Source organism: Urocitellus parryii, chromosome 15, assembly GCF_045843805.1.
Source record: "Urocitellus parryii isolate mUroPar1 chromosome 15, mUroPar1.hap1, whole genome shotgun sequence".
Lineage (NCBI taxonomy): Eukaryota > Metazoa > Chordata > Mammalia > Rodentia > Sciuridae > Urocitellus > Urocitellus parryii.
Window position 1 is genome coordinate 42333046 of NC_135545.1, and position 279837 is coordinate 42612882.

General features: G+C 44.6%; 13 protein-coding genes and 3 pseudogenes across 21 annotated transcripts; 10 read left to right on the forward strand and 6 right to left on the reverse strand.

Moving 5' to 3' along the window:
* Positions 1-1212: 1212 nt before the first annotated feature.
* On the reverse strand, positions 1213-44079 carry Ctcf-dt (CTCF divergent transcript). 2 transcript variants are annotated; one of them, XM_077793241.1, is made up of 4 exons: positions 43273-44079; positions 5120-5319; positions 1416-1495; positions 1213-1299 (listed from the first exon to the last, which is right to left on the reverse strand). In XM_077793241.1, exons 1-3 carry the CDS (start codon positions 43585-43587, stop codon positions 1438-1440), a joined length of 573 nt encoding a protein of 190 aa, XP_077649367.1. In that variant the 5' UTR covers positions 43588-44079; the 3' UTR covers positions 1213-1299; positions 1416-1437. The 2 variants fall into 2 exon arrangements, with proteins under 2 accessions (XP_077649367.1, XP_077649368.1); XM_077793242.1 differs by having other exon boundaries at positions 1412-1495.
* Positions 12721-28163, forward strand: Ripor1 (RHO family interacting cell polarization regulator 1). 3 transcript variants are annotated; one of them, XM_026413302.2, is made up of 23 exons: positions 12721-12835; positions 17157-17247; positions 20390-20516; positions 20637-20789; positions 20953-21031; positions 21461-21484; positions 21580-21633; positions 21766-21918; positions 22015-22078; positions 22158-22201; positions 22296-22421; positions 22913-23061; positions 23135-23264; positions 23349-24686; positions 24775-24896; positions 25681-25816; positions 26094-26229; positions 26374-26535; positions 26779-26937; positions 27070-27266; positions 27355-27438; positions 27547-27637; positions 27778-28163. In XM_026413302.2, exons 2-23 carry the CDS (start codon positions 17166-17168, stop codon positions 27873-27875), a joined length of 3708 nt encoding a protein of 1235 aa, XP_026269087.2. In that variant the 5' UTR covers positions 12721-12835; positions 17157-17165; the 3' UTR covers positions 27876-28163. The 3 variants fall into 3 exon arrangements, with proteins under 3 accessions (XP_026269087.2, XP_026269089.2, XP_026269088.2); XM_026413304.2 differs by lacking the exon at positions 17157-17247; XM_026413303.2 differs by lacking the exons at positions 12721-12835; positions 17157-17247 and adding an exon at positions 19427-19553.
* On the forward strand, positions 42486-92020 carry Ctcf (CCCTC-binding factor). Of its 2 annotated transcripts, XM_026413306.2 has the most exons (13): positions 42486-42726; positions 47465-47581; positions 49138-49250; positions 70128-70917; positions 71254-71424; positions 75340-75473; positions 78400-78520; positions 79123-79272; positions 83409-83569; positions 84093-84275; positions 85138-85273; positions 90013-90174; positions 91235-92020. In XM_026413306.2, the coding sequence occupies exons 4-13, from the start codon at positions 70137-70139 to the stop codon at positions 91417-91419; spliced, it is 2184 nt and encodes a 727-aa protein (XP_026269091.1). In that variant the 5' UTR covers positions 42486-42726; positions 47465-47581; positions 49138-49250; positions 70128-70136; the 3' UTR covers positions 91420-92020. The 2 variants fall into 2 exon arrangements, with proteins under 2 accessions (XP_026269091.1, XP_026269090.1); XM_026413305.2 differs by lacking the exon at positions 49138-49250.
* Positions 92021-97038: 5018 nt separating this feature from the next.
* Carmil2 (capping protein regulator and myosin 1 linker 2) lies at positions 97039-110494 on the forward strand. Of its 2 annotated transcripts, none has more exons than XM_026413240.2 (39): positions 97039-97216; positions 97453-97544; positions 97638-97688; positions 98604-98666; positions 98791-98915; positions 99030-99121; positions 99326-99396; positions 99512-99585; positions 99725-99800; positions 99880-99968; positions 100068-100162; positions 100238-100324; positions 100405-100517; positions 100621-100698; positions 100824-100900; positions 100984-101088; positions 101264-101333; positions 101471-101552; positions 101641-101737; positions 101821-101878; positions 102015-102187; positions 102364-102526; positions 102606-102707; positions 104315-104443; positions 104529-104642; positions 104802-104962; positions 105053-105140; positions 105295-105447; positions 105565-105631; positions 106072-106307; positions 107092-107192; positions 107272-107635; positions 107714-107836; positions 108858-108894; positions 109260-109331; positions 109455-109676; positions 109827-109907; positions 110216-110293; positions 110381-110494. In XM_026413240.2, the coding sequence occupies exons 1-39, from the start codon at positions 97177-97179 to the stop codon at positions 110491-110493; spliced, it is 4212 nt and encodes a 1403-aa protein (XP_026269025.2). In that variant the 5' UTR covers positions 97039-97176; the 3' UTR covers position 110494. The 2 variants fall into 2 exon arrangements, with proteins under 2 accessions (XP_026269025.2, XP_077649478.1); XM_077793352.1 differs by having other exon boundaries at positions 97153-97216; positions 109860-109907.
* Positions 110495-110543: 49 nt separating this feature from the next.
* Acd (ACD shelterin complex subunit and telomerase recruitment factor) lies at positions 110544-113512 on the reverse strand. 2 transcript variants are annotated; one of them, XM_026413233.2, is made up of 11 exons: positions 113326-113512; positions 113115-113251; positions 112868-112961; positions 112696-112772; positions 112472-112516; positions 112346-112380; positions 112058-112209; positions 111883-111979; positions 111160-111530; positions 110937-111028; positions 110544-110698 (listed from the first exon to the last, which is right to left on the reverse strand). In XM_026413233.2, the coding sequence occupies exons 1-11, from the start codon at positions 113422-113424 to the stop codon at positions 110620-110622; spliced, it is 1278 nt and encodes a 425-aa protein (XP_026269018.1). In that variant the 5' UTR covers positions 113425-113512; the 3' UTR covers positions 110544-110619. The 2 variants fall into 2 exon arrangements, with proteins under 2 accessions (XP_026269018.1, XP_026269017.1); XM_026413232.1 differs by lacking the exon at positions 112346-112380 and having other exon boundaries at positions 112868-112906.
* A 29-nt stretch (positions 113513-113541) lies between these two features.
* On the forward strand, positions 113542-115880 carry Pard6a (par-6 family cell polarity regulator alpha). The gene is made up of 4 exons (XM_026413237.2): positions 113542-113555; positions 114036-114250; positions 114627-114849; positions 115065-115880. Exons 2-4 carry the CDS (start codon positions 114188-114190, stop codon positions 115814-115816), a joined length of 1038 nt encoding a protein of 345 aa, XP_026269022.1. The 5' UTR covers positions 113542-113555; positions 114036-114187; the 3' UTR covers positions 115817-115880.
* Positions 115881-116372: 492 nt separating this feature from the next.
* Enkd1 (enkurin domain containing 1) lies at positions 116373-120087 on the reverse strand. Its single transcript, XM_026413236.2, has 7 exons — positions 119844-120087; positions 119560-119754; positions 118724-118896; positions 117314-117439; positions 117039-117202; positions 116805-116941; positions 116373-116715 (listed from the first exon to the last, which is right to left on the reverse strand). Exons 1-7 carry the CDS (start codon positions 119977-119979, stop codon positions 116555-116557), a joined length of 1092 nt encoding a protein of 363 aa, XP_026269021.2. The 5' UTR covers positions 119980-120087; the 3' UTR covers positions 116373-116554.
* Positions 120088-120472: 385 nt separating this feature from the next.
* Positions 120473-122218, forward strand: C15H16orf86 (chromosome 15 C16orf86 homolog). The gene is made up of 5 exons (XM_026413239.1): positions 120473-120574; positions 120805-121028; positions 121231-121239; positions 121413-121630; positions 121732-122218. The coding sequence occupies exons 1-5, from the start codon at positions 120473-120475 to the stop codon at positions 122133-122135; spliced, it is 957 nt and encodes a 318-aa protein (XP_026269024.1). The 3' UTR covers positions 122136-122218.
* A 4646-nt stretch (positions 122219-126864) lies between these two features.
* Gfod2 (Gfo/Idh/MocA-like oxidoreductase domain containing 2) lies at positions 126865-176708 on the reverse strand. Its single transcript, XM_026413235.2, has 3 exons — positions 176496-176708; positions 143156-143499; positions 126865-128397 (listed from the first exon to the last, which is right to left on the reverse strand). The coding sequence occupies exons 2-3, from the start codon at positions 143412-143414 to the stop codon at positions 127499-127501; spliced, it is 1158 nt and encodes a 385-aa protein (XP_026269020.1). The 5' UTR covers positions 143415-143499; positions 176496-176708; the 3' UTR covers positions 126865-127498.
* LOC144250510 (ubiquitin-like domain-containing CTD phosphatase 1 pseudogene) lies at positions 139676-140997 on the forward strand (annotated as a pseudogene).
* A 3255-nt stretch (positions 176709-179963) lies between the features above and the next one.
* On the reverse strand, positions 179964-248698 carry Ranbp10 (RAN binding protein 10). Of its 3 annotated transcripts, none has more exons than XM_026413229.2 (14): positions 248370-248698; positions 247476-247587; positions 224666-224718; positions 197639-197806; positions 192689-192711; positions 190615-190799; positions 187964-188076; positions 186386-186494; positions 186136-186284; positions 185738-185936; positions 184892-185013; positions 184283-184428; positions 183866-183977; positions 179964-183436 (listed from the first exon to the last, which is right to left on the reverse strand). In XM_026413229.2, exons 1-14 carry the CDS (start codon positions 248602-248604, stop codon positions 183306-183308), a joined length of 1857 nt encoding a protein of 618 aa, XP_026269014.1. In that variant the 5' UTR covers positions 248605-248698; the 3' UTR covers positions 179964-183305. The 3 variants fall into 3 exon arrangements, with proteins under 3 accessions (XP_026269014.1, XP_026269013.1, XP_077649033.1); XM_026413228.2 differs by having other exon boundaries at positions 179965-183436; positions 185738-185942; positions 248370-248690; XM_077792907.1 differs by lacking the exon at positions 197639-197806 and having other exon boundaries at positions 179965-183436; positions 185738-185942; positions 248370-248690.
* Positions 211690-213380, forward strand: LOC113200004 (glucosamine-6-phosphate deaminase 1-like; annotated as a pseudogene).
* LOC113200053 (U6 spliceosomal RNA) lies at positions 218552-218650 on the forward strand (annotated as a pseudogene).
* An 8892-nt stretch (positions 248699-257590) lies between the features above and the next one.
* Tsnaxip1 (translin associated factor X interacting protein 1) lies at positions 257591-263272 on the forward strand. The gene is made up of 14 exons (XM_026413270.2): positions 257591-257703; positions 257849-257975; positions 259135-259228; positions 259720-259916; positions 260293-260428; positions 260856-261025; positions 261106-261265; positions 261342-261472; positions 261631-261756; positions 261894-262046; positions 262176-262285; positions 262490-262616; positions 262712-262818; positions 263032-263272. Exons 1-14 carry the CDS (start codon positions 257606-257608, stop codon positions 263270-263272), a joined length of 1977 nt encoding a protein of 658 aa, XP_026269055.2. The 5' UTR covers positions 257591-257605.
* A 262-nt stretch (positions 263273-263534) lies between these two features.
* On the reverse strand, positions 263535-269405 carry Cenpt (centromere protein T). Its single transcript, XM_026413317.2, has 13 exons — positions 269299-269405; positions 268116-268206; positions 267688-267775; positions 267502-267598; positions 267245-267381; positions 267065-267101; positions 266701-266849; positions 265427-265588; positions 265063-265152; positions 264730-264823; positions 263959-264135; positions 263767-263871; positions 263535-263658 (listed from the first exon to the last, which is right to left on the reverse strand). Exons 1-13 carry the CDS (start codon positions 269403-269405, stop codon positions 263535-263537), a joined length of 1458 nt encoding a protein of 485 aa, XP_026269102.2.
* Positions 269406-275897: 6492 nt separating this feature from the next.
* On the forward strand, positions 275898-277790 carry Thap11 (THAP domain containing 11). The gene has a single exon (XM_026413246.2). The coding sequence runs from the start codon at positions 276227-276229 to the stop codon at positions 277130-277132; it is 906 nt and encodes a 301-aa protein (XP_026269031.2). The 5' UTR covers positions 275898-276226; the 3' UTR covers positions 277133-277790.
* The last annotated feature ends 2047 nt before the right edge of the window (positions 277791-279837 follow it).

The window sequence follows — 279837 nt, forward strand, 5'->3', positions numbered from 1 at the left end:
TGGTAGCTCAGTGGTAGACTGTTTGTTTAGAGGCACTGGGTTCAATCCTCGCACCACATAAAAATAAATAAGTAAAATAAAGGTACTGTGTCCATTTATAACTACAAAAAAATTTTAAAATAATTTTTTTAGTTGTAGTTGGACAAAATACCTTTATTTTATTTATTTATTTTTATGTGGTTCTGAGGATGGAACCTAGGGCCTCGCATGTGCTAGGCGAGCGCTCTACCACTGAGCCACAACCCCAGCGCCCCCTGCCCCTCCACAACCCCAGCACCCCCTGACCCCCGCCCAACCCCCCCCACATTGCTTTTTTAATAAAGAAAAAAAAAGCAAAGATTTAGTTTTTGCTTTAATTGAAATAGAATAAATAAATGTACGCCCCCTTGTGGTTACATGTTCATTCCCACTCCCCTTTAGGAACCTCCTGGAACCTCTAATTTGGTCTCCTCTGTTCAGGGTTATGGCCCCACAGATTTGTATTCTAAGGAATGCTGATCAAATTTCTAAAAATCTCCAGCCCTGTACTGAATTACCCCAGGTTGAAGGTCTGTCTCTGCTTCTGGAATACTGACTAAATAGCAATAAAGATGTCCCTCCAGGGGTGGTGGACATGCCAGAAACATCTAGCACAAAATCCATGACATTAATATCACACACATACACACACTGAGGACAGCCAGTCAGCAGTAAGCACACAGGATACAGAGCCCCCTGCACCCTGGACTGGTATACAACTGACATCCAGATGGGCAAATTGTACCCAAGTGTGTGAATCTCACTATTAAAGGACACATTAATTATTTAGGTATAATTCAGTAGTGAAATGGAGCCCCCTAAGACTGCACAGATCTCAAGCCCAAGAAACCAGGTTGCTCCATGCTCAAAAGGGGTTCCATGATTATTTTCATGCTCTCCTGTACTTTTATTTTTGAGAGAGAGAGAGAGTTTTTAATATTTATTTTTCAGTTTTCAGTGGACACAACATCTTTATTTTATCTTTATGTGGTGCTGAGGATCGAACCCAGCGCCCCACGCATGCCAGGCGACTGCTTGAGCCACATCCCCAGCCCTGCTGTCACTATCTTGAAAATAATAGTTTTGAATGAGACACTCTGCATTTCAGTTTGAGGCCCACAAATCATGACCTGAGTGAAATGTTCCCATATCAGGGCAGAGCAAGTGTGTCAACTAAAATAACAACACAAAAAAGTGGTTCTTCAAAGAATTTAATTTACTCAGGAATAAATGAGGAATTACAATGAAGGATATATATGACATGATGAATCACAGTCGCACCTAGGGAGGCAAATGAAGATAAGGGCATTTTGTAAGTACTTATGGTCCTAAACCCAGGGGCACTCTACTACTGAGCTATATCCCTACTCCATTTATTTATTTATTTACTTACTTACTTATGAATGAGACAGGGTCTTGCTATTTAGCCCAGGCTGGCTTTGAAATTGTGATTCTCCTGCATTGGCCTCCAGAGTCACTGGGATTACAGGTGTGCACACCATGCATGGCAGGAAGACAAGGATTTTTAAAGGCAAAATGAGAAAGGTAACATAAATTGTTTTGAAATGATTATCCTTGGCTACAAGTATCACCAACGAGGGTTACATTGTTCCAACACTGAATAGGCAGTTGCTGAGTAGGCATCTTTATTGAAGTATGGTAAGTTGTATAAGGTTGTGGAGGCCTTTGTGCAAGGTTATGGTTTTCAGAGAGACCTTGTAATAGTTTTGGTCATATACAAGTGTGTGTGAGAGCCCTCTTCCTTATGGTATCCTAACACTATTTTGTTAAGATTTGGCATGAGTGACTCCATTTTGGTTCTGATAACTTTCATATGATAGGAGGAAGGGTACAAGGAATGTCTGGTGTATTATTGATGATGATCAGAATTAGTAAACTTCTCCAAAGTTCTTTTTAAACTTAATTGAAGCCTAATTAATTCATTGTCCACATGCCATCACTCAGCTTTATTTCACTGACACATTTGTAAAAGTATTTTGGGTTTTTTTGGTACTGGAGCTAGAACTCAGGGGGGTTTTAGCCATGAACTACATCCCCACCCCCACCCCTTTTTTAAGATTTTGGGACAGGGTCTTGATAAGTTTCCCAGGTTAACTTCAAACTTGTGATTCTTTTGCTTCAGCCTCCCGAGTTGCCGAGATTAAAGGTGTGCACCACCATGCTCAGCTTGCAAAGCATTTTTTAAATTAAGCAGTGCCTTTGACAACCCTCAGGAACTCAACACAAATACACACCCAGTCTTTCAAACATCCACTGAGATGTTACACATCATTAGCAGATATTAGCGCCATTCATAATTGGTATCAAGAGCCCCTAAAATGCAATCCTACCCCCAACCTAGCTACAACAGATTCTCCCAAAGTTCACAATAACACACACATTAAGGACATCTAGCTAAGTGTGGCAACATCTGCATAACCCCTCTCATTTTGACAGGTGACAAATTTTCAGGGAATAGCCAATATGAAGGTTGACTATGTGCAGACTACTGAGTCTGCAGTTTGCATTTGAACATTTTTTCCCTGCAGTACTGACTGAACCAGGAGTGCTCTACCACATCTCCATCCTTTTTTGTTTTTTTTTATTTTCAGACACAGTCTCATTAAGCTGCTGCTAAGGTTGGTCTTAAACTTGCAAACTTCCTGCCTCAGCCTCTCAAATAACAGAGATTACAGGCATGCACTACCATGCTTAGCTAATTTCTGATTTTTTTTTTTTTGGTACCTGGAATTGAACCCAGGGGCACTTTACCACTGAGCAACATCCCCAACCTTTTTTATTTTTTATTTTGAGACATGGTCTCATAAGTTTCTCAGGTCCTCACTAAATTGTAGAGGCTGGCCTAGAACTTGTGATCCTCATGCCCCAGCCTCCCAAACTGTAGGATTACAGGCATGAGCCAAAAAGCCCAGTTCTGACATGTTCAAATGCAGCTGGACACACCACTGACTTGGGAGACTGAGGCAGAAGGGTTGTAAGTTCAAGGCCAGCCTTGGCAACTTAGTGAGACCTTGTCTTGAAATTAAAAAAAAAAAAAAAGAAAGAAAGAAAAGAAAGAAAGAAAGGGCTGAGGATGTAACCTAGCGGTAGAGCATTCCTGGGTTCAATCCCAAGTACAAAAAGAAGAAAGAAAGGGAGGAAGGGAGGGAGGGAAGGAAAGGAAAGGTTTAGAAAGAAAATTAAACTAGAAATTATGTGTGTGTGGGAGTAATTTCTGAGTGCCTAGGAAGGATAAGAAGCTTGGCATCTTGAAAGTACATTAGAAATATTCCTATAGTTTTCTAGATTTCCATGGAAAACCAAAAATTGTCATTAAGTGGAAACTCAGTAAGGAAATAAGGTGATTTTATGTCCTTGGGATTGGGGATCTTGAAACTGCAAAGGTTCTGAGTTGAGCCCCTGCAGGTACAGAGCTCTGGTTTAATGAGGATGACCCAAGTCAAGGCAAAACTAGCAACTCCACTGCCTCTCATGATAGAGCAAATCTAGGGTTTTAGATAAGAAATGCAAGGGCTAAGAGGGGGTAGAGTGAAAAACTATGTCCTTACTGCTCTCAGGTTTCCTGCAAGAAATCCCAATGGAGAAGACATGGCTGGCTGGGTAAATGAGTCATGGGCTTTATAAGCTAAGGGAGCTGGAAGGCAGATTCCAGGAAATAAGTAAGGAGGAATCACAGGGAAGGTTTTCAGTTTTAGTGTGAAACTGTTAAGATGTAATGCTATTCTGGGAACTCAGGAGAAAAACAACATGAGAAAGACTAGAGAAATTGCAAGGATCCAGACAGCTCAAGTGAGAGAAAGCCTGTGTCTTTGGGCAATTTAAAACAACTGACCAAGATGGCATGGACTGGGCAAGTTACCAAAAAGGGCGATAGTTTCCCGGTGCCCAAGACCTCCAATCATTCATAATCCAACAGGTATTCATTGAGCACCCAGCAAGTTCCTGTGACATGGAGTTTTGAGTGAGGCACAATGGTCCCCAGCCCTGCAAGACTCATAGCCAATAAGCAAGAAATCACACTTGTATTGAGCAACAAGGAAGAAAGTTCAAGGATGTAAGGCAACTGTGCAGTCCTGGAAGATTCTCTATACCTGGGGGAGGAAATGTTCAGAAATAAAGGTCAGAATAAATTCCAGGCAGAGGCTGGAATGAGCAAGCTGCAAGAACTACAAGGAGAGTAATTTTGGGAACTGAGTACAAGAATAGACTAGATGGGCCAAAGAGGTTTACTTTATCATAAGCTGCACATTTGTTTTATGCAATTTTCTGTATTTATTTTGTTTTGCAATAAAAGAAGACAACAGGAACAACAAAAGACTACATGGATCCTTTATATTCTATTTTGGGCAAACTTAATAAGGTGGAGGGAGCATCTCCTAAGTACCAGGCAGCTTGCTTGGTGCTTTGTTTATTTACAGAGCAATTCTGTTCATCAGGGTTTACTGAGCTCCCTGAGCTAGGCCCACCCATGAAGCAGAGGGCATAGCAGGATCAAAGGTCTGAGGTGGGACCACCTAAAGCAGTCTCAGGGAGAGCCAGGAGTCCTATGTGGTTGGAGAAGGATGAGGGTGCATTGGCCTGAAGGAACACAGGCTGATCTTCAGATTTTAGTCTGGTGGGAATAAAATAATTTGGAGAGATCAGATCCGTGGGAAGCCAAGGCCATGAGGGGGAAGTCCCATATCAGCACATTCTCTTCTGTGTGACTGTTAGAAATAATTAAACTGGGGACCTAACAGCTGCAACCAGGACCCTTTAGGAATTCAGGTCCTCCCTGAATGACACATAGGCCAGCACTCCCTCTGGGCAGCCCTGTGGGTGAAGGGAAACTCATTGGGTCCTTTTATCAAATGTGCTGACTTGTGGCCATATGCACACCAGCAAACCCTTTGGCTTCCTGGGACAGCACCCTCAGCTCTCAGGAGCCTAGGCTGATGGCTGCTTTTCGCCCAGGACAATTGACTTCTGGTCCAGGTCCCTCAGCCCTTCAAAGATCCTAATTCAGCTTACAATGGCATCTAGGGGAACAAGGGAGCCTTGGACAGGAAGGTAAGACCCTTGGGTCCCATCCCATTCTTACCCCACTAGTTCACTGTGGTGACTCCCAAGTATGGCCTTGTTCTCCTGGAACTCAGTGGCTTTTGAGATCTGCACCTTCTTAGTGTGGGAATCGGGCACAAGTTGAGTCACATGATGCAACGAGGATCTGGCCTTGGAGTGGAGAGCCCTGGTGGTCCTTTTGAAAGGGGCTGCAGAAAGTGAGGAAGGAAGCCTGGAGCGCTGTAAGGGCAAAGAAAGAAGATCCTGATCAGCATGAGTCCCAGGGAAGCTATTTGAAAGAGAGTTGTTTCCTAGCTGAGACCTAATGGGTAAGAAGGAGTTAGCCAGATGAAAGAGTTCAGCCTAGCCTGTGCAAAGACGGGGAGGCATGGGTGTATTCAGGGGCCACAAAGAAGTTTAGTCTGACCAGAGGTAGGACCCTCTAGGGAAACATAGCCAAAGATGAGGGGCCGGTGGGGAAGTGAGGAGGTCAATTCATCGCATGCAGAGACTATGCAGCTGTTCTGTGGAGAATGGACGGGCATGATGAAACAAGGACACAAAGGCCAGGCAGGAGGGGCAGGTTGTGGCCTAGCCAAGGGCACGGTGGCATAGGTAGGAAGGAGAGGGCTCCCTTAAGGGCTGACGGAGGGTCAGGAGGAATAGTCTGAGGAGATGGGGTTGACTACACAATAAATTTGGGGTGCTCAAGGGTCATTCTAAGGCAAGGAATGGAGTGAAAGACGGGGGTACTCAGACTCTAGAAATCACGGGGTCAAAAAAAGGGGGGCCTGGAAGTTGTTGGGATGCCCCAGAGAGAAGTATTAAGGAAAAGGAAAGAGGGCCCAGCCCCCAAGGATCAGGAAAAGAGCCAGTTCAGAAGACCCAGGAGGAGTAGTCACAGACGTCAAAGGGAGCTTCCGAAGAGAGGAGAACTGGCTGTGAGCAATATACCTGGAATAGCTTGAAGCAGGGGAGGATTGAGAAGTGGAGGAACAGGGAGCACTTACCCCTCCTGAAAAGGCTTGGGGATGTGGAGACAGTTTTAATTGCGGCAGTGGTGTTCCAGGGCCCTGACCTGCGGCCAGGTTTGAGTATGAGCAGGGCCAACGCACCAGACTGAACAGGTTGGGTGGTCACTGCATACCAGTAACTATCTATTCACAAAAAAAGGGCTGGAGACCATGGGGCAGCCCTAGAGTTGGCGGTATTTGGGCAAGCCTATAACTGCAGCGCGGACACTTCCCACATGGTGGCGCCAAAGATCAACTCTAGATTTGGACTAGGCGGAGGTAGCGCAGGGGTCAGCAATTTGGGGATCCTAGGCCGAGGTCACCGTCCCATAGCTGGAGGGGATTGCCAGATGCCTGGTGGCTCCGGCCTTCTGCACCACAACACCTCCCAAGTTTCTGTCAGAACCCTTCTCCTATTGGTAGGTAATCCCAGAAATAAAATTACACACCACACACGTCGGCATTCTGGGGCCTGACCTGAAAGGGTACCCGAAGGGACAGCTCGTCCCATGATCTGGAAGCAGCAAAGACGTCCCTCCCACTTGTCCCTTAGGAGAAGGGAGTCAGGAAGGAAGGAAGGACGCCCATCCCAGCCCTCAGGGACCGACAAGCAGACTTCCCACCCTAGCTCAGCATGGCCCTGCTCACAACTCCCTCTGGAGGCCAAAGGTAGACCAGTAGGGACAAGGGCAGAGACTGCCCACTCTTGGGTGAGTCCCCAGGGAAGCCGCCTACCCGGTCTAGAAGTTTACACCTCCCAGTGCAGAGGCCAACTTGGAGATTCCCCAATAAGTAATGGCCAAGTTGCTTTCCTTTTGCAATGATCCCATGTTCATTGCAAATCTTTCCTAGTTTAAGTAAAGACAAAGAAAAGCCAACCAAGTGAAACTGCAATGCTCAGACAGGATGGTCACTACTGACAGCGCTCAGGGCCAATGGATGCAGGTTCACCTGAAGACACTCCTGCTACACAGGCAGTGCTGGAGCCTTCTCCACTCCACTATGCTTATTGTGTTGAGCACATTTCCATATTCATAGATATAAAATGCTTGCTCCCCACCCTGACCTGACCTTACCTCTTTCCATCTCCTCCAACCTACATAATTAGAATATAGCAACCTATTCTTACCTCCTTGTCATTGCTCTTGCTGTTTCATCTTACTGGGACATTCTTCCTATAGATCATTCCACAAGTGCTTCCTGGTCCTAGGTCTCAGCTCCAATGTTACTACCTTATAGAGGACTTCCTTGACCACCTGGAAAAAGTAGCCCCTAGTTCTATCCCTCCAAACTTCATTATCATGGCTTGTTTTCCTCACAGCTCTTCTCTCTCAGAAATCATTTTATCTAGCTGGGCACACAGTAGTGCACACCTGTAATCCCAGAGGCTCAGAAGCTGAGACAGGAGGATCTCAAGTTCAAGGTCAGCTTCAGCAACTTAAGGCCCTAAGCAACTTAGTGAGAACCTGTCTCAAAATAAAAAATAAAAAAGGGCTAGTGATGTGGCTGAGTGGCAAAGCACCCCTGAGTTAAATCCCCCCACCAAAAAAAAAAAAAAACAAGAAATCATCTTATCTATAGGTTAATTCATTTATTGTTTCTTTGGGCTAGAGTATAAACTCCTTGAGATCAGAGTTTTTGCCTATCTGGTCCACAACTGTGTCCCAGCATCTGGAACAATGCCAGGCACAGAGTAGATGCTCAGTATGTGCCTGACATCTATTTTTAATGGCAACAGAGTAACTCAAAGCATCAAAAAAAAAAAAAAACAAAAAAAAAAAACACTTTCAGCCCTCTTTCTCCTACTGATAAGCTGTGCTATCCATTTAGCGCTGGTCAAACAAGTCAGTAATCAACATCACAGGCACCATTCTTTTCCTGCTTGATCAATTATTTCTTTGGAATAAATTTCTCAAGGAGGAATGGCAAGATGAAAGGGAGATTTGCACTTAACTTCCTGAAATATACTGAATACACTACTCAGAAACACTCAAATCAATCCCTACTCTCCTAGTCATCACTGCCAATCTCAGGCCAAAAACGGGTGTCTTCTTGTTTATATTTGCATTGTTCTGGTTATTAATGAGATGAAGTGCCTCTTCAATTTGAATTTTTGTTTGTGTGGGGGGGAGGGGTGATACTAGGGATTGAACCCAGGGTCACTCTACCACTGAACTACATCACCAGCCCTTTTTATTTATTTATTTTTAAAATTTTGAGACAGTATCTCACTACATTGCTGAGGATCTTAATAAATTGCCAAGGCTGGCCTTGACTTTGTGATCCTCTTGCCTCAGCCTCTGGAGTTACTGGGATTGAGGGTGTGTACCTAGGTGCCCAGCTTCAATTTGCAATTTTAATGAGTGAATGGATGGGTGCAGTTAAAGCATCAGAAAGGAGAAGAGGCTCCAAGAACAGCAGGAGTGGTAAAGCCTTGACTTAAACACAGGTCAGCATCTTGGTACTTGACCTTTAACATACATGATGGAAAGTAGGGTCCAGGCGGGGGATGGAGGGTGGAGATAAGTTGTGGGTATAGGCTTATAGTCCCACACCTAGCCCTCTCAAACATGCCTCTGCCCGCACCACACACTGAAGTGCACTATCAGCCTACTTTTCTGGCACTTTTGGTCTTATCTCACTTGACCTCTTGGTCATATGATTGACCACTGTCTCCTTCAGAAGCTGTCTCCATCCCAGGAGACTCTTTCCTTTATCCACATGTCCAGCTGCCTTCTAGATATGTTCTTTTTGATGGTACCCAGAGCCCTAAGACGCCACCTGCTCAAACTATGTCATCTTCCCTATCACCTGGTCCTCCACCTCAATGAAGAAAGGTGCATTCACCCATCACCTAGGCCCAAGCTTCCCCTCACCCTGCTTTGGTGACAGAGAAGGCACAGAGACTTGGAATCATACCATTTCTGATTGACTGTGAGCCACCAGAACAGGAATGAGTGTAGTGCAGCATCACCTCTGGGCGCCCCAGCGTTGGTGTTCATACAGCAAGTATTCCACAAATGCTTGCTGAATATCTGGAGAATGAGCGAATGATATAGCCACAGCCACAGTAAGAAGCAGGCTTCTGTTCTCTCTTCACAGAAAGCTGGGGGGAAGCTGCCCATCAGAGGGCTGTAACCCATGGAGGCTAGGGAGCAGGGTGAGGTGAATCTCTGGTTTTCTGGGTTTTGGGAAATGAACTGCATGACTTCCTAAAGTGGAACAGCACCATGTGTGAGCACCTGGGGTTCACTGGGCTCTCATCATCCTATGCCATCTGTTAGAGGGATTTTTCTCAGGCCTGAGTCTACCCTTCCAAGAATATAAACTCCTCCAGGTTAGAAGTGCCCATGATTCCTTGCTGTGCCCAGCTTCCAGCACAGCATAAGGCGGAGGATGTGCTCAGAGAGCAATGCCTGACTCAGGCAGAGCTGAACTGATGATGACTCAGAGAGCTGAGCTGAAGCTCAGACTCAGTCCTTCCTAACCACAACACCATGGAAACTTTCTGCCTTTCCTGAGCTTCAGGGGTCTCCTTTGTATAAGGGTTTCTGCTGTATCCTTTCTGATCCAGGGTAGTAGTTGTTGGGAAAATGTCTGGCCCTCAGATGCTGCCCCTCCCTCTCTCAAGACCACGGGCAGGGGGAGAGGGCCAGGTGAATTTGAAGGTGTTCCCTCTATTCACTGCAGCCCCATTTGTGCCTGGTTCTGGTCACAGACAAGGAAAATAGGCAGTGATGGGTGCTTCAAGAGGACACAGGTCCCCCTGAGGTGGCACATTTGAGCGGTTTTTCAAGAGAATGGGGGGAGTAACATTGCAGGTAGAAGGGAGGCACAGAGAAAAGTCAGAGGCCAAAACGTAGGGACAATGTTCAGGAAGTTACAGGCAGGCTGGTGTAAGGCAGACCAGGTGTAAAATAGGTGGGAGATAAGGAGGTGAGATCATCTCAGGCCAGATCTTGGGCCTTTGAGGCCCATCAGTGTCTAGACTTACCCTGAGGGCAATAGGGAACCACTGAAGCCTCTTCAGCAGGAGAACAAAATGATCCATTCATGATTTGTAGAACAATAACATGATCCGATTTTTTTTTTTCTTGTGGTACTGTGGATTGAACCCCAGGGCACTTTACCATTGAGCTACATCTTCTTTCTTTCACTCTATTCGTTTCTTTTCTTCCAACAAGTTCTCTCCAATTTGTCCAGGCTAGCCTTGACATTGTGATCCTCCTGTCTTAGCCTCTCAAGTTGCTGGGATTACAAGTGGTGGGTACCATCATGCTGGTTTGTGATCCAGTTCTTGATTTAAAAGATCACTGATGCTGTTGACAAAGTGGAGACAGAAAGGCCAGAACAGATAGCAGCCTAGGACTTGGTATGAGCTGTGGCAATGGAGAGATGTGGCTAGACACAGGACTGAATGGCTGACTGATTGTGAAGAATAAGGGAATTATTCATTAAAAATAGAGATTTTAGGGGCTGGGGATGTGGCTCAAGTGGTAGCGCGCTCGCCTGGCATGCGTGTGGCCCGGGTTCAATCCTTAGCACCACATACCAACAAAGATGTTGTGTCCGCCGAGAACTAAAAAATAAATATTAAAAAATTCTCTCTCTCTCTCTCTCTCTCTCTTTTAAAAAAAAGTATTAAAAATAGAGATTTTAGGGCTGGGGATGTAGCTCATTATAGAGCTCTTGCCTATCATGCATGAGGCCTACATGCATGGGTTCCATCTCTACTACTACTACTACTACTACTAATAATAATAATAATAATAATAATGGAAATGTGGGTGTTTTCTAGAAAAGGAATTCCAGAATTTTGGACTGAGAAAGAGTTCTTCAGACAGTGCTCTGCTGAGCCCTGGGCAATGGCATATGGACAGCCATAGTTCTATGTCACCGTCACTCCAGTGACCAGTATGCCCAGCCCTAGATGCTCAGGAGATATTTGTTGAATTAATGAATGATAGAACACTCACTTGCTGGGTGTGGTGGCACATATCTTGTAACTCCAGACAGGAGGATCTCAAGTTTGAGACTAGCCTGGGCAACTTAGAGAGACCCTGTCTCAAAATAAGAAAATATAAAGGTCTGGGGTTGTAACACAGTGTTTAGTAAAGCACCTGAGTCAATCCCCAGTACTGCAAAAGAAACAAAAATTCCCGAATTTCCGCTATAATCCAGGACAATAGTGTCAAGGACTTCTATGGTTCCTGTCTCTTTGTTACTTAGAGACTCACAATCAAGCCCCTGAGTACACATGGATATGTTTACTGCCTGTTCCTGGTGAGTGGCATGAAGAGAACTGACTGGAAGCTGTATAGAGAGTAGCAAGAGGAGGGGATGTGCAAAGAAAGGGCTTGGAGGATGCTTTGCTGAGGAGGTGACTTTAGAGGTGGTCAGAGGCCAATTGGTGCCAGTTTTGAGAATTCCAATGAGGTTCAGTCTATGGCCTGGCCAAAAAAAAAAAAAAAAAAAAATGGTGCTTTGCAAAGATGAGGGCAAAGGAAAAAGAGGGTATCATTAGACAAACATGAGAACTGATGGGTCCAAGGCTCTGGAACAGATGGGGCTCTGGAGAAAAGAAAACTAAGATGAGGGCTTTGGGAGAAGTGGAGAACTGGGAGAGGCTGGGGGGTGTCTCTGGTAAGAGCCTGGGATGGAGGGGATGTCAGTGCCCAGAGGTTCTCTACCATACTGGATTGTCAGAAAAAGCTCTCAGGACATGGGTCAGGGACAGATATTTAAAAAACCTCTTAAAGTTCCTCTGCCACTTCTGGGTATGCCTGACTTGCCTCTAAAGATGAATAGGACTACGGGTGGGGACTCAGGGTGCCCAGGTTTGGAGGTCAGTTGTGTCTGATTAATATAGGAGGGGTGGGAGAGTGGAGCTAGCCTTTAAACCGAGGGCGAGATCAGCTCTTAGCTCCACCTCGACCTACTCCTGGGGAGAGCTAGCATGCCAGTGAAGGCTTTAGGAAAGATGGGCTCTGGCCCCCATGGCCAGCATGTGCCCCAAGTCTGCAAACAAGAATCCTGTCAGGGTCCCCACCAATGCCCCAGGAGCACAGCCTGCGACTCTCCAGGAAACAAAACCCAATGAGCGGTGAATGCATGATCTAGCTATGAGCCCAGGCTTACCAGCCAGACAATGACAGAAAGGGCAGCCTGATCTCACAGTGGGGAAACTGAGGCCGGCTGAAAAGCAGGGAGGTATGGGGATCATGGTCTGGACAAAGAAGGTGTCAAATAGCTAGGCTTCTAATCTTCCTCTAGCCTTCCCAAAAACCAACACAAACGGCACTAGACCCATTTCAGATGGCCATAGACACCGGGTCTGAAATGTCTCTACAGCAGTAGGGACTTGGGGAGGAACTAACAGGAGGGGTTCCTTAGCGTTCTCACTTTAAGATCTGCGTGTGGCTCCCAAAAAGCTACCCCATTCCCGCGGACGCCCTTGCGTCTGCCAAGATCTCCTCTCCCTACAAGCTGGCGGACTGGGCGGGCCACCAGCTTGCCCCGTTACCCGAGAGGGCGGAGCGAGCCGTGGGCGCTTCCAGGGGTGCTGGAGCCGGGGGAGCGCCGGAGGAGGGGCCCAGCGGGCAAAGGGAGGGGCGGGGCGGCGGGAGGAGCAGGCGCCGGCGGCGGCGGCGGCGGCGGCGACAGCGGCAGCTGTGGCGCGACCAGGCCGGGCAGCGCCTAGCGCGCACCGTGAGCGCGAGGTCCTCGCAGCCCAGCGCAGCCATGTGAGTGTCCGCGCGGTTTCCGGGGACCGAAGCCCGGGAGGGGGGCGGGCGCGGCGGTTCCGGTGCTTTTCGCACCGGCGGCGCCCGGTGGATCTGGGATCTGCGGCCCTGTCCCTTCTTGCCTGGTTCCTGGGACCCCTGCGCGCTGTTCTTTCCTCCCCTCCCCCCGGGCGCGAAGGACACAGCTTCGCTCCTACAAAAGCCACCGCCTTCTGGACTGCAGCGCCAGACGCTGCCTCCTTGCCTCCCACGGCAAGGCCCTGGTGGCTGGTGCCCTGGTGCCCTGGGGTGGATCAGGCCGGAGGGTGGGCCGAGGCGCCAGCCTGGGCCTCGGTAGGGCGCTCTCTGGGAGCTCGCGGCCCTTGCGGAGGGGAAGGCTGATCTATTGGGAGGGGGATTGCAGGCGGCCTCCGAGATGAGCTAATTATCCTGGCCCCGCTGGAGGATCTAATCCGCTCTGAGGCGGGGACCGCGGTGACTGAGCCTGGCCCGAGGCCGTGCTCTCCTTCCAAACCTGGCGTAGATGAGTCCGGAGAAAATCGTCCTGGCGGGGTCCTGGAACAGACCCTGGAAATGGAGGTTGCTGTGGGGACTCGGCAAGCAGCCAGGCCTGGGCACCCTGCAGAACTGGTTTGGGGAAGGGGCTGCTCACTAGGGCTAGAGGCCAGGCTAAGTCATCTTCAGCACCTTCTGACCTCCTGTCCCGGTTGAAGCCTGACCCTCTTACTGACCTTTCCAAGCCACTTCTGATGTGTCCAGGCTGCCCCCCACCCCCAACACCTACAGTGTGCAGTCCAATACAACAATAACGGTGCCCTGGCCACTATCTGTGGGGCTGTGCCCTGGGCCTGCCGCAATCAGCCCAGGCACGGCTTGTTGAGGAGGGTTATGACCATCTGGCAGATGCATAGCAGGCCCAGAGAGGTTAGTAACATTCTCAAGGTCACACAGCGGGTTTGGGGAGAAGCGGGAATTAGATCTGAATCTCTGCCTCGGCACTATCCATCTTCGTAGTATTTGACGATGTGGTGAGTGTGTGAAAATTGAGGATTAAAGTATAAAATACTCCAGTGGAACAAGAAGGACTGGCATGGCTCCCTCTTGCAATTCCCTACGGGTCCTGGGTCCTGTGGGCAGCGGCGGGAGAGAGAAGCCTGATGAATCGTCCCAAGGGTCTGGGCTTGGGTAGGAGTAAGGGTTGCACGCAGGGTGTCGGGCTGGGTCCTGCTCAGGTGGAAAAGCAGGCGGGGAGGGCGCGAGTGAGTCACCGCGGCCCCGTTCCCCCGCCGCGGCTCAGACTAAGCTCGGGGGAGACCGCCCCGCTCCCAGCGTGCGGCGGGACAGGGAATGTGACCAGCTGACCAGGGAGGAGGCCGGCAGGAAGTGAGGCCTCCAGGCCGCCTCCGCCCGGTTCCGGGGTGGGGGGTCCCAGGCCGCGCAGCACCCCCTCCCTTCTTCCCTACACGCTCTGGTTGGCAGCTGCGGAATGACGTCAGCAGCCGGGTTTGGGGCAGTTGCCATAGAGACAGAGGCAGACTCAGGAGCGAACCCCTTCTCTCTTGCAGCCGCCCCAGGCCCAGATTATTTTTAGTATCTGTTTACCTTTGCCTGGGGCTGCCCTACAGCGGGGCGGGGCTCGACGGGGGACTCCGGTCAGGCGGCTGGCCTGGCATACCGCAGAGCTGGGCAGTGCCGGTGGCCTGGCCGCAACTTCTGCCCCACAGGGTGTGCCAGTCTTGGCTATAGGAGGTTTTGGGGGGCCAATAAATGATGTCATGCAGACAGGTCAGGGTTCCATTCATTGCTGCCCTGGTCTGGCTGTGCTGCAAGCCCCCTAACCTTTCATGACCTGGAATCTGAGTTCCTTCCCATGTCTAGACCAGACTGTAGGGAGGACATGAACTCAGACCCTTGCTCTCACCAGCTGACATGGCCCCCCTCTCCCTTAGCTCAAGGAGTTAAGTCCTTCCTATCCACCCTCAGTAGGGGAGATCCTGCCTACCCACCCTCTGAAATGGTCAGTCAGAGGTACGTTTTGATGGTCATTAAGGGGGAGTCTGTACCAGCAGTTACACAACCTCCTTTCTGTGGAACTTGGGTATAGGTGGCAGCAGAGCTTTAGCAAGAGAAAGAAAATTGGTGGGACAATCAGCATGCTTGAGACAGAATCCCAGGGCCCTTCCACCTTGCCTCCGTTCAGGAGAAGCAGTACCCGACTTGCTGATGGTAACAGAGAGTAGGTGGGGCAGCAGAGCCAACCCCAACTCTCCTATAAGTGACCCCTTTCCAACAGGTCAGGATCCTCTTCCTGTGTTCAGGCAGCCCCACTCAGCTCCCTCCCTCCTCCATCTCCCAGGGCTGAGGCCTTGGTGGAGGATCCAAGAGGTTACAGTAGGAAGCCAAGCAGACAGGCGCCAGCTCCCACAGGATTCAGTCTGGTGGAAAGACCAACCCTAAAGAAGAACTGACAACTGAGTTATGTGGCCTTGGGGTCAAAGAGAGGAAGCTATGGAGGTGCCCCCAAAAGGGGAACCAACTCCAGGCAGACTTTCTGGAGGAAGAAGTTAGAGGGTCAGACCTGGAGAAGGAAGAGTTGATTAGGCTGAGAATAGTGAAGAGGGCAGGAGCAATGGGGGCTGCTGCTTAGGTGCTGAAGAACCTTTCAGGTATGAGGGGTTCACAGCTGCTGGGGGGCAGGGCATTGGCAGGGAGGAGATAGGCCTCAAAGGGCCTTATGGTCATGTTAAAGAGTGTGGGCTTTAACTTTTGGGCAGGAGGTAGCTGAGGATGTTTCTCAAGAGTCCCCAAAAAAGGAATATTAAAGATATAGAGTTTGAATCCTGGCTCTGTCACTTACTAGCTATGTAATAATAATTAATAATGACAGCAGTTCACAATGGTTGTGTGCTAAAAGTGAGAGGTAGGATGTCTACCCCAACTTTCCTACCCCACATACAATTCTCCCTTTCTCAAACATTACCTACACAAGGGAGTTATCTAACTGTCTTCCCAGCAGCCCTCTAAGGTAGTGGTAACAGTTGTTATTATTAGCCTCATTTTTAGGGGTATCTGAAGTCCAAAGCTTAAGAAGGTCACAGAGGCAGTTAGCCTCAGGTTTCTCAGCTGTGAAATGGGGTTAATAGAATTTATACTAGTAAATTAATAGTGTTGTTGCCAGAATTAGATGGTATCTGTAAAGCACAGTACCTGGCATATAGAAAGCACTGAAGCAAAAAAAAAAAAAAAGCGTTTTTGGCATTACCAGATGACTGAAATTTTCAGAACAGAGTGTTGTTACTAGATAAAGAATGAACAGTTTGGCAGGGTGTGGTGGTGCACACCAGCAATCCCAGCTACTTGGGAAGCTGAGGCAGAAAGAGCGCAAATTCAAGGCCAGCCTCAGCAACTTAATGAGACCCTTTCTCTAAATAAAATACAAAATAGGGCTGGGGATGGGGCTCAATGGTTGGGGAGTGTCCCTGAGTTCAATCCCTGGTACAAAAAAAAAAAAAGAAAGAAAGAAAGAGAAAATATGCAGCCAGAGCAGAAGGTGGAAAACCAGGAGTTTATTATCTCTTGAAATTCAAGGGGACAAAGGGTTTAAAGAAGAGAAAAGGACCCGCCAAGTCAAAAGCTTTAGCTGAGATCAAGCAGAATAAGGACTAAACATTAGACACTGGATTGATTCAACAAAAGGGAAGTCACTGGTAACCTTGTCTGGACCAGTCAGGGAAGGGTGGAGAACATGGACCAGGGTGAGAAAAGTAGTAAGCAAGTGTGGTGGACTGCTTCTCCAGAAATTCTGCTTAGAAAGGAGAGATGGGGTGAAGAATGGGGTAGCTGGAAGGTCCACAGGAGGTTATTTCATTTTGTAGTTACTTATTTACCTGTGAGTGTGTACAGGCGCTGCTGGAGATCAAACCCAACACCTTCAGCATGCAAGCACATACTTTACCACTGAGCTATTCCCCCAGCCCTTATATTATTCATATAAACCCAACTTTATTACTAAATCCAAATATATATATATATATATATATATATATATACACACACATACATACATACAGTAAGTAGTCAGGTATGGTGGCATGTTCCCTTTAGTCCCAGCTTACTCAGGAGGCTAAGGCAGAAATATCATTTGAGCTCAGGAATTCAACCACGGGAAACACAGTGAGATCCTGTTTTTGTTTTTGTTTTTGTTTTTGTTTTTTAATATTCACATAGACACACACACACAGAGGGAAGGGAGAGAGAAAGTATATATATATCATAAGTGTACAGTTGATACATTTTTTTGCAATGAAATATGCCCACATAGGATCAGGAAATGGAACCCAGAGCAGGAAATGGAACATTGCCGGTACCTTGGAAGACCCCTTGTGCCACCTTCCAGACACAGCAATCCAAGGGTAACTACAATCTGACGTCTGTCAATATAGATAACTTTTGCCTGTTTTTGAACTTCATTATCAAGGGGATCATACATAAGTTCTCTCTGTGCCTTTTCCCCCCACTCACTGTAAGATTCACCCACATTGCTACATGAAATGGTATATTTTCATTTTTTTTGGTATATAGTAATTCTTGTTGTTTATTGATGGACACTTGGATAGTTTCCAGGGTTGTTTTCACTTCATGTGGGAGTGACTTGAGCTTGGAGACATGTGGAGAAAATCTGAAACACTCATTTCTATGAGAAGGGAGAAAGAGACTTGGGTCATACAGGCGGATTTACCAGGTGGGAAGTAAGGACTGACTGAGGTTGAGAATTGCTCTGTGGTTTGAGCCAGTCTGCTGTGCCAAGACCTTTGGCAGCTCCCTCCAGGCTGTGTGCTGGTGCAGCAAAGACAGGGAGTTGGGTTGCCAGGGTTAGTTTCTGCGAGGTAGGATAGAGGCACAGAATGCTGAAGATAGTAGCAGCAGGCAAGTGATGGAAGGGTGGCAGTAGATGCAGGCTGGGAGGAGGGTATGCAATGAAGATAGAGAAGGTAGGAGGGAGCTGGCAGAGAGAAAGAAAGCAGAGGCGGACTTCGAGCTTCATGCAGGGTGGTGTCTGTGAAATTCTAGGCTGTATCTCCAGTGACTGGCACATACTTGGCTCAAGTATGTCACTTAGTGAATATCAGAATAAATGAGCTAAGGGCTCAAGGGACCAGAGGTCTCAGGTAAAAATCAGGTGAAATGAGAGTGATGGAGAGAGCTTGGAGGCTGTGGACATGTGGATGTGGTTTAGGAAAGGGGCATTCAAGAGCAGATGATAAGGCTGGGGTGTTCCCAAGGAGATGGACAAAAGGAGCAGAATGGTCAATGTTGACTGGGTGGATAATCTGTGGGAATGCATAGATCACCAGTAGGTCCATGGTACCCAGTCTCCAAGGTAGTAGAAGAGGATGGCATTTCCTGAACTGGGGTCCTTGGACCTCTTATAGCTGAATCTGTAAGGGGATTGATGGATTTATTGCATATTTAGACTCCTGAACCCAACCTGGGCTGGGTGAGAAAGTAAACACAGTGTGGCAGAATTGGGCCTAAGAAGCAGGAGTGTCTATGGAGTAGGAAGCATCCAGCCCCTCCATGGTTAGAGGATGGGGTATCCAATGGACCCTTGACATGGTGATCTCTATCCATACTGGAGGTGGACAAAGATAGTCAAGAAAGAGATATTGGGAGCAAGCACCAAGGGAATTCAGAGCCTAAGGGGCCCATGAACTGGGGACCAGAAGGCCAGGGCCTCAGCTCTAGGATGCAGCTCCAGCTAGAGACAAGACCCTGGATGGGGGAGTAGGACCTGATTCTCTTTCTTGGGCTTAAGAGGAGGGCCCAGACTGAGCACCCATCTTATGGGTACAGAGTGGTAGTGGTGCAGGGGGCTGTGGGATTCTTGCATCCAGTTCCTTTTCCACCTCCTTCTTGGGAAAGTAACATATAATATGGGGTTAATCTAGTCCCACACTTTCAGCCCCTCTCTCTACTCAGCTTTCCAGATCTCTCATACTCAGCACTTTACTCTCCACCCTCCGTTGGCAGTCTCTCTGGTCAGAATCCCCCACGCCCAACTCTCTACATTTCACACACTTAGAACCCCAGCTTTCAGCCCTCTGTATGTTGACTTTACTCCACAGCCCTCAACAGCCACTCTTAGAGCTACCTTTTTTTTTTTTTTTGGTGCTAGCTGTGGGGTACCAGGAATTAAACTCAGGGGCGCTTAACCACTGAGCCACATCCCCAGCTTTTTTACTTTTTATTTTGAGACAGGGTCTTCCTAAATTATTGAGGCTGGCCTTGAATGTTCCTGCCTCAGCTTCCCGAACCACTGGGATTGTGAGGAGCGCCCACCACGCCCAGCTAGAGCTACCTAGTCTTAACTGTCCCCAGCGGTTTCCTCATTCTATCCATCCTCGTGCTCAACTCCCTTCACACGCACTCCTGACCCCAATCCTCGTCAGCCCTCTCCCCCTGGTCACCACTCCCAGAGACCAGGCGGGCCGAGGCCTGGTGCCCCCCTAGTCCGGCCGGTCCCGCCCCATCCCGGCGGGTTGAGTCAGGCGGCAGGAACTGGGCGGGGGGAGGCGACGAGAGGAGCCAAGCCAGAGCAGCGGGGAACGAGCGCGGAACCCAGTGGGGCCCGCACCTAGTGGCCCTGGAGGTCAGGGACGTGGGGAAGGAGCTCGGGACGGGGACTGTCTAATACTTACCATGAGCGCCAAGAAGAGAGGTAGGACCCAGCCTGGGGCTGCGAAGTCTCGGGGTTGGCCACGTTGGATGCAGGCCAGATTCTGGGGGCCAGGGGTTGCGTGTTTCGCCGGAACGGGTGGGATTTGCCAAGGATCCTTCCTTGCCAAAGGCAAGGGTGAAGGGGTGCGTCCGTGACTCAGTTTCCAGGTTTCAGCCACCACAGGAAAGTGAAGGAGGCGGGGCACTTCTCAGCACTGCCCCCCACTCTGGGAAACCCCCGGCACCCAGCCCCGAGGGCCCTGGCGTCTCAGCGCCTGGGAGCGGGTGGGAGCTAGGGGAGCAGTTTACTCTGGACGCAGGAGTCGCAGCAGCCAGGCCCGTGCCGGCCGGGCCTGTCCGGTAGCTCCACAGGGCTCTCCCTGCCCCGCCCCGTAACCTCCCTTGGCCTCTCGCGGTGGGGGCACTAGCTCTCGGGTCCACTTGGGGGGGCGATCAGGGGCAGGGCTGGAGAGGCCGCCCCGCCCTCGGATAAACAGGCGCTTCCGCACATTCTTTGCGCGCTCCGCCCCTTTCCTGCCCCTTCCCAGCCGGAGGAGGGTCCCTGCGCGACCCCACCTTCCTGCCCCGGGGCAGGCGGAGTCCGTTCGACGGCAGGAAGTGGGGGCCGAGCCGAGGCCACGCTGAGTCCGAGGCTGAGTCGCCCGCAGCTGCCCTGTCATTAGAGTGGGGACCGGCGGGCTAGGAAGAACAAGGCAGGAGCCCCCTGGGGCTGTACCTGGTGACTGGAAGGACCTCCTCCAGCCTTGGGACTCGGCCGCAGGGTGGGGGCTTCAGGGACTCAACTGGTGCTGGACACCCCACCCCCGCCATCCCTAGGGAGCCCCGCGAGGACTCATTCCATGATGTCCCTGTCGGTGCGGCCGCAGCGCCGCCTGCTCAGTGCCCGAGTCAATAGGAGCCAGTCCTTCGCAGGCGTCCTCGGCAGTCACGAGCGCGGGCCCAGGTACGCAGTGGAGGGGAATTAATGGTTGGGTCAAGAGAATCGATGGGATTGGGACTGGGTATGCAATGAGGGTTTGGGGGACTCCTGCTTGTCCTTTTCTTAAGGCAGCCTCTTCTTCAGGAACTTCCAAGTCTTCAACCCGCCGGGGCCTCCACGAAAGCCCCCAACGCTCTCCCGGGTGTCCAGGATGTTTTCTGTGGCTCACCCAGCCCCTAAGGTGCCGCAGCCAGAGCGGCTGGACCTGGTGTATGCTGCCCTTAAGCAGGGCCTGACGTAAGCAACTCCCCTCCCACCTTTTGTCCTAGGATTCCTCCCCAAGTCCCTAACTCTTTGTGTTAGTAAGACATTTCCCAGTTCGGCACCCTCTCCTACTGTCAGTACCTTAGGCAGCTAGAGACTGGAGAAGTGAGTTGACTCTTGTCACCTCTTTCTCTAGAGCCTACTTGGAAGTGCACCAGCAAGAGCAGGAGAAACTCCAGGGGCAGATAAAGGAGTCTAAGAGGAACTCCCGTCTGGTGAGTGATGGTAGGGATGCTCTGGACTAATGCCCTTTGCCTTTGTCATTGTGAGGGCTGAGCAGGGCCAGCCTGTGTGACAGCTGGGCTATTTTCTGTGGTAACTATGTCCAGGTATGAGTTGAAAAGGGAATATTAGGAAAGGCCGAGGGCATTTCTCAAACTTCTTTGCTGTGCACACTTTCTACTTGAGGGCAGTGCTGCTCATAGAAGCTCTCAGTGGGGGAGGTTGGATCCCCACAGACAGGACAAGAGGAGAATATGTTGTAATAGTAGTAAGGAGAGGGACAGGGTTTTTTCCTGGGGAAAAAGGAAAAGCTTGCAGAGGAGGGAATGCTTCTGCTGGGTCTTGAAGGTCTGGGTGGGCAAGTGCCCCTGGTGTAGTCCTCGTTATACCTCCTAAATACTTCTTCTTGTTTTTCTCTGTAGGGCTTTCTATATGACTTGGACAAGGTGAGTGAATATAGAATAGTGTTCGAAGGGGTTGGCTCATGGAGAGGGGAAGGGGCCTTGGGCCTATGGTCCCTCCTGACCCACCTTTCCCCCAGCAAGTCAAGTCCATTGAACGCTTCCTGAGACGATTGGAGTTCCATGCCAGCAAGGTACTTGTGCAGCATGAGTGCAGAGTGGGATGGGAGTGGGTTTGGGGCAGCATAGGGAAATTGGGGGCAGGGTACAAGTCTCTGAGTGAGCAACCCCAGTAATGATTCTCAGTTCCCCCCTCACTTTCCCAGATCGATGAGCTCTATGAAGCATACTGTGTCCAGCGGCGTCTCCGGGATGGTGCCTACAACATGGTCCGCGCCTATAGCACTGGATCTCCAGGGAGCCGAGAGGCCCGGGACAGCTTAGCTGAGGCTACCCGGGGACATCGAGAGTATACAGAGGTGAGAGAGGAGTCACTGAAGTAGGCATGGGGTGTGGCAGGGCTGGTGAGAGGGATTGATTCTTCATTCCCTCCTGTCCCTACCCCTTCCTCCCAGAGCATGTGTATGCTGGAGAGCGAGCTGGAGGCACAGCTGGGCGAGTTTCATCTCCGGATGAAAGGTACTAAATTGTGGGGGCAGATGGGAATCAGGAGGGAGTGTGCTCAACATGGCACATCTGATTCTCCCCTTACTCCCAGGGCTGGCCGGCTTTGCCAGGCTGTGTGTAGGCGATCAGTATGAGGTATGAGGATGCCCAGGGGAGGTGGGGGGATGGAGGTCATGGCCCTTGCATCTCTGCAACTCCAAGGGTTGCTTCATCCTGCCTATTTCTTCAGATCTGCATGAAATATGGCCGTCAGCGTTGGAAACTACGGGGCCGCATTGAGGGTAGTGGAAAGCAGGTGTGGGACAGTGAAGAAACCGTCTTTCTTCCTCTGCTCACAGAATTCCTGTCCATCAAGGTGACTTCTCTACCAGTGTCTGTAGGACACTGTGGTTCTGTAAACTTCATGAACTTGTGAACCCCTTTGTAATCTTCCTGAGACCCTTACCCTTGTGATGTCCTCATGGCTCCATGGCTCTGTGAATGTATGACCCCTCGACCTTCATGACTCTGTGATGATCTCTGTGTCATTGAGAACAATCTTTATGATTTCTATCTTCATGGTCTCCTTGATCCTATAACTGCCTCATGATCTTCTGACTCTGAATATTGATCCCCTGAGCCCCCTTGAGATTATAACTCGCTTGATCTCAATGACCCTACCAACTCAGACCTTTATTATCTCCATGTTACCAGACTGCTTCAAGCCTCCATGGCTGTATGACCCTGAGAATTCCAATCCTCATGGCCCCATGACCCTGTGACCATCTACACATATGCATATCTCTGATTACCAGGAACTCATGGCCCTTGCATCCCTGTGATCCCACTGTACATTCTTGGCTACAGGTGACAGAACTGAAGGGTCTGGCCAACCATGTAATTGTGGGCAGTGTCTCCTGTGAAACCAAGGATCTGTTTGCTGCCCTGCCCCAGGTTGTAGCTGTGGACATCAATGACCTTGGCACCATCAAACTCAGCCTAGAAGTCACATGGAGGTTGGTGGAGCTAAAGATCTTAGGGGCAGGGCCAGAAGGGTTGTGGCACTGCTAATGGCCTCTTCGTCCTCAGCCCCTTCGACAAGGATGACCAGCCCTCTACTGCTTCTACTGTCAACAAAGCTTCCACTGTCACCAAGCGCTTCTCCACCTATAGCCAGAGCCCACCAGACACACCCTCACTTCGGGAGCAGGCCTTCTATGTGAGTCACAGTCCAGACCTAGGCCTCTTCATTTCCCAGAGGCTTTTCTGGGATGGTTCTGAAATGTTCTTCCTTCTCTCTTAGAATATGCTAAGGCGGCAGGAGGAACTGGAGAATGGAACAGCATGGTCCCTGTCATCTGAATCTTCAGATGACTCATCTAGCCCACAGCTCTCAGGCACTGCTCGCCACTCATCAGCCCCCAGGCCCCTGATGCAGCAGCCTGAACCTCTGCCCATTCAAGTTGCCTTCCGAAGGCCTGAGACTCTCAGCTCTGGGCCTATGGATGAGGTGGGGGCCATGGCCCCAGTTTTAGCCAATGGGCATGCCCCCTATAGCCGGACTCTGAGCCACATCAGTGAGGCCAGTGTGGACGCTGCCTTAGCTGAGGCTTCAGTGGAGGCTGGGGGTTCAGAAAGCCTAACCCTAGGGCCTAGCTCACCTATACACCTAGATCCCACCCAGGAGTGCCCCAATTGTGTTCCTTCTGTCCCAGACACTGGCCATTCTGCCACAAGCCCTACTTTCAGTACTACTAGCCCCGTGTCCACAGCTATAGACCCTGTCCCATCTGAATATCAAGATTCAGTTCATAAGGCCACAGATTCTAGCCCTTCTAAGCTGCCAAGCCCCACCCATACCACTATAAACTCCACGTGTAGTGCCATAAGCCCTGTCAATAGTGCTCCAAGCTTCATGTCCACTACTACAGGTTCTACCACCAAGCCATTGCTCTCTACCCTCACCACTACTGGCTCTATCCCCACTACTACAGGCCCAACCCAGACCATGGCAGGGTGGAACCACACTACTCCAAGTCCCATCCATACCACTACAAGCTCTACCCATACTACCACAAGTCCTATCCATACCACTGCAAGCCCCACAAACGAAGCCAGAATGTCAACTCACACCACTACAAGTCCTACCTGCAATGCTATGGGCCCAGTAGTCCAAACCACACACTCCACCTTTACAACTGTAAACTCTTCCACTTCTGGGGACATTGCTATACTTCCCACCCTCTCTACAGATGTCACCTTCTCAGGCACTAACCCCTGTAGCTATTCAGCCTCTACTCCCTGTATTCAGGCAAAACCCACAGCCTCTAGCACTTACTACCCAAGTCCTGTCTCTTCTGGTTGGAAACCTCTCATAAGCCCTGCCCCAGATCCCCCAGAGCCCATCCTTCAGAACCTAAGCTCCCCTCCCTCACCCTTAGCTCCTATATCCCAGCATTCAGAACTTAGCCCGGCCACAGCTAATCAAGCCTCAGTCCCAGGGGCAATTGAAGGGACTGGGGACAGGAGACTGGAGGAAGCCCTGGGGGCTGTAATGGCTACTCTGGATGACTATCGTGGCCAGTTTCCAGAGCTGCAGGGCTTGGAGCAGGAGGTGACTCGGCTGGAGAGTCTGCTTTTGGTAAGGAGGGCTGGGGTAGCTGGGCTGGGGCAGCACAGGGAGGACAGCCAGGTAGTAGCAGCAGCTCTCACTTGCTTTACTACCCTAGCAGAGACAAGGCCTGACTCGCAGCCGAGCCTCCAGTCTCAGCATCACTGTGGAGCATGCCTTGGAGAGCTTCAGCTTCCTCAATGAAGATGAAGATGAAGACAATGATGGTCCTGGGGACAGGTAAGACTGTGGGGGCTAATGAGAGGAAAGTGATGAAGGGGAAGAGGTAAGGCTATGTCAGGTGGAGGAGCAGATGTGGGAACAAGTGAAGTGGGGCCAGGTAGAGTGCATGAGGATGGATTTGTTGGCAGCTGTGATCACTCCTCCCATGTATATCTCATGTGTGTCCTTGATGCCCATGTCTCCAACCCCATCTATCTCCAGTGCTTCTGGCCATCCAGCTTCTCATCTCTGCAATGAGTCCCTCCCCCATCAGTCCCCATCAGCTTGTGAGCCTCCTGCTCCTCCTCTTTCTGTTGGCTTCACTTTGGACCTACCCTCTGAAGAAGCTCTTTCAGTGCATCCCTACATTCTTTGCATGCTCCAGCATCGGTCCTCTCTGTCTCAATCCCAACTCTCCTGGAGGTCCCAATCCCTCAGCTCTCAGTCCTGGAGTGACCCTTACCAACTCTGGTTTGAGGGTCGTGCCCAGTCCCTCCTCCCTCCCAGGTTCTGGCCCCATGCCGTGCACCCTTTACAGTCCTCATGTTATAAACCATTCCACCTTACTTCTGCCCATCCCAACCCTGGCAGCTCCCTGGGGTCCTAGTTGGAGGTGCCACAGGGCAAACTGACAACCCTGCTACTTCCTGCTGGTTGCAGCCCCTTCCTCCTCGAACTTACCAATTATCTTGTCTGTGCATTATTGTGTTCTTTCATTCTGGGATGGGAGGAACTTCATAAAACTGGTGACCGGATGGTGATGTTTGCTTTTGGAGGGGTTGACCCCATTTTTTTCTCTCAGGCCTCCAAGCAACCACCAGGAGGCTGGGGCTGAGGACAGCTCAGACTCACCCAGTGCTTGTCCCCTCAGCACGGGGTGTCCAGCTCTGGATGCTGCTTTGGTCCAGCATCTACACCACTGCAGCCGCCTCCTACTGGTGAGGCTAGTGTTATTTCCTCTGCCCTTCCCTTGTACCCCTTGTTCCAGAGAGCCTGCACTCTAATCCTGGTCCTCTCTGCCTCCTCTGAGTTCCATACCCTAATGTCCCAAGATTCTGGCATTTGGCTCTTGCTGAATGGAAGACCTCCCACATTCTGGTTTCCCTCCCCACCTCCTAGTCTCTCCCAATGCATGCTTCTGCTTGTAGTCCCTGGACTCCATCTCTCCCAAGCTGTACCCAGGGTCTGAACTACTCAGCCACCCCTGTTCTTCAGAAATTGGGCACATTTGGGCCCCTTCGCTGCCAGGAGGCATGGGCCCTAGAGCGGCTGCTGCGGGAAGCCCGAGTGCTTGAGGCAGTATGCGAGCTTAGCAGGCTATGGGAGATCCCTGCCACCTCTGCCCAAGATGGTAAGGGCCCTTATGTACCTGAGCTCTGGTGCCCATCTTGAAGCTCCTATCTTACCCCACTCCTATCTACATGTCTGTCTGCCCCCACCTCCATTTGCCCTGTTGCTGATGATTTCCTACCCCCTTCCTTCCACCTCCCCACAGTGGTACAGTTCTCAGCCTCTCGGCCCGGCTTCCTGGCCTTCTGGGACCAGTGCACGGAGGGACTCAGCCCCTTCATCTGCCCTGTGGAGCGGGTGCTCCTCACCTTCTGCAGCCAGTATGGTGCCCGTCTCTCCTTGCGCCAGCCAGGCTTAGCCGAGGCTGGTGAGTGGGCTGTCTACCTGCCCCTTCTGTCCTTCCTTGGCTCCCTGATGACAGAGACCTCAGGGAAGGCCAAGTCAACCCAAACAGACATATGAGCTGAGTGCTAGGGAGAAATAACAAAGGACTATGCCCATGTGGCTAGGGTGTGCAGGCAGGGAGACTCTGCAAGTGAGCATGGGACAGGAGCATTCTTTTGCTACTAAAAGCCTAGACCCATCCTGACTGTGGCACTGCCTTCCACAGTGTGTGTGAAGTTCCTGGAGGATGCCCTGGGGCAGAAACTGCCCAGGAGGCCCCAACCAAGCCCTGGGGAGCAGCTCACTATCTTCCAGTTCTGGAGTTATGTGGAAGCCTTGGACAGCCCTTCCATGGAGACCTATGTAACTGAGACTGCTGAGGAGGGTGAGTCAGTGGCCTTGATCACAAATGGGTGTATCTGAGGGTGTGGATGAGACTTAAGAACAAGGCCTCTGATCCTAGGAGGCTCCTGTCTTGCCACCTTGTCCCAACTCTTCATTTCCTTCCTTCTTTCAGTATTACTGGTGCGGAATCTGAACTCTGATGACCAGGCTATTGTGCTGAAGGCCCTAAGATTGGCACCAGAGGGGCGTCTGCAAAAGGATGGGCTTCGGGCCCTCAGCTCCCTGCTTGTCCATGGCAACAACAAGGTCATGGCTGCTGTCAGTACGCAGCTCCGGAGCCTGTCCCTGGATCCTGCCTTCCGAGAAAGGGTGAGTCGGGCAGGGCTTCCTTGAAGGCAAGGACTAGGGTCCTGGGTTCCCACTATCTGATAAAATCTGCTTTCCTGCTCTTGCCCAGGCCCTCCTGTGCTTCCTGGATCAGCTTGAAGATGAAGATATACAGATCCGAGTGGCTGGCTGCCTGGCCCTGGGCTGTATCAAGGTGAACCCTGACAACCCATCCACCTTTTCTCTCCCCTCTGGCACCCCCACCCCTGGGCCCTTCCTACCTACTTCACTGAACCCACCTTGATATTCTGTTCCCTGATAGGCTCCTGAGGGCATTGAGCCCCTGGTGTACCTGTGCCAAACAGACACAGAAGCTGTAAGGGAAGCTGCCCGTCAGAGCCTGCAGCAGTGTGGTAAGGCTAGGAGATGGACGATGTGGGTCAGGTAGATTCTGGGACATCTTAGCTTATGGGAATAGGGTGAGATAGGGCTGGAGATGGAAGGGACAGGATGCATCTAGGGCCACTCCTGATCTCATCCTCATGCATTACAGGGGAAGAAGGACAGTCTGCTCACCGACGGTTGGAAGAGTCATTGGATGCCCTGCCTCGAATTTTTGGGCCCAGCAGCATGGCCAGTACAGCATTCTAAACTCTCCATACACATACTCCTACTGCTCCTTGCCCCTACTTTCAGGGCTCACCAGGCACTGGCAGGGTGGGTGAGGGCTGGCTCCAAAAACCCCTCCCTCCCCACAGATTCCTATCAATGAAAATCTAATATATTCTTCTGTTGCCCTTGGGGTTGGTAGAGTCAGTGTCCGATGTCAAGTGCCTCCCAGCCTCGGCTCAGCACATCCCTTGCCACAGAGTGTCCAGGGCCTGGTTACCCTGCCTCTGCCTCACCACATCCCTTGGTTTTGTATTTTATTTACAGAGTTTTACAGAAAATAAAATTAAAAAAAAAATCTTTCCTACATGCACTCCTGACCCTCTGACATGCCCTTCCTGACAATGGTGTGTCCACACTCCAGCTGTGACAACAGCATTCATACTTGCCCTGGAAATCCTGGTGGAACAAAGCCCAGAGGCTGGGAACTGGGTTTGGGGAAGAGAGCAGGGGAAGAGGGTAGAAAGCATTGCTAAAGAGGCTCAGCCTGCAGCTGGGCCTAGGAACAACAGCTGTGGGTGGAGCTGAACTGTGGAGTTGGCTCAGAGAGGCCCAAAGGGTGCCAGTCCTGGGAACGTATGTGGCCAGGGAGCAAAAGGGAAGCAGGCAGGAAAAGCCTGCATGATGTGACTGCACTTCGGGCCACGAGGGGGCAGCAGAGCTGCATCAGTGGATGCCAGGCTTCTGGGTGTTCTGGGAAGAGAAGTACCTACTGGAGACTGAGGAGCCAGGGAGAGGAGAATCTTGCCAAAGGGAGGCTGGAGACCCAGATGTCTGTCCTGTCACCCAGGACAAAGTCCTTTCCCTCCCCGGGCTGCCTCATTCTCTGTAGTAACAAATTTGCTGAACCCTGTGGCTTCCAACAGATGGCAGATCTGTGCTGTGCAGGAAGCAGGGCTCCTGGAAGGTGGTTCCTTAACCCTAGAGTTGCTTGGTACATGAATGTGTTAACCCAGGAGATTAAGAACCTGTGGAAGAATGGAGTGAGACTACAGGATGGCAGGCATGTTCCAAAGAGGGGAGACCCACACCCAAGTAGAGAAATATACCCTCTATCCTTTCCCGTCTCCTTTTAGAACTTCCACTATCCACAGCTAAGGAGATAGTGCATGGACAGGGCCTCTCCCTCCCTGAGCCCACTCTGATGTCTCAGTGCCTGTGGTGGGAGCACATTTATGTCACAACATGTGCATACAAGTGTCGCAGGGAATACATGTGTGCCTGCACTCTGGAAGAGCCAATCAGGTACCAACAGTTGTGTGGGGAGGTACAGGTTGACCCAGATCCCTAAGAAGCCCTACCCCCCAGTGCTTTAGAGCAGTGTGAAGAGGTTTGGTTGGGGCCTTAACCACCTGCTGGGGAAGCCACATTGAGCAGGGGGGGAATAAAAAAAAACGGCAACAGGAAGGCACACAGGAAACACCTGTGTGTAAACGCAGGTGGCTCACTTTAGGCTAGTAGGGGTGGGGGCAGGCAGACAACAGTCTTCATACATCGGCCCAGCTCTGTCTGTAACTATGAAGGGTGACATGGATGAGATAGTCTAGTTCAGCTTTTTCGGTAGTCAGCTGGGGTGACATGGGGTAGATAAGGCAATCAAGCCATAAAGACCAAGTCAGTGTCCAAAGCTGATTACAGCTTTGCCCCATGGGCTGTTTGCAGAAGGGTCAGTTCCTGAACCATCACTAGAAGCCTCTCAGGCTTGAAGCCTCACAAGAAGCCTACTGGTATAGCAGGAAGAGGAATAAAGGGAACTGGGTTGGGTCTCAGTTGTACAGTGCTTGCCTAGCACATGTGAAACACTGGGTTCAATCCTCAGTACCACATTAAAAATAAATAAAAAATAAAGATATGGAAAAAGAAGTTCTTAAAAAAAAAAAGGAATAAAGGAAGCAAACACTAGCTGACCAGGTCCTGGGAAAGTGTATATGAAATGATTGGGCCGGCACAAGCTCAGCTCAATCCATAAAACAGAACACAGCAGGGCCTGGGCCAAAAATGGAGGATGGAAAAATGCCATTATGTCAGCCAGTAATCAACTAGGACTGTTGCTGAGAAATCCCTGCTCTCCAATGTTAGGAAGGAAAAGAACCCCTCTACGAGGAGGGTCCAGAGGCCAGAGCCTGGTCTTTAGCTCTGGCTGAGGGTGGGTGTGAAAGTCCAGGAAGGCAGGAGCTAGAATTAGGGTACTGTGAACACAGCCAAGTGAAGAACTATAAAGACCAACACAAACACGGTACAGACCCTGAGGTCTCTGTAAGTCTTGCTTGCTCAGAGCAACATGGATCAACCCCAGAACAACCATTCAACCTCTATCCATCTGTGATTGGAAGTCAGGCCTCCTTTGCTCAGGCTTAGGCCCTGGTCTATGGGATGGTGAAGGATAGGAGTATTTCCTGTCCTCCTACCTCCAACCTCCCCTGCCTCCTAAATCCCTATGGATGCCTCCCACTGGCCTTCACACAGGGAAAAGCACACTTCTCCAATTCCTATTCTGCTGTCATGCACACTTGTTTCTGCTGCCTTGGACTCAAGGAGCCTGCTGCCCCAGGTGATGGGAGGTTGATGACATCATCAAGAGTAACAGGTACCAGGGCAAGGAAAGCCTGTTTCCAGCTGTACTATGGAGACTGTGTTAGCCCAAATACAAGTGGGCCTCCAAGACTGGGACACACTAAGAAGTGCCCCATCATTTGAGTCCACTCAGGCCACAGCCATGCCTTGGCCATTGTCTTCAGGGTTTTGCAAGGAGGAAGTTGATATAAAAATGCAAAAAAGGGGCCAGGTCGAGGTGGTCCAGGATACAATTTATTGTGTTGGTTATTGCTGGAGTTTCTTCCTACTTCCCTCCTTTCCTCTTGCCTTCTTTCAACCTTACCTTTCCTCTTGTCTCCCACTCTTCTTCCTCATGTTATTCAAAGCTGCAGAGAACCAAAAAAAAGAAAGAAAGAAAAAAGCATGTTTGTGAAGGCAAAGAAGCAGATGGGCTGACACGTGGGAATAGGACTGCTTCTTTGTCTCGCCCACAAAGTGGGGGCGCTTTTCTTGTGTGTTTCTGTGCCTGGTGTGTGGGTACAATTTGCTGAACTCCAAGCATATGACATGCTGCCTCTCTTCCCTTCCTCCCCCTAGATAGCCCTGGAGTGCCCTATTTAGAGGATCCATAGGTGGACAGAAGCTCTTGACTTGACTTCTGGGCTTGCCTTTTCTGGCTTGATATAGGAGGGTGAGCTTGGGAAGACTCCAGTAACTCATGTAAACCGCTAAGGAAGCTGGATCTATCATCTAGAAAATAAGACTGCCACTGACTTGCAAGAAAGAGGCTACTTGTTCCAGAATTTATGATCAGGTGATGGCCACTAGTAGTTCAAATTTGATGTCAAAAGTCAAATCTCCATTGTCTCTGAACTTACCATACACTCAAGTCATGGGGATCAGTAAAGGCTGACTTAGAGCAGCTGAATTACTATGGGCTAACACCTACATTTCTAGCTAACTCCTTTGAGTCTCCTTACAACCTCCTCTTCCTCATCAAGTATTCCCCTTAAATGCTGTCCCACAGGCTCCACTATAGGCCCTTTCCTCTTCCTTCTCTTTTTTTCAGGGGGGTGGGGGGAGACATACTGTATTGAATTCAGCAATCTCTAATACTGAGCTACATCCTGAACCTTTTTATTTTTTAATTTGAGACAAGATTTCACTAAGTTGCTGAGACTGGCTTCAAACTTAGTGATTCTCCTGCCTTAGCCTCTCTTGAGTCACTGGAATTACAGGCACACACCACTGCACCTGGCTTCCTTCTCTTTCTTCAAACACACTCCCTGGACTACCTTATCCATTCCTCTAACTCCCACCTAATCCTGAGGCTCTATGCCAATCATTACATAGCTCTCATCTCCCTTATAACCCTTGCATTCAACTGCTAACTGGACACTTTTTGAACATCTGGGGCATTTCAAACTTAACAAAATCAAACTCAACACCTCAAACATTGTTTCTCCTCCAGGACTCTTGGGGTCATTAATTACCTAGTCATAAAACTTGAACCTCATCTTTGACTCTTTCCTCAATCCCCTCATCATGACCATTGGAATCCTCTCAGATAAATGCACTAAATATTTTTAAACTCGGTCTAATTTTCCATGTCCCCATTCCTCCAATTTGCTTTTGTTACAAGAAACTACAATTGCCCTGGTATAATAATAATCATACCCCACTACAATTGCTTATTTACTTTGTAAATAAGTATGGTGCATCCAAAAGTTTTGTTGACTATTCTAGGTAACAAGTACTTCCCAGGTCTAGGAAAGATAATGGTCTTGGAGTCACCAGCTACCTAGGTACCTGAGCCACTGTAGAAGTTACTGTGGAAATTGGTCCATGTTATATATATATATATATTTTTTTTTGAATGATTTGTTGAGAATCCACATATCATGCAATTTAACCAATTAAAGCATACAATTAATTACTTTTAGTATATTCAGAGTTGTGTAACCATCACAATTTTAAAATATTTTCATTAACCCCCCCCAAAAAAAAAAAAAACCACTCTGCCATTTAGCTATTATCTATAAGGTCCCCACATTCTCCCCCTCTCCCAGTCCTAGGTGAGCACTAATCTACTTTGTGTCTCTATATATTTGCCTATTTTGAAGATACACACACACACACACATTTTTTGTGTATGTAGTAGTACTGGTGATTGAACCCAGGGTCTTGCACATAATAAGCAAGTGCTCTATCTGTGAGCTACATCCCTAACCCTCTGGATATTTCTTATAAATGAAATCAGGTTAGGTCTTTCCAGCTTGAGTTCACCAAAGAATTTCCATGAAGTTCCAATTTAGCAGGTCTGGCATAGGTCCAGAAAAACCTCTGTTTGACCAAACTGCATCTCCCTTTATCATACCTAGCACCCAAGGCCAGATACACATTAGCTGATCAAGAAATGCCTTTTGCTGATTACCTAAAATCTGTCAAAGGGCTGGAGATGTGACTCAGTGGCAGAGTGCTTGCTTGGCATGCGTGAGGCCTTAGATTCAATCCCTAGTACCACCACCACCAAAAAAAAAAAAAAAAAAAAAAAAAAATTATGAAAAAAAGAGTCTTTAATAAATCTAATTCTGGGCTCCTCATACCTAACTTCTCAATTGATGTCCTAGACTTATCTCAAAAGCAACTCCAAAACATTTTGAGCAGGAAAGTACCATATGTTCAAAGTTGAAGAAGCCTATAAACTCAAAACCCTTCCTCTATGGATACCATCTCCCTCTCATATTTCCTAGCCTATAGCATAAACCTGGGTACGGGCTGAAGATATGACTCAGCACCCCCTGTTTCAATCTCCAGTGCCAACAAAATAAAACAAAACTAAACTTCAACTGTTAGCTGCCTAAGGTATCTGAAATTTCTACCATTATAGCCCTTTCTGGTGGGGGGTGGAGGATATAGGAATTCACTGGATTAGACAAAGGAAAATGAAGGGAAGGGAGGGGGTATGGGATTAAGAAAGACAGGAGAATGAATCCGACATAAGTTTCCTATGTTCATATACGAATACACAACCAGTGAAACTCCACATCATGTACAACCACAAAAATGGGATCCTAATTAGAATAAGTAATACTCCATGTATGTATGTATGTCAAAATATACTCTATTGTCATGTATATCTAAAAAGAATTTAAAAAAGGAAAAGGAAAAAAAAAAAAGCCCTTCCTCTGGGTTGTAGCATTACTGTCCAGCCAAGTTTAGGGCAGAAATCCCCCCGTGCCCAACAAATCATGTAAAAATTAGAGAAGTTGGGGGGCTGAGTGGTGTAGCTCAGTGGTACAGCATGTGGTAGTATGTACCAAGCCTGGGGTTCAATCCTCATTACCACTAGCAACAACAATTTGGAAAAGTGGGAGAAGTCAGAGAGCAGGGACACTCAGGGTCCACACAATAGGCCTCTCTTCCCCTTCTAAGGCAACCTCAGAACTGAAGTATCATCTCCAGAGGATTACTATAAAACAGAAAGATTGTGCTGGGTTTGGTGATACCGGCCTATAATCCCCGAGTTAGGAGGCTGAGATGGGAGGATCACTTGAGCCCAGGAGTTCAAGATTAGCCGGAGCAACATAGTGAGAACTTGCTTCCAAAAAAAAAAAAAAAAAAGTTATCTAATTGAGTGAGGAGTTCGTGTTGCCAATGGAAGAGGGAGCTAAAAGTGGAACTAAAAGTTCTCAGTACTTGGTCTGCTTTTGCCAAGAAGTTGCAGAAGGATATTAAAAAGTCATTTCATTTCTTGAATTTACAACAAAACTGCACCTGACTTATTAAGTACAGCTGTAAGCATCACTTGAAAGGGCAGACATGAGGGTTGGGGCTGTAGCTCAGTGGCAGAGTGCTTGCCTAACATGTGTGAGGCACTGGGTTTGAACCTCAGTACCACATAAAATTAAACAAATAAAGGCGTTCTGTCTGTTTACAACAACTACAAAAAAAAAAAAATAATACTAATTAAAAAAAAAAGAAGAAAGAAATAAAGGGTAGACATGAGCCAGGCACACAGTAGCCCATGCCCATAATCCCAGCTACTTAGGTTGAGGTAGGAGGATCACCAAGTTTGAGGTCAGCCTCAGCAACTTAGTGAGATCCTGTTTGTCAAAGTAAAAAATACAAAGGGCAGGGAGTGTAGCTAAGTGGTAGAGTGCTTGCCTAGCATATTTCAATAGTTTAATACCCAACACTAAAAGAAAAAAAAAGCATGAACATGAAGATGTTTTGAAAAGTAAAATATGTACAGATGAGATGGATTTTTTTTTAGTCATAGATGAACAATATCTTTATTTTTATGTGGTGCTGAGGATCAAACACAGTACTCACATGTGCTAGGCAAGTGCTCTACAACTGAGCTATAACCCCAGCCCCAAGAGATGGATTATTGAAAGGTGCCTGGAAAATGCAGAAATGAGTAAAAATGACAAAATTAATCTACTTCTTAAGTATGAGACAGTCTTTTAGACTTTTAGTCTTTTTGCTTTTTTAGTTGTAGATACAAAACACTGTTATTTTTAAAAATATTTATTTATTTATGTATTTTTAGTTTTAGGTGGACATATTATTTGTTTTTATGTGGCGCTGAGGATTGAACCCAGTGCCCCATGCATGCAAGGCAAGCACTCTATCACTGCGCCACAACCCCAGCCCCACAATACTGTTATTTATTTATTTATTTTTATGTGGTGCTGAGGATTGAACTAACTGCCTGACACACGCTAGGCAAGCACTGCTGGGTTTCTGTTCTCGAGAATAAAAGGCTCAGGGGTCACTCCAGTTAAACTGGGCTAACTGGGCTACATGAAATAACCACACAAGAGACACAAATACCTTTTTCTTTGGGGTCGCTGTGATGGCTCCTCTGACCTTAAGGGTCTGCAGAAAGAGAGAGAGCGAGAACACCCGCTGACCCCTTTTATTTTCAGGGAGCTGAGTCTATCTTCATGATGTCCTCTGCCAGCAGGTTGACTGACACCTGGGTAGGCCACACCCAAGGGCACAGTAAGAGAAGGGGACACACACAAGGCACTTCCATGGAAGATTCTATCCTAAACAGGGCAAGGGGTTATATTACAAAGAAACAGGTGAGCGTAGCTTCACCCAAGGGGCTGTAGCAAGACACACCAATGCACGAGACACCGACCCTTGCACCCAAGAAGGATGCCACATTTCTGTGACTGAGAGCCTCAGCACCCAACTGGGGAGTGTAATTCAGTCACGTGTAAGGTTGGCCTCCCACAAAGCATTCTACCATGGAGCTACAACCCCAGCCCTAAAGTCTTTTAGACTTTAACAGAGCAATCATTTGAGCTGAGTGATAAAAAACAAATAAATATGGGGGCTGGGGCTGTAGCTCAGTGGAAGAGTGCCTGCCTAGTTCATGTGAGGCACTGGGTTTGATCCTCAGCACCACATAAAAATAAATAAATAAATAAATAAATAAATAAATAAATAAATAAACAAACATATAGTGTCCATCTCATAACTAAAAAAGAAAAAAAAATACGGATTTTACGGGTCTGAACAAAGCAGACATCAATAAGGAAAAAAAAATCCCATAATCTGGAGATGATGTGGAAATCGTTAAAATGGTTAAGAGAAAGGTTGGTCTGGGCAATTAAAGTTGGTAGACAGGGAAAGCTTTCCGAATATTTTATGAGGTTTAGCATTGCTATTACCTCTAGCCCATGGTATGGGAGGACTTGCTGTCCTCACAACACTCTTATGTACTTTTACGCCCTTGATCATAACTTTTCACATTAAACACCTTGTCTCACCTATTAATACCTTTGTAATCTTTTAGATCCAGCTGAAATGAGATACTACTAGAAAATGATTTGCTCCTTTTTCTGAGTTCATTTTTTTTCCTGTTTTAAGAATGATTGAATTAATTTTTAAAAATGTTTTTTAAATTTTTTAAAAAAATTATTGATAGACCTTTATTTATTTATTTATATGGGGTGCTGAGAATTGAACCCAGTGCCTCATACATGCCAGGCAAGTGTGCTACCACTGAGCCACAGTCCCAGCCCTGAATTAATTTTTTTTTTATTTTTTAGTTCTCGGCGGACACAACATCTTTGTTTATATGTGGTGCTGAGGATCGAACCCGGGCCGCACGCATGCCAGGCGAGCGCGCTACCACTTGAGCCACATCCCCAGCCCCTGAATTAATTTTTTAAAAAATCAGAATTATCTTTGAATCTCCAATACTAAAATGGGGCTATACACATAGAAGGTACTCAATAAATATTTGTTGAACTGAGGTTGGGAATGTAGCTTAGAAATAGTGCTCTTGCCTAGTAGGCATGAGGCCCTGTGTTCAATCTCCAATACCGAAAAAAGAAAATAAATATTTGCTGAACTGGACCACATCTCACCCATTCTCAATAAGTACAAAGACAACAGAAGGATTAGGCCTTTAGGCTATATACAAAAGTGAAGATTCTTGCTTCATCTGTTGATGAAAAAATTCTTTAATTTTTAAAGAATTAAAAACAAAACAATAACAACAACAAAACACCTAAATTATCACAATTACTACAAGCTACATGGGACATAAAAGGAGCCAAGGAAGATCTTGGAAATAGAATTTTTACGAGGATCAGCACAAAGTATGCCTCTTTCTGGCTCCAAGACCAAGGGAAAACCTAACAAGAAACTTACCTGAGTCTAATAATGAATCTAGAAAGATCAAATTTATTAGAAGGTGGACCTGGGAGTGAGGAAGTATAACATGACAAAATTAAGGAATAACAATAGTTTACATTCATCATATGATTACTGGTACCAAGAACTATGCCAGAAGATTTACTAGTATTTGCTCATTTATTCCTTACTATTATTTCAACTATAATTATCATTCATCTTATAGAGAAGCAATTTGTAGATGAGTTGTCACAAATTTACCTGAGATCACACAACTACTAAGAAGCCAAGAGAAGATCTGAATCCAAGAAAATATGACTCCCACATCCAGACAGTTAATTATATTGAGATGGTTATATGCTTATTTTGATAAATACTTTCTAGTAATTTGGCTTTCCACTCTCTCCTGTAGGGAAATGATATGCCTTTTACCAGCATAAGGTCGCTAGTTCATTTGTCAGTAAGGCATCAATCTGCTTATCCATCAAACTCCTATGTATCTGACCCCTGAGAGATCTGCTGTCAGGATAAAGACTACATTGGGTTTATGGTCCCACCTGTGAGGCTGAGAACCAGATCTTAAAATATATTGACTTTATCAAAGCCATGTGGTAAGTGGGACAGTCTTCTGCTGATAATGCCCTGAATACTCCTGTGGACTACAAACCTGAGATAGTCCAAGGGAAAAACACTCCTTCCCTCACATTCTCAAAAAAATGAGGGAGTATTCTTATAATTTCCTATCTCCTTTGCATGATACCCTACAATACTCATCTCTTGGGATTATGATTTAAAACTACCCTTTATAAATCATAAAATGCGCCCACAGTTCTCATGGCTGGGAAAGTCTGGGTTAGAACTTCAGGGAACAAACATGTTCTTATTTTTATTATCCCAACTGTCTTATAGGCTCTTATCATAATACTATCACCTCTTTCAGCTTGCTCTGCCCAGCCTGAAATATTCTATCATGTTGGTTTGGCTTTCTGTTCCTTGGTCTTAGGAACACAAAGTAGGGCACATCAGGATTTCCTATAGGGAAAAGAAAACATACACTTATGGTTCTTCCTAGTAATTTTCACCATTTTTTTTAGCCCTTTCTCAGAGAAGCACATAAGTTTCTTGTCTTCAGAAAGCACACTCCAAAGCCACTTAGACTTTATTCGTGGCTTTTAACTGATGCCTCAGAGGTCATATAGTTGTAAATAGTTAATATAACATAAGGTTACAAACATAGGTGAGTTTTTTTCTCTCCAAAATATATTACCTTATCTTTGCCCACAAAGCCTTGTAGCTTACCATTAAGATGATTTGAAGTGCTGGGTGTGGTGGCACACACCTGTAATCCCAGTGGCTTGAGAGGCTGAGGTAGGAGGATTGGAAGTTCAAAGCCAGCCTCAGCAAAAAAAAAAAAAAAGCAAAACGCTAAGCAGCTCAATGAGACCTGTCTTGAAATAAAAAATACAAAATAGGGCTGGGCTGGGGATGTGGCTCCGTGGTTGAATGCCTGAGTTCAATCACTGGTACCCTGCCCTCCCAAAAAAGATGATTTGAAAAAAAAAGTGTTAAAAGAAAGGTACTAAAAGAAAAAAAGTGTTAAAGAAAGGTACTAAAAGAAAAAAAAAGCTAAGGATTCATTTATTTATTTTTGTGATGTTAGGGATCAAACCCAGGGTTTCACGCATGCTAGGTAAGTACTCTAATACTGAGCCATATCCCCAGATCAAAGCTAATGTTTTATTTTTTGGTACCAGGGATTGAACTCAGGGGCACTTAAGCACTCAGCCACATCCCTAGCCCTTTTTATTTTGAGACAGGGTCTTGCTAAGTTGCAGAGGCTGGCCTCAAACTCGTGACCTTCCTGCCTCAGCCTCCCAAGTCACTGGGATTTTAAATACAAGTCAGCATTATTACTGTGTCTAGTACCTAAGTTTCAAGTCTATTTCTTGACACTAGTCTCTTTAGCAGAGAATATAAGATATAGGGCTGGGGATGTGGCTCAAGCAGTAGCGCGCTTGCCTGGCATTCGTGCAGCCCGGGTTCGATCCTCAGCACCACATACAAACAACGATGTTGTGTCTGCCGAGAAATGGAAAATAAATATTAAAAAATTCTCTCTCTCTAAAAAAAAAAAGAAGAAGAAGATATAAATATCCCAATATCCCAGAGATATCTGTCTAGTAATTTTTCTCTATAAATTGGCCTTTTTTTTTAATGTTTGTGACCTAATGTGTACATAATAGATAGGAAAATTTGGTTTATAGCAAAGAGAAGTCAAGTACAGCCAGGCATGGTGGCGCACATCTGTAACCCCAGCAGCTGGGGAGGCTGAGGCAGTAGGATCACAAGTTCAAAGCCAGCCTCAGCAACAGTGAGACGCTAAGCAATTCAGTGAGACCCTGTCTCTAAATAAAATACAAAATAGGGCTGAGGATGTGGCTCAGTGGTTGAGTGCCTCTGAGTTCAATCCCTGGTACCCCCCTCCCCCCAAATACTTCACACATTTCTAGAATAGTATCTAATCGAGAGCAAGCAATTGGGATTAGAGGTATAAAAAAAAAAAAAAAAGTTAGGTACTGGTGTTGAGAAGCCAATTTCTTCATGTCTGCACCCAAGCAGCTGATTGTTGCTAGAGAAAAAAAAAAAAAAAAACATACACTGGGGACTAGGGATGTAGCTCAGTGGTAGAGTACTTGTTTAGCATCTTACAGCCCTGTGATGCTTCAATCCCCCATATCACTTAAAAACAAAACTATGCACCAGATCATCTGTTTTAACTTTTTTAGATTTTTTAAATTGCAGATGGACACAATACCTTTAACTAATTTATTTATTTTTATGTGGTGCTGAGGTTCGAACCCAGTGCTAGGCAAGCACTCTGCCACTGAGCCACAACCTCAGCCCTGTTTTAACTTTTTAAACTCACAATCACAAAACTTAAATTGGTACCCAATACCACTAAGGAAGTCCTATCAAAGACTTGGCTTTACACTTCCCCTGCATTTGCAACCATCTTTACTTTGGTTACCCTTTTATCAGGGGAAACATCCCTGTTCCTATCCAAGGCCAATTCTCCATGTTCCTTAAAATCCTCCAATAGATTTCAGTCTTCTGTAGGTCAAGCACAGATCTCTCCTGTATCACTCTACCTTCTTGTCCACTGTAGCACTTCCAATAATGAATAAACATGCTCAAGAACCCTCCCATCTCTTCTTTTTTTGGTACTGGGGATTGAATCAAGGGGCACTTTACCACTGAGCTACATCCATCTGTAGCCCTTATTTTTTATTTTGAGGCAGGGTCTCACTAAGTTGTTTAAGGCCTTGCAAAACTGCTGAGACTGGCCTAGAACATATTGTTGCCTCCCCTACCCACACACACTTTTGGTACTGGGGATTAAACCCAGAGGTGCTTAACCACTGAGTAACATCCCCATCCTTTTTTTTGTATTTTATTTAGAGACAAGGTGTCAATAAGTTGCTTAGGGCCTTGCTAAATTGCTGAGGCTTGCTTTGAACTTGCGATTCTGCCTCAGACTCCAAAACTGCTGGGATTACATGCACTACCACACCCAGCTTGGCCTAGAACTTAAGCTCTTCATACCAAGTCACTGAGAGTACAGGTGTGTACCCCTCCCAACCAGCCCCTACCATCTTTTAAAACATTTCCTGTGGGCTGGAGGTGGAGCTCAGTGGTAGAGCACTAGTCTAAGCATGTGCAAGGCCCTGGGTTGGATCCCCAGCACCCACCCACAAACAAACCCAAACAAACAAAACCCTTTCCCTTGACATCATATGTTTCTACAATGATCCCTAAATTTTTCTGCTTGCTTCACAGAAAATGTCTCTCAAGTTGCCTACAGGTGATGTCTCTTAATCCTTCACTTTCCTGTTCAATCATCAACCCATACTAGTCAGTTGATATCCTCAATTGACCCACTGTGACTCAGCCCAAGGTACCAATGATTTTCCAGCGACCATCAAGGTAACCAATTTAATAGCCATGCCTCTGGCCCAAGTTAACCAGAACTCTCAGCAGCACTGGACAGATGCTGCTGCTTCTGCTATGTGAAACCATTTCTGCCCTTGGACTCCACAACTCAACACTCTAGATCTCCTTGTCTTTCTGGTTGCTTCCTATCAACTTCTTTCTCCATTAGCCTCTCTCAAATGTAGGAGTGCCCCAGAACTTGGTCTTTGAACTTCTCTCTTTCCTCCAAGTCATGGGTCCAAGCCCACACTTGTGGTTGAATCAGTTCATGAAGTTTTAAAACATCTGATTTAGTTGCCAAGATCTAAAAATCTGGAAATTTTACATTTTTTAAAATTAGGGTTTTGATTCCTTTAGGGGGAAAAACAGTATGTCAACTTGGGGCGAGTATTCTCACAACAGCAATCAGCTGGAAGGAGCAGAAGCCACTTCCTTGACATTGGGTGCATTTGTTATCTGCGATGTCTAAGGCAAGGGGGATTTAGATATGAGTCACTTTCCTGCAATACCAGAAGGCTCTCCTGCCAGAACCACCAAAACACCTTGCAATCCGCCTCGGTCAACTTCACTGGTCGCTGGTTGGGCAAGGAACCTCGTGGGGAGGAGGGGGAGTAAGGGCTCCGCCCACACGGAACTTAATAGTTTTCAGGCAAAAATAAGCACATTAAAAAAAAACAAAAACAGAAACAGAATTACAGCGCACCAATACAGAAAGTCCTTTCTGCAAAAGACGACTGTTGGGGTCATGTAAAAGCATTAAGTGTGGTCTTCCGTTGCCTCTCCGGGCTGAGGATATCCACAGGAGGCCCGGTCTTAGGAGAGCCTGTTCTAGGAGGGAGAGAGCTTCAGAAGCCACTGAGCAAGAACAGCTTTTCTTGCCATTGCCCTGTGACGCTGGACTGTATCTACTGGGCGCGCGAGGACCTGCCGGTCTCTACTCAGAGGCGGGCCTGTGTAGCATTCGGAGGGCGGATGGAGCCCGGCTGAGGCGGAGACTGGGCGGGGCCGGGCCCAGGAGCCGCCTCAGACCCACGGTCCCGCCCCGCGCGAGCTTCCTCCAGGAATCCCCACTCCCCCAAACCTTTACGGATTTAATGGGCAGAAGATAGCTGCCGAACCAGGTCAAATAGATCAGGATCGAGGACCGCCCAGAGGCGGTGGCCTCCGCACAGGAAGCTCCACCCAGCAGGAGTCGGGACTCCACGGCGCCGGCAGAGCCCACGCGCGAGCGAGCGAGGGCGCGGGAGGGCACGAGCGGCGTGACTACGCGACTCGCGGCGCGTCCCGTGACGCCATCGCGCCCGCTTTTGAAAGTTGGCGCCCGGGGCCGCCTCCCATGCTGCCCTGCGCCAACCCCTCCCCTCACCTTTCCTCCCCCGCCCTCCACTCGCCGCCCGGCCGGCCCCCCCCACCCGTCCCTTCCCTTATCAGCACCGCGGCCCCGGCAGCGCCGACGCAGGCGCACTGCACCGCGCCGCCGCCATTTTGTGTCCGAGCCTGTGGAGCGATTAAACCGTGCGCGGAGCTGCTTCTTTGGCGGCAGCGGTGGCAGCGGTAGCCGGTGCGGGCGCGCGGAGCTGGCCGGGGACGCCGGGTGGCCGGAGCGGTGGAGCGGCGGCGGAGCGGGCGCCGCGGGGGGTGTGGCGCGGAGGTAAGGGGGCCCGGGGTGGAGGAGGTTTCGCGGGCCGCCTCTAGGTGTCACGATGGGGCCGCTCCGGTCGGCGCTGGCTGCAGCCCGGCGCCAGCGCCGCCGCCGGGGGGTGTTTGTCTCCCTCTACCGTCCCTGCTGCGGCGCGGCCGCCGCCATTGCCCGTCGCCGCCGCGGGCCCGGCCCCCCCTCCACGCCCGCCTGCTAGGCCTTCCTCTTGGCGCACGCTAGGCCGCGGGCGGCGGCGGCGACAGAGGCCCGCGCGCCCGGAGACTCCATTTTCCTTCCTTTGTCTCTGCCCTCGAGGCCGGTTCTTGGCCCGACTGATCGCCCGGCCACGGCCCGCCCTCTGTCCTCCGCCCCTCCCGCGGCGGGTGGCCTCAGCCGAGACTCGTTCTCAGCGCCCCGGCTTCCGCGCCCGGTTAACTCCAGGGTCTGGACCCTTTGCCACCGCGCGCGCAGCCGGATCCCGGTGCCGTATGGGTGTCTGGTCCCGGCCGACGCGTCTCGAATTACCCATCCTCCAGTTTGCCCGGTCCCGGAACCTACCGGCTGTCCTGCGTGCGTCCCCAGCCGCTCGGTTGCTCGGCAGTCGCTCCCGGTCCGCGCGTCACCGCCGCTGGTCTCCGTCTCCGCCGAGTGGCGCAGGCGGCGCTGCTGCGGCTGCGAGCAGAGGGACCCCAGAGCTGCCGAGAGCTCCCTCTGCAAGGCTGGTTGAGCTGCCAGCGCCTCGACGCCGCCCGAGCGGGCGGGGGGACGCGCGCTCGCCGCCCCCGCCAGGCCCCGCTGCGCCCCCAAACTCGCGCTCTGGCTCTTCACCCGATAGGCCCGCCACGGGGGGCTAAAAAGATGAAAGTTCCGCATCAAGTAGTTTTTGTCCAGCCAGAGTTGGACTCTACCAAGCCCCTTGGAGTGATAGCCTCACTTTGTGCGCTCAGAGATCTCAAAGGGACAGAAACTTAATTTCACTTTGATTTCAAGTGACATGACAAACTCCTGAATTCTGGAGTATGTGCTGTCTAATGTCCCGATGCTAACTTACTGCACTATATAGTACCTGATGCTTTAGGGCTAGGCAAGGCAGTTTTGCCCCCGGAATTGTGCAATCTGATCTAAAGCGCCAGTAGGGCAGAATGAATATATTCTTGACTCGAGTGGTAATTTGCCCGTACGCTGAAATGTGAGGGTTGATGTTGTAATTGAATCCTAGGTCACTCGCTGCAGATGGTTTATAAATATCTATGCCTAATGTAACTACTCTTCAGTAGCTGACTTCCTGTATCCCTGAGTTCAGCATTAAGTAAATAGTCGCATACATAAAGTCCTCATTTTTTGAATTTCGATCAAATAGAAAAGTTGAAATACCTATCCACATTTTCCCATAGGGGAAAAGAAGTTAAACAGGTCAAATATTTAAATTGACTCTGTCCTTAAGTCTTGCATCATTAAAAAGCTTCTGCTGTTGAATTGCTGGAGTTTTTTTTTTTTTTTTTCTCTCTCCCTTCCTTCCCTGCTGCTGCTCACGTACCTTAATACAGTGCCCTGTAGTAGCTGATGTATCAACTCAGGTTCCTTAGGAGAGAAGAAAGTCTGGATTGAAGTTTTTAAAGGAAGAAAAGCTAGGTTAAATTTATGTGGACGACAAAACACCCTGGTGCTATGTAAAGTTGTTGTGTCCACTGTATGTAATCTCAATCTATAGGTCCTCGAAGCAGTCTTGGTCCATATGCAACTCTTTCAACATCCCTTTTTTGAACTCTACAAGATGTTTTCAGTCCCCCTCTTCTCCAATAGAATTATACTAAGTAGCTAGGTATAGTAATGTTGATGGAGTGTCAAGCTTGGGAATAGAACCACCTTTAATTATTTAATACTTCATTTGAGTAATTTATTGCATTCTTTTGTTTTCAGTGTTCTTTTTGAAATTGTGGATGACAAGTGGCATATTTTATTTTTTAAAATAAGCTCCACAGAAGTTTAAAATTCAGCAGGTTTATAATCGAGCTAGGAGTACATTTTGTTTTCCCAGATTATCATTGTGTTCCACAGATCATATTTTGCTTTTTGAATTGGTTTTTCATATGTGTCATTACCTTCTTGGTCTTATATCATTTATGCTGTCTTAATGGTATAGACCTTAGACCTTGTCTATATACTTGCTCTCCTTTGAGATTCTTGTATGCCAGGGAACATACTTGGTTTTTATTGGGAAAACTAAATCTGTAGAAAAAATAAATTGAGGATGAATTCATATGTCAAAATAATCCAAAGGACCTCAGTAATATGAGGAAAATTATAAGAATGTTTGCCTACATAAGGAGATACTGCGTATTTAAAGAGTAATTGTAAAAGTTATTCTTAAGGATCCATTCAGTCTACATAGGAACATATAAGAGATGTGACTATTATCTTTAGGGTGTAAATTCTAAGGGATTTACCATTCTGATTTAAAGCCATTCAGAAATGAGGGCAACCACCTGGGACTTATGAGTGGCTTGGGGAATTTTTTGGCAGCGACCACCTGTGGCTAACTGAGGCCCTTGGTAGAAGTCCTGTGACAGAATCTTGCACAGTGGTGCTTGCTGGCAGAGAGTCGCCTCTAGAGACTTTTTGTTTATTTGTTTGTTTGTTTCAGAGATGCTGCTGGCATCACAGCCACTCCATCTCATGTACTATATAGTTTTCATTTCATTTTTTAATATTGGAAGCTTACCATGGCTATCTACCTACCTTATTTACCTGTCTTGATTCCAGATGACTTCAACCCTTTTGCCAAATATTAGATTCTTTTTCAGACAACTAAGATTTCTTATAATTTTAAGACTTTTTGAAAAGGGACATATAAGTTTCGAAGGAACAGTAATGGTAAATAATGTGTAACTTTGGTGACCATGATTCTCAGTTGGATATGTAGATTTGTCTCATCACATTTAACACCTTTAAACTTTTTCTAGTAGTATTTACTATATTTCCTGTTAGAATCCTTGTGCATTTTCTCAGTGATTTAGTATGTGAATGCCAAAATATTGCATTGCAAATTGGTTACTGACATATATCCCAAAGGCAATATATTATCCCATACTTAATCTTCATTTTAGATCACTCTTAGGATTTTTAGGGGTATAAAATCCCATTCCCTTTGAAGCATGTTGGTGATGATAGGAACTCTAGGCCAATGCACATGCCTTTAATCTCAGCTAATTGGTAGGCTGACGGAGGAAGACCAGAAATTTGAGGCCAGCCTGGGCAATTTAGCAAGACCCTGTCCCCAAATAAAAATTTTAAAATGGGCTGGCCAGAGATATGGCTCAATGATAGTGCACTTGCCTAGTGTGAGACCCTGAGTTCAATCCCCAGTAACCCTCCCCAAATATATATACACACTACAGTACAAAAGTGTTTATTGAACTAAATATACTAATTCTCTGTGTTAATAAGTTGCCTCTCAACAGAGACTTCTTAGCTTGGTCTAAGAAAGTATAATGTCAGCTTTGATTTGTGGGCTAGTTCATTATGAGAAGGATTTCCTCTTATTTATATCTCATATTCCAAATCATTTAGAAGCTCTTAATTCAAATTTAGTTCTTACATTTATTTCACTTGGGTTTGTTCGTTCCTTTCTTCCTTTCCTTTCCTTTCTTTTTTTTTTTTTTTAATATTTTTTATTTTTTACTTTTCGGCAGACACAACATCTTTGTTTGTATGTGGTGCTGAGTATCGAACCCAGGCCGCACTCATGCCAGGCAAGCGCACTACCGCTTGAGCCACATCCACAGCCCCCTTTCCCTTTCCCTTTCCCTTTCCTTCCTTCCTTCCTTCCTTCCTTCCTTCTTTCCTTCCTTCCTTCCTTCCTTCCTTCCTTCCTTCCTTCCTTCCTTCCTTCCTTCTTTCTTTCACTCTACCATTGCTTGAAGCTTAAAATTCATATTGTAACTTAGTGGAAGAAAATGTCAGCTAACAAAGTATTCCATTGTTTAACTACAGAAGTATTTCATTGCTATTCTTCTAGGATTTTCCGAGGTCAGTGAAAGCTCTTCTCCCTATAGTATCTTACCAAACTGAAAATTAGTTGTGCAGTGTAAACTAACTTAATCAGTAAGATCACTATTTACTGAAGATAAGGAAATAAATTGTTAAAGGACTATTATTGTGGCTGTAAGAATTAATTTTGGGAATGGATATAGCTCAGTAGTCAAGTGTTTTGCTTAATGTTCATGAGGCCCTGGGCTCAATCCCTAGCATTAAAAAATGTTTAAAAATGTTTTTGGTGGTTTGAATACTTGTGCCATTGATTGTAATATATATTCTATATTCTTTCTTGCTTGCCTTTTTTGGCCAGGAGATACTGGGATTGAACCCAGTGGCATTCTGCTTCCAAGCTATGCCCCCAACCCTTTTTATTTTTTGAAACAAGGTCTTGCTAAGTTGCCAAGGCTGGCCTCAAACTTGTATCTTCCTGCCTCAGCCTCCTAAGTCACTGGGATGACAAGTGTGTCTGCCCTACTATTTAGACAATTACAAATCTTTAGTCTTTTATATATCCACAAATGTTTTTAAAAAAGTGAATGTTTTGTAATTGACCTGATGGACATTTGTGGAATGGTTCATTTAGAGACATTAAATATTAAGAATTTATTGTTTTTTCCCCATTTTAATCAGTCTTTGATTTGCCTTAATTTTTCATGCTATATGTGTATTTGTATGAATTCAGTGTTTCATAAAATGATTTATTCTTTTTTAGAATGATCACAGACCTGGAGCCAAAGAACAAGATGCACTAGTGGACAGAGTGCTGACCAAGGGCTTGAGAGCTGGGTTCTGTTTTCCCTCCTCAAACTGACTTTGCAGCCACGGAGAGGTACATTTCTTGCTCTTAAGAATGGGAATAATGTAATCCTTTGGAGACTGGAGAATTTGCTAGGTGAATCATGGGAATAGGAGAGGCAGGACATTGGATAGTTGACAGAAGTCAGAATCCTGGGTTTAAAACTATGCGTTGCCACATAGTAATTAGGTGATGCTCATCAAGTTACTTAATCTGTCTGCTCCTACAGTTCTCTCTCCTTTTTTTTTTTTTTTTTTTTGGGTACCTAGAATTGAACCCCAGGCGCTTTACCACTAAGTCGCATTCTCAGCCTTTTTTTTTTTGGGGGGGACAGGGTCTTGCTAGCTTGATGAGGCTGGCTTTGAATTTATAATCCTCCTGCTTCATCCTCCTGAATTGCTGGGATCATAGATATGTGCCAGTGTGTTCAGCTACCATCCTCATTTGGAATAGAATTACAGCATCATCAATCTCAACAAGCTATTCTTGGGTGTAATAAGAATATATGTAAAGGATAAATTACCATACTGAGCATATACATAGGAAATCAGGGCTGTTTGTCAGTAGAAACCCTTAGAGTGTATATTTTGACTATTGGCAAATGACCCAAAACGTCCATGGCCTGTGGCAGTTTGTAATTTTGATGAAGAACAGATGGAATACTGTTGTTGGGGAAGCTGGTATCCTTGATAAAAAATGTGTTAATTAATTTGAGTTAGCCTAACTGATGGCCCATTATTTGCATCAGTGTGTGACAGTCATTATCAATTTACTTCAGATTATAATTCTGCTATAAAATATAATGGACATCATAGGGAACTTGGAACAGGCTTCTCATTTAGGTAGAGATATGCTTTGGGATTTCTAAACAAAGTAGGGTTCTGAGTGTAAAAATTATCTATCATTGACTACCAGAAAGCACATCTTTTTTACCCACAGAAAAATGTGAAAGTAATTTAATTGCACTTGTTTGATGGCAAAAAGGAGTACAGAGGTGGAAATTACAAATGTTAAAATTAGATGTTTATATTAATGAATCATCTCAGTGACTCCCTAAAATTTTTCTTACGAGCTAGGTGCAGAGCAAGTAGAGAGGAGGAAGGGAAAAGTAATGAAAGCTGCTCTATTCTTCAGCCTTCTGTTTTCCAAATGGGCAGCTTGATATCTTGCTACATGGAAAGAACAAAGTCTGTGATAGTGTCCTGTCCTTCTAGAAATAACTTGTGCCCTACAGTTTTTTTTAAGAATGTTGACTCAGAATACATGCTAATAAAGTGCAGAAAAGAGAAAAAAATATTCATTATTTGAAGAACTGTTGAGAAATCTAGCATTAAGAGTTTAGGAAATGGGGCTGGGGTAGTGGCTCAGTGGTAGAGCGCTGTGTGAGGGACTGAGTTTGATCCTCTGTACCACATTAAAAAATAAACAAAATAAAGGTATTGTATTGGGTCCGTCTAAAACTAAAAAATAAAAATTAAAAAAAAGGTTAGGAAATGGGATTATAGGAACATGTTGGTCACTCTTAAGTTTTATGGGTACCTTTAATGTTAAGATTCCTGTTTCTCAAACTGGAATATAAATACTCTCAGGATACAAGGTGGTGTGATTCCGGGGTACTTGAAGCCACAAGATAAACATGACCCATCTTCTTGGAGCTTCAGTTATGCTAATTAAGAGGGCAGTGAGTTAAATAATTTAACTGGTAAGTAATTAAAACTATTATTATGTTTTAAAAATACACATTTTTGGAGCAGAATGTAAACACAAATCTTAAAATGAGGCATGAGTGCTTGGGTTGGGAAGTGCTCTTTATATTGTTTATATAGGTACCATGGTTGAAACAATAAGAAGCAGTACTTTTGAATTATTGAAAACTACTTTGTCCCTGTAGCATTCTACTATGGAAAATAGAAGTCTACTTGCTTGTGTATGTATTCCTACACATGGCTGACATACACAAGATGATTGTTAGGCAGTTTTAAATGACTAGACCAAGTCAGAATTGTTAGATAAGTTCCTTCCATCTAGTGATACGGATTATAATTTAAAACAAACGAGAAAACTATAATCAAAATCAAGTCTAAAACTATAATTATAATAAAACAGTTTTAGAAACAAATTTATTAACTTGAGCGCAATTAAAATAATTCTTCAAAATCAGTTGTTCTTTTGTTACTAAGTATTGTTACATAATGTATTGTTTTTATTGTGAGACTTAAGAATTACATTTTCAGGGCTGGGATTGTGGCTCAGTGGTAGAGCGCTTGCCTAGCAGGGGCAAGGCAAGAATTACATTTTCTAAGGGCTAGGATTGTGATTCAGTGATAGAGTGCTCTTCTAGCACATTTGAGGCACTGGGTTTGATCCTCAGTACCACATAAAAATAAATCAGTAAAGGTATTATGACCATCTACAACTGAAAAAAAAAATTACAATTTTCTAAGCCAGGTATGGTGTCACATGCCTGTAATTCTAGCTACTCCAGAGGCTAAATCAGGAGGATCCCAAGTTTGAAGCCAACCTTAGCAGATTAGTGAGACTTTGTGTCAAAATAAAAATCTCCAAAACAAACTCTTGAGAATGTAGCTCAGTGGCATAATATCCCTGAGTTCAATCCTCAATACCTCAATATAACCTATTTATTTTATGATGCTAGTAAGTTTTTTCCCCTTAACTTAGATAAAGCATAATTACCAAAAATTGGCAATAACAATAATCAACATAAGAGGACTATTAAAGTATAATGCATCCAGACAATAAAATGTCAGTCATTAAGTATAAAATATATTGAAATGGAAAGATATGAGATGTGCTACACAAAGCAGATTATCACATAATATGAAAGGAATAATCTCATGGTATTTATATAAAATGTGTTGTTTATATAAAATTGAGTAGGTTTATATTATCTAAATTTTCTCACCTATGTTGCATAAAATGTTTTTAGTTGCAGATGGATGCAATATCTTTATTTATTTTTTTAAATGTGGTTCTGGGAACCCAATCCAGTGCCTCACAGGTGCTAGGCAAGCGCTCTACCACTGAGCCACAACCCCAGTGCCATGTGTTGCATAATTTTTAAGGGGAAAAAAGCTCAGTACAGCTGGGTGTGGTGGTAAACACCTATAATCCCAGAAGTTTGGGAGGCTAAGGTAGAAGGATCCCAAGTTCAAGGCCAGCCTCAGCAATTTAGCAAGGCCTTAAACAGCTTAGCAAGACCCTATCTCAAAGTAAAACATGAAAAAGGACTGGGGCTGGGGCTCACTGGTGAAGTGCCCCTGGGTTCAATTTCTGGTTCTCCCTACCCCCCCCCAAAAAAAAAGGGAAAAAAAAACCGTATACAGTAAGGAGTGGCATTGAAGTTTTCTGATAAATACAATGTAATGATAAAAGGAGTTGAAAGCTAGTATACTTTGACAGTAACATCATCCAGACTTACTGAGTTAAGAGCCTCCTTAGCACGCTTGTCCAGGTGGAGGCAGGAGAAAGAGCCTAGCAGCTGGACATCTGACTTAGTGTATGGGGGAATTGGTGTCGCAGAGGCTGATCTTCCATTTTTCCACACTTAAATTTGGTCTTTTAAAATATAACTTTTATGGGGCTGGGGATGTGGCTCAGCGGTAGCACGCTCGCCTGGCATGCGTGCCGCCCGGGTTCGATCCTCAGCGCCACATACCAACAAAGATGTTGTGTCCGCCGAGAACTAAAAAATAAATATTAAAAATTAAAAAAATAAATAAATAAATAAAATATAACTTTTAAGCTTTTAAAATATCAAGTAATATTTATTTTCATTCTTAAGGAGAGTCAAATAATTGGGGAATTTTGCTAGAACCTTATACTTTCCTTTCCCAGAAGAAAACACTATAAATAGTTTGGTGTGTTAACCTTTGGCCACTATTCTGTGGTTTTTTTAATGGACATATACATATAATGCAATTTTAAAAATTGTGTTATGTGAATTTTCTATAACTATCTTATTTATTTAATGTAGGAGGAAACAATTCAAACAGTACAAAATAGTAATAATGAGAAGTAATACTTCCTCCTGCCTCTCATTTTTCCTTTTTTTTTTGGAGGGGGGGCGGTTGCTGGGGATTGAATACAGGGACACTCGGCCACATCCCCACTGAGCCACATCCCCAGCCCTATTTTGTACTTTATTTAGAGACAGGGTCTTACTGAGTTGCTTAGTGCCTTGCTTTTTGCTGAGGCTAGCTATGAACTCGAGATCCTCCTGTCTCAGCCTCCGGAGCTGCTGGTATTAACAGGTGTGCACCACTGCACCCAGCTTCATTTTCCTTCCTCAGAGGCAGTAAATATTATTTTTCATCAGCTGTGGTGGTGTACCTGTAATCCCAGCTACTTAAGAGGCTAAGGAGGGAAGACTGAATTTGAGGCCAGATTGGGCAACATAATGAGACCCTGTCTCAAAATAAAAGAGGATGTACCTTAGTGGTAGAGTGCTTGCTTTGCATGCCTAGCGTGTTTAAAGCCCTGGGTTCAATCTCTAGCACCACAAAAAAAAAAAAAAAAAAAAAAGAGAGAGATGTGTATATATGTGTTACTGATTTTTTAAATATGTTCTGCAGACAAAATTCTATGCATTAACAAATATATGTGCTTATGTATCTTTATTTAAAAACACAACATTTGTAATCCTGGTGGCTTGGGAGGCTGAAACAACAGGCCTCGGCTCCATGCTCAGTTACCCCTACCCACCCTACCCCATCCCACCAAAAAAGAGAGAAGCCTAGACTTCTCTGGGTTTGATTTGAGGCACTGGGTTTGATTTGAGGCACTGTATGTAAATAAATGATTAAAATAAAGGTCCATCAACATCTAAAAAAAATTTTTTAAAAGCAAGTACAAGATAGAAGATTTAAATTTTATATTTTATATTCACAGAGGTATCATACAGAACTATTCTGTAATAAGGGGTACTCGAATTATTTATTTGGTGCTGAGGACTGAACCCAGGGGTGCTATACCCCTAGCCCTTATTTTGAGACAAGGTCTTGCTAAGTTGTCGAGACTGGCCTCCAACTTTTGATCTTCATGCTTTAGCTTCACAAATCATTGGGATCACAGACATGCACACACCACTGCACCCGGCCCAATTATTTTTTTCAGTCTTGTTTGTTTCTTTTTTATTTGTATCTTACAACTTCCTATTTTTAAATTTTTAAAATTGTAAGTAGATGTTGTGGCCATAAAACAATAGTGATTCTTAGATTCTCTTTGGAATAATTTTTTTTTTCTTCTGTCTTCTTGTTAAACAAGGTCTTTGCTTCTTTCCCTTTCATTGTTGTGTCCCCTGGGTATTTATAAATATACCTTCCCCCAAGAATTTTGGTTAAGGGGCTGGGGTTGTGGCTCAGTAGTAGAATGCTCACCTAGCACATGCAAGGTGCTGGGTTTGATCCTCAGCACCACAAAAAAATAAACAAATAAAATAAAAGGTATTGTGCCCAACTATAACTAAAAAATATATTTAAAAGAATTTTGGTTAAGCTGTTGCCTTCATTTTTTCCTTTTATATATATATATTAGTATCAAAGATTGAACCTAGGTGCACATAATCACTGAGTCACTTCCCCAGCCTTTTTTTAAGACCTAGGTTGCTTAGGCTACCTTTGAACTTGTGATACTCCTGCCTGTAACTTTCCAAACTGGGATTACAGGCATGTACCACCACAGGGAGCCTTGATTCCATATTTGAAAGAAGTAACCAAGTTGATAAATTGTTTGATTAGTAATCTAATAAAAAGTAACATTTTGTTTCTTTTATTGTTTTTTTTTTTTTTTTTTAAATGAGATTTAATTTTTTAAATATTTATTTATTTATTAGTTATTGGCGGACACAACATCTTTGTTGGTATGTGGTGCTGAGGATCGAACCCGGGCCGCACGCATGCCAGGCGAGCGCGCTACCGCTTGAGCCACATCCCCAGCCCTCTTTTATTGTTTACTTCAACATCTGCTTTGGACTACACATACTGTCTCTTTTGTGTTTTTCCACATTTTTTTCTTTTTATCTAGTAATGCTTTAGCTATTATCTGTATTTTATGCTACTACTGTATTATTTATTCATTGAGAATAGCCTTTTTTTTTCTCCTAACAATATCTTTTTTTTTTTTTTTAAATATTTATTTATTTATTTATTTTTTAGTTTTCGGTGGACACAACATCCTCTTTGGTATGTGGTGCTGAGGATCGAACCCGGGCCGCACGCATGCCAGGCGAGCGCGCTACCGCTTGAGCCAAATCCCCAGCCCTCCTAACAATATCTTGAACTTTGTCAAAGACATTATATTCTTTATCATTACCCATTGTGCTATTTGAGGTCTACATGTTGAATGTAAGCTGTTAATTACATTTAATGTTAAACTTATAGGAGACCCCCTTTACCAAATATAAATGGTCTTTGTTCTACTATATAGCCTTTGTGAGTAGGTCTGAGTTATAGAGACAGTAGGTAGAACAGTGGCAACATGGTCACTGAGATAAATTGCAAAACTGTGAATAGTTACCCTGTTGTGTGTTCATCACTCTGTCTCTTTGTGTGTGTCTGTGGGGAGGGCTTTTCCCTTTTATCATGCCTTACCACCTTAAGAGATTATTTCATATTGGTGGCTCCCAAGGATAGAGGTAAAGCTTCAGGACATATTCACTGAGCCATACAATCCATTAGTTTATGTTGGAATCACTGCTCAGGTAGCATTTGCTGAAAAATTCCATAGATGCACCTCTTAGGTGTTGTATAAATCCTTGCGTGTGTGTGTGTGTGTGTGTGTGTGTGTGTGTGTGTGTGTGTGTGTGTGTGATTTCTTCCTGTTGTGTTTTTATTCAAAGTTATAAACTTGCCATAGATTCTCAACCTTTCTTTCCAAGTGATGAAAGACTGTAGGAGTTCTCTAAAAATGGTATAACTACTTCAGGGTTGTGTGTTTTGAGTGGGGCAAAGAGGGATATGGTTTTCCCTAACATAGCCTTGGGAGAACAAAGAGAAGGGAGGCTCTGTGCTGGTGAAAGTGTCATGTGTGCTATAGAGAGCAAAGAGAGGGACAGTGTGCTCAGAAATCAGCCTCTAGCTAGTACTGTGACACCATCATTGACTTCCCAGTAAGCACTGTCTTCTGGAGGATTTTTTATTTATTTTTTGATTTTGGTCCTAGGGGTTAAACCTGGGGTTGTTCAAATACTGAACCACATCCCCAGCTGTTTTTTGTATTTTATTTAGAGACAGGGTCTTGCTTAGGGCCTCAGCCTCCCAATCTGCTGGGATTACAGGTGTACACCACCACACCTAGCTGTCTTCTCTTTTATATATAAATGTTCAGTAATTGAAATATATGCGCTACCTTTAATGAAGGGCCAGGACATGACCTCTGAAACCGGATCACAGTAATAAATTTGAGATAGTTTATTGTAGTTCCACTTGGTTACAATGAATTTCTTCTGCACAAAATTTGTGTAATTCCATGCATAAATATATGTTCTTGGGCTAGGGATGTGGCTCAAGCGGTAACGCACTCGCCTGGTATGCACGGGGCACTGGGTTTGATCCTCAGCACCACATAAAAATAAAATAAAGATGTTGTGTCCATCAAAAACTGAAAAATAAATATTAAAAAATTCTCTCTCTCTTTTCTCTCTTCTTTCTCTCTTAAAATAAAAAAATATATATTCTTGTCCTATAGTGTTCTCTCTGCTAAAATGCTTTTCTCTACTAGTTCACCTGGCAAGATCCATTACATTTTTTTAACCCAGTGTTAACATTTCCTCTCCGTAAGAAAGTCTCTGTGCCAGGGTTGTGGAAAATATGTTAACCACTGTTATAGCATTGTATAGCTGCTATTTTTTGTCTGTCTGCCAGCCAGACAAGAACTTAGTCCTGTTTGGAATTCATTCTTTTTTGTTGCTGTTATTGTTATTGTTGGCAGTAACTGGGGATTTGAACTCAGGGACTCATGCATGGGAGGCAAGTGCTCTACTACTGAGCTACATCCCCAGCTCTCCTGTGTAGAATTCAAAGCTTATCTTGAGGTGAATGGTGCTGCAGTACTGGTTGAGTCTACCTCCAATGCCTGTGCTATTTAACTAGTATAACAACCTTATACCCCACTTTTCCCATTTGCTTGAGAAAGAACTCTTTGAACTTTTATTTTTTTATATCCAGCAATAGACACTGTTCCCATTTTAAATATTTTATTAGCATATATTTCCTAGATTCAGAGCTCTTTATGGCTATTAAGATACTGTTTTGTTCTGACTGTACCCTTTAATAATAGCAAATGGGGAAGGGGGTTGTTAACAAAATACTGGGGCACTCTTTTTCACATTACTTTATTTCTCTTTTAATTCTCAAAAAGCAAACCCTGCTGTGCTTAAAATTGACAGTAAAGAAAAGTGATGGGGCTGGGATTGTGGCTTAGTGGTAGAGTGCTCGCCTCGCATGTGTGAAGCTCTGGTTTCAATCCTCAGCACCACATATAAATAAATAAAGGTATTATGTCCAATTACAACTACTCACCTGTGAGCAGGTGAGTGCCACCTCAGATAAATGTTGCTTCTGTTCTGATCACCATGAAAGAAATGGTCATGTATTTTTCTGCTGCTCAGCTTGAATCATTTTGTCTGCCAGCCCCTCCTTATTCTTTACTGTAACCTGCAAGTTTCCTGGTACTAGTTCATAGATATTTATGGTTGCTTTAATGTGTCTTAACCTCTCAGATGAGATGGTAATGTATATATTTTCAGGAGTAACAGTTATCCTGCTTGAATTTTAAACCTAACTTTGGTTCTAGAAGTGTGTATAATTTTTATTCCTGTTATTGGTTTATGTCCTGCATCTGGCAAAAAACATGGAGTTTTTTCCTTCATTCTCAGGAGAAACTGATTACTTACTTTTCATGCTTTTTTTTTTTTTTAACTTGTCATGACGACATTTAATGCTCGCTATAGTTAGAACACCATACTAGACTTTTCACTTAACGTTCTTCTTATTTAAAAATCTAGAAAAGAGAAGCCACAGGTATTTTCTCTGTTCTCTGCCTTCTGATGATATGGTTCACATTGTCCTTTATTAGACTGGTTTAGATGACCTTCATATTAGACCTCTTCAAAGTTGCATGGGGAAACTCATGGGGAATTAGGGCTATTTCTTACCAATGTAGACAAGTCTTCTGATCTCCAGGAAATAAGTTGGAATTTTTTTAAAACAATCTGTTGTGCCTGTGACAGAGTATATTTGACAAAAAATTATGGTGGTTTCATTTAGAAAATAGATTCCTAAGAATTGTCTTTATTACAGAAACAAAATGGATTATTCCAAATACATGTATATTTTATAATAACCAATCTCTGTAAATGACTAAACTCTTGAATGATGAATATAAAAGGATAATTTGGTTGTTTTCCTCTGGGAGTTATCTGACATATGTGCTATGTAGCTGTGTAATCATTGTTTATACATTACTGAATTTTGATATATTCCAAAGTTGATGTATTCAGTTAGCTGTTATTTAAATGGCAGGTTGCTTTTTTTTAGTTGTCAATGGACCTTTATATTATTTATTTATATATGGTGCTTAGAATCAAACCCAGTGCCTCACACATGCTAGGCAAATGCTCTTCCACTGAGCTACAATCCCAGCCCAGCAGGTTGCTTTTTAATCTAATCTGTAATTGTATTGAGATTTTGTTGTTGTTGTTGTTGTTATTGTTAAAAAATGAGCCTGGGGCTGGGGATGTGGCTCAAGCAGTAGCATGCTCGCCTGGCATGCCTGCGGCCTAGGTTCGATCCTCAGCACCACATACAAAGATGTTGTCTCTACCGAAAAACTAAAAAATAAATATTTTTTAAAAATGAGCCTGGTACAGTGGTGCACACCTGTAATCCCAGTGACTTGAGAGGCTGAGACAGGACAATCACAAATTTTAGGCCTGCCTTGGCAATGCAATTTAGCAAGACCCTGTCTTAAAATTAAAAAAAGGGCTAGGGTGTAGCTCGGTGGTAAAGTGCCTCAGGATTCAGTCTCTAATGCCACCATTAAAGAAAAAAAATACTAACAGAACAATAAAGAATATTAATTCATATAGTTTTCACTTAACATATCGTGTTTTGTTTTTCCTTGTTCCCTTCCTGCTTCTTGTACTATACAAGAACCATTTATGTGTTTCATGTGATGAGAGTGTCTATTGTTTACCTAACACTGGTTTGTATCCACTGGTATAGAGGATGCAAAGGTCAAAGGCATCCTTTCTGCTCTTAGAAAGGGAATTTTGTGTTGGGGACGATATGCAGACATAGGACATTATACTGCAGTTAAACAAAACCTGAGGTCAGTCTCCACTGTTCAAAGTTGAAAAGACATTGAGGTAGGGAATGGCTTGAACTGGGGATAAGAGTAGACACTGGGATGTAGATGTCTAACAGGAAGTATTGAAAGGTGAGATTGAGTGGGTGGAAGGGATGGGAACAAACTGTACAATGCTCCAACTCTGGGAGCTAAGCCAGATAGTTTGGACTTGATTCACTAAGCATCAACCATTATGGGGGGGTTTTGTTGTTTTGTTTTTGTTTTAGGAGACAGGGTTTCACTATGTTGTCTAGGCTGTCTCTGAACTCCAGGGCTCAATTGATTTTTCTGCCTCAGCCTCTCAAGTAGTTGGGGCTACAGGTGCACACCACCTTGTCTGTCTTCACTGAGTTTTTGAGCCCCATTTTAGGAAGATTTAGTCTGACATTAATGTGCTGAGCAAAGAAAGGCCAGCGTGGGAAGCTGTTGGGTACCCCCCCACACACACACACACACACTGTTGTTGTCAGTATTGGGAATTGAACCCAAGGCCTTGCACATAGTAGGCAAGTGCTATCACTGAGTTATAGCCCCAACCCTGTTCCTTTTTGACTTTTCTGTTTTTCCTCCATTCCTGGATTTGATAAGTTACCAGGTTCTGTCAACTGGTAAATACTTCATCCTATAGATACTCAGAAATTTATCAGAGAAGTCATTTTTATGGGGAAAATTTATTTAAGATTTGTGATTAAGAATTTTAGGGGAAGGAAAGGGGATATTGTCATTCAACTAAACTGTATTGTTGCCTTCTGGGCTGGTTTATAAGGATACAGAGCTGGTTGAAGCCCAAACTATGAAGTAAGTACCATTTTCTTTTTATAGAAAAGGAAACAAAGGCGTGTAAAGTAGAATATCCCACTCCAGGGCACATTCATGTTTAGAAAAACCAAAATTGGAATACAGGTCTCTGGTTTTGTGGGGTGTTTTCCTTTGGTACTGGGGATTGAATCCAGGGTACTATACCACTGATCTATATTCCCAGCCCTTTTTTATTTTTCATTTTGAGACAGGGTCTCCCTAAGTTGCCAAGGCTGGCCTCAAATTTGCTATCCTCCTGGGTAGCTGGGATTATAGGCATGCACCACTATGCCCAGCAGGTCTCAGTTTTGGGTTTGTTTGTTTGTTTGTTTGTTTTTTTTTTTTTTTTTTTTTTTGTACCAGGGATTGAACTTCAGGGGCACTTGATCACTCAGCCACATCTCCAGCCCTATTTTGTATTTTATTTAAAGACAAGGTCTCATTGGGTTTCTTAGCACCTCACTTTTGCTGAGGCTGGCTTTGAACTTGTGATCCCCCTGCCTCAGTCTCCTAAGCCACTGGGGTTACAGGCATGCGCTACTGTGGCCATTAGTTCTCTGGTTCTTAATAACTATTCTGACTTTCCCCCCTCCTTTTTAAAAATATAGAACAAATACTTTCCCCATATTAAGTACAGTCTGTCCTCTGTGTGCCATGTCCACAGATTCAGCCAACTGCAAATCACAGATACTCAGGAGGAAAAACTGTGTCTGCACTTAATACAAATAAACTTTTCCTTGTTATTTCCTAAATAATACAGTATAATATCTAATTACATAGTATTTGTATTCTTTTAGGTATTACAAGTAATCTAGAGATGATTTAAAGTATAATGTGGGAGTTTGTACATAGGTTATATAAAAATACTATATCATACCATTTTATACATGAGTGACTTGAACTTTTGCAGACTTTAATATACACATGGGGTGGTGGTTGAATCCTTGAACCATTGAGACAATAATATTATTAAAATATGATACTTAATGTGTACATAATGTTGTATTCCATTTTGTGGGTGTATCATTTTTACCAGTTCTAACAATTCTCCTGTGGTTGGATTTTTAGGTGGTTTATAATTGTTCACTTTGCAAACATGTAATCCTAATAATTCGGGAGGCTGAGGCAGGAGGATCACAACTTCAAGCCTAGTCTCAGCAACTTAGAGATGCCTTAAACAATTTATCAACATCCTGTCTCCAAAAAAAAAAAAAAAAAAAACTTAAAAAGGCTGGGGATGTGGCTCAGTGTTAAAAGCTCCCCTGGGTTCAGTTGGCAATAATAATAATAATACCCTTATAATCCTGTTGCTTTTGAGGCTGGTCTGTCTGTAACTCCTGGGCTCAAGTAATTCTTCTGCTTCAGCCTCCTGAGTGTTAAAACTATAAAAGCATACCTGTAGCTTGGCTAATCTTATTCTTAAAAGTCTGAAATAAAATTACCAATCTTAATATGAATGTTATTTATATAAGTTTTTCATTCACATCTTCAGTACCTTCTGTAGGACTGTGCTGGTTTAATTGCGCCAGGACTAATTTGGAAAGTATCCTTTAAAACAGCTTAGCAGTTTAATAAAGATAAAACTTCCCCATTATTTTAAGTTTCATTTTAACAAGGTTCCTTTTTCTTTTCTTTTTTTTTTTTCCCCCTTCATCTGCCTTTTGTGTGTGTGTGTTCCAAGGGCCTCATGCATACTAAAGAGGCATTCTGCCCCTGAGCTAGCTGCACACCCAGCCCTGCCATTCATATTTCTTTGAGTTCTGTATTTATGTTCTTTGCCCAGTTTCTTCTTTGGGTGTTTATCATTTTCTTACAAGTTTCTGATATTTATATAAGAAAGGTGTTAATGTTTTAGTACAGATATTTTAAAATTTTTGTTCAACATATTTTTGTCATATAGTATTTTTTTTTTACTTGAAGGTGGATCTCAGACATTTTCTCTGATTTATCTATTTCCCATGCTTCAAAACACAGAGCAAAAGATAGCTCATTTTTTTTCTCTAAGTAATTGCAGTTTTTCTGGCATCTTTTATGAAATAGTCCTCTTGTCCCCACTAATTTAAAATGACAACTTTTTAATGTGCTAGTGTTTATTCCTGGATTTTCTTTTCTTTTTTTTTTTTTGTTAGTTGCCTGTGGTAGTGATAATACCATATTAATTATCATGCTTTATGCTATGTTAATGTTTGGCATAGACAGTGACCTTTGTTATTTTTCAGAAATTTTATTGCTATCTTCAATCTTCTGTTTATTTTTTGGCAGATTTTTAATTATTTTATATAAAATGGAAGAAATGGCATCATTACAATGGTTAACATTTCTAGTCATTTCTACAGATTGTAATGTCCCTCCTAAATGGGGTCTTTATGTCTTATGAAGAGTTGTCTTGACAAAGCTCCTACAGATTTTTTTTTAATCATTTTATTATTCGTTTTTAACAAACGGCCCCAGGGATATGGGACCAGGGGAAGGGGGAGGAGGGGAAGCAAGGCTCCAGTCCCACAATCCCTCCCCACCCACCCCTTTCCACATTTTTTTTTTGTAGTTGTAGTTAGATAGCATGCCTTTATTTTATTTGTTTTATTTTTATATGGTGCTAAGGATTTAACCCAGTGCCTCACACATGCAAAGCAAGTGCTCTGCCACTGAGCTATATATAGCCCTAGCCCTTTTTGTTGTTTTTTAAAAAATTTTTAATTTTTAATTATTTTTAAAAAAAATTTTTTTTAGTTGTAGGTGAACACAATACCTTTATTTTATTTTTATGTGCTACTGAGGATCGAACCCAGTGGCTCACATGTGCAAGGTGAGCACTTTACTGCTGAGCTATAACCATACCCCCCCCCCCCAAGTCCCCTCGTCATTGTTTTTTGATATGTTTGTTGTGAGTGGTATAGGTTTATAGTTTAATTTTCTGTAGTTTCTATTTAAAACACATGGGTACAATTGTAAATTTATTTATATGCCCTATTTTTAAGTTCTTTTATATAGCTCACAGAGAATTTGAAAAAATGTATAGAAAATAAAAATAATAATATAAATTTATTTTAGAAACCAGAAAATACAGGGCAGAACAAAAAACGTTATTGCATAGTTCAAGAAGCAATAAATTGATCACAGTGTGGCCAACTAAAAACTAGTACCTGTTACACAGGTCTCACAATGAAAGAAAAAAATTCTTTTGTTGAAAAGTAGCTTTTCCAAGCATTAACTCCAAATGTAATTTCACTGTGTATCCTTTAGTGCAAGCCAAGGGCATAATGCCAAAACAAAACTCAGTGAAAGCAGTTCTGTAGGGGATAAGACCATGTGGTCCAAGAATACCCAGCTTTCTGATGGTCTGGCATAATTCTGGGATAAAGCCTAGAATAGAATGCTGGGTTCCACAGAGAGGTCAAGTCAGATAAGGACAGAAAAGTCTCCTTTGGATTTACTAGTTAAGGGCCATTGCTGGCTTCAGAGCATTTCAGTAGAGTATTAGGGAGCAGAAACCAAATTGGTGTGCTGAGGAGTAGTAGAAGTAAAACTTGGGAGACAGCAAATGTAAATTTGAGCATGGAAGGAATAAAGAGAAAGTGTATACATGGGAAAACTGAGCAGACACTAAATTGGTGGATGATTATTTCTAAACATAGAAATATAAACATCTTTTGGGCTAGGGTTGTGGCTCAGTGTTAGCGCGCTCGCCTAGCATATGTGAGGCCCTGGGTTCGATCCTCAGTACCATATAAGAATAAATAAAATAAAGATATTGTGTCCAGCTAAAAAAATAAATATTAAAAAAAGAAATCTTTTATCTTTTACATGCTTCATTTTTCATTTTCCATAAATGAGACTTGAATAATCTGGGGATAGGGTGTTCCAGAAGTAAATATAAACAACCTGTTTTTATTGGTTCACAAAAGAGATTTGACAAAACTTACAAGATACAACCAACTCAAACAAGGAGAGAGCCACTAAAGAATTAATGGGACACTGTCTCAAAATAAAAAATAAAAAGGGCTGGGTGTATAGCTCAGTAGTTAAGTTCCCCTGGGTTCTATCCCCAGTACCTAAAAATTTAAAAATAAATAAATAAACAGGAAAGAAAGAAAGAGTCTGAAGAAGAAGGGAGGAAATGGATTGGAGCTATTTATAAGGGTGAGGCAGCTAAGAGCGAACGCTGTCCCCAAGGAGTAGGGAGTGAGGCCTGGTCCAGCCTATTGGGTTAGTTATTGATTCAGTGGAGAGACTTGCTTTTCCTGGAGGAAGTTAGATTGAGGGATCTACTGCTTGAAAGGATGCACTGAGATTTCTAAGCAGTGTCTGGGAGAGGTTGGTAGCTTGTCACTTTCTGTTTTGTGTTTCTCTGTAAAAATATTAGTTACTATTTAAGACTTGAATAGATGCTGATATTCACGGACCTAATGCCATTTGTTCTTTTCATAATGAGCAAATACTGTTAGCTCCCCTCCTTGGCAACACAGTTTGTTTCAAGTTGTACTTCTTTATACCAGTTGTTTGTCTACTGTTATAATTCTTTGACTTTTTTTAGGCTGTTTTTAGAAACACTCAGTTTCTAACATTTTAAGTTTTCAGACTCAGAAAGACAAAAGTGGATTTTTCTGTGTTCTTCAGATTGTGTCCTATAAACCCTAACTCTGAGATTAAATGTTTTTCCTCTACTGATTTTATATTGGAATACTTAAGCAGTCTGGGATTATGTAGTATTTGCAGGCAGAGCCACCATTAACATTTACAGCATGTGAATTTTTATTCTTTGTTCTTTAATAACTTTCACAGTAATATCTCTAAGGTAGATGGGGCTTATTCTGTGTTCCCTAAATCCAGACATTGTTATTATCATCCTCTTTGCTGTAATACTAACTATGGGAACTTTGTGGCCTGGAAAACTTCTCTCATTAAAAAAAAAAAAAGTAAAAAGTAATGGTGTTAAAAAAATAATAAAATAAAAAAATAAAATGGTGTCATATGCTCAAAAAAAAAGTAATGGTATAATATAAGTTGGAAAGTCAGATTCTATGCATCAGGGCAGCACCTGAAGTTCTGTGTTTCTAAAAATCTCCAAGGTTACCCCATTTTTGCTGGTCCTGAGACCAGATTTTGAGCAACAAAAGTTTAAAGCTGTGCTATCCAATAAGTACAGTAGCCCCTAGTTCAAATTGAGGTGTGTTATAAAGTACTTAGTATGAAAAAGAATATAAAGTATTTCATGAATAGTTTTTGTATTGATTATGTGTATTGATTACACCTTGAAATGATAATATTTTGGACATGTTGGGTTAAATAAAATAGATTAAAATTAATTTCACTTGTTCATTTTGCCTTTTTAACAAATTTCTTCAAATTATAAATTTTTAAAACACATTTTATATTACACATGTCTCACATTTGTGACTTGCACTGTGTGTGTGTGTGTGTGTGTGTGAGAGAGAGAGAGAGAGAGAGAGAGAGAGGGAGAGAGAGAGAGAGAGAGAGAGAGAGAACTGGGGATTCAACTCTTGGACACTCTACCACTGAGCTACATCTTCAGTTCTTTTAATTTTTTATTTGAGACAGGGTCTCACTAAGTAGCCCAATCTAGCCTCCAGCTTGGGATCCTCTTGCTTCAGCTACTCTTTAGCTACTTGCTTCAGCTTCCTAGGTAGCTCGAATCATAGATGGGTGCCACCACACTTGTTTCACATAATATTTTTATTGAGCAGTGTTGCAATAGAGGATTCCTATTTCCAAAAATAATCCATCTTAGCAATATTGGGTTTGTATACAAAATGATAGTTAAGATTATGCTTAAAGTAGTCTTTAACAACAAGAAATGTAAATGAGATATCTCTATGTCTCTGTCTCTCTCACTCTTTGGAGACGTAGTCTCACTAAGTTGTCCAGGCTGGGCTGGAACTTGTACTCCTAGTACTTCAACCTCCTAAACTTCTGGTTGAGACATTTTTAAGTATAAAACTATAGTTATTTTATCAGCAGAGACATTTGGAGCAAAAGTGATTGCCACAGAACCTCAAGATTTTGTTGTGCTAAGAATGATTTGAGTCTGAGAAGGATAAGAAGGACATAAAGTACACAGTAAAAAAGGGAGATGGCAGTGGGAACTGTGTTCCTATGAATAGACAAACAGCTTGACTGGAGGGGAAAGTGTGTGCTAGAGGAGTGCAGCAAATCAGAAATCTGAATAAATTGTCATAAGGTCAGACAGTGGGGGACCTTGAAATCCAGAAGATATTAAATACATCTTTTCCCCCCCAAAAAAATTAGATACATTTTGATAAGGAATTCAAGCCCTGATGTGAATCTTAACTTTCCTGCCCAAAAAGCATACATTACTTTCCATTGCTGACCACATAAGATTTACTTCACATTTTCACATTTTGTCATTTAAGGCCATCCAAACTATGGTTGTAACCAGCACCCCTTTTACCTTTCCTCTGTCCTGTGCCTTAAGCCAACTCTTTTTTGGGGGGTGGGGAGGATCTCTGTACTGAGGATGGAACTGAAGGCACTGTACTACTGAGCTATATCCCCAGCTCTTTCAGGTTGGTTTTTTTTTTTTTTTTTTTTTTTTTGAGACAAGGTATTGCCAGTTGTCAAGTTTGGCCTCAAATTTACAGTCCTCCCTCAGCCTCTCCAGTAGCCAGTGCCACCAAACCTGGCAATTCTTACCCTTCCTTATAAGTTCTTTATTTTACCTAAAGCTCTTAACACCTTTTTCCCAAAAACACATACATACTCCAGACTGTCTATGTACCCTGCTCATGTTTCAGGATTCCATTCCAGTTCCACATTTGGGCAGCATTTTGCTCCATAGCTGATTGTTATCTTTCTCTAAACCTTCCTAATCTTACCTTGAATTTTTGTACCATTTTTGTCCTGAACTTGTAGACTGCAGAAACAGGCCTTGCCTATCTCTCTCCAGTCTTTGTGCTGCCTTATAGTTAGTCCTGCCTTAAGGAACCATTTCTCACTGCTAGTGGACACAGAGCTTGCACAGATAACTGGAAAAGTATATCTCTAATAGAAGTAGCAAAAGCTTTGTTTGAAACTAAGCCAAGATGTAAAAACACTTTAAATATTAATTTGGAAGTAAACTTTTATTTTTTCTTGTTTATTTTTGTACTGGAGATGGAACCCAGGGGTGCTGTAACACTGAACCACACCCTCAGCCCTTTTTATTTTTCATTTTGAGACGGGGTCTCTATAATCTGCTAAAGCTGGCCTTGAACTTGCTATCTTCCTGATGCAGCCTCTCCAGTCACTGAGATTACAGTTGTGTGCAGCCACACCTAGTTATACTTATGTTTTGGTAAGGTTATAGAGTATTGTTTTGGGGACTGGGGATATAGCTCAGTGGTAGAGCACTTGCATAGTACGTGTGAGGCACTGGTTCACTCCTCAGCACCACATAAAAAAATAATAATAATAAAAATAAATAAAAGGTTTTATGTCCATCTACAACTAAAGATATATCTTCTAAAAAAGTATAGCAATATTTTTTTAGGTTGGCCTCAAATTTAAAGTCCTCCTTCAGCCTCCTGAGTAGCCTATGCCACCAGACCTGACAATTCTTACCCTTTTTAATAAGATTATTTATTTAACCTAAAGCCCTTAATACATTTTCCCCCGAAACACATACACACTGAATTAGATTATTGCTCAGACCCATTTTCTTCTTAGGAATGTGAGTACTCTCTACTCCCAGGACTTCAGATCCACAATATATGAGTTGGCTGATTATTTTCTGTTATATTTTCAATTTGGTTAGCATTTATTTAGTAATTACCAACCTAGTCACAGTATTGAGTAAAAACCACTTGTTAGATGTACTTCTTGTCCTCGGGGAACTCATGGTCTCATCTAAGAGAAAGACTAATGTCAAGTTGATGATAGAACACTGGAGGCTGTGTTGTATGCTGGCTACAAACAAGGCTAGTAGAGTCTGAATCTAAGTTCTGATTCTGGCTTCAAAAAAACAGGATGGAAAACAATGACAGAGAAATGGGGAAATGTTGCTCAGTGGGTATACAGTTTCAGTTATTTTAATATGAATATGTTCTATAGACCTGCTATACTACATAGTACCTATAGTTAATAATGTGGTATTCTGCAGTTTGAATATGAAAAGAGATTAATTAGATCTCATGCTAAATATTCTTAGCATGAAAAACTAAATAAATCCTTCAGCAATATAAGGAAATTTTTTAGGTGATGTTTAGTACCTTGATGTTGGTTCATTATCACACACATACCAGGATGTATTTATATCTACCACAAACATAACATCCAAACAAATTCAAAATGAATAATTTTTTAAAATATATCAGTTATACCTTAATCTTTTCTAAAAACTTTTGACAGCATGTTTTGTTTTCTATTTTTTTTAATTTTTTAGTTGTAGATGGACACAGAAACCTTTATTTTATTTATTTATTTTTATGTGGTACTGAAGATTGAACCCAGTGCCTCACATGTGCTAAGCAAGCGCTCTACCACTGAGCCACAACCCCAGCCCTTACAGTATGTTTTCTAAGGTGGAAATTAGCTTAAAGACAGCAAGGTAAAGGGCTAGAGGTATAGTTCAGTGAGTTGCTGGGTTCAGTCCTGGGCATCAAGATAAAAATAAAATAGCAAGATAATTCCCCAGCAACAACAAAAAACAACAACAGGGGCTGGACATGGTAATACATGCCTATAATCCCAGTAGCCTGGGAGGCTGAGGCAGAAGGAGTTTGAGTTCAAAGCTAGCTTCAGCAACTTAGCAAGACCTTGTCTCTAAATAAAATACAAAAAGGGCTGGGGATGTGACTCAGTGGGTAAGGGCCCCTGGTACCAAAAAACAGAGGAGGCTCTCTACTGGTGTTTATAAATAGATGTAAGAGATATAAACAGTTTGGCCAGGATAATCCCAGCAACTCTGGAGGCTGACACATGAGGATCATGAATTCACAGCCAGCCTCTGCCACTTAGTGAGGCCCTAAGCAACTTAGCAAGACCCAGTCTCAGAAAATAAAAGGACTTGGCATGAAGCTCAGGAGTAAAGCACCCTTGAGTTAATTCTCAGTTTGAAAAGGGGGCTATGGGACTGGGGTTGTGGCTCAGTGATTGAGTACTTGCATAGCATGTGTGAGGAACTGGGTTCAATCCTCAGCACCACATAAAAATAAATAAATAAAATAAAGATGTTATGTTCGTCTACAACTAAAAAAAAAAAATACAGTTGTTATTGTTTGTGGTGGTGGGGATTGCTAGGTGAGTACTTCATCCCTGAACTACATTTCTAGACCTAAGATTGATTGATCGATTGATTTTTAGGTACAGAGGATTGAACTCAGGGGCACTTGACCACTGAGCCACATCCCTATCCCTATTTTGTATTTTATTAGAGATCGGGTCTCACTGAGTTGTTTAGCACCTCACTAAATTGAACTCGATCCTCTTGCCTCTGCCTCTGAGCCTCTGGGATTACAGGAGTGTGCCACCACACCCAGCCCTAAGATTTATTTTTTAATACACCTATTTTTAATTGACAAATAAAAATTATACATATTTATATTGTACATGGTGTTTTGAAATATGTATATGTTGTGGAATGACTAAATCAAGCTAATTAACATACAGATTACCTCACATACTTCTATTTTTATTTTTTTTATTTTTTTTAGTTCTGGATGGACACAATGTCTTTATTTTGTTTGTTTATTTTTATGTGGTACTGAGGATCGAACCCAGTGCCTCACATGTGCAAGGCAAGGGCTCTGCTCTGCCACTTGCCAGCCTCTCATATACTTCTATTTTGCATTGAGAAAACTTAAAATCTATTCAGTGAGCCAGGTGTGGTGGTGCATACCTATAATTCCTGCAACTCGGGAGACTAAGGTAGGAGAATCACAAGTTCAAAGCTAGCTTCAGCAACTTAGTAAGACCTTGTCTCAAAATAAAAAAACTAAAAAGGGCTGGAAATGTGGTTCAGTGGTTAAGCCCCCCTTGGTTTAATCCTTGCCCCCCCTCCCCGAAAAAATTCTTCTCAGTGATTTTGTACCTAGTTATTAATTATAGTCTCCTAATTATATAGTAGGTCTCTCTTTTTTAAAGCATTTAATCTTTGCGTCTTTCTTAGGATTATGTTTTAGTTGTCGGTGAACCTTTATTTTATTTATTTATATGTGGTGCTGAGAATTGAACCCAGTGAGCACATGTTAGGCAAGTACTCTACCACTGAGCTATAACCCCAGACCACTATTTGTTTTTATGTGGTGCTAAAGATGGAACCCTGTGCTCACCTGTGCTAGGCAAGCACTCTACCACTAAGCTACAATCCCATTACCCATATAGAAGGTCTCTTGAACTTACTCATCCTAAATGAAATTTTGTGAAAAGCAGTTATAGCTGTGCTCCCCCTTATGCCATCAATGTCACCTGGACAGGACAAATTTTATATATTTTTGACCATCTTTTCCCAAAAATGTGTAAGATTTAAGCTAGTTTTGTTAATAATTCTTTAGTATCATCAAATATCCAGAGTTGCACAGGGCATGCCTGAGACTCTGGAGGCTGAGGCAGGAGGACTACAAATTCCAGGAAAGCCTCAATAATTTAGTGAGACCCTCATAAGCTTAGCAAGAAATTGTCTACAACAGGAAATAAAAAATAACTGGGAATGTAGCTCAGTGGTAAAGCACCCTTGGATTCAACCCCCAACACACACACAATTTTTTTTAAATTCAGAGTTGAAATTTCTAGTTGTTTCATGTCATTTTTAAAATCATTTATTGGTTTGAAGGTTCATATATTGTTAGCAGTTGCTATCCTTTGTATCAGAGTTTCTCTCCCTCAGAACTGTTGACATTTTGGGCCAGATCATTCTTCATGGTGGATTGACCTGTTCCTTGTAGAATGTTTAGTAGCATTTGTCCCCACTGGTTACAAGTAGTAACAGCCCACCCTAGTAGTAGCAACTAGCAATGTCTCCAGACCTTGCCAAACATCCCTGGAGGCAAAATCATCTAGGTTGAGAACTTTAAGTTGATAGGTTGTCTCTCCAACCTTCCTGGTTTTTTCTTCTGGTTGTTTATTTGCAGAAAAAATACAAACTAATCCTTCATTGTTTCCCCTTAAATTGGGACTTTGCTGATGTCATCCTTGCGATATAATTTAACATTCTCTGTTGTCTCTTTCCTGTTAATTGGTAGTTGGATCGAGACTCTTGGTTCAGATTTTTTGTTTTGTTTTGTTTTGATTGACAAGATTGCATCATAGATGACACTTTTTCTTCTATCAGGAGGCATATAATGTCTGCTAAACAGCCATTGGTGCTTAATTCATTTACTGGAGTTCTTTTTTGTTTTAAAATGTATGTTTTCATTTGACAAACTTTATCTTAAATAATAATCTGTGTTTTCCCTTGATAAAGGAAGGGGATATGGAAGGTGAGGCGGTTGAAGCCATTGTGGAGGAGTCTGAAACTTTCATTAAAGGAAAGGAGAGAAAGACTTACCAGCGACGCCGGGAAGGGGGCCAGGAAGAAGATGCTTGCCACTTACCCCAGAACCAGACCGATGGGGGTGAGGTGGTCCAGGATGTCAATAGCAGTGTACAGATGGTAATGATGGAACAGCTGGATCCTACCCTTCTTCAGATGAAGACTGAAGTAATGGAGGGTACAGTGGCTCCAGAAGCAGAGGCTGCTGTAGATGATACCCAGATAATAACCTTGCAGGTTGTAAATATGGAGGAACAGCCTATAAACATAGGAGAGCTTCAGCTTGTTCAAGTACCTGTTCCTGTGACTGTACCTGTTGCTACCACTTCAGTAGAAGAACTTCAGGGGGCTTATGAGAATGAAGTGTCTAAAGAGGGCCTTGCAGAAAGTGAACCCATGATATGTCACACCTTACCTTTGCCTGAAGGGTTTCAGGTGGTGAAAGTGGGGGCCAATGGAGAGGTGGAGACACTAGAGCAAGGGGAACTTCCACCTCAGGAAGATCCAAGCTGGCAAAAAGACCCTGACTATCAGCCACCAGCCAAAAAAACAAAGAAAACCAAAAAGAGCAAACTGCGTTACACAGAGGAGGGCAAAGATGTGGATGTGTCTGTCTACGATTTTGAGGAAGAACAGCAGGAAGGTCTGCTGTCAGAGGTTAATGCAGAGAAAGTTGTTGGTAATATGAAGCCTCCAAAGCCAACAAAAATTAAAAAGAAAGGTAAAATGAATTTATCCATAATAATCTCATCATTTTGGGATAAAGCGTACAACAATTCATATATAAGTTGTATTTTATGAAATGTATTTTTTAAGGTTAGTATCTGGATACCAGTTTTTTTTAACCAGTCTAATAGAAGTTTTTTCCAGATGAAGTTCTTTTTTTGTAAGTCCTAAAAGAAAAAGAAGTTAATCTATTAATGATGAGATAATTTTAATTTAGTATGATTGAGTTCATTATAAAGGTGAATAATATATATTTGTAAGAATTAAGAATTGGGATTAATTTTAACACCTTGAAACCCTGCAGCAAGTAAGTGTTTTATTTTGTATATAGGTGTAAAGAAGACATTCCAGTGTGAGCTTTGCAGTTACACGTGTCCACGGCGTTCAAATTTGGATCGTCACATGAAAAGTCACACTGATGAGAGACCACATAAGTGCCATCTCTGTGGCAGGGCATTCAGAACAGTCACCCTCTTGAGGAATCACCTTAACACACACACAGGTGCCGGATAAGAATGTGGGGGCTACAACATGATAAAGGTTAAAACTTGGGTTTTATCTAAGCTGATTGAAATAGGAAGTTAAAGAAGGAAGATTTTTTTTGTTGTGTCCTTTTTGTAATCTTGACTTTACCATAAGTAGGTACGCTGTAGTTACATTAGTTAAATGCAAATGTCAAGAAAGCTTAGTGAGGGCCCAGCACAGCGTGCCTGTAATCCCAGCGACTTGGGAAGCTGAGGCAGGAGAATCGCAAGTTCAGAGCCACCCTCAGCAGTTAAATTGGCACTTAGCAACTCAGTGAGACTTCATCTCTAAATAAAATATAAAAAAGGGCTGGGGATGGGCTCAGTGGTTAAGCACCCCTGGGTTCAATTCCCACTACCAAAAAAAAAAAAGATGAGTGGGATATAATCCAAATGATACAAGGATGATGATCCAGAAAAAGATTATCACAGTTTCCTGGAATAATTCCTGAAGACTTAACCATGATGTTGTGAGGTTTTTTGTTGTTGTTTTGTTTTTGTCAAATTTGTTTTAGGGTTTTTTTGTTTTGTTTTATTGTTATTTATTTTGAAACACGGACTTGAGGCTGTACTCAAACTTGCAGTCCTCCTGCCTCAGCCTCTCAAGTGTCAGGTGTGCACCACAATATCCAGCTGTGTTGTTGAGGTTTAGCAACAATGACACACACACAAAAGCAGTTCGGGGCTGGGGATATAGCTCAGTTGGTGGAGTGCTTGCCTTGCATGCACAAGACCCTGGGTTAAATCCCCAGCACCACAAAAAAAAAAAAAAAACAATGACAAAAAATTATCTCATACAGTCTCAGGTAACAAATGCCTGCATTATGAAAAAGAATATTAGAAATAGAAGTAAAATTTTACCTTTGTAAGAACTGGCATTTTCTGTTCCTGGTTGTTTTACCACAAGGAAAGATAAGTAATTCATAATCTGAGAATGGCAAGTTTAAGGCATCTTTCTGATAGTTTGGACATTCATTTATTTAAGTGCCAGACATACTTTAATGGAATGTTCAGATATTCTATTATAGCTTTTTGTTGGTTATAGACAGGTTATAGTGGAGAGATTTCTGCACTAGGTTTCTTTATTAGTCTGTTTTGGACACTTTGTATTTTCAGTGTAGTATTTGGTTATAAGTTCTCTCAACTTGGTTTTTCATGCAGAATAGTTTCTTCTATCCATAGTCTCTACCTCAAGCATAATAGTTTTTCTTCTCTCGTTGTTCTCCACCTTATTTTATATGACAACTCTGTGTGTGTGTATGTGTAGGAGGGAACTAGAGATTTGATGTAGGGGTACTTTATCAACTTACCATTCTTCTACCTTAACCTCCTGAATCTCTGGTACTACTCTTGTTTTTGATGTCCTGGTTGCCAGATGAATGAGTGTCTGTTGGCCTACAATCAATAAGTTTTACACAAATATATTCTTTGCTAGTGTGACTTAGTCATTTTATAACATCCCTCTAGATTTTACTTATATGTTTTGGTTTGTTTTTGTGTTTTTTTAGTTGTAGATGGACACAATACCTTTATTTATTTTCATGTGATACTGGGGATGGAATCCGGCACCTCACATGTGCTAGACAAGCTCTCCACCACTGAGCTACAAACCCAGCCCGATAATATGATTTATTTGATGCTCTGAAGATACTATAACAGGAGCATTAAATTAAAGTAGTTTTACCCTGTATTAAGACAAGCTAAGATGGGTGTACTTGGATATAGGTACTCTGTCCTGATTTAGACCTCAGCTTTGAGAATAAGTTCAGTAGGTTCCCCAGAGCTGTTTTGGTAGGACTGATTCATCCTACTAACAAGCCTCTAACATTCAGGTATGTATCCATTTTCTAAATGCAGTTGTAATACATTCTAGAGGGCACCCTTGCCTATGTCAGGATGTTAAAGCAAATGAAAGGTGACTTGGTGAACATGGACCTTCAGCAGAGGGACATAGGTGGTCATATGGTATAGCCTGATGGAAACCCCTGCTCCACACTTGTGTCCACTTCTTTGCTAATTGCCATGTTTGTTTCTACCAGAGACAGGCCTCTTAACTCCGTGCTAGATAATACTAGGTGAACACCACAAGTTAATTTTCAGCTTACCTTGTCCTAACAGAAATGAATGTTGCTTTCCTTTTCTTCATGTTTGTTTTAATTTATTTACCTGTACCACCAGACTACGTACATCACAGAAAGAACTCTCTCTTTCACTCTTATATCTTCAGTGGTACCAAAGAAGCAAATTGAGCAAATAAATGTCCCGGAATTTCTTAGTTCCTATAATACTCTAGTCAAACTTTGTATTCCAGGATTCTCTTCATTTTCTTAATCATTTCTATGTATGGCTAATCCCATTCATTACATTGTGACACTTCCTGATTCCATTCTCAAAGGTAGCCTTTATTTTCTTTTTTCTTTTTAATTTTTTTTAATATTTGGTATTATCTGTTGTCAACCTTTACCTGCTGTCCACAATTAGAGAGAGTTCCTAGTATCTGAGTAAGTCTATAAAAATAGCACTGTGTTATGCTGTCAGCCTTATTTGCAAAGTAGCTGGAAAAGATCAGTTATAGAACTACTATGTGAGGGTATATTAAAATCACTAAGATTTTTTTCAGCAAAAACAAGAGATATAGAGGATATGATATTCATTAAAAATGTTTAAATACAGCCAGACATAGTGGTGTGCACCTGAAATCCTAGTGATTTAAGAGACTTTGGCAAAAGGATCACAAGTTCAAGGCCAGCCTTAGTGAGACCCTATCTCAGAATAAAAGGAAGAATGGCTTGGAATGTAGCTCAGTGGCAGAGTACCCCTGGGTTGAATCCCTACTGCCCCCCAAAAGTTTAAATATTGAATGAATTGACATTCAGATTACAGAACATTAAATATGGATATACTTTAAAAAGTAGTCTGTAGAAATTACATAAAAAGCAGGACTACTTTGTAAAGTCTTTGAAAGTTTGTGCTGGGTGCAGTGGTACATGCCTGTAATCCCAAAGGCTCAGGAGGCTGAGACAGGAGGATCTTGGGTTCAAAACCAGTCAGCAATTTAGCAAGGCCCTAAGCATCTCAAAGGGCTGAGGATGTGGCTCAGTGGTTAAGTCCCCCTGGGTTCAATTCCCAGTACCAAACAAAAAAAGAAGAAGAAGAACAAGAAAACAAATTTGTGTGTTTGTGTTGAAAGAAAAAAGTTTCAGGATATGGACAGTCCAGTGGCCCTGTTATTTATAATCATAAAACAATAAGATTTAATGAATAATGATCTAGTCAGATCCATTAATTCTGTGACCTATATTTGATAAAACATAACAGTTATATATTTTATTTAGCAAGGATTGAAGCAGATGTAGTTTTTATTAACTTTTAATCCATAGTGACCAGGATATTCACAAAACAGAGATAAGAAGGATTTTATGTCCAAAGGCAACAGATTGAAGTGAGTAATTAAGAGAAACTGAAACCAGACATGTTGACACATGCCTGTAATCCCAGCATCTCAGGAAGCTGAGGCAGGAAGATTGCAAGATGACCTCAGCAGCTTTGGGAGACCCTGGTTCAAAATAAAAAGAGCTGGGAATGTAGTTTAGCAGTTAAGCACTGCTGGGTTCAATCCCTAGCACTGAAAAAGAGAGAGAGAGAGAGAGAGAGAGAGAGAGAGAGAGAGAGAGAATAAATAATAAAGTTTGGCAAGTGTTTTCACATCCTGAGACTAATGTTTTAAATTCAGCTGGATCTTCCCACAATTTGTAGAGGTATTCTCAGTCTAATGCAGAATTGAAGGGATGACTAGGATCCAATCTCATGCACTAATTCTGTTCCACACATTGAACTCTCTATTACTAACTGCCCTTTTCCTTGTTCTTCCTCTTATCCCCTCATTTCTGTAGGTACTCGTCCTCACAAGTGCCCAGACTGCGACATGGCCTTTGTGACCAGTGGAGAATTGGTGCGGCATCGTCGTTACAAACACACCCACGAGAAGCCATTTAAGTGTTCCATGTGTGATTATGCCAGTGTAGAAGTGAGTGTTCAGCTCCTTGTTAGAACCTTTCTTAAGGAAGTAGATCATGATTTCAGTTTGAAGATAATAAAAATCTGAAATGCCTTTAAGATGAGGTAGAAAATCTAGTAGATTATTAACAGTCAAATACACACAGCCTTCCCTAAAAAAAAATTGTAATGACTATGAAATTTTTACTTATTGGGGCTGGGGATGTGGCTCAAGTGGTAACTCGATCGCCTGGCACGTGCGGGGCACTGGGTTCGATCCTCAGCACCACTTTAAAAAAACCAAAAATGTTGTATCCACCGAAAACTAAAAAATAAATATTAAAAAAGTCTCTCTCTCTCTCCTCTCTCTTTAAAAAGAAAAAAAAAAGAAATTTTTACTTATTAAAATTGAGTACAGATTCCATATGTTATTGTAGGCAAGTTCTACTAAACTTTGAAGAAATAAATAATTATACCTAAATCACTTGGAAGGTTTAGGGCTGAGGATGTGGTGGTAGACCACTTAGGTGTAGCCCTGGGTTCAATCCCCAGCACTTGTGGGTAGGAGGAAAGAATGTTTTACTAATTTTACTATTTGAGGCTATTCTCTTGTCAAAACTGGATAGGGATACTACCAAAAAGAAAACTATATTATTTTCACAGAGAAGCAAAAAATATTAACCAAGGGGCTGGGGATATAGCTCGGTTGGTAGAGTGCTTGCCTCACATGCACAAGGCCCTGGGTTCGATCGCCAGCACCACCAAAAAAAAAAAAAAAAAAAGATTCACTTCAATAAACCAAATTTATTTTTTTAAAAAACCAAATTAACCAAATCTAATAATGTACTTAAGAGTAAATGATTATTTGAGTGTATCTGTGGCACAAGTATATGAAATTATTTTTAATAATTAGGAAATTATTGATAATACAGTACATGAGTGGCTAAAGAAAAATTATATGACCATTTCTGTAGGTATCTAAGGGGAAAAACTATAAAATTCAATTCTTGTTACTATATGAAGTCCCTATAGGTTAAAAGTAAAAACTTCTTGAGCTGGGGCTGGGGCTCAGCAGTAGAGTGCTTGTCTCCCATGTGTGAGGCCCTGGGTTCCACCCTCAGAACCACATAAATAAAATAAAGGTATTGTGTTCACCTACTATTTTTTTTTTTAATTTTCCTTATTTAAAAAAAAAGCAGAAACTTCTTTAATATGAGTCAGGCATATATTATCAAAAACCTATAGTAAACCCACCCTAATAACTCTGAAATATTGAAAGTGTTCCCATTAAAATCTGGAACAAAATGATTTATTCATTCCTACTAGAAATTCTAGCTAATTGAAGAAAATAAGAAATGAATTATAAATGGAAAGACAAAGCAGTCATTTTTTTTCAGATATACTTGTTTGCTGATGAAATCCAAAATTATCAGCTCAATGACTTAGAGCAGGAAGAGTGGTAAGGAAGAAGAGTAGAGTGATCAGACACAGAAAGATACAGAAATCAGTCATTTTTCCCCCAGTGCTAGGGATTCAAAACAGGTCTTTGCACATGCTGAGCAAATGCTCTTACAACTGAGCTATGTCTCCATCCCCTAGAAATCGGTAGTATGTAGATTGAGTATTTATAACCTGAAATGCTTGGGACTAGAAATATTTCATATTTCTTGAAAATTTTTTTGAATCTTGGAATGTTTGTGTATATTTAAAGACTATAGGACCCAAGTCTAAACACAAAAGTTCATGTACGTTTGGTATACAGCTTTTATATACATAGACTAAAAATAATTTTATACAGTATTTTTAGTATGTATCTCTTTTGACTGTGACCCATTATTTATGAGGTCAGGTGTGGCATTTTCCACTTGATAACGTCATGTCAGTGCTCAAAGTTTTGAATTTGGGGTCTGGAGGTGTAACTTTGTGATAGAGTACTAAGAGAGAGAGAGAGAGAAACATTCAGTAATGCTGCTAGCATAGTTATCTGACCACTTACCAAGTGTGAAAGTTTAGTGTATTACATAATTACAATAGTGTTTTTCTTAAAATCAGAATACTTTAAAAATTTTGAGTGAAAGATTTAGTGAGGGTTGGGGTTGTGGCTCAGTGGTAGCATGCTTGCCTAGCAGGCATGAGGCACTAGGTTCAAATCTCAGCACCACATAAAAATAAAGACAATAAAGTCCATCAACAACTAAAAAAATATTAAAAAAAAAAAAAAAAGATTTAGTGAGTGTTCAAAGCACTTAGAGTCAACTTTGAAAGTCAGTTTGGGATAGAGTACCCAGTAGGAGACTTAAACAATAGAAAGTGATGAGGAAGAGAAATGAGATGCCCGTAGAGCCCAGCTTGGCTAGGAAATGCTTATGACATGGAAGAAGAAATTAAATCACACACTTGGATTTGAATTTTGGAGAAAATTGATCCATAAGTAGACATGGATTTTTAAAGATTTTTACAGAAGGGGCTGGAGATGTGGCTCAGCGGTAGCGCGCTCACCTGGCATGCGTGCGGCCTGGGTTCGATCCTCAGCACCACATACCAACAAAGATGTTGTGTCCGCCGAGAACTAAAAAATAAATATTAAAAAAAAAAAAAAGATTTTTACAGAAAATTTCACATATAGAGAAGAACTTGAGATATAACTTAGTGGTAAGGTCCTAGAACAGTAGCAGAAAGGAGATATATGTGGAAGAGCATACTACTCCCCCACATACCTGTCTTCTAGCTTAAATAAATATTGGTGATCAATCTTGACTTACCTAGGCCCCTTTCCATTTACTCCCTTCCCTTAGAATATGATAGGGCTTTGGAGGCAAATAATGAATGGAAAGAAATATCTTTTCAACTTTTTCTAGCTTCAGAACCCAAAACTAAGCTTTTGTGCCTAACCCACAGTGCTCATGTTAAAATCTATTAATAGAAGTGTAAGTGATTTGGTTACTTTCATATTTCAGGTCAGCAAATTAAAACGTCACATCCGCTCTCATACTGGAGAGCGCCCGTTCCAGTGCAGTTTGTGCAGTTATGCCAGCAGGGACACATACAAGCTGAAAAGGCACATGAGAACCCATTCAGGTAGGACTTCTCCCTTGTTATTAATGAGCTGCGTTTATCCCATGGGATCCTGTGAACTACCACATGGTCCCATGCCTGTTTGAATGGAAGGCTGCTAACAAAGGCTCTGGCATATCATCTGAATTACTACTTCAAAAAAGAGAGTAGATGTTGCTTTGTTCAGCTTGAGTTGTTCTACAACATGGAAATAGTATTTTTGAGAGAGAAATAGTATGAAATTTTAAAATCTAGAGTTTTTACTCTAAAAGTCTGGATATATAATCTTAACTTTTATGTTCAGTTTGCCAAAGTAGTCTCTTTTTCTAAAAAGGAAAAGTTGTAGATCCTCTGCCTAGTTGCCCACAAAGGTAAGCATTGCTATAAAGAACTACCTTTTTCCTAATGTGAAGAATTCCATATCAGAGCTGGGTAGAGGCAGCCTTTAGCAGTTTAGGATTTGTCATCTCTGAAGATACGAACAAGCTGGGTGCTGAGACTGAGTTTTAGCTTTCCAAAAAAGACCTGGAAATTCTGTGGCCCAACATATCAGCCACTTCTGTTACCCTCCAACTAAATCATAGTATTTATTCATTTAATTTGTTCATTCTGTATTTCCTTTTAAGGAGAAAAACCTTATGAATGTTATATTTGTCATGCTCGGTTTACCCAGAGTGGTACCATGAAGATGCACATCTTACAGAAGCACACAGAAAATGTGGCCAAATTTCACTGTCCCCACTGTGACACTGTCATAGCCAGAAAAAGTGATCTGGGTAAGTAAATTTACTAGAGGCAAATTAAAAACATTTTTTGAATGATTCATAAAAATATGAAGACATAAATAACTTTACCTTCTAACTCTTAAAATGTCTTGTGTATATGGCCCTGCCATTTATTGAAAAATTGCTTAGCTGCTATTTTTCTTTTCTTTTCTTTTTTTTTTTGAGAGAGAGAGAGAGAGAATTTTTAATATTTATTTTTCAGTTCTCGGCGGACACAACATCTTTGTTTGTATGTGGTGCTGAGGATCGAACCCGGGCCGCACGCATGCCAGGCGAGCGCGCTACCGCTTGAGCCACATCTCCAGCCCCTATTTTTCTTTTCTTTCATCTTCTCTCTTCCTACAGTGAAGCTATGAAATCCTGTCCTGAATATAAATCATAAATAAATTGATGGAAACTAATGAGAGGAAACAATATACCTTGAATTACTAGCTTTCTTTCCCCATATAGGAAAGTGACATACTATAATTCAAAGTAAGGTTGAGCCACTTCAGATTTTTCAGAACATTTGTAGTTTCTCTAAATAATTGAATTGCTTTGTTGGTAACTATTCTTTTAGTGGTCTAACTATTCTCATAAATAAATAAGCTAGAGTTTGCATAGAAGTAGAGTTTAAATCCAGGCATGGTTGCACACTCCTATAATCCTAGTGACTGGAAGCTAAGGCTGGAGAATCACAAGTTCAAGGCCAGTCAAAGCAATTTAATGAGACCCTGTCTCAAAATAAAAGGGAATGGGGGATACAGTTCAATTGTAGAGCATACCCTGATTTGATCCCTAAGACCAAAAAAAAAAAAAAGACAACTTATTTTTCAATAACAAATTTTATTTTTTTTAATTTATTTTTTTAAAAAAGAGAGAGAGAATTTTTAAATATTTTTATTTTTTAGTTTTCGGCGGACATAACATCTTTATTTGTATGTGGTGCTGAGGATTGAACCCGGGCTGCATGCATGCCAAGCAAGCGAGCCACCGCTTGAGCCACATCTCCAGCCCTCAATAACAAATTTTAGTGTGACCTGTATTTTAAATTATGGTCACCTAGATTTCTCCCTTTAATTTTCTTATTTGATTTATTAATTAAATTTAAAAAAAAAATTTTTTCCAGTTGTAGTTGGACACAATGCCTTTATTTTATTTATTGTTATATGGTACTAAGGATCGAACCCAACGCCTCGCACATGCTAGGTGAATGCTTTACTGCTAAGCCACAACCCCAGTCCCTATTTATTTATTTTTGATATCAGGAATTGAATCCAAGAATGCTTAACCACTGAGCCATATCCCCAGAACTCTCTCTTTTCTTTTCTTTTTTTTTTTTTTGGTACTGGGTTTGAACTTGGGGGCATTCAACCACTGAGCCACATCCCCCAGGCCTATTTTGTATTTTATTTAGAGACGTGGTCTCACTGAGTTGCTTAGCGCCTCGTGGTTGCTGAGGCTAGCTTTGAACTTGCAATTCTTCTGCCTGCTGGAATTACAGGTGTGCACCACCATGCTCAGCTGTTTTTCTAATTAGGAAAAGAAATGTAGAGGGGCTGGGGATGTGGCTCAAGTGGTAGCGCGCTCGCCTGGCGTTCGTGCGGCCCGGGTTCGATCCTCAGCACCACATACCAACAAAGATGTTGTGTCCGCCGAGAACTAAAAAATAAATATTAAAAATTCTCTCTCTCTCTTTCTCTCCTCTCACTCTCTCTTTAAAAAAAAAAAAAAGAAAGAAAGAAAGAAAGAAAGAAAGAAAGAAAAAAAAAAGAAATGTAGAAACTGGATGTGGTGGCATACACCTGTAATTCCAGAGACTCAAGAGGTCACAAGATCGAGGCCAGCCTCAGCAATATAGCAAGGCCCTAAACAACTTAACAGGACCCTGTCTCAAAATAAAAAATAAAAAGAGCTGGGGATGTGGCTCAGTGGTATGGCACCCCTACGTTCAATCCCCAGTACCCCAAAAAGACATATAGAGCTGACTGGCATGGTGGATTGTGTCTATAGTCCCAGCTGCTCAGAAGGCTAAGGCAAGAGATCACTTGAGCCCAGGAGTTTAAGGTCAGCCTGGACAACATAGCAAGATTACATCTCAATAAAAGAAATAAAAATACTGCCCAGTGTTTTCTCTGTCCAAAAGATGCTACTCCTTGAATATTATTCATATCTCCCAGCCCTGTCAAACCACGGTCTCATATGATAGTTCAGTGCTCTACCACCAAGCCACATTCCTAACACACTTATAAATATTTTTACTTTTAATTACATCGTTCGGTTTTTAGACTTTTTCTTTTATTCTTTTACTTTTTTGCTTATTTGATCTTCACATCTACATGAGGTAAAAATGGAATGTCTTATTCTGATTTTATAGGTAATGAGCCTGAGAACTAGAGAGGTATCTTTATCTAAAGCTATATGACATAGTTTATGAGTGACAAAGGTGAACTTAAGTTCTCAAGTTCTCTTGGCCCATTGCTCACACTGGGTTGTATATCTACGTACCCAGGCCTTAGCAGCAACATATCTAGCTGCTGCATAAATGGCCTGTCTTTCTGCAGCACTGGTTTTACTGAAAAAGTTTTAAGGAAAGTTAAAACTTCAGCTGGTACCTTAACACATTTTTATATTAATATGACTATGTTGACCAAAATGCAAACTAACACACATTTTTAAGATGAAACCATGAATTTGAAAGCAGAGGTTTTGTGCTTCACATATGATTCACAGGCCCCAAGGGCTGGGGATATAGTTCAGTTGGTAGAGTATTTGCCTCACATGCACAAAGCCCTGGGTTCTATCTCTAGCACCACACACACATACATACACAAAAAAAGATTCACAGTTCACATGTTCATTTTATTCCACTATTAAGGCCTTTGTTAGGAAGATTTAAAAGGCACTGTCTTCAGGTAGAGAAAAGGGATTTATTGGGTTTTGTCATATAGAAACTATAATCTAAACCAATATTCTCATAGGAAACACTTATGAACCATTACAACACTGTCCAGGTTATTCCATTTTAAAAAATTACTCACTTTGGGGCTGGAGATATAACTCAGTAGGTAGAATGCATGCCTTGCATGCACAAGGCCCTGGATTCAATCCCTAGCACCACCACCAAAAAAAAAAAATTTTTACTTTGATGTGCAAGTAAATACCTTGGATGTCTTTTTTTAATTTACATGATACCTATAGAAAAAGTCAAACATAACAAACCCTTATTAGGCACTTAATTGCCTAGGAGCTATCAAATAAGTTTCTCTCAAAACCAATGGAAGTTTGTTTTTCCCCCCTTCCTCCTAAGTTTATGTTCCTACTCCAGATTTTTTTCCTTTAAGTTAGACTTACACAACCATCTATCTCTTGCTATCCCCATCCCTCCTTTGATATCACTGGCATTTCATATTCAGCATGTATAAAACTGAAAGTATAAAACTGGCCTATACCTCCCCCACCACAAGAGATAGATTGGTCTTCATTCTTTTCTACTATTCTTTATCTCAGTAAATGGCTTTACCACCTACCTAGTTTTCTTTTTTTTTTTTTTAAGTTTTTTTTTTGTTTTTTTTTTTTAAAGAGAGAGTGAGAGAGGAGAGAGAGAGAGAGAATTTTTTTTTTTAATATTTATTTTTTAGTTGGCAGACACAACATCTTTGTTGGTATGTGGTGCTGAGGATCGAACCCGGGCCGCACACATGCCAGGCGAGCGCGCTACCACTTGAGCCACATCCCCAGCCCACCTACCTAGTTTTCTAAGCCAAAATCCTAGAGGTTATCCCTGGCACCTGCTCACTCCATATTTAGTCACTAACTCCTATTAACTCATCTTCCTGAATCTCCTATCACTTCTTCCTCTTCCACATCCAATACCATCCTCCTTGTCCAAGCTGCCATTGTGTACCTATCCTGTTTGGACAATCTTAACAGGTCTTTCCCTCATCTGTCATTAGTCTTGTCCTTTTTGTGTGCGTGTGGTGCTAGGGATTGAACCCAGAGCCTAGTTTTCTAAGCCATGCACGCTAGGCTAGTATTTTACATCCCCAGTCTCTGAAAGTTTCCAAGAAATAGAAGAAACATGGTATTAACTTACTGCAATGTTTGTTTGTGTTTTTACAAGTTGGACTTGGTTTTTGTGTTTTCAGGTGTCCACTTGAGAAAGCAGCATTCGTATATTGAGCAAGGCAAGAAATGCCGTTACTGTGATGCTGTGTTTCATGAGCGCTATGCTCTCATTCAGCACCAGAAATCACACAAAAACGAGAAACGCTTTAAGTGTGACCAGTGTGATTACGCTTGTAGACAGGTAAGGATCATCATAGTTAGAAAGATATTGATGCTTTAATCATGTCAGGCATAATCATAGGGCTTTTGTATATATAGTATGGTGGCTACTGGGTAGTATTTTCCAAATGTGGTTTATGAGGAAAGACACTTAAATGAAAGGTCATGTTTCTTGTCAATTGTATCTGGGTTTCCAGCTGATGTTTTGTTCAGTCACATCTTAACTTTTTCTAGGACAGACTACTGCCTTCTTTCTCAGAATGCTGTGGGAGTTTAATCCAAGAGTTAAGAGGAAAGAATCTGTTCCTTGGGTCTTATGATTGTTAGCATACTGGAGAAGCAGTCTAGCAGGATGATTAGCTTTCTCTCTGTTAGGAGTTTTGGAAGCAATTTTGCACCCCAGTAAAGACTGCTATCATCTTGGCAAACAGTATTGAGTTAGCCCCTTGATTGGGAAAGGCCTGTCAGCCACATTCATACAGGCAACAGCTGAAGTGACAGCTCCATGCTAGGCTCTGAGGCTTTTCCCTATGCCACTGTTTCAGGAGAGGCACATGATCATGCACAAGCGCACCCACACAGGGGAGAAGCCTTATGCCTGCAGCCACTGCGACAAGACCTTTCGTCAGAAACAGCTCCTTGACATGCACTTCAAGCGTTATCATGACCCCAACTTTGTCCCTGCGGCCTTCGTCTGTTCTAAGTGTGGAAAAACGTTTACACGTCGGGTAAGGGTCAAAACATCATTTCCCCTTCCTGATTCTTAATTGTGCATTCTTTTAATTTTTTATATGCAGTGCTGAGGATTGAACCCAGGGCCTCACACATGCCAGGCAAGCACTCTACCACTGAGCCACAACCCAGCCCTGTAATTGTGTATTCTTGATCTTTCATTCCAAAGCAATGTAATGTTTTCCATTGAGGTTTTAAATGTAGAGATTCATCATTATTTGGAAAGAGCCACTCATCCCCATCTTAAGGTTTTTCTGTCCTTTTGTGAACCCTTCCACTGATGGGGACTCAGTGTTTGAATTGTCTGGTGGTGTAAAGGAATTTCTTAGTTTGATTGAAACCTGCACCATCCCACCTAGCCTATGCTGGTGGGTCTTCCCTTGGGGTTATGTTCGCCAAGTCTGCACAAGATCAAGAACTATTCTGATCATTCTCTGTCCCTATCCGCAGGCTGCTGAGCCTCCCCTGAGGATCCAGCCTTTTCTTTTGAAGGGAGTTGTGTCCTCTCTTTCCCTTCTTTTCTCCTTTTCTGCTCCCCTCAAATGGGGGAAGTGTGCTTGGGACATGCTTAAAAGATAGAGAAATTTCAGGAGTAATATGAATTTCCCAAATTTTAATTTTATTTAAGAGAGCTGGGCATGGTAGCACATGCCTTTAATCCCAGTGACTTTGGAAGCTGAGGCAGGAGGATCCCAGATTCAAAGCCATCCTCAGCAATTTAGTGAGACCCTGTCTCAAAATAAAAAAGAGGGGTGTGACTCAGTGGGTAAGTGCCCCTGGTACTAAATAAAATAAAGAGAGCTTCCAGTCTGTTCTTAGCTTTTTAGTAGTGTGAAAGAAAGTTTGTTCCTTTGTCAGAACACCATGGCAAGACATGCTGATAATTGTGCTGGTCCAGATGGTGTAGAAGGAGAAAATGGAGGAGAAACAAAGAAGAGTAAACGTGGAAGAAAAAGAAAGATGCGCTCTAAAAAAGAAGATTCTTCTGATAGTGGTGAGTTCATTTCTTGATTTGGTTACATATGGCAGAGTTGGAGCCAGTTTCTAATAGATGTATTTGTGCATATGGTGGAATAAAAAGGTGAGCAAATCACAGTTACTTCCTTTCCTTTGAACTTATTTTCGGTAATTGAACCCAGGGCCCCATGCATGTTGGGTAAGAGATCTACCATTGAGCTATTTCACCAGCCCCCCCACCCCTTTTTTTGGTAGGGTATTGCTAAGTTGCCAAGGCTGGCCTTGAATTTATGTTCCTCTTGCCTCAGAATAACGGGGATTATAAGTGTGCATCACTGTACCTTACTCTGAAATTTTAAGATTTTGATGGAAAAGGTTATAGAGGGTTTTATTTTAGGGAATGAACTTCCTAAAGGCCATCATCAGACTGGAAAGAGGATAAATGGTGCCAATTTTTTAAATTGTCAATGAATCTTTATTTGTTTACATGTAGTGCTGAGAATCAAATCCAGTGCCTCACACATGCTAGGCAAGTGCTCTACCACTGAGCTACAACCCCAGCCCCGTGCCAAATATTTCTAGGAATTCCTCATTTTGGTATTGCTTGATAGAAATAGTGGGAAAGAATGAATGAAAAAAAAATGAACCTTATTGGAAACTTCAGACACTTAATTGTGTTTTGTTTTTTGTTTTGTTTTGTTTTGTTTTGTTTTGGTTGGATGGTTGGTTTGTAATTGTCAATTTATATGTGGTGCTGAGAACTAAACCCAGTGCCCCACACATGCTAGGCAAGAGCTTCACCGAACCCCAATCTCAGCCTAGGGTGTTTTTTGTTTGTTGTTTTTTAGTTGTTGGTGGACTTTTATTTATTTTTTTTTTTATTTATTCATATATGGTGCTGAGAATCTAACCCAGTGTTTCACATATGATAGGCAAGTACTTTACCACTGAGCTACAACCCCAGCCCACTTTATTGGTTTTATTGTAAACTTGTTTTCAAAATTTGTTAATTTTGTTTATTTTAACAAGATCTTCTGCTTCTCAACATTGATATGAGTCTATAAGCATATTAATCTTTTAGGCATAAAAATAATTTCTTGCTCTGTGTGTGTGTGTGTGTGTTTTCCTGGGGATTGAGCGCAGAGCCTCGTACATCCTAGCCAGGTGCTTTACCACTGAGCTATACCCTCAACCCTTTTTAATAGAAAATCTATTTTAAGGGCTGGGGTATGGCTAGTTCAGTGGTAGAGTTCTTGCCTAAAATGAGTGAGGCCCTGGGTTCCAATATCAGCACTGCCAGAAAAGGTAAATCTATCTTATGCAGTGTCTTCTTCAGTTTCTGGGTTTTGAGTGCATGCCTCCTTTGAAATATCAGTTTGCTCAGTTTTTGTTTTTATTTTTATTTGTGGGGGATACTCAGGGGCACTCAACCACCAAATCACATCCCCAGCCCTACTTTGTATTCTATTTAGAGACAGAGTCTCACTGAGTTGCTCTGTGCCTCTGGCTTTGAACTCTCCATCCTCCTGTTTCAGCCTCCTGAGCTCCTAGGATTACAGGCATGTGCTACTACTCCCTGCTGATGCTCAGTTTTTATAAAAGCACATCACTCTAGGGCTGGAGATGTGATTCAGTGGTAGACCACCGGACTACCCTGCTTCAGGCCCTACCTTCAATCCATAGCACCACAAAAAAAGAAAGCACATGATTTTTAATTGCAAGTCTTTGTGGCATCCCTTTGTTTGACTAAGAAAGTATTTCATGAAATTGCTGGGAGGCATCGAGGAAATGTCAGAAAACCCTAACTGTGATAGCATTGAGCTTTGGGATTCCTATGGTTTCTCTTAGTTGCAGACCTGTCTGCTGCTGTAGACGCTTTCCCTCATCCTTCTTTCTTCTGGTACTGCCTCATTCATATCCCTAGTTCATCTCCAGCAAGATCAGTTTCACTCCCTAATTGCACACTGTCAGAAGCATGTTTAGCTGAAGAGATTATACACGGTTTCTTTTAGGGTCTACATTTTTTTCTGTCTTCTGTGCTTCTTTTCAGTAGAGCACAGAGTTTGGTTTTGGGCCTTTATCTAGTGTCTCTTTAGGACCCCTTGAACATGAAAGTCAGTCTGTACTGCATCCCATTACTGACAAAGGCCACACAATGTTGTTTATTCTATTCTAGAAATCCACTTATTGGTCATCTACAGTGATTAACCAGAGTCTCCTGCTATTTTCAAGGCTTTTTGCTAAAATCTCTCCAAGCCAATAAGCCTTTGACCCTATTAAACTTTTTTTGTGTGCTTTTCCTCCCATTTCTGACCGAATTTGTTTAGTTTTCTAGGCATTGGGTCAACTTGGGCAATTGAGGGCTTGAATAGTTCAACAAGAAAGCAGCTTGGTTTTGACACACTGACACCTATCAGTGTGTTCCCCACATCTTCACTTAACATTTCATTTACTTGAGAAACAAGGCATTCCATCCTAAAGGATCAAATCAGGCATTTACCTACTGATCTCTAAGTTTAAACATATTATTCCAGAGAAAGCAAGTGTACGTTAATAACTCATACTTTTTTGGAGGAAAACAGGCAGTATACATTTGGTGCCACAGTAATGGGCAAGGGGCAACAAGCACTTTTTGGCTGCCTGCAGGTATGGGCAGCAGAGCAGAGGTTTGCATTCTACCTACTATGCCTTAGAAATCACTAAGCTTCTCACCTTTTCTATAAAATGAGGGTAGTACCTTTTAATAAGTGAAGTAAGGAAGCCTAAATAGATACAAGGGACTTTGTAAATTTGATATGCAGTATAAATAAAAACTTTGTTTAAAAGGGTTGGTGTTGTGGCTCAGTAGTAGAAGGCTTGCCTAGCATATGTGAGGCACTGGGTTCAATCCTTAGCACTATATTAAAAGTAAATTAATTAAATAAAGATATTGTGACCATCTAAAACTTAAGAAAAAAAAAAAAGCTTTGTTTATTGTAATGTATTAGTTACTGAGCCATACATGTTGTGTCAATCATTTTTTTCTATTTGTACCAGGAATTGAACTCTGGGGCACTCCACCATTGAGCCACATTCCCAGATCTATTTTGTATTTTAGAGACAGGGTCTTACAGAGTTGCTTAGTGCTTTGCTTTTGCTGAGGCTGGCTTTGAACTCATGATCCTCCTGTCTCAGCCTCCCTAGCCGCTGGGATTACAAGCATGCGCCACCATGCCCAGCATATTGATCCTTTTAATCCTCAAATCACTATTTAGTGGATTGGGATGGCTGTAAAGATGACCTAAGGATACAGAGGGTCAGTTGTCACACATCCAGTAAGAGATCTGAGACTCAAAGCCATATTATCTGTCAGTGTTTTTTCTGTAGCAATTCCCTCCTTTTTTATATCACCTGTTTTACCAAGGATAGATAGTTTAGTCATGGAGGAAAGGCTAAGAGGGTTTTAAGAAGGACCCAACCCGGGCTGGGGATGTGGCTCAAGCGGTAGCGCGCTCGCCTGGCATGCGTGTGGCCCGGGTTCGATCCTCAGCACCACATACAAAAACAAAAAGATGTTATGTCCGCCGAGAACTGAAAAATAAATATTAAAAAATTCTCTCTCTCTCTCTCTCTCTCTCCCCCTCTTAAAAAAAAAAAAAAAAGAAGAAGGACCCAACCCATTGAGTCTTCTACAACTAAGAATTAAGTTCAAAACTTGACTTTAAAAAATAAAAATCAGTAATAATTCCAAATGAGTTCTTGCCACTGCTAGTAATTAGGACGTCTCAATGCATCAAGAATTTTTTCTTTTCTGTGTGTGTTTGTGTGTATGTATACACACAAAAATCTGCCCAAAGATAAACAGAACCTCATTTCTAAGGGTCCATCTCAGACTTAGTGATCTGCTTTATCCTTATATAGCGAAGGGAACGTTTGTTTTATTATCTTAAATGCTATTTTGTGGTTTCACTATACAACTGATGTATGGAGTTTAAGAATTTAAAACTTGGGCTGAGGGGCTGGGGATGTGGCTCAAGCGGTAGCGCCCTCGCCTGGCATGCATGCGACCCGGGTTCGATCCTCAGCACCACATACAAAGACTTTGTGTCCGCCAAAATAAATAAATTATTTAAAAAAATAAATAAATAAAACTTGGGCTGAGGTTGTAGCTCAGTGGTAGAACACTTGCCTAGGATGTGTGAGATACTGGGTTTGATCCTCATACATACATAAATGTAAAAAAATTTTGAGGGGCTTGGACTGGGGCTTAGTGGTAACACACTTGCTTGGCATGTGTGAGGCACTGAGTTTGATTCTCAGCAATTTTTTTTTTAATTTTGAAACTCAGTATTCTAAGGTCAGTAGCTAAAAGGAAAAAGTAAAACACCCAATATATATAAAATGTGAATAATTGTATAAAAGTTGATTTGCTTATTTCTGCACAGTACCAATTTACCATATCAGTGCTGTTAGCAAAAATTCCAGAAAAAGCTTTTTTTTCCTTTGGTGGGGAAGTAGGTACTTGTAATTGAATTCAGAGGTGTTTACCACTGAGCTACATCCTCAGCCCTTTTTTTTAATTTTGAGGCAGGTTCTCACTGAGTTACTAGGACTGCCCTCAAACTTGTAATCCTCCTGGTTCAGGTTCCCAAATTGCTGAGATTATGGACGTGTACCACTGTGCCTGGCTGACTTATCTTAAAGGAAAATAAAAAGATTTAATATGTAATTATTTGTTTTGTTTTCTTCTACTACTATTCTTGCCCCACCACCTGTGCTTCTTGATTTTATGAAAAGAAAATGCTGAGCCAGATCTTGATGACAATGAGGATGAGGAGGAACCTGCGGTAGAAATTGAACCCGAGCCAGAACCTCAACCTGTGACCCCAGCCCCACCACCTGCCAAAAAGCGGAGAGGACGACCCCCTGGCAGAACTAACCAGCCCAAACAGAACCAGCGTAAGTTGCTCGCCTCAACTCAGTCGGCTGGCATCTTCTCCCAGCATGTGGGGGAGCCAGACGTGTCTGTATTCTTGGGGAGATGGGAACTCAGCCATAAAAACAAGTTAAGGTCACACTGGGAACAAACGCTCAGGAAATGATTTTTTAGAAGTTTTTACTGAGGAAATCTCTAGAGGCCTGCTATATTTCAAGGAGAAAAAGTCCAGAGTAGAAGGGTACTTATGTTCTACAAGATGAGTACTGTTACCGTGGGTGGGATTTGCAAAATAACCAAAATCACAGTCAGCTGGCAGACTTGGTATAGAAATGAACGCAAAAGAGCCAAATTTTAAAGGGTGGAAAGATAAAGCAATTTGTGTGCTTAAGATTGCCACTCTGAAGAAATTCAGGCCTGTGGATTCAAGAGCTGGCCTCTTGATCTGTGAGAAGATTCAGAGATCTTGTGTTTTGTAACTGGTGGGAGGGCTCTGAGTGTTGGGGAGCAGCAGAATAAAAAGTGTCACCTAATTCATATACTCCATGGAATATTCTCAGTTATGTGCTTTGTGGGTTTTTTTTTTCTTTTTAATTTCCTGTCTCTTGCACTATTATAAAGTTTAAATTTAGTACATCAAGGAAAACTAAGTTATAATTTGTAATTTAGGAGGCAGAAGAAGTTGAATGTAAGAATTTTGTTCTTTGACAGTATCAGGGCTTTATTTTATGTATTAGCTACATTTTTGGTTCCTGGGTTTTTGTTTTTGTTTGTGGTACTAGGGATTGAACCCAGGTGCACACTACCACTGAGGTATATCCCCAGTTCTTTTAAATTTGAGACAGGGTCTTGCTATGTTGCTGAGGCTAGTATCAAACTTGAGATTTCATGCATCAGGGATTACAGCTGTGTGCCATCATGCCTAGCTTCTGTGGTTTTTTTTTTTTTTTTTTAAATTGACTGTATCACTACTAGGGCTTTCCTATACTGGTGCTTTCCTATTCATGTTACATCTGAAAGGACCCTTGTCATCCTTGGGGGTTTTAATGTACCATTGGTTTTATTTGTGCTCTTCTTTACCAGCAACAGCCATCATTCAGGTTGAAGACCAGAATACAGGTGCAATTGAGAACATTATAGTTGAAGTAAAAAAAGAGCCAGATGCCGAGCCCGTGGAGGGAGAGGAAGAAGAGGCCCAGCCAGCCACCACAGATGCCCCCAATGGGGACCTCACACCCGAGATGATTCTCAGCATGATGGACCGGTGATGACGGGGCCTTGCTCGTCACCAGGACTCCTCTGGGCTGTGTTTAAACGGCCCGAATCTTAATTTTTCTCCCTTTCTTCTTTTGGCTTTGGGAAAAGCATCATTTTACACCATTTTACCAAACATACTGAGAACAAAAACTTCAAGGATGATGTTAGAAAAATGTGATTTAACTAGAACTTGCTGTTTGATGTTAGCAAATCATGGAATGTTCTGAGTCCCTGAGGGTTTACTGTGAAGTGCTGAGGAAAGTGTTGATGCCTAACTAGTTTTCTTAGATGGAAACAGAGACATTGAACCCTCTCTCTTGATTTAGTAAACCACTCCAGAATGGTCACGGGTTTCCCAGAGTTCTATGGTCTTCTTCCCAAGAGAGTTTTTAATTGTAAATGCAGACTTGGGAAGGACTTAGACTTTTAACCTGTTTTTTGCTTTTGCTTTTCCCCGACTCCCTTTGCTGGGAGTTAGCTGCACACCAGTAGTACGGCATGCTACGATCGGGCTCTGTCCCGAAAGCTTTGCCTCTTTCTTGGCAAAGTTTCTGGTATGGTCAAGCTTGTAAATAACTTTTTTTACATTTTAATCTTTTCCATTAATTAAGAGGTTGAAAAGAAGTGCAGTGTAAGAAAACCCAGCATTTTAATTACTTGCAAATTAAGTTACCACGGACTCGGTGGTGTGTAAATGTTGACAAGGAATCGGATCACAATCATGTAGCAGAAGAGCACCCAGACTGCTGCCACTAGTGACGGATACCCATGTGGAAGGTCGTGATTTCCAGCCCATGGAGCCAGCATTTGAACCTTGTACAATTAACTTTCAGTTATGATTTCCCATTGACATTTTCTTTATTCTGTTTGTAGCTGAATGTTGTGTTTTATAAATCCTCCGTTAAAAGCCAGAAGGGTGATTATGAGTGGGTCACAGCAGCCCTGACAAGCTGGGCCAGAAAATTTCACTAGGTCAGTAATTTAAACTTTGGATCTTCAAAAAAATAAAATAAGTAATAATAATGTGAAGCAAAACCAACTAAAAAGTGATTCTTGCACATGAACTGTCACGTTTAAAATGTGTTTTTTAGAGAGCCTCAGTCTTACTGATTTCAAACACTTTTTTCTTCTGTGTATTGCTTTTAAGAGAGCCATCAGTTAGCTATCAGACTCTAGGTTGATGCATTTTGTACTTAGCTGTACTGTGTGATACTTTTCATTATTTTAGGACGCCAACATGAGACCTGTAATAAAATATGTAATGGGGTTGAAAGCTGGGGAGGAGGATTTACTGCTGTACAGCTAATAAATCATAATGGATTAACAAGTGCTCTAAAGACTCCCATCTTGTGTGATTCCTGCCTGCTGGGGCTGAAAGCAGCCTTTGCTTGGCTCCAGGTTGTGCCAGCCTCCAGTTTTCAGATGCAAACTCAGTTCCCCAAGATGGCATTTCCTCTGCAGCAGACGAGATGATTTGGCAGATGACAGGCTATTGAGTACATCCTGCTGCAAGTTTTAACTCCCCAAAAGTGTATGTAAGTAGACAAAGGCCAGCCTCCATGTGCCCTATGCACAAAGCAGGGACACCCCAGAGCACCTTGAAGTGGAAGGGACCAATGGCAAGTTCTGTCCCAGAGTCTTGGCTTAAGGAGGACTGAGTTCAGTCCCTAAAGCTCAACTGTACATAGAGAATCAGAGAATAGCTGGGCCCAGCCTCCCCTAGAGAAGTTCATTTGAAAGGGAAAACCCACCAGGATGTAGGGACAGGCTCCTAGGTCATATAACTGCTAGCAAGCTTCAGGGGGTGGTGCATGGCCAGGGATGACATGATGTTAGAAAGCTTATGTATTAATGAAAAGTCATCTTGCTGCTGAAGACCACTTATAAGAAGATAGCTTTTCTAACCCATTTTACATTAAAAGTTTCAGCTACTTGTAGGGGTTTTTAACCAAAATTCCAACTTAACTGATTTTCTCTGAGAAATAACAAAGGACAGATGTATGCATCTTTTGGTTGGTTTGTGCAGTTGGGTCTCTGAGGAAAATATAACCAAGGGTTTCACGACTCAACCAGGCAGTCAACTCCTTGGAGTAAATGATAGTGGCCTCAGGCTATCAGAGCATGAATCCTCCACCCCATCCCTGGGCTGGCCACCACCAGAATTATTTCAGTGGACACATAATTTTTTAAAAAGTTTAGTCTGAGGGCGTAGCACAATGGTAAAGTGCTTGCCTAGCATGCTTGTGGCTTTGGGTTTGATTCCCAGCATTGTCTAATAATTTTTTTTTAAAAGATAAACATTTATAATAGAAAATGAGTTAAAGTTCATTTGCATCTTCAACATAGCCCATCATTTCTGACTGTATTCAAATTGAAAGTTTGAAAGTAGATTTGTTTTGGTTGGGGTAGGCACAAAAGTGACATTCTGGTGAAGCTAAGGCTACAAAGGGATCCTCTTGCATAGCCTATGATGATGCATCCTGTGCAACTCCACAAAATATAAAGCCTCCAGTAGCAGAAGCTATTGTCACCTGTATTGCTTCACCAAAGGGAGCTTCAGATGGCCAAGTTTCTAAGTCTCTGTGTAACTCCCTTCCTCAGCATTAAACCACAGTTGGTACTAGAATAAAAATACTTATTCCCTTTTCCACACCTTGGCTAGCATCTCCCCTGTCTATTGTTGCCCATCTCGGCAAGCACCTTAATGAGCCCTCCTTGCTTCTGGTCAGGAAGATGGTCTTTTAAAACCATCTGTTGAGTGAGCTGCATGACAGTACTGAGTGTCATCCTGTGCTATTCAATAGGCAGGGCTGATTTCCATTGGGAGCTTTTAACGTTTCCTACACACCCATGACATGGTACGCTGTCCAGAACAAGCTGAAGGTCTCACTGAGTCACTGTCGCTTCCTGGAGCTGAATGTTCCTGGTCTCTGATACTAGTTTGTTTTTTGTTTTATTTTGGTTTTATCACTACAGCCCAGACCAGCAATTATGTGCCTAGCACTACACACCTATCCTTAATATCCATGCAGATCCTGATTTCCTCAACAGCTCCTGCCTGCACCAAGCACTCAACAAGAACAGGGACTGACATGTCAGTGTTGATGCTGACCTTCCTGGGAACTGCAGCAGCTCTTTGACAGTCACTCCCTCTTGTATTTCTCTTTTCCTTGTCATTCTTGACAGAAAAATCCCAGTGAGATGAGTTTCCTCTTGTTCTGAAGTCCCAGAGTTGCCATGGTAGATTCAGCAAATGTAAGTGCTCACTGTGTCTGGCAGTGTTGTGAGCCCTCCTCTTAATAAACATGAAATCTCCAGCAACACTCAGCTAAGTTAATAGTTTCTGCTTATAAAAAAAGGAAGTAGAAGCTAGGCATGGTGGAACATGCCTATAATACAAGAAGGAGTGAGGCAGGAGGATTGCAAATTGGAGGCCAGTCTCAGCAACTTAGCCAGCAAAGCCGTTTCAAAATAAAAAAGTCGGACACAGTGGCACACGCCTGTAATCCCAGCAGCTCATGAGGCTGAGGCAGGAGGATTGCAAGTTCAAAACCAGCCTCAGCAACTGCGAGGTGCTAAACAACTCAGTGAGACCCTGTCTCTAAACAAAATGCAAAACAGGGCTGGGGATGTGGCCCAGTGGCTGAGTGCTCCTGAGCTCAATCCCTCCAAGAAAAACTAAAAAATAAGGGCTGGTCTGGTGATGTAGCTCAGTGGTAGAGCACTTGCCTTGTACAAGTGAGGTGCTGGGTTCAATCCTCAGCACCACATGTAAATAAATAAAAGTATTGAATCCATCTAAAACTAAAAATAAATAAAAAATAAGGGCTGAGGATGTGGCTCAGTAGTACAGTGTTGTGGAAGGTCCTGGGTTCAATCCCTAGAACTACCAAAAAAAAAAAAGGAATTAGGAGACCAGAAAGGCTAAGTAACTTGCTCAGTGTCATGGTAGAGTGCTTTCCTTACATGCATAAGACCCTGGGTTCAATCCCCAGCACCACCAAAAAATAAATAAATAAATAAAATCAGGCAGTCTGCATTCTTGGCCATACTGTGGCAAGACTCGGTTATCATCCTACAGACAGTCTTTGGTTTACATGGCCTTAGAATCTTGGTTTCAATCCAAGTTCTTTTTCAATACAGGAGGTAGTAGAGCTTCTTCTTGCCTTTGTGCAGTTCTTCATTTTCGACATCCTTTCCAGCCAAGTCCTCCATGTCACCCTTCATTGTCACACCATGTGCCTATTGCTTAAGTGAAGGAGGCTTCCCTCAAATTGGTGCTGTTCAGTTCCAACTTTTCTCCTAAGACCAGTCTTTTTGGGGAACCAGTAAGTGGGTATTGAATTTGATTCTGCTTTTTGCAGTACTGAGGGTCAAACACAGAGCTTCATGCATGCTAGTGAAGTACCACTGGGTTACATCTCTAGCCCTGTTTTGCTTTTCAGAGGAGGAAGTCCAGCAATGTAGCTGGAACAGAACTGAATTTGGTGGGTTTTGTTTTTGTTTGGTTTGGGGGGGGGTGCTGGGAGGGTATTATGTCTGGAGGATGCTCCCACTATCTCTAAGCCCCAAGTCTGGGAGGGGCAGCTAGAGTTGAAAAAGAAACCCAAGGATCACTGCCCAGTATTCTCTCATGCTTTTTGTGTCTTGGGTTTTATGTTTTTGTGTTATGGAATTGAATTCAGGTGTGCTTTACCACAGAACTACAGCCCTAGCCCTTTTTATGTTTTATTTTGAGACAGGGTCTCAAAGTTGCTGCTTATAAGAAAGCCACATCCCCAGCCCTAATTTGTATTTTGTTTAGAGAGAGGGTCTCACTTCTAGGCTTAGCGCCTCCTCGCTGTTGCTGAGGCTGGTTTTGAACTTGGGATCCTCCTGCCTCAGCCTCAAGTTGTTGAGGCTGACCTTGGAATTGAGCTCCTGTCTGGGATTACAAGCATGAACCACCACACCTGGCACTTTCCAAGTCTTTTGACTTCTGCCTGGCTGAGGGTAAAACACTGCTCCTTATCTCATTGTCTCACTGAGCAGTTTTTGGTACTGGAGATTTAACTCAGGGGTGCTTTACCACTGAGCCATATCCCCAAACTATTTTTTTTATTATTTTTTATTTTTTAAATGAGACAGGGTCTCGTTAAATTGCTGAAGCTGACCTCGAACTTTCTCTATCCTCCTGTAGCATTCAAAATCGCTGGGATTACAGGCGTGGGTCACCGTGCTGGGCAGAGAAGGGGTCTGGGCTCATCTGGCCTTTTTTTTTTTTTTTTTCTTCTCTATCCCTTCATGGATTCCGCGGAGTCACATACCCCAGGTTCGGAGCAACACGACTCCCCAGTCTGGACTTTGGAGGGAAACAACTAGGATGTGCCATAGGGATCCCCGGGCGGCAGCGCCTCCTCGTGTTCGAGGCAGGGACTGCAGAGCGGGGTGGAAGTAGGGCGCGGGGAACCGCAGACGGCACGGGACAAACGCGAATCTCCGTCACACCACTGCCACCCGTGTGTGTACTCTGGCGGAGAGGCTCCTGAGTGACAGGACTGGTGGGCAGCTGGAACTCGCCCTCACACCCGACAATCCCCAATCGGGGCAAGCCTCAGCCCGCGGGGAGGGGCCGGGCTGGGGGCGGCTTGGCAGGAAGCGGCGCGTACCTTCCGCTGCGGGAGGAACAGGTGGCTGCAGTGCCGTTTGGGGCCTGCGCTTCCTGTGTGTTCTCCTCCGGCCGCTCTTTCCTGCCCGAGATCGCTGGGTCGCCAGGCTGGCCTGGCCCCATGGCCCAGACCCCCGACGGCATATCTTGTGAGCTGCGAGGTAAGTGCTGGTCCTTCCTGTCCACTGGGCCCAGAAGAGGCAGCGTGGCCCCAAACCAAAGCCACCACCACCACCAGCACCCCAGAGGACTGTGCACCTCCGGAGCGTCCCTGCATCCACTCCACTTCTTGCTGACTGCCTGGTAGATGAGCCCTTAGCGCCCAGCCTGGCTTAAACCATGGGTGCGAGGAGCTTTGACAGCATGACCAAAGTAACCCAGCACTGTCCTTCCACAGGCGAGATCACCAGATTCCTGTGGCCCAAGGAGGCTGAGCTGCTCCTGAAAACCTGGCTACCGCAGGAGAGCGGGGAACGAAGTCATATCCTGGTATGGTGGGAAGGAATAGAACCTGGGAGAGCGCTAGGGCCCAGCAAAAAACTTCTTGCTCTGCCTAGAGAATCAAATTCTGTCTTCCCCCAGGCACTGCTGCGATGGAGGGCCTACCTGCTCCACACCTGCCTCCCACTGAGGGTGAGTCCCAGGGCCTGGCCCCCACCCCACTTTCCCTCCAGAAGCTTCCTTGGCTAGGGGCTGCTTCTGCAGAGTTGTCTTTGCCCTATGGTCTCAGGCTTTCCAGCACTAGGCTCCAAGCAGCAAAAAAAGAGGACAGTCTGTACAAGTTTAGCTCTGGGCTCTAGGCTGCTCAAAAAGCTGGGTTCCTCACAATTCACAATAGCTAGACTGTGGAACCAACCCAGATGCCCTTCAATAGATGAATGGATAAAAAAAATGTGGCATTTATACACCATGGAGTATTACGCAGCACTAAAAAAATGACAAAATCATGGAATTTGCAGGGAAATGGATGGCACTAGAGCAGATTATGCTTAGTGAAGCTAGCCAATCCCTAAAAAACAAATACCAAATGTCTTCTTTGATATAATGAGAGCAACTAAGAACAAAGCAGGGAGGAAGAGCAGGAAGAAAAAATTAACATTAAACAGAGACATGAGGTGGGAGGGAAAGGGAGAGAAAAGGGAAATTGCATGGAAATGGAGGGAGACCCTCATTGTTATACAAAATTACATATAAGAGGTTGTGAGGGGAATGGGAAAATAAACAAGGAGAGAAATGAATTACAGTAGATGGGGTAGAGAGAGAAGATGGGAGGGGAGGGAAGGGGGGATAGTAGAGGATAGGAAAGGTAGCAGAATACAACAGTTACTAATAGGGCATTATGTAAAAATGTGGATGTGTAACTGATGTGATTCTGCAATCTGTATTTGGGGTAAAAATGGGAGTTCATAACCCACTTGAATCTAATGTATGAAATATGATATGTCAAGAGCTTTGTAATGTTTTGAACAACCAATTAAAAAAAAAAAAGCTGGGCTCCCATGAGAGTGAGCTCAGGGCTTGGTCCCAGCTGATCCAAGCACCCCCTAGGTGGACTGTACATTCAGCTACCTGGAAGTCCAGGCCATGGCACTTCAAGAGACACCTCCTCAGGTAAGACGTCTGGTACCACTTGGGCCTGCAGCCTAGTCTTCACTCCCTACACATGGAGTTCTGGAAGGGAAACCTGCTCCCACACGTGGAGCTGGGGCCCAGCAGTCCTACCCTCCCTCCCCAGGCCACCTTTGAGCTGGAATCATTGCCTGAGCTGGTCCTGGAATTTCCTGGTGTAGCTGCCCTGGAACAGATGGCCAAGCATGTGGCTGCAGCCATCAAGAAGGTCTTCCCTCGCTCTACCCTTGGGTGAGTCTGGAAAACTACTGCAAAGGGTCGAATGAGGTCAGCAGGAGATACTCTGGATGGGCACCTCTCAGGGACTAGAAGTCCCTTGCCTCTTCTCCTTTATCCCCTTCCCAGGAAGCTATTCCGGAAGCCCACACCCCCCTCCATACTGGCTCGACTGGAGAGAAGCAGCTCTGCCGAGTCCACTGCACCTGGCAGTCCCTGTGGTGAGGGCCAAGGCAGGGCCACATAGACCTTCCAGTCTCCCCCTACCTATTAGCCTCAGACCCCTGGAGTTGGGGGACTCCCAACTGAACAGAACCACTTGGGTTGGGTCACAACCACCACCCCACCTGGATCTGATCTTCCTCCATCTCTGACCTCTGTCTCTCTCCTTTCCTCTATCATACCCCTGGCACCTACCTCCCCAGGTGGCTTCCTGGAGACCTACGAGGCTCTGTGTGACTACAATGGCTTTCCTTTCCAAGAGGAGATTCAGTGGGTGAGGGTAGAGCCCTCTCTGGGGGCTCTGGAGGCATCTGGTCCTCCAGGTATGCTGAGACCCTCCCTACCCTTTGTGACCTGAAGCTGTTTGTAGACACCTTCTTCCCATCCAGGATGTGGACACCATCTATCATCGTCAGGGTTGCCGCCATTTCAACCTAGGAGACTTCAGCCACCTTGGCAGCCGGTGCGGGGCCTGCTAGGATCAGAAGGGGTGGAGGATTCTAGGAGCCACATTCCCGGGCCTCTGCCTCTCCATGAAGGGGTTGCTGGTCCTAGAATCTAGCCAGAAAGCCCTGAGCTCTGTCTCTGCCTGCTCCCTCCAGGGACTTGGCCTTGAGTGTAGCTGCCCTGTCTTACAACCTATGGTTCCGGTGCCTCTCCTGTGTGGACATGAAGCTGGTGAGGGTGTAGGGCAGGGAGGGGCCAAGGGTGTGGGGATCCAGGTGCAGTCTCCTGAGCCATTATCCTCTGGTATCAGAGCCTCGAGGTCTCAGAACAGATTCTGCACATGATGAGTCAGTCGTCCCACTTGGAAGAGCTGGTGCTGGAGACCTGTGGCCTAAGAGGGTAAGGGGACAGGGTAGGGTTTGGGGAGGGCAATCCAGGACTTGGGACTGGGGGCTAGTGGCCTGGTCTAAGTCTCATGCCTGGGGTCTTGGTCCTCAGAGACTTTGTCCGGCGACTAGCCCAGGCACTGGCAGGACATTCAAGCTCTGGACTTCGGGAAATCAGCTTGGCAGGGAACCTGCTGGATGACAGAGGTATGGCTGAGCCTGGGATAGCCCTGGGGCAAGAGGCTGGAGGAGGTAAGTCTCACAACACTGTCCCATCCCCAGGCATGGCTGCACTCAGCAGACACCTGGAGCATCGTCCGGGAGCCCTGAAGAAACTCAGCCTAGCACAGACAGGACTGACACAGCGAGGTGGATGGGGTGGCCAGTCGGGTGGGAGAAGGGAAGGGGCATTTGCCTAATTGATGGATCACCCCTTTCACCCTCTCCAGGAATGAGGGCTCTGGGCAGGGCACTGGCCATCAATGCCGACTTTGATTCTGCCTTGACCCACTTGGACCTTTCTGGAAATCCTGGGGCCCTGGGCGCCTCTGAAGACAATGGGGTGAGTGACTGTAATCAAGAGATTAGGGTTGCTGCAGGCAGTGGGATATCAGGAAGCACCAGGTAGGTGATCCCTGACTCTCTGGCTGCCATCCTTCCACCAGGGCCTCTATAGTTTCCTGCGTCGTCCTAATGTTCTGACGTTCCTGAATCTTGCAGGCACTGACGCTGCCCTGGACACTGTGAGAGGGTGGTCATGAGGGGATGATTGGTGGGACCTGGTTGCCCAAGCAGGGTAGACTGAAGAGCGGGTGGGGGTGGTCAGGCCATCGTCTTCCAACCTGTAACCAATGTCCCCCTCCCACAGCTCTTTGCAGCGCTGTCCCGAGGCTGCTGCTCCAACCTCAACTACCTCGATGCTTCAAGGAATGTCTTCTCCCGCACGTAAGGGGGACAGGTGGGAGCAGGAAGAGGCTGCTAGGGGCCTCCTTGCCCCTGAAGCTTACTTCTCCTGCTTTCCACCCCAGGAAGTCCCGGGCCGCGCCTGCCGCACTGCAGCTCTTCCTTAGCCGTGCCGGGACACTGCGGCACCTGGGCCTGGCGGGCTGCAAGCTGCCACCTGATGCTCTCAGGTCAGTTTCTCTGCACACCCTCATGTCCTCTTAACCAGTTCTCTGGTGTCTCACCCTGCTCCTAAAGCACCCACAACTTTCCCCACATCTGATCCTGACTTCTTGGTATTCGTTTGATTCCTGGGGCCACCTTTCCCAACTCCAGCTATCCCCTGTGACATCCATCCTTTCCCAGGGCCCTTTTAGATGGCCTGGCACTCAATACGCACATTCATGACCTGCATCTGGACCTCAGCGCTTGTGAGGTGAGCATGCTGCTCTAGGTGTGAGAGGCACAGACATACCAGGAATGGGACTGGGAGAGGGGAAGAATGGGGCTGTTGGCCACCTGTCCTCTCCACTGTGGCCTAAGTGGCCTGAACATCCCACTTTGTACTTCCAGCTGCGCTCGGCTGGTGCCCAGGTGATACAAGACTTAGTGTGTGATGCCAGTGCTGTGAGCTCCTTGGATCTGGCAGATAATGGTGAGGCTGCTGGGGAACACATCCTCTCATCATCCACCCCTCCCTGCCCCCACAGCATCCCCCTGTGTATGACTCTAGTTACCCCCAGGTTTCGGCTCAGACATGGTGACCCTGGTGCTGGCCATTGGGAGGAGCCGATCCTTAAGACATGTGGCGCTTGGAAGGAACTTCAATGTCCGGTGCAAGTGAGCTTCCCTCCCACCTCTGGCTATCCCAGACAGAACCCCACTGCCTTAGGCCCCTGACCAAACAGCATCCCTGTCCACAGGGAGACCCTGGATGACGTCCTGCACCGGATTGTCCAGCTTATGCAGGATGACGACTGTGTGAGTTCACAGGACCTTGCAAGGTCCTCGGGCGATAGACCCCTTTGACCCTTCTTTCTTGCTTCCTCAGACCCTGTGGTCTACTCCCATTGCTAATCACTTAACTCCAATATCAATAGCTTTCTTTTAACCCTAGCCTCTGCAGTCTCTGTCTGTGGCTGAGTCAAGGCTAAAGCTAGGCGCCAGTGTCCTGCTGCGGGCCCTGGGCACCAATCCTAACCTGACATCACTGGATATCAGCGGAAATGCCATGGGGGATACAGGCGCCAAGATGCTGGCCAAGGCACTACGAATCAACACAAGGCTCCGGTGGGCAGGGTCATCTTAGGGGTGGGACCATTAGGGTAGGAGGGTGTGGCAAGGAGCAGAGTGCTGAGCTAAATGGCAGGGTTGAAGGAGCAGACCAGTGGGTGAATGGGCAAGTACTGTGAATTGGGTGTGGCCTTGTGGGGCTCTGCTCCCAACTGAAGTCCAGCCTGGCCCAGGTCTGTGATATGGGACCGGAACCAAACATCTGCTCTGGGCTTGCTGGATGTGGCCCAGGCCCTGGAGCAGAACCACAGCCTGAAGAACATGCCTCTGCCACTGAATGATGTGGCTCAGGCACAGCGTAGCCGCCCGGAACTAACTGCCCGTGCAGTCCACCAGGTGGGGGTTCCCTCCTCCCCTGTGCTTCTCCACATAATGGTTCTGCCCCCTGCCATTTCTAAATATCTCTTTCTCCCAGATCCAAACCTGTCTCTTGAGGAACAACCGGGCAAATCCTGTCTCTTCTGACCATGCATCCTGCCTTCAGCCACTGGGTCTGGTCTCAGATCGCTCAGAACAGGTCAGTGTTGCCTGCCCCAACCTTGAGTAAGCCTCCATAAGTCTGAGGGTATGACTTTCCTGGGGCCAAGGTGCCAGAGTTCTGCTGTCTCAGAAAATTTCCTCTCCTTGGTCTAGGGACAGCCAGCCACTACTGAAATGGGTTTCCAAATAACACCCCTAATTTAAGTATGTAAACAGATTTTCCTATTGAAGACAGGAAGTATTTTAAAAACTTCCCTCACTTCCTGTAGCCTCATCTCTGTTTTTCCACTCAACAGCACTCTCCTCCTTTCTCCACTCACCTCTGTGGCCAAACCCAGCAACTCCATCTCTGGCTTCATCCCTTCACTACTTAGACTTTTCAAGACATCCCCACCTTTGCATTCCCAATCCTAAGCTTCAGACATCTTTTTTTTTTTTTTTTTTTAATGATTTTTTTTTTAAAGAGAGAGTGAGAGAGGAGAGAGAGAGAGAGAGAGAATTTTTAATATTTATTTTTTAGTTCTCGGCGGACACAACATCTTTGTTGGTATGTGGTGCTGAGGATCGAACCTGGGCCGCACGCATGCCAGGCAAGCTCGCTACCGCTTGAGCCAAATCCCCAGCCCTAAGCTTCAGACATCTTGATCCAACATCCTATGGTGGCTGCATGCTACACACATTCAAGTGATCTCATCTCTCCAAAGCCCAATTCTCTAACCTGGGGCCCAATTTCCTTGGTGCCCACTACCACCAAAGTGCTGTGGACAGAGATTTAAGTGTCCTTCCAGATCCATCCAGTTTCCTCCTGGCCACATTGGAGCCCTCACAGTCCTCCTTGGTCCTGACTCTGGACCAGTTCTTAAACATGCACTGCTCAGTTAGGTACAGCAGTGCACCCCTGTAATCCCAGCTTCTTGGGAGGCTGAGGCAGGAAAATGCAAGCTCAAGGCCAGCCCAGGCAACTTGGTGAGACCCTGTCTCAAAATAAAAACCAAAAAATGTCTGGGAATATAGCTCAGTAATAGAACTCTTGCCTGGCATGTGCAAGGCCCTGGGTTCAAGCCTCAGTACAACAACAACAACAACAACAACAAAAACCAAACCAAAGCAGCAACAACAAAATGTACTCCTCACCTCAACATGAGTTATCCCTTGCGGGGCTTGGGTTGTAGTTCAGTGGTAGAGTGATTGCCTAACATGTGCAAGGCCCAGGGTTCGATCCTTAGTACCACATAAAAATAAATAAGTAAAATGAAGGTATTGTGTCCAACTACAACTAAAAAAAGATGAATATTTAGAAAAAAATATCCCTTGCTTCCCCAGTCCCTCCTCCATAACTTCTCACTCTCGTCTCTCCCCCAGCCCCCGACTCACCCATCCATCCATGCTCTGTCTAGGCGGATGGTGGACAGACTGAGCTTCTACAACACAGAATGACTCACAGCTTCTTTCCTTCCTGATCTGGGCACTTAGGAAGCATTGAGTCCCTAAAATGGCCCAAAGGAAGAGACACTGCTCTCTTCCTTAAACAGGATTCCTAAGCAGCTGGCCTGATTGTGTAGTTTTAGAGATCCTGGGAGGGATGTAGGCAGGTCTGGGGGACTGAGAGGGGACTAGGCCTGGACTGATCCCTAATGCCCCCAGGAAGTGAACGAACTGTGTCAGTCGGTGCAGGAGCACATGGAGCTGTTGGGCTGTGGGGCTGGGCCCCAGGGTGAAGCTGCTGTGCACCAAGCTGAGGATGCCATCCAAAACGCCAACTTCTCTCTCAGCGTGAGCACTTCCCTTCCCATTATAAGGACCTTTCTCCTCTTAGTCACATGTCAACTTGTAACTCCTTCTATTCTTTGGTCCTCAGATACTCCCCATTTTGGATGAAGCTGGGAATTCCCCAAGCCATCACTGGCAACTGCAGCAGAAGCTAGAGAGCCTCTTGGGACAGGTGGGCAAACTCTGCCACCAGGACATCCAGGTGAGATGGTACTCCTGCCCCAGCTCTACCTCCATATGCATATCCTCATCCTATAGACCTGACAATGGTATCAATTGAGTCAACGAGGGATTTGTAAGAGTCATAGCCTCAAGCCAAGGGACATAGGTCCTAGCTCATCATACTTGGACCTTTGTCCAGGACTTCACTCAGGCCACACTGGACACAACAAGGAGCCTCTGCCCACAAATGCTGCAGGGACCTGGCTGGAGGGAGCAGTTAGAAGGGGTCCTTGTAGGCTCAAAGAGCCTCCCAGAACTGCTTCCAGAACAGCTGCTGCAAGATATCTTCACTAGGCTCAGGTAAGCAGGGTGGGGCTGAGTTGGGTGGGGCTGATTTGGGTAAGGCTGAGCACAGCCAGCACACTAACCCTCACCCTTTTCTGCCCATAGGGATATGCGGCTATCAGTCACCAGGACCCTGGCAGAGAGCATTGTGACTCAGGCTCTGGCCGGTCTAAGTGCAGCCCGGGATCGGCTGGTGAGGAGTTGTGTACATATTTGCACATGTACACATGCTGTGACCTGGCCATCCACCTAGCAGGGGCTTTGTAATATCCTTTGGGGTCATGTAGTCCAGGGCTACTTCAGAGTTCCCTTAGCACTGTCCATCTCTAAGTTGTCTGATATTACAGGTAGAGAATCTTGCTGAGCAGGCACCAGTAGCAATGCCCCCTGCCCTACCAGCACTGGATGGAGGTGAGTCCTGCTCCCTCAGACCTGGGGAATTGGAATGTCTTTTCTTCCCTGAGGAAGAGAAGGAAGTGGAAGAGGAGGAGGAGGAGAAGGTAAGCAGTCTCAAAATTCAAGGCCTAGAACTCAAATTCTTTCCTTCTTGCTCTGGGATATGGAAACAGTTTTTCTGGAGTTGTGCCCTCAGCCTGAAGTTGTGCCCTCCTCACCAGGATGACTGTCCATCACGAAAATGGCTTGAGCCCAGTCACTGTTTTCACCTGGTTCCCCCTAGACACCGTAAGTCAAGGTCTTGGGGGAGGAGAGTTTACTCAAGCGGGCTGAAACTCACTCCATTAGACCTGGGGACCTGGACACCTTGACGCTCATTCAGTCCTGTTTCCAGTATTTTCTAACTCTTGCCTGGGCCAGGCCAAGACCCTGTGCAACCTGCAAAGCTGAGGTCAGCACGGAGTGAGATTTGAGCAGATCTGGGCCAGAACACCTGCTTCCTAGCCTTCCCTGCCTGTTCCCTACCCCAAGAACATGCGTTCTTGATGATGGTGCGGAGCCGCGCGCTCGGGGCCGCGCTCAGCACCACGGACAGTAGCGGCGGGGGAGGGGCTGGCGGCGTAGCCGGGCCCCTCCCCGCGCCCTGGGCGGGTCCCCCGCCGCCCTAGCGCCTCCGCCGCCACCTCCTCGGACTCCTACTCCTTGCTCTTCTGGTGCTCTCGCCTCAGGTGCTGCTGAGGAAGCAGAGCGGGAGCCCGAGCTGGCAGCTCCTGGGGAAGATGCGGAGCCGCAGGCGGGGCCGTCCGCGCGCGGCTCTCCAAGCCCTGCCGTCCCCGGACCCCCAGCCGGCCCGCTGCCTCGCATGGACCTGCCACCCGCTGGACAACCCCTGCGCCATCCGACTCGGGCCCGGCCACGGCCACGCCGCCAGCACCACCATCGCCCCCCGCCGGGGGGCCCCCAGGTGAGCGCCCTTCCCCCACTCAGGGGCTTTTAGATCTAAGGGTCATAAGTGGCCTGATGGCTCCTCAGGGTAAGGGCTGGCAGGGAGTCGGGTTGTGGGGGCCCAAGGCCACCTGGTCCTCGGTCGCGTCCTGGCTTCTTCCCAGCTACCCGCTACCCCAGGCCATGCCTGAGAGGCCACTGGTGTGTGGGTTTCATGTGGGATGCGCCTCAGAGTGGCCCGCTGCTTGGGTGGATGTGTGAGGGAGGGTGTCCGTCTTGCCCTCTTTCCCCGGGTGTTACTGATAGGTGCTAGGCAGCCGAGCCGCGGGGACAATCCTGCGACTCCTGCGAGACCAGTCAGTATATAACTGGGGAGATGCATGCATGGGCTGGGTACCAGCAGAAGGCAGAAGCTGGCCTGAGCCCCCCCCCCCCCCAGGGTCTGACGCAGCAGCCGGCGCCACTAAGCCGGCAGCAGGCCAGGGTGGGGGTGGGGGTACTGCAGGAACTGTTGGAAACAGTGGGTGCTAAGTAGGAGTATGTGACCCCCGTGGGGTGGGAGGGCTGTAGCCTACTGGTGGCCTGGTGGTTCGGGGAATGAGATACTTGGACAAGAACTGGTGTGGGCTGGGGGGCTGGGGCAGCAGTGAGAGGGAGCACTCCTGCCCAACACTGGACAGTGGAGGGTCTGGTGTCAGCTAAGGCTACCCCAGCTCCTAGTGTTACCAGGGTCAACAGCTACACTGGAGGGAGAAGACACAAGTTCACCCAGTCCTGACCCCCGACCTCATGGTGTCCCCCAGGTGCCTCCAGCCCTACCACAGGAAGGGAATGGGCTCAGTGCCCGCGTGGATGAGGGTGTGGAGGAATTCTTCTCCAAAAGGCTGATCCAGCAGGATCGTCTGTGAGCGAGGGGCATTGCTGAGGGTGGGACGGGGGTGCTGCCTATGGGCTTCTGCACTTACTGCTGGTTATCCCCACAGCTGGGCCCCCGAGGAGGACCTGGCCACTGAGGGGGGTCCCACTCCTGTCCCCCGTACACTTCGAAAGAAGCTGGGCACTCTCTTTGCCTTTAAGAAGCCTCGTTCAACACGGGGTCCCCGGCCTGATCTAGAGACCAGTCCTGGGGCAGCAGCCCGTACCCGGAAAGCCACACTTGGAGATTTGCTGCGGACACCAGCGCGGCCTGGGCGTGGTGAAGATCCTGGTGGGGTTGAGGGAGGCACCAGCAGCCCTGACACTGCCCGCAGGAGCCGGCCTCGCTACACACGGGAGAGCAAGGCCTACTCGATGATACTGCTGCCTGCTGAGGAGGAGGAGGCAACACTGGGTGCCAGACCTGATAAGGTGAGGCCTGGTGACAGGGACAAGGACTCTTCTGGAACTAAGGGCAGTGGGTTCTCTCCTTACTTATCTCTGTCCCAGCGGCGGCCTTTGGAGCGGGGAGACACAGAATTGGCCCCATCCTTTGAACAGCGGGTACAAGTGATGCTGCAGAGGATCGGCGTAAGCCGAGGCAGTGGGGTTGCCGAAGGCAAGAGGAAGCAAGTGAGTTGGGGAGGTCATGAGTGTGAAGTGAGGGGGCAGAAGACATGTGGCAATCTGTGGGTGACATATGTGACCAAGGGGGAGGAGACTTATGACACACACAAATTTAATTATCAGTTCAACTCCCTTCCCTCTCAAAATAGTCTCAGACTTAACTTTATTCCCTTCTGGCTTCTGACCTGGCACAGGATACTGATCTTTTCTAGGACCTAAGAAAGTACTTCCTCTGCAGATCTAACAGAAATCAGACCCTGTTACCTATACTTGAAACAGCCACTGGACTTCCCCTCAAGACCTTGTCCAAACTCCTAATCCTGCTACATGGTCCTATAGGATCTTCTCCACCATAGGCCTCCTCAGGTGTTCCACAGCATGACTCCTCCCTGCTTCACATGCAGTCTCATCATGGGTTACACCAGGTTCCTCCTCAGCCATTCCTGTAGTTCCTTCCTTGGCTGCCTTGCTAATGTCATTTTTTAATCATAGTCCCTATTAAGAACCACAGTCCATCCTGCTGGGTGTAGTAGCCCATGCCTATAATCTCAGCTATTTGGGGAGGCTAAGGCAAGAGGACTCCAAGTTTAAGGCCAACCTGAGCAATTTAGTAAGACCCTGTCTCAAAAGTATAAAAGGCTAGAGGATATAACTCAGTGGTAGAACACTTGTCTAATATGTGTAAAATTCTGGGTTTGAACCCCACCCCCCACCCCCACGTGCACACACTATGTACCATCTACTTAATAGCTTTTCAGGAAGAACATGGTATAAAGTGAGACCCAGCCTCCATTTAGAAATAAAGTGTGACAAGTACCACAGAATTAAGAAATAACATTATGTATCTACAAATATGCATGCATATTTTGATGTGCCAACTACCTGTCATCCCAGACTGTGAGCTCTCAGGGGGCTGGGGGTGGGTTTGCCATGTTCTGTGGCTGGGTGATAAGAATAAGAATGAATAAATGGACAAGGCTAGGGTGAGAGGGGCAGGACTGGGGTTTGACTGTCTTGTTTCCTACAGAGCAAAGATGGTGAGATCAAGAAAGCTGGCTCAGATGGTAAGTGGGAATCTGGGTAAGGTAGTATATTAGGGGCAGGGAGGTATCCTTAGAGATAGTCCCCACCTTACTGGGCACATTGGCACATGCCTATAATCCCAGTGGCTTGGGAGGCTGAAGCAGGAAGATTGAAAATTCAAAGCCAGCCTCAGCAATTTAGTGAGGCCCTTTCTCAAAATAAAATAAATACAAAGGCCTGGGGATGTGGCTCAGTGGTTAAGCATCCCTGGGTTCAATCCCCAGTACCAAAAAAGAAAAGATAGTTGTTACCTCAGTTACTCTTCTGGGGGAGGGGGAGGGACTAGAGTTTTTTCTTTCCCTTGCCCCTAATGCCTGGTGTCTGAGCCCCCAGCCCCAACTTGCAGGTGACATTATGGACAGTTCCACGGAGACCCCTCCCATCTCGATGAAGTCACGCACCCACTCTGTCTCTGCTGGTGAGTAAAGGCCACTCTGAGTTATGGGAGGTGCAGGGACAGGCAAGAGAGGGGGTAAGACCATTGCTCAGACCCATCTCCAGGGCCTGGACCAGGTCTTGGCTGACAACCTTTTCCCTGCAGACCCCTCATGCAGACCTGGCCCAGGGGACCAGGGGCCTGAGTCTGCCACCTGGAAGACACTGGGACAGCAGTTGAATGCAGAGCTCAGAGGACGAGGTTGGGGCCAACAGGATGGTCCAGGACCTCCCTCCCCTTGTCCCAGCCCAAGCCCCTGCAGAGCCAGCCCCTCCCCAGACAGCTTGGGCCTCCCAGAGGACTCTTGCTTGGGCCCCAGGAATGAAGGTAGGCAGGCAAACCATCTCCAACCCTGGGCTGGGGCCTAGGGAGTCCTGGCTGGAAACTTGTCTCCCGTGGAGACCCTGAAGATGGGAGGCAAGGGCTGGAATGGGAGTAACTATTGGGAGCATATCCTGATACCCTGGCCTCCCCCAGATGGCCAGCTGAGGCCGCGGCCTCTCTCGGCAGGGCGACGAGCAGTGTCTGTGCATGAGGACCAGCTCCAGGCCCCTGCTGGTGAGGGACACACCTCCATGTGTGCTTGAGTGCAGGAAATTGGGGAGGCTGGGCTCCTGGGTTTTCTGTGGTCTGGCCCTTGGAGAAATCCAAGAGCCAAAGGCCAGGTGCAAGGGTTTGACAAGCCCTCCTACATCCTGGCTCTGCCTCCCAAAGAACAACCTCTACAAGGGGTAGGACGACACAGGGAACTGGGAAGCTGTGAAGACAGTAGTTTTCTTATTAGAGTGTATGTGCATTCTTGCATGACTGCAGATGGGAAAAATGGCTGGGGATGCACAAAGAGCTAACCTTTCTGTGCTCCTTAGAACGGCCTCTGAGGCTTCAGCGCTCCCCTGTCCTCAAGCGCAGGCCAAAGCTCGAGGCACCCCCATCCCCAAGCCTAGGTAAGAGGGGGCCAGGGTCAGTTGGGAGGGTGGCAGAACTACTTAGCTCAGCCCTGATCCTTTCTTTCTTCCACTCACCCCTTGCAGGATCTGGCCTTGGACCCGAGCCTCTGCTCCCACAGCCCACAGAGCCCTCTAGCCCCAAGAGGAGCCCACCCTCCCCAGCCACAGACCAAAGAGGCGGCGGCCCCAACCCCTGATCCTCTCTTCTCTTGCCGCATGAGATTATTTTATTAAAAAACTTGAAGGAAGCAGACTACATAAGTTTGTCCACACCTAGACACAGACCTGTACATGCATATCCTCTGATGTGCCTGCATGACTCCTCACACTTGAGTTAGCTCAGACTCTGGCTGTGGCTCCATCAAAAAGTACAAGACCCATGCCACAAGTTGGGGAGGGAGCCTGGGAAGAAACCATGGCTACAGGTCAAGGTTGCCTGGAACTGGTGACCATCAGAGTAGGGGCAGGTCTACGGATATAGCCTAGGAGTAGACCATCTGCCTAGCAAGTGTGAGTCCCTGGGTTCTCATCCCTAGCACTGCAATACACAAAAAAACTCAACAACAGAGTAAGTAAATGTGAAAAAAAATCTGGGATAAATAAATAAAATAATAGAGTAAGGGCAGCCCCAGGCACTCACCTGACAGCGTGGACCTGAGCACAGAGGGAGGCACAGGGTAGTTCATACTCATATTGGAAGGTGGAACCATCACGATGCCTCTTTGGGGGGTCCTGAAAGGGGTGTGGTGTTTGGGGGGATCAACAGGACCCCTAATTCCTTCCAAAGCTACGCTTACCCAACTCCCAGCTCTATTCAGGGCCCTCCCCATTCTATTCTTCAATTACAGAGGGGCAATACTCACCCAGACAGGGCAGGGCTCCTGGACTCCCTTGGCTCCAGTCCTTGGAAAAGACCGCTGGTTCTTGTGGGGCAACCCTAGCTCTCTGAACTCCAGGCTAAGTTTCTGGGCCCTGGTCACATGGGCCTGGTATGGACTGGGGTTATGGTCGAGGGGCGAGAGACTGGGAATGCAGCTCAGGAGTGGGGAGTTGGATGTATGACTGGGGTGTGGGGAACTGAAGGGCGGGGATCCAGAGGCTGAGCAGATGGCAGGTAGGGACTGGGAGATGTGCTTCTGTACCAGGTCCGGGGCAGCCAAAGGCAGGGCAGGCAGAAGGCTGATGCTGGCACTGCTTTCCTCCAATGGCATGTGACAGGTTAAGGCAGGAGTTCCTGGGAAGGAAGAGACTCACTATGGGTACAGTCCTCTCAGACCAGCTGAGTGGCCCAAGAGCTCAGCCAGGCCTGCAGGGTCTGTGGTCACCCCATCACTGCTGCAAACTTTTACAGCATCCTGTGCAGTCTGGGAACCTTACTGACAGCAGTGAGTGCTTGTGGCCTGAGCACCATCTCCCCTAAGGAACTGGATGAGGAAGAATTAGAGATCAGGTTCAAAGATGGGTCCTGCAGAGCCAGTTTTGATAGGGACAACTCACAACCAGTCTGGGAGTTCTTGGGATGTGCATCAGCACTGTGGGCCCTGGGTTCTAGAGATTCTTCTTTTGACCTCTCTAGTTCTCCTTACCTTGTACCTTCTGACTTGAGCCCAGAGAGCTTAGAATTTGCTGGTCATTTTCAGGAATGTGCAGCAATAAGCTGGGGACAGAGTATACAGCTTCTCCCTGTGGGATGTGAACTCTTAGCCTGGCCTTTGCCCAATTCCTTACCCTGACATCTCCCAGGGGAAGCCTGACACTAACCATGGCCCTGCAGCGTGAGGCAGCCCAGTGGGTGAGCGGGGGTGCTGTGCAAGGGCCTGCCAGCACTAGGCAGCTCTCAGCTAGATGTACTAGTGCCCCCCGATGCTGCTGGTCCTCCTGCACTTCATCCAAAAGCTGGGACAGTGTTAGGCCTGGGGACAGGAGACCAAATAATCAAAGGGGAGGAAATATAAGGTGGTAGGGGTACTTCCTGAAAATGCACAGTGATGACAGAAAGGAAACTCCATAGGGAATTACTTAGGGTCACTGGGCAATCCCTACTAGTACCTGCATTGGAAGAGGTGGACTCTGAAAGGTGGTCCCTATAAAAAGACAGTAGACAGGCCTCAGGTTCCAGATCTGCCATCCCCTGACCCAGCCACACTTGGCCCCAGAGCACAACCCCAGACTCACTCAAGGCAGTCATACAGCTTTTTCTGCACATCCAAGTCCTGGTTGCTGAGGGAAAGAGGATAATAAGTAGTTAGTGTCACTTGGGGCCCAAGCCCTCTCGACCAAAAGCCTATGCATGTGGTGGAGGTATTTTTTTTCTTTGAGTGCTGGGATTGTCAGGATCTTACACATTGTAAGCACTGTGTTACTAAGCTACACCACCAGCCCTTGGAGGCATCACTTACCAACCAGTAACCAGTACCCGAGGCTGCTCAGTGGGCAGCAGGCTGAACCGGTCCACTTGGAGGTAGAACTCTGCAGGCTGAAGGAAGTGAGTTGGGGGTAAAAGTCTCAGGCTCAGAAGTTGTTATGAGAAGCCAGGCTCAGTTATCCTCCCATCCTGCCCTTGCCACTCACCGTGCAGCCCTCGGCGACCTGGATGCGGACCCCGCAGACCTGCAGTAGCAGTAGCCGACCCTCAGCTCCACAGAATCCGAACTCTTTTTCCTCCCTGGGGCGAGCGCGACCCTCAAAGACCAGCCCTTAGGAATACAAGCCCCATCCGCCTGGGACTCGCCTTCTCCGCTGGAGAGCCCACCCACCTCGGGTATCTTGCTCTCGGGTTGGGCTCAGACCTCCCTGAGCCCGGCGGTGTCTCTCTCACCAGTCCGAGGTGTCCAGGGCCTCGCGCGTCACCAGGCACCGGACACTGTGGGTCCCGTCCGACACAAGCAGCATAGCCCCGGCGTCAGGGGCAACAGGCGCGTGGGATGGGCCTGGGGTCTCTGCGTCCTGCAATACCTGACGGCAGCGACCCGCGTCAATACCACTACCTCGGTTCCCACCCGGGCTCTGGGCCTTGACTAGGGGCTCACCTTGAGCAGCTGTCCGGCTCGTGGACTTGAAAGTGTTTCTGACCCCAGGATCAGCTCTCGAATCCAGGGCCGCAGGACCAGGTTCCCCAAGCCCGCCATTCCTGCAGCAGAACCTAGTAGAAGGCGGCTGACCGGTGTTTCCCGCGGACACCGTAGCCCCGCCTCTCATCGGAAGAGGAAGAGGTTGGGCGGGTCCTAAAACCGAGGCCCCGCCCACGTGCGCGCCGCGCGTGAGTAGTAGAGCATCTTGTTTGGAAAATTGTGTGCAGCTCTCTGCTGCATGGGCTGCATCCTGGTCCAGATATTCTTATCGGAACATCTCTCTGAGGAACAATCTGGCCTTGGGCCGTTCCTTACGACACCGGGAAGGAAGGGGCCAAAGGCTGGCTCGCAGGCAGAGTGATCTGGGCCTGAAGCTGCTGAGATCTGAGGGTGGTGGCTTGAGTGAGTTGGCTCGAAGCCACTTAGCCGTGTGACCCGGAGGGGCTTAGCAGAAGTTTATTATGACTCAGTTTCCTCATATACAAAATGCTTAGTCTTGTAAGTCCAGTGGAAATAAAAGTACACAGCGCTCAATAAATGTCACTTCCCTCTTTATCCTCTCGGATTGGCCAAGTCCGTCCCCTCAGACTCTTCCGGACGTGCGAACCCTAGCGTAATGACGTAGGAGCAGAGGAAGAATGTTCTCCACCCACATCTCTGTTTCCTAGGAGACGTGGACTCCGCGTTCCTCTGTGTCGCTGCCCCCTTGACGTCATGGTCCGGATGGGAGGGCGGGGCGGCGCGGGCGGGCCAGCCGGGCTGTGCACCTGCGCCTCCGCGGGCTGCCTGGGGCACTGTCCCTGGTCCGCCCGGTCCCGCAATGGCCAGGCCGCAGAGGACTCCGGCGCGCAGTCCTGACAGCATCGTCGAGGTGAAGAGCAAAGTAAGGGCGCCTTCGGCCCCGGCTCCGGCCCCGGCCCTAGGCACTCCCAATTCTCTCCTTCTCCCCTTTCCTGCTCCTTGGTCCCATCACTTCTGTCCTTCATCCTCCACGTCCCATTCTTTTTTTCTGCTTGTTTTTCCTTATCCATCCTCCTTCCTTCCACTGCCAGCCTCCAGAGTCCCTCTCTGGTTTTGGTACGTGGAGGGCGGGGACAAGACCTTGGACAGCGTCCCTTATACTGGAACTGAGGTGTGGGCTCAATGCTGTAGCTTTTGCAGCAGCCCTTTTTTACCCCTACTTCTGCCAGACTTAGATCTGTGTGAAAAAGAGACCTGTCCTAACCAGTCTTCTCTCCCCCGCCACCACCCGCCTCCAGTTCGACGCTGAGTTCCGACGCTTTGCGCTGCCCCGCGCTTCCGTGAGCGGCTTCCAGGAGTTTTCTCGGTTGCTGCGTGCAGTGCACCAGATCCCAGGCCTGGACGTGCTGCTTGGCTATACGGATGCTCACGGCGACCTACTGCCCCTCACCAACGACGACAGCCTGCACCGGGCCCTGGCCAGCGGGCCCCCGCCGCTGCGCCTACTGGTGCAGAAGCGGGGTGAGGAGAATGGGGTACAGTGGGCAGCCTTGGTGGGGTAGGGTGACCAGGCAGGTCTACAAGGGTTAGTCCATACCCAGAGCACTCAGTCTTCACCTTCTGCAGTCCTTGCCCTTGGCCTGACCTCCAAGTGGTAGGAAATAGCTACATTGCTCCCTGTAAAGGGCCCAAGTAGGAGAGCAGCATCTCTGATCTCAGCACCCCCTCTCCTGCAGCAGAAGCTGACTCCAGCGGCCTGGCATTTGCCTCCAACTCTCTGCAGCGGCGCAGGAAAGGGCTTCTACTGCGACCAGTGGCACCCCTGCGCACCCGGCCACCCCTGCTAATCAGCCTGCCCCAAGATTTCCGCCAGGTTTCCTCAGTCATAGATGTGGACCTACTGCCTGAGACCCACCGACGGGTTCGACTGCACAAGCATGGTTCAGACCGCCCTCTGGGCTTTTACATTCGAGATGGCATGAGTGTGCGTGTGGCTCCCCAAGGCCTGGAGCGGGTTCCAGGCATATTCATCTCCCGCCTGGTACGTGGGGGCCTGGCTGAGAGTACAGGGCTGCTGGCAGTTAGTGATGAGATCCTTGAGGTCAATGGTATTGAGGTGGCTGGGAAGACCTTGGACCAAGTGACGGACATGATGGTTGCCAACAGCCATAACCTCATTGTCACTGTCAAGCCGGCCAACCAGCGCAATAATGTGGTGCGAGGGGCATCTGGGAGGCTAACACGGCCTCCCTCTGCAGGGCCTGGGCCTGCTGAGCCCGACAGTGATGATGACAGCAGTGACCTGGTCATTGAGAACCGACCGCCTCTTTGTTCCAATGGGCTGTCTCAGCCACCATGCTGGGACCTGCACCCCGGCTGCCTACTTCCTGGTGTCCGAAACTCTCTGCCCTCCCTGGATGGCCAGGAACAGGCCAGCTCTGGCTGGGGGAGTAGCATACGAGGAGATGGTAGCGGCTTCAGCCTCTGACAGGCAAGGATGCAGCCCTTTTCTATTCTAGGCTGCTGGGACATGGTAGGGACATCCTGGTTGGGGCGGGGGTTAGCTTGCTTGTTCCATTGGGCCCTCTCAGCCTGAGGAACATTAAAAGTTTTCTACAAACACAGACATGGTCCTTCTGTGTCCCAGTCCCAGCCTCCTCTCCAATCCCATAAGCCTACCTTCTACTCTGGATATGAAACAGGAATGATAGGGGCAGTGGAAAGACCTTCCTATGGTTAGGCAGAAGGAAGGTCATGGGGCTTTGCATTTCTGAAGTAAGGAAAGCTTCTATGGACCAAACATTATTGGACATGCCTATAATTCCAGTGACTCAGGAGGATGAGGCAGGAGGATGGCAAGTTGAAGGCCAGATTGGGCAACTTAGTGAGATGCTCTCTCAAAATAAAATAAAAAGGGATGTTGATATAGTTCAGTGATAGAGCACTTGCCTAGCACCTTGGGTTCAATCCCCAGTCCTCCCTCCAAACAAAACTCTTATGGAAACAAACCCCACTGTGTACAAAAGGTTTAATTTTGTCAAAAGGGTTTAAAGGCTGGGATGGCCCTTCTACAACCACAGATAGCTGGGAAGAATACTCTGGGTATATTGCCTGCCCAGAAAGCTCCTCTTTTTGGACCTCTGCTGTATAACCGGGCCTGTTGCCTCTTGCAGCCATGTGGCAATCCTCAGTGTGGATCTTCCTGCCACTGCTCCAACAAAGGGGCTCAGGCATCCATCTTCACGAAGACTTTGGGCCGGGAAAAGATCTTGATGGCCTCTTCTACCTGCACCAGCTTCCGGTCCAGCTCAACACGGTGGCCTTGGGCTCTCAGCGAGTCTGCCCCGGCAGGTAGCAGTACTAGCTCACGCAGCAGCTGGCTCTGGCCTACAGGGGCCCAGGAACAGTGAGTACTGGGCAGAGATGCATGGTTCCCAGTGGGCTCCCCATCCTGCCCCGCTTGCCCAAGTACTCACTCTGGAGCAGACTATTCAGTGTTTCCAGCCGCTGGTTCTCAGGCATGCAGGTATGACCAGGGGGCATGTCAGGGTCTGGCTGGCTATGCTGGCGGGCTTCAGCCTCCCGCCGCCACATATCCCTGCGCTCCAACAAGCTGTAAATACACAGGCCTAGGGTTGAGGAAACCAAGACAATTGACTCCCACCCTCCATAGATGCCCCTCACCCAGGGTGTTGGACACTGAGACCTACTAACGAGGCACATGGCCCTTCTGTGTTGCGTTGTAGTGCTCCTGGGCTTGACGTTGCTGCTCCAGCACCTGTGCCAGGGCCTGCAGTGAGCGGGAATGGCGCCGGGGGGCCCTCTTGGCAGCTTGGGCATTGTGACTAATGAAATCCACACTCAGGCCTGATCCCTGTAGGACATGGCAAGAATGGTGGGGGTTAATAGCATTGTGTTGTACTTTTGTATCCCCACCCACAGGATTCCTGCCCAACCACCTCCTAGCTCCCACATATCCTCTCACCTTAGCTTTGGTTCCTGGTGGGGTTAGCTGGAGACTGGGGACACGGGGTGGTGGGAGCCCAGGGCCACAGCGGGAGTGTGCCCGCAGGAAGTGGGCATGCTCTGTTGCAGAGGCGGGGTCAGGCTCCTGCAGGGCAGGACATAGCAGAGGAATCAGTTAGGCTGATATCAGGATCTCAAACCACAAGGGCATGCCTCTAGCCTTCTGGCCTTTCAGGATTTTTCTCTCCCCATCCCTATAGGGCCTCTTCTTCTTTTTTTTTTTTTTTTTTTTTTTTTGAGAGAGAGAGAGAGAGAATTTTTTTAATATTTATTTTTAGTTCTCGGTGGACACAACATCTTTATTTGTATGTGATGCTGAGGATCGAAACCAGGCTGCATGCATATCAGGCGAGCGGGCTACCACTTGAGCCACATTCCTAGCCCAGAGCCTTTTCTTTCTTAAAGGACCACTTCTTATTAGCATTTAAACATGGGGGTCTCTTCTACATTTAAGGAAACAAACTATATTTCATTCTAATTCGGTTCAGCTAGCACTTTTTTTCTCCCTCTCAGTTCAGCTAGCACTTTTTTCTCCCTCCTAGCCAAGCTTCAGCCCCCCAAGGTCATTGAGGGCTGGCTTCCAAGCCCTCAAATCCAGGGGGCCACTTCCTTGGTCTCATTGTTCTCAACCTGCTCATCAATAACTCCTGGATCTCATGCCTGAGATCCAGACCTGAGCATCCATCTGCTTCCTGGACACACTCCCACCCCCTGGGAGTCCCACAGATGCCTGAGCTTCAGTATATCCTTATGTGACCTTGTCTTTTCTCTCAGTTCTCCTCCTTCTTAGAGGAATGGTGCCTACCCAATACAGGGGCCACCATACCCCAGTCCCAGCCCCTGCCCTCCCTCCTATCCTCAGATAAATGTTGAAAGACCAGGGGGTATAGCTTAGTGGTAAAATACATGCTTAGCATGAATGAGACCCTGGGTTTGATTCTCAACACAACCACATGGCACACATTCGCACACACACAAAAACATTGGAAAGTAGCTTAGGTGGTCCTTTCAGATGTGGGTTCAGCTGACTTCTTGGCTTAAACTCATACTTTTGCCCCTCACAGTGAACTGTACCCAGGATCCCCACTGCTCACCCTCTAGTCTCAGAACATCTACCTGTAAAGTTCTCTTTCCATGGAATGTCCTCTCCCACACTTCCCTTGCCTAATTCCTACTGGACCCTCATGATTAGCCCAGCCATTACCACTTCTGCAGAGACCCCAGATATGCCTGCAGCAGTACCAGCTGTCCCTTAATACTTTGTTATCTTAATTCTCTGTGATTTCTTCCCTTCCCATAACTCAGATCACGGTATAATTTTGCCTGCTGGCCAACAAAGACAATATTTCTGGCTCCCTAAAACAGATACCTGCAGCTGGGCCTTGAGTCGGGACTCCACCTTGTCATACTTGGGTGACCGCCACAGTGCCTTCAGGGGCCTGAGCTGGCCCTGCTCCCGGCTGTGCTCTTGCTCTCGGAAGCGCTTCTGTATCTCTCTGATCCGCCTCAGATTTTCCTTCTCATGGTCTTTAGGGTCCTTCCCTGGAGAAAATATGCTGCCATGCTCTGCTCCATGTATAGCCCATGCAACCCAACTTAAACTAGATCTTAGTATAGGCCCATACCCTGCCTCCTGCACAAAGATATCCCTGGCTCTCCTGTCTGGGTTAGACCCCACACACATATTCCATAGCATCAACTTATGCCTTTCCTTCCTAACATAGTACATATCTCTTTGTTATTTTTTACATTTTTAACTTGTTATTGTTTTGTGACATCAAACCTGAGGTCTTGTACATGCTAGGCAAACACTCTACTACTGAGCTACATCCCCACCCCAGTTTTTTACATTTTTATAGTGAAGTATACCATTAATCATCTCACATATTACACTCATCTCTTGTTTATTGCCTCCCACCTTAACTTTATGATGACCCACACTTGTCCTTGATTTTGTTTTCCTAGTATCTATATGAATCCTGTTTCAAAGTGTTTCATTGATGCATGAATGCATGAAGCTAGGACTTCCTGGGACTATCTCATTCAGTCCACTCCTGCGAGGAGGTAGTTCATTTCCTACTCCTTTTATATTGGGGAAACAGATCTACAGGGGCAAAGCCAGCGTCCAGATCAGGGAAGAAGGAGCAGCTCCTTTAGATCTCCACTTTTGATCTCCAACTGCTGCTCTTTCTGGCTGGGACTTACTCTTGGGAGAAGCTCCTGGACAGAGGGAGATGTCTCCCAGTTGCAGCAGCACATCCCCCATGCCTCGTTGGCTACGCTCCAGGATTTCTCGGGCTCCGGGCCTGATGCGGGGGCCACGGGGAGGGGCAGCGTCCAAATCAGGTTCCGATGTCAGCAGGTCCAGCTTCAAAGCGGTTTCCTCGAGGCGTCCTTGGGCTAGGAGATGGGACCGGGTGGAGTGCGGGGCTCAGTTATGGGGTGGGGAATTCGCCCCACCGCGGCACGCTCTGCACGCTCCAACTCACCCGAGGCGGGTCGCCGGTAGTAGTCAGGGCAGAGCGTAGGATCTGGGGGAATGGGCCCCGAAATGCGGGACGGGCCTTCGCACATGCTGCGGTCGACGCCCTGCAACGGTGCACCGAGGCCTGCCACGCTGCGCATCTCCCGCCGGAACCCCTTTCCCTACCCCGGTGCTTCCTCCTTCAACCCAGACCCTGCAGCCAGGCCGTGCTTTCCACTTCCAATCACTCCCCCAGCTCCCTCCGCGGTCCTGGCCCGGCCTACCCTTGCTGCCTTTGCGACCCCGATTTTAGCCCACTTCTTTGCGGGTTCGCTGTCCCTCTCCGCACGCCCCCCGCGGGGACTCACTTGATCAGTTTTGCCGCCAGCTTCTGCAACCTGACGGGAGTTGCTGTTGCCAGGCAACAAATAGCTTTCCATCTCTGAGGTCAGGGGTCAATGATCTGGCGATAAGCCTTCTGGGGCTTGTAGTTCCAGCCGAATGGGCCGAACAGCCTTCAGTCCCATTGGGAGCTAGGCTAGGCTCTAGCCGCCTGGCGGGTTCCTCAGTCAACACAGGGTCCACCAGTCCAGCCCCTGGGCGCCCGCTCTCCTACCGCAGCAACCGTCGAGAATGCTCTGACCCATCGAAGCCATGGCCTCAGGGGCCGAGAGGAAGCCAGGGGCCCCAGAGGGGACAATCGCAGGGCTGGTCCAGGTTGTGGAGGCACCAGTTAATCATGCTCAGAGCCCTGAGGTGATGGTCCTGATGATCTGGCCATCAGCCTTCAAACATTTGGCCACGGTGCTCTGAGGGCGGAACTTTGAGTGATCTGACCCCCTAACTGCCAGTTCAGGCCTTACAGCGGAGGGGCCCGGGCTGGTGCCCTTTCTCTGGTGTTTGGGGGCTGATGTTGGGCATCGAATGGCTGATTCCTACATCTTTTGTTTGGCCATGGCAACTAATTACCTATGTGTTGCCTCTAGTGCTCAGTGATGGGAAACCAGTGCCCAGTGCCAGCTTATGAGGCCTGCAGTACCCAGGGTGAAGACGTGTGTCCAACAGGACACTGCAGAGAGCCAGAGCTCCAGGAGGAGGGGATCAAGCTGGAGGAAGAAGTGCTTGAGGCAGAGGCAGGAGACGAGAGAGGCCCCAGGCTTGGGGCCTCCATCGTGGGGCCCAGTCATGGACTGAAGAGGAAACCTATCAAGTGAGGAGGTTTTTCAGAGGGAAGGAACTGCAGGGATGGGGTTGAGCCTCAAACTTACCCCTGGAGAATTCCTAAATCCTGTACGGCTGTGGGGCAGATCCTTGTCCCCTGCCACTATCATCACTCTGCCTATTCTGTTCCTCAAGAGCTCTGGCATAGGGAGCACCAGCACCAAGAGAGATGGAACCTCCATGTCTTGAAGGGGAATGAGGTCACATAAGTGCTGGGACCCTATTGGGCCTGGGATTTCATTGACCAAGAAAGGGATAGCTTTATAGTCCTGGATTGGTGGGATAGGCGGGGCTAGTCCCTAGGCTCAAGGCAAAGGAGCCAGAGGCTGAAGGCTGCCTCTCAGGCCTCTTGTTCCCAACTTTAGTCTCCCAGCCTCCCAGGACCTAGCTACCATGCCCATCCTAGGACTGAAGCTGAGCTGCCACCAGGGATGCTGCTGCAGAGAGAGGAGCTGGAGGGCTGTCAGAATGAACCCTCACCATCTGCCAAACAGCACAAAAAAGCCAAGAAACGCAAAAGTCTGGGGGCTCCCATGCTTCCAGCTATAGCCAGCACTGTGTCTGCACCCCCAGAGACCCTGGGGCTGGAGCGTGAGTGGCAGTCCTTGGGCTTTCCCTTCTTTCCCTGCTTGCTGGAGCTGACATTGCACAGCCTGGCGCTCCAGCCCCTGTCCTGCCCCGGGTCCTTGCAGGAAAAGCTCAGCGCCTCCGGCCATTGTACCAGTATATCAACTATTGCAACCCTGAGCTGAACCAGGCAGGGGAGGAAGACAGGGAGGCTGAGGTAGAGCCTGAGTCAGAGTTGGCCCTGGTTCCTGAGGAGGCAGGTGTGGAGCAGCTGCAGGCCTTGCTCCCTGTGGCAGGTGAGCTGGGCTTAGGTCTCCCTTTGCCCTATTCCAATGTGTTAGTTCCCCCCACTCATGCCTTGGCTCCCCTGGGAGAGGAGGCTGGAGTGGAGCTTGGGGTTTTGCCCAGCTTGGGGATGAGTCGCCACCTCAAGGCAGAGGTGGATAAGTCAACCCAGGTGGATATCGACAAGATGCTGAGTGTCTGCACTGCTCCCCTTGTGCCCCCACTCTCCCCTCAGTACAAGTGACTTCACCCACTGGGTGTTCCCATTCTCCAGGCCTGACCCAGGGCTGTAGCCTGAGGGCTAGATGGAGGGGGGAATTTGGCCCCTGTTCCCATTTGAGAACTTGGAAAATAAACATTTTTCCTTTTCTAAGACCAATTCCCCAAATATGATGCTTGAACTGGGGAAAGAAAGAGGCTGTGAAGAAGGGTGAAGGACTCACCTGTGCAGAGTTTGAAGTTGGGCCAGTCATCTGGATTACCAGGGGCCATGTCATCTGACAAATGAGATTCCTGGGTACCATCCTAGGCCTGAATAAGAAGTGGGTTTGGGCAGGCAAAGGGCCCAGTTCTGTGTATTTAAGTCTCCCCAGGTGAATCAGGGTCAGGTAGGCTAATGGTGGGGAATGAAGAGGGAATGGGGAAGGAACCTGAGGCCGAGAAAAGGTCATGCAGATGGGCATGGTGGCACACATTGGTGGTCCCAGAGGCGTGGGAGGCTGAGGCAGGATTGCAAGTTCAAAGCCATTCACAGCAACTTTGTGAGGCTCTGAGGAACTTAGTGAGACCTTGTCTCAAAAAATAAAAAGGACTGAGGATGTGGCTTAATGGTAAAGTACCCCGGATTTAATCCCCAGTATCCCCTCCCCACAAAAAAAGGTCATGAGAAGCAGGCATTTGGCCCTGCTATCTCTCAGGGAAGGGCCTGTGTTTAGCCTGACCTCAAGGGGACCAACACATGGTATTCCTGGGTGGAAAGGTTCATTTACCTGCCCTAAGTGGCAGCTTTGAAATATTTTCCACCATTACCACAGCTGGATCTATGCAGTGACCCTGCCTCACACTTCTGCATCTTGATGGTGTCACTGTCCTTCTAGCACCTTTCTCCTCTTGCCCCAGCTGCCTTGAAACTTCCCAGTGTCTCTAACTCCCTGGTCAGCCACACCTTTTCTTACTTTCACTCTCTGCACATGGGGTTTTCCTGCTAAGAAGTCTTTATTCCCTAACCCATCCGTCTGGCTAGTGCACACATGATCCTTGACAATTTGGGTACCCTCTTTCTGCTGAGCCAGGCAGCAGGCAATGTTGCTTTGCATTGTATACTATTGAAACTGTGGAATATAACTGTCTTTGCAACTGAACTGGGAATTCCCCAAAGACACACATCAATGAATCATATCCACCTATCAGACAACCCCCATAGAAGGTACCAAAGATGGGGAGACCATTGAGGGGTTGGAGGAGGCTGTGGAGAGGATAGGTCAGAATCTGAATGAATTAAGCTATCTGAATTACACAACAATGTGCTGGGACCCTGGAATAATAGTCAGCATGGTTATCAGAGGAGGCTGAGTGGGCAGGCCCAGGCAGGATGAAAATGGGCATGGCCCTTTTTCTTGGCATTATTCCTGGCTGTTCCCTCCTTTGGGAGGGTCACTTGGATACTCAATTGTTCCATTGCAAGGTCATAAGCAAGCCATGAGGTCTGGACACTTCTTTCTCTTTTCATCTTTAGATTTCCATGGGTTGTATTTTGCCCACCCCAAGGTGATACTGTCCATAGGGCCCACACAGACTGAATCTCATCCATAGAGATGAACTCAGATTCTTCAGGGTATTTCAGAGCTAGATAATTGAGGTTGACCTCACTTTATGGCTGAGGAAGCAGAGGCCTGCAGGGAAGTGTTCTTTTTTTTTTTTTTTTTTAAGAATTTTTAAATATTTATTTATTTATTTTAGTTATTGGCGGACACAACATCTTTGTATGTGGTGCTGAGGATCGAACCAGGCTAGCGTGCTACCGCTTGAGCCACATCCCCAGCCCCAGGGAAGTGTTCTTGTACATGTTGAAAGTAAGTCCACATGGGCTGGAGTTGTAGCTCTGTGGAATAGTGCTTGCCTAGCATGTGTGAGGCCCTGGGTTCAATTCTTAGCACCACATACAAATAAGTAAAATAAAGATCCATCAACAAATTTTTTAAAAAAGGAAGTAAGACCACCTGCTGGAGCCTGTGAGGCTATCTGCCTTCCTCTGAGTTCTACAAAATCTGTGGACTTGGCTCTCTGGTTAAGGCCTGATCTAAGAAGGCCAAGCATCTACTCTCTCGGTGGTCTTTGGGGCTGGTGGTATGGTCAAGACCAGCATTGAGAAAGAAGCTCTGCTCATTTCCCCACAGGTGAAGGAGGGAATGATGATGAGAAAAGAACTGTTCTAAGCAGGGGTAATGGGAGCCACAGGAAGGGAGAAGTTACTGCTGCTCCTAGAAGCTCACTCTAAGGGGGAAATGCTGAGGTAGCATGATTCAAGGGGAAATGAGGGACCACAGTTAATGGGGTGGCCACTGTTGCCTAGGGAAGTAGTAATCAGGGGAGAAGTAGTAATCAGGTGGCCCTCCAGTTACTCCTGAAGAAGAGAGCTAGTGCTTTCCAGGCCAAGGAAAAGTCAGGAATGAAACTGTGCTGGTGTGGAAGATGTCAGCTCTATGCAGGAGGGCTGCTCAGTGTGGCTGAAACAGCACATGAACATCAGGGGCCCAAACTGGCCAAATTGGGGGGTGACAAAGAGGAGTACAGACAAACAGGGTCCTTGGCCTGACATTATGGAGAGGTCAAATGGGCAGCAGTGTGAAGAAAAGAATGGAAAAGAGACAGGACAGGAAGGTGAGGAAGTAGCTGCCAGGTCTTAGTGAATGTGAGGCTTAGATTTGTTTGGAGGCTGGTGACTGTTATCTTAGATAACTTATTTTGTAAGTTATCTTCTGATTGTTGATTCAGAGGGGACAAGATGAATTTTCACTGAGCTTGTAAAAACTTTACTTTGACCTAAGAAGTGTTGGGAGCTTTCCAAAATTTGGGAATCAAATTTCAGGTCCTAGGAGATGCTGCTACCTTCCTCCGTGAGGGGGCGCTGCAGGACAAGCCAGGAGCCAGTTTGGGCTCTGCTCACCCATGGGATCCATTGATCATAGGCATCTGGGCCACTTCCAGGCTCAATTCTCCTCCCCATTCCCAAAGTGGAACCAGTGAGCTATGATGCCCAAGAGGTACACGATGGTGAAGATGTCAGGAGGATTAGGCCCAGGAGCACATGTCTGTAATCTAGTGACTAGCAAGGCTGAGGCAGGAGGACAGCAAGTTTTGAGACCTCACTGGGTGACTTAGCAAGACCCTGTCCCAGAATAAAAAATAAAAAGACCTGGGGATGTAACTCAGTAGTAAAGACCCCCATACTGAAGGAAAAATGTCAGGGGGATAGGGTGATGGGGGGGTTCCCTCAGAGAATTTGGGGTCTCATAAAAGCAGTTCTAGGGACTGGGATTGTGGCTCAGTGCTAGAGTGCTTGCCTAGCATGTGTGAGGCACTGGGTTCGATCCTCAGCACCACATTAAAAAAAAAATAAAGGTATTGAATCAATCTACAACCCCCCCCCAAATTAAAATAAACAAAAGCAGCTCTACACTAGGCTCACTGCAATTTGCCCCAGCACTTCTGGGAATCTGTCTTTGTAAACAGCAGTCCTCCAAAACCAACATTTGGCCACTGTGGGTCAGCAACATGGACTTTTCTTATGTACGAGCATCTTATGTTTTCTTGGTCAAGCCCCAAATTTAGGAGGGACTTGGACACCCCAGTAATACCCAGAGTGACTGACCTGCTGAGCTGAGTCCCAGGGACAATTAACTATCAGCCTAATGGTGGGCTTTCTCTTCTCCCCCTAGTTCAGGATAGGTTGAGACTCCTGCTCCAGGAGGGACACATCTGGGCTTGTGAGTTAAGATTCTCAAATGCAGATACTCCTGGCTCCATTTCTTATAATCTACAGGAAGGCAGTAACTTTACCCCACTGTGCCTGTTTTCTGATCTGAATAATGGGCCTACTAAATCTTCACAGAATGGTTTGGAGTTGAAATAATATGCATGAGTTGTTTACCCTGGGGGCCCAGCATGCCATAAGATTACTCCAACACTAACCCTTGTTATTTTATCTCACAAGGACAATGTCTGAAAGCAGGTCACTACAGGAAAACAGGCCTAGTGACTTCTATAAGGGGTGCCAAGAGGAAGAAGCAAAACTCCTTGCGCCTTTTTGGCAAGAAGCCCAGGGCGGGAAGAGGGAGGAAGGCTAGAGAAGGGAAGAGTTTGTCCAGGCTTCACATCTAGCAGGCTGGCAAAGGAAATAAAGGGGCAGACATGGCTAAAAAGGAACAAAGTCATACACATGGATAGTGACTGTACAGGTGGGTTAAGCAGTGTTAGCTAAACCTACTCTGAGTGGCAGCAGAGGTCCCTTCCTCCTCAAGCTCCTGCCTCTCCAGGAGCCATACCACAGAATCCCTCCAGGCCTCAAGCCAAGGAGGTTTGCCCTGACTGCCTGAAACACAAGGCCCAACTGCACCCTCTAATGGAAGACTTGTGTACTGTCTTCTGAGGAAACACTTTTTAAATTGCCCCAACTGGCCCTAGATTTTGATCCTCCTGCCTCAATCCTCAACTGAATGGCTGGGATTACAGGAGTGTACCTGTTGAGAAAACACTTTTCTTTGGAGGACTCCTGGGACTTGACCATGAGGGAACAAGCAGGAGACAAGGGCAGGCAGTGGCAGAAGCCTCTGTGGCTCAGTAGATGGTGATAAATCCATGGCAGGCTCAGAGCTGCTATGGGTCATGAGGAAAGATAAAAACTATAGCAATAAACAAATCTTTCATTATTAAAGAACCCCAATCACCAATCCAAACCCACGAATCATGCTGTCACATTTTTCCGATTTATTAATTGACATCAGATGTTCTACAGTTCCCCCTTGTCTTCTCTCTGCCAAATCAGGGGCCCTTTTCCTTAGGTCAACAGCCCCAGAGCTCATCTAATACAGAAACCCCTCTTCCACGCAGGAAGGGTCAGCCTGGAGGCCAGAAGGGTCTGGCTGCATGGAAGGGCAGGTGAGGATCCCTGAAGGACGACTTACTGCCCTTACTGTTCCTGAGATGTCCTGGCCCAGAAGGGCATGGAAACAAAGTTCCTTGTCATTTATCCTCTGGCATTAGCCAAGCTGGTTTCTTGGGCTTTCTTATCCCGTCAGATCAGAGATCAGGCCCACAAGTCAGGCTTTTGCTGGCCCTGCTCACTAGCAGAACCTTGAAGAGGCCTGGTAGCAACTCTGCCCTGACACTGTGCAAGCCTAGGCCATGGCAGTAGGGGCACATGCTACTCTTCAAGTCTTGAGAAGTAAATGAGCAGATGGACAAGTCATCTTCCTTGGGCCCCTTCAATTGTCTCCCAGTTTTAGTCCGAGCTGATTATGATACTTTCTTTGCTATGGCCAAGTCCCCATCACAGTTCTGGTTTCATCCCTGGCCCCTCTGCTCTGTGGCAGGGAGCCCATGTAGAGGTCATAGATTGTTCCGTTGAAGTGCCTCACATAGGTTCTGGTTGGCATCAGGTTCCTCTGTCAGCACCTCCACAGTCTCCCACTCCCCCGATCGACTTGACCTTTTGATGGCATCTACCACACTCTGCATATATAGCCCATCCTCAAATGAGGCAGCCATGGAAACTGGAGCACGATCCCAGGTACGGCGGTCGCCCTGACCCTGGAAGGACTGGCGCAAGGCCTGTACCATGTAGACCATGCCTTTCAAGTAGAGCAGTGGGACGTCCTGGGGCCCCTGATCTGGCAGCCCTGCACCCATAGACAGGGAGTCCCTCACAAGCAGCTCCTCTTGCATGGCAGTGTTCTTCTGCCCATAGAGGTCAGCTCCCCGGGCAACAAGACGTCCTGCAGAACCGACCACCATGACTTCATGCACAAAGGCACCTGGCATGTTGAAGTTGAGTGTCACTGTGCTGCACACCCCACCACCCATAAGCATCTGGAAGAAACAGAAGTCATCGCTGGTTACATGCCGGATGCCACGGATGGCAGCATTCTGTCTCACAAAGGTCTTGAGCAGCCCATGCACCTTCTCGGCTTTCCGGCCAGTCAGGTGGGTCAGCAGGTCCACGATGTAGGTGCCCATGGTGTGCAGGCCCCCTCCACCCATGAGCTCATCACAGATCCAGCCGTAGCTGGGGCTGAGCAGGCTGCCTGAGTATATGCGGGCATCACAGATCATCACCGCACCTACATAGTGCTCTGCAATTAGTTGTTTCATGCGCACAAAAGCAGGCAGGAAGCGCAGCACATTCCCCACCAGGCTCATCAGCTGTGGGTAGTAGCGTGAAGCTGTCACCATCCGGAAGGCATCTATCGATGTTGCTGCCTTTTCACAAACCACATTCTTCCCAATGCCTACAAGTAAGACACAATAGGAAATCTCAAAGTTCCAAGGGTTTACACTAGGGAAAACATCTTATTTCTCCAAAGCAGATGGACCATGCAATGCCTCCTATAGGACTAGAAAGTGGCCTGGGAGAAGAGAAAGGGTTACTCAGCTTAGACTGAAAATGGTCACAGTGACTGGAAAGTTATGGGTTAAATAAAGAGGAAAGGTTATTGGTCTCTCCAAAACCCTCCCTCTGGCTTCAGTACTGGGAATTAGACTCAGGGATGCTCAACCACTAAGCTACAACTGTAGTTCTTTTTCATTTTAAGGCAGAGTCTCACTGAATCACTTAGGGCCTTACTAAGTTGATGAGGTGGCTTCAAACTTGTAGTCCTCCTGCCTTGGCCTGCCAAGTTGCTGGGATTATAGGCATGTGCCACCATGCCTGCAAGAATAGGTTCTCTCTCTCTCTCTCTGAATATTTTTTAGTTGTAGGTGGACACAATACCTTTATTTCATTATTATGTGGTGCTGAGGATGGAACCCAGAGCCTCATGTGTGCTAGGTGAGTGTTCCACCACTGAGCCACAACACCAGCCCCAGGAAAAGGTTCTTTTTTTTTTTTAATATTTATTTTTTAGTTCTCGGCGGACACAACATCTTTGTTGGTATGTGGTGCTGAGGATCGAACCTGGGCCGCACGCATGCCAGGCGAGCGCGCTACCGCTTGAGCCACATCCCCAGCCCAGGAAAAGGTTCTTAAGAGGCATGAATGGAGTTGAGGCAGGAGGATCACAACTCCAAGGCCAGCTCAGTAAATTAGTGAGAACCTGTTCCAACAACAAACACAACCCAAGGCTGGAGTTGAAGATAGGTATATGACAGTCAATTTTATGTGATCAACTCAGCTACACTATAGGGCGGGCTATTCAAATGCCAGTCTAGATGTTGCTCTGAAGGTACTTTTTTAGATGTGATTAACATTTAAGTCAGATGACTTTGACTAAAGCAGACTACATGGAATAATGTGAGTGGGCCTCACTCGATCAGTAGAAGGGCTGACTGAAAAGACTGAAGTTCTCCTCAGAGGAGGGAATTATACCTCCAGAATGCCTTGAGGCCCAAGTAATATAGATTCTTGCCAGAATTTCTAGCAGGCTGGCCTGCCTGGCAGGTTTTATTTATTCATTTATTTATTTATTGGTACTGAGGATTGAACCCAGGGGCACTTTACCACTGTGCTCCATCTCCATCTTATTGTAGTTGCATATGTTCAGAATGCTTTTTTTTTGTTGTTTATTTATATGTGATGCTGAGGTTCTAACCCATGTTAAGCAAGTGCTCAGCCACTGAGCTACAGCCCCAGCCCCATCTCCAGCAGTTTTAGTTTTTATTTTGATACAATGTGTTGCTAAATTGCTGAGGCTTAAATTTGCAACCCTCCTGCCTTAGCCCCTTGAGACACTGAAAATTACAGGCATATGTCTGTACCAGTATCTTCAAATAAATCTCTCTCTCACAGTTATGTTCTTAGTTCTGATTCTCTGGAGAACCCTGATAATACAGATGGGATTGAGAGGAAGACACACATCATGGACATTATAATTTTATTAGATCATTTTGTTTGGGTCAAGATCATCCATATTCTTGGGTATAGGTGTGGCATTCTCAGTTATAACTCCAGAGAGGGCCCTAAGTGTCCTGCAGACTGTTCTCTGAAAATTTCCACTGGTCAATTTCGAGAGGTAAAAAGAGAAACTGTTCACTTCCAGTAGAGGGGAAAGGAAATGAAAACAGTTTTTCTGACCTCATACCCATTTTAAGTTTGCTGTGGTTGGAACACTCAAAAATAGCAAAGTAGTTGGGTAGAGTGATGCACATCTGTTAATTCCAGCCTATTTGGAGGCTGAAGCAGGAGGATAAAAAGCTTAAGGCCAGCTTCAGCAACTTAGTGAGACCCTCAAAAATAAAAAGGGCTTGGAATGTAGCTCAGTGGTACAGTACCCCTGGGTTCAATCCCCAGAATAGAGGCAAAACAAGGACTCTAGAGAGCTGCACAGCTTCTTTATGAGTGATTTAAGGTGAAAACTCATGAAGGCATGAACAGCCAACAAGACACTAACACCCTAACTAACACCTGGGTTGCTCCGCTAGCTTAGAGTTCAGTTCAAGTAGAAGGAAAATCCTGTACCTTCAAAAATAAAAATAAAATAAAAATCAGAGGAATTGGGACATAGCTCAGTTGGCAGAGTGCTTGCCTCATGCCTCACATGCACAAGGCCCTGGATTCAATCCCAACACAAGAAAGAAAGAAAGAAAGAAAGAAAGAAAGAAAGAAAGAAAGAAAGAAAGAAAGAAAGAAAGAAAAAGAAAGAGAGAAAGAGAGAGAGAGAAAGAGAGAAAGAAAGAAAGAAAGAGAGAGAGAGAGAAAGAAAGAAAGAGAGAAAGAAAGAGAGAAAGAAAGAAAGAAAGAAAGAGAGAAAGAAAGAAAGAAAGAAAGAGAGAAAGAAAGAGAGAAAGAGAGAAAGAGAGAAAGAAAGAAAGAAAGAGAGAAAGAAAGAGAGAGAAAGAGAAAAAGAGAGAAAGAGAGAAAGAAAGAAAGAAAGAAAGAGAGAAAGAAAGAGAGAGAAAGAGAAAGAGAGAAAGAGAGAAAGAGAGAAAGAAAGAAAGAAAGAAAGAGAGAAAGAAAGAGAGAGAGAGAGAGAAAGGAAGGAAGGAGGAAGGAAGAAAGAAAGAGAGAGGGGGAGGGGGGGAGGGGGAGGGAGGGAGGGAGGGAGGGAGAGAGAGAGAGAGAGAGAGAGAGAGAGAGAGAGAGAGAGAGAGAAGCTATCTGGGTTAGGTGCAGACATGACGGTATTTAATTATTTATTTGGCAGACAATGCCCACAGTGGGTAACTCAAACCCTACTACCCCCAATTCTCTCAAAAAGTCTTGGGCTTCTTGAAGAAACAGGATCAAGGTTTGGTGAGACAAACAGCAACTCCCTGTGTAGACAGCAAGAAGGCTAAAGGGAAGAGTGACACTGGAATTATCTTAAAGGAAGCAGGTGGGCAAAGGGCACCTAGAGGGGGAGCACCACATGTGCAATGGCACTGAGGCAGGACAGTGCCAAGAGTGAGGATTCATAAAGTCTTGGATGCCTGCCAGGAAACATAACTGGAAGGATTACTTGGGGTTTATAAGTAATGTGGGAATTGGCTGTAGTCAATAGTGCCATTCCCAAAGACATTCAAGGCAGAGGAGGTAAAATCTTTTTCTTTTTTTGTTGGTCCTGCTTTACCACTGAGCCACATCCACAGCCCTTTTATTTTGAGATAGAGTCCTGATAAGTTGCTGAGGCTGGCCTCAAACTTGTGTAAGAGGAGCAGAATCTAAAATGGGGCTCTTAGGCTGGGGCTATAGCTCAGTTGTTAGAATGCTTGCCTCACATGCACAAGGTCCTGGATTCAATCCCCAGCACTACACATAAACACACAAAAGCTACTTTAAAAATGGGCTTCTTGATACTCTTTTCCTCAGGTCTTACCCATCTTTTTTTTTTTTTTTTTTTAGAAAGAGTGAGAGAGAGTGAGGAAGAGAGAGAGAGTTTTAATATTTATTTTTTAGTTATTGGCAGACACAACATCTTTGTTGGTATGTGGTGCTGAGGATCAAACCCGGGCCGCACGCATGCCAGGCGAGCGCGCTACCGCTTGAGCCACATCCCCAGCCCTCTTACCCATCTTAACTGAAATTGCTGGAGTCACCTCTCAATCCCACTTTTAATATTATTAAATCCTATTGGCTTAGCCTTTCAAACTACACATCTAGAATCTAATTAGCCTTACTGCCACCTTCCTTGTCCAAGTCACTACTGTTTTTAGCCTAGATTAGAGCAATGGTCAATTGATCCCCCCCTGCTTCTGTTCTGTTCCCTCAATCTCTTCACAACATGGTAGCCAAGGTGGTTCTATTAAAACTTACCAGAATGTGAATCCTGGATATCCCTCAAAGGCCCATGTGTTGAAGGCTTGTTCCCAGCCCTTGGTCCTATTGGAAGGTGGTATAATCTTTAGGAGGTAGGGCCTAGTGGAATGAAGGAAGGTCACTGGGGGGTGCCCTTGAATGGAGTTTTGGGACCATAGTCCCTTCCTTTCTATCTCCTTTTGTTTCCTAGCTGTCATGAGGAGAGCAGCTTTGCTTTACTATATACATCTTTATCTTGATATTCTGCTTCACATAGGTCCAAAAGCAATAGAACTGATCATGAACTGAAACCATAAGCTAAAATAAATCTTTCCTCCCTTTAGTTGTTTATCTTGGGTATTATGTCATAGTGATTGAAAGCTGATCATCTGGGTCAGACCATTTCTCTCCTCCATATAAACCCTCCAAAGGCTTCTCATTTCATTCAGAATAAAAAAATCAAAGGCCTGGGGGCTGGGGTTGTAGCTCAGAGGTAGAGCGCTTGCCTAGCATGTGATCGAACCTGGGTTCGATCCTCTGCACCACATAAAAATAAAGGTATTGTGTCCAACTACAACTAAAAAGTAAAATATTAAATAAAATAAAGTAAAATAAAAGGCCTAACAGTGGCTTACTCATAAGACCTGAATACATGATCTGAGGGCTCCTCTAAAATTTTCCTTTTGATCTTTTCCCCTATTGAGGTCCCTCCCCTGCCTATTCTGTTCTGGCCAGAAGAAGATTGGAGAGAGGTTCATGAGAAGAGATGGGAGCTGCTGTGCAGATGGGAGCTGCTGTGCAGGAGGGCCTGATGGCCAGGCAGTGATGATGAGGCAGGGCTTGGCCTCATTATGGTCAGTGGTCTTGGGATGGACTAATCTGTGCTCACTCTTCTGGCTGAAGATCATATTAGGCAATTTGTGTGCCTGGGATTCTCCTCTGGGCCATCTGGATCCCTTCCTAAACTCCATCGTTACTTGTTAGCTGGAAAAGCAGCCTCTAATCCTGGATGTCCCTGACCAGGGCAACCAAGGCAAGGATGCCTTCTCTGGCATATGTATCTCCAAATACCCAGTTCTCATTCCCTCATCCTTTTATTTATCCCTTGAATGCTTTCATATGGGATCAATGGTTGGAACACAATTTCTAGTGGCTCAGTGCAGGGTGCAGCTTGCCTTGATAAGTCTTGGATGGGTTCCATTTTCACAGGCACAGCAAGCTAATTCCTCTGGCCATCTTGCAGCAAAAATGAAGGTTACTATGAACTGCAAATGAACTATATATCTTGCAACAAAAAATAAAAACTCCATACAAATGACTGATGATTCACATGATGACTACCTAGGTCCCAGGACTACCCAGAAGAGCCAATTAGTGGTGCTGAACTTAAAAAGCTTTGAAGGCAGAAATATCTGGACCAAAATTTCTCAGTTCATTGCTAAATACTTGGATTTTTGTAAACCTTTCTGGATTTTGGTTTATTACTATAAAATTCATTATATCCACCTTGTAGGGAGAAGAGAAAGTGTCAATGGAGACAGGATATGTAAAGTGCCTGGACCAGCACAGCTGTGTCAACATCATCACAGGAAAGGCTGAACACACATCAACACTGAGCAAAGGGCACACTGCGACTCACATAGAAGCCACATTTTAAATGCAAATAGTTCCTGTTTAGTATTTTGAAAATTTGATTTTTGAAAAAGATGTTTTAAAACCAACACGAACATGGAGTTTTTTTATATGTATTTTATATAGGGCCTCTCATAGAGAGAAGCCTAGTCCAGCCGTTTGGAAGTTCACATCCTGACAGAGGCCCCAACTGAGTTCAGTGCTTTGGAATAATCCTTCCAACTCTTTTCACTTCCTACCACTACATCTAGCAACCCTGAGCCTCAAGAAGTCCACGAAGGTTAGGGTTGTGGCTCAGTGGTAGAGTGCTTGCCTAACACAAGTGAGGCACTGGATTCAAGCCCCAGCACCACATAAAAATAAATTAAAAACGAAAAAGAAGTCCACAGAACACTTATCATTGACATATATAGGAGTCTCAGGCCTGAACTTCCAGGATTATGAACTTCAGCTGTAGCGAGGAACAGCACATGTAGATCAGTAGTTTATGACATCACTTCATCTCTACTCAAGGAGACTCTTCAATCTGCTGCCCTTCCTTACATAACAATAGAGGCTTTACAAAAGGTGCCAGCTGGATGACAAGAGAAAGGCTAACATAGTGTCACACACCCTTGGCAGGAGGCCATGACTGCTATCACTACTGTTGCAGAAGGGTCTCCAATGCTTCTCTGTACTTGTGAGATTTCCAGATTAGAGACAGGAGAATCAATGTGGGGAGAATCTGACATGTTGCTGACCAGGGAGGAAGGAGGAAATTAGATTCTCAGACACAAGCCCCCATCTAGGAACTGTATCTCTGGTCCACCCAGAAGCTTCTTGTTATCACATCTCATTGCTGAGGATGGATGGACATCCTCATGTCCACTACAGATGTGGACTCATCTGTAGTGTGAGACAAAAAGGTGAGATGGGAGGAAGAGGACTTTAATGACTGCTAGGAGTTTGGTGGTGACAAAATTAGGATCAGGAATTCCTGTTTCATGCTGAGAGAAGTCAGGGGTGGAAGTGGCAGAGACCACCTTTCTTGAGCAGGACCAGCAGGAGAGCTCCTGAATGTAGGGCCCAGTAGTCTTATCAATGTGGAAATCAAATATACTCAGAGATAAACAAACTTCTACAGGACAAATGAATAGGCTTTACCTTTAGGAAAATTTGGGTTGCCTTGAAAGGCATATATAAGTTTATCTAGCTTTCCCTCCAGGAAGTCAAAGGAGAGATTACAAAAGAAAAAAACTGCTTTCTGACTCCGAGCAATGGGAGACATGGTTGCTAAATGGTTTTTTTGTTGTTGTTTTATTTTTTTCCCTTCAATGCTGGGGATGGAACGAAGGGCCTCAAGTATGTTACACATGTGCTCCACCACCGAGCTACCCCACAGCACCAGGAGTGCTTTTAGCTCATGTTTTCTGGAGGGTGAATGAGTTTCAAGCTGCAAATCTTCCTTGGAGGTCTCTTGAATGAGGCTTAGAAGAGCTCTTCTAGCACCCTGTAGTCTGCTTTTCTGTTTCTTAGTAACACAATACATGGTGTCAGATTCACAGGTGGCACCCATCAACATCCCTGCTTTCCTTTCTAGAGACCTAGGATTTCACACAGCATAATGCAGAACAGACTGAGAAGAGCACAACTTTTACAAAATCTAGGGAATTCCCCCTCCTTTCCCCATCCTTTTTTTTTTTTTTTTTTTTTTAATGAAAAGGTTTTGCTACTAGAAAATAAGTTCTGAGGGCTGGGGTTGTGGCTCAGTGGTAGAGCACTCACCTAGCAGGTATAAACCTTAGGTTCAATCCACCTAGCACCACATAAAAACAAACAAACAAACAAATAAATAAAGGCATTGTGTTCAAATACAACTAAAAAAATAAATATTAAAAAAAAAAAGAGGGCTGGGGATGTGGCTCAACTGGTAGCGCACTCGCCTAGCATGTGTGAGACACTGGGTTCGATTCTCAGCACCACATAAAAATAAAATAAAGATATTGTGTTCACCTAAAACTAAAAAATAAATATTTTAAAAATAAATAAATAAATTCTGAAAACCAGTAGACTGGTTTTATGCAATTTTGCCTATACCTAAGGTTTCGTGAGATGTAGCCAAGATATTGTTCCTCAACATCCCTAAGCTTCAGTTTATTTTATTTCTCTTATTTTTAACTCCTTTTTTTCCATATGGGGATTTAACCCAGGACCTCATACATGATAGGCAAGTGCTCTACCACTGAGCTAAACCCTCAGCCCCAGTAGGCCTATTTGTTTAATTGAAAATGAAGACACCATGTGGATACGTGACCCTCCATCCTTAGGTATGTGTCAGAATTACCTATGAATCACCTATGAGGCTTACTCAGAGTACTGGGTCTACCTCAATGAAAGCCAAGGCCTGAGAATTTAGAGTTCTAAAAAGCTCCCAGATGCTGCTGCTGCTGCCACAGTGCAGTGGCCATGTCCAAGAACTGCTGGACTAGATACTCTCCAGAGTGCCTGCGGGCTTGACTTTTTCCGTGTTTCTGTCTCGGAAAGCCAAAGGAAAATACAGTATTACTTACTGATTGTTATGAAAAGTCTGAGAACAAGTAGTTGTCTCATATGTCCTTCCATATGTTAAATCTGCATCAGTGTTTTATGCCTCACATTACTGCTTTTCAATCTCTTTGGCTTTTTTTTTTGGGGGGGGGTGTTCTGGGGATTGAACTCAGGGGCACCACTGAGCAATCCCCAGACTTATTTTGTATTTTTTTTTTTTTTTAATATTTATTTTTTAGTTCTCGGCGGACACAACATCTTTGTTGGTATGTGGTGCTGAGGATCGAACCCGGGCCGCACGCATGCCAGGGGAGCGCGCTACCGCTGAGCCACATCTCCAGCCCTATTTTGTATTTTATTTAGAGACAGGGTCTCACTGAGTTGCTTAGCACCTTGCTTTTGCTGAGGCTGGCTTTGAATCTGAGATCCTCCTGCCTCAGCCTCCCAAACCACTGGAATTACAGGAGGGCTCCATTGTGCCCAGCACTATGGCTTTTTCAATGCTTAATACTTTGCAGCACAATGCAAGAAGGATTTTTTTTTTTTCAGTGCTGGGGATCAAAAACAGGGCCATGCACATGTTAGGTAATTATTCTACCGCTGAGCCATATTCCTCACTCAAGAAGGATGTTTAATAAAACATAATTTTAGATAATTGTGATAAACTTCTCACAGGCTTCAGGTCTGGAAGAGTTGGCCTAAAATTAGAATACTTCAGTAAGCTACAGTTAAGCGATTATGTCTTTAGAAAAATATTATAAGAAGGGCTAGGGATTTAGTTCAGTGGCAAAGTGCCTGGCACATGAAAGGCCCTGGTGGGGGAAATGAAATAAAAAGACTGCAGGTCAGGTTGGGGATATAGCTCTGTGATAGAGTACTTGTCTAGCATATGCAAGGCCCTGGGTTCAATTCCTAGTACTACAAGGGGGAAAAAAAAGACTGCAGGTCTAAAGCTTATATCCTTAATTTAAAAGACAGAAAGAAACAAGTGAGTGTTTCCTTTCTCACGACTAAAACACTCAGGGTCAATCCAGGTGAACTGGGCTGCATGAAATAATCACACAAGAGACAGAAATACCTTTTTCTTTGGGTCCTGTGACGGCTCCTCTGATCTTAGGGGTCCAGGAAAGAGCATACATGCTGAACCCTTTTACTGGGGAGAAGCCATTCAAATGAGGCAAGGGGTCAGGTTTCAGGGGGTTGAGCCTTGCTTCATGATGTCTGTGTCAGCAGGTTGACTGACATCTAGAAAGGCCACCCACAGGTAGAGCAAGAGATGGAGACACACAAAGGGAGTTTCCATGGAACATTCTATCCCAAACAGGGCAAAGGGATAGGATTACAAAAGAAGAGGTGAATGTAGCTCAACCCCAGGGGTATGCCTATTCAGAAGACTGGCCTTGCTATCCGAGAGGGGGGAAAAGACCAAGTCATGAGTCATGGCACAATTGTATCAGACTAATGATTTGAATCCCCATGGTGCATCAGGACTGGAAGGCTTGGTAACTCAATGTGGGCCCCCATGAGTGAGCCCCAATAACAGGAAGAAAAAAAAGATTTCTATGGGATGATGACATACTCTCTCACATATATAAAGCTACTCATATATGGAAATACAGGTTTGCACAGCTGGGTGCCATTAAGGGTCTTTTGGGACATGAATGATAAATTTTAAATACGCTGTATTTTCAGATGTCCTATCCTCCATCTGAACAGCGTAGAACCAGATACTTTAGAGTTTTATGGGTGAAAAGAATGGGTTGTGGGCTGGGGATGTGGCTCAAGCGGTAGCGCGCTCGCCTGGCATGCGTGCGGCCCGGGTTCGATCCTCAGCATCACATACAAACAAAGATGTTGTGTCCGCCGAAAACTAAAAAATAAATATTAAAATTCTCTCTCTCTTTAAAAAAAAAAGAATGGGTTGTCCTCTTTCAAGTCATTAATATAACAATCTGCAGAAAAGTATCTCATCTTGGAGATGAACTGGAATGCTTAGTTGCATTTCTATCTAGGCTACATTCAATTCAGTAGACCGACTATCCAGAGGAGAATCTTACTTTTTTTTTTTTTTTTAAACAAACTTGGACACATCTGCTCTTCCGCTTGGGACAACAGGAAAGCCAAGCCTTCCTTGCAATGGGACCCCAGTGACTTTCCCAGTCAGCACTTGGAAGGCAGTTATTTTATCATTCTGAAAAGGCTAACTGGGGCAGGAACTGACACCTCTCATTTCAGGGGGGCCCACAAATACTGTGAGAGCCAGAAATGGGACCATAAATGGGGCTTGATACCAATGTCATTATGGAGCTCTGCCTACAACAGATTACCACTCACACCCACGGCCTAGGGAAAACTATAGGAGTTCTGTCTTTTTCCATAAAAGGAAAAAAAAAAAAAAAGAAGGTACATAGGAGTGAACTTCATGGTCATCATAAACTCTACTGATTCCTTTGGAACTCAAGTGGGCAGGGCCCGAGGGATGTTGGTCTAACTGACACCATCTCTCCTGGCCCTGGGTCATGAATTTGCAAGAACAGATCAAGGATCCTCATAGCCACTCTCTTCCTCCTTACAGCAGGTGCGTAAAGAGAAGATTAACAGCCCTGCTTCACAGAGGGCTGGGGCACAAGATCCCAGGAGCCTCTGGTCATTCCCCGCTTCTTCCTGTTTACAGGAAATGGCTCACAACCCACCATTTCCCCATTCCAGGAAAATAACAAGGTTGCTGCCAAAAAACCCCAAAGCTTCTTCTTTTTTCTTTTTAAATTTTTTTTTTAGTTATAGGTAGACATAATACTTCCATTTTATTTTATTTTGTATGTGGTGCTGAATATTGAACTCAGTGCCTTACATTCACAAGGCGAGTGCTCTACCACTAAGCCACAATCACAGCTCCCCAAAGTTTCTTCTTTCTCCTGCATAGCTTAGAAACCATATTTGTTGAAACTCTAAAATTCAGGAAGATGACTGAGCCTCCAGAATTCTGTGTATGGACATACCTTGCCTACATGCATGCCACCAGGGACACAAGGAATCAAATGACCAAATATGGTTCTCCTTGAAACAATACATTGCTAAAACCTTCTGAATTCAATTTGAGAACCATCATCTGTCCTCCCAAGAATCAGTGACCAATGAATAAGCTCCAATGTCACACATCCTTAGAAGAAGTGCTCTAGAAAAGACAAACCCTGGTCCTCTGCAGCAGGGTCCGCCGCGCTCCAGCTATTTTTTTCCAAAAGAAAGCTCGCTGCCTCATATGCTTCAAGAATGGCTCTCCCTATCATTGTAAAATGGGGTGGACAGGAATATTCAGTGACCACACTTTCAGAAGATGATACTGTGCTAGATCTCAAACAGTTTCTCAAGACCCTTACAGGAGTGCTGCCAGAACGCCAAAAGTTACTTGGACTCAAAGTTAAAGGCAAACCTGCAGAAAATGATGTTAAGCTTGGAGCTCTCAAACTGAAACCAAATACTAAAATCATGATGATGGGAACTCGTGAGGAGAGCTTGGAAGATGTCTTAGGTCCACCCCCTGACAATGATGATGTTGTCAATGACTTTGATATTGAAGATGAAGTCGTTGAAGTAGAAAATAGGGAAGAAAACCTACTGAAAATTTCTCGCAGAGTGAAAGAATACAAAGTGGAAATATTAAATCCTCCCAGAGAAGGAAAAAAGCTTTTGGTACTAGATGTTGATTATACGTTATTTGACCATAGGTCTTGTGCAGAGACTGGTGTAGAATTAATGAGGCCATATCTTCATGAATTTCTAACATCTGCATATGAAGATTATGACATTGTTATTTGGTCTGCAACAAATATGAAGGGGATTGAAGCTAAAATGAAAGAGCTGGGTGTGAGCACAAATGCAAATTACAAGATTACCTTCATGTTGGACAGTGCTGCTATGATAACGGTGCATACTCCAAGAAGAGGATTAATAGACGTAAAGCCTCTTGGTGTTATATGGGGAAAGTTTTCCGAGTTTTACAGCAAAAAGAACACCATTATGTTTGATGACATAGGAAGAAATTTTCTAATGAACCCACAAAATGGACTAAAGATAAGGCCTTTTATGAAAGCACACCTAAATCGAGATAAGGACAAAGAACTTCTAAAATTAACTCAGTACCTCAAGGAAATAGCAAAATTAGATGACTTTTTGGAGCTAAATCACAAATATTGGGAAAGGTATCTCTCAAAGAAGCAAGGACAGTAGTTACAAGTTATACTGGCAGTTATTGAAGATACTTGAGATCCATGAACTTTTTGCTTTTATGCTAGAAATCATTATGATAGTGCTGGACACTGAAGCAAATACCAGACTGCTTATCTTTTGGTCTTCCAGTTTTTTGTAAATTTAATTTTATATTTTTTGAAGATCATAGCAATAGGCTAAAAAAATTCTTTCTCCCCTCATATGAATATGCTTTTACTCTTGAAAAATATTTTCTCCAGCATTGATTACTGAGATGTTTTCCACCAAAAAAAAAAAAAAAAAGGAAAAAAAGGAAGACAAAGACAAGTGGAGAAAAACTTACTCAACAGTGTCATTTTGTGACTTTGGAAACAGGTTATGTCTTGTGTTTTAACTTCATTGTGTTATCGATTGCCTAAATCTAAGGCCAGACCCATCTTGAAACTAGGGCTTTTCCCTTAATGACCAAAAAATAAAAATAGAACCTAGTTTGTTATGATTAAAATTACCAGGAATTTTTATTCTTTTGTCACAAAATTTTTCTTCTGTATTTCACTAGTTACTGCTCTAAATTCTGAGCTGTCTCACTTTGGCCTGTGTGTGTGTCAGTGTTCTTTAAGTAAAACTGGAGAACATCAGTTGTGATACAGACATGTCCTCGTATGAGAAATAGAAAACATAAGACTGAATAATAAAATTAAGGGGCAAGAGTGTTTCTTTTTGTGGCTAAGTAGGAGCACTTGTGCCTGAACCATTGTCATAAAAGCAGTTTAAGGCAATAAACTTTAAAATGGGATATATTACCCACCAATTAGCTCTAAAAAGCATGAACAAAATGTTTTTGTTCTGTTCCAGCTCTATCTTGTCTAAGTGCTAACACTGTGTTTCAGTGAAAATATCTAGCCATAAGATTAAAAAATATATCATTTGCAATGCTTAAGCCTGCAGATATGTAATGTGACCACTGTTTCGTGTTGACAGTATTGCTTTAATACAGTTCTTGTATTTGGAAGGAATTGATCCTTTTAAATAAACATGGTGTATATTGTTCTTATGGGACTATTTCAGTGGTATAAATAATAAATATCTTTTCTTAAAAAAAAAAAAAAAGACAAACCCTCTAGAATTTTTGGCCCAAACTTACATGTTCCAAATTGACAACCTGATGGATTCAAGTTCTTGCTTATTTCAAACATTTATTCTTTCCAACTCACTGGACCCCAAGTGAGAGACACTCTCTTATGATGTTCTTCAAAACAAAGCAGAAGTAAGTAGTAGAGTCTTGGGTCCTCTGCCAAGGCAGTGCCAGGATGAGTGGTCATCAACCTCAGGGCATAACAATTCCTTGACTCAGAGATCTTTAACCTACTACATCAGGGACATTTGGCTCCTATTGCATTACCTAAAACAATTACTCTTCAACTTTATGCTACTTTAGTTATTACTTAAGTCTTCTGTTATTTACCTTATAATGTGTCTTATTTCCAATCTCAATTGGACTATGAAATCTAAAGGGAAGTTCCAACGCAGTGTGGAATGACATCAGGACACTGTCTGGCACACAGGAAGTATTAAACAAATAATTGCTAGATGTTTATTGGTTTGTTTTCCTACTAAATTAAACTCTAATTTATATAAGATTAAGAGAAGGGGCTGGGGTTGTGGCTCAGTGGTAGAGTACTCACCTAGCATGTGCAAGGCCCTGGGTTCAATCCTCAGCATCACAAAAAAATAAATAAAATAAAGGTATTGTGTCCAACCAACTACAACTTAAAAAAATATATAAATTAAATTAAAAAAAAAAAAGATTAAGAGAAGAATTTGTCTGTAGTTGACAGAAAGAGAGCCCAACAGGAACTGCAGAACAGCTCAGCAGGCCATGCCCAGTCAGGGGCAGGAGGTCACGGAGCCCAGAGCTCCCTGAGGGAGTGGAGATGTGAGCAGACCATCCCTTAGATCCTGTCAGGAAAGCCCGTGCTGTTAGAAAGCCTTCCTGCCATCAGGCAATATAAGATTGTAGTTTGGCAGGAAGGGTGTGTGCTCACTACCAAAGGCTGACAAAACATGGGAAACAGTAGCCTTGCTAGATAGCATCCCTCACTTCCTGTGGTGCTACATGACACAGCATGGAAGAACAATCACACAAATCACAACCAATTCCCCAGTCCCAGGGCCTAAAGAATGCTGACTTCCCAGAGGTAGACTTCTCATTGCCTGAAGTATAATCATCTTCAGCTTTAGTTTTGCTCAGGGATTTACTAATGGGAAGAAGGCTGAGTCATTTTCCTCTTAGAGCTGTAAGGCCCTTCAATATGCCCTACTCCAGAGGTCTAGGACTCCTATGTCCTAGAGTACCACTATCTGCAAACACAGGGCCAAGAAAAAATACCCAGGCCCAGGGAAAAGTAGAAAGCCTCAGAGAACTGCCCAAAGACAGATACAAGCTACAACTGCCAGAGTCTGACAGTGCATACCTAGAGCCTTCACAGATATCTGTCGGGTGAGTGGAGGGGGGATATTGATGCACACCAGGTCCACGTCTTGATGCAGCAAAACATCATCAGTCCGGCTGGTGTAGAAGGTGATGTTCATCTCCTCAGCAAGCTGCTTTGCCTCTTCCTCGGTCTTCCCCCACAGGGCCTCCACTGTGAACCCTTCTGCCCTCAGCAGTGGGACCAGGACCCGGGCTGAGCTGCCAGTCCCAAACACTCCCACTCCTGGCAGCATCTTCATCCCAACCTCTGCTCACCAGTTCATCTCCTCACCAGAGTCTCCAGCATGGAGCTGATCTTCCCACAGTCCTGGTCAAACATGGCTCCTAGAATGGCAAGGAATACACTGGTTAGAAATGAAGGAAATTCAGAGGAGACTATTTTCTTGGCTTATTTGGAAGCAATAAATTCTTTGCCTGAAAAGCACACGAGCTGGGTGTGGTGGTGCATGCCTGTAATCTTAGCAACTTGAGAGGCTTAGGCAAGAGGAGCATGAGTTCAAAGCCAACCTCAGCAATCTAACAAGACCCTGTCTCTAAATGAAATATATAAAGGCTGGGGATGTTAAGTGCCCCTGGGTTCAATCCCCAGTACTAAACAAACAAACAAAACAAACTAAAAACAAATGAAGTACTGCCTTCAATGAAAAGCTACAGAATCTCCCTCCACGGAGACTGCAGGAAACCAGTAATATCCATATACTGCTGGACACCATGGCACACACTGTAATCCCAGAGTCTCAGGAGGCTGAGGCTGGAGGACTGTAAATTCAAGGTCAGCTTTGGCAACTTCATGAGACCCTGCCTCAAAAAAAAAAAAAAAAAAAAAAAAGAAAAAGGCTTGGGATGTAGCTCATTGGTAAAGCTAATGAGTTTAATCCCAGTACTCACCCCCTCCCACCTAAAAACTGTCTACAGCAGCTCAGAAAAGATAAAAATATGAAAAGTGGGTAAAAGCAGGGTTCAAAATCCCTGTTTTGAAACTTGCCACATCCCCAGCCCTTTTTATTTTGAAATAATATCTTGAGAAATTGCTTAGGGCCTTGCTAAATTGCTGAGGCTGTCTTGAACTTGGGATCTTCCTATCTCAGCCTCCTGAGTCACCAGGATTACAGGAGTATGCCACCTCTTCTGACTACATTCGAATTTAATAATAAGTATTTTCAGGTTGACAGGATGTGGATGGTTTTCACCATCTTATTTTTTTTAAACTGGACCAAATTTTCTACATGACTGTATCTTACTTATTGTGCAGTTTTTCTTCTTTCTCTTCTTTTTTTGGAGGGATGTTGTTGTAATACTAGGGATTGAACTCAGGGGTGCTTTGCCACATTCCCCAGACTGGATTTGAATTTACAATCCTTCTGCCTCCTGCTCCTCCCAATTCACTGGGATTACAGGTATGCGCCACAATGCCCAGTAGAATTTCCTTCTGAAGGATGAATTATATTCCATTGTATGTATGTATATCCAATATTTTATTTATCCATTCTACTGTCAGGTTGCTTTCAGTTTTGGATACTGTGAATAATGTTGCTATGAACATATGTGTATGTCTATGCATCTCTTTGTGCCCTGCTTTCAATTGTTTTGGGTATATTCCCAGAAGTGGAATTGCTTAATCATATGGCAATTCTGGTTTTTAATTTGTTGAAGAAGTGCCATACTGTTTTCCCTAATAGCTACACCATTTTACATTTCCATCGACAGTGCATAAGGGTTATAATTTCCCCACTTTCTCTCAACACTTGTTATTTTCTGGTATCTTTTTTTTTTTAATATTTATTTTTTAGTTTTCGGTGGACACAACATCTTTGTTTGTATGTGGTGCTGAGGATCGAACCCGGGCCGCACGCATGCCAGGCAAGCGCGCTACCGCTTGAGCCACATCCCCAGCCCTTCTGGTATCTTTTGATAATACTCATACTGATAGGTGTGAGGTAACCATCATTTTCTTTTTAAATTTTTTATTTATGCTTGGCACAGCTGTAATCCTAGAGGCTAAAGAAAGGAGTATCACAAGTTCTAAGCCAGTCTCAGCAACTTAGCAAGACCTGTCTCAAAAAATAAAAAGGAACAGGGAGGTGGGACTCAGTGTTACAAAGTACCCCTGGGATCAACCCCAGTCTCATCTCTTTAAGAGATAAGACCTCACCATTTTTTCCAGGCCGACCTTGAACTCCTGGGTTCAAGTGACCCTCCTGCTTCAGCCATCTGAGAGGTTGGGACTATTGGCCCATGCCAATGGGTCCGGCTACTATCAATTTCTTTTAAAGATCCTCAGGTGATCCTCATGTGCAGCCAGACCTGAGAAACTCTGAGATCTATTTATTTATTTAGGGTGTGGGGCGGGGCACTCGACCACTGAGTCACATCCCCAGCCCTATTTTGAATTTTATTTAGAGACAGGGTCTCACCCGGTTGCTTAGCACCTTGCTTCTTTTTTTTTCCTCCAATATATTTTTTAAACATTTATTTTCTAGCTATAGTTGGACACAATACCTTTATTTATTTATTTTTATGTGGGACTGAGGATCAAACCCAATGCCTCATACATGAGAGGCAAGTGCTCTGCCACTGAGCCACAACCCCAGCCCCAACTTGGTGCCTTGCTTTTGATGAGGCTGGCTTTGAACATTCGATCCTCCTCCCTCAGCCCCCCCCCCCAAGTTGCTAGGATTACAGGCGTGTGCCAACAGTGCTTGGGTGAGCTATATTTAACCCAAAAGAAAATGTATCTGCATTTAGAACTATTACAAAATGTCCTGAGTTCTATGTTTTCTAAGTTTTCTGAACCTTTTTACCCCTCCCTTTATTATGATTAAAAAGACTAATTTTCCATTAAGAGGGAAAGTCTCTGATTAACAGTATAACTATTTTAACTTTTACATTTCCTTCCTACATATTTTTAACATTTAAAAATAACTTTATAAATATCTGATAATCCCATATTACTGATTATCTTTAAAAAATCTTACTACTTCTGATCTTGCTAACTGTAGTCTCACAATATTTAAAGTTATACCCACATGTTGGAAATTATTGATGTACTTGTATGTATATAACATTGCTTGACTTGCATCTCTCACAGGTCACACTCTATTTGTCAGTTTAACAGAGACATGGCATCCCTGCTATAAATGCGTCACAGTCAATTGTTCCATTCCCATTCATGAGCACTAGGGATACACACATTTCCTCCTTCCCTTCTCCCTACATCCTTATCTCCCTGGCCATTACTCAGTGACACTTTCAGTTCCCTCGGCTCTTGCCCAACCTTCTTAAATGCTTCCTAAGGTTCTGCTGCACTCATCCTCTCCTGGATATAGGTCTTTTTTTGTGGGGGAGGTACCAGGGATTGAATTCAGGGGTACTCAACCACTGAGCCACATCCCCAGCCCTATTTTGTATTTTACTTAGAGACAGGGTCTGAGTTGCTTAGCACCTCACTTTTGCTGAGGCTGGCTTTGAACTCGTGATCCTTCTGTCTCAATTTCCAAAGCCACTGAGATTACAGGTGAGCACTACCACGTCTGGCCTCCAGATGCAGTCTTTAGACCCCTTCTCCTATCTTTCTCCCTTTCCAAGGCTTTCCTCTGTATACCAGTGACTTTCAGGTTGGCAGCACAAGCCTAGCTTCATCTCCAGAGCTTCACACCTACATAAACTGCTATTGGGCATCTCTGCTTTTATTGTTATACCAGCTCCATAAAGCCTATGTGATCAAATATGAACAAAAGCAGTAAAGAGAGGGTATATAAGCCTGTATGTATGTTTTTGCATCTCTTTTGAATCTACCCTAGATACAATTACATGCCTGCATTAAGAGTTAGTTTGACAGTATAGTCCAGTGCAGCATCATTTACTGCTTGATTCTTCCTGTGGCACATTTGTGCCTTTGTGAACCATTGAAATAAGCATGATTTAGGTTGCCTCTAACTCCAGATCCATCTGCCAGTTTTGTGATTGCTTGTGTCCACTCTGGTTGGAGTCTGATTTGTCTTAACTATCCTCTTTCTTTCTGATGGTAAATAATGTCTGTAGTCTCTCAGCCACTCTTCTTTCCTTTTTTTTTTTTTTTTTTTGGCAGTACTGGCGAATGAACCCAGAGGCACTCTACCACTGAGCTACATCCCCAGCCCTTTTTATTTGTGAGACAGGGTCTCACTAAGTAGCCAAGTCTGGCCTTGAACTTGTGATCCTCCTGCCTCAGCCTCCTGAGTGCCTAGGATTTCAGTGTGGGTCACCATACTTGTCTTGTCCATGTGCTCTCTAAATTCATGCCCAAGACACACTTCCTCCTTTCTCAGAGGACATTCCTTCTCACTCTAGTTACATTTGGGTATATACATATTGAAGCATCAGTGGTGGAAAATGACAGATGGATCAGAATTTTTTTGTGTGTGTAGGGGGGGTACCAGAGATTGAACTCAGAAGCACTCAACCACTAAGCCACATCCCCAGTCCAATTTTTGTATTTTAGAATCAGGGTCTCACTGAGTTACTTAGCACTTCACTGTTGCTAAGGATGACTTTGAACTTGAGATCCTCCTGTCTCAGCCTCCCGAGATGCTGGGATCACAGGCATGCCCCACCACGCCCCGGCTTCAAAATTAATAACCTCTGTTTTACTTCCACTGACTCAAGGGGCAGCTTCATCAACAACCTTGAGGAGTATCATCTGCCCCTGAGGATGCCAGATGGCATGAAGCTAGGCAGGCTTGAGGACTAGGTATTTCCTGCTTAAGCAGGCAGAGCTGGTTTTCCTTGTTTATCTCAGAGGCTACCCATTCTCACTCCTAAATTTTCCTACTCTTTGTCCCTAATATCCTTACACATACCTTTCATATGCCTCTGAAGATCTCCATAAACACAGCCCTGCTAAGCTCCCATGAATTCCAACCACCACATGCTGGTCAAGAATGAAGGGTGTAAAGTGTCAAGTAATGGCAAAAGCAGAACAGAGGTGAGAAGCATGGAAAAGGTAACCACCTTGCCTGGTTCAAATCCTGGTTTTGTTACTCACCAGCTGGGTGACTTCAGGAAAAATCTCTTAATCATACCATGTCTCCATTTCCTCATCTATAAAATGAAGATAATTTTATCTACCTCATGGGAATTTAAGGATTAAATGAGGTAATATTTGTAAAGCACGCACAACAGGGCCTGGCTCATAATAAATCACTACATAGGTCATATTTTTTGGAGGGGAGGGTACTGGGGATTGAACTCGGGGACACTCAAACTACTGAGTTACATCCCCAGCCCTATTTTGTATTTAGAAACAGGGTCTCACTGAGTTGCTTAGCACCTCACTTTTTGCTGAGGCTGGCTTTGAACTTGTGATCCTGACATAGGTTATCTTTGTAAAAAAGATATCTTTTATCCATTTCTGACTGGCTTAGCTGTCTCTCTGCAAAAGCTGTATCAAAAAACATGAGGATAAATCTTGAGCTAACATGCAATAGGCCAGGTAGTGTGTAGTGCAACCCTGTTTTACAATTGAGAAAACAGAGGCTCAGGATTCCATAGCTGGTTGTGTGCAACATACCTAACACAACCAGTGTGAAACTTTAAGCAGGTTACTTAGCTTCCCTGAGCTTTTAATGGTTACATACCTGTCAAAACACACAGCACTGTACACTAAAAAGGATAAAATTTATTAGTGTGTATATTACACTTCAATAATTAAAAATGACAATGAAGTTCTAAGCCTAAGAGCCAGAGAAACTGTAATACACTTAGAAGTACAGAGAACCTAAAAGGCCTGACTACTGAAATGCCTGGTAAGGAAGTAGGGATTTGTGAATTCTGTTTCTCCCAGATGGGCTGAATATCATCCTACCTTCAGTATGTCTGATCCATGATGCTAGAGCTGCTCCTACAAAAATCATAGGACAAAAACTCCTTCCCTACTACAGGGTAGGGCCAAATCTAATCTGATACCTGTTTATATGAAGTTTTACTGGAATGCAGCCACACCCATTCATTTACATATTCCTTTATGACTGCTCAGTAGATACAACAGACCATATGGCATACAAAGTCTAAAACAGTCAATATGGCTCTTTATAGAAAAGGTTTACTGACCCTTGATCTACCCCCCCCCCCATGGGTTATATAGCTCAGGAGGCTTCAAGAAGTCTAGAAGATAGTCAGGATTACGATTAAAAAACAACAAAAAAAGATACCCTAAACAGTAGTGGCATACTCCTGTAATTCTAGCTACTTGGAAGACTGAGGCAGGAGGATCTTAAGTTTGAGGCCAGGCAAGCAATTCAGTGAGACCTTGTCTGGGGTGTAGGTCAGAGATAGACAGCATGTGTGGTGTGTGTGGCATGCTCACCTGAGTTTAATACTCAGCACTGCAGGGGCAGGGGTTGCAGGGAGAGACACTTCCCTTATTCTGGGTAAAAATCACAGATTCTGGGAATTCTAGAGTTAATCATTTATCAGGCATTTTGCATAGGAGTCAGACCCCAGGGGCAGAAGATGCCTATGAGTTCTTTCCTATTTAAGTTAAATAAAAAGTATTGGGGGCCATTGTTTTGGATTAAGCTCCTGCACTGTATCCCAAAAGATCAAGCTAAAAATCCAAATGAAATCACTGATGCTAAGGTTCCATGTCACCAAGCTGAAACTATATTGTTTATCTGACTTGAGAAATTAGAATTGGATCCAAATTTCTCAAACAGGACAGTTGCAACTAACATGATAATGAAGATCTCTTTGCCTTAATCCTTACACAAAAAAGGTAACCTGAAGTAACCTGATGTTAGCCAATCAGCCATTTTTCTATTGTTCTGCCTCCTCACCTCCCTGCCTTACCTAGGAAAGTAACTCTGAAAAAGTGAATCAATCCATTTTTAAAATTGTTTCTGCTTTCTTCAGCCCTTTTCTTTTCTTTTAATATTTATTTTTTAGTTATAGGTGGACACATATCTTTATTTTATTTCTATGTGGTGCTGAGGATTGAACCCAGTGCCTCATGCGTGCTAGGCAAGTACTCTACCTCTGAGTCACAATCCCAGCCCCCATCTTCAGTCCTTTTCTATCTTTAAAATCATCTTTCTCTGTTTGGCTCACTGGTACACTTATTCTAATTTATGGGATGAAGTGTTACTCAATTCTAGAACTGAAAATAAAGCCAACTACAATCCTTAAAAATAACTTGCAATTTGTTCTTTGACACTAAACAATCTTTACAATGTTGAGGGTTGCAATGTGCAGAGCTAAAACCTATATTTCCCTGTCTTCCTTGCATACAAGTATGTCTAATAAGATAAATATAGAAGGTACAATTTGGTAGAACTTCTGAAAATGTTCTTTAGAGGGGGTAATCTCAACAGGCACACCCTCTTTTTGACCCCTCCTGTCTGTTGGGAATGTGAATGCTATGGCTAGTGTTACCATCAGGCAGTGTCCTGAGGATGGAATAATTTCTTACAGATAATGGCACTGAATCAAACATCCTTTGAAGCCTCAAGGAACTCCACCTCACATACAAAACAGGCACTTGAGCAAATATGTTATAAGGTATGACAGAGCAACAGAGAAACTCGTTTGCTCCACAGAGAACAGCACTAACTACAGGGCTGAGGGGTGTGTAAGCCGGAAAGGCTTCCTGTGGGTGATGATGCAATAGGCCCAAATTGGCCAGAAAGATAAGAGGTCAGTTGGGTACACTGGCACATGCCTATTATCCAGCTACTCTGAAGGCCAAGGCAGAGGATCACATGTTCCAGGCCAGTCGGGGCAATTTAGTGAGACCCTACTTCAACATTAAAAAAGGGGTAGGGTGGGTTGTTTTGTTTTTTTTTTTTTAATACCTGTAGCTCAGTGGTAAAACACTTGTCTAGCATGTGCAAAGCCCTGAGTTCAATCCTCAGTTCCATTAGAAAGATAAGAATCCACAAAACCCATCTAACATATTCAATGACAAGGCCTTCCCCTTTATTGATGGCTCACTTTTATTCTCCTAGGGCCATTTAGTCAGAAAGTTATTGTATTTTGTTTTACCTGTAGATGGATACAATACCTTTATTTTATTTATTTATATGTGGTGCTGAGACTCGAACCCAGTGCCTCACACATTCCAGGCAAGGGCTCTACTACTGAGCTACAACCTCACCCAGAAAGGTATTCTTTAGATGGACTTGAAATGTGGTCCCATGAAACCTCTACACTATGGAACTGCCTGTGATGTTTGTAATGTTTCCTCACCTATGATAGGTTGCATGCAAAATAAAGACAATAATTCCTTTGCTTTTTTTATGCCACTGGGTAGTCAACAGCCTCCCACACAGACTCTGGTTCAAAAAATTGCTTGCTCTGGCCAATGAGACATTAGCAATATAATATAATAAGCTGGAAAAATACTTGTGCATTAGGGTAGCTCTTGTAACTCTTAGGATCTCTGGGGGTCTTTACCATATGAACGGGCCCAAGCCATTCTGCTGGATCAACAAAAACATGTAACCAAATCATCCCTACTGCCCCAGATGACACATCCAATTGCTGGTTATGTGAGAGAAAATGCCAAGCTGTCTAGTTCCAGCTGAGCTGACTCAGACCACAGCAACCACCCAGATCATCCAAAGAATCATAACATTTGTTTTAAATTACTGAATTTTGACGTTGTTATACGGCAAAGAGCTAACTGACACACTCCTCCATAGAGTGAACTTCCCCAATTCCTTCAGGCCTTCCTCAAATGTTCTACTCCACCAGCCAAGGCTACTCTAATTTGTCCATCCTGGTTTGTCAATAATCCCATAAAAATGAAGTCCCCAGAACTGAACACCATATCCTGAACATACTCTGGCCTTCTTTTTGCTGGAATTATGCTTCTATTAAGCAGCTTACATTCATTTTACAATGTAGATTAATGATATCATTCTGACACACAACAGACTTATTTATATGTCCTAATATTCTTTTCTTGTTCAGTCAGGTTTTTTATTATTATTATTTATTTATTGGTACCAGGGATTAAACCCAGAGGCACTTAACCACTGAGCCACACACCAGCCCTTTCTTTTTCAACTTGAGACAAGGTCTCACTAAGTTGCTCAGGCCTTGCTAAATTGCTGGGGCTGGCTTTTAACTTGAAATCCTATCTCAGCCTACTGAGTCACTGGGATACAGATGTGTGCTACCACACCCAGCTTCAGTCAGATCTTAAAAACATTTTTAATGGTGGTAGCATGTGTCAGAATTTTTGTCCCTTTTAAGGTAGAATATTATTTCACTGTGTATATATACCACATTTTGATTATCTATTCATCTGTTGGTGGACACCAAGGTTGCATGCTTTAACTATGGTAAATAATACTGCTGTAAAAATGAAACAATTAAAATTAAAATTAATGTAACAATTAAAATTACTTTTTGAATCAAAGTTCAGTACTTTAGCTTTATCCTCTAATCAATTTCATTTGACTTATTTGGAGCCAATAATAACTGCCCCCCCCCCCGCTTTTTTTTGAGAACACACTATATGCCAAGTACTTTACAGGCATCATCTGATTTCACTATTATAAAATCTTGAGTTAGGTACTATTATTATTTTCATTTTATAGATAAGGAAACCGAGGCCTCCATCATTTTGTGGATTAGGTGTTTTCATAAATTACAATTTCATAGAACTATGCTAGGTCTCATTTCTCCTGCATAAGGAGATCAGAAGCTACAGAAAATGCAATGCACATACCCAAATAAATGATATCTATATTTGACACTCCCTTGGGTTAAGCAGTCCAGTAAATGTACTTTAAAAACATACTGTTATCAAACACACACACACACATACAAACACTAAGAATTGGAACTGACCATGATCTCAAGGCCAACTGGATTTTTATTGTTTTAGGCAGCACCTAGTATAGAGTTAGACTTTAAATGTTTGCTAGATGAAGTCATTTATAAACCCACATTGTCTAATGTTCAACAATTCTCTTTCTAAGTGTTCAGGGATTGTTGGTTTGATAAGATGTCCCTGTGTTATTCTGAGGAATCATCAGGCTCAATCATCTTCAGCTGGTGCTTCTGTCGCCTTCTAAAAATTGGGATGAATGTTTGCATTATCCATAATCTGGCATCTCTCTTTGTTCCACAATACCTTAAATTTTATTGACAGCAGTGTTACCTGTCACTTTGCTCAGACCCTTGGGATGTAATTCAAATGGACCAGGGGAACTAAACTCATTGACAACTAGTATTCTATCTTCCCAAACCTGCTCTTTCCAGGTGGGTCTTTGATAAAAGAGAATTATATATATAGGAGTTTAGTTATATTTTCTGTCATGTCACCCTTTGCTTAAAATCTTAAATTCTCCTTGAATATCTCTTAGTATATCTTTTTTAAAAATATTTTTTAGTTATACATGGTCACAATATCTTTATTTTGTTCGTTTATCTTTCTGTGGTGCTTCACATATGCAAGGCAAGCATTCTGCCACTGAGCCACAACCCCAGCCCTTCTCAGTCTATCTTCAAGAATACTTTTGAGTGGGGATTACGCCTGTAATCCCAGTGGCTCAGGAGGTTGAGACAGAAGGATTGCAAGTTTAAAGCCAGCCTCAGCAACTTATGGAGCCCTAAGCAACTCAGGAGACCCTGTCTCTTAAAAAAATAAAAATAAAAAAATAACTGGGGATGTGGCTCAGTGGTTTAAAAAAAAAATACTTCTGATTGTCTATAGGGTCTTTCAAGTGTCATTTGTTCTGGGATTGTCTCTCTCTGATCCTATTCAAAGCTCTTCAGAAATTTTCAGATAGATAGAGACTAGATGGTTCCATCTGAGCAATCTAAAAATGTATCTATAATAGCTTGCCCTGCAACAGGCTTTTTAAAATTACAAAATAAGCTTTCTATTTTCAGTTCCAGGCTTTTAAAAAGAACCATTAGAAATTTCTATAAACAAAGTTACTACCTTTACTCTGCAAACCAAACAAATGCCATTACAATTGATTTTAGACAAAGCATTAAATCAATTCAATGGGGAAAGGAAACTTTTTTTTTTTTTTTTGAGCTGTGGGTATTGAACCTAGAGGTACTGAACCACTGAGCTACATTCCCAGACTACTGGGCTACATTCCAAGATCTATGAAACTAGTCTCACCAAATTGTTGGCTTCAACAACTATATCCTCCTGCCTCAGTTGCTGGAATTATAGGCATGTGCCACCATGTCCTAAGAAAAGAAACTTTTAAGAAAAGGTGTTGGGGACAAAAAAATAGAAATGGTATTGGAGCCAGGCTCATGCCTGTAAACCCAGCTACTCAGAGGCTATGGTGAGAGGATCACAAATGTGAGCCACTTTGATGCTAGTCTGGGCAACTCAGTGAGACCCGGTCTCAAAATAAAAAATTAAGCAGAAAATGGGCTGGTAAAATACCCCTAAGTTCAGTCCCCAGCACAACCAAAAAAAAAAAAAAAAAAGGCAAGTCACAGGCTGGGGGGAAAAATTGTGCTGAATGTATACATAAGAAAGGATTTCACCTACAAAAGAACTCCTATGAATAAACAATAAAGACAAGCCACTTGCTGGGTGCAGTGGTAAGCGCCTGTAATCCCAGCCACTCAGGAGGCTGAGGCAGGAGGATTACAAATTCAAAGCTGACCTCAGCAAAAGTGAGGTGCTAAATACTTATCTCTAAATACAAAATAGGGCTGGGGATGTGGCTCTATGGTTGAGTGCTCCTGAGTTCAATCCCCAGTACCCAAAGGGGGGGGGGGGAGACAAGCCACTCAATTAAAAAAAAAATTGTCAAAAGATGGAAATAGTCACTTCACCAAAAATACAAGAATGATTAATAAGCACATAAAAAGGTGTTCCATATAATTAATTATCAGAAACACTGAAATTGAAAGCACACCAAGATACCCACTAGAATGGTTAGGATAAAAAGATCAACAACTTAAAAAAAAGAAAAAGAAAAAAGATCAACAATGGAAGTGTGCAGAGGACAGAAGGAACTATCATACTTTTTGGTGGGAGTGAAAAAGAGAACAAAATTGTCGATAGTTTTTTATAAAATTAAACATATATGAACCTAATCATAGCAACTCCCCTAGTAGATACTTACCCAAGAAATAAAACCATATGCATGGCCACAAGAGAATTTATACAAATGTTCAGAGCAGCCTTATTTACAACCAAACCAAATTAAAAACAAACCCATATGTTCAACAACAGGATAATGGATAAACAAATTAAGGGGTGTTGCAACAGAATGAAATATAGTATAGCAGTAAAAACAAATTAACTGGGCTGGGGTTGTGGCTCAGTGAAAGAGCGGTTGCATATGTGAGGCATTGGGTTAGATCCTCAGCACCACATAAAAATAAACAAAATAAAGATCTTGTGCCCATGTGTAACTAAAAAAATATATTAAAAAAGAATTAACTAAAAATACATGCAGCAATATGTATGCATCTTAAAAACACACTGAAAGATGTTAGGCACACACACAAAACTTACACTGTGGGATTCTATTTGAAGGAGAGGAACAGGCAAACCTTATTTATAAAGACAAGTAATGTGTAAGTGGCAGTGGATGAGGGAGGAGGAATTAATTAGAAAGGGACACAAAGAAACATGCTAGAGAATGAAAATGTTCTACTTCTTGAGTGGTGCTATGGTTACAGGTTGATAAAATTGTCAAGACTCAGGCTGGGGCTGTAGCTCAGTGGCAGAGCGCTTGCCCTGCACATGTGAGACACTGGGTTCAATCTTCAGCACCACATACAAATAAGCAAATAAAATAAAGGCATGCTGTCCATTTACAACTACAAATTTTTTTTTTTAATTGTCAAACTCATCCAATTGGACATTTAGTTGTATGTAAATTATACCTCCGTTTTTAATCATCATAAATAGTTCTGTCCAAGGGCACAGAACAACCTATTTATACCTTGCAAATTCAGGGCTTCAATTAAGCTAAATAAATATGTGTGAATTAAAAGTCACTTTCCTTTAAAACAAAGCAAAACACTGTAAGCTTAATTTGGGGGAATATTATCAATATAGAGACAATGATACCAAATTTTCTGGGGAAGTACTTCAAACTGAGGCCCAATGTCCTAGTTAATCTTGGCACTTGCTGAGGGCACATAAAGATGGCATTTTTTAGCCAGGACTGGTGGCACACTCCTGTTATCCCAGCAACCCAGAAGGCTGAGACAGAAGCATCACAAGTTCAAGGCCAGCCTGAGTAATTTAGCAAAACCCTATCTCAAAATAAAAATATAAAAGGGTTGGGAATGTAGCTCAGTGCTAGAGCATGCCTGGCTTCAACCCCCCATGGTGGGAGTTGGGGGAGATGGCACTTTTCCCTAACCAGCATCACACTGGGTCAGCTGCTGAGGAAGTCCTCAAAGACAATTCTATATTACTAAATTTAATGATGGTTGTACAATGTGTACCTCTGTTTGTGGTTATAGTTGTTCAGGTTGGGCAATAAGGCTTGGCACACCACAAGGGTGGAAAGTCCTCATTTAATGCCCACTCCCTCTACACCCAAAGACCATTCAGAGTCTTCACAGAACCAGCACCACAACCAGAGTTCCCTAGCAACTGAAGCCTGCAAGAGCTCTACATCCTCTGAGCAACCTCCCTCCTCTGAGGTATAGCCAGACTCCATTCTAAAGGGCCAGTGCCAAGAGACTTGTTTGAGATTTTTCTATGGATGAGTTTTTTTCTAATGTTTTTGTATCCTAATATCAATTAAATGAAAACCATGTGGCCAGAGGCCCTAGTTAGCATGTGAGATAGGTCCTCAACTTCACTTTTTTAAAAAAAATATTTTGTTTATTGTTGATGGACCTTTATTTATTTATATGAGGTGCTGAGAATCAAACCCAGTGCCTCACACATGCTAGGCAAGTGCTGTACCACTGAGCCCCAGCCCCTCAACTTCACTTTAAAACAGGCTGACATTAGCTGAGCTAATTACAGACTGTGTGTGTTTCAGGTGCTTATGCTTAAAATAATCCCTGTAATTTATGCAACTGTTTGAATAAATTCACTAATATTTATTTATTAAGTACCTGCTATGGGCCAGGACAAGGCAAAGCACAGAACACTTTGGTGAGCAAAACAGATACAGCTTTTGCTCACATAGAGCATATGGTCTAGCAGGAGAGATAAGACAATCAAATAACCACATAAGTATGTCATGACAATTTGAGATAAATGCTATAAAAGAAGGGAACAGGGTGCCATGAGAGTATTCAGTAGGATATAAATTAGGCTTACTTAAAGATATGCTAAGTGGTATATGTGTAATCCATTTGGAGTTCCACGTGAGAAAGATACTATCCATATTCCATCATTGAATTATGGTAAAAACACTGACATTGTTAGTCTAGCAAAGAAAAAAGCACAGTAACCCAATGTCATTTAATTTTTTTTTTAAGAATTTAACCTTTATTTTATTTGTTTTTATGTGGTGCTGAGGATGAAACCCAGTGCCTCACCTGCACTAGGCAAGCGCTCTACCATTGAGCCACAACCCCAGCCCACCCCAATGTCATTTAAAAGTCAGTTTGTGCTGGGTGCCATGGTGCAAACCTGTAATCTCAGCTACTCTTAAAGCAGAGGAAACCTTGGCACTATTGTGAGATCTCATCACAAAATAAAAAATAAAAAAAGGACTGGAGATGTAGGTCAGTGGTAGAACACCCCTAGGTCCAATCCCAAGAACAGTAGGTGGCTGGGTGGGGGGTAGGGGGAGCCATTTATGGACTGGCAGACACTCCCCTTCCACAGAGCAGTTCAAGCCTCAACCCAGTAGCACACTTCAGTAATAAAGGTCCCAAAAGAAGTAGGAGGACAAATTAAAATGAAATTCTCTTTATAATGCTATGTTCAGGCATCATGACTGAAAATCCTGGATTTTTGGTTGTAAATCACAATACAAAATAACCAGTCTTCAGCTACCTAACACTGTCAAACACAATTAAAATGTTGCTAAATCCATGGATCAATTGTTTTCATGCTCATCCACTAGACTGAGATTTTTCTATGGATTTCTACACACTGACATGGTAGGTCCCACTTTCCTGAAACAGTCTTTTTCACTTGGCTTCTAGAACACAAGTGTTTCCTGATTTTCCTCCCACCTCTGGGGCCACTTCTTAAGTCTTCTCTGCTAGTTTCTCCAGATGACGAAAGTAGTAATAGTGGCTCAGCTCTTGTCCATTTCCATTTCTCCTTTTTTTTTTTAATATTTATTTTTTAGTTGGACACAATATCTTTATTTTTATGTGGTGCTGAGGATCAAACCCACAGTCTTGCACGTGCTAGGTGACTCCATTCCTACTCATGGCTTTAAATACCACCTAGTCCCTGATGACTACTAGTCATCAGCCAGGTCCTTTCCCTTGAGCTCCAGACTGATATAAATAACTGCTTATCTGACATCTCTACTTGGATGTTCAGTAGGCAACTGAAACTTAAAATGTGCAGAACTAACTCCTTGATGTTTCCCCCATGAAAATGTACTCTTCTCACAATGGCTTCATCTTAGAAACTGATAACAGCTGGGAGCGATGGTACACATTTAAGTCAGATCAAAACACTCCTTTGCCCATACCCTCCAAAGGTTTCCCATCTTTCTTGGAGTAAGAGCCAAATTTCTTCCACTACAAGGCCTACATGATCTGTCTGTACCCTCATCTCCTTTTTTTTTTTAATATTTATTTTTTAGTTGGACACAATATCTTTATTTATTTATTTTTATGTGGTGCTAAGAATCCAACCCAGGGCCTCACAAGTGCTAGGCAAGTGATCTACCACTGAGCCACAACCCCAGACCCATTCTTTTATTTTTTTGACCTTAAATCCTACTTGGGTCACAGTGGTTCACTGCTGTATGTATCTCAAACATGCCAGGTATGCTTCTGCCTCCACCTTTGCACTTGCAGTTCCCTTTACTGTGCAGATGCCCACTTGGCTTTCTCTCTCCTCTTCTTTCACTTCCTTTGGATCTCTACTTAAAAACAGTCTTATAAGAAATGGTTTACATTTATAATGTTTGTCTCCCCATCCTCATCTCTGCCAGAATTCATGCTCCTTAGGGACAGGGAATTGATGTTGTTCTTGATTTTGTTCACTGCTATATTCCCAGTGCCTAATATAAGGCCTGATACATAGTGGGTGCTAAATAAATATTTGCTGAAAGAAACAAAAATTTCAGACCTTGTTCTTGCAAAGGTAATCCAATGAACTGAGACATGTATACTGAGCTAATCAAAATTGTATATACAATTCAGTAGGGTCTTGGGAAATGTAATTTAAAAGTCAGTTTGTGCTGGGTGCCATGGTGCAAACCTGTAATCTATAAATTTATAAATATAATTTGTTGAGAGCCACAGCCAAAGGGGCCCCAGCAAACTTCCAGCTGCCAGCAAACTTACAGTGGCCCCAGCTGATTGGCTCCTCTGCGGTCATGTTCATTGGGCTGTTTCCCTGCCCTTCAGACTACGGAACTGCTCATTGGGGGACTTCTTTGGCTCCGCCCACGCGACCCAGCCAATCGGCCTCAAGAGCAGGAGGATTGGGGGAGGTGGAGTGGTTTGTGTGGGGAGAGGCTTGTGGAAGCCAGTGGTGGCAGTTGGGCTCTGAGGGTTTTTTCCTGAGGAGCTGTTTTGCTTGGCGTTTGTAGTTCTAAAAATAAAGTTAGTTTCTTTTGACAAGTGGCTCCTGAATTGTGCCCAGCCAGACTGCGGCAGTAATTAAGAGATTCCTTATGTCCCTAGCCTAAGTAGTTTTGAGCAGAATACAGCTTAGTGGTTCAAGAAAGAAAACCAGCATCAGATGATAACAAGCTTAGTTAGGATCAGGAAGATGAGCAGTTGCCCTGTCTTGCTAACACACAGCCTGCCAAAAGGTACCCTCGCCCAGAACACTCTCTTCAATTTCTACCCCTCTTCCCTGTGACGTAATTCACACTTATTAGTTACCTCAGTTCCATTATTATCAACTTTCCTCTCAAAAAAGAAGCATACTGTATGTCAAGCTTTGCAGGACCACAGTGATCAGCACATAGAGGCTCTGTTCAGTCAAATGTCAACAGATGAAAGTGACAGTGAACACAAACAAGTGCAAGTGATGCAAACCTAACCAGTTCATAAGGAACCATATGGCTGCAGTAAAGCCTCCCTGACCCCAAGGCCACTCCATCACCATGCCCCATTAACTGGACAACTTGGTGTCTCTTGAATTCACCCACTGTTCTGGTTCCTCAAAGACACACAAGATTTTCTTGGTTCTTATCATCTTCTTCCCTAACTTTAAGTGCCCCTAGGATAAGTTCCAAATTCCTGATGGGACTCACAAAGCATCTTTTCAGTGTGGGTAGGGTACTTCCCACCTCTCTATCTCAGCACTTTTCCCTTATACTTGCACTCAAACAGGCTAGCAGCTGCCATAGCTGACTCCTTCAGTCCTGCTTTCAGACTTTGGTCCACGCTGGTTGCTCTACCTGGAACAACCTTTCCCGAATCCTCCTGTGAGCTGTTGGATTTCCGCTTAAACACCACTTCTTCAGAATGTCTGTATTTCAGCTGAATGAAATGATTCTGCTCAGTTCCCACAGGAGTCTGGGTATTAGCTTTCACAGTGCTCACCACACTTTTTTAGGCTCACCCATCTAGTGTCTGTCAAGATGCTGCCTGTCTCACCCGCTGCTGCAACACCAAAACAGAGCATAGTGCCCGACAGAGTAGGTACTGAGGAATTAATGAGAGTGAGAAAGAACAAGTCAGAGCAAAGCTTGTGGATGCTACACTGACTAGGCTTTTCCTGCCCAATTTCTTCCTTGCCTTACTGAATTTGAATCTGACCTAACTTTCCAATGTTCACATATACTACAGTGAATCTCACCATTATATATATATATCCATAAGTCACTAATTAAAATATATATATATATATGTAAATAAAAAAATCAGTAGAGGAAAAGGAATGGGGTGAGGGTAAGTACTGGTGACTTAATTGGAGCAAACTATACTCCATGCCATTTATATTTATAAATAAATCCTAATGTTATATATAATTATTATGAACCAATAAAAATGATTATCTAAAAATCTCAAAGGTATAAGCTACCTGAAGAGTTTAACTACCCTCAATGGAACTGTGGAAGATCATCACCCTAAGACAGAGGCGCCATGTCTTAACTTCAAGTTGCAAAGGAATATTCAATACAAAAGCATAATTCTTGCCTTTGGTAAAGGAGATAAAGTAAAAATTATAAGACCTGGGATGTAGCTCATGCTTAGCATGTTTAAGACTATGGGTTCAATCCCTAGCAACCCCTAACCCCTCCACCACCGCCCCCCCCAAAAAGAAAAAATTAGAAACATATAAAGATCAATTTTTTGTTTTGTGAAAACCAGGAATCTCACCAGGTGTGGTGTCCCATGCCTGTAATCCCAGTGGCTCGGGAGGCTGAGGCAGGAAGATTGGAAATTCAAAGCTGGTCTAAGCAACTTAGTGAGATCATGAGAGACTTAGCAAAGATCCTGTCTCAAATATTAAAAAAAGGGCTAGGGATGTGGCTCAGGGATTAAGCACCTCTAGATTCAACCCCTGGTACTAAAAACCAAAACAAAACCCCACAGGAATCTGTTGAAAAATAAACAGTAGAGCTGGAGATGTGGCTCAAGTGGTAGTGCACTTGCCTGGCATGCATGCGGCCCAGGTTCGATCCTCAGCACCACATACAAATAAAGATGTTATGTCCGCCGAAAACTAAAAAATAAATATTAAAAAATTCTCTCTCTCTCTCTTAAAAAAAAAAAGAAAAAGAAAAAGAAACAGTAATGTGTTCCATGTGGCCTTTAGAAAATCACATTGAGAATTAGGGGGGAAAAAAATTCATTAGGGCCAGGTGCAATGGCACACACCTTTAATCCCAAAAAGGTGAGGCAGGGGAGGATCCCAAGTTCAAAGTCAGCCTCAGCAATTAATAGAGGCCCTAAGTAACTTAGTGAGATCTTTAAAAAAAAAAAAAAAAAAAAGAGCTGGGGATGTGGTTAAGCACCCCTGGGTTCAATTCCCGGTCACTCTCCCCCAAACAAAACAAAATTAATTAGGTCGGGCAAGGTGGCATACGCCTGTAATCCCAGCAGTTCTGGAGACTAAGGCAGGAGAATCACAAGTTCAAGCTAGCTTCAGCAAAAGAGAGGCATTAAGCAACTCAGTGAGACCCTGTCTCTCAATAAAATACAAAATAGGGCTGGAGGTGTGGCTCAGTTGTCAAGCGCTCCTGGAGTTCAATCCCCCCCCCCAAAAAAAAAGAAGAATTAGGGAAGTGTGTCTTACTCTCTCCCCCAGCCTTTCTTCTGGCCTCCTTGATATCCAGAATGGAGCCAATATGAAAGACAGGCTATCTACATTAAACAGCAGAGCTGGATTAAAAAAACAAAGATAACCACATACAGGATTGCGTACTTTTAAAAATATATATATTTTTTAGATGTATGGAGTTTTATTTTATTCATTTATTTATATGCGGTGCTGAGAATCGAACCCAGTGCCTCACACATGCTATCAGAACCCAAATCCGGGGCAAACTCCTAGCTTAAGGAGTTCCAAAGAACATGTTCATGCCAGGGGGACTACCTCTACTAGGGTCAGTAAGGTTTTAACTCCCCACTAACCAACTTGCACTTAAGAGCCTGAAATGGTAACACCCGGAATGGTAACATTCCCAGACACATGTGGGAATGTTTCTCCACCTGCATTTAATGTTCCCATTGAAAAATAAGAGCCAAAGTAAAGACAAAGGTATTGAGTTTAATAAATTAAGAGTCAGGATGAATGCTTTGGGACCCGGATTTAAAAGATCCAGAGATTCCAGGAGAAAGTTTAGTTTCTTATGACTTAACAGTGTTTACACAGACTCTATGAGACGGTCATAGATTTCTTCTACCTTTCTACTGACAGAAAAAAACAGAAGCAGGGAAGCAGGGCCTAGTGGCACATGCCTGTAATCCCAGCAGCTCGGGAGGCTGAGGCAAGAGGATCATAAGCTCAAAGCCAGCCTCGGCAACTTAGTGAGGCTATAAGCAACCTAGTAAAACCCTGTCTCAAAAAAAAAAAAAAAAAAAAAAAAAAAAAAAAAAAAAGGCCATATGGGGGGATGTGGTTCAGTGGTTAAGCACCCTTGGGTTCAATCCCTGGTCTTGAAAAACAAAAACAAAAAATCCAGATGCAAGGCAAAGAAAAGAAATGCTATTCTCCAGCTGTGCAAGCTGACATGTCAGTGAACTGCTAGGCAGCCATCGAAGATTCAGAGAGCAGAGACACCAGCTCCCCACTTTACCCACCTCCACACATGTCCCAGGAAGGACACCAATGACAAGCCTAATGACCTGAAGCGTAACTACCCAATGGACAAAAGGATCAGTTAAATCAGGTTATAAAGGAGAAGTAAATTTAACACCCACAGAAGTATCTGGATCACTATTAGGTTAAAAAACAAAATCTTTAGCTGATGGTAATAGGAAAAGCATTCATATATCATGTATATTAGCTCTATATTTTTAAAACATGGCAATAACAACATTGTGTTTTCTTTTTTTTTTTTAAAGAGAGAGAGAGAGAGAGAGAGAGAATTTTTAACATTTATTTTTTAGTTTTCGGCAGACATAACATCTTTGTTTGTATGTGGTGCTGAGGATCGAACCCGGGCCGCACGCATGCCAGGTGAGCACGCTACCACATCCCCGGCCCCGAACGTTGTGTTTTCTGATATTGCTTTAATAGTGGTTACCAAATTGACACCAACCTGAGAATTCCATCTTCAGCCCTACTTTCTCTAAGAAATTTAATCTTTCAAAACCATTATGACCTCCACAAAAACATCTCTAACTTCAAACATCCAATTCTGGCAACTTGATCCAATTTCAGCATCTACTGGAAATACCTATCTGGAAAACTACTAGCTTCTCCAACCCAAATTCCTCTTTCTCTCAAAGATAAATCCTTGGGCTGGGGTTGTGGCTCAAGTGGTAGCGCGCTTACCTAGCATGTGTGAGGCACTGGGTTCGATTCTCAGTATCACATTAAAAAAAAAATAAAATAAAAATATTGTGTCCACCTAAAATTAAAAAAAAAAAAAGATAAATCCTTTACTGAGCTCCCCCTACCACCACCACATCTACTCCCCTACCCTCTGCCCCAGCACTGAGGACTAACTCCAAGGTCTCATGCACATGCTAGATAAGTACTGAGGATACATCCCTAGCCCTTTTATCTTTTGAGACAGAATATCACTAAGTTGCCCAGGTTGGCATCAAACTTGGGCTCCTCCTGCCTCAGCCTCTTGAGTAGCTGGTTTTGTTGTTGTTTTGGATACTGGGGATAGAATCCAGGGGTGCTTTACCACTGAGCTACATCTCCAATCCTTTTTATTTTTTGTTTTGAGACAGGGTTTCACACTAAGTTACTGAAGATCTCACTAAATTACTGAAGGAGGCCCCAAACTTGTGATCCTCCAGCTTCAGCTTTCCGCATTGCTGTAATTACAGGTGTGCTCCATGGCACTCTGAGTACGGGAATTATAAGTGTCATGTCACCCACTCTAGTATGGGAATTACAAGGAGATTATATATATATATATATATATATATATATATATATATATATATATATATATATATAATTTATTTATTCATTCATTCATTCATTCACCATGCCCAAGCCCCTCTCCTTTTAGATGGCACAATATTTAATCACAAGAGTCCTTTCCTCACTCATTTCTTTTTTTTTTTTTTTTTTAAAGCCCGACACTGTGGGCATGGCTAAGAAAACCACAGTCTACTAACTTTTTTTTTTTTTTAGAGAGAGAGAGAGAGAGAAAGAGAGAGAGAATTTTTTAATATTTATTTTTTAGTTATCGGCAGACGCAACATCTTTGTTTGTATGTGGTGCTGAGGGTCAAACCCGGGCCACACGCATGCCAGGCGAGCGCGCTACCGCTTGAGCCACATCCCCAGCCCCGAAAAAAACTTCATTTCTTAATACCTTCAAAAACCACAGTGAATCTAGCAGTATGGCAAGACCTGGGGCACATAGGAATGATCCAAACAGACTAGGTCCCCAGAAAACAGTTTCCATTTCTTTTTGTTTGTTTGATTTTGGTACTGGGGATTGAACTCAAGGGCACTCGACCACTGAGCCACATCCCCAGCCCTATTTTATATTTTTATTTCGAGACAGTCTCACTTAGTTGTGTAGTGGCTTGCCACTGCTGTCTCAGCCTCAAGCTGCTGGGATTACAGGTGTGCGCCACCGCACCTGGCCACAGTTTCCATTTCTTGCTGCATCCTAACTGAAGCACTGACTTGACTCAGGAATATGTTGAGTGTTCAAATATCTTTCAGAGTGACAGACATGTGAACAAAGACTGTTTTGCCTTTAAGTCACTAAGATAAACTGAGAAGTGTCTTATATACTTGGGTTTTACCCATCATCCCAAGGATAAATTTTTAATTATTACAGTAAAATGTTTTTCAATGGGCAAATCCAATTAACTTTTCTTTGCATTTCCATCTTCTATGTGGACAAAAGTGCTGTTCTTCTGAGGTAGCACTCTATCACTAAGCTGTATCCCCAACCCTTTTCATTTTAAGATATGGTCTTGATAAATTGCCCAGGCTGGCCTTGAACCTGTGATCTTCCTGTTTAAGCCTCCCAAGTAGGTGGGATTACAGGTGTGCACCACAATGCCTGGTAAGTGCTCTGCTCTTTCTATAGCAGCAAAGGACACTTTGGGTCATCCATCTGTCTTCCTCTGGATTTAAGTTATAGGACATTCCTAGGGGACCTAGGAACATAACAATCGAGACAGGCATTATTTAACTCTGAAGTAGACTCTGGTCACTGGGCAAATTAAGCAGTTCCCCAGTGACTAGAAATGTCTGGTGCCCTTATATACAGAAATTTGCTTATCCACTGGACCGTCACTGTGCTTAGATGTGATCTGACAATCTTCTATTTGCTAGCAGTGAGAAGTAAAATAATCTAATCTCAAGACAATCTTTGCCACACGGCTCCCTTTTTTTCTTTTATTAGTGTGTAATGAAGGGGTCAGTTAAAAAATACAGGGTATATACAGGATTGTGTTTTTTATTTTTTTTTATTTTATTTTTTTTAAAGAGAGAGTGAGAGAGGGGAGAGAGAGAATTTTTAATATTTATTTTTTAGTTCTCGGCGGACACAACATCTTTGTTGGTATGTGGTGCTGAGGATCGAACCCGGGCCGCACGCATGCCAGGCGAGCGAGCTACCGCTTGAGCCACATCCCCAGCCCCAGGATTGTGTTTTTCAAAAAATATTTTTCTAGCTGTATAGACCTTAATTTTATTTATTTATTTATATATGGTGCTGAGAATCAAACCCAGTGCCTCACACATGCTAGGCAAGTGCTCTACCACTGAGCTATAGCCTCAGCCCCCAGGATGTGCGTATTTGAAAACAGCCATTCATTTATGTATTTTAGAATTTTCTGACTCATATTGTTTAAATCATATCTTGTTATTGAGACTCTAGGCTCTTTAAGGACCAAGAATTTTTTCTTTTTTTTAATACTGGGGATCAAACCCAAAGGGACTTAACCACTAAGCCATGTCCCCAGACCTTTTTCATTTTGAGACAGTCTTAAGTTGCTGAGACTGACTTTGAACTTTCGATCCTCTAGCCTCAGCCTTCTGAGCTGCTGGGATTACAGGTGTGCACTACTACACCTGGCTCCAGTTGGGGTTTAATGTATAAGGAAGAAAACAAATCCTTTCCTCCCCCCCTCCCTTCCCCTCCTGATGATGCCAGAGAAGTTCTCATGCTATACAAGTTCTCTACCACTGAGTCAAATCCCAGCCCCTTAAATGCATTTAAATATTATTTCAATAACAGTCTTAAAATAAACAATCATTGAGGTGAAGAGAGAGCCTACAGTATGGGAGCAAATTTTTACCACATGCATATCAGATAGAGAGCACTAATCTCCAGTATATATAAAGAACTCAAAAAAACTTAATACCAAAAAAAAAAAAACAAAAACAAACAACCCAATCAATAAATGGGCTAAGGAACTGAACAGACACTTTTCAGAAGAAAATATAATGCAATCAACAAATATATGAAAAAGTGTTCAACATCTTTAGTAATTAGAGAAATGCAAATCAAAACTGTGGGGAGCCACACTGAATGACCGAGCCTTTCAGTCCTGATGCACAAGGCTCTGACCAACCATTATATTCGTTGTGGCTTGGGCGTTGACCCAGCTTGGATAGCAAGGCCGTCTTAGACGTACCCCTGGGGTTGAGTTACACTCATCTGTTCCCTTGAAATCTTACCCCTTCTGCCCTTTTATGGATAGAACTAAGAACAGTGTCCCACAATAAAAGCGCTCTCTCGCTCGCGCTCTCTCTTTCTCTCTCTTTATATTTTGTTTTAGTTGTAGTTGGACATAATACCTTTATTTTATTTTTATATGGTATTGAGGATCAAACCCAGGGCCCCACATGTGCTAGGCAAGCGCTCTACCATTGAGCTACAACCCAGTGCCTCTCTTTCTTCGGCCTCTCATGACTTTTCTCTTGCTCTCCCTTTGGGGCAGCTTGAGGCTGAGAGCCAGGGAAGCCATCCTGAAGCTTGTATAAAGGTAAATTGTGTCTGTATTTTATTTTGTGTCCCTACAATTCACGTGAGTGACCTTAGTTCAGCTGCCAGTACTGGTTGGTGGCGGCACAAAACTACTCTAAGATTTCATCTCACCCCAGTCAGAATGGCAGTTATCAAGAATAAAAGCAATAAAAAAAATGTTGGAGAGGATGTGGGGGAAAAAAGTACACTCATACTTTTCTGGTGGGACTGCAAATTGGTGCAACCACTTTGGAAAGCAGGGTGGAAATCCCTCAGAAAACTTGGAATGGAGCCACCATTTGACCCAGCTACCCCACTCCTCGGTTTACACCCAAAAGACTTAAAATCAGTATACTATAGTGACATAGCCACACCAATGTTTTTAGCAGCTGAATTCACAATAGCTAAACCGTGGAACCAACCTAGATGCCCATCAATAGATGAATGGATAAAGAAACTGTGGTATATATAAACAATGGAATTACTCAGCATTAAAAGATAATGTGGCATTTGCAGGTAAATGGATTGAGTTGGAGAATATTATGCTAAGCGAAGTAAGTCAATCCCCCAAAACCAAAGGCTGAATGTTTTCTCTGATTAGTGGATGCTGATCTATGATGGGGGTGGGGGGGACATGGGAAGAATGGAGGATCTTTGGATTGGGCAAAGGGAGGGTGGGGAAGGGTAATGAGGGTAGGAAGATAGTGGAATGAGATGGACTTCAATACCCTAGGTACATGTATGATTGCACAAATGGTTCATCTTTACACTGTACAACCAGAGAATTGAAATGTTGCGCTCCATTGTGTATGATAAATTGAAATGCATTCTGCTGTCATACACACAAGTAGAACAAATAAAAAATATATATTATAAAAAAAAAAAAGAAAAAGAAAAAAATAATGAACACCATGACCAGGAGCAAAAGCCAAGGCTAGGAGAACCAAAATGACTATTTAAATACAATGATTAATCCTGAAAGTAATATTAGATAAGGTATACTATGTTAAATCATTTCCCCAACTGCTCCAAAAGACAAGCAGCATTCCCTTGATCCAGGAATATGAATGTTAAAGATTGAATATTAAAGGGAAATATAGCTAATCTCTCTACCATCCTTCTTCTCTGACAATCAGAAGATGCCTGACAGAACAAATACACCATCTTACGTTCCAGAGTCATCCTAGAAGGGCCTCTCAAAAATGATAATCATTTCCTAGCATGAGACACCATGGGGCTGCAGAAAGCACTAATCATATAGAATATCCTTTGCTTCAGTATGCTGTCCATTAATAAGCACCAAAGAAACCTTTTAACAAGCACCAAAAAAATAGCAGTTTGAGGAAGCAGTGTAAGACCATACAGCTGAGCTCAGTGGCCCATCCCTGTAATCCCAGTGGCTCAGGGGTCAGAGGCAGGAAAATCGACAAATCCAAAGCCAGCCTCAGCAACTCAGCAAGGCCCTCAGTAACACAGCAATACCCTGTCTCAAAATAAAAAATAATAAGGGCTGGAGATGTGGCTTAGTGGTTGAACACCCCTAAGTTCAATCCCTGGTATGCACATACAAATGAAAACACACACACACACACACACACACACACACACACACACACACACACATGGTGGCAGGGGGGATAAGAAAATAAAATAGAGAAAAAAGGAAAAAAAGGAAGAGGAAACTGCATCAAAATACAAGAAAGATCAGTAGAGTAGACGAAGGAACTTAAGGAGGAAGATGGGATGGGAAAAGAAAACAGTGGAGTGATCAACCAAACTTTCAAATGTGCATTCATGGATGTCGTAAAGTGGATCCTGGCATCAGGTGTATCCACAGGACACTAATTAAAAAATAAATGAAATAAAGTAAACCATAAATGGATTGACAGGGATTGCTGGAGTGAAGGGGGGATAGCGGAGAGCTGGGAACTAAATGGGAGTGGGTTGTGATTATGTCAGGATGTATCCTGGTATTGTATATAACTAAAGAGAAGTTTTAAAAAATCAATACTGGGGAAATAAAAAGATCATATAGTCACCTTTCAAATATGCACAAGTATTTATTATCTAGGTAATCTCATTACTGTTTAGTTCACTAACACCTGAAATAGGACATCAGTTCTGCCCAGTCTATGCCATTATTCTTCTTATCTACACAAAATTTTATTTATTTATTTACTCACTTTCGCAATGCTGGGGATCAAACCCACAGCTTTTCACATGCTAAAACAAGCACTTTACCAATGGACTACATCCCTAACTCCCATATACAACTTTTAATAGAGTGAGAAGGGGACAGGACCATCAAAGAGAAGAGTTCAACAGCCTCATTTGTACCAGTAAGAAACTTTTAGAAGGCTTTGTTTTTAAAATTATAGCTGGGTCTTGAGGTGCTCACCTGTAATTCCAGAAGAATTCTGAAGCAGTAGGATTTTACATTTAAGGCCAGCCTCAAGACCTTGTCTCAAAATAAAATAAAAATTAAAAATAAAATGGAGGGCTGGGGTTGTGGCTCAGTGGTAGAGTGCTCGCTTAGCAAGTGAGAGGCCCTGGGTTTGATCCTGAGCATCACATAAAAATAAATTAAAAAAATAAAGGTATTGTGTTCAACTACAACTAAAAAACTAAAAAATAAATAAATAAATAAAAGGGAACTGGTGATGATGTGGCTCAGTGGTAAAGTGTCTTGGGTTCAGTCCCTAGTGCGCATCTCTCTCTCTCTCTCTCTCACACATACACACACATTTTCTCTCTCATAGAAAATTACTCTTTTCTTATGTTTGTTTTGGTGCTATTTTCACATTTGTTTGATATACTTGTAATCACACTGCATTCACAATTTTATATCCTGATTTCATTCACTATTTTGACATAAGCATTTTTCATGTTATAAGTAGTTTTAAAGAATTACACGATGTCACTGAATATATGAACCAGCCTTTCATTTCTCTAGTGCTAAGACACTGATGCCATTTTTTGCTATAAATTATACATAAGAAATTGTGCTTCAGAAATTACATGATTTGCTAAAGGTTACCTACCATTCTAAGCCAAATATAATTGTGAAAGTAAATAATAAAGATTTTGAGGTTATGAAATGATATGGTAAAAACCAAGTGGAATTGTCTGGGTTTCTATTTTGGGGTTATCTATTCTTTTTCTCTCTCTCTTTTTTTTTTTTTTTTCCTTTTTGTACCAGGGATTAAACCCAGGGATGCTTAACCATTGAGCCACATCCCTTCCCCTTTTTAATGTTTTGACACAGGGTCTCACTAAATTGTTTAGGGCCTCATTAAATTGCTGAGGCTGGCCATGAACTTCCAAGCCACTGGGATTATAGGCATCCACCACAACACCCGCCTTGGGGTTATCTATTTTCATGAGAAGTTGAGAGCTAATAATTTGGGAAAAACAGTTATTTCAGGTTAGAAAAGAAGTATGAACTCAGTATTCAGTTACCATTTTTAACAGCCTTCATCCCTTATCCTTCACTGTAGAAGACTGACAGAAATTTTTACAGAAGCAGCTCTTGGTAATGGCTTTGAGAGATGATGGGGAGAGTAACCTATGCTCACAGCAATTCTGAGGCTAACCTGGATCCCAAAGAGAACTGACAGTACCTAGCACCAGGGTACTACTGGCAACTCTTTAAAAGTAAGGACTAAGAACAAGCACTTAAGGTCAGGGTTGAGTGTGTATTTAAGTAATGCAGGAATATTCATCTCTTGTTAATATTTAATCTCTATTAGAAGTGTTTCTCACAAAACAACAGAAAATTTCATTTTTTTTGTTTTGGTTTGATGAGATAGTACTTTAGTGAGTTCATTCCTGACTGATGTCTAATTCCTAAGTATTAGAGCATAAAGAAGTCTTAAAGCTTTCCTGTTTTTCTTAGTATCTCTTAGGTTCTACTTTTCACGAATCCAGGCTTACTTATTTCAGGTATCTATCATTTCCACCTTTTAAAACATGACATTGAGCCAGGTGTGGTGGTGCATGCCTGTAATCCCAGTTACTTGGAAAGCTGAGGCAGGAGGAATATCAAGTTCCAGCGAGCCTCAGCTAATGAGTTAGGCCCTAAGCAACTTAGTGAGACCCTGTCACAAAATAAAAAATAAGGTTGGGGTTGTTGTTCAGTGACAGAGCTCTTGCCTTGCATGTGTGAGGCACTGGGTTCGATACTCAGCACCACATAAAAAATAAATTATAAAATAAAGGTATTGTGTCCATCTACAACTAAAACATTTTTAAAGTCTTTTTTTTTTAAAAATAAAAAATAAAAAGGGCTAGGGATGGCTCAGTGATAAAGTGCCTCTGGGTTCAATCCTTAGTACCAAACACACACACACACACACACATACACACACACACACACACACACACACACACACACACTCTCTCTCTCTCTCTGAAAAAAAAAAGGCATTTTAAATTTTCAAGTAATTTTTAGACTCCAAATTCAACTTTCCTCTTTTTTCTTTTGGTGCTGAAGATTAAACCCTCAAGCATATTAAGCATGGGTTCCTTCATTGAACTACACTCCCAGCCCTTAGGTTTATTTTTAAGTTTACAAACCTGCTATTTGAATATAAGAGAAGTAAGTAATGTCCCACTTTTTAAATTTTTTTTTTAATATTTGGTTTTGTTTTTTTTTTTTTAGTTATAGGTGAACATAATGTCTTTATTTTACTTTATGGTATGCTGAGGATTGAACCCAGTGCCTCATGCATGCCAGGAGAGCACTCTACCTCTGAGCCACAACCCAGCCCCCCTACTTTTATACTGTATACAAGTTCTTAAAAAAACAGCAAAATCTTCAATTCAACTTTTTCCTAAATGCTTTCCAAATCTAATTGCCTGAGTAACTTCTGAGGTATCACCAGACACTTTTCCTACTTCTAGGTTAAGTGGTCTTGTTTGATTCCTGTGTTTCCTAAACACTGACCACTATATCTCAACTTCTATTTTGTGGTGCTAGAGATCAAACTCTCAAGGCCTCAGAGATTGTAGGCTAGGGCTCTAGCATTAAGCCACTCCTCCAACCCTCAACTTCTTATATCAGATGACACTGCACGCACACTTCAATTCTCTTATAGTAAAACTAGAAAATCATTTCAGTGAAAGTAGATCTGAGTATTACTGGTTTATCCTGGCTGACTTGTCAAATACTGTTGATTACTTTATTACAGGCCAGATTTGATAACTGTTCTCAGTTGTTCCCAATGTGAAGTGGATGCTAAGTAATTATTTATCAAAGGTTTCACTGCCATAGTAACTTAGAAACACTTAGAGAGTTCTGTTTAAACCACAGTTGTCTGAAAACAAGTGTCTTTCTGACTATAGAGCTCAGAAAATGCACACAAATCCATGAGGAACACTGCAGACATTTAAACAGTACCTTTCCCAACACAACTCACTCAAGAAGTATTTGTGCTTACTTTCAAAGCAGATTTCAATTCCACTTAAGGCATCTGCTCCCTTCCATCTTACCTTGACTTTGGCCTCTTGTGTGACTTCTACCTGGGTCAATACTAAAGCAAGGGGGTTTCTAATACAGAATACAATGATTTTCATGAAGACTTCCTGACAAAATTTGGTTAACAGTTCTGATTTCCCCCATATACACACTTAATGCCATTGTCTCTTGAGATATATAAAATAACATCCACAGATCCAAGGGAAGTCAAATAAAATTCAGAGCCACTATGTCCAGTTACAGCCTGGAATTCATTTATGAACCTAAGACAAAGCTTTCTTTCTTTCTTAAATTATTATTTTTTAGTTTTAGGTGGACACAATAACTTTATTTTATATTTATGTGGTGCTGAGGACTGAACCCAGTGCCCTGCACATGCTAGGTGAGCACTCTACCACTGAGCCACAACCCCAGCCCCATAAAGTTTTCTTTCTTAAACTGACTTGACCTATTAATATATATTTTTTATTGTTGTAGCTGTACATAGAGCTGCCTTTATTTTATTTATTTTTATGTGGTGCTAAGGATAGAACCCAGTGCCTCACACATCAGGCAAGTGCTCCATCATTGAGCTATAGCCCTAGCCCTAATATTCCATTAAAAAAAATATTTATTTTTTAGTTGTAGTTGGACACAATACCTTTATTTTATTTATTGATTTTTATGTGGTGCTGAGGATCGAACCCAGGGCCTCGAAAGTGCTAGGTGAGTACTCTCCTGCTGAGCCACAACTCCAGCCCTAATATTCCATTTTTAATGTATCTTCATATCACTGGTGTGTGTGGGGGGGGACATTTCTAGAGACTCAACATATATTGAAAATTAATATTAACAAAGTAGCAACAAATTGACTTTAATGACTAGAACTAGGGACCACCTTTTAAAAATCACACATTCCTTGTGCAGGCCTGTAATTCCAGAAACTTGATACAGGCTAAGAAAGGAGGATCATGAGTTTGAGGCCAGCATGGACAACTTAGCAAGGCCTTATCTCAAAATAAAAAGCACTGGAGATACAGTTCAGTGGTAACTCTGAATTCAATCCCCAGTACCACCAAATAAATAAATAAGCAAATAAATAAATAAATAAAAATAAAAAATCAAATACTTCTTTCCTCCATATTGAAAATTTTTAAGTGTTTTGTTGGGGAGGGGGTGTGCTCTTTTTTCATTACTGTCCTACTACTGAGTTCTAAAATTACTAAAATTACCATAGAAATCATATATCTGAATTTTCCCTTCAAATAAAAAGAACAGATTAGACCCAGACCAATAACCGAATAGAAAAAGTGGGACAACCAGATGGTAAGAGAACTCTCCTTAAAATCTTCATCTATAAAATGCCGAACTGAGTGTTGCACACCTATAATCCCAAGAACTGAGGAGGCTGAGGCAGGAGGATCGCAAATTTAATACCAGCCTCAGCAATTTAGCAAGATGCTGTTTCAAAATAAAAAATGAAAAGGGAAAAAAAAAATGAAAAGGGCTGGGTATACAGCTCAGCAGTAAAACAGCTAGGGTTCAATCTTCAGAACTAACAACAATAGAAAAAAAGTTTTTTTTTTCTTTCTATGAAATGGGGATTCTACAAAAATAACTGCCTCAGGCTGGGGATGTGGCTCAAGCGGTAGCGCGCTTGCCTGGCATGCTTGCGGCCCGGGTTGGATCCTCAGCACCACATACCAACAAAGATGTTGTGTCCGCCGAGAACTAAAAAATAAATATTAATAAAAAAAAAATTGCCTGCTAAAAATTTCACCTCTTGGTACATGCAGATTATCTAAATTCCCAGCCCAAAAGCAGTTATATATATATATTTAATTTCTGTAAAATGTGTTCTCTGTTGTGGCTTTTGAAAAGGAAATGAGTTTCCTTATCAAGAATGAATCTAGGGGGCTGGGGTTGTGGCTCAGCTGTAGAGAAGCCGCCCAGCACTTGTGGGGCCCTGGGTTCGATCCTCAGCACCACATATAAATAGATAAAATAAAAGTATTGTGACTACAATTAAAATATATAAATAAATATTTTTTTAAAAAAGAGAGAGAATGAATCTAGGGCTGGGGATATAGCTCAGTTGGGTGCTTACCTTACATGCACCAGGCCCTTGCCTTGAATTCCCCAGAACCACACACACATACACACACACACACACACACACACACACACACACACACACACAATTCAATTGAAAGACAACCATCTTCTCCATAATACTCCGTATCACATTTTAAGTGAAACACGGTTCCCTTCAACTCCCTTCAATTGAAGGACCATAAATAAAGGGTCTTCCTTCCTTTGTGTCCCATAGATTACTAGGGTAGTGCCTGACCTTGGTTCTGGTTTCTTTCTGTTTCTTGCCTTTAGCATGACATCGTGGGAACAATGAATATAAACAGAATAGTTCATAAACTTTCTTGGTGTCTATCCAATGCAGTTTTTAAACTTCTCCATTCCTGTTCTGTACTTCATATACTGCTGCAGTCTGGAAGGTAAACTCTTCACACTCCCATTTACAAACACTTATCTCCCGGCCTCTTCTTCTTCCTTCACCATTCAAGTTTGATAAGGCCTCGATAGGAAAGCCTTACCTCACCTTTTGTCTTCCCCAAGTCCATCTGCTTTCTTCCTGAGCTTTAAAGGTAGGCCAGGGCCATCGAGACACAGCCAGACAGCAGAGCCAACTTGATCTTCTGGGTTGTCCTTCTTTCACCCTAACACCGGTTTCTTAAATAAATATTTCCCCCCAGAAGTTCCATCTCATTCTGAAAAAGGACGGACCAGACATCCCAAGAACCCTTTGTCTGAGGCTTCCACACCTTACACATCCTCATCCACAAAGCGTCCGTCCTCCTACAGGTAGGGCGTCTGTCCGCACTAGGCGAGGGAGCCTAGGTTTCCGAATCTGTAAAGCGACGGGTTATGTTCGAGGTCCTCGAGGATTCAAAATTCTCCCATTCTAAAACCAAGCGCGCAGGTCTTATTTCTGAGGTGGGATGAGGGAACCACCGGCCGACCCCCGTACTTGGCGCGCATCATGGCAATTAGCACAGGCCCTACGCAAAGCCTAGCTCCGCATATCCACGCCTCGGACCTCCGGCGCCGGACAGCTGAGGAGGCCCGGCCGGCGCCGGCTCGCAGCCGCGCCATGCCCTCTTTCACCCTCACCCGCCGCCGCGGGCCGGCTCTTACCTGGCACGCTGGCATCGCCCGCCCAGCACCTCAGGTATACTGTAGGTCTGGACGAGTCTCGAAAACCACTCGTCCGCCTTGAGGGAGGATGTCTAGGATGCTCCGACTCCAGAATCCACCGAGGTACCGGGAACACGCCGCCTGGTTTCTAAGGAACAGGGGATTCTGGAAGGGAGGGGCTGGACGACGGGAGGACAACGCATGCTCTATGACGGGGGTGGAACCGGGCGGGGAGGGGCCGAGACTGAGAGCGGCGCATGCTCATCCGTTGAGGGGCGGAGCCTAAGTAGTTCGGCTCGAAGCCCGGAGTGGTTCATTTCCGGCGGGAGAGACCCCAATTAGAGTGCTCTTCCAGCCTCATCTTCCCTCTGGTTAATTGACCAGCGTCAAGAACTAGGAGGTCCTGGGAATTGTGATTGACCTTGGCTTTCCTGGAATGAAAGAAGGTCTTATGTTGGACAACGACCTATCTTTACAAAAGGCCAGGTCTCCCGTTGGACTTCCTGTTTTCTCAGGTGTATTTTCTGGGCCCCTCTTCCTTTGGATGTTCTTTGGTTCTTTAAATGACAGTACTCTCTAGACTGTGGTCTCAGTCCCCTTGACTTCTTTACTTTAGCTTCTGTTCCCCCAACAAATACCTTTTGAAACATGGCTACACTTTGGTATAAGCCGGTTAGGCCTCAGTGTGAAATCTAGGAGGCTATTTCTGCTTGGGAAACCTCCACCCGCTTGCCTCTCTTGTTGACGCTTGGACTTCCATTCTGCTGTTTCAGGAGAGCCTCCCAGCCATGATTCCAGAGCAGTCTTTGATGACAGAACTTGCCAGCTGACCTGAGCTGTTTCCTTCTGTGACCTAACCAGCTGCAGGGCTCTCTGTACTTTGGGCTCAGGAGTCAGGACTAACCACCACTGCCTCCACTTGCATGAGTACAGGAAACTCCCTGCCTTTTCCACTGCATCTGAACAGCCAGACAGAAAGGAGGCAGAATCAAAGCGTGTCTGCATTTGATCTGTTTCTGTCTAGTCACTCAGAATTCCACTTTTCTAGAGTAGGATTTATCAACAGCTGCCCTATTGACATTTTGGGCCTGATGATTCTTTGTTGGGCAGCGGTGGGGAGACCTACTTGTACTGTAGGATGTTTAGCAGCATCCCTTGCCTCTTCCACTAGATGCCAGTAGCACCCCCAACCCCAGTGTGACTATCAAAAATATCTTCAGGGCTGGTGTTATAGCTCAGTGGTACAGCACTTGCCTAGCCTACGTGAGGCACTAGGTTTGATCCTCAGCTCCACATAAAAATAAGTAAAATAAAGATATTGTGTCCATCTACAAAAAAATTTTAAATGTCTTCAGACATTGCCAAATGATTCCTGAAAGAGAGGTGTAAAATCATTCCCTGTTGAGAACCATTAGTCTAGAGGAAAATGAGCCTACTCCAGCTCTACTTAAGAACCAGGACTTTCACCCTTAATCTGACAGCCCATTCCTCCTTCTGCATTAATTCTTCCTTAAGAGAGTTCTGTAGGGGTTGGGGTAGATTAGGGGTAGAGCACTTACCTAGTGTGCATGAGGCCCTGGGGAAAATCCCTAGCACCATCAAGTTTTTTTTTTAAATGTTCTATAGAGTAATAGTCCTGTGAGGTGCAATGAGTGAAGCATTCTGTGGTGATGCAGAATGGAAAATGCAAAGTTAAGCAACATATCTTAACAAAGAACTTTTTAAAGCTTTCTCTATCAACATTAAGGAGACAGTTTTTCTAATTAACTGGACTACTGAAGAACCCTTTTCTAGGAACCATGTTTCCCTGAGATAGTTTTCTGCATGTTCTCCCTCAGCAAAATCTCCCTGCTCCAGTGACTTTTTAGTTACCAGTTGCTCCCTTTTGATCTGTGCATTATTTTATGCCATCATTATTTATCCTGTGACTTACTCTAACCAAAACCTTGTCTCTTCTACCATCTCCCTCACCAGTTACTTATCTTGTGCCTGCATTTGTCTCCTATATATTGGATCACTGGAGATTGAACCCAGGGCTAGCACACGTTAGGCAGTATTCCCCATTGACTTACATCCCCAGCCATTTTCTGAGAGTCTCCCTCAGTTGCTCAGGCCAACCTTGTACTTTAAATCCTCCTGATTCAGCCTCCTGAATAGGTGAGATTACAGGCATGTGCAACCCTGCCCTCTTATTTGTGCCCTACTATAGTGGCCTCCTAGATGAATCTTTTACTTTCAATCTGTTTCCAATCCCACCTCCAGGTGGGCAACAGCATGTTCTGCTGCAACCCTCCTCTGCATAAAAAATGGGTTTATGGGGTCATGGGAGGCAGAATCAAGAGTGGACCAATCACATCAAGGACATCTTCACAGAGGAAGGGGAGAAGGGTCCCTGCATGTACTTAGTCCCTATGTGCTAAATAACTGCTGTATGAATGCTATCATCACCTACTTCCACAGGATAGGTGGATTAACCACGTTAAGGCTGGGAAACTCAAGTTTGAGGTCACTCAGTAAACAGACCTGACTGTACTGGGAATTTAAGAACAGGCTATTTCTCCTCAGACTGACAGGAAGCTCTGACTGCAGTATTGGGGATTAGGGTTCTTGATACATAACTGCCTGTGTCCACAAGTTCTGTACGGATGGATTCAACCAACAGAAAATACTGAAAAAAAAATCGTGTCCATACTGAACATATAAGACTCTGTTTTTTGTTATTTTTCCCTAAACAATATAGAACACTACTTACATAGTGCTTACATTAGTAATGCAAACATTATAGAAGTAATGTAGAAGGCCTAGGGATGTAGCTCAATGATAAGAGTGCTTGCCTAGCATGCATGAGATCCTGGATTCAATCTCCAACACTATATACACTCTACAGTATATAAAAAATAGTATTTAAGATGTAGAGGACTGGGGATATAGCTCAGTTGCTTCCCTCACATGCAAGGCCCTGGGTTCAATCCCTAGTACCACCACCAAAAAAAAAAAAAAAAAAAATGTAGAGATTAAAATATATAAAAGGATGTGTACAGATTATATGCAAATACTACACCATTTCATATAAGGGACTTGAATATGAGGAATTTGGTATTCTTGGGTATAGGGATGGGGGCCCTGGAACCAATCCCCATGGATACTGAGGACTATATTTTAAATCATGTTTGTGGGAAGAAATCCTGTGGCCTACTTTCCTGAAGCTGAATTTTTTTCACTGTCTAAGATGCGGGCTATTTCAGGAAAAGAATTGAAGCTTGAGTACTTGTGCTCCTTGAGATCCTGCAAACACCACAGTTTTGAGGGTCCTTGAGGAGGCAAGAGGGGCCTGAGTCTTCAAGAGGTGGGCCAAAGAGGGCCCAATTCCTCCAGGACAGATGTGTCACACTAGAAGTACCCACCCTAGTAAAACTCAAAACAGAGACCAGACACTCATCACTGCTCATGGATGTGTATTTTAATAAAAATAATTCTGTCAAAATACAACAAGAGTTTTTTTCATCTCTCAAGTACAATTTTAATAGGATGTTTTGTGTTAGAATTCTCCCAACCCTCCCATGCCCACAAGTTTCATGCTAATGCCAAGTATCAACTTGCGAGGACAAAGGCAGAACCAGTGTGCACAATGTGGAGTATGTCTGTTTCAGCTGTAGTTACTAATGTAGGAAAACCCTATGCGAAGAGGTGGGCACTTGAGCAGCCAGAAGCCACCATCTGGCCGCAGGTCCAGGTGCCCAGGACTGGCGGTCAAGTAGGGCTCTGCTTTCCAGCTGCCACATGGCATGCATACCTGAGTTGTGAGCAACCAAAGGAACTTTTAGCTCCGACAGTCCTCTGCCTCATCTTCTTTGTGCTTGCTTAAGGGCTGGGAAGGCGCTGAGTGGCCAGGTAGTCCCCACTTCTTTGTTTTGTGGTGTCCCTGTTCTGATGGCCTGCACCCAGCCACAGATCCACATGGATGGGAATAGGGGGTTCTGGCTTTGAGTGGCCTGCCAGTTTTCTGCTCTAAAAGGAGCAATTATCTGGTGCCACAAGGGGAAGGTGACTGGGGAAGGCTGCTCCCCCAGGGCTGGACAACCCAACAGAGCCAGGTCTTCTGTCTGCCCCATAAGTTAGACCCAGACCTTCACCAGGGCTGTTCCCAGGTACCTTCCCCACTTGAGGCTCCTGGAAGCAGGCTGGCAGGGCTGAATTCGCATAAGGGGCTCCTCCAGCTGCAGGTGAGCTTGGACTATCAGCAAGGCAGCCTATTTAAGCAGCTTGGTTTTGGCCCTCTCCACAGCTTATGGGGCAAAGGCTTGTCCCAAAGGTGAGCTGTCCAACTGGGACAGAGAGCCCCTCTGGAGAGAAACAGTAAACAACTTGGACTCAGCTGAAACAGTGAGATAAGGCACAGAAAATGGGGAGGTGGCCATAGGTACTGAGCGTGAGCCCGGCAGACACCCATCCCCATATGCAGCGCACAGGTATCCTGAGCCCTCCTGGGCCCTCTCTCAGCCGCTCCACAACCGAAGTCCAGGCACTCATCCCCATCCCTGACACACCCCTGAAGGTACCTTCTGCTCAGCCACTGCTGGAAGCCATGCCACCCTGACCCTTCATGGGGCTCATCCACCATTCAGCTTCAGGACTAAATGGTACTGTCCAACCCACAGGAATAAGGTTAGTCCTGGCTCTGCCACTAATTTGCTGTGTGACTTTGGCCAAGTCAATCTCCTTGGCCTGTTTTCTTATCTGAAATAGAAAAGGACTGGTAGAGATGATCTCTGAACTCCATTGCAGCTGCAAAAGCCTCTGGTTTTAATTCCCAATCCAGCTAGGTTGATCACTTTAACAGTCTGATGTTTCCAATCTCTGACACTGGAGCTTGGTATCTCTAGCCTTGCATAGAATTAATTTCCTTTACAAACAGGACAATACCTCATGATGGGTCTTGTTTGTGGACTGGCAGATGGAGCCATGGCAGGGACCAAGAAAAAGAAGTAGCCCACAGAATTATCCCTTAAGGTAAAACTCCTAAAGATATCAGGGCCAGAGCCCTGGCCCCTCACCAGTAGCTGGTCCAATGCAATTTCTTGTCCATTGTGGGCATGGAAAATCTCTGGCCATTCCAACCATTCCCATGTCCAATAACATGAAGCAGGAGTTCACCAGCCCAAACCCAGACAGGTACTGGAAGTTTCAACTCTAGCTTTGCAATGGCTTACCCTAATCTTTGCAGGGGTTGCTTGGGCTCTCCCTCACACTGAAGCAGGTATAGAACTCCTAGCCCTCCAGTACTCCTCTTGCATAGGCCTCTTCCCTTTCCTACTGGGCAGCCAGTCCTCTCCTCAGATGCTCCACCCAAGTCCTGGCAGCTATCTCAGCCCTTCCTGTGACAGTGAGACTTTTTTTGTTCCACCAGCTATGAGAATTCATCTGAAAACAGCTGGTGGGACATTTGTAAAGCCCATGGGGTCCCTTTCTCTTCCTAAGAATGGCTGGGGCCAAGCTACAGGAAGCGGCCTGGCACAGCTGCAGTGAAGCCTGGTCCAGGGGGTGAAAGGTTCCATCTACTCCAGGGACCAGCAGCCAAAGAATCTGCCTCCATGAGGCACTGGCTTCTCCACAGAAAACATCAATCCCATCAGAGCTGTGCAGTAATGGTGAAGACCCAGGCAGGAAGAAAGCAGCCCCTGTCCTCAGGGGCCTCTGTCCTGGGAATGGAGTCTTCCTCCTGGCAGCGTGATGCACAGCAGCTTGAAGGCAGGTAGTTTCCAGGCAATCAATTGAGAGTAAATGAATTATTTGGCCATCTTAACAAAAAGGGAAGGCAGGGCATTGAGAGAGGGAGAGGGGCAAGGCAGGCAGTGAGAGGCAGGGTACAGTGGTAGACAGTGTGCTGGCCAAGGACCCTCTGCTTCCTTGCTTTGCTGTGTGGCCCTGGGCTAACTCATGTTCATGTCTCTGGACTCCTAGCCCTGCAGTTCTCTGCTCAGTTCAGGTCACAGGGGCCTAAAGACCCACACCTCTGGGGATGCTGCAAACCAGCTTAGCCTGACCCTGCCTACCAAGTAGCTCCTCAAAGCCTATTCAGCTTCCCTGGGTGGCAGCTGGGCCTGTGGCTCAACAAAGGGGGAGCCTAAAATAAACAAATCACTTGGCTGAGGTGACAGAGATGATTCTTTTTTAATGAGTTGGATTCAAATAAAAACACATGGTGTCTGGACAGCCTCACCCAAGAGGTGCTGGACCACTAATGCTACGATAAATACTGTGTCTTTTTTTTTTTTAATATATATATTTATATATATATATATATATATATATATATAATCTCATTTTTTTTTTTTTTACTTATGAAAATAATCAGCTATCACCAACCTGGATAGGCTTCATCACTAAATTAGCAGAAACCAGCTCAGCACAAACTCTCCCAAGATAAACACTGGTGGCTCAGTCAGGAGGAAAAAAAGATTAAAAAACCCCAAGCCCTCCTCAAAACAAAACCCTCTTTAAAGGAGAAGGCGCTACATGAGAGTAATCAGCCAAATACTGTGTCATAGGCCGCTGCACGTGAAGAGGAGAGAGACTGGGGCAGAGAGAGGGATAGAGAGAGAGAGAAAGAAAGAAGGGAAAGAAGGAACAGAGGCCAGGAGGAAAGGAGGAAGGAAAGGGAGAGAGAGAAAGGCCAGGCAGAAGGAGTGGACTCTGCCCATGGCTTCTAGGTCCCTGCACCAGGTGCCTATGGAGGGCAGGGCTGCTCCAGCCCTGAGGCTGAAGGAGGGCCAGGCGGGGCCAGCCAGCAGGGCCAGCCAGCATGGTCAGCTAGTGCAAGTAGTCGTCAACTCTGGCAAAGGAGCAAGATCCCAGGCCCGCTCGGGCCATGAGCCGTAGACATTCAGATGCCTGGCCCAGAGCAAGCATCAGTGGGGGCTGCTTTGGCAGGTTCTGAGACTCTGTGGAGAAGATATAAGGCCTGATCACTGCCCTGTCCAGGGCTTGATTGCAGCCCAAAATTCCCTTGGGAGTGGAAGGTGAAGGAATTGACAGAATCTCTAAGACCAGAGCATTCAGTGTCTGTGTGAGTGTCCTTGCTATCAGGCCATGGACTTATAGTCATGCTAAAACCCTGAGCATTTAAGCCTTATTTAGTACAGTGAAATGATTATGTGGGCCCAAGGTCATGGCCTAGAACCCATCATGATCTAGCAGCCAGTTCAGTTGGGTAGAGGGAGGTCAGGGTTTAGGTTTAGCATTGGAAGTCCAGGAGTCCTGTGAGTCATCTGATAGAACCTGTGCTGACCTTGTTGCCCTTCCCAGGGAGAAGGGGAGGGGCCACCCAGGCATTCTTGGGTCAATTCTTTGCTTTTATTAGATGCACTCACCTAAAATGGCGCTGTTGAGTGCAGCACACACAGGTTCCCTCTGGATGGGATCAAGCTGCTGGCCAACAGGGCAGCTCCAGGGGTCTGAGTAAGCGAGTAAGCTGAAGGCATCCTAAGGGACAAGCACTCTTAGGATTGTGGTACATACCACACCCGATGCCATAGCTCCAGGAGGGGACAGGGCCCTGAATGGTGCCCAGTGAGAACCTGACATACCAGGACTATAGTGTTGGGCAGGGCTGTACCTTCCCCAGAGCCTGAAGAGTTGGGGTACACCCCAAACACCCCATGTTGTATTGCAGACCTGCCTAGTGCCACTCTGCCTTATTGTTGCTGCTCCTGGATCCTCCCAGAGCCACCCCATTCCCAGCACCAAATAGAGGCTTGCTCTGTGTGAAGGCCTGGCTTGTCCTGTACCTGCAACATCTCTGTATGAGCCAAATTCTTGCCGTACTCCCGGCCCAGTTGTTCACTCAGTGCTTGCAACTCCCGGCCAAACAGGATAATCCTTTCTGTGGCAGCCTGGTTGCCCCCGCAGAGCTGCCGCCTCGAATGCCCATCATCTGCACCCAAAAGCCAGCAGAAAACACATTAGAAGGAACGGTAGGAAGAAATCCCAGGAAGCTGCAGCTTCTGCCAAAGGCAGGGGAGGGCCAGGAGAGCAGGTGGAGCAGCCAGAGTGAAGGTGCTCTCAGTCCACCTAAGCACACAGTCCAGGGATCAGGTAGGACTCAAGAGGTTTTCCCTCTTCCTGTCCTGCAGAGATGCATGGTGCTCATAAGAGCGTCCACACTCTCCAACTCTCTCCAGCCCCAAATGCAAGAGTCTTGTTCTTGGCAGCAGGATTAGATTTTTCCTATACATTTGAAGCTGCCTCAAAGACCCATCCATGATTGGTCTGGCTGGAGCTTCTCAAGCTGCCAAAGTCTGGCCATATCAGCCTTTCCCAGGGGGAAGAGGTATCTGGATCATACATTGCCCTCTTGGGGAACATCAGGCTGAGTCATGCTATAGCACAGCCCTTACCCATACTGGACTCATCCGTCTGCAGGTCCTCATGCTTGTAGGCGCCATTGACGATGCGTGTGGACATGCTTTCCAGCACGCCATTGGGGTAATGCTCTGCCTCCATTTCCATTTCACTATCACTGTGGAGAAGGATTGAGGTGGTGTTGGCCAAGAGATGTGGTTGCAGCAACCTGGCTGGGCCTTCATTCAGGTTTTAGCCATGGTTGCTGTAGATAAACTGAGGGCTGTCAGGAACATGAAAGGATAGCCAAAGCTTCCCAGGCTCCAAAACTTGGCACCTACTACTATCTAGCTATTCCCATAGGCCTGTCACTTGATTCCCATTCTTGTCCTGGTGTTGCTTTTGTGACTCACTCCTCCTGGCTATCCTACCTTTATTACATAGTCCCCGATCCTCAATGACTGGACTTCATGGACCCCATTGGGCATCTCTGGTCTCAGTTTGGACTTAAGGTATGCCTAGGACCTGTTGAAAGCCACTTGTAACTTGAGTTCCCTGCCTGCTAACCTGGCTGTCTAGAAGCTAGATTCCATAAAAGCTTCAGTTTACATGCTAAGGTTTCTGAAGGCCCAGAATCCCCTGGGAGGGGACCACATTTTCAGTCTTGCAGGAGGGTTAGTACCTCCAGAGAAAGTCAGGGCCAAGGGAACTGGCAGCCAAATCTTGAGTAGGGCCAGAAGCCAGAGCCAGTGCCTGGTTTGGCAGATTAACAGGTAGCAATAAAAGCATAGGCCTGTGATGAAGGTTGGGGTGAAGGGCAGGGGGCAGCAAAGGACAGACTGCAGTGGGTCCAGGGAGCACAAAGCAGAAGCAGAGCAGAGGAAGTGAAGCAAGACAGGCACCTGGTCTCCTGGTTACTGGTACTGCTGTGGGGCTGGGACTTGGTGGAGTCTGTTGAGTTGGACTCGGAGTAATTGATGGAGGACGGGGAGGAGGAGGACGAGGAGGACGAGGAGGAGGAGGAGGAGCTGGGTGCAGGGTATTTACTGTGGTTCTGTTTGCTCTTGGTGGATGCGATGCCATTGCTGCAGCTGGGACTGTCTGCTCCTAGAAGCCAGGGATGGTCAGAGGAGGAGGGGCAGCTTGCCGCCAAGCAAGACCCTGGATATTGCCACAGTGATCCCCTTTCCCATCCCCCCAATCCAGCTGCCAGCCCTGAGCCCAGCACAGGGAAGGGCAATTGGGGTGGCCTTTCTTCTCCACACAAACTCTTCCCAGAGTCCTCTGGAGAGTGGCTGACCTGTGTTGTGCATGTGGGAACTACTGGGGCCATGTCGGGGGCTGAGGCTTGGGGAGCCAGGGTAGCTGTCCTGGGACTTGGGGCTTCGGGAGCTCAAGCTTCGGACCTCACTGTCGGTGCCATTCACCATCTCCACAAACTGTCGACACCTGTAGAGGGATCACAGCAGTGATGCTCTGGGTCTGGCCCAGGCTGTGGATTCCTGCCATCAGCTGAGGGGTGGTCTTAGGGACAGGAAGCCATGACTTACTTGAGCATGAAGAGCAGGTTGGGGTTGTGTTCCAATAGCCCAGGGTAGAAGCGTTGGGTGGTCTCAATGGCCTCACCCACCCGGCCCTCCAGCACCAGCTTCTGGATCTCTGCAGAGAGCAAGAACATGGTAGTGAGGAAGGGCCACAGATTCTCCTCACATCCACAAGCCTGAAACATGGCCAGTCTCAGCAGGAGCTAGGTGATAGTTGGATGGGCTGGCTCAGAGTGCTCTGCCGGCTGGAGATGCTCATAGAAGAGGCTAAGGAGAGAACCTGGTTGCCAGGTCCCTCAGCAGAGCCTGGTTTCAGCCAAATGACATGGAATCCTCAAGAATAAGGGGGAAAAAGAATGGAACTTACAGCCCAGAGGCAGGAGGGGTGTTTGGAGGCCTGCTCCTATGGGGCATTGGTGGCCAAGGACTTGGCTAGGGGGATGGCAGGAGCAGGGTTTAGGGCTAGCTTGGGGTGGCAGGCTGGTTGAAGGAGCATAATGGGCACCAAGGCAAGCCAGTGGCCCAAGGGCTCCTCTTCAGACAGACTCCTCTTTCTGGGCTTCACAGGGGAGTGGCAACAGAAGTACACTGGTTCAGGCCAGGGATGCATCTCCACAGTCTTCATGGGCTACAGCGTGCTCCCTGCTAGGAGAGGAGGTCAACCTCCTCATGCTGGCACCTCTGATGATGACACCTCTCTGGGCCACCAGCATTTTTCTTTTGCTTTCTCTCTCTTGCCCTGGGGCCTGGTGCATCTTGCTGGGAGCAACTTCTAGGTCTGAGGCTTTCTCATCCATAGATCCCAAGTCTGGGATCCCTTTTTATCTGTCTGGCTGAGTGCAGCTTCTCTGGGAGACACAGACATATGCACATACACAGAAATGACAGGCTCAGAGAGACACAGGCAGGCACTCACAGACATGTGTGTCTATACACACCCTCTCACCCTCACTCTCCTCCTATCTTCTGTGTGGGGTCTTTGTTCTCTGTCCCCTTCTTTCCATGAAAGGGCCCCAAACACACTCGTCACAGGCCAGAATGAACATTGGGAGAGTTGCCTTTGACCAAAGAAGGATTAGGTTGTCTGCAAGGGGCAGGACCAGAGTTGCAGAACAAAGAGAGGTGCCACCAAAGCAGCCACTAAACATCAGCTTTGCCCTGTCTGATCAGGCTAGAGACAAGCAGAACTACTAAGGTTCAGTAAATGGTCTGAAAGACAGGGTGTTGGTCTGATAAGATGCAAACACTCTTTCTGGAAGACATAAATAGGAGGCCAAGTAGAATCCAGGATGCAGGAGGAAGGAAACAAGCACGGAAGAGGAAGATATAGCCATGCTAAGGCTTGGCCTGTGCCAGACCTTCAGAGTATGCATTAGGGAGGCTGCTCTGAGACTCTCCAAGGCTGCTGGGTAATGTAGTCTTGAAGGACAGTCAGGAGCAGGGTTTAGGGCTAGCTTGGGGTGGCAGGCTGGTCTCCACTGCAGGGGAATGGACTCCTAACAGGTTAATCAGGGTTGGCATGAGTTTACAGAGGAGAGTTAGGGACAAGTGAGAGAGGGAAGGGGAGAGGAGAATTAACCTTACTTTGTCTGTTCTTTATGGATGCCTGTTCTTCCTGAATCGGGGTTTCAGTCATTCGGGCAAAAGCCGTGGCAGTGGCACAATACCCATGATGCACCAGGTAAGACGAGACCATGCTAGAAGAAAGGAAGAGCTTGAAGTGACACTCAAGAACTGCATTTCTGCTGGGTACAGTGGCGCACACGTGTAATCCAGCAGCTTGGGAGGCTGAGGCAGGAGGATTTTGAGTTTAAAGCTAGCCTCAGCAACTTAGCGAGGCCCTATGCAACTCAGTGAGACTCTGTCTCTAAAATATAAAAATGGGCTGGGAATGTTGCTCAGTGGTTAAGCACCCACCCATGGTTTCAATCCCCAGTACCAAAAAAAAAAGAATTGCATTTCTCACCAACCTTCTGATGAGACAGAATACCTCCCCGTGAGGTTTCCCCTAAACATGTCTTATAATACAACCTCCACAGAACTGAAGGGGTGGAATAAAATAAAAATGTCCCCCCAGTGCTCATGCCATCAGGCTGAAGAGGAGCTGTTTGTATCAATGCTTACAGATCAGAGGAGTGGCTGTACTTCTCTGGACATGCTGCCCTTAAGCTTCCAGGCTACCTACTGGTAAACTGCAACAAGCCCAGAGGTGGCTGACGGTCTCACCCAGGACTTCCTGAAATGGCAGCCTGCCAAGCAGTGTGCCAGATCCCCAGACACTGAGGACACCTGGCACACACATACCTGCCACCAACATAGGAGCTCCTCTGACTGCTTGTACCACGCATAAGTGTCCTACTCCTCTGGTGAGCCTGTTTTGTGGCAGCACTAGCTCCAGAGTGATGGGAGCTAACCAACATGCCAAAATCATTTCATAATATGCCACAGCTCAGGGACCCAATGTGCCAAGTTATCAGGCTGATTTCACTGGGAAGAGACAAGCACCAGCAGGACCAACAAAAATACAATCTTTGGGGAAGGCCCAATTCCCAGCAACCATTTAACCCAATTTTAAACTATCTGAGCAGTAGCACACGTGTATGAGCATGTGTGCACAGATGGACAGCAGAAGGATGAGCCCTATGTCTGATGTGTACATGAGTAAATATCTAGGTATGTGAGCATGTCTGATATAACTATTATTATCAACCAAATGTCCAAAGGGCTGTCTTATGGGAGGCATGAAAGTTTGTATGTTACCTCTTATTTTAAGGGGTTAACACAATAATATGTATAAAATACTTGGCAAGAAGTCAATAAATACAACCTCTTATTACAAAATTATGTTATCAAAGGATATTATATTCTGAATAATAATTAGAACTATGTTATAAATGCAGGGCAATTTTTTTTTTACAACACATGGTTCAGATAAGTCAATATGAATATCAGGTGTCTCCAAATTGTACAGTCCCTTTGACCCAAAAATGTCACTTCTTAAAAGGATACCAAGAAAGTAACTAACCTTATATATGAAAAGTTCTTTATATATGAAAGGGTTGCCAACAGCACCAAAGAGAGAAAATACCTAACATCCCACCAGGGGAAGTCAGAAAAGGAGCTTGTGGCAAATTTGTCTCAAAGATAAGTTAGCCATTCCCAATATTCATAAAATGAAGCTATGTGAAACCACAGAACACAAATTATATACAAGTCTTAGAAAATGAATACATACAAGCACATGGTACACACATGTAAACAAAAACACCCATGTGCTGAATACAGGCTCTGAAATCTGAGAGGATCAGTCCCTCCAAAATGGGGCCTGGAAAGCTCCACTTTTCCTCTTGCACATGGGTAAGCCTGCTGCAGGGAGTGGCACTCTCTTGGCCCCTATGGAAGTGCTCCTCATCTGCTCTGGGGGCCAGGAACTAGAGGTAGCTGTGCTGCTCTTCCTGACCATATGGGCCCCTGCCTCAGTTCTCCTTAGTGCTGCCTCAATATCAATCTCTCAAGAACAGAAAGCTGCACACAAGAACCCAGTGTGTATCCTAATCTTACCCAAGGGTCCCTGGCATCTGGTACATTGCAGAGCAATGAGCAGAGCGAGCAGAAGCCCAATCCAGCCCTTTCTCACCCTTGGGAGTCAAGCTAACACCCACCTCCTAGCCGAGTTGGGATGGTCATTACCTCACTCAGACCTGCAGCTGGCCAGTGGAAGACAAAACTAAACCTGGCCTCCCATGGCAATACTTGGCAACACGGACTTCCAAGATTGTCTTGGAATTCATCAGCCAGGGAGCCAGCTACACTGATCCTACGGGAGACCCTCTTCCTGCTGCCACTGTCATAGATGCAGGGAATTTAGCTGGATGACCCTGTGAGGTGACTTCAGGCCACAGTCAGCAGGATGGATACTCTCCATGGTAGAAAAAAGTGCAGAGAGGAAGAGACCACAGGGGAATCCTAGGACATTCTTTGCAAAATGACCTGGGGAAGGAACACAGCCTGTTGGTAATCTTACACACAGGAACCTTCTAAGCTGGCTGAGGGGACAAAGGTGTAAATAGGGGCATCTCTAGAGACTGCAGCTTTCTATTGAAAAGAGGGCATCAGGGCAGTAGCTGAATCCCTGGGAGTACTTTCCAGAAGCATATTTCCCTCTGGAATTCCCAGGAACAGCTTATAGAACCTGCAGGGGCCCATTGGAACAGGGCCTGGGGGATGGCACTCACTTCTGCAGCACCGCCTGCCACTCGCCAAGCCGGGCACTGATGGGGAAGCCATGGACAGTGCCCTGGACCTTGGCACGCCATTCCCGCATGTAGTCCTCGATGTCGAACAGGAAGGGCTGCTGCCCAAAGTTGGCATCCACAATCTCCCCAGGTGTCTGCAAGCCTACAGTAGGGTAGAGGTTGGCCTGAGGAGGAGAATGAATGATAGTCAGGCCCTATAAGCAGTAGGGCCTCGCTTCACCTCCATGGCTCCTGCCGGCCAGTACTAAGGCTGGAAGAGAGTCATAAGGTGGGAGGCATGGGACTGAGCCACATTCCATCCATCTCCCCACCACAGGCACTAAACCCCAAAGCCTGGGGGAAGAAAGCAAAAGAAGAGCGAGCAAGGCTTAATATGGAGAGTCTCTTGCCCTGCATTGGAGGTCACTGGAACTCAGCCAGGGCACAGTGAGGCAGGCTGGGCTGTACAACCCTGCAGGTGCGCCCATGAAACTAGGCTGTAGGGTGGATAATGGCTCCTCTCCAAAAAGTTCAGAGCTGAGGATCACTCGGCCGCAAAAAAAGAATTACATGAGGAAGAAGGAAGGGATGAGATGACACAGAAGAGGGAGGAGGAGAGTATGGCAAAAGATTATGTGAGTTACACCCCTTGGAGCTGGCAAAGGAGAGAGAAAGTTTGTTGCCCTTCCTGTCAGAGGCTCACTCAGCAGAAGACCTATGGCCAGTGAGGTGTGAGGCTCCCTGCTTTCCCCCACTCTCCCACAATGACCTCCCCCTGTGGCTCCCAATGCCACTGCTCATACCCTCACCCATATCCTCCCCATATCACTGCACGCTATCTTCCCAGGGCTTCCTAGTCCCCTCTTTATCTTCCATCCTTAGGCTACATGTCATTCCTGGGAATACTGGGTTCAGCCCACTATGATCCTGAACCCACAGACCTCTGGCTTCCTTCTTTTCCCTCCCATCTTCCATACTACAGGCGAAGCTCACCTCCTCCAGCAAGCTTTTTCTGAACCACCACTGCCCAAAGCTCTGCCGCCTTCTAGCATGTGGCAACATGCTGCCCACACTCACATCTGGTCGTTTTATGTTAACTAAATTCTTCCCCAGCCAGCAAGTCTGCTCTCTTTGCCTAGGACCACAACCTCTCTCTAGGAACTCTGGATAAATAGGAGGGAAGGATTCTGATATGTAGACAGGATGATTCAAATGCAGCAAATGCTGCAATTGGGTTTCAGAGGTCCCTCAGATCACAAGAGCATTTCCTTGGGTACATTAGGGTGCCCCAGATCCCAAAGTAGGAGCAGAGTCAGCAAACCTTCCTTCCTGAACCAGCCAAGGCATACAATTGGGTTTCAGAGGTCCCTCAGATCACAAGAGCATTTCCTTGGGTACATTAGGGTGCCCCGGATCCCAAAGTAGGAGCAGAGTCAGCAAACCTTCCTTCCTGAACCAGCCAAGGCATACAGGGCTGGGCCAGGCTCCAGCACTCTGGGTGGAGGCCATGCATGTGACAAGGCCTGTGGTGACTCACAGGAAAGGACTGAGGTATGGAAGGTACAGATGAGCCCCAAAGGCTACAGGAAGCACCATCCTTTTCTAAGAAGAGAAAACTCACAAAGTCCATCTCCCTGGCTTGAGGGGGATCTTGGGGATACTTGATGGGGATGGACAAGGATTGGTTTCCTAAAAAATCAGCAACAATTCCCTACACTCTGCACCCCAGTTTGCTGGCTGTAAGTAACATGGAGCTGGCCCAGACCAGCTAAGCCATGGAGCTACCCTCCTTCCATGACCATCACCCCACCCCACCCACCCCACAGCTGCTTTTATAAATGTCACAAATTTCTGTCACCTGCTGAGAGTCGTGGAGGAAGACCAGGCCTTGCTCCTGGAGAGAGGAAGGCCAGCAGGTATCCCCTACTGGCACCCTCAAGCTTGACAGCACAGGACACATCCCTGGTTGGGGAAAGGGCCAGACTCCACACCCTGCACTTGCAGGTACCACCACACCCCATAGCATACAGCCCCCAATGGCCCAGAAGGGGGGAAGCCTGCTGGTCATACTTACCGGGAGGTCTGTGAAGGCTATGCCTGTGAAGGGAAAGAACAGTAATCAGGCCATTAGACAGGGCCAGCCCCTTGGTCGCCTCCACCTCTGCAACAAAGGCCTGGTAGTTTTAGATCTGGACCTTTCTTTTACTGGGTGATCTATTCAAAAGCAAAGTCAGGACCTTAGGTAATTATCCATGGCTGTTCCACCTTAGAAACAACTAAACCCAAGTGATCTGTCCCAAGGCCTTTTAGGTCAGATACTTCTTTTGAACCAACACATTTATGGAAACCTACTGAGTATGTCAAATCCTTTGCAATCCATTCATTACCTGATCCAATTCTCATATAATTCTGGGGAATGGGCATTCTTATCCCATTTTACAGATGAAGAAAAGCCTCAGAGGTTAAAAGACTTGCCAAAAGGTCTGATGTTCCAACATTGTCTCTAAGCTGATGGAGAAGTGAAGACAGGGAGGGTGACAGCTGTCTGTCTCCAGACTACACTCATTCTGCATCCCCAGGAATTCTAAGTTGGCAAAGCTCAGGTTAATAATGATTTGTGTACCATCCAAGCCCTCCTGCCAAGAGAAGGAGCTGAATTTCCAGAGACCTCAATCCTGAACTGAATATGAGGACAGAAGGGAGTGGGACCCCAAATATACACACAGGCTTGACCCATGTCCACCAGGAGAGGAACCTCAGAACTCTACCAGATTACACATATTTGACAGATTGAGAAATGACACAGACTTAGCCAATAGAGCCTCTCTCAAGATTTCACAGTCCTTCATTTTTTTGGATAAGGTCTTTGGCCTGAGAGATTTTCAAACTGCTGATTCCTGAGAGATCTTTAATCTGCTCCTCCAACTCTCACCCAGAAAAGAAAAACATCCAGCAAGACAGCACAGGTGAAGTCTGACACAAGGTCTCCCACAACAATCTTGGAAAGTTTACAGATTAAAAAAAAAAAAAAAATGTGAAGAGAGATGGTTTACAACTTTTACTGGGCTATTTTACTCCCCAGTGAGGAAAAGTCATAAACATCATGGTCTGCCTACCTGAGGCTACTGCTGAGCCCCATTTTCAGGGTCAGTGTCACAGAATCTGGAAGCCCCTCTATATTGCCCAGGAGCTTCCCCCATGGATCTCAGTGTGGCCATGCTGCTGCTTTACTCCTAGGCCTATGGAGGAAATCCATAGGATCCTAGAAGGAGTGGGACTTCAGGCTTCATCAGTTAACTGCAGTGTGACCTTTGGCTAGTTACCCAACCTCTGTGAGCCCATCTGAAAAATAGGGATAATACTAATCCCTCAGCGAGACAGTCTGTGAAAGCTGCTTCATAAACACTGAGTTCTAAGTACAAATTGGCTGCAACTGGGTCACAGAGTGAGGCAATGGCCATACTTCTGGGCTAGGGATGACCTACCCAGTTCTGCCCATCTCTGCCTCACAGTGGCACCCTGGAAGGCCTTGAGGTGATTCCAAAAGAATGAGGAAAGAAGCTATTCCTCTCTATTGCATTAGACCAGGCAACACTGCACCCTTCCCCAGCCCTGCTGATCCCTGTGAATCTGTGCAAGGCCAATGTGATGGCAAGATCTGATCCCAGATGCCAAGAGAGTAACCAAACCTGCGGATAATAAGGGGCCTGGGCCAAAAAGTCATAGGTCTTGGGACACTGAGGCTGAAAAGAAAAGATCTTATGAGAGATCAGAGCCATATGAGGATGATTCTGCAAGCACATTGACCGCTTGTAGACAGAATATCCCTCCATTTACTCATTCATCCTTTTTACCAAGTACCTGCTGAGGCCTCCCAGGAGCCATGCCCTGTAACAGAACTGGGGAAACAGCTGCAAGCTTGGCCCTCACAGTGCTTCTGACTGCAGCAATAGAGATGGCTTGTGACTGATAATTACAAGTCAATTGGGAGATGGCACTAGGGCAAGTGCTGTGACAGAGGAAAGAAGCAGGGAGGCTTTAGACCCCTTTAGAGAAGTAGGATGGCAGAAAACTCATTCTACTTCTCTAAAGGGAGCAGGGTTAGATTCTGAAGCACATTATTGATAAGATGGCTTGTGAAAAGGAGGCAAGGACATTAGAGGATTCACTCAGTGCCTTACATGTGCTAGGCAGGTGTTCTACCACTAAGCCACAACCCCAGCCCCTATCTTTACTGCCTTTTCACAATTTCATGATCTAGAAAATTTGGGGGACAGATCATATTAATCTTTCAGTAAGGTTTCAATAATATCCTTGTGGATAAGAGAGAAAAACGTATATTTCAAGCTAATGTAGCTGATTCGTAAATGCCTGGTATCATACCTGGACAAGCTCAACTGCCACTCAGGGCTCAAATCTTAGCCTTGTACTAGAGATTGAACCCAGGGGTGCTTTACCATTGGGCTATATCCCTAGCCCTTTTTATTATTTTTTATTTTGAGACAGGGTCTTGCTAAGTTGCTGGGGCTGGCCTCAAACTTGTGATCCTCCTGCATCCAAGTTGCTGGAATTACAGGCATCTGCCACTGCACCCAGCTTATAAATATCTTCATTAAAACATACTCAAGGGACTGGGGCTGTGGCTCAGCGGTAGCACACTTGCCTGGCATATGTGAGGAAATGGGTTCAATTCTCAGCACCACATATAAAGAAATAAAATAAAGGTCTATCAACAACTAGAAAAACATTAAAAAACAAAACAAACAAACAAACAAATAAACAAAAAAACATACTCAAGGGGGCCAGGGTTGTGGCTTAGTGGTAGAGCACTTGCCTAGCATGCATGAGACACTAGGTTTGATACCTGGCACCACATAAAAATAAACAAATAAAATAAAGGCATTGTGTCCATCTACAACTAAAAAAATAATTACACACACACACACACACACACACTCAAACATTTTTATCAAACTTTAGTTTAACAGGGCTGGACTTGTAGTTTGCCTAACATGTATGAGGCATTGGGTTCGATTCTTAGCACCACTTATAAATAAATAAAATAAACAAAAGAAAAAAATGGCGTATGTTTAAAAAAAATTAGGTTAACAAAATGCTGAAAAGGATGTCAAATAGCTGAGATACACTAAGTAAGACCATAGAAGATCTTGATAGGCTGGAAAAATAGCCACTCTACTTCTAGATTAAATTTAATTACAACATGTGAGGTCTTTCATGGGGTCTATAAAAAGCATTCAATAGAAAGATGAGTTTTTAAAAACAGCCTGTGACCACAAACTCCCTGTAGAATCTAGGCACCCGGTCAAGAAAGAACTCAGCCCTTTGGTGAGCCTGGTACACACAGATGAGGCCCTAAATGTACAGTTACAGAGGGCACACCTTGTGTGCCACTCCAGGTGCCATGCTCTGAGTAAGATGAGGACAAGCTGGAAGGATATGAAGGGCAGGTAATCAAAGAGGCAGGACTGGGTCTGGCTGCAGAGAAACAGATGAAGCAGGGCTCAGGTACAAGGTGAGAGCTCACAACAGTGGCTCCCTGAGACTCTGGCAGTAGAAGAACCCAGAGCCAGGGAATAACTGGGATCAGAAAGTGGAGTGGGGGGGCGGGGTTATGGCTCAGCGGTAGAGCGCTCCTCTCGCACATGCAAGGTCCTGGGTTCGATCCTCAGCACAACATAAAAATAAATGAATAAATGAATGAATGAATGAATGAATAAAAGTTAAAAAAAAAAAAAGAAAATGGAGTGGGGAAAGGAGATTCTTCTTGAGACCTTGCCCCGTGCCCCTGCCCAGTCGCCTCCCCCACTTCCCCAGCTATGAACTTCTCACTGGTTGAACACCAGCAACTGCAGTTTCAGGGGGGTTCCCCAGATGTGCACCCGGGAAAGCTCTGCATCCATGCTGTGGCTGTGCTCTTGGCTGCCCAGCTCCCTGGGCTTTCCTGCATGCTCTGTCAAAGAATGCTGGCTCCTGGTCAACCAGCCCAGTCACCAGAAAACCTGATTTCCTCTAAGGTCTCCAGATGCTGGCCAGGTCATCTCCTAAAGAAGTCACAGAGGGGATGTAAGGAGTAGCAGTCACCTTTTTATTGTCCCTCAAGCTAGGGGTACTCCTCAGGCCTCTGATGAGTGAAATGTCTAGTTCTCTTTCCTGCAGGGCTTGGTGGCCTGGCTGATTCGGTACTGAAAGTCCTCTCCTCACTATACCATCCTAAGAGAACTAGCGTGTGGCCAGATCAGACACTCCTGCAAACCCAGGCAGGCAAGCCCAGCTTCAGGCCCCATCCTCCCAGTGATTGCTACACTTCTGGTTAACAGCATTACCATCCTAGCCACCTTCTCACCTTTCCTTCTGTCACTAAGCCCTGCTGGGCCATCCCAGGCCTTCATCAGGTTTGATCCCCATTTTCTGCACCTAACACCTTACCTCAGGCCACCTGCCTCTTCCCCTGGCCTTTCATCCCTCATGATTTCACCAAAGATTTTCTGAATGTAACTCTGCCCACACTACTGCCCATTAATCATGGGACAGCCCAGAGGAGATCTAGCCCCACCAGATCCCACTTGTCTATCTTCTGTACTAGTGAAGCCTTCACTATTGCTCTGGAGCAACCAGCACCCTGGCCATTAGAAGGGCTTACTAGGCCAGGTCATGGGCATGCAAACCCCCATCACGAATAGCTATGTGCTTCAACCCCTCAAATTTTTCATTTGGTGCTAAAACCTGCTCCAACAAGTACCACAAAGGCCAGGATCATGACCAAAACGGAGCTGTACCCACCCTGGTCTTAGTAAATGCTGCTTAAAGAATAGGTTCACAAAGAGAATGCCCCTGCTATTACTCCATTCACCTTAAAGGGCTCCACTGGCTGGAAAAGGCTGCAGTTCCCCAGAGCTCAGCAGAGGCTCCATGACACTGCTTTAATTTCAACTGCTTGCCTTTGAGTCTCTCCCAATCAAAGGGCTCCACAGGGGAGACCCTCCAAGGTCCCTTAAGCACCTACCAAGACTGTGGCCATTCTTAGTGTAGAAGCACGTGCCATTGATGAGATTAACACAGCAGCCGATTACATCTCCTGTGGTGAATGTGGGACCATAGGGCTGGCCAGTTCCCGAGGAGCAGAAGGAATGCCCATCATCGCCATGGTAACCATAGGAATGTTTGTCCCAACCTATGGGGGAAGAAAGCAGCAATAGCTGAAAAGAAGGACTTGAGAGAGGAGCAAGAAAGTCACAGAGGCCCCACCAGGTCTCAGCCACTCTCCCAGCCTGCCTCACATCAGTCAGCACTTGTGGCCTTTCACAGATCCAGCTATAGACAGTGTCTGGCTATACCAAACACACACTTTGTTAATGAGTTCAGTAAATCACCACCCCTGAGGGGCTGAAGCAGCCACAATGAGGAATATTCCAAGCTGTGGTTAACAGGAACCAATATTTGGAAGGGAGTCACTGGAAAGCAATATAACAAGGAGGTGGTCAGAGAAAACCTCAGGAAGGAGAGGGGGGCTGGAAGTGACCCAACCTCAGAATTCTATGTGGTATGTTGTCAAAATTTTTAAATTGAAGAGTAATTTGCCTATAGTAATATCCTTCCTTTTAACTATATAGTTCAAATGAGTTTTAACAAATATCTAAATATATACAGTTTTGTTACCAACATAATAAATCAAGACAGACATTTCCATCACTTCAAAAAGTTCTCTTTGGCCTCTCTGCAGTCAGTCCACTCCACTTATCCCGAGTCACTGGCAATGCCTATCAATCTGATTTGTCCCTGTGGTTTTGCCTTTTCCACAGTATCATATAAACAGGATCACAGGGGCTGGGAGGTGGCTCAAGTGGTAGCGTGCTCGCCTAGCATGTGTGAGGCACTGAGTTCGATCCTCAGCACCCCATTAAAAAAATAAAATAAAAAGAAGATGTTGTGTCCACCTAAAACTAAAAAATAAATATATATTAAAAAAACAGGATCACAGAATATGGGGTATCCTGTGTCTGACTTCCAGAACTTAGCATAACATATTTGAGATTCCTCCATGTTATTAGATGTATCAATATTTCTTCCTTCTTTATTGCTAAGTAGTACTCCATTTCATGGTTGTAAAACACAGTGTATCTATCCATTCACCAGTGGATGATATTTGAGTTATTTCCAATTTCTAGCTATTATGAATAAAGCAACAAATATTTATATAGAGGTCTCAGTGCAGACACGTTTTCATTTCTCTTGAGTAAATACTGTACCTAGAAGTGGTATTTACTGGGTCATAAGATAAACATATGCTTAACTTGATAAGAAACTGCCAAACTGTTTTCCAAAAATGGCTATGTTGTTTGCATTTCTGCCAGCAATGTAGGAGTTCCACATCCTCACCAGAAATGAACATACTTAGTGATTTTGTTTTTCTTCTAGCCATTTTAATAGTGTGCAGTGGTGGTTTTTTTTTCTAGTTCTTATTTTTTTTTTTTAGGGTTTTTCCTCCCATATTTTCTTAGTTTTTCATACAATATTATAATATCATTGTGGTTTTAACTTGCATTGCCCCAATGATGTTGAACATCTTTTTATATAATTATTTGTCATCTGTTCATTAGAAAATCATGGAATTGTTATTCAAATTTTTAACCCATTTTAGTCTTATTTTGTTTTTGTTGTTATTTTGGTACTGTGGATTAAACCCAGGGGTGCTTTACCACTGAGATACATCCCCAAACTTTTTTATTTTTATTTATTTTTTAAAATTATAGTTGGACACGATACCTTTATTCCATTCATTTATTTTTATGTGGTGCTGAGGATCAAACCCAGGCCCCGCACATGCTAGGCGAGCGCTCTACCACTGAACCACAACCCTAACCTATTTTTCATTTTAAGATGGTCTCACTAAGTTGCTCAGGTCCTAAGTTGCTGAGTCTGGCCTCGAACTTTTGATCCTCCTGCCTCAGCCTCCAAAGTTGCTGGAATTACAGGTGTATACCAATACACTTGGCTTATTTTATTATTATTTTATTTTTGAGAAAGGATAATGCTATGTTGCCCAAACTAACTTTGAACTTGTGATCCTTGGCCTCAGCCTCCTGTGTAGCTGGATGTAAAAGAGTGTGCCACCATGCCTGGCTCCTTTAACTTATTTTTACAAGACATAAGCATTCTTTATGTACGTTGAGTATAATCCTTTTACGTGTTTGTGAATATTTTCTTCCAATATGTGTCTTTTCTTAATGCTTCCCTCCCTCCCTCCCTCCCTTCCTTCCTTCCTTCTTTCTTTCTTTCGGTACTGGGGATTGAATCCAGGGGCACTCAGCCATTAAGCTACATCCCCAGCCCTAGTTTATACTTTATTTAGAGACAAGGTCTCTCTGAGTTGCTTAGCACCTCACTTTTGCTGAGGCTGGCTTTGAACTTGGGATCCTCCTGCTTCAGCTTCCTGAGCCGCTGGAATTACAGATGTGCGCCACTACTCCTGGCTTAACATTGTCCTTCAAAGGCCTGTTGAGATCTTGATTGGGATTATGCTTAACAATATTCATTATTCTAATCTGTGAACATGGCATATCTTTCCAATCATTATTAATTTAATATTATCTTGGGGCTGGGATTGTGGCTCAGAGGCAGAGCACTCACCTAGCATGCGCAGGGACCTGGGTTCAATCCTCAGCACCACATAAAAATAAATGAATGGAATAAAGGTATTCTGTCCAACTACAACTAAAAAATAAATAAATAAATATTTTTTAAAAAATTTAATATTATCTTATTTACCTTCTTAGAGCTCTGGATGTAGCTCAGTGGTAGAGCTTTGCCCTCCTGGGTTCAATCCCCAGCACAACCCCCCAAAAATCAATTTCCAATTCTCTTTTGCTGTTATATCAAAATATAATTGATTTTGGAAGGGTGATGAAAACATTTCAAAATTAAATTACAATGATGGTAATAACTCTACAAATATGCTAAAAACCACTGAAGTGTGACACTAGATGGGTGAATGTTATTATATGTACATTTACTCTTGATAAGGCTGCCAAATATATGTGTGTGTATATATACATATATATACTTTTTATACATTTGCCTGGTATCCTGCACCTTGCTAAATTCACTAATTAGTACTGAAGATTCTTTGGGATTTTAAAAATATAATGACCATAGTACTTGAGAATAAACAGTTTTATTTTTTTTCCTTTGCATTCTGTACGCCTTCCATTTCTCTGTCCTGCCTTGCTACAATGATTAGGCCTTCTAATACAATACTGAACAGAAATGGTGAGAACAGCACTGAGACCTCAGAAGCATAGCAAGGTTTTATATAGGGGAACCGGTGAACTAGGTCATGCTGAAGGGAATGGACAAGCAAAGGCATACATGCAGGTAGGACAGGAGGGTGGGAACTATAGAGGGACAGGCCTATCCGGCTAAGGGGCAGAAATGGAGTCCTCAGAGCCTGCCAGGAAACTGATGGGGCAGGTCTACTCCCCAAAGCAGCCCCATCAGGCAGTTCCCCTATTTCTGCCTGCTCCTTTGGGAATTTCCTGGAACATGTCCAAGGGAACATGCTTAAACATCCCTCCCCTAACTAAGGGCAAGGGTAGAAGTTCTGCCCTGAAGGGAAAGGTCAGTGGGAAAGGACACCTGAGTACCTGAGGTGCTCAGAAAGAAGGGTGGGGCTCAGCAGTTAGTCCATCTGGGCACGCAGGTAAGGCAAGGGGTATAGGCAGGCTGTAAGCAGAGGCACAATGTTGAGAAGGGATGGATGATGGGCTGCAGGCTGACAAAGGAACTGGGGTATGACTACAGAAGAGGAGCAGAGCAGGCCCTAGAGCCCAAACTGCCTGCATGTGGACTGATGAGCTTGATGGCAAATAGCCCCTCATGGTCACAATACCCAACCCAAGCCCTGAGTACCCTGAACTTTCATGTCTTTTCAGTCAGGTTTTGGTTAAACAAAGATTCTCTCTAGAGTACACAGAGGAAGCAGCGTGAAGCTAAATGGGTCTGGGTGACAGGTGTGGGGGCCCAGAGCCTGCTGTGCCCTCACCACCTCTTCCCCTGCATCACAGGAAACTAGCATAAGAAATACTAGGGACTAGCTTTAGAAAGACCAAGACCTGTATCAATTCCCCAAGACACTGGAACTACCTGGTTCAGGGAAAAAGGTACTGCTCAGAGCATCAACCCAACTCCTAACCTCACCAGGCCCAGGAGTGAGGAGGCTTTTCTAATGCTGATGGATACACAGATCATTTCACCTCTGGGCAAACCGATACGCATTCCCTAGACAGAAATTTGGAAGCCCGAAGGCTCCTGACAGCAATGCTATTCCCCTCACCTGTGGAAGGCTACAGACAAAGGGTGGTCAACTGGAGAGCAGTAAGGAGCAAGGTGACAATCATCCCTCCAAGTCTGGCTTAGACTGCTTGGTGGCCCCAAGCATGCCCACCAGCTTTCCCTGACTCAGGATCCCACCTATGGGCCATGTGAGCCATAGAAGTCCTCCCCCTAAGCATGGGGACTTCCACACACCACATAGTGACTGAACACAATGAGGCCACCTATTAGAAGAGCATGGCTTAACTCTGTGTACTTGGCTTTCTCTGTATAGCCAGGGGTCTAAAATGTCAGAAGATAGGTAGGACCCTCCTGGGTGCTACATCACCACCAGAACCTTTCCCAAAGCCAAGTTCACTGCTTATGTGGCCACTGCCCATCTTGATTCTTCTGCCAAAGTCTTTCAGAAGGGCTGCTTTCTATTCCTATGGGTCTTATCAGACCTAAGCCCATGGTGATGTCCACTGAATCCTCCCCTCATGCCAATGTATAATGACCCAATCCAATGCCTGTCTCTTGAGATTTTCGATAACATTCTTTGGTCCTCCTCTAGTACATAGTCTATATCTCTGGTCCACTGCTTGGTTCCTGCTGGGTCTCTCCAATCAAATGTTCCTTGGGCTGTCTGCCCTTTCTACCTAAGACCATGAACTCCTTAGGACAAGGGCCACACAACCTCATGACCACTCCCTCCAGGGCCCAACATGTCAGGAGTCTGAGAGGTGGTATGATTATGTGTACACACACATCTGTGTGTCCATTTGCCACTGGTTCCCAGTCTCAGCCACCAGTCCACCTTTTTAATCACATAAGGATGATACTGTGTGTGAGATCTTTTATGCAGATTTTACTGTTTAGTAAGTACAAGACACAAACCGGGGTTTTCTTTTTTCATATTCTCAGGCTGAAGCAGTAGATACACTAGAAAACCTAACAATAATCTTGCTGTTTGATTGATCAAAGCTACTTAAACCATCAGGAAGAATCATTTCCTACTTAGTGACTCAAGGATATCTGAAATATATTTTTGTCTCAGTGTATAGGAGAGCTCAAAAGCCATTATCAAAACAAAACAAAATAAAACATACTACCCAAATGACAGATGCCTAAAAGTTCAAAGACTTGAAATGAAAAATATAAATATTTTGAATACTTTTCTTCAAAATTAAACTACATCATTATTTTGACAAAACTAGCATAGAATTTTTACTGCCTAAAAGCTCTGGCTATAATTATGGATTTTAAATTCAAAATACTGAAGAACACCATAAAATATTTATTGAGAGTCAATTCAGGATTTGCCATCACTTCACTGTGGTGGCCCATGACTGTTATCTTCCTTGGTAAAAAGGATTTTACAGAAGTTATAAGCTCTTGAAATGGGGAGATTTTATCCTGAATTATCTGGATTCACCAATACAATCATAATTATAAAATAAAAGACACTGCATTGCTAGCTTTGAAGATGGAAGAAGGCCTATGAGTTAAGGAATGCCAGTGGCCTCTAGAGTTAGAAAAGGGGTTGGGGATATGGCTCAGTGGTAAAGCATTCATCTGGCATGTGTGAGCCCGGGGTTCAACCTTAGCATCACAAAGGGGGAAAAAAAAAAAACAAGGAAAAGAATTTTTTCCAAAAAGAATACAGTCCTGCCCACACATCTATTTTAGAATTTCTGTTATTCAGAGTTGTAAGATGATTACTTTAAGCCACTTACAGCAGCAATAAGAAACAAATAAAGTACCCTGTGGTCACAAAAGAAGCTACTGAGCATCTGAAATTATCAGTGTTGTGAAGCAACACCTCATTTCTGTTTCCTGCTCTTTCAAGTGCTAAGCAGTTAGAAGCTTTTCAAGAATAACACAGAGTCATAATGTATTTTTGACTGAAGACATCATCTTATGCCAGTATTTTTTCCAAACACAATTAAGAGCCTGTGTGTGTATATAAGGTGTGTACCTTAACATACGAACGTGTGTGCAAAAGGAAGGATATGAAATGCTATACACTTCCCAGTAATAATGGCTGCTGCTGCAGCATTGTTTATAGTTATGGTGAGACATTCTCCTCCTTTGGAGAAGATAAGCATCATCCCCTGGCCACCAAATTATTAACAAAGGCTTACTCCTGGAGTTTTCAAGTAGAGGTGTAGATCATGAAAGGAGAAAACAGATAACACATAAGTAAACAAACTGGCAGACAGAAACATCTGTAGATAAAATGTGCTCTGAAGAAAACAAAGCCAGATGAAGGGCTAGAGATGGGAGTGGGGACAAAACAGATGGGAGAGGTGGTCAGGCTGATTCTTGCTGAGAGGGTGACCCCTGAACAGAGGTCCACTTGACAAAAATGTCAGAAGGAAGAAACTCTGGAGTCAAGGGAGCAAGTTCAGCCCATCTGTGGGACAGAAAAGTCTGAAGGCTGGAGCAGAACGGGTAGGACTGGAGGGGTATAGGTGCTGATGGTACGACAGAAAACAAAGGTAGTGCCCAGGGTCTTTTCCCTTGCAAGTGGTTAGACGGCAGCACCATTTACTAAAAGTCAGAGAAGACGGGCAGAAACGGCAGGCCGTTTAGAAATCTCAGGCTTAAGTCGTTGTCTTGGACATTGAATAGGTGGGTGGCTATTACAAGGCAGGAAAGATGATGGCAGGACCAGGCACTTCATGGCTCTGTACCTGATGCAGACAGTGTGATGGGGAATGCTCACTAGACAAGCAGTGGTATGGACAGAAAACTCCACACAAGGATGATCCTGTGTGTCACATCTGTTATGCAAGTGACTCCGAGTGAAGTCACTGGAGGATTTTCCTACTGTACTGTCCTAATACAAAGGCTTTCTGTCTTTTCTTTAGGAGAAAAAATTAGGCTAGCCAAGGACTGAAAAGGACAGAACAGACACATGCTAGAAGAACCAAAGAACTGAGGAGATGTTAAAGGATATGCTGTTGCCTAAATGGATTCAGTCCTCCAACCCTCCAAACACTATCCTCAGGCCTTGGAAGTTATAGTGTGGAGAGGAGCTGGTACAACCAATGCCATTTTTAAGAAATCAGTCTTCATTCTGTAACAGGCCTGTTGTCAGTCTCAGCTTACCATCCTCACAGAGGCACGCTTGCCTGTTAGAAACCCTAGCAGGGCATGACTCGGGAGGCTAAAGCAGGAGGATTACAAATTCAAGGCCAGCCTCAGCAATTTGGTAAAAGCCTCAGCAATTTAGGTTTTTAGATTATAAAAAATAAAAAGGTGCCCTGTGAGAAATGCAGCCTGGAAGTCTTTTTATTTTGAAACAGGTCTCCTTAAGCTGCTGAGGCTGACCTAGAAATTGCTATGTTCCTGCCTCAGCCTGAGTTATGGGATTACAGTTGAATGCCACTGAATGGGCTCAACAAATCTTAATAACTAGTTCTCATCTTTCATGACTTCATCCATATGTTTCCATTCTTCCTACTCCAAGCTAGTTGAAAATAAAAATTACCTAAAAATTACTTTAAAGGTCTAATTTGGCTTTCTCTTTAGAATCCCACAGAGCTAACACAGGACCCTTCCATGCTGGCTCTGGTAAAAGGCACACCTTCTATAATAGATGCTGTGAATCTCCTATTTGTTTTTTTTTGTTGGTTTTTTTTTAATGGAACATTCCAAGTTTGTCATGGCACCTGTTGGCAGGAACTCCATTCTGCTCTAGTCAGTCTGCATGGCCTCCCCTAACTTGGTTTTCAAGCCCTTACTGCTTTAAAACATAAAAAGCCCCTGCGTCTAATGTGTTTTCTGGAAATCACAATGCATGAAAATATTAATAAAAGTTAAATGCTCTTCCCTAAATAAATATATATATATATATATATATATATATACACACATACACACGTATATATATACACACATATATATACACATACATATACACACATATGTGTGTGTGTGTGTGTGTGTGTGTATAGATAGATAGATATATAGATATAGATATAGATGAGACGACTAGGGATGTTAACTCAATGGCAAAGCAACAACACTGGGCTCAATTCCAGTCAAAAGAAAGAAAGCCCCCCTGGAGCCCTGGATGCCTGAAGGACCTCTGCAGTTTGGTTCTTATCACAGAACTGTCCCTCTCAGACGGCACTGATGCTCAGTGAGCCACATGCCTTCTCAGGAAGTGGGAGAGTGTAGAGTATTGGCAATTCTGAAAGCCCTCCAGGTAAGCTACTTTAATGTGGGGCAGGGAAAAGAAGCTGCTCTGACAGAATAAAGTGAGCTTCTCAAAACTGGGTTCCATCAGAAAAATTACAAGAATTCAGGATCCCAGGAGCTGACTTCACCCAAACTATTCTCTATGTATGCATGACAGGGTTCTTTCACCTTGAAAAGCATTTGGGCACAGTACTCCTGGTCCCCTTTACCCAGCCTTCAAGATCAAAGCATGATAGGGGGATAAACCAGGATCTGTGTGTCCCATTCCCCATCTTTTAGGGGATAGCCCTTTCCCTGTGCCAACCCTGTGATTCCAGTGGGGACTGCTAAACACAGTAGATCCACCCCCAGGGCCACATGACCCAAACTGGAACAATCAGAAATCTTCGTGGAACTTTCCTAAGGAAGCCTGGAAGAGAGGGGGTTTCAAAGTTCCTTTCTGCCATTATCCCAGTTGAAAGCCAGTTCAAGTGGGGCATGGTGGTGCACGCCTATAATCCCAGCGTGTAGGAGGCTGAGGCAGGAGAATCACAAGTTCAAAGCCAGCCTTAGCAACTTAGGAAGGCCCTAAACAACTCAGCAAGACCCTGTCTCAAAATAAAACATAAAAAAAGGACTAGGATGTGACTTGGTAGCTAAGTGCCTCTGAGTTCAATCCCCAGTACCCCAAAAAACCCAGTTCAAGATACTAAAGCTATAAGCACAAAGCAGAGGAGGCAAGAGACAGAAGAGAGGAAGTCATGGACAGCATTTGGGTCCCCAAGATCTGACACCTGTTTACCCTTCCTGAGGCCTGGGAACTGTACTGGTCAGAGATGGGTTTCTCTTCCTTCATGCAGTCAACATACTCTGACTAAAGGGATCACATCCATGCATCTTTCTGATTACCTTGCATAACACCTGGCTCACGTGGTGCTCATATCTGTTAAAGAGGGCAATGTGGTCAAAGGCTGCAGGAAGTCTGGATACCAGATTGTCAAAGGGTCAGACCACAATGCAACAAACCATGTTGGGCAACACAGGGTTCAACTGAGTTTTGTTGGTAGTCATATTTCATCTTAATTAAAGAAAAACAAAGGTGGGCGAGGTGGTACATGCCTGTAATCCCAACAGCTTTCGAGGCTGAGGCAGGAGAATTGCAAGTTTGAGGCCAGCCTTAGCAACTCAAAGAGACCCTGTCTCAAAATAAAAAATAAAAAGGGCTGGGGATACTGGGAATATGGGTCAGTGGTACAGCAACTCTGAATTCAATCCCTAGCAGAAGGAAGGAAGGAAGGAAGGGAGGGAGGGAGAAAAGACCAGAACAACAAAACTGTCTCCCTACATGCTCCCACTTATAGAGACTAAAAGTGAAGTCACTTCTGGGGCCAGGAAAAAGGTCTGCAGTCAGATTGCAGACTTATCTCTACTCCCAACAAGTTTCCAGATCTCTCAGTTTCTATATCTATGAAACAGGGCAGGGCATGCAAATATCCTTAGCAGCTTGAGAAGAGTCTATGGTCCCCTTCCGAATATGGGAGCCAGTAGCTATGCCTGAGTGTGCCTCCCTTCCAGTCCCACTACCCTCTGTTTTGGAATGGGACACCCACCCCTTGATGATGTGCTTGGAAGTGAGGGTTCTCACTCTCACTGTAAGACCAGAGATGGTTGTCCTAGAGGGCAACAGGACATGAGGACTGTAAAAGAACCAGCAAGCACCACTGCCTGGGTTAGGCCCTACAAGGAGTCATGTCCAACCGGCTCTGGCTTAGAAGGATGGCTGGGCTATATGACAGAGAATGCTCTCACAGAGTGTGCCACCCAACTCACCATTCGTCCATCTCCAAAGAGACTTAGAGAGAAAAGACTGTGTCACTCCCAAAGAGAATTGATGGGCAGCCAGCCTGGTGCACACACAGAAAAGCCCAGCCCCTGCTATGCCATAAACCAATTATATGCTAGTAACACAAGGAGAAGCCAAGCCACATTTGGGCCAACGCAGAAGGCCCCAACTGCCCAGTTCAGAAGTTCTGGCAGCACCAACTTCCTCTGCATCATCACTCAATCATGAAGACCCAACAAAGAGCAGGGGTGGCTGAGGAAATGGCTCATCACCTTGGCATTTCCAGACACCATCTCTAGAGGTGGGAAACTCCTCATGGGGCAACCAAGGACTACAGCATGACTGCTCCAGGAATCCATCCATGCCACTGCCATCTGCCACAACACATCAAAGGTCTCAGTCCCAGGGTGGTAAGGAAAGGAGAGGACTCTATTGCTACACCAAACCATGTGTACATTAGCCCAGAACCTTGGAAGGGGGCTAGAGTGGAGCTGACCATAAGATCTGATTCAAGACTGACCAGCACAAAGTGGGCCAGCCCATGCCTCACACACAAACCTAGTCTGAGCAATAGCTAACAAACCATTCACCTCCCCAACAAGCGCATCCATCATCATGGACACTGGGGCCAGGAGACTTGAATTTGTTTGAAATAGGGTTTCACTTTGTTGTCTAGGCTGGTCTTGAACTTGTGGGCTCAAGTGATCCTCCCACCTCAACCTTTTTTTGAATCCCAATTCTGCTACTTAGCTTCTAGTTTCCTTCCTCTGAACTCTTCTTTCAGAGTCAGCAGGATTAATGAGAATGTATGTGGGGCTCAAGCCCATGGAGATACTTGCTGGCAAGACTTCCCTTCTCTTACTATCTCATTTTGTTTTTGAGGTACTGGAGATTGAATCCAGGGTCTTAAACATGCTTGTAAGCTCTCTATCACTAAGCTAAGCCCCCAGTCTTCCCTCACCATCTTGAAGACCAGCTCACTGATCACACCTGGGCGCTTGTAGTACTTCCTGCTCCCTTCTGCCCTGAGGGAGCAGGCAGGGGTGAAGCTGATCACTACCCACCTCTCTCTCTCTCTTTTTTTTTTTTTTTTGTTTATTTATTTTCTTTCTTTTTCTTTTTTTTATTGGTTGTTCACAACATTACAAAGTCTTGACATATCATATTTCATACATTAGATTGAAGTGGGTTATGAACTCCCAATTTTTACCCCAAATACAGATTGCAGAATCACGTCGGTTACACATCCACAATTTTACATAATGCCCTATTAGCAATTGTTGTATTCTACTACTTTTCCTATCTCCTACTATCCCCCCTCCCCTTCCCTCACATCTTCTCTCTATACCCCATCTACTGTAATTCATTTCTCTCCTTGTTTATTTTCCCATTCCCCTCACAACCTCTTATATGTAATTTATGAACAGCCTGAATAGGCCATCAGCTATAGCCCCAAGCTGGCTCTGCTCTTGCTTGTCCCCAGTATCCTAGGGAGGCCACTGGCCCTGGGAGCACTCAGAGCTCAAGGTCCATGCCCAGTGGCTCTCAATGTCACTCTCGAGGCCAGCTATGGAGGAGAAGGTGTGGGCTGGTTAACCAAAAGGCTTTCTGAGGCTAGAGCTGTGATGCAGAGAGCCCACATGGCATGGAAGACATTATGGTAGGGCTATTCCATGAGCCACCCCTCTTCAGAAATCAGCAGGACATATGCTTGCCCCATAACCTTAAATGTCTTTAAAAATCTGACAGGCCCACTCCCTGGAACAGCTTGACAATACATAATGGACAAACAGAAGAGATTTTTCTCTTTCAGCAAATGCCATGGTATAGCAGAGAACAGCTTTGTCATACAACTCCCATGGTTGTTACCCTGAGCTTCTAGACTCTTAGGCCAAGGAACAGGATCAAGGTAACCCCAAAGCTATGCCTCTAACAGCTACAGGCAGGAGGGTGCATCGGCAATGGAAATCACTGTAAAGAGGGCAGGATAAAAAGGCTGCCTCTGCAGGTAGCTAATGACAACAGGGGTTGACACCAGGTGTGGCACACCTTCCCACAAGCTTCCAGGCCGCCTACTGAGACAGAGCTCGGGTGTCAGAAGCCATGGACAGGGCAAAGGATGATACAGCTTGAACCTATGTAGAAAGGTGCCTTCCACAGATCATATGTGTCATTCCTGATGGCCAGAGAAGCCTAAGGGCAGCCAAAGGGTGTAGCTGGGTCTACATGCCAGTAGTCTCAGATATCTGCTACAGAAAGCCACCTGATACTGGTATTTGCTCCAGGCAGACACCTTTCACGGAACATGATGCACTCATAAGAGAATAGAGAGGGAAATATTGAACACCCTGTTGTTTACTGTCAGTGCTTGACACACCAGCAGGTGCTAGCCTCCGCTCTCTCTTGAACCTGGCATGGCCCTGTATTCTGCCTAGATCTCTGCTATCTCTCCCATGGCATGTGCAGATGTAAAATATCAGCTCTATGCAGAATGTGGCCCACCTAGTAGAAGCAGGTGCCAAGTGGGCCTATTTTCCTGACAGGCCAATCAGAAAGGGCTTGGTAAGATGGGCTTTAGGAGAGGGAAGAGCTGATTTGACCATCCTGTGGAAGGAAAGCAGAAAGCCCCCAAACCCATGCCCCTCCCTTCTTCTCTCCCTTCCTCCCTAGACCAGGTCCTAGCTGCCAGACACCACCTGATTCAGGAAATATGCCTTGCACTCTCATACCCCAGCTGTGGTTCTTCTAGTTACTCCTCTGCAGACAGTTACAATCAAGGAAAGTGAGGCTCAGTGGACCTGTGCTCTCCTTTGAGGGGCTGTAGTAATTAAGGTAATATGTGCCACACCACAAGAACAGCTGCCTTGCCAGAGAAAAGGCAAGGAGGATGACACCAGTTACCCAGCTTTGATGCAGACTGCCCTCCTGTCAACACAGCCCGTCTCCCTGGCTCTGTCAGTGGCACATGACATAGAAGCAAGATTTGACCTTCCTTCCATCCTCAAAATCACTTGAACTTGGGAGAAGTCCAAACCCCATTCTCTGTGTACAATCTGGCCTTTCTCTCCCTGTTTCCCCAACCTAGATATCCCAGCACCTGGCCTTCCCTGCCAGCTTCCCAAGGTGAGGGTGGGGCCACAGGTACACTCACCCTGTGTATCAACTTGCCCTGCTTCCGAGTCATTTAGTCACAGGTTCCGGTATTCTAATTTTGGGGCCAAACCTGTTCCTTAGTTTCACACTTAAGGAGGCCAAAGAACACCTTGAAAAGATAAACCTCCAAACTTCTACATCTTTCAACAGAAACCTCTGCTGGGCTGGGCCTGATGGAGCATACCTATAATCACAGCGGCTCGGGAGGCTGAGGCAGAAGGATCACAAGTTCAAAACCAGCCTCAGCAACTTAGCAAGGCCCTAAGCAACTCAGTGAGAACCTGTCTCTAAATAAAATATTTAAAAAGAGCTAAGGAGGTCTGGGGTTGTGGCTTAGTGGCAGAGCGTCTGCCTCACACATGTGAGGCACTGGATTTGATTCTCAGTACCACATAAAAATAAATAATAAACAAAATAAAGATATTGTGACCATGTATAACTAAAAAAGTGTTTTGGTTTTGTTTTTTTTAAAGGGGGAGGGGACCAGCGCAAGGCCCAGCAGCCAGCAGACTCGCCTCTGCAGCCACGGGAGGCAGGAGGCATTGGGAGGCATCCGTGACAAGATGAAGCTCATCATCCTGGAACACTATTCACAGGCCAGTGAGTGGGCGGCCAAATATATCAGGAACCACATCATCCAGTTCAACCCAGGACCAAACAAGTACTTCACCATGGTTCTCCCGACTGGGAGCACCCTGCTTGGCTGCTATAAGAAACTGATTGAGGGCACTCAGCAGGTAGAGCACTCTGCACATGTGAGACCCTGGGTTCGATCCTCAGCACCACATAAAAACAAATAAATAAAATAAATGCATTGTGTCCATCTACACCTGAAAAATAAATATTTTTTTTTTTTTAAAAAGGAAACTGATTGAGTGCTATAAGAATGGAGACCTGCCAACCGTGGTGGCCCACACCTATAATCCTAGCAGCTCAGGAGGCAGAGGCAGGAGGATCACGAGTTCAAAGTCAGCCTCAGCTATTTAGCGAGGTGCTAAAGCAACTCAGGGAGATCATGTCTCTAATAAAATACAAAATAGGGCTGGGGATGTGGCTCAGTGGTCAAGTGCCCCTGAGTTCAATCCTCAGTAACTTAAAAAAAAAAAATTCACATATTTCCTTTAAATATGTGAAGACATTCAACATGGACAAGTATGTGGGCCTTCCTTGGGACTACCCAGAGAGTTACCACTCCTTTATGTGGAACAAGTTCTTCAAGCACATTGATATCCATCCAGAGAACACCCACATTCTGGATGGGAATGCAGTTGACCTGCAGGCTGAAGATCAAGGCTACAGGCAGGAGATCAAGGCTGCAGGCAGGATTGAGCTATTTGTTGGAGGGATCGGCCCTGATGGACATATTGGCTTCAATGAGCCAGGATCCAGCCTAGTGTCCAGGACTCATGTAAAGACATTGGCCATGGACACCATTCTAGCCAATGCTAGGTTCTTTCTTTCTTTCTTTCTTTTATTTTTTAGTTGGAGTTGGACACATTACCTTTATTTATTTATTTTTAAGTGGTGCTGAGGATTGAACCCAGGGCCTTGCACATGCTAGGCAGGCACTCTAGCACTGAGCCACAACCCCAGCCCAATGCTAGATTCTTTGATGGTGATCTTGCCAAGATGCCCACCATGGCCCTGACAGTGGGTGTGGGCACTGTCATGCATGCTAGAGAGGTGATGATCCTCATCACAGGCGCTCACAACACTTTTGCTGAACCATATGTGGACCGTGTCTGCCTTCCAGTGAACCATATGTGGACGTGTCTGCCTTCCAGCAGCATCCCTGTACTGTGTTCGTATGTGATGAAGATGCCACCTTGGAGGTGAAAGTGAAGACTGCCAAGTATTTCAAAGGTTTAATCTTATTCATAACAAGTTGGTGGACCCCCTGTACAATATCAAAGAGAAAGAAATTGAGAAAAGCCAGTCTCCTAAGAAACTATACAGTATTAGCCCATGCTGGGACCTACTATCAGTACCTCATAGGAAATTTTCTTTAGGAGAACAGAATTGTTTTTCTTTAGTCCAGTATGGTTACTGCAGTAAGTAGGTGAATTTACTCTTCTTGGTTCTGAGGCTAGAAGCCTTGTCATGGAGTTCAGCTGTCGAATGATACGTAACTTAATCAAAAATAATCTCTGAACAGTGTTCTCCATCATTTTGATGTTCACCACACCCATGTTAGGGCTTCTTGGCTTTCTGTTCTGCCATAGCCACTGTTCACAAGTACAACACACTCCTGTGAGGAATTTCTATCCTTATGTGCACTTATTCTCAAATGGGTGGGAATTAGGGGCTTGTATATTTTGGACTCAATCTCTTTGAAGTCTTGAGACCTCCTCTTGAGCAGGAGGAGGAGAACTTAATGTGAGAACTGCTGCTTCAGGTTAAGGTGTAAACTTGATATCTTGATATCTAAATGACACAGCTTCTCTGGTACCACAAGTACCACAGAAAGAAAACTGTTCCTTACTTTCTTTCCCCAAGTTGTTTTTCTACTCTCAAGATGGCTTTTCCATGAACTGGGAGGACTCCTTGGAGGAGGATTTGGGTGGCTGGGGCTAAAGAGGTAGCTTTTGCTATTAAGTCCAAAGCCTCCAGGGGTCCATCCATGACAAATTTCTCTCCCTTTGGGAATCCAAAAGGAGAGAGGTAGAAACCTTTGTCCTCTAGAGCCCTGTGTTTTTGTCAGAGGTCTCTTTTACATACTCATCAGTAAGGAGGAGACACACGGGGGCAACAGACACTTCTACAACTTTAGTGTTGTGATCAGACAAGGTGATGAGGTAGAAAGCAGCTCTGTTTTGAGTTTAGTCACAACACACAAGTGCCATACTCTCCTGCCTCCCTCAGAGTTGAGTGCCAAGGCCACACACCAGATACTTCTAGTATTGTTGCCCCATTTAACATACCCTGCTTCTTTAACCCTCTCAGGTTTGTGTGTTAGGATCTGATGTTGTCAGAACATCAAGAATTATAAGCCTGGGCTGTGGATGTGGCACTTGCCTAGTGTACATGAGGCCCTGGGTTCTGTTTCCAGCACCACAAAAAATAACTTGGAAAAACAAAAACCCTTTGTTCCTTTGTCCTTCAGTTCTCCTTCCCAAATATTTTGTTTCTGTTCTCCTTTTATGCCCCTAAGCCTTTGTGGAGTGGTTGCTGCCTCAGCCTCCCTGTTCTTGTGCCTGCTTGAAGCTACTGCCGCCGATTTCTGGGAAAATTCTGGCTCAGGCCTCTCTCTCTCTCTCTTTTTTTTTTTTTAAAGAGAGAGTGAGAGAGGAGAGAGAGAGAGAGAGAATTTTTTTAATATTTATTTTTTAGTTCTCATCGGACACAACATCTTTGTTGGTATGTGGTGCTGAGGATTGAACCCGGGCTGCACGCATGCCAGGCGAGCGCGCTACCGCCTGAGCCACATTCCCAGCCCCTCAGGCCTCTCTTTAAGTGCTGCCTTTGGCACCAGCATCTCATCCTTTAGCTTTTATACATGATTGTGCTGTCATTCTATGTTAAGCTAAATAGTCAGTGGACTTGTTTACAATGTGATATTTTCTATTAAATCCAATATTTTCCAAAAAATTAAAAATAAAATAAAAAGGGGGAGTGTTGGGGATATGGTTCAGTGGTAAAGTACCCCTAGGTTCAATCCCTGGTACAAAAAAAAAAAAAAAAGAAAAGAAAGAAAGAAACCTCTGCCAATGCAAGCTAAGACATACCACATGCTCCCAAGAAAGTCTGAGTACCATAGCCTCATGGGTGAGGCTCCTATTATCATCTGCCCCAATTGAGACCCCAGAGTGCCTGCCCTTTCCCTAGAGGCAGAGATGTCCTCGCAGAGCTAGTACAGCCTACAAGAAAGTACTGGAAACATCAACATCCTGATTGTTTCACCATCTTCTTCCACAATTCCACTCCTGCTATATGTCTACCCAAATATAGAAAACATGAGTGCGGGAGGGAAAATGTGATTTCAATGATAGCTAATTCCACTCTGATATGCAAGTATTCATAAAAGAATTTTAGCTTCATATGGTGATACATGCCTATAATCCCAGCAACTTGGGAGGCTGAGGCAGGAGGATAGCAAGATCGAGGCCAGTCTGGACAATTCAGTGAAGCCCTGCCCTAAAATAAAGTAAAAAGGCCAGGCATAGTAGAGCATGGCTGTAAACCCAATAACTCGGGAGACTGAGATAGGTAATAGAGTTGCTAGGACGTAAATACAACTCGGGAGGCTTAGTTGTTTAAGGCCAGCCTCAGCAAATAAGCAAGGTCCTAGGCAACTTAGTGAGACTCTGTCTCAAAAATAAATAAATAGATACATAGATAGATAGGGCTAGGAATATGGCTCAGGGTTACATGTTCCTGGGTTCAATCTCTAGTATCTAATAATAATAATAATAAATTAAAAGATAGGCTAGGGATGAAAGCTCAGAGGTATAGCAACACTAGGTTCAATCCCCAGTATTACAAAAAAATCAAATAAATGGGGCTGAGGATATAGCTCAGAGATACAGTACCCCTGGATTTAATCTCTAGTACCAAATAAAATATTGGTTTTTTTTTTAAGAATAAAACTAAATAAATAGCCAGGTACATGGCACATGCTTGTAATCCCAGTAGCTCAGGAGGCTGAGACGAGAGGATGGAGAGTTCAAAGCTAGCCTCTGCAAAAGCCAGGCACTAAGCAAGTAAGTGAGACACTGTTTCTAAATAAAATATAAAATAGGGATAGGGATGTGGCTCAGAGGTTGAGTGCCCTGAATTCAATCCCCAGTACTAAAAAAAAAAAAAAAAAAAACCAACTAAATTAAAAAAAAAAAAACATTTTAACTGAATATGTACTTCTTCAGGCAGAAAAAAATAATCTTTCCCATTAATAACAATAGCTAACATTCACACATATCTTTTATGTCAGGTACTATTCTAAGCACTTTATAGGAATTAACTCATTAATTTTCAATATCCTATGAGTTATATACAAATAACACTTCCATTTTACAAATGGGGAAACTGAGGCATCAAGAAGTTAAGTAACCACTCCTGGCAGAGTTGCTAGGATGCAAATACAATGAGGTTCCAAAGTCCATGTTCTTAGCCACTGAGCCTTACTGATTCACAAGCTAAGAATATCAATCAGAAGACCATGGAAGCTTCACAGCCCTTGAGCTCTATCTCCCCACAAGACCAAATGTGAGCTAGCTGTTGATTCAATGACACACAGAAAAGAGGATGGTCACTCCTCATCCAGGGAGAAGGTGGTGGCAGAGTCCCACGCAGAATCAGTGCCACAATGGTTAGAGCAGTGGGATAAGGCTGAGTTCCAAAATGAAGGCAGACTACAGGCCTATGGTACCTGGCTCAAGACTGGTTCCAGAACCACAGTCGGCTGACAAGCCCATCAAGTTGAGGTAAAGCCCAACAAAATGCAGGAACAGCCTCATTCCAAAACTCAAGTGTGTCACGTCAGGCACTGTGCTAAATGTAAGGGGATAGGGATGAATAGATGTGGTCCAAGTCCCAAGGAACTCACCAACTCAGTAGATGTAAAAGAGTCATATAAAGCAAGGTAGGAAGGATCCTCACAGGCAAGGTTATAGCAGGGGTCTAGGAGGAAGGGCACTGTTCAGAGCAAGAACAACATTTGCCAAGTGTTATAGTGGGGAATGTCAACAGCACATGGTGTGCAGTGAGGGCAGAGGTGGATAAAGATGAAGCTGAACAAGAGACTGTGTCCTCAGGGCAGAGGAATCAGAGGCCCAAAGAAGGCAAGAGGAATAGTGCAGAGAGTAGAGAGCAGAGGTTTGAGGTATAGACATCAATCAGGAGGCCATGGAAACAGCCAGTGGAAAAGTTATGGCAAGAGAGATGAGGAAGGGGCAGAATCATAGGATGAGGGATGGATGGAACAATGAGGAGCCTACTTGGAGATCATGGGTACAGTGAATATTAGTAAAGATAGTGAGCATGCAAAGTACTAGACTTTGTAGGAATATAACCTCAGTTTGGGGCAAGCAGGTTCACTGTCTGCTGAAAGTTAAGCAAAGAACTGAGGTTTCTGGAAGGGTAATCTGCTCAAATATAAAGTGGAATCAGTTGAGTTGAATTCTCCAGCTAGGAGGGTCCCTTTTTGGGGCCCGCCCAAGTCCAGCCAACCACTCACAAGCCACAAAAGAGCCCTCTGGGTCCCTTCAAGGAAAGTCAAGTACTACTGCCAATACTTCCCTACCCACTTCACACAACTCCCATAGTTGATCAGGACCTAGACCTAAAAAGTCTAGAGAAATGAGTAACTTGGGATAGAGGAGGAAAGGAGAGAAAGATGATCCTCCATAGTCTGGAAGCACATACTTCAGAGAGAAAGGGGCACAGGCTTTCAGGTCAGTCTGGCATTAGTTCTGGTTGGTTTCACACACTCAAAACAATGAGGTCCATAACAAAAGTTCCAAGCCTAGGGCCTTCCTTCCTCACAAGCTTCTCTTCTAAAGGCTCATAAGAGACAGAACGAAAAGCTGAAGACCAGATGCTTCTCAATAGCAGCAGCTGAGCAGACCAAGACCAGACTTCCTGATTTAATTTCTTTTCTTGGAATGACTCAGACAAGAGATATTTGACTCATGCTCTTCCACTTGCTCCTAAAATCACAGAGACTCAGCATCAAAATGGCTACTTCAGACCATTTTACAATAAAAGCATTCTTGCAACAAATGGTCAGCAATCCTCTGGAGGTACTCTACTAGGAGCTTCAGTCCAATCATCCACTACTTCAGATCCCAGCCTGAATGTTACTTCCTCAGGAAGGCCTGAAACCAGCACACTCTCAAGGCACTGACCAAAGTGCAAAAGGCCCCTTGCAGAGTTATCAGCTAATGTATGTCCCCCCACTGGGAAAAGTTCATAGAGACAGGGACCATGTCTATTTACCCTAGGCTGGGCTCAGTGCCTGATATATAGTAAGTACACAATAAACTCACAGTCATCATGGTTATGTTGAAATAAGATGCTTTCTGGAAAGAACAGAAAGATCCTAGAACACAGGGGCAATTTGGTCACCAGCAGCTCCAAACAGGAGCAAAGTGCCTGAGTGGCCTGAAAGATTCTATGTTCACCCATTGCCATGATGGTATCAGAGGACAGCCTTCCAAACTCTTCATGGAGAAAATAACTGCCTGGTGACAGTTCTCCAGAAGCAACACAAGGAGCCTTCTTAGAGATGCCAATGCTGCTGTTCTCAAACAAAGCGCAGTCCAAAAAAGACAGACCTCCAAGGAAATGGGAATTCCCCTGACAAGTTTCCCTGTAATGCTGGAAGGGCCACCCCACAGGGCTACTCCAGGGCACCCTTTAGCCCAAGATCAAGAGTGATCCTTTCCATTCTATTGGCCCCTTTCAGGATAAAAGAACATTGCCTTTTGCTTGCTTCAGCAGCATATATACTAAAATTGGAATGATACAGAGAAGATTATCATTCTGTGCAAGAATGACACGCAAATGCATGAAGCATTCCACATATTTTTTTAAAAAATGTAGGCTGGGATGTGGCTCAAGCGGTAGCGTGCTCGCCTGGCATGCGTGCGGCCCGGGTTCGATCCTCAGCACCACATACAAAGATGTTGTGTCCGCTGATAATTAAAAAATAAATATTAAAATTTAAAAAAATAAATAAATAAATAATGCTTAGTAAGAGCTAAGCTTTTAAAAATAAGATATTTACCATTAATAAAACCTGTGGTGTACTATTAAAAAAAAAAAAAAAAAAAAGAACATTGCCTGCCATCACTTAGAATGAATGCTAAAGCAGCAGCCTGTTACTTGTCTCCAACCAACAATCCAGGCTGGCTGCCAGGACTCTAGGAGGAGTTCCCAGGGCACTTCACTCCTACAACCAGCCAGAGGGCTTGATGCATCCCCTACATTTCAGTTCTTATACCTGCTGAATTCTTATACTGGCCTGTAGCTCCTCAGTGATACCTGGACATCCAGTGACTACTCCTCAGAGAGTTAGGACTGAGCCCCACCTCCCAGTCCTCCTTCTGTGCTAGGCATAATCCATATACCTAGCTACAGGTGACCTGCAGAAAATGGCACAAAGGGCCCACTGCTGGGAACCAGATTGCCAAGAATAAAAGATCCTGGAAAAGAAGGGCTGCCTCTTCAACTCAGAGCAGACCTGCATCCCTGGGGGAGGAGGGCACTCACACTCAGCATTTGCCGCTTCTCAACCCTGCTATTCCCCACCACTGGCCATTTCATTCTAAACAGCTCAGGAAATCACACCATGGGTCTGCAGATTCCAACAGTGCAACATGCAGGAATGGCCCTCTGATGCTATACTCAACACTCCTTGTAAGATAAAACATAAGGAGAGAGTACACATGGTAGAGGGAAGGTACCAGAGAGGCTGTGACAACTAGGCAGTCAGAGCAAATCCCATTTCACAGACTATTTCTTTACTTAAAAAAAAAAAAATAGCAAAAGCAACTGAAAAACCAAGGGCTGTGTTCATCCTTTCCTTTAAAACTTTCTTTTTGGAAGGACAAATGGACAATCGCCCACATACTGAACATCTTAATGCAGATTCAATAAATCACGAAAAACAAATATGGCAAGAAAAAAAACTGATGATAAAAATTAATGTGGGGGCTGGGGTTGTGGCTCAGTGGTAGAGTGCTCGTCTAGCATGCATGAGGCACTAGGTTTGATCCTGAGTATCACATAAAAATAAAAAAATAAAGATATGTGCCCACCTAAAACTAAAAAATAAATATTTAAGAAAAAAAATCATGGGGGCTGGGGATGTGGCTCAAGCGATAGCGCGCTCGCCTGGCATGCGTGCGGCCCGGGTTCAATCCTCAGCACCACATACAAACAAAGATGTTGTGTCCGCCGAGAACTAAAAAATAAATATTAAAAAAAAAATCAATGTGAACTTGAGCTCTGAGACCACAAGGCAAGCACAACTGCTCCTGTGGACATGTTAATACAGAAATACAAACTCCTCTTTCAAAAACACAATACGGTTTTGAATTCCTCACCTTCATTCAACCAACCCCAATTACTAGATGCCTACTCAAGGGCAGCAGGACTATCCCATTACAACAGGTATAAAAGATCCCATGTCCTGCAAAAAACTGAAGTTGGTGCACAGGACTGGCCATGTGGGGCAGTGTCAAGGAGTCCAGGAAATCCTACTCCCTGCTGCCCAGCTCCTGGGGGCTCAGGAAGGGAGGACAAAGAAGAAGTTCAGCAGTCTTTCCTCTGCCCTGTCCTGGGAACCTTCAGACACACAGTTCCTCTTAGCTAGGTTTTGTCCCTGTTCCCCATGGGAAGGCTAAAACCAGCAAGGCTGATAGTCCATGTCCATGCCTACAGTCAGTGCCCACAGCAGTAGCCTCCCTCTCCTTCTCCTGTTCCCACACTCTCTAGCACACCTTTTCTCAGCTCCAGTTAGAGTCCTGCAGCGGCTGCTCTGCCACTCTTTTTTTTTTTTTTTTTGGGGGGGGGGTTACCAAGGATTGAACTCAGGGGTACTTTGCCACTGAGTCACATCCCCATCTCTATTTTGTATTTTATTTAGAGACAGGGTCTCACTGAAATGCTTAGCGCCTAGCCATCGCTGAGGCTGGATTTGAACTTGCGATCCTCCTGTCTCAGCCTCCTGAGCTGCTGGGATTACTACTCTTATAGGAGGATTCCACCCACCATCTTCTCTGCACAGCACTAGTCATCTGGCCCATGGCTGCTCAAATCTTCCAACTCAAAGTCCCTGACTTGGCACAAGACTCCAGGTAAAACCATTTCCAATACTCTTTTCACCTCTGGTATACAAATCTATAAAACATAGATGATTTTTTTTTTAAAAAACCCAAGTATATAGAAAATTATATGATAGATCAGGAACAAATCCAATACTATATATTTTATAAAAACTTACTGCAATTGAGTATAAATCACCAAGTACTTGTTTAGAGGCAAACAATATTATATTTCCTGAAAATGATAAAATAAAGTGAGATTCTGCTAATTAAAGATATAATTCGTGGGCTGGGGCTGTAACTCAGTGGTAGAGCACTTGACTTGCAGGTGTGAGACCCTGGGTTTGATCCTCAGTGCCACATAAAAATAAATAAATAAACAAATAAATAAATATATTGTGTCCATCTACAACTAAAAAAATTTTTTTTTAAAAAGATACAATTTGTGTGTATGCAGTGCTGAGGCTCCAACCCACAGTATCACACATCCTAGCCAATTACTCTATCACACAAATACACCCTTAGTCCTAAAATGTAATTAAATAATGTTCAACCATGTGAGAATTACAGAGCAATTTACTCTCTTCAAAGTAATCTTAGTAAGCAAGAAATTTCAGAATAAAGAGTGTAGTAAATATACTAAAATGAAAACCTAAATTGATAAATCAAAATTTATGAATAAAGAAAAATCTAAAAGAAATGTCTAATGATAAGCATTTACTCTTATTAGCAAATATTAAAATATGATAACATAATTATACCTAGAATGAGGGGATATAATGTAATAATAGTCAAAGGAAAGATGGATAAGGAAAGCAAAAGCAGAAGCATAAAGCCTCAACAAAATACTAGCAAGATGAATTCTGCAACATACAAAGAAGACTCTAATAAAACATCAATGGGGCTGGGGTTGTGGCTTGGTGGTACAGCACTTGCCTAGCATGTGTGAGGCACTGGGTTCAACCCTCAGCCCCACATAAAAATAAATAAAGGTATTGTGTCCATCTATATCTAAAAATGTTTTTAAAAAATCAATACATAGGGGCTGGGGATGTGGCTCAAGCGGTAGCCCGCTCCCCTGGCATGCGTGCGGCCCGGGTTCGATCCTCAGCACCACATATCAACAAAGATGTTGTGTCCGCCGAGAACTAAAAAATAAATATTAAAACTCTCTCTCTTTTCCTCACTCTCTCTCTCTCTCCTCTCTCACTCTCTCTTTAAAAAAAAAATAAAGATATTATGTCCATTTACAACTAAAAAATGAAAATATATTTAAAAAAAAAAAGAAAATGATATGGTGGTTGGGCTGGGGTTATGGCTCAGGAGGAGAACGCTTGCCTAGCATGTGTGAGTCACCAGGTTTGGTTCTCAGCACCGCGGATAAATAAATGAATAAAATAAAGATCCATCAACATCTAAAAAAATATTTTTAAAAGTATTTTTAAAGGGCTGGGGATGTGGCTCAAGCGGTAGCGTGCTCGCCTGGCATGCGTGCGGCCCGGGTTCGATCCTCAGCACCACATGCCAACAAAGATGTTGTGTCTGCCGAAAACTAAAAAATAAATATTAAAAAAATTCTCTCTCTCTCTCTCTTAAAAAAAAATTCTCTCTCTCTCTTAAAAAAAGACTTTAAAAAAATATAAAATGTTTTTTTAAATAAAAGATAAGTTCTATTTTATACATTTGTAATAAATAACCCAAAAATGAAATTAAGAAAACACGTTCATAGTAGCATGATGAGTAAGATACTTGGGAATAAATTTGACAGGCCTATGGTAAAATGTTTGCCTTGCATGTGTGAGGCCCTGAGGTGGACCACAGTACCACAAAAAAAGAAAAGAAAAGAAAGGAAGGAAGGAAGGAAAAACATTAAATTGAACCAAAAAAATGCAAAACTTACACCCTAAAAACTATAAAACATTGCTGAAAGAAATTAAAGTAGATCTAAATAAAGGGGGAAATATCCCATGTTTATGGATCAGAAGAATGAATATTTTTAAAATGGCAATACTTCCCAAAATGATGTACAGATTTGATGCCATCTTTATCAGAATCCCAGCTGACTTTTTTTGTTTGGGGGGAAAAAGGGAGTACTAGGGATTTAACCCAGGGGTGCTCTACACTGAGCTACATTCCCAGCCCTTATTTATTCTAAGACGGGATCTCACTAAGTTGCCCAGGCAGGCCTTGAACTTGCAATCCTCCTGCCTCAGTATTTATACCAAGTCCCAGCACTATTCTTTTTTTTTTTTTTTTAGAGAGAATTTTTTTAATATTTATTTTTTAGTTCTCGGCGGACACAACATCTTTGTTGGTATGTGGTGCTGAGGATCGAACCCGGGCCGCACGCATGCCAGGCGAGTGCGCTACTGCTTGAGCCACATCCCCAGCCCCACCAGCACTATTCTTAATAAAAAAAAAATATATATATATAAGATAGAAGCAAGAAAAGAAATGTCCTGCCCCTGTCAACAGTACAGTCATGCCAGGCACATGATGGCACACACCTGTAATCCCAGAGAATTGGAAGGCTAGGAAAGAGGATCACAACTTCAAGACCAGCCTGGGCAACTTAACAAAAATTTATTTAGCCAACAATTCAGGATTGCTTATACTGCCATGCAATAATAGGCTTTAATAGTTACTTATATATTAAGCCAAAAAAGCTTCTTTTCTGCATTACCAAAGCAGAATAAAAGTTCAAAGGGCACACTGAGCTCTTGTATAACAGAGAACAGCAACACACAATATGAAGAGGTCAAACCTACCATGCACATTCTGATTAAAAACAAAAGACCAGCTTTCACTCAGATCACAGTTTAAAAAAAAAAAAAAAAAAAGTCAGATTCCTGACAATTAATTGAATCCTAAGCAACTGTAAATTGCCAGTCTTTGAAATCATCCAATTATAGACAAATCTGTGGCTGATATCAAACATAAATTGGAAAAGACATAAAAGTTGAGGTGTTATTCCCTATTGGGAAAGCTAGTTGCCTTTTCTGTGTCACAGCACAAAGAATAGAGGATTGGGGCAAAATCATAAAATCTTTACATACCTCCACATTGATATCAGAGCAGTTTACAATATGTCACTTCTGCACTCAAGGGACAAATGGACTTAGGGCCATCATCTGGAACCTATCAGCTCATGGTGGAGACTTCTGACTCCTCAGCTGTGCTCAGGCCAGGACCAGGCATGAGCCCCACTGGGCAAAAAATAGTTGAAAAGGTATGGGGCTGGTAGAATAAGAACCATCTACAGGTCCACAGCATTTCACTAATCCAAGGCTGCTGTCAACTCAAGAGCTACAAACTCAGACATCTTAACTCTTATCTATTTGTTCAGAAATCACCTCAACCACATTCCACATGGGAAGCCACTTAAAGATCAAAGTCTTTAACAAATAGCAGTAACAAAGAAGCCAGGCTTGAAGTACATGCCTCCCAGTACATGCCTGAGTCCCAGGCCGATAGGCAAAAGTCAATGAGAGCGAGAGCTACTAAGGTGTATCCTCAATGGAGGCAAGCTCAGGTCACTTGGTTTTGACTGCAAACAGTTCAAATTCCATGAATGACAATCACTCATCAATTAATTTTTGGAATGGAAGGCCACACTATCTCAGCCTAATGGCCAATTTCAGGACCCTCCCCTCAATGGCTTGGCTTGAGATAGGCACCCAGCAAACAAAGTCCTTCCCAGCCTCTCAACTGCTGCTGTAATTTTAATGGATGGATCAGGAGAGCAAAACATATGTTCTCTGCAATAGTGACTCACCAGGAAGTCTGTTCATGTTGACTCCTTGAGCTGAGAGTCCTATTCCCATGTACCTTCAAAAAAGCACACACAAAAAAATTTGGTTATCAAGTGATTATAGATCTCCCATCTCAAATATTTCTTGTTAAAAGACAGAAAAAAAAATGAGAAAAGCAATGAATGTGGACTCTTTTTTTGGGAAGAGGGAGGATAGTACTAGAGGGTGCTCTAGCTTTTTACTGAGCTTTTTGTTTTTGTTTTTATTTTACTCCAATCTTTTCTAAATTTTTTTTTTAAATTGTAGATGGACGGGGCTGGGGATGTGGCTCAAGCAGTAGCGCGCTCGCCTGGCATGCGTGCGGCCCAGGTTCGATCCTCAGCACCACATACCAACAAAGATGTTGTGTCTGCCGAGAACTAAAAAAAAATAAATATTAAAAATTCTCTCTCTCTCTCTCTCTCTCTCTCTCTCTCTCTCCTCTCTCACTAAAATAAATAAATAAATAAATAAATTGTAGATGGACATTACACATTTATTATATTTATTTATTTTTATATGGTGCTAAGGATTGAACCCACTACCTCACACCAGAAAAGTGCTCTACCATTGAGCCACAACCCCAGCCCCTCTTTTTTTTAAGACAAGGTCTTGCTATGTTGCTGAGGCTTTGCAATCATCCTGTCTCAGCCTCTGGAATCACTGGAATTATAGGTAAATGCCACCACAACCAGTTGAATGTAGACTCAACATGCTAGTGGCTTTAAGATAACCTTTACATTTTGATTTTCTTTCCTTCCTTCCTTCCTTTCTCTCCTTTCTTTCTTTTTTCTTTTTTTTTTTTTTTTGGAGGGGGGACAGTGCTGGGGATCAAACCCAGAGCCTCACATATGCTTGGCAAGCACTCTGCCACTGAGCTTCACTCCCAGCTTATACATTTTAATTTCCTAATGGAAAGCATCTCAATGCCTTTACAGCTGGAGAAACACAAGGCAGTGTGAATAAGCATGAACCACTAGCTCTGGCTTCAGAGAAAAGTGTCTTGAAATCCTGGCTTCTAGTTGCTTGGCTTTTTTGGCTCCAGCTAAGGCAAGCAGAACCTATTTCTAAGAAGTACCTAAATATAATAGCTTGATCCTATGTTGTGATTAGCAGTATGTAATACAAGGTTAAAATCCACAAGGACAAGCTACTCTGCACCAAGGACCAGGACATAGAAAAAGTACTGCCAGGCTGATTTCTTTTACATTGTCAAGACCTCTTACATTGTCAAGACCACACAAAGCTTCTCTGGGTATGTCAAAACTCATTGCCTACCAGATATGGTGGCACATGCCTATAATCCCAGAAACTCAGGAGACTGAGACAGGAAGATTGCAAGTTTGAGGCCAGCCTCAGCCATTTCATGAGGCCCTAAACAACTCAGTGAGACCCTGTCTCAAATAAAAAATAAAAAGGGTTGGGGGTGTGGCTCAGTGGTTAAGCACTCCTGGGTTCCATGCCTGATACCAGAAAACAACAACAAAAAAAAACTCATTACTCATCCCCTATACATTTACCACTGGCCTCCTAGATGATACAAAACTGGGAGGTGGGGTGGCATGAGCCCCCCAGACCTCTTACTATTTCCACCTCAGGTGCCTAAGCAATTAAGTTATCCACAGCAAGGAAGGGCCCATGCTACAGCAACTCTCAAAGATGTCTGACTGGCAAGAGAGGCAGTCCAAAAAAAGGAATTGAATATTTTTTAGTCTTTTTTGTATTCTTTTCTTTTTTCATAGTACTGAGGCAAGTGTTCTACCACTGAGCTACACCTACAGGCTGGGCTGTTTTTGTAGTATACAAAGAAATAGGAATTTCCCCCAAGAAATAAGTTATCACCTTCTAAGAGTGAAATAGCAGAAATTCACACATAACACCTGATTCTAGCCACATGACTGTCAACCAGTAGTTGTGCTGAGAATACTCAAAACCCCCCAAAACTCCATTCAAGGAGGCAGCTGAGGTGTAGCCTTGTAGTTGCATAACAATGTGAATGCACTTAATGTAGCTTAACTGTATACTTAAAAATAATTAAAATGGCCAGGTGCAATAGCATACAAGTGTAATCCCAGAGATTCAGGAGGCTGAGGCAGGAGAATCATGAATTTGAAGCCAGCATCATCAACTTAGCAAGACCCTCCTCAACAATTCCTTCATCAAGATCCTGTCTTAAAAAATAAAAAGGGCTAGGGATACAGCTCAGTGGCAAAGTGCCCCTGAGCTCAACACCCAGTTTAAAAAAAAAAAATGGTTAAAATGGTTAATTTCATGGGTATTTTATCACATAAAAATTATTTTTAGGACTAGAGTTGTGGTTCAGTAGTAGAGCACTTGCCTGGCATGTGTGAGCACTGGGTTCGATTATCAGCACCATAGATAGATAGATAGAGAGAGAGAGAGAGAGAGATAGATAGATAGATAGATAGATGGATAGATAGAAAGAAAGAAAGAATAAAGGTCCATTGACAACTTAAAAAAATTATTTTTAAAAAGTAATTATAAGGGGGCTGGGGTTATAGCTCAGTGGTAGAATGCTCACCTTGCATTTGTGAGGCACTGGGTTCGATCCTCAGCACCACATTAAAAAAAATTTTAAAAATAAAGGTATCGTGTTCATCTGCAACTAAAAAATTTTTTTTTTAAATTTTTAATATTTATTTTTTAGTTCTCGGCGGACACAACATCTTTGTTGGTATGTGGTGCTGAGGATTGAACCTGGGCCGCACGCATGCCAGGCGATCGCGCTACCGCTTGAGCCACATCCCCAGCCCTAAAAAAAAATTTTAAAGAAAAAAAAACTTAAAATAAAGAGCTGGAATTGTGGCTCAGTGGTAGAACGCTTGCCTGGCATGTGTGAGGCCCTGGGTTTGATCCTCAGTTTTGCATATAAACAAATAAAAGATCCATTGACATATATAGATATTAAAAAAAAAGTATGGAGCTAGGGTTGTGGCTCAGTGGTAGAGCACTCGCCTAGCATGTGTGAGGCCCTGGGTTCGATCTTCGACACCATATAAAAATTAAAAATAAAGATATTGTATCCAACTACAATTAAAAAAATATTTTTTTTAAAAAAAAGCAATTATAAGGGGCATGGGGTTTTAGCCCCTGCCAGTGCTTTATCTGCAGTAAATGTCCTTTTGCTTTTTTCTGGCTGGCTGCACCTCCATATTTTGGGGAAGAAGCCTCTATCATTCAAACAGAAGACCAAACAGAGAGAGAAGGCCTTGACCCAAGTAATGCACTTGTCTAGCATGTATGAGGCACTGGATTCAATTCTCAGCACCACATATAAATAAATTAAATAAAGGTCCATTGACAACTAAAAAATAAAAATAAAAAAGCAATTATAAGCCTGACATGTTGGCACATGCCTGTAATTCCAGCAGCTTGACAGGCTGAGGCAGGAGGATTGCAAGTTCAAAGTCAGCTTCAGCAACTTGTGAGACCCTATCTCTAAATTAAACATAAAATGGGCTGAGCGTCCCTGGTACCAAAAATAATGCATAGGGTTGCCTTAATTTATCTATTTCTAAATGGTTATACATTTACATTCTGACTGTCCCTGTTAAAATTTTGCAAGGAATCTTTCCACAAATATTTCTCCATCTTGGACTATATCTTGCTCCCCCGTTGTGTTCTATACACTTATGTAGCTGTTTCCTAACCCTAACACTCCCAAGGTCCTCACACCATGATACCCCTGCCCCTGCCAGTGCCTTATCTGCAGTAAATGTCCTTTTGCTTTTTTCTGGCTGGCTGCACCTCCATATTTTGGGAAAGAAGCCTCTATCATTCAAACAGAAGACCAAACAGGGAGAGAAGGCTTTGACCCAAACACGTCCTCTGAAAACAACAATCCCCATCACGCTGGATAGAGATACCAGGCAAAGACAGACCAATACGTGGCCCTGATAACCTGGCCCACAGGGTTTAAGAGAAAGGAAGGGGAAAGAAAAACAAATAGTATTTCCATGAGGGAACTCCATAGCTCAAAGAAAATACATATTTTGGGGTTTTTTTGTTTGTTTGTTTCATTTTTTGGTGGTGCTAGGATTGAACCCAGGGCCCTGATTGTGCTAGCCAAGTGCTCTACCACTAAGCTACACTCCCTGGCCCTTTTTATTTTGAGACAGGAGCTCATTAAATTGCCCAGGCTGGCCTTGAACATGTAATCCTCCTTCCTCAGCCTCTAGAGTAGATGGGATTACAGGTGTGAACCATGGTGCATAGCTGTTGTTTTGTTTTAAAAGCATTTGGGACACAGAGTTGGATCCTTAAAGGTCAAAGACGTGACCTAACATACAGCCTGTACTAGACAGAACTGCTTAGCCCTTCCCAGAAACACATAAACTGCCTGCCAGAAGGAGCCAGCTTCAAAAATCATCAGGAGATGGAGCTGTGCAAGCCTGCTGGCAAGATTCCCATTAAATTAAATCTTGCACATTTTCCCAGAAAAATTGCAGCCCAAATAATCAGCTTCCTACTTTACATGGTAGAGGCTGCCAAAACTGGTCTCCATTCCCTTGATATCCCAGCTGACCAAGCAGCAGACAATCCCAACTGTCCTGCAGTCATCAATCTAACATAGTGCAACACAGCAAGAGGTTTCCCAAACTTGGATGCCAACACTCATCCAGTCCTGTTCAGAGGAACCTGGGCCTACTATGCCCAACATGGCATGTGGTCACACTCCTGGCATACAGGTTTCCTGACTCTAAGGTGAGCTTATATTGATATATGATTCCTGGGTGACCCTTCACTGCTTAAATCTAGTGTAATAGGGTAGGTCAAGGGTCATCCAAGAAGAGTTATGCTTGGTCACCAGCGACAGGTCTCTGGTTCTGCAATGTTCCGTGGGTGGCTCTGTGGGAACCGCTAAAGCACCTGTGCTCAAAATACAAGTTATTCCAGGCACCCTATATACCTGTAACTCAGGAGGCTGAGGCAGATGGTCATAAATTCAAGGCCAGCCTAGGCAACTTATCGAGAGCCTCTCTTAAAATTAAAAAAAAAAAAATGAAAAAGGCTGGGGAAGTAGCTCTGTGGTATAGCACCCCTGGGTTCAATCTCCATACTCCCATACTGCAAAAAGAAAAAAAATGTTTTTAAATACAAGTTGCTTAGGGAAATAGGGTTATAGTTCAGTGGTAGCAAACATGCCTAACATACATGAGGTCCTGATTTTGATCTCGCACCTCAAAAAACAAGAACAAAGCCAGGCGAGGTGGCACACACCTGTAATCCCAGCAGCTCAGGAGGCTGAGGCAGGAGGATAGCAAGTTCAAAGCCAGCCTCAGCAAAAGCGAGGCGCTAGGCTACTCAGTGAGACCCTGTCTCTAAATGAAATACAAAATAGGGCTGAGGATGTGACTCAGTGGTCAAGTGCCCCTGAGTTCAGCCCCTGGTTCCAAAAAAAAAAAAAAAGAAACAAAAAACACCCAAGAACAAGTTGCTCAGGCTTCCCCACAGGAAAAGCTTCCTCTACCTCTAGCAGCAAATCCTCAACACCTTCCTGTAGACTCTCTGCTCCCCAGGTAGGATAGTGTTTCCTACTGAATGCCTGGAAATCTTCTTACAAACCCCTGTCTCTCAACTGGAGAATCTTAGTGGATGAACTAAAGGTAGAGCATCCAAAAGAAGCCAACACCTACCCACATTTTGGCAATCTGCCACCTCCAGATATCAATGACACGGGGAGCAGTTCTACAAGAGCCCAACTTAAATACTTAAATGAGGCCAGAGCTGAGTCATGGTCCAAGGGGAAAAAGTTCCAACTCTTCAAACATTAGGTGATAGTAAGTCTTTTATAAAAAAGTAGGATGTTCTAAAACTACAAAAAGATTAGGCTCCTATCTTCTAGCAATTCTTCTACCCTAGGAGACAAAGATGCCCACTCTTATCACTTCTATTCAACATATTAAAAAGTTCTAGCCGGAACAATTAGACCAAAAAGGAAAGAAAAGAAAGAGTATCCAAACTGGAAAAAAGGAAACAAAACCATCTCTGTTACAGGTGACAAGAGACCACCCTAAATTCTACTACACACACACATACATACACACACACACACACACACCCCATATCACACCACACTACACCCAACCTGTTAGAGCTAATAAGTTACTATTTAAAAATGATCTTAAGGGCTGGGGATGTGGCTCAAGTGGTAGCACGGTCGCCTGGCATGTGTGTGGCCCCGGGTTCAATCCTCAGCACCACATACAAACAAAGATGTTGTGTCCGCCGAAAACTAAAAAATAAATATTAATTTTCTCTCTCTCTCTCTCTCTCTCTCTCTCTCTCTCTCTCTCTCTCTCTCTCTCAAAAAAAAAATGATCTTAAGAAGTCAAAATACTTACAAACTGAAAACAATATAGTGTTACTAAAACAAACTAAAGACAAAAATATAAAGATAGCCCTTGATTATGGTTTGGAAGGCTTAATCTTATTTAAGATGTCAATAACTCCCAAAGCAATGTACAGATACAATGTCATCTCTATCAAAATCCCAATGTCATGCCAGGCATGGCGGCACATGCCTGTAATTCCAGAGACTCAGAAGGACAAGGGAGAGTATCATACGTTCTAGGCTAGCCTCAGCAACCAGCAACTTAGTGAGATCCTGTCTCAAAATAAAGAAATAAAAAAGATAAAAAGACTGGGAATATAGCTCAATGGTAAAGTACCCCTGGGTTCAATCTCCAATGATGTATTTTGCAGAAATAGAAAAATCTATGTGGAATCCCAAAGGACACTGAGTAGCCAAAACAATCTTCAAAAAGAACAAACTGGAGGTCTCATACTTCCTTATTTCAAAACATTAATCAAATAGAGTAGTACTGGCATAAAGATAGATATATAGACCAATGAAATAAAATGGAATTAGAGCCCAGAAATAAACCCTTACATATAGGCAACTAATTATGACAAGGGTAATAAGACTATTCAATGAGGAAATGGCAGTTTTTACAACAAATAGTGATGGGACTTCTGGACAACCATAAACAAAGAACAAAGTTATACATATACAAAAATTTACCCTAGGTCAAAACCGTTAATTAGGATCAAAGGATAAAACATAAGGAATGAGAATATAACTTATAGAAGAAAACATAGGGGGAAAGTTTCACAAAACTGAATCTGGTAATGATTTCTTAAATATGATACCAAAAGCTCAGGAAACAAAAAATATAGATGAACTGGATTTCATCAAAATTTAAAACTTTTGTACATTAATGAACATTATCAACACAGTGAAACAACAGTGGAAACACATGAAATAAGAGAAAATATGTACAAATTATATATCTGATGATGGATATATATATATGGAACTCCGACAATTAAATAACAATTTAAAAACCCTGATTAAAAAACAGATGAAGGATTTATATAGATATTTCTCTAAAGAAAATATACAAATAGCTAATAAGTACATAAAAGGATGCCAGATGTAGTGGCACATGCCTGCAATCCCAGTGACTGGGGAGGGTGATGCAGGAGGATCTCAAATTCAAAGCCAGCTTCACCAACTTAGGGAGAAGGCCCTAAGCAACTTAGTGATACCTTGTCTCAAAATAAAAAATAAGAAAAGGACTGGGAATGTAATTCAGCACCCCTGGGTTCAATCCCCAGGGACAAAAAAAAAAAAAAAAAAAGGATACAAAAAGATGTTCAACTAATCATTCAGGAAAAATAAATCAAAACCGCAATAAGATACTTTAGGCTGCCAAAAATAAGACAATAAGGAAAGGGCAGAATGAAAACCCCAAACCCAAACATCTTCTCCTAGTCACCTAATGTATTACCTTTATATCTAAAGAACCAGAAGAATAACACTAGAGCATCATCTAACACTGTATTTCCTCTGGTGATCACTGGAGACATTTGAAAATGACCGAGTTTTGGGTAGCTGTTGAGTCATTGCTAAAGTTCAATAATTTAGTAAAAAGAAGTGCAGCTCTCTGCTTTCTGATTATCCTGTGAGCTGCTTCCCTCTGCCACACACTCCACCGTGAAGTTCAGCCTCACCTTGAGCTCCAAGGAATGGAGCTGTTTATGGATGGAGACCTCTGAAACCACACTAGGGAGACAAAGATGAATTTAACATGGTCCTTAAAACCTCTAAATCAGTTGAGAACACAAAGTGACCTAAATGAATAAGCTAATACGATGATGATATTCGTGGCTGACTTAGAAGTGGTGCTTCTCTAGAGCCCTGAGGAATGGAGCCAGCCTTCTACAGACAGACCTAGGAAACCTTGAGCCCTCTAATAAACGTTACCTCCTCTAAATAAATAAATTAATAAATAAAATTTGAGATACATTTCTCTTTAGAGAGACCTTGAGGATATTCTTGCCTTCCACAAAGATCCTACAACAGAACGGTGCTGCAGACACAATGGTGGGGGCATAGACTCTGTACTGACAGTATCAAGCTGGGATGAGCCAGAGAACCAAAGTTTACTGACTCAAAGAGGGAGACTCACTAAGAAAGTGAAAGTTGAGCTAAGATCTGGTAAAGGAGATGAAAGGAAAAAGAAGAAGAGCCATGCAGAGTGTGCTATGCAGAAGCAGCAGAATGTACGAGGCATACAGGCAAAAAAGGAGTCACAGTGTAGCGTAACAGGCTGGGCATACCTAAAAACAGCCAAAGCTGGAATAGGAAACGGGCTGTGCATGCATAGCCTGCGTGCTTGCTTAAGGAGTTTGAACTTCAGGGGGAGGTTAATGGGAAGCCACAGAAGGGGTGTAGCAAGGGCACAGCTGATCAAACAGCCCCTATCTGGAAAATGGATTGAAGAAGCAAAACTGACCACTACCAAAGTCATCCCAGTAGAAGATGACAAGGGTTAGACAAGGACAAGACCAGTAGGGACAGAATGATGTGGACAGAGCCAAGTGTTCTCTAGAACATAGTGAACTAACTCTGGAGGGGAGGGGCTTGAGAAACCCAGGACATTGCCCAGCAAAATCAGTCGCTAGAGCAAAGTCAATTCTCTGAGACCACTTGGAAATCCTGGAGCCAAAGTGCCCAGTCAAAATCAGTAGTGGTCATTCCCCAGCTCTGCTCTAGCCCTGGCATTGACAGCATGCACCAACATTTGAATAAGAAACATACTTGCAAGGAGCAAATATGTGGAACACTTCCAGATTCAAATCTCACCTCTTCCCTTCTATTCACCATGGATCCATGGGCACACCACTTGGCCTCTCAGGTAACAGCTGTTTCAACAGCTATTATCATGAGTCCAGAGAGCCCTCAGTGCAGCCACTCCCCAGGATCAAAGGAGAAGCTGGGCTTGTTCTCAAGAAGGAAAGATGGTAGATGACTATTTGTACGACCTCATTCTGTCCACTAATTCCACAAGTGTAGGCTCTTCCACAATCTGGTATATTAGGTCATTCTCAAAGGCCTGAATCTTGGGACATCTAAAAACAAATGCCTCTTTACTTGGAATTGCCAAGGAGAAAGGAGATGAGCATTTGCTTCCTTGTGCTAAAGGGCGAGGTTATACTAGGAACATCAGAAGATGCAGGCTGGGGCTGGGGATGTGGCTCAAGCGGTAGCGCGCTCGCCTGGCACGCGTACGGCCCGGGTTCGATCCTCAGCACCACATACACACATACAAAGATGTTGTGTCAACTGAAAACTAAAAAATAAATGTTAAAAAAAATTCTCTCTCTCTCTCTCTCTCTCTCTCTCTCTCTCTCTCTCTCTCTCTCTCTCTCAAAAAAAAAAAAAAAAAAAAAAAAAAAGAAGATGCAGGCTGTCCTGGGCAGTCTTGCAGGGAGGGAGGTAGCAAAGGCTCCCACACCCAGAGCAGCTAACAGAATAGAGAAAGCAGTCTGGTGCCCCAACACTTCACTTCTCCATTGGCCTTTCTTTTCAGGTAGCAGGATATAGCTGAGAAGCCTGATGGGATGGGAGCAGGGGAATACCCCACAGCAGGACTGACAGTAAGGCAAACCCATCTGATTTACCCCTTCTTCTATACTGCAGCAAAATGGAGAGGAAATACCACTTGTCAGAGAGGTGACACCGCCAGGAAGTACAGAAAGACAGCAGACAAGCTCTTTATAACCCTTCAAGCCCAGGATCATAAGTCGGCCTCTAACTTTCCAGTTTCTATCTTTCACTACCAAACCACAATGTAAGCTGGAGCTATAAGAAGAGTAACTCTCTTCCCTGTACCCTAATCTGGATTCAGAGAGAAAAGGGCAGCAAACAGGCACTGCCTAGCCAAACCAGATGGAGATTTATCAGACAATGAATGACTTGGAAGAGGAGCAGTCACACCTGTAAGTGGGCAGCAAAAGTCCTCAGGTGAACAAACCCAAAGCAGACGGCTGATCACATAACAGGTCCACCCAGAAGCTGCCACCATCCACCACAGGCAGCCAGAGTTATACTGGGGCTGTGGAAAATGACTTCTTCAGAAAGGAGTGGCAGCTCCTGAGGCCCAGGCTTCACACTATCAACCTTCCTCCCTTCTGCCACATAAGCAAGATTGCTAAACCTGCAGTAACATGGAGACACAAGCACACTTGTCTGCTTAGATTCTTCTTTTTCTCTTTGGTTTTCCAGATTCTCTACAATTGACAGAATTACTTTTACGATAATTAAAAAATCATGTTAGGAACTACTTGATGGCCACATACTAAGAAGATGGTTGGCTCTCACCCTTCTGACTCTCTCTGGATCATCCCAAGGCAACATTTTAGTGATGGGGGACACACTGGAGAACTTGGCTTTCATGGTTGGCTCCACAGTACAACCAGTTCCCTGAGCCTGTCTGTTCCCTGATGATATAAAGTACCTCAGAAGATAATCGCAGGAACAGTCAAAATCCTTGCTGAGCAGTGGATTTGGTACCACCAAGATTAACAAGGCACCTCCTGATCCTGAGCCTATGCTCAGGAGACGCTGTTGCACTGAGATGGACTCAGCTCTAACTGACTGGAGAGTCTTCCATGATCTAAGCAGGCCTGGTGGTATACAGAGGACAGGACCTTAGAAACCAGGTGTGGCAGCCCATGCCTATAATTCCAGCTACTCAGGAGGCTGAGGCAGAAGGATTGCAAGTTTGAGACCAGCCTGGACAACTTAGGGAGACCCTATCTCAAAATAAAATAAACAGGCTGGGAATGTAGCTCAGTGGAAAGCACTTGCCTAGCATGCATGAAACACGGGGTCCAATCACCAGGACTACAAAAAAAGAAAGAAGGAAGGATGAATGGATGAATGGATGGACATACAAACCAGGACCTCTTGACTCTCCAGATATGTACCAAGCTAGAGGGAAAAGAACATTTCTTTGCTGTCCTCTCCCCCCTGTCCTGACAGAGAGAGCTGGGAACACCATACACCGGGGACTCCTCTGATAACAAGTCTGATATTCCCTTCCTGCCTCTGGAAGGGAAGCATCTGAAGAGTTTTAGAGTGATAGAAATACTTCACAGCAGGACTCAGAGATAACACCCCTGACTCTGTGCAGCTGGTCTCATGCACTTCAGCTAATTCAGGCCTTATATTTCAACCCACATCTCAGGTTACCTATCAGAAGAGAGTTGGTCCAAAGTGCTTCTGAGCTTCTTCCCAGCTCTGACCTAGAGACTTCAATTCTGGGCAGAATGTCAATAATGTCTATGTACTACTGCAAATGTTGTATACACAGATGCAAACTGAAAATGAGGAAGACCTTGGAACAGCAATCAAAAAGTCACCAAGAGGAGCTGGGGTTGTGGATCAGTGGTGAGTGCTTGTCTAGCACATGTGAGGCTCTGGGTTCAATCCTCAGCACCACAAAAAAATAAATAAAATAAACGTTTTGTGTCCAACTATAACTAAAAAAAAAAGTCACTAAGAGCATGATGGTGCAAGTCTGTAATCCCAGCAACTTGGGAGGCTGAGGCAGGAGGAACACAAGCTAAAGGCCAGCTTAGCAAGACCCTGTCTTAAAATAAAAAAACAAAGGACCAGGATATAGGTCAGTAGTAAAGTGCTCTGGGTTAAATTCCTAGTTAAAAAAAAAAAAAAAAAGTCACCAAGAAAGGGCTGGGGTGTAGCTCAGTGGTAGAACATTTGCCCAGTATGCATTAGGTCCTGGGTTCCATCCCCAGCACTGCAAACAAACAACAGAAAGTGAAAAGAAAACTTGTAAATAGTTAAAAATATTTGAAAATCATATTTATAATAAGAGTTGATATATAAAATATAAAAATATACAGGATATATAAAATATCCTGTCAGGCACAATGGTGCACATCTATAATACCAGCAACTCAGGAAGCTGAGGCAAAAGGATCACAAATTCAAAAACAGCCTCAGCAACTTTGTGAGACCCTCAGCAACTTAGTGAGACTCTGTCTCAAAATAAAAAATAAAAAAGGACTAGTAAAATGCCCTCTGGGTTTAATCCCTAGTAGGGAAGAAAGAAAAAAAAAATTCCTATAACTCAACAACTTTTAAAAAAAGACAAACAACCCAATTAAAACATGGGGAAAGGACTCAAAGAAGAGACATTTATTCAAAGGAGGTATACAAAAAGGCATGAAACTAGTCATTAGGAAATGCAAATCAAAACCACAGTGAGAGCTGTGGTTGTGGCTCAGTGGTAGAGGGCTTGCTTAGCATGTATAAGGCACTGGGTTCGATCCTCAGCACCACATAAAAATAAATAATATAAAGGTACTGTGTCCATCTATAACTAAAAATTATATTTGAAAAAACACAAAACAGCTGGGCACAATGGATTATGTCTATAATCCCAGCGGCTCGGAAGGCTGAGACAGGAGGATTGAGAGTTCAAAGCCAGACTCAGCAATGGCAAGGTGCTTAGCAACTGAGTGAGACCCTGGGTCTAAATAAAATACAAAACAGGACTAGGGATGTGACGCAGTGGTCCAGTGCCCCTGAGTTCAATCCCTAGTACAAATAAATAAATAAAATTAAAAACCACAAATCATAATGAGTTACCACTCCACACCTAGGATAGCAATATTAGGAAGGAAGAAAGGGAGGAAGAAAGGAAAGACAGGAGGGAATGACATGTAAGGGCAAGGATATGGGGAAATTAGAACCTTCATACGTTGCTAGTGGAGAATAAAACATTGCAGCCACCATGGAAAACCCCTTGGTGATTCCTAAAAAAGTTAAACTTAGCATTATTGTATGACTTAGCAATTCTATTGTTAGGTGTACACCCAAAAGAATCAAAAACAGAGATTCAAACAATAAGTATACCAATGTTCACAGCAGCATTATTCACAATAGCCAAAAGGTTGTTCGACCCAAGTGTCCATTGACAGATACATGGATAAAGAAAATATGGTATGTATATATACAGTGGAATACTACTCAGTCATAAAAATGAATAAAGTTCCTTGTAAAATATTGTCATGTGTATAAAAATACAAAAGATCCCAAAAGTCAAGAAAAGGAATGAATTTCTGAGAGATAGGCCACAACAAGAGAAACCTTGAAAACATTGTTACATAAAACAAATCAGATAGAAAAAGACAACTATTGTAGGAATACCTTTATATAAAGCAGCTAGAATAAGTAAATTTGTAGAGAGAAAGTAAATTAAATTAAATGTAACCACTAGGAGTCAGGCTTGATGGCACACAGCTGTAATCCCAACTACTCAGGAGGCTGAGGCAGAAAGATTGCAATATGGAGTCCAGCATAGACAATTTAGCATGACCCTGTCTCAAAATTTAAAAAAAAGGGGGATGGGGTTGTGGCTCAGTGGTTTGGCAGTAGAGTACTTAGCTACCACGTGCGAGGCCCTGGGTTTGATCCTCAGCACCACATAAAAATAAAGGTATTGTTGGGCTGGGGATGTGGCTCAAGCGGTAGCATGCTCGCCTGGCATGCGTGCGGCCCGGGTTCGATCCTCAGCACCACATACAAAGAAAGATGTTGTGTCCGCCGAAAACTAAAAAATAAATACTAAGAAATTCTCTCTCTCTCTCCTCTCTCACTCTCTCTTAAATAAATAAATAAATAAATAAAGGTATTGTGTCCAACTACAACTAAAAAATAAATATAAAATAAAATAAAAAGGGCTAGGGGTATGGGGATGTACCCCAGTGGTATAACACCCCTGGGTTCTGATAGCACTAACACACACACACACACACACACACACACACAAAAAAAAAAAAAAAACCAGGAGCTGGGAGGAAGAAATAGAAAGTTATTGCTCAATGGGTACAGAGTTTCTGTTTGGGGTTATAGAAATATTTTGGAAATACATGATAATGGTTGCACAACAGTGTGAATGTAATTAATATCACTGAATTGTACACTTAAAAAAGAATAAATGGCAGGGTGCAGTGGCACACGCCTATAATTCCAGTAACTCAGGAAGTTGAGGGAGAAGGATTCTAAGTTCCAGGCTAACCTTGGCAACTTAGCAAGACCCTGTCTCAAAATAAAAAATAAAATAAAAATGCTGGGGATATAGCTCAATGGCTGAGCACCCCTGGATTCAATTCCCAGTACTGATGGAAAAAAAAAAGGGGGTAAGTGGTTCATTTTATGTTACAAATATTTTACCACATATACACACAGAGTCACACCCCTACAGTTCTGCATGCCAGCATGAGCCTCATCTGGTTTTTCCTGATTAGACAAGTAGGGCCCAGGCACAGAGTTCAGTGAAAAACATCAGAATATTTTGTATTATGGCCTCATGTCAGAAATAACAAGTCCCTCTCTGCTAGCACAGAGCAACCGAGAAGAGCAAAGAACATAGTTTACTTTCTATCAACTTCTTAGAAGGAAGGTAGATTTTTATGGGCTAATAAGCCCATAGGCATTTTTAATAATGGTTGCTTAAGTAACATGAACCAATGATTATGGGACTTGAACATTTTAATTTAAGATACATCAATGGGATATCTTCAGACCCACAAAGCTGTGGTAGAAAGTGATAAGGTTTTCAGGAAAAAAAAAAAAATGCAAAGTTCTCAGCCTCAGGGCTGAGTTGGCTCTTGAGGGCTAGGGAAGGTGCGAGCTCTGCTCTTCACCCTCTCAGATGAAAAAAACAATCACCACTGCCTCCACCCCAGATCTCCAAGGAGTTCCTGGAATCCCATCTGACAGTTTCACTTTGACATCTAACACCTTAGCTATAGCTCAGCAGGTTGGCAATTTTGTTCCTATCAGAACTTGTCCCAGATAAAAGAAATCAACAGTCTATACAACAGAGAGGACTCTGAGACAGTGGCTACAAAATAGTTGTAGAGACAGGATCTTGCTGTGTTGCCCAGGCTGGCTTCAAACTCTTGGGGCTCAAATAATCCTCACACCTCCACCTTCCAAGTAGCTGAGACTACAGGCATGCACCACCACACCCAGCTCTATTCTTAAAATATAAAGCATGTTTAGTGTTAAAAGATCCTATGTATTCTTTTATAGTTTAAAAGAAAAATTATCTAAGGACTCTGGTGTAGCTCAGAGGTAGAGTGCTAACCTGAGTTTGATTCCCCAGCACCACAAGGAAAAAAAAAAAAAAAAAAACCTTATCTATAGATCAAAAAAATATGTATTTATTTTTGAAAAAAAAAGAATATAATCATTTGCAGACTCCTGGCACAAAGGCTGTTATGAAACAGCAGTCTATAAAAAATAGTGCACACCAATTTCAGATCCATGGCTTCATAAACTTGGCTGTAACCAGTTCTACTCCGCCAACCATTCCCTCTGCTTCTTTCCTCTTGATTCAGCTCTGAGTTGGCACTGTCTTTGAATCATCTGGGCACAACTACTCTTCTCTTCTGTCTACTTTTCGTCTTCCAATTACCTCTACTCCCAGGGCTGGTAGGTTTCATCCCATGATGAAACTGACCAAAAATTTACAACTGCCTGGTATACTGTACATTGAGAAAAATTCTGGGACTTTGTCTGGACAAGAATGAGTGTTGTTATCAATCAGTAATGTCTGTCACAAAAGCTGAGGGTTGGGCTGGGGATGTGGCTCAAGCGGTAGCGCGCTCGCCTGGCATGCGTGCGGCCCGGGTTCGATCCTCAGCACCACATACCAACAAAGATGTTGTGTCCACCGAGAACTAAAAAATAAATATTAAAAATTCTCTCTCTCTCCTCTCTCACTCTCTTTAAAAAAAAAAAAAAAAAAAGAGCCTTCTCTAAAAAAAAAAAAAAAAAAAAAGCTGAGGGTATGGGGGAGGGAGTATTTCACATTTGCCATAACTGATCTTAAATTAAACTTCCCTGAAATACCAAAACTACCTCTAAGTCCATAAGGGAGGAGAAGACGACAAGTGGAAAAGGGGTGCAAAGGACTTCTTTAGCCACTCCCCCACATCCCTAGACAGTCAAGGGCATTCTGTTCTGGACCCTTGATGAAAAAGGGACCAGCCTCTGCTCTATCACCAAGTCCTCCAGCTTCATTTCTTGCAACACAGCAATGACTTCACATTTTGGTCACAACACAAAAACGCCAACAATCCTGGAGCTACAAAGATGTTTAACATGAAGATTAGGGATGCAGCTCAATGGTAGAGCACTTGCCTGACATGTGTGAGACCTTGGGTTCAATCCCCAGAATTGGGGGGTGGCTGGGAGATAGATTTTAAACAGAATTTCAGGAGAGGGAGAGGGACATCCTGGCACTTAGACACGGTTATTCATCCCTCTCCCAGTGAGGAGTCTTTTCTTTCCAAATTGACCACATGAATCTGCTATACAGCCCTTTATCTCTTTCCAATGGCCCCAGAATAGAAATAGCATATAGTGTCTGCCACCCAAAGCAAAAGGTTCATTCTCTGTGCTCCAGCCTAGTGAGCCCCTGCTTCCCTCCAACAGAGAATCTCCCCTTCCTACTGACCCATTAGAGGAAAGAGCAAATTTCCAGAAAATGAAGAAACAATGGGGGCAGGAGGGGAGATGTGAAGTGAATTCTAGGAATTTCTCTAAAGGCTAATCCTTGACCAACAAAGACCCCAGTTATAAAGAAGCAGCCACACTCTCCACTCTCAGCTCACAGTTGGAGCCTGGCCACATGAAGCAGGAAGATCCCACCAGAAAAGTGGACACCATATAGACTCCAGTTCTCTTACCACATGCCACAGCTATATCCCAGTATGCCCAAACTAGACCAGAGCATTAACCCTCAGCACTGGTAAGCCATAAAATATCCCAAGAGGTTCCAGAGCACAAATATTTCAGTCTCAAGAAATAGCATGGACTGGGGTTGTAGCTCAGGGTAGAGGGCTTGCCTTGCATGGGTTCAATTCTCAGCACCACATAAAAATAAATAAAATAAAGGAGGTATTGTGTCCATCAACAATTAAAAAAAGAAACAGCACACTGTGTTACCTGGGAAGAGACATAGCTCAAAGCTCAGCATCTACCTGTGAGGCCACCAGCTCCAGGGGGGCAGTCAGGGAGAGCTGCCTTGGGCAAGGACAGCAACTATACCTCTGAGCAGTCAGGACAAGGCTTTTGTCAGTCCACAGATAAACACTGAACTTCCCAACAGCAACATACAATACATACACAGTGAACTGAGGGGACCTTGAATGTGGGACCAGCCACAGGCTGTCTCTACACAGGGAGGGTCTGGGCTCAGAGGCTTTCCAGACCAGGAAGGCAGCAAGTAAGATCTTAGAGAGTGACTCTCTAAGTCTCCAGGGAAAATCACTTTGGGTGATCCTGACTCAGGAAAGGAAAATGCTTAGACATAAAATATGAAACCACCAGAGAATTCTATATAAGCAGAGTCCCTTTACCTCTGAGAAGCCTCCCTAGTTATCAATCTTCAGGATCCCTCCCCTATATCTTACCATATGGAAGAAAGGCTAGCTAAGAGAGAGAAAAGAGAACTGCTGGCGCTGGGGATGTGGCTCAGCGGTAGCGCGCTCGCCTGGCATGCGTGCGGCCCGGGTTCGATCCTCAGCACCATATACCAATAAAGATGTTGTGTCTGCCGAGAACTAAAAAAAAGTATAAATATTAAAAAAAAAAAAAAAAAAAAAAAGAGAACTGCTGTAAGAAAACCATGTTCAGGGCCAAGGATCTAAAGCCACTGGACCCCTCTGGATAAAGATCTCAGACAGAGGAGCCTCTACACCACATCAACAGAGTTTTTCCCCAGCTAGAGTCTCTACACACTGTTACTGCCCTCAGGACAAAGTCCATGACCCTTGGCCACAGCACACAAGGGGTTTTCAATCCAGCCCTTGACTACTTCATTCCCTGGGCCCATATCTTCTCATTATTGTTGTGTTTTGACACAGGGTCTCACTATGTTGTTCAGCTGACTTCAAATTTCTGGGCTCAAGCAATCCTCCTGCTTCAGCTTTCTGTAGTAGAGTGCCCCTGAGTTGCTGAGACTACAGGCATGCCTACCTTTGCCTCCACATCTTTTTATACATTGTGTCTTCTGCCTGAAGCATCTGCTCCTCACTTTGTTCACTGGAACACTAATTCCTCGTTCCATTAAGCATCATCACCTCTTATATGAAGCTTTCTCCAGAGGTGAAGGAGGAAATCTGGGCCACCCTGGATAGTACATACACTATCAGCTAACCTTTTCTCTATCATCCCTTGAGGTCACAAGCAGGGGCACATCTGTCTTCTCTATGAACAGACTTCATAACCTGTGGCCCTAGGGTTCAGGCCTGGGGCAAAATAACAAGGGCCTGTCTGCTGTATAGAATGAATGGACAGGGGCTGAGGATGTGGCTCAAGTGGTAGTGCTCTCGCCCGGCATTTGTGCGGCCCAGGTTCGATCCTCAGCACCAGCTACAAACAAAGATGTTGTGTCCACCGAAAACTAAAAAATAAATATCAAAATTCTCTCTCTCTCTCTCTCTCTCTCTCTCTCTTTAAAAAAAAAATAGAATGAATGGATGGACACACTGTCTCTTGCCTAGCCACAGGAAGTCAGCTAAAGGAAGAAGCAATAGCTGGCTAATGATGACCAGAGATCCCTGCTCAGGGGCCCAGCTGCTGAGAACACCCCACCCCTTCTCACACTGTCCAGTGTTCTAGTCCAGGCTTGCTGTTCTTGAGTAGAGCCACCCATCACATGTCAGGAGGCTTCTGCTGCTGGGATGATGTTACAGTCTATTTTGAGGGTCACACTGGAGCATCGGTCAGCTGGGTCAGCCACACCCTCCATGTGTCATCACTAAAAGCCAGGGATACCCACAGGTCTGTAAACTCTGCCTGAAGAAGGTGGTGCCCGACCATGAACCCTCAGCTTAAGGGCCTCTTTGGCTTCCTGGAAAGTTCAACCTGGATGCACCTTATCTCCTGGCACCACTGGCAGGGCTCATATGCCTCCTTACCCCATCAGACCTGCTCTCAATGTTCACAGCTCTGGTGACTCGGTCCCCAGTACCAAAAAAAAAAAAGGACACCATGAGAACAAATGCATTTCTTAAGAACCATGACACTAAAAACTGGATTCATGAAGACTTTCTACAAAGGAGATATATCCAAATCTCAGAAAAACAAGTTTACAAACTCAATGGAACAGTAAGTCAATAAAGCTATAAAGTCAATAAAGCTATTCTGACCATGTATATGCTATTTACCCTGAGATGACAGTGGCCACCACAGCTTTGATGAATGCTGCAAAGACTCTATTATCCCTTTGAAGCATACTGGGGCCTCTACATGACTAAGGTCTGATGAAAAAAAGTTTCTCCAAGGCAACTGCAGTCACTTTATTTCATGCCAACTTCCCTAGCCCCACTAAGCAATGAGCATCTTTCAGTTCTGTCCCCTACCACTGAAATTCTGTAAGCATCCAATAGGACATTCCCTTCCATTAATACAGTGAAGGAATGCAATAGCAGCCACAATGGGGAAAGGCAGTAGCAGCATAAACACTTGTACCTAGGATCAGATAAGGACATCTGACAAGTTAGGCTATTCCATTGCCCATCCTAAGCCCTGCAGCCAGGGTAGGCCACCAAACATTCCAGGGACTAAGGGTTCATCCAAAAAACAGATACATCATCATTTGCTCCAATCAGGCATGGTGGCACATATCTATATTCCCAGTGACTCAGGAGGCTGAGGAAGAAGGAAGGATCACAAGTTCAAAGCCAGCCTCACAACTTAGCAAGACCTTTTGCAATTTAGTGAGACCCTGTCTTAAAATAAAAAATAAAAGGATGGGGGATGGGCTAGGGATTAGCTCCATGATAGAGAGCTTTCCTAGCATGCATGAGGCCCTGGGTTCAATCCCCAGTACCACAAAAATACATTAAAAAAAAAAAAAAGGACTGGGGATGCAGTTCAGTGGTAAAGTGCCCTGGGATGAAAAATAAAATCATTTGCTCCATTCATTTCCTAGAGATACTATGAAGATCAAATCAAATCAGATACCTTGGGAAAGCTACACAGCTGGTTAATGCTTGGGTCATATACCAAACCAGGGTCAGAAATATACCTCTAACACTGACCAGAAAAAGGAAACAAATTGATTAATGTTTTCCTGCCCTATAACTGCTCTTGGCCTTCTCAAAACTATTCTATATGACTGTGGGTGTAGCTCAGTGGTAAAGTGCCTACCTAGCATGCGTGAGGCTCTGGGTTCAATTCCCAACACTGTCAAAAACAGAATAAACCACACCTGATCCATACCAATATCTGGCTATATCTCAACCAAGAAAAGGCTTTTGAGGATTTTATAAAGCAACCAACCACAAGGGGCCATCCATAAGTCACCATCTGATAATGGTCAACTGAGTAGAGAATCACAAGCATACATGACCTGGGACCTTTTAAAACTGAGGTCCTTTTAAACATACATGACCTTGAATCTTTTAAAACTTTTTAAAATGCTGGGGATAGAAGCTGAAAAAGCTGCCCACCTTTTGTTAGTCTTGTAGGCAACACCTACAATCAGACAATTCAACATAACAGAGTCTTTTTCAGCAAGATCCACTTAAAACTGAAATAATAAAAAGCCAGTCAAAGGAATCTAGGTCTCTAAATTAAACATTTCCCTTCTGAAAAGTATTCTTGTTTCTCAAAGATGTTATCTATGGAAAGACTACAGAGAATTGGTCCAGCTGGGCATGGTGGTGCATGAATATAATCCCAGTGGCTGGGGAAGCTGATGCAGGACGATCAAGAGTTCAAAGCCATTCTCAATAACTTAGCAAGGCACTAAGCAACTCAGTAAGACCTTGTTTCTAACTTAAATTCAATAAAGGGCTGGGGATGTGGCTCAATGGTCAGTGCTCATGAGTTCAATCCCTAGTACAAAAAAAAAGTGAGAAAGTAGTCTATTTCCCTCCCTGTAATTTTAAGGAAGATCTCTCAATTTCTTAAGCAATGAGAACCAGCATCAAAATCCTAGTCAGTACTATAACCATTTTTGAGTTACTTATTTTAAAAAGCCATTCTATTTTTTTTTTTTTAGTTGTAGGTGGACACAATACCTTTATTTTTTATTTATTCATATGTGGTGCTGAGGATCGAACCCAGCACCTCACACGCACTAGGCATGAGCTCTACCACTGAGCCACAACCCCAGTCCCATTTTTAAGAAGCCATTCTCATTCACACTAATTCAAGCAAATTAAATATATATTCTTCTATTAGAGGGTGGCACAGGAAAATTAAGGCTCTAGAGCCCTCCAACAAATATAAGTTTTTCCTATCTGTTAACAACTAGATGGGGATAAAAAGTGAAAGATCCAACAACTTCCCATGATTAGAATCTCAAAACCATCAAATGCTAGGATTAAAAGCAGCTTAGATGGTGGCCTAGCTCCCCAGAGTGTACATGAGAAGACTGGAGTCCCAAGATCTATCCAAATCCTCAGAGCCCTGCCAGGTGGGGGAGTTACAGCTTCCCTGAAGCAGGCTAGGCTCTTACTCTGGCAGTCCTACCCCAGCACAGTCCCTTGGGCAGGCATTTTGCACACACAAGGGAAACAGTTCCTAGGAGAGAAGAATTATTCTAAATGATAGGAAACACAAACTCAGGGTCAGCAAGGAGGTCACTGGTAGGGTTAACAAACTTCCCACACCAAACCTAAGGTCTGATGAAGAAAGTTTCTCCAAGGCAATTGCAGTCACTTTATTTCATAGTTTAAATACTTTAAACATAGCCACTGGAAAAAAAAGGAAGAGTGAGAGAAAAAAGAGATTGAAAAATGTCCCCTCTAATATCCTGTGTCTGCTTAAATCACCCTAAAGTAAGGAGTCTCCCTAGTGCTGACTTTAATAAGGACCTTCCTAAAGCTGGTCCAACTGGTGTTCAAGTCCCTAGACTGAAAAACAAGTTTATGAGCAGCAGGTCACCTGATTCTGACCATGTATATGCTATTTACCCTGAGATGACAGTGGCCACCATAGCTTTGATGAATGCTGCAAAGGCTCTATTATCCCTTTGAAGCATACTGGGGCCTCTACATGACTAAATCCCATAAAAAGGAAACCTGGGTGGGAAAGAAGGGAAGACACAAACATCATGCCCTGGTGGGAAAAACCTCATTCTGGACACTGAATTGTTAATGAAAACTTGTTACTTGTGTCCCTGATTTGTGAAATATGTGATTACATCATCACTAAAAAAAGTTCCCTGTTTTACCCACAATGTGCCTACTTGCTGTCAAGGCCCACTGCTTAGACTTGAACATTGCCCACAGTCAAGGGACAGAGGCAGCCCAGACCCAAGTGGCTTAGCAGATTCATATCAGTCATAAATGTCAGCCAGGAGAACCCAAACTCTGACCACAGAGAACAACCCAGTGTTGGGGACAAGAGAGTGGTAATGAGAGACTTACCCATCTCTTCCTTTGCTGACAATCTTTACTTCAAAGTAATAAATACCACAGGCAGCAGGTATGGGATGGGTGGCACGCACTGAAGCTGCATCTTTGTGATTTTTGCCATGACCTAAAGGGAGAGGGCAAGGAATAAATTTCAGCAGAAGGAAATAAAAATGGAAGGCTCATTCTCTCTGCTCCACGGTAACTTCACCCCTCACTGGCCAGAGTAAACCCTTATGCAGTCCAAGGAATAATTAAACAACTGAGTAAATAGATAAACCTCCCACCTTTGGCTCACCTCCTCCTGAGACTAGTTGCCTGACTGAGCCACATTCCCCCATAACAACAAAACAAGGGCACAGTCAATGTGGATCCATGTGAGAGATGCCTGAGTGCAACTGGCAGTCTCTCCACAATCCAGGCAGCCCACCTGAGACACCAGGGGAAGGAGGAGACAGACTAGGAAGTCATTCCCACCAACAACTTTAGCACAGAACCCCAGGCCCAGTCCGGGATGACTGACAAGCAGGCCAGTCCATGCACTACTGGCTAATGGAGAGGGATGTTATCGCCTCTTTTTGCCCGACTCCTGAAACAAAGTGGAAAAGGGCTGAACTGGAGTTGGAGACAGCCCAGGACAAGCAAGGAGGCCCTAAAGTGAAAGGTCCAGCTCAGAACTGGTTTAGACACCTGTTGCAGTTATTTTGACGTTGGGTGTCTCAGGGCTGAGCAAAGCAGGCAGTCAACCCTCGGCCTGGTCAGCTCCACCACTCTGGACACTCCGCAGGGACGAAGGCCTATCTTGGAGCCCCAAGGCAGATACAGGGACGTGATGCAGCAGAGGCCAAGCAACACAGCTGCCCTGCGGACACTACGGACTTATCCTCCTGGGATCAGACAGGCCGATACCTTTGTAGTGGACGCGGAGGTTGCCCTGGGAGAGGCCGATGTAGTTGTACTTGTCCTTGGGGCTCCAGGAGCGCGGCAGAGGCGTCTCGTGCTGGTTGACCGCGGGGTACAGGCGCTGCAGGCGCCGGCTCAGCTCCTGCTCCCCGGGGGATGGCAGCCCACCCGCAGCGCCCCCGCCAGAGGAGTCTCCTGCCTGAGGGCTCCCAGCTCCCGGGTCCGCCGTCGCCGCCGCCATCTTGGAGGGAGCTGCTATTGTGTCACTGGGGGCGGGGAGGAGCGCGACCAGATCCGCCCAGCTCAGCCAATGGCTCGCGAGCCTCCCGGGGCCTCAGGGAAACTGAGTCCGAGTCGGGCACTTCTCTTTGGACACTGCCACGCCTCACCACATTTTGGACTGCATCTCCCACAATGCAGAGCTCCACAGGGGCGAGCCAATGCGGGCTGAGAGGGAAATTCGGGAGATGTAGTACACACCTGCTCCGTCCTAAGGCTGTCCAGCTGAGACTCCAGGACCCCGAAAACTACAATTCCCGCAGACAAAGCGGCCTCCGGCCTCTCGGCTCTCCTTCCTCCCCTGTGGTCTCTGCTTATCTCCCTGACTCAATTCTGTCGCTAATGTCAAACTTGCTGTATTGACTGTCTCCCAGGGCACCCTGTGCCCATGTCGAGTCCACCCTAACTTCTTGGTCTTCCTCCGAGCCCGCGGTCGCTGGACTGGGGGCGTGGCAGAGGTCGGATCCCGCCCTCACCGCCGGGCTGCTGGGGCCTGGTCGCCATGGCAACAAGCTGTACACTCCCGCAGCTTCCCGGGCAGTGGGTGCTGGCCACACGCCTGCCGGAGGGTCATGGCCTCCCTGCCGTCGCAGCGCTACAGCTTCTCCAAGTCGAGGTAGGCGGTAACCCGGCTAAGGGCGGAGAGGATGGCTTCCAGAGAGAAAGATGACACCTGGTCCCGACCTCTGCAACACCTGCTGGCTTCTGTCCTTCGGGCTGGGGCTTCAGCCCGGCAGAATTAGTGGTGCAGAAGCAGTTAGAATTCTGGCTGACTTGTCAGTCCAGTGAGGACATTACGTGTCAACAAAAAGGCAGGATAACAAAAGGGCCGGCACACTTTACTATTAGTAATCACAACTATCTTGTATTGAACATTAATATGCTGAATGCTTTCTGTACCACGTATAACCCTCACAACACTTCTATGAGGTAGTTACATCACCATTTTAAAGACATCTAAGCCTGGAGAGCTCATATGTTTTACACATACTTATGAATGGTGGAGTTAAAATTTGAACCCAGGCTGGACGTGGTGGTGAAATCCTGTATCCCAGCAACCTGCAATGCTGAGGCAGGAAAATCACAAGTTCAAGGTCAGCCTGAACAATTTAGCAAGACCCTGTCTCAAAATAAAAAATAAAAAGGTCTGGGGATGTAGATTAGTGGTAAAAACATTCCTGGGATCAATCCCAACAACTCAAGAGGTTAAAAGCAGGAGGATTATAAGTTCAAAGCCAGCCTTAGCAATTTAGTGAGACCCTGTTCCCAAAATAATTTCTTTTTTTGGTACTAAGGCACTGTAATACAGTGGTACTCTACCACTAAACTATGCCCCCAGCCCTTGATTCAGTGGTCAAGTTCAATCCCCAGTATTCCCCCACCCCAAAAAAAAAATACATCCTCCCCAGCTCTCTTTAAACTTTGAGACAGGGTCTCACTAAATTACCAAGGCAGGCTGAAACTTGTGATATTTCTGTCTCAGCCTCCTTCAAAAGAAAAATTTTAAAAATGACTGGGAACGTAGTTCAGATGAACTCTCCTAGGTTCAACCCCCTATTACCCCCCGCCCAAAAAAATAAATAAATAAAATGTTCCAAGACTGAGCTTCTATATCTCAAACATGAGGATGACACAGCCCTCCTCACAGTCACTGTTGAAAACATTTAAGTAAAATATGGGAAGCCCTGCCACAGTTCTTATATATCTATAATATAATTCTCAATGCAGAAAAGCTTGACTGTGCCCAGACTCTAATCATTCAGGGGATTCTGCCTTTACAAAAAAGAAAAAGAAAAAGAAAAAGCCTACAAAATTCCCCTAGAACAGGAAATAAAAATTCGAAGATTTTATCCAGAGCTAATAGTAAACTTGAGAAAGTGAGTTGTTATCTATCACAGGCATAATCCAGGACACTGCAATAATCTACAAAAGGGATGTAAAACAGACTCAGAAAGAGAATCTCCATCCATTTCAGAAAGAAAGCAGAATATAATTTCTGAGTGCTGAATTTGGTGGCAATACAAAATATCATTCATTCACCATAGTCTTCCTTTACCATTATGTAGTGACATACATGGGTCTGGGCTGTTCCCTTCAAGGAGCAGTGTGATTATCCTCTTCCAGCTCCTCTTAGACCAGGGACAACATGATGGATAGGACAGACCTTAGCACTGTAGAACATGTCAGCAGGATCCTCTAAAAAAGACCTTCAAATTGTATATTTCCCTGGGGCAGGTATCTCTTTCTTAAGGTCTTTTCTCCTTTCACCTTCACATTCCTACAGTCTATTGGTGGATGGAACTCACAGCTTGAGGTGAGGTTGCTCAATACCAGATACACTCTTGAGAAACCCACTGCCTACCATTGACTAAATAATTGAGTTCTCACCACCATGGATATAAAAATATATTTCCCATTCCCTTTTGAAGGTTGGTGTAAAATACTTAGAAGCATCCTAGGCTTTTTGGATAAGCCTACAGGCTCTACTGGGTGCTTTGTTTTGTTTCTGTAAATCTGCTTTTTACTATTATCTTCTTTCACAAAAATGTTGTAGAGTTGTATGATTGAAACTAGTTTTCTTCTCTATCAATCTCTTATCTACTAAATTTTTCCAATTGGAAATTTCTTATGATTATATATAGAGTTCCCCTCAGGTTTTCTGCTTACCTTGCCTTTTGTGATGTTTCCAGAATAAGCAAGAACACTACAAAATGACTTGATCTTGATAGGAAGGTATTGATTTAACCCAGTGAGTAGTTGGGGTTGATCTACTGTATCATCTTGTTTTCCAAGACTGCCTCAAACCCATGTACATCTGACCAGACACCTTTATTTCTCTGCACTAACTTCTTTTTTTATTTTAAACTGGCTTCTTATTTCTCATGTTTTGTCCACATTTGCCCAAAGGATTTGGATTGTTACTGATCCAAGGAGTAGGACTGAAGAATTCACAGACAGGGTTTCCCAGCTGGGTTCATGTGAATGCTCTCAAGTTCCCTAGAGTTTTGATAGTACTAGTCCCATTTTTAGGGGCAAAGACACTGAGGTTCATAGGTTAAGCAGCATACCCAAGGTCATCAGCTAACAAGGAGTATGAACACATAAGTCCACTTGGCAGTATACTCTACCCTTTGGATCTCTGAAATTACTTCTTCCTTTTATTCTACCTGGGCAAGCCTGCCCCCACATGTAGTACTCCGTGCTGACTTCCAAGTGCCTCCATAGCTTGAACAAGGCTGTTTCTCCTGATATTAAAAACTTCCTTAGGGTCCACTTTTTTCCCATCCTGCTGTCATAATTAACATCTGTGGAGCTTATTGCATTTTACACAGGTTTTGTTTTGTTTTTTTGATACCAGGGATTGAACTCAGGGGCACTCAACAAATGCTGAGCCACATCCCAGCCCTATTTTATTTTTTAATTTTATTTAGAGACAGGGTGTAAGTGAGCTGCATAGTGCCTCGCTTTTGCCTCAGCCTCCATAACTGCTGAGATTATAGGCATGTACCACTGCACCCAGCTACATAGTATTTTTGTATACCTCACTTTTTTAGTTGTAGATGAACACAATGCCTTTATTTTGTTTATTAATTTTTATTTAGTGCTGAGGATTGAAACTCAGGTGTGCCAGGCAAGCACTGTACCACTGAGCCACAACCCCAGCCCTGTATACCTCACTTTTATTTAAACTTCACAACATTGTGAGAGGCAAGATAAGAATTGTCTCCTTGGGCTGGGGATGTGGCTCAAGCGGTAGCGCGCTCGCCTGGCATGCGTGCGGCCTGGGTTCGATCCTCAGCACCACATACAAACGAAGATGTTGTGTCCGCCGAGAACTAAGAAAAAATAAATAAATGTTAAAATTCTCAAAAAAAAAAAAAAAAAAAAAAAAAAAAAAAAAAGAATTGTCTCCACTTCTTCTTTTAAAAAATATTTTTTTAGTTGTAGTTGAACACAATACTTTTTTTTATTTATTTATTTTTATGTAGTGCTGAGGATGAAACCCAGGGCCTCGCACATGCTAGGCGAGTGCTGAGCCACAACCCCAGCCCCTTGTCTCCACTTCTTTAAGAGCAGAGTAGACTGAGGAATAAATGTATGACTCAAGAGTGATCCATTTGGAACCCCAGATGTCAGTCCCCAAATCTTATCAGCCAGGAAACAGAGGATTCAGACTCTGCACACCAGCTCTCAGACCCTAGACCCTGTGCTACTTTTTTGCTATCACCTACTTTTGGGATCACCTCCTCAGAGCGTACCAGAATTGTGAAAATGAAACCATTAATGAAATATAAATCCAGAGTCTCTGGGTTCATGGTTAGGGTGTCCTGCTGTTGCAAGAGTTGGTGAGACTCTGGTGATGATGTTTCAGGAAAATGGTTTGGGTCCAGGGCCAGGGGCTTACTTGGCAACATCTCTGGGACTCTGGAGGCAGTGCTAGAAGACTCAGAGGCTGACTCTGATGGGAGGGAAGTCCATGCCTTGTGGATTTGGGAAGGATAGGAGGGCTCTTCCTACTCTGGGATCTGTTACCCACCACCACCTTCTCCTCTATGCAGAACACACCCACAGTCTTCAAGAATGAAGATAGATGACTGTCTCCGAGAACCCAAAAGCACCCAGAAGTGCAAGCTTTCTCAGAAACGAAAGACACTGGTTAGTGACAATGCCTTTTTGGATCTCCACATGTCATCCCCTAAACCCTATCTGTCTGCCTGTCTGCAACTCAAAAGCACCACCATCTGAAATACGCACACCAGAACAGCTTCTTCCTGGTCAGGATAGTGTGGCTCACAAAGGCCAAGCCTCCCAGACTTTGGGGAAGAGAGGAATGCACACTGGCCACTTGTCATCTGAAAAACCTTCCCAGACCCTCCTCCCAGGCAGAGCCCTCAGACCTTTCCCTGCAGCTCAGCATTCTGGAGTTTCTTTTTTTTAATATTTATTTTTTATTTACAGGTGGATACATATCTTTTTCAAATTTTATGTGGTGCTGAGAATTGAACCCAGGGCCTCGCGGGTGCTAGGCGAGCGCTCTACCTCTGAGCCACAATCCCAGCCCCCTGAAGTTTCTTCATCCAGCCTGCCATGTGTCAGGCATTGTGTTAGAAGCTGGCATGGTCACCAATCTCTGGGATCCTTCAGTGTAGTGACTATGCTTTTTTGTCCTTATGGCCCAAATGTTGATAGGATACTTGAGTGGTTGCCATAAGTTAAGAGCTCCATAAATGCTTATGAGCAGGTATGTAAAGGTAGAGTAAAGGGGCTAGAGGTAAAGCTTAGTGGTAGAGTCCTTGCCTACCACTGTATAAGACCCTGGGTTTGGGGCTGGGCTTGTGGCTTAGTGGTGGAGCACTCACCTAGCATGTGCGAGGCCCTGGGTTCCATCCTCAACACCACATTAAAATAAAGGTATTGTGTCCAACTACAACTAAAAATTAAATATTAAAAAAAAGACCCTGAGTTTGATCTCCAGCACTGAAGACCCTGCAAACAAAATCTTTTTGCTTAAAGGCAAAGTAAAGTAAGATTTCTTGATTGTGTGGGTTCCTGTTCCATTCCTGTTCTTTACAGTTTTTACATAAGAATGAATGTTGTCTTATTATCTTATTAAAATTACTAGAGTTTGTATGTGAATGTGTGTGTGTTGCTGGAGATCAAACCCACGGCCTCACGCATAAGGTTAAGTGCCCTACCACTGAAATATATCCCCATCCTATTTTGGGGCTATGATAGGATCATAGGATTGTTATCATTTAATGAACAAAACACCCATCTTCAAATCTCAGAGAAAAAAACACATTTGCGCAAACAACTCTAGCTCACAGTGGAACACTGTGGGCTGTGGGCTGTGTGGTGCTTTTCCTCTTGGTGAGTTTGTCCCTTGTGGAGGATTTGGAGACACATGGACCTCAGGTGCCACACACATTGTGAGGCTGAAGACAGTCAAAACGGCAAAACCCTGTAGAGGGAGGAAAAAGGGGTCAGTATGGACTCTTCCGCCAAGAGGAAGTACAGTCCCCTCAAGGTGAGCTCTGCCCTGCTCCCTGCTTCATCAGCTGTCCACTAACTGGTGAACCTCTGGCCAGGTTCAATAGCTCTTTCTTCTGCGCGGCCATATCCACCACCAGGTGGCGCTGTTGCCCCCCTCGCCCCCGCCTGTCTCCCTTGGATCCCAGGGCCACCTTCCCATTTTCACCTACAGAGGGAAGCAGAGAGCTTCAAACTGCCCAACCCAACCCTGTTCTCCAGCACTCCACCCCCACACCTCACTTTATCCGGAATACTGCATTCTGGCCACTGTTGATGGAGGCCTTTCCCAGCTGATAACCTGGCAAAGACGCAGCCACCACCACTGATTACCAAGTGTCTACGCACCTTTGCAATCAAAGTAGGGCGAGCATATTTTCTCACGGCAAAAGGAGCAGATATGAGTACTGGCCTTTTGAAACTCAAAAACTTTCTATTAACTCCCCAGGATTAGGTTCCAGGTATCTTCCAGGGTTATTTTGTACTTTTATAATAATCACATCAATTTTGATAGTCTTTCAAAAGAAAACTTACTATTTGATGACCACACCTGACTTTTTCAAATCTTTTCATGAAATATATGACATGGAGACAAATATATATATATAGTGTGATTCCCTGGGTTCAATCCTCAACACCACATAAAAAGTCTACTTCTAGGGTTTCATCATTCCTTTGTTCATCAAGCATTTCTAGGTCCATAGTCATGCTGGGTCCTGCTGGGTTCTAGGGACATGAGGGAAGCTGGGGGTGGTGGGGGTGGTGTGACAAGTGAACAGGGCCCCAGGGTTCAATCCCCAGTACCACACAAATGCACTTGCCAAGCAATCAGATTATAGGTCACAGATAATATCTTAACTTTTTTTTTCAGTACTGGGGATTGAACACAGGGAATCACACATGGTAGGCAAGCACTCTACATTGAGCTACCTCCTCTGCATTTTTTATCTTATTCTGGGAGAGTCTTGCTAAATTGCTTAGACTGGGCTCAAATATGCAATCCTACCTCAGACCTCTGAATAGGGGTTATAAGCATGTGCCACCAAGCCCAACTGGTCTTAACACATTTTTAAATCAGAAACTATATACTTTGCATTTGCTGATATTATGCAATGGAAATAGGAACTGACAATATATCTCTAAAATAATGATCCATCTAGAAATTTTGTTACAGATGGACAGAATGCCTTTATTTTATTTGTTTATTTTTATGTGGTGCTAAGGATCCATCTAGAAATTTTAAAATAAATTCATATGTTCTCTGATTCACTTTTACTTAAAATATAATATTACCAGAAATAATGTTAAGCCAACATGTTCAAAATGTTTGGGACAGGGTCAGAGAAGCACTCACAAGGCATTTATTTAAATTGCTTAAAATACTTTTATTAAGAGGAAGAAAAGGGACTGGGAATGTGGCTCTGCAGTAGAGCCACAGTGCCTGGCATGTGTGAGGCACTGGGTTCTATTTTCAGCACCACATATAAATAAATGAATAAAATAAAGGTCCATAGGGACTGGGCTGTAGTTCAGTGACAGAGTGCTTGCCTACTAGCCTACTAGAGTGCTTACTACTAGCATGTGTGAGGCACTGGGTTCGATCCTTAGCACCACATAAAAATAAACAAATAAAATAAAGGCATCTGTCCATCTGTAACAAAATAATAATAATAATAATCAGGAAATAAAAATAAACAAATAATCAGGAAAAATGGTAAGAAGAGTCACACTTAAAAATCAAGGCAGAGAGTTGGGGATGTGGGTCAAGCAGTAACACGCTCGCCTGGCATGCGCGGGGCATTGGGTTCAATCCTCAACACCATATAAAAATAAAATAAAGACGGGCTGGGGATGTGGCTCAAGCGGTAGCACGCTCGCCTGGCATGCATGCGACCCGAGTTCGATTCTCAGCACCACATACAAACAAAGATGTTGTGTCCACCGAAAAATAAAAATTAAAAATTCTCTCTCTTTAAAAAAAAAAAATAGTACCAGAAAATTGTGACAATTGTTAAAAAAAATTAAAAAATAAAATAAAGATGTTGTGTCCACCGAGAGCTGAAAAATAAATATTAAAATCAATCTCCCTCTCTCTCTCTCTCTCCCCTCTCTATCTCTTTGGAAAAAAAAAAATCAAGGCAGAGCTGGGCACAGTGGTGCATGCCTATAATCCCAGCAGCTTGGGAGGCTGAGGCAGGAGGATTGTGAGTTCAAAGCCAGCTTCAGCAAAAGCAAGGTACTAAGCAACTCAGTGAGAACCTTGTCTCTAAATAAAATACAAAATAGGGCTGGGGATGTGGCTCAGTGGTCAAGTGCCCCTGAGTTCAATTCCTGGTACCACCACCACCACCACCCCCCCCCCCGCCAAAAAAAAAAAAAAAAAAAAAAAATCAAGGCAGAGCCCAGCACTTACTGAGTTTCTAGCAGGTGCCAGAGTCTGTGTAATCCACACACTAAACTTTCTCATGGCAGTCTCATCTCAATACAATGCAATGGGGACTACCATCTTCTCCACTTCCCAGATGCAGAGACTGAGGCTCAGAGAAGTGAAGCCTGTGGTTATATAGCGAATAAGGGAGACCGAGGATTTAACCCAAGCCCTCTCAAACTCAAGAACAACAGTCTTAGTTATGAATCCTATTAAGAGATATTCTAGGGGCTGGGGATGTGGCTCAAGCGGTAGCGCACTCGCCTGGCATGCGTGCGGCCCGGGTTCGATCCTCAGCACCACATACAAACGAAGATGTTGTGTCCGCCGAGAACTAAGAAAAAATAAATAAATATTAAAATTAAAAAAAAAAAAGAGATATTCTAAAAACAAAATCAAAAAACCACCTGGAGTGTGGGAGGGGGATGGAAAGGAACATTAGGAAGGGGAGTAATGTTGCCATAGTAATTCTATCTGTCCCTCCCTGAAGACCTTTCAGTTATCTATGGGTGGCCACCTGTCCCCATGGCCCACATACACCAGTGGTCAGACTATTCTGCAAAATCGAAAACCCTGTTCAGATGACTCCTGGAAGCAAGTCGGGTAAGTTAAGGTCAGCCCAATGTGGATGGACTGTTACAGACCAGACCTTGTATTGGCAGGCAGGGCAGAGGCATAGGCTATCCCAGACCCAGGGTACAAGTGCCTGTGGGATGCTAGTAACATCTCAGTCCACCATTCCCTGCAGTAGCTTGAAGCAGTATCCCATGAGCACTGCCAAGCCAAGATACCTGGAGCAACTAGAGAACTACCTACGCAAGGAGCTCCTTCTGTTGGACTTGGGCAAGGATTCTACCCAGGAACTGAGACTGCAGGTCAGAGCTACAGACAAAATGTGAGAAGGGTGGGAAGAAACCTTACTCAAAGAACTGAGCACTTCACACCTTCAGGGGAGACGACCTCTCCCAACTCTGAAGTCTCCTTCCCTGAAAAAAAGCATATCCTATGACAAAGCCAGCTAGGGCAAAGCTGTAGCATGGAACCAAAACCCTAGTGAGGCTGGAATGTATCCATCTGAGTGAGGGTAACTGGATGCAGCCTCTAGTCCCTTTTGCAGTCTCCAGGATCCAGGCTGAGTCTTATTTTATGTCAGCAAATAGAGCCCAAATTTGTCAGCTAGGCAAGCAGAAGTCATAGTGTCCACCAGCCCTGTAGTAACAACCCCAGGCTTGAGGAAAAAGCTGAGAGAGAGAGAGAGACAGAGATCAGTCTAGATGCAACACAAATTCCAGTACATATTAGGATATCAGGGAAGGACTCAAATAGGGATGATGGCAGGGATTCCCTGACTTCTGCCCTAATCCTGACTGAAGTATTTACTGAGCCCCAGACATGTACCAGGCCCTGGACACAATCATACAAAAAAGTTACAGCACTAACAAGGAAGCAGAAGCTTGAAGGCACACCACTAGGAGTAGTGGGGGTGGGACTCAAACTCAAGGCTGCTTCTGGAGCCTGTGCTCATTTCAGTAAACAATGCTACCTCTCTGCAAATCAAGAGGTCCCTGCTTCACATCTGAGTAACATCTCAGAAAAACAAAACAACAAACAAAAAACAATCTTCCTGTGTCCAAGTGGAATAGAAAACCATACATCCACTATGAAGCCGGAACTTAAGGCAGGCTTGAACCTTCAACCTCTTCCCCCAGGATGGCAGGTGAGAGGCCAACAGATTCAGGAGTTAGAAAGCAAGAAGCTGGTTACCCGGGAACCAGAGGCAGGGCTCAGACAGAGTGCCTGGCCCATGATGGTTCACCATGCCTCACAGACCAGCAGAGGCCTGCAGGCAGCTGCTCCCCAGCTCCATGGTGCCATGAAAAACTTTGGTGATGCCTTGGGCATTCATTTGTGTTACCTGGGAACAATTCTGTGCCCAGTTAAAAAAAAAAAAAAAAAAAAACATGGGTTCCTATAAAAGGGTGGCATCTATGAGCCAGGAATTGACAGGATTCCTTTTTTTTTTTTTTTTGCCAGCCTTACAGAGAGATCTTTGAGTTCTTCATAGAGGATTTCAAAACATATAAACCATTACTATCCTCCATCAAGAATGCATATGAGCTGATGCTGGGTAAGAACACAGCCCTTCTCATGAGCCCAGCCTACAATGGATGCAGAGAATTCTATTCTTTCTGAGGCTCCACAGCAGGGTTGGGGCAACTACTAATTGGGATTTGAGGTCACTTTTGCATGTACTGTTCTGTGATAGGGCTCCCCAGAGGACATCACCTCCTCCTGTCCTTGAGAGGGAACCCCAGAAGAGTGAGCACCTCTGGGAAGTGAGGTGGTCCTTTTTCAGACTCAAAAGGTATAAAGCAGATTGTGGCTTTAGGACTAAAGATGCAGGGCTAAGTGTGTAGTAGCAACCCTAATCCTCATTTGGACTCTGCCCTTGCTTTTAAAGCAAGTGTGAGAAGGTCTGAACTAGGAACCATGGCATTTAACAGGCAAGTATAGACTCTTGGTGTTTGCAAGTGATAGCCACTTACCCATGACCTTAGGATCTGTCTCCTGGCTGCTCTTCATGGCTCCAAAAGGATTCTTCCATCCATCCCTGCTTAGCCCACCAAAGGGAGAAGATTCGTGCCCTGGAGCCACTGAAGGCCAAGCTTGTCACTCTGAACGAGGATTGCAATGAAAGAATCATGGCTATGAGGGCTGAGGAGAGGTATGAAATCTCCATGCTCAAGAAAGAGAAGATGAATTTGTTAAAACTCATTGACAAAAAGAATGAAGAGAAGATCTCATTGCAGACAGAGGTGAATGAAAATGATGTACTGACCAAGTCCCTGAATTCCTGCCCCCTCATGGTGACCTTATTATGCACAAGGCTACTCCTAACCCTATCCACCCTCCATCTACCTTTTTAACCCCTCCCCAGAGCCTCTATTACCTCTACCCTCTGACCTGCTGCAGGGCTCAAAACAGGTTTGGTGTGGCCCTGAGTGCCAGCAGACTTTCTTCACAGGAGGAAGCACTGGCATCTTGTTGGGTTCTTGGGAATGCTGCTTTCCTTCTTCAACCTTTCTTATTCCTAAGCTGAGGACCACCCAACACCCATCCCACCCCTGTATTGACTGGCTGCCTACAGGGATCCATAGAAAGCTCCTGACTACACAACCACTGTCCTAGCAGGTGTCCAAACTGAGGAAGAACTTGGCTGAGGAGTACCTGCACTACCTCAGTGAGCGAGATGCCCGCAAGATCCTCATTGGAGATCTGAATGAGCTTCGGTACCAGCGGGAGGACATGTCACTAGCCCAGTCCCCAGGTAACCTGAGTCAGGAGTCTCTCCCCTCTCAAAGGCTGGAGAAAAGTCTGGCTCTCATCACTCACCCCATTCATTCAAGATTTGTAATATCTACTCATTCTGTACCCATACATGTGGGACATGTCCCTTTTACTAACAAGGGTGTGAATCTTTTGAGTAGGACGAGAATCATGGGATCATTAAGTAGGAATACTCCTAGCAGCTGAGATAGCCAAGGCTCCCTGTGGACAAGACAGGCCTAGTAACACATGTGGTAGGTTTCACTACTTAAGCATGAACCCCTAGGCTGGTAGCCATGTGGATAAGACACGGGGGATTCAAGGCAGATAAGGCAGAAAAATCTTGGGTATGCTAAGGGATACTCAACCCAGGCCTGGGCTACAAACCCCAGAGTCAAGGTGACACAGGCTGATGGGTCCCCTGGCAGGCGTCTGGGGGGAGGACCCCGTAAAGCTAACCCTGGCTCTGAAGATGACCCGGCAAGATCTGACCCGCACACAGATGGAACTCAACACCATGAAGGCCAACTTTGGAGATGTGGTACCCAGGAGAGACTTTGAAATGCAGGAAAAGATTAACAAGGATCTTCAAGAGCAGGTGCTGGTGGGCAAGCAGGGCAGGAATGGTAGGGCAGGGTTAAGCAGGTGGGTGGCTAGGACCAATCACCTTACCCACAGCTGGACAGTCTGCGAGCTGATTATGAAGAGGTCTGCAAGGAGCATGATTCACTGCTACAGATGCACATGAGCACACTGAAGGAACGAGACCAGTTCTTTTCTGAGCTGCAGGAGATCCAGCGAACATCCACACCACGACCTAACTGGACCAAGTGTGAAGGTAATGATGACTTTCCTGGCCCCAGGGTCTGCTAAAAGACATGAACTGGACTCCAGGTCCTTCTCCCCTTCTGCAGATGTGGTGGCTGGAGGCCAAGAACGCTGGCATATGCTGGCAGCAGACAAGAACAGTGACCAGCTGGTTGATGTGCTATTGGAGGAGATTGGTGAAGGCCTGCTCCGGGAGAAAGACTCCTTTCCTGGTCTGGTAGGGCATTCCTAGCAGGAAGTTTGGGTCAAAGTCAGAATAGTCAGATTATGCTATTAAGGAGAGTTGAGCTTTAAAGGAGACCATCTGGGGCTCTTCCCTGCTTGGAGGTGGGGATATCAGGTAGCCCAGACATGAGCGGACACCATGCCTTCCAGGGTTATGGGGAAACCATCCCCACTTTCCTTCGGTTTGATGGCCCTGTGGAGAACAAGAAACCAAGCAAGAAGGAAGTGGTAAACATCCTTAAGGATGCCTGGAAGGAACGTCTGGCACAGGAACAGGTCAGCTCTCACCAGTCATGTTGGCCCAGTGTGGCCTTATATCAAGTCCTCTAGGGGGTCCCCTCATGGTGCTAGGGAATAGGGGTGGGTCAGCCAACCCTGGGACATGCTGACCAAGCATCTTCCCCACTCTGCAGAAAGAAAAGTTTCCAGATTTCTTCTTCAATTTCTTGGAGCGTCGCTTTGGGCCCAGTGATGCCATAGCCTGGGCTTATACCATTTTTGAGAATATCAAGCTCTTCCACACCAATGAAGTCATGAGTCAATTCTATGCAGTTCTAATGGGAAAGGTAAGCTTGGACCTGTTTCCCTACCTGGTTCCCTCAGGGAGACAGAGGGACCTTTGTCTTCAGCATAGCCCAGCACTGCCCCTATCACACCACAAAGCAGCAAGTTAGTGAATAATTTCCTTTCTATAGAGGACAGAGAGTGTGTATATCAACCAGAAGGAAACAGTAGCCCAGCTGCAAAAAGAGATGACCAATGCTGACAGTCAGAAAGTGGGGCTACTAAGCATGGAGCAGTTCAGGTAAGAGGCCAATCCTGGCCACACCAAACTTCGGCACCTCTCCTCTGGCCAGGAATATAGGGAAAAAAGAAGCCTGGCAGGAACAGTCACAGCCTCAGAGATTGCTGTTCTTCTGTACACTAATGGGGATGGCAGAAAAGGGTGTGGGGAATTGGGTGGGCAGCCTCTGCCAGTCCTCTTGTTTGTCCTTTTGTTTCCCCATAGCAACATCCTTAAGAGCACTTTCCCCCTCAAGAAGGAAGAGCAAGTTCAGGAGCTGATGGAGGCAGGGGGCTGGCATCCCAACAGCAACAGTTCAGACTTGTTCAACTACCGCTCATTGTTTATGGAGGTAGGTAGGGAGTCTAAGAACTTGCTCAGCTCCTACCCTAGCCTTGACTGGCCCCCATTCAATGTGGCCTCACCCTGCCTGGTGGCCTCTTCCAGAATGAGGAGGGCCAGAGTGATCCCTTTGTGCAAAAGCTGTGGCAACAGTATGTGATTGAGAAGGATGAGTACTTACGTGAACTAAAGCAGGAGCTGGGCCTGGAACTGTGAGTGACCCTGGGGCCTATAGGTCCACTTGGCCATTGGTGATTCCCACACAAGTCAAGCTCCACAGGGTGGCATCTCAGGCCCCTGAGCGCATTGAGCTTTCTGCTGGGCACTATAAACTACTCAAGTCCAGCAGAAAGGAGAGCACCTTAAGAGTTTGGGCTACAAAGAAGAAGGCTCAAGCCTGTTTCTCTTCTTTTTTTGTGGGGCAGCCATAATGAGGTGACCCTATCCAAGATGCGTAGGGCCTTGATGAACATTGATCCCAGCCTGGACAAGCAGACTTTGAGCACCTACCTGAGCCAGGCATTTCAGCTCCCCATATCAGAACTTCCAGAGGAAGGCAACGAGGCGGAGGAGGGCACCAAGCTATGTCTCAGGCTTGTACTGGAACAGCTTCAGGTGGCTGATGTCAAGCGCATAGGGCCTCGAGACATAGAGCCTACAAGCTAGGACCATCATGGATTGGATGAGAGCTTCAGTGCTGCTAATACAATGTTTAGTACTAAACTGTTTGAACCCATACCGTTTTCGAGGCTATGTTGAGATGTTGGGTGGTAAGGGAAGGAGGATTTGGGAGGTTAGGATATGAACCAAAAAGCAGAATATTCTATTTGTCACAATTTATTGATGCTAGGGGACAGGGAGGAGAGCTGGAGGGCTATGTGGGGTTAAGAGGCCTCAGATCGGGAGACGGCATATTGAAGCCTGGCCACTACTGCACAGGGAAGACAGAATTCCCACTGAATGCACAGGGGATGAGCAGCTGCCGGTACTCCAGGGGTAGGTGTCGTTCCACAAGCACATACAATGAGACTTGGTCAGTGATCAGGCCCTGCCTACAGCAGAGGAAGAGAGGGTGTAGGGAATCAGTACCAGCACTCCCACACCCAGCCTTCCTCTTCTGCTCACTCACTGCACCCAGCCTTCCTCTTCTGCTCACTCACCGTCGCATCAACAGTTCCAGGTCTTCTGGCCTCACAGTCTTTCGGCCAGCATGAGCAGCAAATACCTCCAGGTCATTGCAAAGGTGCTGGAAATACTTGTTTAAGCTGCCAAGAAGTTTGGGTTACAGCAGACTGAACAGTCTGTTCATAATCTGAGAGGCCCCACTCTCCATCCAGGTGTCCAAGACTCACCATTTCTCCACCATTTCAAAAGCCTTCCTCTCCATGGGCATCTTAGCATAGAAGCTGAAGAGTTTTGCATAGTGGTTCAGTCCAGCCTTGTAGGAATCTTGACGGGGCCTGGAGCCAGCAGTTCGGGGTCTGGGGGTAAGCCGGGCTGACACAGGCTCCCTAGTCTCTGAAGACAAGCTGGGGGCAGGAATGGATAGAGATGGTTAAACTGCTTTACTTGAGAAGGTCCCTAATAAGGGCAAGTCCTACTGACTCATGATAAGACTGAGTCCATGTGCTCCTTAGCTTGGACCAGCAATCCCAACCATCTACTGAGAAGCAGTGGACTTGTGACCACACAGAAAGTTGGGTCCAGTGTTTCCCTGGACCCTGTTTGTCCAGTCTGGATACAATGTCCAAGTCTAGCCTCATCATATACAATGGTACTTGCTCAGGCCTGTGATCCCCTGGCCTCAGAATGAATATTTTCTCCCCTCAGGAGTCTTATCACTGCCTGTCCCAATTCTGCTAATCCTCCTCCAGGAAGCCCTGAGTACACACTGACCTAGGCACATCTACCTCACCCTAGCTCCCGTAAGCTCTTGGAGGTAGGCATCAGGATCAGATATGCCCTTGGGAAGTATCTCCTCATACTGGCTCAGGCTGCTGTGCTGGATAATCATCTGCATACCTGTGGAAAAGGGGATGACTGTGCGCAAGGTACCTAATGCTGACTTCAGTGCCTGGCCCTTTCCCAAGAGGCCCATGAGTAACAGGGTCATGGAATCTTACACTGCAACATCAGGCGGTGGGGCTGGCTCAAGAATTGAATGCAGTCGCTTGGCCTGAAGGAACCTGGGTGTGCTGGATGCCAATTGTGGACTTGCTGCAGAGAAAGGGTAGGGTCATAGGAAGCTCACATTTGACCCATCTCACCCAGTTATACAGGTCCAGTAAAGTCTTTTCCTGTTTCTCAAGAGCCTCAACTAGCTCCAGCTAAACAAGTATCCCTCAGAGTCTCCCTGGCTCCCTACCCAGAAACAATACAGGCAAGCCCCTTGTGTGTGCAGGGCCTGAACACAGCTGTTGCCATTTACCCACTGATCCACATACTAGGCTTCTTACCTGGCCTGTCAGAGGTGTTCTCATCCTCTGAAGATCCTTCTGGCTCCTCTGCCTCCATAGTCTCCTGGGATTCCTCTGCTTCCATTACTTCTGAAACAAAGCAGGCCATGGCTGTGGCTCCAAGAAGGGTAAAGGTGGAGCAGCAAGGCGAGCCCCACTCATTGAGGAAAGACCAAGTCAGAGGCAGCACCAGGGCACTAATGTGAAATCTTCTGGTCTAACACTGACACTGTTTTGGGTGGAGGAAGAACCTCCAGCCAGAATGCTTTGGGGAACACAGTGCTAGGGCTTGAGGAAGGAAAATCAACAGTGTTAACTTGCCCAAGCTAAGCTTGGCTCCAGGCCACCTGCCCTACATACTCACTGTGGTTCTGTAGCCCAGGTCCACTGCTCTGTGTCCTGTCCCCCGTAGTCCTCTCAGCATCTTCAGTACCAGTAGGAAAGGGGTTGGGCAGAGAGCGATGTACACTGGGGGAGCAGCCAACCAAGGGCTGTGAGAATGGCTGGGTGTCTTCCAGTACAGTGTCTGATGGCAGATTTGCAATAGGGGTTTTAAGGCTGTCACCTGAAGATCAAGAGCCAGCTGGCATTCAGTGTATTAAAGGCTAACCTGCCAGGGTCTGAGCAATTGGCCTCATGGGTGTGCCCTGCCTGAGTGGTCTCAGAGAGAGATGACCTACACCTTAAACTTCATCTCCCTTCCACTGCTTTCATTGCTTACCTTCCTGCCTTTGGTCCACAGCTTGCCCACCTGCAACTGTTTACCCTTACCTGTACTCTTCACTTTCCTTCGGCCCAGAAATTTTCCTACTCTGATAAATTTGACTTGTCTTAGGGAATCAGGCTCCCAGGTCAGCTCTAACTGGCTTGCTGATCATGAATCCACCTTTCATTCTTCCAATGAGTTTCAACCACCAGACCACACCCTTTTCCTACCCTACCCCTGTAGTTCAAGGATTTGAGATTCTGGAAGAAATGGAGACACTCAGACTGAGCTCCACCAAGGCCAGTGCCAATAACCATGGAAAGAAAGTAGAAACTCCTCATAGACCTATTAGCCAGGCTCAAATGCTATCTCTTTTTTTTTTTTTTTTTTTTTTTTAAAGAGAGAGTGAGAGAGGAGAGAGAGAGAGAGAGAATTTTTAATATTTATTTTTTAGGGCTGGGGATGTGGCTCAAGCGGTAGCGCGCCATGCCTGGCATGCGTGCGGCCCGGGTTCGATCCTCAGCACCACATACCAACAAAGATGTTGTGTCCGCCGAGAACTAAAAATAAAATATTAAAAAAAAATTCTCTCTCTCTCTCTCCTCTCTCACTCTCTCTTTAAAGAAAAAAAAAATTCTCTCTCTCTCTCTCTCTCTCTCTCTCCTCTCTCACTCTCTCTTTAAAAAAAAAAAAAATATTTATTTTTTAGTTCTCGGCAGACACAACATCTTTGTTGGTATGTGGTGCTGAGGATCGAACCCGGGCCGCACGCATGCCAGACAAGCGCGCTACCACTTGAGCCACATCCCCAGCCCTCAAATGCTATCTTTGATTCCACCAAGAGGGATACAACCCCAGAGTGAGGAGTATCTCCAATCTGTCATAGGAAAGTACCTTCTCCCAAATGCTGAAAGGCAAAACCTCAACCTTACCTGGAGGAGCCAAGGCCAAGGAATTATCTTGCAGATCCTGCAACAAGGCACCCACATCTATAGCACGGGGGCGGGGAGGTCTGCGAGCCAAACCAGGTCTCCTCACTGACTGTGGCTTAAGAGGTGTAGCAAAAGTCAGGTTGAAGGAGCTGGTGGTAGGGAGGAGGCAAGAGGAAAGTCAGGTACGTGAGGCCCAATGTCCCCAAAGGAATGCCCCTATCTGCCCTTGGGGTTCTCATCTTTTAGAATGTAGTCACAAGTGTGTGAGGCTAGAACCAGCAGGGATCATATAGCTAGATTCCATCAGTAAGAACCTCTCTCCCCAAGCCTCTACTCAATCAACCCCCAGAACAGGAAATAATACCTGGTAAGGGATGGGGCATCAGCATTTTCAGGATGCTCTGTCAGTGACCAGAACGAAGATGTAAAAAGAAGAAATCACGGTAAATTATTAGAGTCCATGAATGCTCTCCCTCAGGCCTCCTTAAGCCTCTTCAGAAAACAGGAGGCAGAGGACAGCAACAGGTGGTATCCTAGGCCTTACCTTGCAAGTGAGGCAGGCCCTGGTCTACTTCCTGCTGAAACACTGACAATCTCAACCTCTGCTTCTTCCTGTCAGAGGCTGGCAGACCTGCAGCCAGGGTTGTGGGGGGCTCAAGTTCAGGAAGTTGTAGCTCCAGGCTATGAGGACAGATCTTATCTCAGACAGGCAAGGAAGCCCAACTTTGGCATTTGGAGCCAAGAGGTGCCCAGACCAGAACAACTCAACAGCCCAGCCCAGGAGGAAAGTTCACTGTGTACCTGCCCTGACTGCTTTCCCTTCTGGAGGGTTGGACCACCTGCAGTGCTGGCACTGGCTTCACTACGGCCTCTGGTGTGAGGATGGAAGATTTTGGGGCTGCAGAATAGAACAGCAGAGGCTTCCTTGAATGAGGGCTAGCACAGGACTGGTGCCTATCTCTGCCTGGCAGATCAGTGCCCACTCACCAGTTATTAGGATGTTCTCTACCAGAGTCCGGGGTGTCTGTTCCTTTAGGTTACCAATGACTTGAATGTGGGCCAGTCTGCCAATAGACTATGGGTGAAAGCATCATGCAATTAGTCTTTTTTTTTTTTGCCTGGGGAGTTCTTCAAGATGGGCTCCAGAAATAGACCTGATAGCCCCAAGAAGGCAGTCTGGGGGGCTGGGGATGTGGCTCAAGCGGTAGGGCGATCGCCTGGCATGCGTGCGGCCCAGGTTCGATCCTTAGCACCACATACCAACAAAGATGTTGTGTCTGCCGAGAACTAAAAAATAAATATTAAAGAAATTCTCTCTCTCTCTCTCTCCTCTCTCACTCTCTCTTTAAAAAAAAAAAAAAAAAAAAAAAGAAGGCAGTCTGGGCCCTATAGTCATCAGTGGACTGGGCACTTACCCTGACTCCATGGGAACGCTGTTTGGCAGATGTCTTTGTTCTGCTACTCAGCCTCCTGGAGGAAGATGTTTTAAGTAGGGCTCTCTGGGCACTGTGTAAAGACCAATTTTCTAAGAATTATGTAAGGGAATTAAAATGACAGGCTATATGATGCAGAGACATGCTTTCACCAGGGGTCTTGGTTTAAAGCCCTTTTCTCTTAGAGATAAGAACCCAGAAACCACTTGAGCCTTCCATAGCCTCTGTGTCAAACAGTATGTATGTGAAAGAGAACTATTAGGTATGGGAAGAAAGGGACCATGACTGATCCAGAGGGGTACTGAAGAAGCCTTCACAAAGTGACTTTTGCAGAACCATAAAGGATAAGTTGGGATTAGCCATACAGACAAGAGGAATAATCGGAAGAGCTTCCATTCCAAACACTTTTAAAAGTCTGAAGGTTATTTAAGTATTTTTAACCCTTTTGATTACTTGTCAGGGTCTGATGGGAGACTAAAATGGGTCAACCAATTCTGTCTCCCCAGTCCAGTAACTCTCAGAACCACATAAATATTCCCTGAGCACAGGTTCTATCTCATCACTCATAGGTAAAAAAATCTATCATAAATGACTTCCCACTCCTTTATAAGGGAAAGGACTGAACTGTCTCAAATTCCCACTTATGCACCCTCTGCCCCATGAGATCACCACAACCCTCTCCCAGGGTCACTCCCTCCAAGTCAGGACAAATTCCTGCTCCCTAGTAAAACATCTTTCTAGTTCCTGTCTCCCGACTTTTGCGAAGGCTGTTCTCTCTAGTTTCGTTCCCATCTTTCAGCTGGGAGCTGCAGAGTAGGGCTGAATGTGCAGGAAAAGGTGGGGACCACCCGGAAGGCCAGAGCAGATGTCTGGACACACCCTGGGTGGTGTAGGCCAAAAAGCCTAGAAAACTTAGCAAGTATCCTTCTGACTCCAGAAGTGGAAGACTCCGAGAGTGCACTCTGTGGTCCCGAGGCCTGGTTGCCTGGAGTTCCAGGGTAGGGGCACAAACAGCTTGGCCGAGCCAGGCTAGGGGAGTGGAGCAATTCTCGGTGCCCAAAGCTCTGCTTCTCTCTGGGACTGTTGCCCTCTCCAAAGGGGGTTGATGTTGGCTCCCACCAAGACCCCACTCCCGGGTCCTTCTAATTGCGTCGCCTTCCCATACCCAGCCCAGGAACTCCGGGGTCGCCGTGGGGTACGCGAATCCGCGTTATCCAGCACGCGCTGCAGGACCGTGCGAATAGTAGGCTCGCTGTCCCAGTTGTCGGCCATCCTCACCGCCTCCGGCTTTCGCAAACGCACAGGAAGCTGCCGATACTGCGTTCCCGCCGCCGCATTTAAGGAAGATATCGCGATGCTTCCGCACAGCCCCACGGGAATTGAAGTTTTCGCCTTACCAGCGGTGCGCCGCGCGAACCCGGGTGATTGCTAACTGTAGCTTTGGAGGCAGCCTTTCCAAACGTAAGGCTGGGCAACTGTATGCTCCACTCCAAATTTTGGTTTCCTCATCTATAAGACAAGGCTGAAACCCACCTAATAAAGATTCGTGTCGGGGCGGGTGTTGGGGACTGAACCCAGGGGTGCTCCTACCGCGGAGCTACATCTCCAAGCCCTTTCTAAAATTTTGATTCAGAGTCTCACTAAATTGCTGAGGCTGACTTAGAATTTGCGATCCTTCGGTCTCAGCCTCCTAAATCGCAGAGATTACAAACGTGCGCCACCTCGACTAGTGAATAGGCATATTTGTGTTTGTTATTAAAACAAAACAAAACGTGTGATAACCCACATCGGTAATACCAGTAATTCAGTAGGGAGACTAAGAAAGATGGCCAGTAAGTCAGCCTCGGCAATTTAGCGAGACCTTATGAAACATAAATAAATTAATTAATTAACTAATTGCTGGGATCCGGGAGCGGTGACGCATTCCTGTGATCCCTGAGACCTGGATCGCAACTTCCAGACCAGCCTAGCAATTTAACGAGCCAATTTAGTGAGACCCTGTCTCAAAATAAAAAATAAAAATGACTGGGGATGTAACTCAGTGATAAAGCACCCTTGGGCTCAATAAGTACCAAAAAATAAAAAGTGCTGGGCTGGGATATTACTCAGCGGTTACTTTACCCCTGGGTTTCATCCCCAGTATTTAGGGGTGGGGGAGTGGGGAAGGAGCAAAGAAAAATTAGATTCTAGTTTCTGAAAATAATAGAACTGCCTGGCCTGGCGGGTGCAGCACACCTGTAATCCCAGCAATTTAGGCAGGAGGATCACAAGTTCAAGACCAACCTGGATAAATTAGTGAGACCTTTTCTCAAAAAAAGTAGGAAAGGCTGGGGTTGTGGCTCAGTAATAGAGCACTTGCCTAGCACGTGTGAGGCACTGGGTTTGATCCTCAGCAACACATAAAAATTAATAAAATAAAGGTATTGTGTCCATCTACATCTAAAAAAAATTTTTTTAAACTGTAAAAGGAAAGCATACCAATATTCCTTGCTTTAAAAAAAAATATTTGTCATTTATGCCTGATCTCTTTGCTATGTGACTTTTTTTTTTCAATAGTGGGGATAGATACCAGGAATGATCTACCTATGAGTTACATTCCAGTCTTTTCTAACGTTATTTTGGAAAAAAAAAAAAAAAGGGGGGGAAAGGTATTATCCATAAATCCCCCTGGGGTTGGCCTCAAACTTTTGATCTTCCTGCCTCAGCCTCCCAAGTACCTAGGATTACAGGTGTGCACAACAATGTCTGGCTATCTGACTTAACTTGCTAGGTCTTTGCAGTCACATTTTCATGGTCACTACCAAACACCTAAGCCCAGGTTTTTGTTATTTTTTATTTATTTTTAAAGAGAGAGAGAGAGGGAGAGAGAGAGATAATTTTAATGTTTATTTTTTAGTATTTGGCGGACACAACATCTTTGTCTGTATGTGGTGCTGAGGATCGAACCCGGGCCGCACGCATGCCAGACAAGCGTGCTACCGCTTGAGCCACATCCCCAGCCCTTATTTATTTATTTTTTATTGTGATTTTGAAGATTTTTTCTTTGGTTTGTTTTTGTTTTGTTTTTGGTTCTAGGAATTGAATCTAGGGGTGCTTTACCACTGAGCTATATCCCCAGCCCTCTTTCTTTCTTTCTTTCTTTTTTTTTTTTTTAATTTTGAGACACGGTCTTGCCAACTTGCTCAAAGCCTGGCTAAATTGCTGAGGCTGGCCTTGAACTTGTGATCTTCCTGCTCAGCCTCCTGAATTGGTGGGATTAAAGGCATGCACCAAGGTGCCCAACTGTTTATTTTAAAAATGATAGTTGGGTGTAATGCCCATGCCTATAGTTCCAGTACTTGGAACTTTGAGATAGAAGGATCAAGAGTTGAGGCCAAGGGCTGGGGTTGTGACTCAGTAGTAGAGTACTTACCTTGCACACGTGAGGCACTGGGTTGGAGCCTCAGTACCACATGAAATAAATAAGTAAAACAAAGGTTTTGTGTCTGTGTTTAACTTAAAAAAAAAAAAAAAGAGTTGAGGCCAGCTATGTACAGTAGCACACATCTATAATCCCAGCGATTCAGGAGGTTGAGACAGGAGGATCACAAATTGGAAACCTGCCTAAGCAATTTAGCAAGACCCTGTCTCCAAAAATAAAAAGGGCTGAGGGTATGGCTCAGTGTTAAAGCACCCCTGGGTTCAATTCCCTCCCTGCAAAAAAAAAAAAAAAAAAAAAAAAAAACTTTATTTTTATTTTATTATTTTTTTTAAAGAGAGAGTGAGAGGGGGAGAGAGAGAAAGAGAGAGAGAATTTTAATATTTATTTTTAGTTATTGGCGGACACAACATCTTTGTTTGTATGTGATGCTGAGGATTGAACCTGGGCCGCATGCATGCCAGGCGAGCGTGCTACCGCTTGAGCCACATCCCCAGCCTCCCCAAAATTCTTAAAGCTAACCTGGGGAAACCTGTCTCAAAATCAAGGACTAGGTCTGGGAATATAAGTAAGTGGTAGCACTTGCTTACCGCATACAAGGCCCAGGGTTCAATTCCCAGTACCACAAACACACAAAAAAGAAAGATCTGGGCATGTCTGAGTAGTAGGTAAAATACTTGCCTAACATACACAAGCCCCTGTCTCAGGCTCCTAAACTGTTGGGATTATAGGGGTGCACCACCATGCCCAGTTCTGCCTTGATGTTTAAGTGTGACTCCTCTTGCCATTTTTTCTTCCTTATTTATTTGTTTTTATTTCCTGATTATTATTTTCTTATTGATAGTTCTTTTTAAATATTTTATTAGTTGTTGATGGACCTTTATTTATTTATATGTGGTGCTGAGAATCAAACCCAGTGCCTCCCACATGCTAGGCAAGCACTCTACCACTGAGCCACAACCCCAGCCCTTTGACAGTTCTTTTTTTAAAAAAAAATATTATTTCTTAGTTGTAGCTGAATACAATAGCTTTATTTATTTATTTTTATGTGGTGCTGAGGATTGAACCCAGGGCCTCGAATGTGCTAGGTAAGTACTCTACCACTGAGCCACAACCCCAGCCCATATTGACAGTACCTTTCCTTCTCTAGTGAAGAGAAGAAGTTCCTTAAGACGTTTTTTCCTTTCTTTAAAAAAAAAAAATGTGTATTTTTTAAGTTGTTGATGGACCTTTATTTTATTTATTTACTTTTTGTAGTTATAGAGGATAGTATTATAGGCGTGCACCACTATGCCTGGCTATATAGGGTCTTGTAAGTTCTAGGAAGGAATTTAGAAAGTATTCTAAATGGAATAGATAGTCACTAGAGAGATTTAAGCAGAGGTATGACTTAACCAGATTTTCTTTGGTAGCCATGTGAAAAACAGATTGTAGGGGCTGGGGATGTGGCTCAAGTGGTAGCGCGCTCGCCTGGCATGCGTGCGGCCCGGGTTCGATCCTCAGCACCACATACAAACAAAGATGTTGTGTCCACTGAGAACTAAAAAATAAATATTAAAAATTCTCTCTCTCTCTCTCTCTCTCTCTCTCTCTCCTCTCTCTCAAAAAAAAAAAAAAAAAAAAAACAGATTGTAGAGTAGGCAAGATTGGAAACACAGACATGTGATAAGGTTCTTGCCTTTCCCTAGCAAATCCAGGGCCTTGCATTCCCTACCACTCAGATGCAACTTTGAGTGTAGAAGATGAATTATAGATTAAAGGTGATTTTATGTACTGGAAAGTAGAGTTTAATTGAGCATAATCTTCAATATTTTGTGCATAAATATCAATTTGACCTTTTTTTTTGTTTTTTTTTGTACTAGAGATTGAACTCAGGGACAGTTAACCACTGAGCCACATTCCCAGTCCTTTTTCGTACTTTATTTAGAGACAGGACCTCACTGAGTTACTTAGGGTCTCACTAAATTGCTCAGGCTAGCTTTGAATTTGTGATCTTCCTGCCTCAGCCTCCTGAGTCTCTGAGATTACAGGCATGCACCACTTCGCCCAGCTCTCTTCAATTTTTAAGTACAGTGAATCTTAACACAGAGAGGAACTGAACCATATTAATAGCTATATAACAATGAAAATACATAACAATGATCTTTTGCTAATTTTTATGTCTATAGATCTTACAAAAATTTAAACAAATATAAAAGTTTAGGCTTGGTAGCACATGCCTATGATGCCAGCTACTTGGGAGGCTGAGGCAGGAAGATCACAAATTCAAGGCCATCTAGGATGACTTCATCAGGCTCTTTCAAAGTAAAAAATAAGCCAGGCACAGTCCAAATGTCTGAGTGTTAGAAATAGGTTACTTTTCCCCAAAAATTGTCCTGTATTTTCTAAAACATTTAAAGCATGAGTCCCCTTTGTGATAAAGAACAATAAACGAACAAACAAACAAAAAAATAAAAAGAGGGGCTGAGGTTGTGGTAGAGTGCTTACCTAGCATGCCTGAGGCACAGGGTTCAATCCTCAGCACCACATAAAAATAAACAAAGAAAGAAAGAAAGAAAGAAAGAAAGAAAGAAAGAAAGGTATTGTGTTCATCTACAACTAATAAATAATAATAATAATAATAAGAAAAGCCAAAGGCACACTCCTATAAACTCCTTCAGAGGCTGAGGCAGGAGGATTGTCTCCTCTTCTGGAGGAGTTTATAGGAGTGTGCCATTGGCTCTTCTTATTTATTATTATTATTATTATTATTATTATTATTATTAGTTTATAGGAGTGTGCCATTGGCAACTTAAGGAGACACTATCTCAAAATAAAATTTTAAAAGGGGATGGGCCTGTGGTTGGGGTTGTGGCTCAATGGTAGAGTGCTTGCCTAGCATGTGTGAGGCACTGGGTTTGACTATATATATATATATATATATATATATATATATATATATATATATATATGGCTGGGACATAGCACAGCAGTAGGGCACTCCTGGGTTCAATCCTCAGTACCATAAAAACAAAGAAATTAAATATATTAAAAGGGCTGAAGCTAGCTTAGAGAGGGTCCTGGGTTCAATTCCTAGTACAACAAGGGGGCGGGAGTGGGGGGAGTCAGGAAAAAGGGTGAAAAGGGGCAAGAAAAAAAATGGGAGAAATGGAGAACTCTGCAAAGAAAGGCTAATTTGCAGGTAACTTCCATGTCTATTGCCTGGCTCCTCTCTCATTTTCACAGCCTCATTACGCTTTAAAAGATTTTCTCCCAAAGATGTCAAGGGAGAGAGAGAGGTATTACCTACAATGCAAGTCCTTTTACTTAAAATTCTTCGATGGTTCCCAGTTACCTGCAGAATAAAATACCAAATTCTCTAACATGGCCCAGTTTGTTATCTTTCAGCGCTTTTGCTACCCTGGCTGTCTCCTCCCATGCCCTTTTAGGGCCAAGAAAAGGCTACAACTTCCAATCAAGGACTTAAAGGTTCTGGGGTTGGGACTGTGGCTCAGCGGTAGCACACTTGACTTGCATGTGTGAGGCCCTGGGTTTGATTCTCAGCACCACATTAAAAAAATAAATAAAATAAAGGTATTGGGTCCAACTACAACTAAAAATCAGTATGGGTGTTTTTAAAAAAAAAAAAAGGACTTAAAGGTTCTAACTTTCTAGGTTCCTGATCACCACCACTTCCATTTTTTTCCTCTGCCCTATTCGTTCATTTGTACGTTTACTTCTGACTAGCCATCTATTTGCAACATTCACATCTATTATTGAAAAGACAGATCCTAATCCTTCTAGGGTTTCTGGCTCCAAGAGGAAGGGGCCTGGTCATTCTGGCTCCTTGCAGCCCCCTGCCCTATGTACTGCAAATAGTTGCCTAGTAGTGATTTAAATTATGTGAGTCGAATCAGGCTGAGTCAGAAGTCTCCAAGGCAGAGAAAGTGGTTTCTGAGCTCCTTCGGGGCACCGAGGCCCAGGTTTCCTTCTCTCGCAAGAACGCTGTCCACTCAAAGACACTCAGGATTTGGGGGCAGCTTCTGGCAGGTAGCACAATCTTGCCCGAATCCTAACCCGCAGTAACCGGACCTTATCCTTAGGCGGCGCTCGGAGCCACACTCGCAGAGTTCGCGCGAAGCATCATGGGACTCGTAGTCTCCGCGGGCATACCCATAGCGCTTGCGTACTGCTGAAGCACGCCTCCTTATCCCCAACCCCATCAGGATTCCGGGTCCTTGTAAGCAGCAGTCTATATGACAGCATTCCACCAGAACAAACTTCTTTCGCCCGCCAAGGATGATCCGGGTCTGGAAAAGAATTTTTTTTGGGAGACTGCTGCGGTGCCCTGGAAAGCAGCCGGAATTAAGCACGCCCCCGCCCGGAAGTGAGCGGCTTTTAGCGCGGTGCATTGTGGGGGGCGTAGTCCTCCTTTCCAGGCGGTCCTTCGCGGCGTCCCCCGGGCCGACTCCTGAACGCAGGCGGACGGCCGGGCGGGTGGCGCGGCGCGGGCCGGCGGGAAGCGTATTCTGGGCACGGGGCGCCGGGCCGGGCCGCCTGCGCCCGGCGGCAATAGTGGGAGGCTACCTAAGGCCTCGTGCGGCGCCGCCCGTCGAGGGGCTGGCGGCGGCGGACGGACCGGGCCGTCGAAGAGCTCAAGAGGCCGGTGGGCCGGGCCGAGCCGCGCGTCGCAGCCATGCCTGGCTTTACGTGCTGCGTACCGGGCTGCTACAACAACTCTCACCGGGACAAGGCGCTGCACTTCTACACGTTTCCCAAGGACGCTGAACTGCGGCGCCTCTGGCTCAAGAACGTGTCCCGTGCGGGCGTCAGTGGGTGCTTCTCCACCTTCCAGCCCACCACGGGCCACCGTCTTTGCAGCGTTCACTTCCAGGGCGGCCGCAAGACCTATACGGTGCGCGTTCCCACCATCTTCCCACTGCGCGGCGTCAATGAGCGCAAAGTAGCGCGCAGACCCGCGGGGGCCGCGGCCGCCCGCCGCAGGCAGCAACAACAGCAGCACCAGCAACAGCAGCATCAACAGCAACAACAACCCTCGCCATCCGCCTCCACTGGCCAGACCGCCCAGTTGCAGCCAAACCTGGTGTCTGCCTCCGCGGCCGTGCTCCTCACCCTTCAGGCCGCTGTAGACAGCAGCCAAGCTCCGGGATCCGTGCCGCCTGCGCCCACCACTCCCACTGGAGAAGATGTGAAGCCCATCGACCTTACAGTGCAAGTGGAGTTCGCAGCCGCAGAGGGCGCAGCCGCCGCAGCTGCCGCGTCAGAGCTAGAGGCTGCTACAGCGGGTCTGGAGGCCGCGGAGTGCCCTATGGGCCCCCAGTTGGTGGTAGTAGGGGAAGAGGGCTTTCCAGATACTGGCTCCGACCATTCGTACTCGTTGTCGTCTGGCACCACGGAGGAGGAGCTCCTGCGCAAACTGAACGAGCAGCGGGACATCCTGGCGCTGATGGAAGTGAAGATGAAAGAGATGAAGGGTAGCATCCGCCACTTGCGTCTCACCGAGGCCAAGCTGCGCGAAGAACTTCGTGAGAAGGATCGTCTGCTTGCCATGGCTGTCATCCGTAAGAAGCACGGAATGTGAATGGATTCTGCTGCGGCCTGCAGAACTCCTGGACCTTGCAGCCCTAGGAATCCTCAGGCTGATGTTGGAACTCCCCCGTAGTGTGGTTGACAGTACTGAGGCTTAGGGCAGCTGGATTCTTGCTGGTGATCTGGCACCTTCACTTGGGGCTTCTGACTTAATTGGTGACACCAGCAATTATGACTTTGTGTACCCTTTCTCCCCACTTTATGTTGCAAATTCCGGTTAGGCAGAGGCTTCAGAATCACTGAACTTGAAACTTACCCTGGAGGGATGCAGGTGGGATGCCCAGAAACTCTGGGTTTAGGAAAACCACACCTTAAGGTTTGCCAGCAAACAGAGAAGACTCTACTGTGGGTAGTGATAAAGATCCAAATAACATCAGTTCTCCTTTTCATGGTTAACCTTTTCAGGTGCAGCCTGTGATTCTAATGGGGACTAGTTGATCTGTGCCTCTGTCTCCTAGAACCTCCCCATCTATGAGGTCATTTATGGGGGATCTGGGTGACCTGCTGATGGAGATCCAGCTTGCCAGGGACTTAGGTTTATCCTGTTATGTTTGCTACTGGTTACAAATTCTATTTTCTGTACAATTAGTCAGACTAAAGTTTTCACTGTGTTTGTTTGGCAAAACAAATTAAACAAAAAGTAAGGTTTTTATTTTTGTTTCGCCATTTTATTTTTATAAAAATTCAGCTAAGTGTTCTTGAAATTTGGGGAAATAGGCCTATTTGAAAGACCAGGATGCCCCTGAGAATAGATATTCTTCAGGTTTCTCTATAAAGTGACCTTAAGCACATGGACCCTGGCCTCAAGGTCCTTGTAGAGTTCCTGGCCCAGCTCACCCCAAAGAATTTGGAAACTGCACCGAAAGTCCCATTGGTTTTCTCCTTATGTCCTTTTAACAAGAAGGTGAAACTGAGACTAAGATGAAGTCTAAGAGGAACTGTTCAGATCCTCCTATCTCTCAGAGTTTTAAATTCTCTTAAATTTTCAGCTGGTATTGAAGTTTGCTCATCATTTCCTTCCAAAGGCCTAGCACAGTGTTGGGTACACATATGCATGCAATTACTTAAGCCACGAAGACCACAGCTGGAAGCAGCCATGGGTCCTGCAATACTCAGGACTCTTGTACAGATACCTTGGCCTTGGTACACCTTCAGTGTGAAAGAGCTATCCAAAGAGGGCATTAAGGAGTTGGAATTTGTGAGCCCTTGACTCATGTTTTTGGCTGCCTTTATTTTTTGACTGCTACTGGGGGGGGGGGGCTGAAAGAGTAACATTTTTATCTATAGCACCAAGTAATTTAGCTCAAAGCCAATCTAGAGGTGAATGCCTTTGGAGCTATCTTGTTTACTATGAGTGATGGGGCACTATTAAATGACTTCCTTCTCTTCTGAACAGAGCCACCTGTGTGGCTGTGACCTGGAATGGCCCGAAAACTAATCTGTTTCCCTTCTGGTCCCTTGGCATTGAGGTGGGAAACAATCTTTTGTGAGGAAGGAGGGTACATCATAGGTTGTATAGGGGCGCGCTTGGGGTACCGGATTGGATCTTTGCCTTTCAAGGACTAGCTGGCTGGTAATCAGATGGTAGAAGCATAGCTCTGCAATTCCAGACCATCTGAGCCTTATCAGACTGGTCTCTCACATATCACCACTCTCCTTCCTTGGAGTGGAGGCTTTCCCAGGCTTGGGTCTTGCTCTTTAGTGTATCCTTGAGCTCCTGTTCTTTCAAGGGATGCTGCTGATGTACTTTGTTTCTCTTGAACCTCTCAGCAGCACTCCCTGGACCCTTTCCAGTGTCTTGCACACAACCTGTTTTGATTTCCAGGGGAGGAGGAGGACAGTTCACCGAGCAAGAAAAGCCCCAGGTGCAGGTGTACCACTAGCAGGTAATAGAAGAGAGTTCTCAGTGACTGAGTAGTAGAAGCATTTAGATAGGTAAAGTGGTCTGAACAGTCCTGGGATTTAATCAAGTTTAGCTTGATCTTACCAGTCATCCCAGGAGGCAAGTGTGGGTGGCTAAAGGTGCAAAACAGGAGTACTGAGAGATCTTAGGCCAGGAGAGAAGGCTTAAAGCTATTTCCCTTTCTTGTGGTGTCCTAGGTTGGCTGCAGAGCCATTTGCCCAGCATGAACCTGACCTACAGATAAGCTTTCCTTCAGATGTTTGTGTTACCAGGGAAACGAAGAAAAGGGTGTTGAAAGTAAAGGGCAAAGGATGGGAGAAGGGTTTACTGATTTCCTAGTCCTTTAAATATCGGGAAAAGTTTTGGGTGAGCTAGTTATTTCTCTTAATAAAAATCAAACTCATAGCTATCTGCTGGAAAGAAAAGACAAAATTTAGAATGTTTTGAAGATCCCGCTGTAGAAATGTGAGTAATCACTCCAGAAAGCCCCACCTGAGGGGCATCTGAGATTCACCCAAGAAGTCTGGTCTGCTGGAAACCAGCTTTAGGCCCAACTGGCCCCGGGGCAGAGCTCCCAAATGGTGGGACAGCAGAAATTGGGTTCCGCCCGAGCTGGCTTAAGTCCTCATGGCTCAGCTCGAATTGGCAGCCGGAGCCCAAAGGCAGCGGGGTTTCGCGAGCCGAACATCCCAGGGGCCCAGGGAGGGACGCCCCGGCCAGCTCGGGGCCAGGCCGGCCTCCTACAGAGGCGGGGCTAACCACCCATTGCCGCACAGCCTGGGCGGGGCCGGCCC

Bases quoted from the DNA above. Each gene is read 5' to 3' on its own strand.
- Pard6a (XM_026413237.2), top strand. From the start codon at position 114,188: ATGGCCAGGCCGCAGAGGACTCCGGCGCGCAGTCCTGACAGCATCGTC. The intron at 114,251-114,626 runs GTAAGGGCGCCT...ACCCGCCTCCAG, and splicing joins TCGTCGAGGTGAAGAGCAAA to TTCGACGCTGAGTTCCGACG. The intron at 114,850-115,064 runs GTGAGGAGAATG...CCTCTCCTGCAG, and splicing joins CCTACTGGTGCAGAAGCGGG to CAGAAGCTGACTCCAGCGGC.
- Enkd1 (XM_026413236.2), bottom strand. From the start codon at position 119,979: ATGCGCAGCGTGGCAGGCCTCGGTGCACCGTTGCAGGGCGTCGACCGC. The intron at 117,440-118,723 runs GTATCTGTTTTA...CCTGCCCTGCAG, and splicing joins GACTCAAGGCCCAGCTGCAG to GAGCCTGACCCCGCCTCTGC. The intron at 117,203-117,313 runs GTGAGAGGATAT...CATGTCCTACAG, and splicing joins CACCAGGAACCAAAGCTAAG to GGATCAGGCCTGAGTGTGGA.
- Ripor1 (XM_026413302.2), top strand. From the start codon at position 17,166: ATGGAACCCAGAGCAGGAAATGGAACATTGCCGGTACCTTGGAAGACC. The intron at 20,790-20,952 runs GTAAGCAACTCC...CTCTTTCTCTAG, and splicing joins GCCCTTAAGCAGGGCCTGAC to AGCCTACTTGGAAGTGCACC. The intron at 21,032-21,460 runs GTGAGTGATGGT...TTTTCTCTGTAG, and splicing joins CTAAGAGGAACTCCCGTCTG to GGCTTTCTATATGACTTGGA.
- Ctcf-dt (XM_077793241.1), bottom strand. From the start codon at position 43,587: ATGCGGAACTTTCATCTTTTTAGCCCCCCGTGGCGGGCCTATCGGGTG. The intron at 5,320-43,272 runs GTAGGTTCCGGG...TTGCCCTTACAG, and splicing joins GGACGCACGCAGGACAGCCG to CGCTCCAGGCTTCCTTCCTC. The intron at 1,496-5,119 runs GTAAGAATGGGA...CTGTAATCCCAG, and splicing joins CACCACAGTGAACTAGTGGG to TGACTCTGGAGGCCAATGCA.
- Gfod2 (XM_026413235.2), bottom strand. From the start codon at position 143,414: ATGAAGATGCTGCCAGGAGTGGGAGTGTTTGGGACTGGCAGCTCAGCC. The intron at 128,398-143,155 runs GTATGCACTGTC...TCTTACTTGTAG, and splicing joins GATATCTGTGAAGGCTCTAG to GCATTGGGAAGAATGTGGTT.
- Acd (XM_026413233.2), bottom strand. From the start codon at position 113,424: ATGGCGGGCTTGGGGAACCTGGTCCTGCGGCCCTGGATTCGAGAGCTG. The intron at 111,980-112,057 runs GTTAGTGTCAGG...CACATCCCACAG, and splicing joins CCTCACGCTGCAGGGCCATG to GGAGAAGCTGTATACTCTGT. The intron at 110,699-110,936 runs GTGAGTGCCTGG...GTTTCTTCCCAG, and splicing joins GCTCAGGTCCACGCTGTCAG to GCTCCCTCCCCAACTTGTGG.
- Ctcf (XM_026413306.2), top strand. From the start codon at position 70,137: ATGGAAGGTGAGGCGGTTGAAGCCATTGTGGAGGAGTCTGAAACTTTC. The intron at 79,273-83,408 runs GTAAGTAAATTT...TTGTGTTTTCAG, and splicing joins AGCCAGAAAAAGTGATCTGG to GTGTCCACTTGAGAAAGCAG. The intron at 85,274-90,012 runs GTGAGTTCATTT...TTTTATGAAAAG, and splicing joins AGAAGATTCTTCTGATAGTG to AAAATGCTGAGCCAGATCTT.
- Cenpt (XM_026413317.2), bottom strand. From the start codon at position 269,405: ATGGCCGACAACTGGGACAGCGAGCCTACTATTCGCACGGTCCTGCAG. The intron at 267,102-267,244 runs GTAAGGCCTAGG...GGTCACTGACAG, and splicing joins GGGCCTGCCTCACTTGCAAG to AGCATCCTGAAAATGCTGAT. The intron at 264,136-264,729 runs GTAAGATTCCAT...TCCTGCCCCCAG, and splicing joins CCACCGCCTGATGTTGCAGT to CTTGTCTTCAGAGACTAGGG.
- Thap11 (XM_026413246.2), top strand. From the start codon at position 276,227: ATGCCTGGCTTTACGTGCTGCGTACCGGGCTGCTACAACAACTCTCAC.
- C15H16orf86 (XM_026413239.1), top strand. From the start codon at position 120,473: ATGGCCTCAGGGGCCGAGAGGAAGCCAGGGGCCCCAGAGGGGACAATC. The intron at 120,575-120,804 runs GTGATGGTCCTG...TGTTGCCTCTAG, and splicing joins ATCATGCTCAGAGCCCTGAG to TGCTCAGTGATGGGAAACCA. The intron at 121,631-121,731 runs GTGAGTGGCAGT...GGGTCCTTGCAG, and splicing joins AGAGACCCTGGGGCTGGAGC to GAAAAGCTCAGCGCCTCCGG.
- Ranbp10 (XM_026413228.2), bottom strand. From the start codon at position 248,604: ATGGCGGCGGCGACGGCGGACCCGGGAGCTGGGAGCCCTCAGGCAGGA. The intron at 197,807-224,665 runs GTGAGTCACTAT...CTTCCCCCATAG, and splicing joins CAACATGAACAGACTTCCTG to GTTGGGACAAACATTCCTAT. The intron at 190,800-192,688 runs GTAAGTATGACC...TCTCCTCCTCAG, and splicing joins TAGCCTTCACAGACCTCCCG to GCCAACCTCTACCCTACTGT.
- Carmil2 (XM_026413240.2), top strand. From the start codon at position 97,177: ATGGCCCAGACCCCCGACGGCATATCTTGTGAGCTGCGAG. The intron at 102,708-104,314 runs GTCAGTGTTGCC...TAATGCCCCCAG, and splicing joins TCTCAGATCGCTCAGAACAG to GAAGTGAACGAACTGTGTCA. The intron at 110,294-110,380 runs GTAAGAGGGGGC...CACCCCTTGCAG, and splicing joins ACCCCCATCCCCAAGCCTAG to GATCTGGCCTTGGACCCGAG.
- Tsnaxip1 (XM_026413270.2), top strand. From the start codon at position 257,606: ATGGGTGGCCACCTGTCCCCATGGCCCACATACACCAGTGGTCAGACT. The intron at 261,026-261,105 runs GTGCTGGTGGGC...CCTTACCCACAG, and splicing joins ACAAGGATCTTCAAGAGCAG to CTGGACAGTCTGCGAGCTGA. The intron at 261,757-261,893 runs GTCAGCTCTCAC...CCCACTCTGCAG, and splicing joins AACGTCTGGCACAGGAACAG to AAAGAAAAGTTTCCAGATTT.